Source organism: Ranitomeya imitator, chromosome 2, assembly GCF_032444005.1.
Source record: "Ranitomeya imitator isolate aRanImi1 chromosome 2, aRanImi1.pri, whole genome shotgun sequence".
NCBI classification, from domain to species: Eukaryota; Metazoa; Chordata; class Amphibia; order Anura; family Dendrobatidae; genus Ranitomeya; species Ranitomeya imitator.
Window position 1 is genome coordinate 174,735,582 of NC_091283.1, and position 286,365 is coordinate 175,021,946.

The 286,365-nt window shown below is 47.1% G+C and overlaps 5 protein-coding genes and 1 pseudogene across 9 annotated transcripts; 2 read left to right on the top strand and 4 right to left on the bottom strand.

Moving 5' to 3' along the window:
- Positions 1-24,515: 24,515 nt before the first annotated feature.
- SURF4 (surfeit 4) lies at positions 24,516-57,032 on the bottom strand. 2 transcript variants are annotated; one of them, XM_069748018.1, is made up of 6 exons: positions 56,661-57,032; positions 34,509-34,695; positions 31,878-31,954; positions 31,407-31,450; positions 28,920-29,106; positions 24,516-26,793 (listed from the first exon to the last, which is right to left on the bottom strand). In XM_069748018.1, exons 2-6 carry the CDS (start codon positions 34,612-34,614, stop codon positions 26,527-26,529), a joined length of 681 nt encoding a protein of 226 aa, XP_069604119.1. In that variant the 5' UTR covers positions 34,615-34,695; positions 56,661-57,032; the 3' UTR covers positions 24,516-26,526. The 2 variants fall into 2 exon arrangements, with proteins under 2 accessions (XP_069604119.1, XP_069604118.1); XM_069748017.1 differs by lacking the exon at positions 56,661-57,032 and adding an exon at positions 40,061-40,225.
- Positions 57,033-104,119: 47,087 nt separating this feature from the next.
- STKLD1 (serine/threonine kinase like domain containing 1) lies at positions 104,120-127,598 on the top strand. Its single transcript, XM_069748019.1, has 19 exons — positions 104,120-104,191; positions 104,309-104,395; positions 104,544-104,588; positions 106,387-106,461; positions 106,604-106,708; positions 107,211-107,281; positions 107,703-107,818; positions 108,658-108,770; positions 108,848-109,008; positions 110,919-111,049; positions 121,089-121,172; positions 121,293-121,409; positions 121,674-121,811; positions 123,297-123,425; positions 123,996-124,124; positions 124,413-124,541; positions 124,762-124,902; positions 125,804-125,883; positions 127,527-127,598. The coding sequence occupies exons 1-19, from the start codon at positions 104,153-104,155 to the stop codon at positions 127,587-127,589; spliced, it is 1,953 nt and encodes a 650-aa protein (XP_069604120.1). The 5' UTR covers positions 104,120-104,152; the 3' UTR covers positions 127,590-127,598.
- Positions 127,599-128,681: 1,083 nt separating this feature from the next.
- On the bottom strand, positions 128,682-136,578 carry REXO4 (REX4 homolog, 3'-5' exonuclease). Of its 2 annotated transcripts, XM_069748020.1 has the most exons (10): positions 136,448-136,574; positions 136,010-136,205; positions 133,893-134,127; positions 133,485-133,789; positions 133,037-133,189; positions 131,204-131,397; positions 131,036-131,124; positions 130,451-130,525; positions 129,671-129,745; positions 128,682-129,219 (listed from the first exon to the last, which is right to left on the bottom strand). In XM_069748020.1, the coding sequence occupies exons 3-10, from the start codon at positions 134,103-134,105 to the stop codon at positions 129,091-129,093; spliced, it is 1,233 nt and encodes a 410-aa protein (XP_069604121.1). In that variant the 5' UTR covers positions 134,106-134,127; positions 136,010-136,205; positions 136,448-136,574; the 3' UTR covers positions 128,682-129,090. The 2 variants fall into 2 exon arrangements, with proteins under 2 accessions (XP_069604121.1, XP_069604122.1); XM_069748021.1 differs by lacking the exon at positions 136,010-136,205 and having other exon boundaries at positions 136,448-136,578.
- Positions 136,579-136,918: 340 nt separating this feature from the next.
- SARDH (sarcosine dehydrogenase) lies at positions 136,919-219,273 on the top strand. 3 transcript variants are annotated; one of them, XM_069748022.1, is made up of 21 exons: positions 136,919-137,412; positions 156,391-156,703; positions 157,264-157,442; positions 159,220-159,399; positions 159,788-159,911; positions 162,578-162,678; positions 174,238-174,342; positions 179,050-179,179; positions 180,945-181,031; positions 182,225-182,315; positions 187,757-187,898; positions 188,967-189,050; positions 189,787-189,900; positions 192,066-192,204; positions 200,488-200,601; positions 203,048-203,195; positions 205,062-205,155; positions 210,033-210,195; positions 215,060-215,228; positions 215,746-215,881; positions 218,868-219,273. In XM_069748022.1, the coding sequence occupies exons 2-21, from the start codon at positions 156,391-156,393 to the stop codon at positions 218,991-218,993; spliced, it is 2,739 nt and encodes a 912-aa protein (XP_069604123.1). In that variant the 5' UTR covers positions 136,919-137,412; the 3' UTR covers positions 218,994-219,273. The 3 variants fall into 3 exon arrangements, with proteins under 3 accessions (XP_069604123.1, XP_069604125.1, XP_069604124.1); XM_069748024.1 differs by lacking the exon at positions 136,919-137,412 and adding an exon at positions 152,734-152,792; XM_069748023.1 differs by lacking the exon at positions 136,919-137,412 and adding an exon at positions 155,792-155,913.
- On the bottom strand, positions 163,578-164,514 carry LOC138667282 (octapeptide-repeat protein T2-like; annotated as a pseudogene).
- Positions 219,274-227,757: 8,484 nt separating the features above from the next.
- On the bottom strand, positions 227,758-267,491 carry DBH (dopamine beta-hydroxylase). Its single transcript, XM_069755535.1, has 12 exons — positions 267,148-267,491; positions 266,510-266,656; positions 265,560-265,817; positions 252,097-252,273; positions 251,908-252,010; positions 248,917-249,083; positions 240,399-240,542; positions 239,926-239,964; positions 235,421-235,480; positions 232,107-232,234; positions 231,517-231,676; positions 227,758-228,218 (listed from the first exon to the last, which is right to left on the bottom strand). The coding sequence occupies exons 1-12, from the start codon at positions 267,481-267,483 to the stop codon at positions 228,084-228,086; spliced, it is 1,854 nt and encodes a 617-aa protein (XP_069611636.1). The 5' UTR covers positions 267,484-267,491; the 3' UTR covers positions 227,758-228,083.
- Between the last annotated feature and the right edge of the window lie 18,874 nt (positions 267,492-286,365).

Genomic DNA, 286,365 nt, shown 5'->3' on the forward strand with positions numbered 1-286,365 from the left:
CCTCCAAACCGGCCTGCCCTGTGATCTGGTGCCCTGAACTGTGGATGCTGAAGTCTTCAGTAAAGGTAAAGAGACTGCAACCTTGTGTCCTTGTTCTTCTCTGCGCCACTCACCATCCACCATTTACACACCGGGAAGCCCTGGGGACATACTTCACCTGTGGAAATGTAAACCATCTAGCTGCCATAACATCACCCCAGCGGACCCCTTAAGCAGCGTCGGTCAACCTGACTGAATACCACAGGTGGCGTCACGAACATAAACTCTATCCCTTTAAAGACCTTTCCCTTTAACACAAACGTCCCAGGGTCACGGACTGGGTCAGCCACCATGACATCCCCCTGTGAACCGAAGAACTCGACACCGAGTACCCCACGGCCCCATGGGGGCGATCCACCATCACTCTTCTTCTTGGTCTAATAGCCCTTACACAGCCTGGAGGTGTGTTTGGGGTCATTGTCCTGTTGAAAAATAAATGATGGTCCAACTAAACGCAAACTGGATGGAATAGCATGCCGCTGCAGGATGCTGTGGTAGCTATGCTGGTTCAGTATGCCTTCAATTTTGAATAAATCCCCAACAGTGTCTGTTATGATCTGGTGGCCTTGGAGCAGCATGAGACATACTCTGGAGAAGGTGGCACCTGTACTGACCGCAAACCCTGAACTAGCAGCGCAACTAGAAGCAGCCGTGGGGGGTACCGAACGCTCCCTAGACCCCTCGACACAGCCTAAGAATTAACTACCCGTAAAGACAGAAACAGGAAACCTATCTTGCCTCAGAGAAAATCCCCAAAGGATAGAGAGCCCCCCACAAATATTGACTGTGAGAGGAGAGGGAAATAACATACGCAGACATGAAATCAGGATTTAGCATAGGAGACTATACTAGCTAAAAATAAAGGATAGGACAGAGTACTATGCGGTCAGTATTAAAACACTAGAAAATATCCACCACAGAAAAATACAAAACACCACATCTGACTAAAGACATGGAGGGTATATCTGCATCTCCAGAGACACAGCTAGGCTGCTAAAAATCCTTTACAACAAAGCTGGACAAGACAAAACATGAAAAATGCACAGAACTATAAGGTCCACAGCAGGTGGACAGCAAAAACAAAGCCAGGACTTATCTTTGAAGAAAAGCACAGCGAACAGGAGAGACCAGAAGGGATGTGAATCCTCCATAAACAATGGACAACTGGCACTGACGAAAGGATCAAGCAAGGCTATATAGCCCAGCCCAAATTGCAAAAAATAGATACACCTGATAAATGCTGTGATCCAAGTACCGCAGCACTACCACTCATAACCACCGGAGGGAGCCCAAGAGCAGAATTCACAACAGTACCCCCCCTTGAGGAGGGGTCACCGAACCCTCACCAGAGCCCCCAGGCCGATCAGGACGAGCCAAATGAAAAGCACAAACCAAATCGTCAGCATGAACATCGGAGGCAACAACCCAAGAATTATCATCCTGGCCATAACCCTTCCATTTGACCAGATACTGAAGCCTCCACCTCGAAAAACGAGAATCCAAAATCTTCTCAACCACATACTCCAACTCCAATCAGTATCATCTATATAACATATATACATCAGTAGCAGTATTGCCTATATAACATATAGACTGCTATATGTAAATTATATAGGTGGTATAGTGATTATATACAGCAGTTGCACCTATATAATGTGTATAGACTGCTATATATACATTATATAGGTGATACTGCTGTATATAATCGCTATACCACCTATGTAACGTACGTATAGCAGTCTATATGTTATATAGGTGACACTGCTACTGATGCGTATATACCTTATATAGGTGACACTGTGGGGTGTGTGTATATATCACACCACTGTATACACAGCAGTATCACCTATATAACGTATATACACATCAGTAGCAGTATTGCCCACATATATAAGATACAGATTGCTATATATACATTATATAGGTGATACTGGCTGCTACTGCTGTATATAATCACAATATCACCTATATAATGTATATACAGCAGTCTATATATAGGCAATACTGCTACTGATGTGTATAGTTGTAGTATTACCTATATATTGTATGTGATACTGTGACTGCTGTACATACATTATATAGGTGAAACATATATATATATATATATAAATAATCAGTTTCACCTATATAATGTATGTACAGCAGTCACAGTATCACATACAATATATAGGTGATACTACAACTATACACATCAGTCGCAGTATCAACTATATATTGTATATACAGTAGTTTCAATGTGATATATATTCAGCAGTCGCGGTGTCTCTTATGTGATGTATGCATCATAATATAGTATAATGCTGTCTTAAATAAATATATATATATATATATTATATAATTGTCTAAGGGTCACTTCCGTCTGTCCTTCTTTCTTTCTGTCACGGTTAATCATTCGCTGATTGGTCTCGCCAGCTGCCTGTCATAGCTGCCGCGACCAATCAGCGACGGCCACAGTCCGGGAAAAAATGGCCGCTCCTTCCTCCCCGCAGTCAGTGCCCGGCGTCCGCATACTCCCCTCCGGTCAGCGCTCACACAGGGTTAACGCACTCGGTTAACGCTGCTATTAACCCTGTGTGACCACCTTTTAACTATTCATGCTGCCTATGCATCATGAATAGTAAAAATATCTAATGTTAAAAATAATAAAAAAATAAAAAATAGTTACATACTCACCCTCCGGTGGCCCCCCCGGATCAGGAACCGGCCTTTTCCGCTCCGCGCGACGCCCCGGTGACCGCTGCATGCATTGCGGTCTCGCGAGATGATGACGTACGTTCTTGCGAGACCGCAATGCAATCTTCAGACCGGACCGCGCGCCAAGCATCGGGGAACGGACGCTTCGATCCGGAGGCTCCAGGAGGTGAATATGTAACTATTTTTTATTTTAATTCTTTTTTTTTTTTAACAGGGATATGGTGCATACTACGTGACTGGTCAATATACTACGTGATTGTGCTGTATACTACGTGATTGTGCTGTATACTACGTGACTGGGCAGTATACTACGTGGCTCTGTGCTGTACACTACGTGGCTGGGCAATATACTACGTGGCTGGGCAATATACTACGTGGCTGGGCAATATACTACGTGGCTGTGCTGTATACTACGTGGCTCTGTGCTGTATACTACGTGGCTCTGTGCGTAGCTGGGCAATATACTACGTGAACTACGTGGCTGGGCAATATACTACGTGGCTGGGCAATATACTACGTTGCTCTGCTATATACTATGTGGCTGGGCAATATACTACATGACTGGGCAATATACCGTACTATGTGGGCTGTGCTATATACTATGTGGCTGGGCAATACGTCACTGGGCAATATACTACATGGCTGGGCAATATACTACATCGCTGAGCAATATACTACGTAGACATGCATATTCTAGACTACCCGATGCGTTAGAATCGGGCCACCATCTAGTTCACTTATATTTGTTTTGTGTGTGCATGGTATGTGATATGAGGGTATGTTTCCACGTTCAGGAAACGCTGCGTTTTTGACGCTGCGTTGAGCCGCAGCGTCAAAAACGCAGCGTCCAGATGCTACAGCATAGTGGAGGGGATTTCATGAAATCCCGTCTCCACTATGCATTAAAAGACGCATGCGACAGACCCGTGAAAACGCACATGTGGCGCGTCTTTTAAGAACGCAGCATGTCCTTACATTGCAGAAAAAAACGCAAGGACAGCGCAGGTGACCTGCCAGTGACCTCAGGTGCAGATTTGGTCAGGATTTTACCTGCATAAAATGCTGACTAAATCCTGATGCAATCGTGAACGTGGACACATACCCTTATAGTCTTCAATGGAGTATGTAAAAGAAGAGGTTGGACAAGGAACTGACATCACAATTATTATTTTTTTTTGTTAAATAATATATCTTTATTTAGCTTACAAAAACGCATACAAATCTGCAGAGAAAGCCGCATGAAAATCCGCATCAAAAATGAATCAAACCCACGCGGATTTTTACCTGTGTTTTCTGGCAAGGGAGGAAGAATCAGCGCAGAAAATTCCACAGGCAAATCCGCAACGTGTGCACATAGCCTTATATTGCCGTTGTCTGCACCGATCAGGAGATATTTCATTACACTACATGCGGACATCACAGAGTGGATCCTTCTTTGTATTCTGGTGATATTTGTGTCTCACTTTGACTGTAGTAATATAGGCAGACAGATACCTCTGGATTATATTATGCATTTTTTGAATAGCAAACTGCATTAGATGGTATTAACAGGAATATATGCAATGATAGTGTTTGTGCGGCTGTGCCAGTCTTATAAGTGCATTTGCTCAGTAGAACACTTAAAATCATCTGATAGTTATTGATTTAATGATAAAGGCTTGACTTGCTATGAGAATGTTTTAGAATGGGATAACAGCACCATTTTTTATGACTAATTGTGGAAATAGCAACTACTGCTTCATATTATGATTGTATTTAATGCACAAATGAAATTTGTACCTTTTTACTTTGGATCAAGTCCAAAAATAATCATCACCAAATACTGATAGCGGCTATATGTTCTATGTTATTAAAACAGCATTCATTAACATGAACACCCGGCACTGGCACTCTGGACCGAAGTGTGAGGCTGCATGTTTTTCTATGCCAGCGCCGAGTGTTCATGTGAGAGACTCGTGCAAGCTTCTCGCATCACACACGCTAGTGTGAAACCAGCCTTAAAGGAAACCTAGCATGTGACATGTCCCCAAAAGCTATTACGCTGCAGATATGTGGTTAGTCTGCAGGTTAATAGTGTTCTGACACCGTAAAGTCATATTGTTATAGAGTGTAACTTTATGGCTGAAATGTCATATTGAGCCTTTTTGTTTAGCCATTCTGCTTCTATAATTTTTTTTTTTTTTATGGTGTTAGTTGTTTGTAGCTCATAAATAAATATGGAGAGTGGAAAAATCAAAAAGAGGTAAAGGGGGTGCTCAGAAAGCTCGAGAGAAAAGGATGAAAGAGCTTGATTTAGCTGGAAAGGATCCAAAACAAATGAGACTGTCTTTTACAGTGGTATGTAAAAAGTTAATTGTTCTGAATACAGATCAGGGTTGCCAGCCTTCCATAAATTCTTGGACAGTCCATAAAAACAGAGCGCCCTTCCTTTTGTGTGTCCTGTCATTATTTCGCTTGATGAGGTTTCATAGGTTATTGTGATTTTACTAATTACAGATAATGTTGCTAATGTCTTGAATAATATCAAAGCTGTAGATAGAAATAACTTATGTTCTTTATTCATTAGGGTTTTCAATTTGTCCACCACAAAAATGTCTGGCGCTGACTTTTGATTAAGTTATACAGATAGAATTAAAAATATCAAATTGGCAACCCTGATTTTGTTTCAGCTGGTTATAAGACCTATATCTACTGTCCTTTTGTAAGTGTGGCATTTAAAATGCAAGTGAAAAATGCCAAGTTACATCATCTTTATTACAGGGAACCTCGTTTTGCCGCTATAAGATGTGGCCACCGCCTTTCAGGGCTTATCTATAGAATCCTGTAGATAAGCCCCCGATCTGACCTGAAAGATAAGAAAAAAAGTTTTATTATACTCACCCGGGGGCGGTCCTGTCCAATGGGTGTCGCAGGTTCGGGTCCGGTGCCTCCCATTGTCTTAGGATCACCACCCTCCTGCTTGCTTTGGTGCTCCCGATATCGCGCTCCCGCCCAGGTGTATTCATCTGCTCTGTTGAGGGCAAAGCAAAGTACTGCAGTGAGCAGGCACTGGGCCTCTCTGACCTCAACAGGGCAGATAAGTACACCTGCGCAGGAGCATGATGTCAAGAACCATGAAGCAAGCAGGAGGGCAGCGATCATAAAACGATAGGAGGCCTTGGACCTGCGATACCCATCAACCGGACAGCCCCGCAAGTGAGTATAATAAAACTTATTTTTCTTATCTTTCAGGTCAGATCGGGGGCTTATCTACAGGATTCTATAGATAAGCCCTGAAAGGCGGTGGCCACATCTTATAGCGGCAAAACGAGGTGGCAGGTTCGCTTTAAAAAAGGGCAGTAGGTCGTAGGGCTGTATGCAGTCACTCTTACTTGTTTATAAAATAAATTACTCTTTCCTTATGTATTTCTTTAAATTATGGATGAAAATGTTTAAAAGGTACCAACCATATACAAACATTTTTTAAATATTATAAAGGCTTCTGTGCTTCCTGTCATTGGGGTACAGGTGCTAAGGCATTCACCGATTAGTCAAAAGAATGCTCTGAAATGCCGAGCTCCTGCCTTTCAGTCTGACTTATATGGCCCTCTAACTGCGCCTTAAGAGGGATATGATATAGCATGCTTTAACATAATTACAATGTTAAAGAAAGATATTACAAATAATGGTAGTGATTGTAAGAGTGAACATACAGCACCCGATGTTTGCATGGTGTTTTACTTTGAGTTCATGGATTTTCTTGAGCATGTTATGCTCAGTTGGTTTCTGATTGAATGTCTTTAAGCCGCAGTAACACCTAAAATGTATGATCATTTTCATTATCCACTAAAATGGTTGAGCTTTTAGCAGTTTGAAGACCAATCAAATGTCATCATGTCCATATTGCTTTAAACATTTACACTTTTCGAATGTTTAATAGTAAAGCTCATGGAAAAAAAACAATGCACTTGTCAGATCCCAGGGCTACTGACGGGCCAGACCTATATTGGTTTAGGTGGTAGTGCGGCATAAAAGCGCTATAAACTAAAGACCTTTGTTTTTACTGACATAAATCTTTTCTTAGGGAACCGATGAATCCCAGAAAAGTAATACTGAGGAGATTTTTGCAGATCCAAGTGAACTTTCAAGCTCTCCAAAAATGTTACATACGAAGGAAGGAGATTTGGATGCTAATGCTAGTGATATGGAGGTTTTCCCTGAAGTCAGCTCACAGCAGAGCTTTCAACCACAATCACACAGTGCTTCCCAAGAAGAACAAATGAACCTTCCAGAGCAAGAGGTCACCATGATATCAGAAAGCAATGACATGAATGTAGTAAAATCTACCAGCCTTTCATTTGTGCTATCTTCATCAAGTTCTATTGCTGAAAAAATTGCATTTGTTGAACAACATCCTTATCAACCTACCACCTTGGATTGCGACCATATCCCATTTAAGGAGGCAGATTTCTATTATCGGAGGAAACAAAATGGAGATCATGTTATGCGCTCTTGGCTAACATTGAAGGTGATAAATCGAAAAATTGAAGCGTTTTTCTGCAGCATATGCATTGCCTTTTCAAATGCTGTTTCACCTTTTATTGATGGGTCTACAAATTTTAGACACTGCTACCAAGCTGTTGCAAAACATGAATTATCAAACAGTCATTATGATGCCGCTAATGCATACCTCATTGCAAAGCAAAACAAAACTATCGACATATTAATAAACCCAGATCAAGCTTCAAAACGAAAGAAGGAAGTACTTCAGAATATTGAAGTCATAAAACGCATTGTTGATGTTGTAAAACTATTAGGGAAACAAGGCTTGCCATTTCGTGCCCATGGAACCAACGAGTCACTCTACAACCTTAACAAAAGTGAAATTAACCATGGTAATTTTTTGGAAATTATCTTACTGTTATCCCATTATGATGTACCATTAAAAAATCACCTTGAAAAAAAGTATTAAAGAGAGTGAAAAAAGAAAAACACGTTTGGAAAAAAAGAGGAAAAGCTGGGAAAATGGCAGCTGGTCGTGGAAGTTTAGTGACATTTTTATCATACAAGACCTGTAATAAAGTTTTCATGGCAGTGGTTCATTGTGTAAAGCAAGCCATAATTTCTGGAATTGGTGAAAAGAGATTTAGCATCCAAGTTGATTCCACTCAAGATGCAGGGATTGTAGATCAAGCAACAGTTGTCATAAGGTATGTGAAAAATGAAGAGATTCAGGAACGACTCATTTCTGTTCTTCCAGTTAAAGATGCATCTGGTCGAGGATTTCATGAACTGTTAATGGCTAACTTCAAAGTACTTGGACTTGACTACCATAAAATCGCTGGAGAATCATTTGATGGTGCAGCAAATATGCGAAGTTCATATGTAGGCTTACGAGCACAGGTTGCTAAAGAAGTGCCTGACTCTATTTACATCTGGTGCTACAGTCACATCCTCAATCTCTGTATCTCCGATTGTTGTGAAGTCCTTGAGGCAAAAATTTTTTTTGGGCTGTTAAATCGCATGGCATCCTTTATTGGAGATTCACACAAGCGAATGAACATTTGGGGAGAACAACTTAAAAAACGCCATGGTCATGAAAAACTTTTACGATTACAGAAAATTGGAGAAACAAGATGGTGGGCAAAGGAGAAGGCTCTTAATTGGCTATTTGGGGAGAAGCAATCTCTTTTTCTGGATGCCATTGAGGTTTTATTTTTAATCTCACAAATGCACAACTGTGATTCAAGAACTGCATCTGAGGCTACATCCCTGTATGAAAAGCTGTGCGAGTTCAAGACCATTTTAACAGCACACGTGTTTCTTCCTATTTTTGATGTTATCGGGCCTGTTTCAAAAAATTTGCAGACAAGTGGCCTTGACTTTATGGTAGCCTGGACAATGATTGAAAATGCGATTGACCAGCTTAAGAAGATAACATTTGAACATATTAAAGAAACTGCTACACAGTTTGCATTAACAATGAATGATATAATATCAAGTCGTGATATTATTTCATTCTTGGAGATTGAAACAGAGATCCAAGTGAAGAGGACTGGCAGAAAGAAAAGAATGGCAGGTGAAAGCTCAGTTGATGAACGGCCAGCTGATCAAACACAACGTTTTCGTGTGGAAGTATACAGGCCAATTTTAGATCAAATTTTGGCAAGCCTCACTGAAAGATTTTCAGAAAATAAACAGTTGATAATTGATACCCAATTTTTGCAGCCAAAATTTTTTGAAAATATTCAAAATGACCCGAACCTACTCAAGGAAGGCACCCTAACAAGAATCTCAGAATTATCAAAAGTTAATGAAGAAGCTCTTATCAGTGAGCTCAGAAGTTTTGCAAACCTCTTTCCTAAATTGATGGTACAATTGGATGAACCAGAAAAAACAACTGCAGCTACAGAAGAATATGGAGGAGATGGAGATGAATGGGGTGTACCTGCACATACAGACCTTGTCAAAATTAAATGCAAGTCATGTAAAAATTGCTTCCTCTGCTGTCACCGATTACTCATGAAGTACAATCTCTATTCCGCTGCCTATGAGAATCTGTCTGTGGCATATGAGTACTTATTGACTCTATCTTTCACACAAGTTGCATGTGAAAGAGCATTCAGCAAGCTGAAACTCATAAAGACAAGACTGCGTGTCACAATGGGACAAGACCTGCTTGAAGCCTTTATGATCATGTCCGTGGAGCGAGATCTCTTGGAACTAGTTCAATTTCAAGATGTGCTGGAAATTATTCGTGAAAGTTCACCTCTGATGAGATCTTTGCTAACTGTATGAGAATTCTCGGTGTTTAAAGCACCACTCTAGCGATTTGTTTTTCTTCAGTGTTGGAGTGGTGTTTAAATGTAAATCTGCCCCCTGCTTTATACTCACCCTCCGCCATCATCTGTTTCCAGTGTTGCTCCCATTGGGCTCCTTCGTGACCTTCCGGCAGCTCCAGTGTTTCATGGAGTGTATCGGAGATCACAACTCAATACATTTCTGAGAGCCTCACTCTGGCACCATTCTGGCTCTCAGAGATACATAGGGAGCTTGTGATGTAACTGGCCAGTCAGAAGTCATGGGCACAAGATTGCGCCACGGGACTGGCACACTGCTGAAAAAGGATGGAGCCACTACAGGGTGAGAATAAGACAGGGGGCTTACATTTAAAGTGCTACTCCATAGCTGAAAGAAATGCTGGAGTGGTGCTTTAAAGAGATACCTGTTATATCTCCTGTCATGTCTTTTTGTATATATATATTTTTTTCTTCCACAAAATAAAAATGAGGCTGAAATATCAGCTAGTTGTATAGGCACTACTACAACCACTACTGATAATTTAGTAAAATTAGTATTAGCATAAACTGGCGGTGGTGGTATAGCGTGCCGAGGGTTCAGAGAGCTGGACCTGCAGCAAGGCAGGATTTGTGCTGATAACAATGTTATGGTATGCTGTGGACCCCTGGCTGACATGCTGATGTGAAGCAAATGAGAGAAATAAATTTGTTAATTGAGCACTTACTTGTGTTATCGGTGGTGATACACTAACATAGCATTTTTTCTATTGACAAGTATTTATTGTTCCTCAACCATTTTTATGAAATGGGTAGTTAGAATGTGTACCTCTGTCGCACATGTGCTATACTCAAGTGCTACTACAGGAGACCCAAGCCTTAAAGGGACACTGTCACCTGAATTTGGAGGGAACAATCTTCAGCCATAGGGGCGGGGTTTTCGGGTGTTTGATTCACCCTTTCCTTACCCGCTGGCTGCATGCTGGCTGCAATATTGGATTGAAGTTCATTCTCTGTCCTCAGTAGTACATGCATGCAATCTTGCCTTGCGCAGGCGTGTACTATGGAGGACATAGAATGAACTTCAATCCAATATTGCAGCCAGCATGCAGCCAGCGGGTAAGGAAAGGGTGAATCAAACACCCGAAAATCCCGCCTCCATGGCTGAAGATTGTTCCCTCCAAATTCAGGTGACAGTGTCCCTTTAAGATGGGCCGTGGGCCGCGTCACAGTGGGCCACTGCATTGTGCTTGCCCCCCAGGCTAAAATTTGCCAGCCAGCCCCTGGGAACCAACACACCGACGACGGTTAGCAAAACGCTGAGCCTCCTCCTGAGACAACACCAAATTGTCCACCACATGAGCCCAAATCTGCTGCAGCCTGTCAACCACAGAATCCACACCAGGACAATCAGAAGGCTCAACCTGCCCTGAAGAAAAACGAGGATGAAAACCAAAATTACAAAAAAAAGGCGAAACCAAGGTAGCAGAACTAGCCCGATTATTAAGGGCAAACTTGGCCAATGGCAAGAAAGCCACCCAATCATCCTGATCAGCAGACACAAAGCATCTCAAATAAATTTCCAAAGTCTGATTAGTTCGCTCGGTCTGGCCATTTGTCTGAGGATGAAATGTGGAAGAAAAAGACAAATCAATGCCCAGCCTAGCACAAAAGGCCCGCCAAAACCTAGAAACAAACTGGGAACCTCTATCGGACACAATATTCTCCGGAATCCCATGCAAACGAACCACGTGCTGAAAAAACAACGGAACCAAATCAGAAGAGGAAGGCAAATTAGGCAAAGGTACCAAATGAACTATCTTAGAAAACCGGTCACAAACCACCCAGATAACCGACATCCTCTGGGAAACCGGAAGATCTGAAATAAAATCCATAGAAATATGCGTCCAAGGTCTCTCAGGGACCGGCAAAGGCAAAAGCAACCCACTAGCGCGGGAACAGCAAGGCTTAGCCCGCGCACAAATCCCACAGGACTGCACAAAAGAACGCACATCCCGCGACAAAGAAGGCCACCAAAAGGAACTACCAACCAAATCTCTGGTACCAAAAATCCCAGGATGGCCAGCCAACACAGAACAGTGAACCTCAGAAATCACTTTACTAGTCCATCTATCAGGAACAAACAGTTTCCCCACAGGACAGCAGTCAGGCTTATCAGCCTGAAACTCCTGAAGAACCCGTCGTAAATCAGGGGAGATGGCAGAAAGAATCACCCCTTCTTTCAGAATGCCGACCGGCTCAAGAACCCCAGGGGAATCAGGAAAAAAACTCCTAGAGAGGGCATCCGCCTTAACATTCTTAGTACCAGGAATGTACGAGACCACAAAATCAAAACCGGAGAAAAACAGGGACCATCGAGCCTGTCTAGGATTCAGCCGTTTGGCAGACTCGAGGTAAATCAGATTCTTATGATCGGTCAGGACCACAATACGGTGCTTGGCCCCCTCAAGCCAATGTCGCCACTCCTCAAATGCCCACTTCATAGCCAACAACTCCCGATTGCCGACATCATAATTGCATTCCGCAGGCGAAAACTTCCGAGAAAAGAAGGCACACGGTTTCATCAAGGAACCATCAGAATTCCTCTGAGACAAAACGGCCCCTGCCCCAATCTCAGATGCGTCAACCTCAACCTGAAATGGAAGAGAAACATCCGGCTGACGCAACACAGGGGCAGAAGTAAATCGGCGTGTAAGCTCCTGAAAGGCAGAAACAGCCGCAGAGGACCAATTCGTCACATCAGCGCCTTTCTTCGTCAAATCGGTCAGAGGTTTAACCACACTGGAGAAGTTGGCAATGAAACGACGATAAAAATTAGAAAAGCCCAAGAATTTCTGAAGGCTCTTCACAGATGTGGGCTGATACCAATCATGAATGGCCTGAACCTTAACCAGATCCATTTCTATAGACGAGGGAGAAAAAATGAACCCCAAAAAAGAAACCTTCTGCACTCCAAAGAGGCACTTTGACCCCTTCACAAATAAAGCATTATTGCGGAGGATCTGAAATACCATCCTGACCTGTTTCACATCAGACTCCCAATCATCGGAAAAAATCAAAATATCATCCAAATATACAACCATGAATTTATCAAGATAACTCCGAAAGATATCATGCATGAAGGACTGGAACACAGATGGAGCATTAGAGAGTCCGAATGGCATCAGAAGGTATTCAAAATGGCCTTCGGGCGTATTAAACGCAGTTTTCCTTTCGTCACCCTGCTTAATACGAATAAGATTATATGCCCCTCAAAGGTCAATCTTAGTAAACCAGCTAGCCCCCTTAATCCTAGCAAACAAATCAGTAAGCAAAGGCAACGGGTATTGAAATTTGACCGTGATCTTATTCAAGAGGCGATAATCAATACAGGGTCTCAAGGAGCCATCCTTCTTGGCAACAAAAAAAAAACCTGCTCCCAATGGTGAAGAAGATGGCCGAATATGCCCCTTCTCCAAAGACTCCTTAATATAGCTCCGCATGGCGGCATGTTCTGGCACAGACAGGTTGAAAAGTCAGCCCTTAGGGAACTTACAACCTGGAATCAAGTCAATAGCACAATCACAGTCCCTATGTGGTGGAAGGGAACTGAATTTGGGCTCATCAAATACATCCTGGAAATCTGACAAAAACTCAGGAATTTCAGAAGAGGGGGAAGAGGAAATTGACATCAAAGGAACGTGACCATGAACCCCCTGACAACCCCAACTAGTCACGGACATAGATTTCCAATCCAACACCGGATTATGTAGCTGTAACCATGGAAAACCCAGCACAATATCATCATGCAAATTATGCAACACCAGAAAACGACAATCTTCCTGATGGGCTGGCGCCATGCGCATGGTCAGCTGTGTCAAAAACTGAGGTTTATTTTTAGCCAACGGTGTAGCATCAATGCCCCTTAAAGGAATAGGGTTCTGCAAAGGCTGCAAGGGGAAACCACAACGTCTGGCAAATTCTAAGTCCATTAAGTTCAGAGCGGCGCCTGAATCCACAAATGCCATAACAGAAAATGATGATAATGAGCAGATCAAGGTCACAGATAACAGAAATTTAGGTTGTATAGTACTGATAGTAACAGAACTAGCGATTCTCTTTGTACGCTTAGGGCAATCAGAAATAATATGAGCAGAATCGCCGCAGTAAAAACACAACCTATTCTGACGTCTGAATCCTTGTCGTTCAGCTTTAGACAAAATCCTATCACACTGCATAGGCTCAGGGCTCCGCTCAGAGGACAACGCCACAGTGTGCACAACTCTGCGCTCGCGCAAGCGCCGATCAATCTGAATGGCCAGAGACATAGAATCACTCAGACCAGCAGGTGCGGGGAACCCCACCATAACATCCTTAACGGATTCAGAAAGACCCTTTCTGAAAATTGCCGCCAAGGCATCCTCATTCCATTTAGTCAGTACAGACCATTTTCTAAATTTCTGGCAATACGATTCTGCCGCTTCTTGACCTTGACACAGGTCCAGCAAGATTTTCTCAGCTTGATCCACAGAATTAGGCTCATCATACAACAACCCCAATGCTTGAAAGAAAGAATCAACATTAAGCAAAGCAGGATTGCCAGTTTCCAGGGAAAATGCCCAATCCTGTGGGTCACCATGCAGCAGGGGTATGATGATTTTAACCTGCTGAATGGGATCACCAGAAGACCGGGGTCTCAATGCAAAAAACAGTTTACAGTTATTTTTGAAACTCAAAAATTTGGATCTGTCACCAAAGAATAAATCAGGAGTGGGAATCCTAGGTTCTAAGGCAGGAGTCTGAACAATATATTCTGAAATACCCTGTACCCTAGCAGCAAGCTGATCCACACGAGAAACTAACTCCTGAACACTCATGTTATTACTTGGTTCCGCAGCCACCCAGAGATAAAGAGGGAGGAACAGACCAAACAGGCTAAGGAAAAAAAATGGCACAAAATCTTCCCTCCCTTCTTCTGAGAAGCAATTAACTCATTGTTGGCCAGTTGTACTGTTATGATCTGGTGGCCTTGGAGCAGCATGAGACGTACTCTGGAGAAGGTGGCACCTGTACTGACCACAAACCCTGAACTAGCAGAGCAACTAGAAGCAACCGTGGGGGGTACCTAACGCTCCCTAGACCCCTCGACACAGCCTAAGAATTAACTACCCCTAAAGACAGAAACAGGAAACCTATCTTGCCTCAAAGAAAATCCCCAAAGGATAGAGAGCCCCCCACAAATATTGAATGTGAGAGGAGAGGGAAATAACATACGCAGACATGAAATCAGGATTTAGCATAGGAGGCTATACTAGCTAAAAAGAAAGGATAGGACAGAGTACTATGCGGTCAGTATTAAAACACTAGAAAATATCCACCACAGAAAAATACAAAACACCACATCTGACTAAAGACATGGAGGGTATATCTGCATCTCCAGAGACACAGCTAGGCTGCAAAAAATCCTTTACAACAAAGCTGGACAAGACAAAACATGAAAAATGCTCAGAACTATAAGGTCCACAGCAGGTGGACAGCAAAAACAAAGCCAGGACTTATCTTTGAAGAAAAGCACAGCGAACAGGAGAGACCAGAAGGGATGTGAATCCTCCATAAACAATGGACAACTAGCACTGACGAAAGGATCAAGCAAGGCTATATAGCCCAGCCCAAATTGCAAAAAATAGATACACCTGATAAATGCTGTGATCCAACTACCGCAGCACTACCACTCATAACCACCGGAGGGAGCCCAAGAGCAGAATTCACAACAAGTGTCACCAGCAAAACACCCCCACACCCCCCCCACCTCCTCCTCCATGCTTCACGGTGGGAACCAGGCATGTAGAGTCCATCCGTTCACCTTTTCTGCGTCGCACAAAGACATGGTGGTTGGAACCAAAGATCTCAAATTTGGACTCATCAGACCAAAGCACAGATTTCCACTGGTCTAATGTCCATTCCTTGTGTTCTTTAGCCCAAAACAAGTCTCTTCTGCTTGTTGCCTGTCCTTAGCATTGGATTCCTAGCAGCTATTTTACCATGAAGGCCTGCTGCACAAAGTCTCCTCTTAGGGCCGGAGTCACACTACAGCGAGATACGGCCGAGTCTCGCAGGTTAAAAACAAGCTCTGGCATCAGCACTCCAGAGTGGAGCGTGCAGCCGCATAGCAATACATGGAGCCACACGCTCTGCTCTGGAGTGCCGGTGCCAGAGCTTGTTTTTAACCTGCGAGACTCGGCCGTATCTCGCTGTAGTGTGACTCCGGCCTATCAGTTGTTGTAGAGATGTGTCTGCTGCTAGAACTCTGTGTGGCATTGACCTGGTCTCTAATCTGAGCTGCTGTTAACCTGCGATTTCTGAGGCTGGTGACTTGGATAAACTTATCCTCAGAAGCAGAGGTGACTCTTGGTCTTCCTTTCCTGGGGCGGTCCTCATGTGAGACAATTTCTTTGTAGTGCTTAATGGTTTTTGCCACTGCACTTGGGGACACTTTCAAAGTTTTCCCAATTTTTTGGACTGACTGACCTTCATTTCTTAAAGTAATGATGGCCACTCGTTTTTTTTTACTTAGCTGCTTTTGTCTTGCCATAATACAAATTCTTACAGTCTATTTAGTAGGACTATCAGCAGTGTATCCACCAGACTTCTGCTCAACACATCTGATGGTCCCAACCCCATTTATAAGGCAAGAAATCCCACGTATTAAACCTGACAGGGCACACCTGTGAACTGAAAACCATTCCCGGAGACTACCTCTTGAAGCTCAGGGGGGCCAATAACCATGGTCCCTCTCCAGGCTATTAATATCTGCCCTCAGTCACTGGCTTTCCCACTCTGGCGGAGAAAATTGCGCGGGAGCCCACGCCAGTTTTTTCCGCGATTTAACCCTTTATTTTAACAGCTACAGCCCCCAAATTTTGCACACACAGTCTACTAACATTATTAGTGAGGAATATGCAAAAAAAAGAAGGGATATGAGATGGTTTACTGTATGTAAACCATGTCTCATACCCTGTCGGGTTGGGAAGGAGATAGCAAAAGCCGACAATTGAATTACCGGCTTTTCTGCTATCTAGCGCTGTATTAAATATAAATATATATCTATATACATAATTGTCTAAGGGGTACTTTCGTCTGTCTGTCTGTCCTTCTGTCACGGATATTCATTGGTCCTGGCCTTTGTCTATCATGGGAATCCAAGTCGCTGATTGGTCGCCGCAAAACAGCCACGACCAATCAGCGACGGGCACAGTCCGGAAGAAAATGGCCGCTCCATACTCCCCGCGGTCAGTGGCCGGCACCCGCTCCCCGCAGTCACTGTCCCCGGCGCTCCGCTCCCCGTAGTCAGTGTCCCCGGCGCTCCGCTCCCCACACTGTGTCCCCGGCGCTCCTCTCCCCGCACTGTGTCCCTGGCGCTCCGCTCCCCGCAATGTGTCCCCGGCGCTCCGCTCCCCGCACGCTCCATACTCCCCTCCGGTCACCGCTAACACAGGGTTAATGCCGGCGGTAACGCATTCCGTTACCGCCGCAATTAACCCTGTGTCTCCAACCTTTACTATTGATGCTGCCTATGCGGCATCAATAGTAAAAATATGTCATGTTAAAAATAATAATAATTAAAAAAAAAACCTGCTATACTCACCCTCCGCCGCCTTTCTCGCTCCTCTCCATGCTCCCGGAATCGCTCCATTGCAAGCGGCAGGTTCCGCTCCCGTCCCAGGGCTGGTGTGGGACAAGTACCTGCCGTGACGTCACGGTCGGTCATGTGACCGCGACGTCATCATAGGTCCTGCTCACACCAGCCCTGGGACCGGACCGCAAGCTGCCGCTTGCAATGGAGCGATCCCAGGAGCGTGGAGAGGAGCGAGAAAGGCGGCGGAGGGTAAGTATAGCAGGACTTCAACGGGCTATAGGTGATGTTATATAACACAAAGTACCAAAGGATATCCAATAAAAAAATATATAAATATATATACACATAAGTATTAATAAAACCCAAGTGGTGCCTTTGTGCAAGAAGTAGTGATTAAACACTGAAGGTAGAGAATTAAGCCACAACCTAAACCCGGATAGCCAAGAAAGTGTATCCACACAGAGAGTTATTTAAACATAAGCCTTTATTTATGTTGGCAATTGCCACAAAATTAAAATTAATGCATAGTACGCGAATATAACAGGACAATAAAAAATGTATTAAAAAAATTATTTTATAGGATATAAATAGGTGACCCTGGAAAAAATTATTGATGGATATACATATATATATATTTCATTTGATGATAGCCAAAAAAATAATAATTGATATAAAAAAACATCAATTGAGAAAATATATAAAGGAAAAAATTATTTGTATAAAAACAAATAAGTGCACTACAGTATAAAAACACACGTAAAAATCAATTATGGTGAAAAACAAATACTAAAAGTATATGCCCAAAATAAGTATGTGCTTCCACAAAAGTAATAACAATAGAGTGCGAAAAGAGCTAATTCAATCAAATATAAAAATACAAACAGGGCATAATATGTGCCACAATCAGGTAGATAAACTACACCACTGAAAGTGCAATGTGCAGTGTACAAATAACGCTATCAATCGATTAACAAGGCGCCTATAGGGCACAATATGTGCCACAATCAGGTGGATAAGCCTGGTGGATAAGCCACGCCACTGAAGTGCAATGTGCAGTGTGCAAATAATGCTATCAACCAGCTCACAAGGAGCAATATATCTCCACCATGTACCTTGTTCCAGGAGTCACTGTGTCCCGTGATCGCGCACCCCGACGCGCGTTTCGGAACTTGTCCTTCGTCAGGGGGTCAACGAAGGACAAGTTCCGAATCGAAGTTATCCACCAGGCTTATCCACCTGATTGTGGCACATATTGTGCCCTATAGGCGCCTTGTTAATTGATTGATAGCGTTATTTGTACACTGCACATTGCACTTTCAGTGGTGTAGTTTATCTACCTGATTGTGGCACATATTATGCCCTGTTTGTATTTTTATATTTGATTGAATTAGCTCTTTTCGCACTCTATTGTTATTACTTTTGTGGAAGCACATACTTATTTTGGGCATATACTTTTAGTATTTGTTTTTCACCATAATTGATTTTTACGTGTGTTTTTATACTGTAGTGCACTTATTTGTTTTTATACAAATAATTTTTTCCTTTATATATTTTCTCAATTGAAGTTTTCTTATATCAATTATTATTTTTTTTGGCTATCATCAAATGAAATATATATATATGTAGATCCATCAATAATTTTTTCCAGGGTCACCTATTTATATCCTATAAAATAATTTTTTTAATACATTTTTTATTGTCCTGTTATATTCGCGTACTATGCATTAATTTTAATTTTGTGCCAATTGCCAACATAAATAAAGGCTTATGTTTAAATAACTCTCTGTGTGGATACACTTTCTTGGCTATCCGGGTTTAGGTTGTGGCTTAGTTGGGCTATAGGTGAGTATATGTTTTTTTTTTTTAAGTCTCTATACTACGTGGCTCTGTGCTGGGCAATATACTACGTGGCTCTGCTATATACTACGTGGCTGGGCAATATACTACGTAACTGGGCAATATACTACGTGGCTGGGCAATATACTAGGTGGCTGGGCAATATACTAGGTGGCTGGGCAATATACTACGTGGCTGGGCAATATACTACGTGGCTGGGCAATATACTACGTGGCTGGGCAATATACTACGTGGCTGGGCAATATACTACGTGGCTGAGCAAAATACTATGTGGCTGGGCAATATACTACGTGGCTGGGCAATATACTACGTGGCTGGGCAATATACTACGTGGCTGGGCAATATACTACGCGGCTCTGTGCTGGGCAATATACGACTTGGCTGGGCAATATACTACGTGGACATGCATATACTAGAATACCCGATGCGTTAGAATTGGGCCACCATCTAGTATATATATATGTGTGTCTCACTGACATATATATATACCCCTATACTATGTGTACACATTTATTCTATCTATTCTATCCTGTCAGTGTGATTTTACTGTACACCTCGCTGAATTGCCGGCTTTTCTCTAGAACACCGCTGCGTATTGCGCTCAAGTCACACTGATGGTCCATGTGAAATCCGTATTTTTCTCGCCCCCATAGACTTTCATTTGGCGGATTTTTTGCGCAATACGCTGACAAACGCAGCATGCTGCGATTTTCTACACCCGTAAAATACAGCTGAGTAATATACGGCAGATAGGAGCTGCCCCATAGAAAATCATTGGTCCGTGTGCAATGCGTTGTTTTTGCGCCTCTCATACGTCCGTAAAACTCTCTAGTGTGACGCCGGCCTAAGAAGCCTTCAACTCTGCACTCATTACCTGGATTAATTGCACTTGTTACCTGTATAAAAAACACCTGTCCACACTCAATCACACTTCAACCTCTCCACCATGGCCAAGACCAAAGACTTGTTTAAGGACGCCAGGGACAAAATTGTAGACCTGCGCAAGGCTGGGGTGGGCTATAAGATATTAGGCAAGCAGCTTGGCGAGAAGACAACAACTGTTTGCACAGTTATTAGAAAATGTAAGAAATACAAGATGGCTGTCAGTCTTCCTCAGTGTGGGGAACCATGCAAGATCTCACCTCATCAGCCAAGAACTACAAGGGAGAACCTGGTCAATGACCTGAAGAGAGCTGGGACCACAGTCTCAAAACATTATCGTTAGTAACACACTATGCAGTCATGGATGAAAACCCTGCAGGACATGCAAGGTCCCCCTGCTCACATCAGCACATGTCCAGGCCGTTTTGAAGTTCACTAATGACCATCTTGATGATCCAGAGGCATGGGAGAAGGCCATGTGGTCAGATGAGAACAAAATAGAACTTTTGGGATCAATTCCACTCTCCACCACTCGCCATGTTTGGAGGATGAGTACAACCCCAAGAACACTGTCCTAACCGTGAAGCATGGTGGGGGAAACATTATAGTTTGGGAGTGCTTTTCTACAAAAGGGGACAGGATGACTGCACTGTATTAAAGGGAGGATGGATAAGGTCATGTATAATGAGATTTTGGCCAACAACCTCCTTCCCTCAGTAAGAGCATTGAAGACGGGTCTTCCAGCATGACAATGACCCAAAACACACAGCCAGGGGAACTAAGGAGTGGTTCCGTATGAAGCATTTCAAGGTCCTGGAGTTGGCTAGCCAGTTTCCAGCCCTGAACCCAATAGAAAATCTTTGGAGGGAGTTGTAACTCACTGTTGCCCAGCAACAGCCCTGAAACCTGAAAGATCTGGCGAAGATCTGTATGGAGGAGTGGGCCAAAATCCCTGCTGCAGTGTGTGCAAACCTCGTCAAGAATTACAGGAAACGTCTGACCTCTGTAATTGCAAACAAAGATTTCTGTACAAATATTAAGTTCAGTTTTTCTATTGTATCAAATTCTTATTTCAAGCAATACAATTCTAATTAATTATGTAAAAATCATACGATGTGATTTTTTATTTTTAGTCTGTCTCTCACAGTTCAAGTGTTCCTACGATAAAAATTACAGACCAAAATTAGCAAAATCGGCAGTATATTAAATAATTATTTCATCACTGTACGTCATGGTTGCTGTACTTATCCACCATAATAAATTGGTGCAGCCTCAGAGCTTGAAGATTCAGAATGGTGTGGTCGAAAACTAGGCCAAAACATTAGGTACGAGGCACCTCGACCCTTTGTGGAAGCAAAGATTAAAAGTGTTGTGAAGAGTCATAAATGGCATTCATTTATTAGACAAGTGGCCTTTTTTAGTGTGTAAAATATTTATGTAGCTGTGAGGGGACGTCGTGAAGAGAATGGAGTCTAAAATGACAATTGAACTGCACCATTGTGAGTACGTTTCTTTATTCTGGTAACATCAGTGATGGAGGGAGGTCCAAAATAACAAATGTGAGGTAAAATATGTTCCGTTTCCTTTATTAATACCCTCTTAGGGAAAATGGCTTCCTGAAGTCTCTCCCATGTTCCTATATCACAAAACCATGAGGCCTACAGAGACAAGGGAGTCTGAATTCCCGAAGCAACCATAGTTCAGCTCTCAGCAGCACTGGAAAAATGAAGGATAAATTCTGATTGGCTGTTAGAGGGCTCTGATGTCTCAGTAGGCCTCATGGTTGGTTACTAGAGGTGTCAGTCTTCATTGTCTTAGTAGGCCTCATGATTAGTTACTAGTGACGACAGGCCTCTGATGTCTCAGGCCTCATGACTGGTTGCTAGTGGCGACAGGCTTCTGATGTCTCAGTAGGCCTCATGATTGGTTGCTAGTGGCGACAGGCCTGTCTCAGTAGGCCTCATGATTGGTTGCTAGTGGCAACAGACTTCTGATGTCTCAGTAGGCCTCATGAATGGTTGCTAGTGGCGACAGGCTTCTGATGTCTCAGTAGGCCTCATGATTGGTTGCTAGTGGCGACAGACCTCATGGTCTTAGTAGGCCTCATGATTGGTTGCTAGTGGCGACAGGCTTCTGATGTCTCAGTAGGCCTCATGATTGGTTGCTAGTGGCGACAGACCTCATGGTCTTAGTAGGCCTCATGAATGGTTGCTAGTGGCGACAGGCTTCTGATGTCTCAGTAGGCCTCATGATTGGTTGCTAGTGGCGACAGACCTCATGGTCTTAGTAGGCCTCATGATTGGTTGCTAGTGGCGACAGGCCTCTGATGTCTCAGTAGGCCTCATGATTGGTTGCTAGTGGCGACAGGCCTCTGATGTCTCAATAGGCCTCATGATTGGTTGCTAGTGGCAACAGGCCTTTGATGTCTCAGTAGGCCTCATGATTGGTTGCTAGTGGCGATAGGCCTTTGATGTCTCAGTAGGCCTCATGATTGGTTGCTAGTGGCGATAGGCCTCTGATGTCTCAGTAGGCCTCATGATTGGTTGCTAGTGGCGACAGACCTCTGATGTTGTAGGCCTCTTGGTAGGTTGCTAGAGGGGACAGGCCTCATTCTTAGTAGGCCTCATGATTGGTTGCTATTGGCGACAGGCCTCTTATGTCTTAGTAGGCCTCATGATTGGTTGCTAGTGGCGACAGGCTTCTGACGTCTCAGTAGGCCTCATGATTGGTTGCTAGTGGCGACAGACCTCATGGTCTTAGTAGGCCTCATGATTGGTTGCTAGTGGCGACAGGCCTCTGATGTCTCAGTAGGCCTCATGATTGGTTGCTAGTGGCGACAGGCCTCTGATGTCTCAATAGGCCTCATGATTGGTTGCTAGTGGCAACAGGCCTTTGATGTCTCAGTAGGCCTCATGATTGGTTGCTAGTGGCGATAGGCCTCTGATGTCTCAGTAGGCCTCATGATTGGTTGCTAGTGGCAACAGGCCTTTGATGTCTCAGTAGGCCTCATGATTGGTTGCTAGTGGCGATAGGCCTCTGATGTCTCAGTAGGCCTCATGATTGGTTGCTAGTGGCGACAGGCCTCATGGTCTTAGTAGGCCTCATGATTGGTTGCTAATGGCGACAGGCTTCTGATGTCTCTGTAGGCCTCATGGTTGGTTGCTAGTGGCGACAGGCCTGATGTCTCTGTAGGCCTCATGGTCGGTTGCTAGTGGTGACATGCCTGGTGTCTCTGTAGGCCTCATGGTTGGTTGCTAGTGGCGACAGGCCCGATGTCTCTGTAGGCCTCATGGTTGGTTGCTAGAGGCAACAGCAGCATTCAGTGAAAGTGGGCAAGTGGCAGAACCCACTTGGCCAAGATTTCCATCAGCAATATCAGAACATCAGTAACCATAAGTAGCCAGCGCCAAAGACTAAATACTGTGATCAGAGACAACACCAACTGCAGCAAGTGAATTCCTAAGAACGGCTCCAACTGTCCAGACATTCCTAGATGGTCTGTAAAACAGTACTTTTTTGCTCTGTGAAAAAAAAATGAGTACAGGTTCCCTAGGACAACCAAGTAAAAAAAAAAAACCCCACAGCTTATTTTTAGTTATAAAGTTTACATAACCCACTTTTCTAGACTGTCAATAAAATCTAAAATTTACACATTTGGTATTGCCACGTAACCGTCCGAACCAAGAAAATATCAGAATATTTATCCTCTATGGTGTAAGAACAAAAAATGGTAGAATGGCTGCGTTTTTTTTTTTTTTAAGAATTGATTCATATAGAATAAAAAAAAATGTAAAACAGATCAGAAAGTCGTACAGACTAAACGGATAAACCGCTGCACGACCAGCTCTATCCTCACCTACTGTATTCTCACCCATCCCTTGTAGATTGTGAGCCCTCGTGGGCAGGGTCCTCTCTCCTCCTGTACCAGTCATGACTTGTATTGTTTAAGATTATTACACTTGTTTTTGATGTAAACCCCTCCTCACATGTAAAGCGCCATGGAATAAATGGCGCTATAATAATAAATAATAATAACGATAAAAGCTACAGTTTGTGCCACAAGAAAACAAGCTCTGGTACAACGCTGTCAACTTAAAAGTTCTGGCTCTTGGAAAGAGCTGAGGGCCCATCGGGACTCTGGCACCAAGACCTGGAGCCAGCCCTGGGACTGAGGCAGGATCTGTCCACAAGGCCTAGGGTATGTGCACACGTTGCGGATTTTGCTGCAGCTTCGCAGCAGTTTTCCCCGAGTTTACAGCACCATGTAAACCTATGGAAAACAAAATCCGCAGTGCACATGCTGCAGAAAATAATGCGCAGAAATGTAGCGTTGTTTATTCCGCAGCATGTCACTTCTATTTGAGGATTCCGCAGCGGTTTACACCTGCTCCATAATAGTAATCCGCAGGTGTAAAACCGCAGGTGAAATCCGCACAAAATCCGCAAACAAAAATTGCAGTAAATCCGCAGCGCGGTTTACCTCCGGATTTACCAAAATCAGTCTGGAAAAATCCACAGAGTAATCCGCAGCGTGTGCACACAGCCTCAGTTTCCTTTATTACACTCTGGTGGAACGCAGGAAATATCGTTTTGGCGCCATCGATCGCTCGGCCTAGGAAAGAGTCTCTCACTACACATGCCTCTTTTTTAATGAAATATATTACAAATGTTGAAACACTTTTTAGCTCCACACGACCTTTGAGAAAAAATATAAAGGCGGGGACCATAGTATAATAAAAAGGGACAGTGAACGAGAGAAAGAGGGGCGCCGACACTGTGGGATACAACCGCCATGGGGGTACGCCGGCTGGATACACAATGGGCGCTGTTGGTACCATATTCACTTTTGGGATGACCATCTTGTATAGCTCAGAGCCGCCAGGTCCATATCGTCCCACATACATAATATGGGTGCATTTCTGCACCTCTGTTCCAGCCTAAAATCCTGGACTGATGACCCAAACTATATTTTGGGGATTAGACCTGTGGTGAGCCAAGGGCGATCTTGTCTGAAAGTGATCATTGGACTTCTATAGCCTAAACATGATGTTGCTTAACTTTACTCCAGTCACTTCCAAAGCTTAACCGCTGGTTAATTGCCTTAGTTGTGCATAATGTATGGATATTAGCCATTATCACCAGTAAAATGCTAAACGCAGCTTTAACAGTGAGTGGAGTACAAGCCAATACTACATTATTAAGCATCCAATGACTTGCTCTTCGGCCGTAGGCATTATAAATGCTTCTTCTAGGTGTAGACATAACATGACTAAGCTCAAGCACTAGAGTTATCTCGGTTTTGTGTCCCAACTGCTAATGGGAACCCCATATTATAAAGTAAATACTCTTAACAAAAAAAATAAGCCCTAACAGCAGCTGATAAGGGTCACGTTCTGCTAAGGATAAAGGACAGACTGTGCTCTGGTCGGAAGACCTGACCCGACCACTGGGTCTCCGTGCCTGCTCTAACTGTCTATGAGGGTCAGGAGACCCCCGATGAAGGGGCCAAGTCTTCTAGTGCGAGCGCAGTCCCCGTTTCACGGATGCGTGAAACCATGCTCACTCTTAATTAACCCCTTCCAAGTATTAACTATCTAATGAGGATACATTAAATAACAAATCCAGACATAGGCTCAGTCATGAAGACAGGGGTCCGAGGGACGCAGAGGTAAAGCAGGCGCCTGCAGACGAATGAAGGAAACAGAAGAAATGAAAGAAGTAAAACTGATTTCATATTTGGCCAAGGTGTCGAGAACAAGAGGAACAATAAGAAGACGACCATGGATTCTAGGGAGGAGACACTTCTATGCAAGAAATTTGGTTTTGGCAACTGATACAAAAGGAGAAGAGAGAAATCTCTGGCCACTTTTGACTGAGTAAAAGTGCTTATATGAAAGAGATGAAATACCACTTTAAAAGGGGGCAGTAAACCTAAAGAAAACAGTTTCAGAGGGGGCATGAATTCTTCTGGACTTCCTGGAAACGGTAGATTGCATACTTTAGGTTTAGTGCCCCTCTAAGTACATGTGACGTCACCACACAGACTTGCTTTTATTAACCAGACCCCTTTCGAAGCACAGAAATAGGAGGACCTGCAGAGGCCTGGAAAAAAATAATAATAATTATACAGTGCCAAGACCCGACAGATAGTGAATTAAATAATTAGCCGGACAAACATGGTTCTGTGCCCGGTCTCTTCCCCGTACTGCACACAGTTTCCCTTCAAGGGGTGCACGACATCTCAACAGAACATCTTCAGAGCTAGATGCTGGGTCTTGCAGTTAGATGACCGGCGCCTGCCTCTGAAGTTCACATGAAGTACAGAATTAAAAATTACATAAAAAAAAAAAAGCAAGAAAAAAAAAAAAAAACACACTTTCAGAAAAAAAAAAAATCAATATACTGCATCATATTCATAGGGAGCATCTTCTGCACCAGGCGACTGAGGTGCAACTAGCTGGTGTGATCCGTGGACAACGATGGTGATGGTTCCTACACTGCACGCCTGCGGGATCGGCGCGGTGCAGGACTCCTGAGGTGGGATAATGAAGAAAAGAAGAATGGAGAGGGGAGAGATGTTGGAGCAGGACTCTGTTTTATCCAGGACATTCTACAAGATTCCAAGTGAGGTAGGGTCAGAGTCTACCACTCCTTTTTCTTTTCATCCATGGAGACCCCACCAGGTCCCAAGGCCACCACTAGGAGAAGTCCGCCGATAACAGACATGGTCTGAAAGAAGTCATATTTTAGGAAGTCGTGCATGGGCTTGTAGGCTGGGACACTCCAGAAAGCGTTAAAGTAGACGTTGATGGCAAAGAGCCAAATTACCAAAGTCAGCGCCGCCAACTTTGTCTTGAAACCGATAGCCACCAGGATGATTAAGGCCGTGCCCACCATGTTCTGTAGGATCTAAAAAGGGGACAAGAAAAACACTAAGTAAAAGGAGACATGTACAGTTGTGCTCTAAAGTTTACATACCCCGGCAGAATTTTTGCTTTCTTGGCCTTTTTTCAGAAAATATGAATGATTATACAAAACTTTTTTCTCCATTCATGGTTAGTGGTTGGGTGAAGCCATTTATTGTCAAACTACTATGTTTTCTATTTTTAAATCATAATGACAACCCAAAACATCCAAATGACCCTGACCACTCTTCTTGGCAAAAAGCCTCCAGTTCCTGTAAATTCCTGGGCTGTCTAGCATGAACTGTGCACTTGAGATCTCCCCAGAGTGGCTCAATGATATTGAGGTCAGGAGACTGAGATGGCCACTCCAGAACCTTCACTTTGTTCTGCTGTAGCCAATAACAGGTCAACTTGGCCTTGTGTTTTGGATCGTTGTCATGTTGGAACGTCCAAGTACGTCCCATGTGCAGCTTCCGGGCTGATCAGTGCAAATTTGCCTCCAGTATTTGCTGACAACGTGCTGCATTCATTTTTCCTTCAACTTTGACCAAGTTTCCTGTGCGTTTGTAGCTCACACATACCAAAAACATCAGCGATCCACCTCCGTGCTTTACAGTAGGAATGGCATTCCTTTCATCATATGCCTTGTTGACCTCTCTCCAAATGTAACGTTTATGGTTGTGGCCAAAAAGTTCAATTTTGGTCTCATAACATCAAATTACCTTGTTCCAGAAGTTTTGAGGCTTGTCTCTGTGCTGTTTTGCGCTTTGTAGGCGAGATACTTTGTGGCATTTGCGCAGTATTGGCTTTCTTCTTATTGTGCATCTTGAAAACAGCCACACCGCTAGTTTTCAGAGAGTCCTACATTTCAGCTGATGTTATTTGTGGGTTTTTCTTTGAATCCCGAACAATTTTCCTGGCAGTTGTGGATGACATTTTTGTTGGTCTACTTGACCGTGGTTTTATTTTTACAGACCTCCTGATTTTCCATTTGTTAATCACAGTTTGAACATCTGCTGACTGGCATTATCAATTCCTTGGATATCTTTTTGTATCCCTTTCCTGTTTTATACAGTTCAACTACCTTTTCCTGTAGATACGTTGACAATTGTTTTGCTTTCCCCATGACTCACAATCCAGAAACGTCAGTGGCTGGATGAAAGATGCAAGAGTCCATCTGGATCCCAGAAACTCACTCAGCTTTTATGCACGCACACCGATTACAAGTAAGGCTACGTTCACATTAGCGTTGTGCAGGGCAGCGTTGGGCTCAGCCGTGGAGCAACTGTCAGGGCGCAGAGGACGCTGCATGATGCAGTTTTTTCTGCGCCAAAAAATCATGCAAAAATGAACGCATCCATCACAAAAAGCTGCGTTGTGCATGCGTTTTGTCGCCGACGCTGCCTTGCACAACGCTAATGTGAACGTAGCCTAAACAGGTCACAGGTGAGGATGTTACCTTTAGTAGCCAGTCAAACTTATTTGTGTCAACATCTGTGCATATTTTTAGGCCAAAATCACCAGGGTATGAGAACTTTTGATCAGGGTCATTTGGATGTTTTGGGTTGTCATTATGATTTAAAAAGAGAAAAACACAGTAGCTTGGCAATAAATTACTTCACCCAACCACTAACCATGAGTGTTTTGGTGTTTTCATATTTTCTGAAAAAAGGTCAGAAAATATGAAAAGTTATGCATTATGCAAGTGGTGTGTGTGTGTGTGTGTGTGTGTGTGTGTGTGTGTGTGTGTGTGTGTGTGTGTGTGTGTGTGTGTGTGTGTGTGTGTGTGTGTGTGTGTGTGTGTGTGTGTGTGTGTGTGTGTATAATTTGGGACCTATATGTATTTAGTAAAAGAATGAATTCACAGAAAAAAAAACTGGTGTGGGCTCCCACGCAATTTTCTGAGCCTAGAGAGGGACCATGGTTATTGCCCCGCACCCCGGCTAAAGACATCTGCCCCTAGCCACCCCAGAAAAGGCGCATCTGTAAGATGTAAATGTATCCAAGGGGATTTTAAACTGTCCATTATGGGGTCCCTGTACTGACAAGGAGAAGGTCCTAACAAAATAATAGCAATTAAAATAGCAATTAAAACCCTGTTTAATAATAATAATCTTTTAGGGGACTTACGGAAAAGAAACTTGCGTCAAAGTGCAGCAGGGTCATGAACATGAGGACGAGCAGCACGCGACCCCCGAGCTGCATGTACTGCTTCGGGGAACTCTCACCCATCGTGGGCACGCCGGCAAACATGCTTTTGCCTTCTGACCGAGACTCAGCCAAAAGTAATAAGAGTCCTCCACCCAGAGCCAGGTTCCTGGTGAAGAGAAAACATCAACTCAATACTTTACAATGGATGCGGCAAGACCATAGAAAGGTCCGGAGACCTTACAAGGGGACGTTGCCCTCCATGCACATAATTTAGTGGGTCAGGTATTAGAGGGGGGCCCGGTCATGAGAAGATGGCGGTCTTTTGTGCTCCGAATATAGGAGTCTTTCACATGGATGACACTGCAATAAAGGGCACACCAAAATCTTCGTGTGTAAAGTAGCTGACATTTTTTCCTGCATCCATTGACTTGCATTGGTGAATCTGCCGTTTTACACGGCCATACATGCTGTGATTTTCCCTCACCCCAATTCCAGCACTGCTTCATTGTTGCGAGTGCAGTGCAATTTTTTCCCTCACACTGCATCGACGATTTTATATGCGGATGTGAGTGAACCCTAACTTTAAGGCTGGTCCTATGTATCGCATAGAAATCAGCCAGCTGCTGGTCCAGCCGACAGCCATCTCTCCTGACCACCAAAGATGTCCTCAGTAGGAGGGGGGAGGAAGCCGCAACTTAATTCCCTGAGGATATAAAGGGCCGAGTGGACAAATCAAAACAGCCTCAAGCTTTATCTCCCAACGCCTGCTGTAGGGGAAAAAGTTGGGAGTCCTCCATAAGCATTAGATGGTTGGACCGTCCCACCAAAATCAGAGGCTTTGGCCGTTTACGTTAAGCTTTAGGTCGGATTCACACATCTGTGTATCATGGTCCGTGATATCCAGACGGGTCAAAACTCAGTAGCCTTATAGACATTTAGGAGGTGGTCAAGTTTAGGTCAGGAGACCTAAAGCCGGTCTGTACATCAAAGGTCCATACTAGCCCACCGTGACGCATGGATGCATGTACCCAGCCTAAAAAATAACAGCCCACTACACGATCTTATCCCATCACTGGACACACAGTACATCCCATTTCTCGTGTGGGTGTAAAGAGGGGGATCAGGGGCAGTGCACGCTCCATACAGGGCAGATACCTACTGTATTATACAGCCAGCACCTGCTGTTCAACCAGTTTTATTTTATTTTTATTTTTTTTAAATTAATAGCACACGTAAAAGTAATAAACTTTGTAACATATCTTATTAGGGAAATCTGCTTCCTTCTGATCCCGGACTGATCATTAATCCTTAAAATTCTCAATTCACTGGTAAAAATCTGTATTCAGTGAAGACAGACTTTCCCATTACTGAGATAGTAGATCACAGTCGGGGTTCATACAGGTCTATGGAGAATTGTCACACTGCCATTTCAGCAGAACGTTTGTCGGCCTCTAGCTCCTCCGTAGAACTTTATGAGCACCAACGGTCATCTTCTTTCTCAGTAAAGTGATAAATCCGCTTTCACTGAATACTAATTTACTAATTTTACACATAAATTGAAAATCAGTCCATGAGGAGATTTCTCTGATAAGATATGTTGCAAGGTTTCTTATTTTCGTGTGTCCTACGGATTTATTAAATAGCAATTAAAATGACGGTTACGCAAAGTGCTACCGTCACTATATAACAGCGGCATTTCTGTAGCGCAGCACTGGTGGCATTTCCCTTCCAGCGCCCATTGCAAACCTAGGATGCCCGATGGGTAACATGGCGTACTGGAGGACCCTGTTGTCGCCATCTTGCAGGAACCTTAACCTATGGCTGGACTTCATAGGAGATTGTTCACTTGCACATAGAAGTCATAAACGAGTGCAGATTCAAGTCCCCCCCAAAGGGAAAAATAAAAAATAAATTGTCAAAATTAAAAGTGTGTTCACTTTTTTGATATTCCTACAGTGTGCCTCCTGCTTTTCTTGCATTTATATTATTAGGACTGTAACCTGCAGGCTGGCACCTACCAACTGCACTTGGTCTCCTTTTTCCATCTCTCATCATATGCATCTATATTATATAGACCGTTTTAACCCATTAATTGACCACCCAATTACATTTTTTTCCACCATTTCACCCCACTAGAATATGTCCAATCTGTGGCCTAAATCTCAGATTGTTCTGATGAGATCCTTCAAACCTATGTAACTTGTGCCATTGGTGAACCTACAACAAAGAAGCGATACCCCCTGAACGCGTGTTCCTTGTTTATGTACCCACACATGTATACATGGCATAACTAAGCAGAGATGCCACTCAGGGTTCTTAGAAAGCTGGGTAACAACCACGGGCAGCTATGGTGGCGACTGGCCCGATCACAGAATCTCTATAGGAGATGATGGTATATTTGGAAGATGGAGAAAATATATGGAGGGGTGTGCACAGGTAAATCCTAGGAGAAAGGGATAAACCTACCTCATTAAAAACTTCAGATCCCACAGAATACTGTACGCAATCGTCTGATGAGGCAGAAAACACGTATTACACAGTGGTACATCATGTGGGTACATACAAATAAGGGTATCTCATCACTAGGATATGATGGATGATCAGTGGGGGTCTGACTGCTGGTACCCCATTAATCCGAACATTAATGGGTTATAATAGTCTAAAAAATAAATAATAAAAAAAAAAGCCCGAAAAGCTGGACATCCCCAGACAATTCATAAGATCCACTGGCACCAGGGTGCCCATATACGCAGTGGCTGTGTGCCGTGCAACCTGTGCAGGAACGTACAGACGAGGCACATAAAACGTGCTGCCCACCCGAAATCTGCATGGTCAGATAGCCGCCATTTGCCAATAACAAGTGCTAATGCGGGCCCCAAACTACAGAATTCAGGATGGTCCCAGGTCCCCATCTCCACATGTGTAACAGCTTCTCACCTGCATGGCGATGATCCCAAACAGACCGAAGCAGGCGTACTGGACAAAGTTCCGGCTCAGGACCAGGATGCAGCCGCCTGGAAGAGAACGAACTGATCAGTAATCAATACAGAGAACGGAAGCACCAATGATCTCATCTATAAAGAACGTTCACTTGTATTAAAAAAGGGGTCTTCTGCCCCTTCCTGGAACTAAATTAACCCATCGATCCCCCGCTGCTCCACCATCCCTCGCCGGACTCCTCTTTTGGCACGGTCAGTATATGACCGCTGCTGCCCATCAATGACCGCAGCGCTCCAGCACGGACCGTGCCGGCAGCCAAGGAGACCAGATCTATGGTCAAGTTAAAGAAAGGGGCAGAAAATCCCTTTTGGAGCAATAGAGTCTGTTCACATTTTGCTTTAGGATCGACATATGCAGAAGTGAATGCAAAAGGTTGTGGTTTTGGCACATGCCGGGCTAGCACGTCTTTTCTTCTTTACACAGAGGAGTGCAGCAATAGCCATTCCTTATGTAATACACTCGTATTTACTTGGAGCATAAATGGCTGACGCACGTCTATACAGGGATGTGTATCGGGGACCACTTACAAGACCCTTACATGCAGTCATGGCTGAAAATGGTTGGCGCCCTTAAAATTGTTCCAGAAAATTAAGTATTTCTCACTGAAACTTTTTGCTATTACACGTTTTGCTATACATATTTATTTCCTTTATGTATTGGAACAACACGAGAAAAAAAAAAAAAAAGGCAAATTGGACATAATTTCACACAAAACCCCTAAAATGGGGGGGACAAAATTGTTGGCACCATTCCAAAATTGTGGGTAAACAAATTTTTTCAAGCATGTGATGTTCACTCAAACTCACCTGTGGAAAGTAACAGGTATGAGCAATATGAAAATCACATGGAAACTAAATAAAAAGGAGAGACGCCGATTCAATCTTTGCATTGTGTGTATGTGTGTGCACACCAAGCATGGGGGAGAGGACTGTGAGCACTTGACAACCAAGATTGTTGAAACATCAAGAAATATCAAGGTTATAATTTCATCTTCAGAGATCTTGATGTGCCTTCATCCATGGTACGCAACATTATCAAGAAGTTTGCAACCTACGGCACTGTAGCTAATCTTTCTAGATGTGGACAGCAGAGAAAAACTGATGAAAGGCTGCAATACAGGATAATCCGGATGGTGGATAAGCAGCCCCAATCAAGTTCCAAAGAAATTCAAGCTGTCCTGCAGGGTCAGAGTGCATCAGTGTCAGCGCAAACTATCAGTCGACATTGAAATTAAATGAAACACTATGGCTGGAGACTTCTTGTGAACAGATGAGGCCAAGATAGAGCTTTTTGGTAAAGCACATCATTTTACTGTTTTCTGAAAACTGAATGAGGCTTACAAAGAACACAGTACATACAGTCAAGTATGATGGAGGTTCAGAGATGTTTTGGGGTTGTCCTGCTGCTTCTGGCACTGGGTGCCTTGACTGTGTACAAAAGCATCATGAAATCTGAAGATTACCAAAGGATTTTGGGTCGCAATGTAATGCCCAGTGTCAGATAGGACGACAATGACCCCAAACACTTTAAAATGCACCCAGAAATGGATGAAAACAAAGCGCTGGAGAGTTCTGGAGTGGCCAGCAAGGAGTCCGGGTTTCAATCCCATTGAGCACCTGTGGAGAGATGTTAGAATTGCTCTTGGGAGTAGGCGCCCTTGAAATATGAGAGGTCTACCTGGAAAAATATGCAAAAGAAGAGTGCTCCAAAACTCCAGTTTAGATGTGTAAGAAGCTTATTGATGGTTATATGAAGCGATTGATTACAGTTATTTATTCCCAAGGATGGGCTACAAAATATTAAGTTGAGGGTGCCAACAATATTGTCCGGCCCATTTTTGCAGTTGTGTGTGAAATCAGGTCCAATTTGCCTTCCCCCCCCCCCCCCCCTCTGTTTTTTTGTGTTGTTCCAATACACACAAAGAATAAACATGAGTATAACAAAACATGTGTAATTGCAATAATTTTCTGGGAGAAAAACTATTTATTGGAACAATTTCAAGGGTGCAAAACACTTTCGGCCATGACTGTAGGAGGGGAGGACTGATAAATATTCGTCCCTGCCCTGCTATTGTGTTGGGAGACTACCGGCTGTGGAGGATGGTGCAGCGCTCCCGACGTCCGGACCGTTATAAGCTGTAATTTTCACGAGTTATCATCCTGCTGATTATGGGTCTCCCCCAACGCCACAGATCCCAATAACGAGGGTCTGAAACGACCCAATGGAATAAAGCGGTAGCCGTGCACATGTGCTTCAGCTTCACACATCGTCCGAGTACTGTCCTCCACCAGCTCTGGCAGTCCCATAGACAATGAATGCAGCGGAGCGGTCAGCCAGTAACACCCCTTTAGGCCACGGTCAGTATTTTACATCAGTATTTGGCCAAAACCAGGAGAGGAACAATCAGAGGGAAAGTATAATAGAAACCCGTCACCAGTCCTGCATTTATCACCCACTCCTGGTTTTTGCTTTAGTATTTTTGCCTTCGTATTAGGTCTTCCATCTCCGTGCACAATCCAGTTATAAGACCCCCGAGATATTTCCCACCTCCGCCACGGTCAGACTCACCCAGCTGCCCTATCAAGTTAATGAGGACGAAGACTGTGGCCAAGAAGTAGCCGCAGCTCCACGTGGCCTCAATGTAATCCCGCTGCTCGCTCCACTGGAACCACATGCGGATGCCATCCTCCAGGAAGGTGCTGATGAGGCACAGGCGAGCGATGTGCGGCAGGTACTGCTTCGTCACCCGCAGGAACTGCAGACAGAAAAGAGGGTTAGTCACGTAATACCGGAGACCCCATGCAAATCCGGAGGGGCACAGCAAAGGCCCGGTACACAACCCCTGCATGCACACCACAGATCAGCCTGCGACCAGCATGCACGCTCCTGTGCGGGGGAAGGGATGTGACAACAGCAGGGGCCCATTTCTGGATCTGAGCCCTGAACCTCATTCTGCTTCCTCACCCTCAGGTCCCCCCCCAGGATTCGGATTTACAGGGTTAAACCACATGTACAAAAGGCAGGAAATTCGTCCATAAGGGAGGAGAGGGGGCAGGCCGCGCACCCCGACCTTTACACACACCAGTAATGTCTGCACAGAGGGGAGCAAAGTCTACAGGCAACGCTGGGGCCAACGGTGCCCGTATATACTAGCCCGACCCCAAGAAGTCAACAATCTGCAGCGCTGAACCACTGTCCATGGACATGCATGCACACCCACTGCACAACAAAGGGTTAAAGTGCGGCAATGAAAGCGGAGATTCACGTTACCCAGTGAGAACATTCCAGGCCAGAACAGAATATAGCGGATTTACTACCCCCCCCAGTCACCACCTCCCTTACATGTACACATAATGGAAACAGTCAGCTATACCTGGAGGAGGGGGAACCGATGTCAAATCGGCATCTCAAACACATTTCATGGTGTCAAAATATACAGGAAAATTCTGAGATCAGAAAAAAAAATTAGGTCGAGCTTTAACACCAGACACATTACCACCCTTGTCTGTGCGCAATCTCCGACATCCCCTTTAAGACCCCCTTCATGGTGCACATGCAGCTTGGAATGGGCCTGAAATGTATGCGCCCCTAGTGGACAGAGAGGGAAGTGCACGTTATATCATCACTATATCAAGGCTTGGGCACACACGCATGCGGCAGGCTCTAATAGTTAGTGCTGGGGGGCCGCTAATACTAACCGCGGCTGCCTGCAAGAGAAGGGAGAAAGTGTAAGAATGCAGCCCCCAACACATGGATGGAGTGGGGTCTACTTTACAGAGGATTGGATGGGGGATATCAAGGCTTGGGCACACACGCATGCGGCAGGCTCTAATACTTAGTGCTGGGGGGCCGCTAATACTAACCGCGGCTGCCTGCAAGAGAAGGGAGAAAGTGTAAGAACGCAGCCCCCAACACATGGATGGAGTGGGGTCTACTTTACAGAGGATTGGATGGGGGATATCAAGGCTTGGGCACACACGCATGCGGCAGGCTCTAATACTTAGTGCTGGGGGGCCGCTAATACTAACCGCGGCTGCCTGCAAGAGAAGGGAGAAAGTGTAAGAACGCAGCCCCCAACACATGGATGGAGTGGGGTCTACTTTACAGAGGATTGGATGGGGGACATCAGTAGGACAGGGATAAGCAGCACTAGATGTCCGTCTGCCCACTCATAGCAATAGGTCTGCAAACCCATCTGAAAGGCCTTATCAAAACGGACTCCACTCCGCAGCGCCACCACTGGGGAAAACGAAGCATGACAAGGCGTATATGAAAATGAACGTGGTCAGAGGATGAGGATCCAGAATACAAGACCCCGCTATTATGCTCCGAAAAGGGAGAGTTTGTAAACAGGACAGCCCCTTTATACCCTTCCGGAGGTGTGAAGTTCATGACTGTCACACACCGGGTGCGAGTGTAAGAGCGGGCACAGCCGAAAGCCAAGGCCAGAGCTGGCAACCATCACTGCTGCTAATCTAAGAGGCATGTGGGCACGATCCTGCCTGGATGTCAGCCCGATGGTTCATCGGACCACCATTAGACCCCAGCCACAGGACGACCTTCACAGGGGACGGAGAATCTTGGTGTATACCATTAAACCATCACAGGTTCAAGACTAAAAATGTACGAAGAGGAGAGTTTGAAAACTATTAAACATAAATTCCATCCATTAAAGTCCTAGCAAAGTATAGAGCGATCTAACCTGTAATAGAAAAGAAGAAGAAGATGCCCTGAACAGCCAGGATGCCAAACATTGTATGTACCCAAGGTGGCACCCATAAAGACTTGATCCCAGGCCGCACTCAGCAACGTGGATGGGAAAACAAAACAGTTATTACTCCCACAAAAGAAAGAAAACTATTTTTAAAATTTCTGATTTTTTTTTTTTTTATCCCAGCGATGCGGATGGAAAAATTAAAAAAAAGTTGTGGCTTTTGGAAGAAGAGAAAAAAAAATGTTTTAAAAAGTGCAAAAAATTTGGGGAGGGGGTTGATGGTCGTCAGGACCAGGCGAGTCCTATCTTACCGCACGGCTCCGGCCCTCGCACGTCCCATCCCGGATCCCCGACTTCGCCATCTGCCGCTCTCTATGGGAACGAGTGTTGGAAAGTGTCTCATTAACGCGGCGTGCGGAATCGTGAGTCAGTGGGTTTCCAGGAAACCGCCACGATGAACATCTGCCGAGCGTCAGCGCAGATAAATAAGGAGCCGATGTAACCCCCACCAGCTGTTCACAGAACATAGGCTGGGAAGGGTCTGGACCTCATCCTCCGGGGGTGGAGGGGTCTTTGGACGCAGGCGAGTCCCCCTTTGAGGGCGGAATATGTTCACACGTAGATTTACGTCCGGATTAGGGAGATACACAAGGATAATCATCACGGTGCAATACGTCATTCCTCCAGTGGAGGCGCTGTGGGGAAATTGAACACTTGCTGGCAGGATCTTTCACAGATCACAGCTGATCACTGGGGCTACTAGCAGCAGAGACATTAAAGGGGTATTCCCAACTGTATTGTTTATGGCACATCCATAGGGCGGGTATGGTGCCCTTGACATGAACATGTTCTATGGGAGGAGTCAGCCACCGGCAGGAACAGGACCCCAACTGGCACCATCCCGGGGGGCCGGCAGTTCTCCTTCGGCTGCATCTGAGAATATCCCTTTAACGTTACCGGTTCCCAGGATGGCACAGATGAAACCCCTTTTGCACGGCTCAGAGACTTCTGGTACTGGACAGGCCCGGCGGTGGTCCGAGATCAATGCTGACCCCCCCCTTTAAGTTATAAATGTGGCTTGAACTGGCAGTAAACATTACCCAGCGCCCTGACGTGTGCCATAGGTATAAGTCTGCCCAGACATACTGTACAATTACTGAAAACATTTGTATGCGGGTAATTAAGTACATCGCATGACCAGTCCGAGACAGGACGGGCACAGACAAGTGCTTGATGCCAGCCAGAGCCTTAGGATGCAAGGAGTGTGCCAGTACTGCAACCATATGGAGAGATGACCACCATGCCAATTAGTGGGACTGAAGCAATGCCCACCCACATGGCACTACTGCCCTAATACCCAACTGATGCCCATCTATCTAATAATGGTCTTATATTCTGCAGAGGGCACTGCCCGGATAATACACCCACCGTTGTACTGGCCTGTAAACTGTATATTCCCAGATACTATGCATTACATACACTGCGACCAATGCTACAAGTGCGGATGGCATCAGGTACAATACCCGTCGGTGCCTTGGTACTAGTTATGCCCAGATCTGTACCCAAAAATGCCCTATTTTTCCTGCTCACACACTGCATTCTATTGTGCCAGTTACTACACGTGCCAATGTCCGCATACTGCCCCAATGACGCCCTGGTACTATACACATCGATCCTTGGATGCCCACTGGTGCCAGGTAACAGACACATAACTCTGCCCTATACACAAACATGGCGCTCAGCCAATAAACAGTTGTCCTTATGATACAAACAAATGCCCAGGCACCATGTACGCGTTTGAATGCCCAACCGAACCACAGAGACACTTGGCAAATTCGCCAATTCCTCACTTTAGCATTTATTTGCCCATTGTAATCTAAAAACTGGGTACAGAGAGCCGCTCCTTGGCAGAGGTGATGACCCGTCTACCCGCTCAGTCTCAGCACCTCATCCCATAGGATGGCACTCACTTCTCTGCAACTCATGGAACAACGCGCACTAAGCTACCTGGAGGGCAAGAAAACCCCAGGCACAGCTGTGGTGACTGGCACACACCGAGGAATCTATAATGACGCTGCCAACTGCGAGTCACTGTGTGGTAGGAAAGAGGAGCCTGACACCCGCGTCATCACAGGGTGCCAGTCTTAGAGCCCGAACCCTGCATTCAGCACCTGGTCACGAGCGAATGCCAACCGAGCAGCAGATAGTAATCAGGTCCGATATAGTACCAACATCCGCAGCGAAGACTAACTCAACAACACGGGGACTACAGGAAAGATGGCGGTGGGGTCTGCAATATGTGCCGGGATGTGGGGACCAGGCTGGCAGTCACTGTCCTGCCACTATGCGATACCAGTCCCAAACATGGTATGGACAGGTGGCAGCTGGATAGTGTCTCCAGGGAATGCCACCCTGTCTGTAACCAAAACAAGCTCCTGGTGCCAGCCTCCCTCTCTACCGGTCACTACACCGGTGCCAGCCTCCCTCTCTACCGGTCACTACACCGGTGCCAGCCTCCCTCTCTACCGGTCACTACACCGGTGCCAGCCTCCCTCTCTACCGGTCACTACACCGGTGCCAGCCTCCCTCTATACCGGTCACTACACCGGTGCCAGCCTCCCTCTATACCGGTCACTACACCGGTGCCAGCCTCCCTCTATACCGGTCACTACACCGGTGCCAGCCTCCCTCTATACCGGTCACTACACCGGTGCCAGCCTCCCTCTATACCGGTCACTACACCGGTGCCAGCCTCCCTCTATACCGGTCACTACACCGGTGCCAGCCTCCCTCTCTACCGGTCACTACACCGGTGCCAGCCTCCCTCTATACCGGTCACTACACCGGTGCCAGCCTCCCTCTATACCGGTCACTACACCGGTGCCAGCCTCCCTCTCTACCGGTCACTACACCGGTGCCAGCCTCCCTCTCTACCGGTCACTACACCGGTGCCAGCCTCCCTCTATACCGGTCACTACACCGGTGCCAGCCTCCCTCTATACCGGTCACTACACCGGTGCCAGCCTCCCTCTATACCGGTCACTACACCGGTGCCAGCCTCCCTCTATACCGGTCACTACACCGGTGCCAGCCTCCCTCTATACCGGTCACTACACCGGTGCCAGCCTCCCTCTATACCGGTCACTACACCGGTGCCAGCCTCCCTCTCTACCGGTCACTACACCGGTGCCAGCCTCCCTCTATACCGGTCACTACACCGGTGCCAGCAGCGCCCGGGCAGCACCTGGCATGGATGGGGCGGCTGTTCAGTCTCAGTGGTCTCCGCTCTGGGCCCGGTTGATGAGTTCTGGGCCCCTCCATGTGTCTGCACAGGCCCGGCCGCGCCATGCGCTGGGTGCCGGCTGTGGCTCCCGGGAGAGAACGGGACGTGGCGCCTGGGTCTCACCTGATCCGCGAAGTCCTCGGCGGCGCCCATCATGTGGTTGTTGGCCATGACCAGTGCCGGTGTCGGGCTGAGTCTCGGCCCCTCCTCCCCGGACGGCAGCTGCTACTCCCCGGCCTGCCACGTAGGCCAAGCCTTAAAGGGCCGAACACAGGGAGGCGGAGAGACACGGGAGGGAGGAAGAGGCGGAGCAGGCGGCGGGCACAGGGACCCAGCTACTGGAGGGACTGACGGGGGGCAATGATACACCAGAGAGACAGGCGCTACCACTGCTGAAGAGGGGTAGATACAGGGGGCAGTACCACAGGAGAGGGGTAGATACAGGGGCAGTGCCACAGGAGGAGAGGGGTAGATACAGGGGGCAGTACCACAGGAGAGGGGTAGATACAGGGGCAGTACCACAGGAGAGGGGTAGATACAGGAGTAGTACCACAGGAGATTGGTAGATACAGGGGCAGTACCACAGGACAGGGGTAGATACAGGGGCAGTACCATATGAGAGGGGTAGATACAGGGGCAGTACCACAGGAGAGGGGTAGATACAGGGGGCAGTGCCACAGGAGAGGGGTAGATACAGGGGCTGTACCACAGAAGAGGGGTAGATACAGGGGCAGTACCACAGGACAGGGGTAGATACAGGGGCAGTACCATATGAGAGGGGTAGATACAGGGGCAGTACCTGAGGGGTAGATACAGGGGTAGTACCACAGGACAATGGTAGATACAGGGGCAGTACCACAGGACAGGGGTAGATACAGGGGCAGTACCAGAGGGGCAGTACCCCCGGACAGGGGTTTATACAGGGGCAGTACCACAGGACAGGGGTAGATACAGGTCAGTACCACCGGGCAGAGGTATATACAGGGGCAGTACCACAGGACAGGGGTAGATACAGGTCAGTACCACCGGGCAGAGGTATATACAGGGGCAGTACCACATGAGAGAGGTATATACAAGGGCAGTACCACCGGACAGGGGTATATACAGGGGTAGTACCACCGGACAGGAGTTTATACAGGGGCAGTACCACAGGACAGGGGTGAATGCAGTTGCAGCACCATAGTACAGGGGTAGCTACAAGGTGTAGTACCACAGGAGAGGGGTAGATAGATACAAGTGGCAGAACCACAGGAATGAGGAAGATGCAGGAATAGAACCACATGACAAGAGTAGATGCAAGGAGCAGTACCATAGAACAGGGGCAGTACCATAGAACAGGGGCAGTACCATAGAACAGGGGTAGATACTGGTGCAGTACCAAAGGACAGGGGTGGATACAGGGGCAGTACCATTGTACAGGGGCAGTATCACAGATCAGGTGAGTATACAGGGGCAGTACCGCAGGACAGGTAGATACAGGGGCAGTACCGCAGGACAGGTAGATACAGGGGCAGTACCAAAAGAGAAAATATCGGGACAGGACTCACAGGCTCTCAGTATTAGGCCGGCGTCACACTTGCGAGTTTTACGGACGTAAGAGCACAGAATCTACGTCCGTAAAACTCGCAAAAAATACGGCACAATAATTCTCTATGCCTCTGCTCCTATTTGCCGTATTTTACTGATCAGTATTATACGGCTTTCTACGGCCGTACACAATCGCAGCATGCTGCGTTTGTCACCGTACTGCGCAAGAAATACGCCAATGAAAGTCTATGGAAGCGTGAAAAATACGGATTACACACGGACAAGCAGTGTGACTTGCGAGAAATACGCAGCGCTGTTAGAGAGAAAAGCCGGCAATTCAGTGCGGTGTACAGTAAAATCACACTGACAGCTTACAGTAGAATAGGTAGAATTAATGTGTACACATAGAATAGGTATATATATATATATAGTCAGTGAGACACATATATGTATATATATTAATATTTATTCCAGCGCTATACAGCTTGAAAGCCGGTAATTCAATTACCGGCTTTTTCTTTCTCCTTCCTAAAACCCGACATGATTTGAGACATGGTTTACATACAGTAAACCATGTCTTCTCTCAATTTTTTTGCAGATTCCACACTACTAATGTCAGTAGTGTGTATCTGCAAAATTTGGCCGTTCTAGCTCTTAAAATAAAGGGTTAAATGGCGGAAAAAATTGGCGTGGGCTCCCGCGCAATTTTCTCCGCCAGAGTAGTAAAGCCAGTGACTGAGGGCAGATATTAATAGCCTGGAGAGGGTCCACGGTTATTGGCCCCCCCCCTGGCTAAAAATATCTGCCCCCAGCCACCCCAGAAAAGGCACATCTGGAAGATGCGCCTATTCTGGCACTTGGCCACTCTCTTCCCATTCCCGTGTAGCGGTGGGATATGGGGTAATGAAGGGTTAATGCCACCTTGCTATTGTAAGGTGACATTAAGCCTAATTAATAATGGAGAGGCGTCAATTATGACACCTATCCATTATTAATCCAATTGTAGTGAAGGGTTAAATAAAACACAAACACATTATTTAAAATTATTTTAATGAAATAAAAACAATGGTTGGTGCAGTATTTTATTCAACGCCCAATCCAATCACTGAAGACCCTCGTTCTGTGAAAGAAAAAACATAATAAACCAACAATATACTTACCCTCCGCAGATCTGTAACGTCCAACGATGTAAATCCTTCTGAAGGGGTTAAAACATTTTGCAGCAAGGAGCTGTGCTAATGCAGGCTGCTCCTCGCTGCAAAACCCCAGGGAATGAGGCTAAAAATAGATCTATGATCTATATTTAGCTTTATTTGCAGTGAGGCGCCCTCTGCTGGCTGTTCATAGATCGTGGGAAATTACCTAGAAAGCTCCCAGGCTTACCTATTCTACTGTAAGCTGTCAGTGTGATTTTACTGTACACCGCACTGAATTACCGGCTTTTCTCTCTAATATATGTGTCTACTGACATATATATATATATATATATATATATATATATAGACAGTATATATATATTTTCTTTTCTTTTTGGGACACATGGATCAGTTCTATAGCGGTATGTTGGTTTTGCTAGCCTGCGAGAAAACCACGCAGTACGGATGCCATACGGATTACATACGGAGGATGCCATGCGCAAAAAACGCTGACACACCCTGCCTACGGAGGAGCTACGGACCACTTTTTTCGGGACTTTTCAGCGTATTACGGCCGTAATATACGGACCGTATTGTTTTACGCTAAGTGTGACGCCGGCCTTAGTGGGAGGGCGATCCTTGTCTGTATGTTAATATATTTTTCTAATAAAAATTTTGTACTGATTCATAATGAACCCCTATTTGGTATGGACTTTGTACACAGTTACACTGTGAGTACATCGATATTATTATTTTGAATATTTAGTGGTATGGAGTGCAGGACTCACAAGCTCTCTGTATTAGTGGTATGGAGTGCAGGACTCACAGGCTCTATGTATTAGTGGGAGGGGGATGCAGGACTCACAGGCTCTCTGTATTAGTGGGCGGGGTGCAGGACTCAGGCTCTCTGTATTAGTGGTAGGGAGATGCAGGACTCAGGTTCTTTGTATTCGTAGGAGTGAAATGCAGTACTTACAGGCTCCCCTTTTTTGTGGGAGGGAAATACAGGACTCACAGGCTCAGTGTATTACTGAGAGGTGAATGCAGGACATACAGGCTCTCTGTATTAGTGGGTGGGTGATGCAGGACTCAAAGGCTCTTTGTATTAGTGGGAGGGGAATACAGGTCAGGACTCACAGGCTCTCTGCATTAGTGGTAGGAGGTGCAGGACTCACAGGCTCTCTGTATTAGTGAGAGTGAAATGCAGTGCTTACAGGCTTTCTATATTTGTGGGAGGGGGAGGGAAATACAGGACTCACTGTGTTTCCGGGAGGTGAATGCAGGACGTACAGGCTCTATGTATTAGTGGTAGGAAGTGCAGGACTCACAAGCTCTCTATATTAGTGGGAGGGGAATGCAGAACTCCAGCTTTTTCTATTAACGGGAGGGGTGCAGGACTCAGGTGCTATGTATTATTGGGAGGGGGATGCAGGACTCACAGACTCTCCATATAAGTAGGAGGCAAATCCAGAACTCGGGTTCTCTATTAGTAGGAGTGAAATGCAGGACTCACAGGCTCTCTGCATTAGTGGGAGGGGGATGCAGGACTCACAGGCTCTCTGCATTAGTGGGAGGGTGATGCAGGACTCACAGGCTCTCTGCATTAGTGGGAGGGAGATGCAGGACATTCAGGATCTCTGTATCAGTGGTAGGAGGATGCAGGACTCACAGGCTGTATGTGTTAGTGGGAGGGGGATGCAGGACTCACAGGCTCTCTGTATTAGTGGGAGGGGGATGCAGGACTTACAGGTTCTCTGTATCAATGGAAGGAGGATGCAGGACTCACAGGCTCTCTGTATTAGTGGGAGGGAGATGCAGGACTCACAGGCTCTCTGCATTAGTGGGAGGGGGATGCAGGACTTACAAGCTCTTTGTATTAGTGGGAGGGGGATGCAGGAGTCACAGGTTCTCTGCATTAGTGGGAGGGGGATGCAGGACTTAGAGGCTCTCTGTATCAGTGGGATGGGGATGCAGGACTCACAGGCTCTCTGTATTAGTGGGAGGGAGATGCAGGACTCAGAGGCTTTCTGCATTAGTGGGAGTGGGATGCAGGACCTACAAGCTCTCTGTATAAGTGGTAGGAGGATGTAGGACTCACAGGCTCTATGTATTAGTGGGAGGGGGATGCAGGACTCACAGGCTCTATGTGTTAGTGGGAGGGGGATGCAGGACTCACAGGCAGGCTCTCTGTATTAGTGGGAGAAGGATGCAGGACTCACAGGCTCTTTGTATTTATGGGAGGGGGATGCAGGACTCACATGCTCTTTATTAGTGTGAGGAGGATGCAGGACTTACAGGCTCTTAGTGTGAGGAGGATGCAGGACTCGCAGGCTCTGTGTATTAGTGGGAGGGGGATGCAGGACTCACAGGCTCTGTGTATTAGTGGGAGGGGGATGCAGGACTCACAGGCTGTGTATTAGTGGGAGGATGATGAAGGACTCACAGGCTCTGTGTATTAGTGGGAGGGGGAGGCAGGACTCACATGTTCTGTGTATTAGTGGGAGGAGGATGCAGGACTCACAGGCTTTGTGTATTAGTGGTAGGAGTGTTGTGAATTCTGTGGCTGAGTTCACTTCTGTGGTCACAAGTGGTATTGCAGTCTCTGGGCTTCCTCCCTCAGGTGTTTTGGTGAGCTCGTTGGCTGCCTTGCTATTTAGCTCCACCTGAGTCTGTCTTCCTTGCTCCTTGTCAATGTTCCAGTGTTGGATCTGAGCTACTGCATCTTTCCTTGGGCCTGCTGCTCTGCTAGATAAGTGCTTCTAGTTTGTTTTCTGTTTTTTCTGTCCAGCTTGCTATTAACTTTTGCTGGAAGCTCTGAGAAGCAAAGGGGTGCACCGCCGTGCTGTTAGTTCGGCACGGTGGGTCTTTTTGCCCCTTTGCGTGGTTTTCGTTTTAGGGTTTTTGGTAGACTGCATAGTTCTCTTTGCTATCCTCGCTCTGTCTAGAATATCGGGCCTCACTTTGCTGAATCTATTTCATTCCTACGTTTGTCTTTTCATCTTGCTAACAGTCATTATATGTGGGGGGCTGCCTATTCCTTTGGGGTATTTCTCTGAGGTAAGTCAGGCTTGTATTTCTATCTTCAGGCTAGTCAGCTCCTCAGGCAGTGCCGAGTTGCATAGGTAGTTATAGGCGCAATCCACTGCTGCTTATAGTTGTGTGAGGATAGATCAGGTACTGCAGTCTACAGAGATTCCACGTCTCAGAGCTCGTCCTATTGTTTTTGGTTATTGCCAGATCTCTGTATGTGCGCTGATTACTGCACGCTGTGTTGCCTGATTGCCAGCCATAACATAGGAGGATGCAGGACTCACAGGCTCTCTGCATTAGTGGTAAGGGATGCAGGACTCACAGGCTCTCTGTAGTAGTGGGAGGAGGATGCAAGACTCAAAGGCTCTGTGTATTAGTGGGAGGAGGATGTGGGACTCACAGGCTTTGTGCATTAGTGGGAGGAGGATGCAGGACTCACAGGCTTTGTTTATTAGTGGGAGGGGGAGGCACGACTCACAGGCACTGTGTATTAGTGGGAGGAGGATACAGGACTCACAGGCTCTGTGTATTAGTGGGAGGAGGTGCAGGACTCACAGGCTCTTTATTAGTGTGAGGACGATGCAGAACTCACAGGCTCTTTGTATTTATGGGAGGGGGATGCAGAACTCACATGCTCTTTATTAGTGTGAGGAGGATGCAGGACTCACAGGCTCTTAGTGTGAGGAGGATGCAGGACTCGCAAGCTCTCTGTATTAGTGGGAGAAGGATGCAGGACTCACAGGCTCGCTGTATTTGTGGTAGGAGGATGCAGGACTTACAAGCTCTCGGTATTAGTGGGAGGGAAATGCACGACTCACATGCTCTCTGTATTAGTGGGAGGGGATGCAGGACTCACAGGCTCTGTGTATTAGTGGGAGGAGGATGCAGGACTCACAGGCTCTGTGTATTAGTGGGAGGGGGATGCAGGACTCACAGGCTCTGTGTATTAGTGGTAGGAGGATGCAGGACTCACAGGCTCTCTGCATTAGTGGTAGGGGATGCAGGACTCACAGGCTCTTTGTATTAGTGGGAGGAGGATGCAAGGCTCACAGGCTCTGTGTATTAGTGAAAGGAGGATGCGGGACTCACAGGCTCTGTGTATTAGTGGGAGGAGGATGCAGGACTCACAGGCTCTGTGTATTAGTGGGAGGGGGAGGCAGGACTCACAGGCTCTGTGTATTAGTGGGAGGAGGATGCAGGACTCACAGGCTCTGTGTATTATTGGTAGGAGGATGCAGGACTCACAGGCTCTGTGCATTAGAGGGAGGAGGATGCAGGACTCACAGGCTCTGTGTATGTTATGATCTGGTGGCCTAGGAGCAGCATGAGACGTACTCTGGAGAAGGTGGTCCCTGTTATGACCTGGTGGTCAGGACAATAATGGACCTGGTGGTTAAGAGCACACGGAATGACCTGATAGTTACTGATAATATAGGACGAGCTCTGAGACGTGGGAACTCTGCTGACCGCAATCCCTAAACCTATCACACACACTAGAAATAGCCGTGGATTGCTCCTAACGCTCCCTATGCAACTCGACACAGCCTAAGGAACTAGCTAGCCCTAAAGATAGAAAAATAAAGCCTACCTTGCCTGAGAGAAATTCCCCAAAGGAAAAGGCAGCCCCCCACATATAATGACTGTGAGTAAAGATGAAAATTACAAACTCAGAGATGAAATAGATTTAGCAAAGTGAGGCCCGACTTACTGAACAGACAGAGGATAGGAAAGGTAGCTTTGCGGTCAGCACAAAAAACTACAAAAAGACCACGCAGAGGGCGCAAAAAGACCCTCCGCACCGACTCACGGTGCGGAGGCGCTCCCTCTGCGTCCCAGAGCTTCCAGCAAGCAAGAAAACAATCAAAATAGCAAGCTGGACAGAAAAATAGCAAACTAAAGAAAAACAAGCAGGAACTTAGCTTCTGCTGGGAAGACAGGTCACAAGATTGATCCAGGAGTGAACTAGACCAGTACTGGAACATTGACAGGTGGCATGGAGCAATAATCTAGGTGGAGTTAAATAGAGCAGCCAGCTAACGAATTAACCTCGTCACCTGTGGAAGGAACCTCAGAAGCCGCAGCCCCACTCACAACTACCAGAGGAAGCCCATGGACAGAACCAGCCGAAGTACCATTCATGACCACAGGAGGGAGCTTGACAACAGAATTCACAACAGGTCCCTGTACTGACCGCAGACCCTGAACTTAGCACCGCAACTAGAAGTAGCCGTGGGAAGTACCTAACACTCCCTAGACCCCTCGACACAGCCTAAGAACTAACTTCCCCTAAAGATAGAAACGGGAAAACTATCTTGCCTAAGAGAAAATCTGTTATGTTTGCTAATGACAGGTGTTATGAAGGCAATCCAGAAACACAGTGTGCTTAGCGATCAGAGCGCACACAGTGATCTGACAAATACCCAAAAATACAAGAACGAGCTCTGAGACGTGGAAACTCTGTAGACTGCACACCTGATCCTATCCTAAACACAACTAAAAGCGGCTGTGGATTGCGCCTAACAACTACCTAGGCAACTCGGCACAGCCTAAGAAACTAGCTAGCCTGAAGATAGAAAAATAGGCCTGACTTGCCCCAGAGAAATTCCCCAAAGGAAAAGGCAGCCCCCCACATATAATGACTGTGAGTAAGATGAAAAGACAAAACGTAGGGATGAAATAGATTCAGCAAAGTGGGGCCCGATATTCTAGGACAGAGCGAGGACAGTAAAGCGAACTTTGCAGTCTACAAAAAACCCTAAAGCAAAACCACGCAAAGGGGGCAAAAAAAACCCCACCGTGCCGAACTAACGGCACGGCGGTACACCCTTTGCGTCTCAGAGCTTCCAGCAAAACAAAAGACAAGCTGGACAGAAAAAAAGCAACAAAAAAGCAAAAAGCACTTAGCTATACAGAGCAGCAGGTCACAGGAACAATCAGGAGAAGCTCAGATCCAACACTGAAACATTGACAAGGAGCAAGGATAGCAGCATCAGGCGGAGTTAAGTAATGAAGCAGTTAACGAGCTCACCAGAACACCTGAGGGAGGAAGCTCAGAAGCTGCAGTACCACTTGTGACCACAGGAGTGAATTCAGCCACAGAATTCACAACAGTACCCCCCCCCCCCCCTTGAGGAGGGGTCACCGAACCCTCACCAGAGCCCCCAGGCCGACCAGGATGAGCCGCATGAAAGGCACGAACAAGATCGGAAGCATGAACATCAGAGGCAAAAACCCAGGAATTATCTTCCTGAGCATAACCCTTCCATTTAACCAGATACTGGAGTTTCCGTCTAGAAACACGAGAATCCAAAATCTTCTCCACAATATACTCCAATTCCCCCTCCACCAAAACCGGGGCAGGAGGCTCAACAGATGGAACCATAGGTGCCACGTATCTCCGCAACAACGACCTATGGAATACATTATGTATGGAAAAGGAGTCTGGGAGGGTCAAACGAAAAGACACAGGATTGAGAACCTCAGAAATCCTATACGGACCAATAAAACGAGGTTTAAATTTAGGAGAGGAAACCTTCATAGGAATATGACGAGAAGATAACCAAACCAGATCCCCAACACGAAGTCGGGGACCCACACGGCGTCTGCGATTAGCGAAAAGTTGAGCTTTCTCCTGGGACAAGATCAAATTGTCCACTACCTGAGTCCAGATCTGCTGCAACCTATCCACCACAGAATCCACACCAGGACAGTCCGAAGACTCAACCTGTCCTGAAGAGAAACGAGGATGGAACCCAGAATTGCAAAAAAATGGAGAAACCAAGGTAGCCGAGCTGGCCCGATTATTAAGGGCGAACTCAGCCAACGGCAAAAAGGACACCCAATCATCCTGGTCTGCAGAAACAAAACATCTCAGATATGTTTCCAAGGTCTGATTGGTTCGTTCGGTCTGGCCATTAGTCTGAGGATGGAAAGCCGAGGAAAAGGATAGGTCAATGCCCATCCTACCACAAAAGGCTCGCCAGAACCTTGAAACAAACTGGGAACCTCTGTCAGAAACAATATTCTCAGGAATGCCATGCAACCGAACCACATGCTGAAAGAACAAAGGTACCAAATCAGAGGAGGAAGGCAATTTAGCCAAGGGCACCAGATGGACCATTTTAGAAAAGCGATCACAGACCACCCAAATGACTGACATCTTTTGAGAAACGGGAAGGTCAGAAATGAAATCCATCGAAATATGTGTCCAAGGCCTCTTTGGGACCGGCAAGGGCAAAAGCAACCCACTGGCACGAGAACAGCAGGGCTTAGCCCTAGCACAAATCCCACAGGACTGCACAAAAGTACGTACATCCCGTGACAGAGATGGCCACCAGAAGGATCTAGCCACTAACTCTCTGGTACCAAAGATTCCAGGATGACCAGCCAACACCGAACAATGAAGTTCAGAGATAAGTTTATTAGTCCACCTATCAGGGACGAACAGTTTCTCTGCTGGACAACGATCAGGTTTATTCGCCTGAAATTTTTGCAGCACCCGCCGCAAATCAGGGGAGATGGCAGACACAATGACTCCTTCCTTGAGGATACCCGCTGGCTCAGATAAACCCGGAGAGTCGGGCACAAAACTCCTAGACAGAGCATCCGCCTTCACATTTTTAGAGCCCGGAAGGTACGAAATCACAAAGTCGAAGCGGGCAAAAAATAACGACCAACGGGCCTGTCTAGGATTCAAGCGCTTGGCAGACTCGAGATAAGTCAAGTTCTTATGATCAGTCAATACCACCACGCGATGCTTAGCTCCTTCAAGCCAATGACGCCACTCCTCGAATGCCCACTTCATGGCCAGCAACTCTCGATTGCCCACATCATAATTACGCTCAGCGGGCGAAAACTTCCTGGAAAAGAAAGCACATGGTTTCATCACTGAGCAATCAGAACCTCTCTGTGACAAAACCGCCCCTGCTCCAATCTCAGAAGCATCAACCTCGACCTGGAACGGAAGAGAAACATCTGGCTGACACAACACAGGGGCAGAACAAAAACGACGCTTCAACTCCTGAAAAGCTTCCACAGCAGCAGAAGACCAATTAACCAAATCAGCACCCTTCTTGGTCAAATCGGTCAATGGTTTGGCAATGCTAGAAAAATTACAGATGAAGCGACGATAAAAATTAGCAAAGCCCAGGAACTTTTGCAGACTTTTCAGAGATGTCGGCTGAATCCAATCCTGGATGGCTTGGACCTTAACTGGATCCATCTCGATAGTAGAAGGGGTAAAGATGAACCCCAAAAATGAAACTTTCTGCACACCGAAGAGACACTTTGATCCCTTCACAAACAAAGAGTTAGCACGCAGGACCTGAAAAACCATTCTGACCTGCTTCACATGAGACTCCCAATCATCTGAGAAGATCAAAATGTCATCCAAGTAAACAATCAGGAATTTATCCAGATACTCACGGAAGATGTCATGCATAAAAGACTGAAACACAGATGGAGCATTGGCAAGTCCGAACGGCATCACTAGATACTCAAAATGACCCTCGGGCGTATTGAATGCAGTTTTCCATTCATCTCCTTGCCTGATTCTCACCAGATTATACGCACCACGAAGATCTATCTTAGTGAACCAACTAGCCCCCTTAATCCGAGCAAACAAGTCAGATAACAATGGCAAGGGATACTGAAATTTAACAGTGATCTTATTAAGAAGGCGGTAATCAATACACGGTCTCAGCGAACCATCCTTCTTGGCTACAAAGAAGAACCCTGCTCCCAGTGGTGATGACGATGGGCGAATATGTCCCTTCTCCAGGGATTCCTTCACATAACTGCGCATAGCGGCGTGTTCGGGCACGGATAAATTAAATAATCGACCTTTAGGGAATTTACTACCAGGAATCAAATTGATAGCACAATCACAATCCCTATGCGGAGGTAGAGCATCGGACTTGGGCTCTTCAAATACATCCTGATAATCAGACAAGAACTCTGGGACCTCAGAAGGGGTGGATGACGAAATCGACAAAAATGGAACATCACCATGTACCCCCTGACAACCCCAGCTGGATACCGACATGGAATTCCAATCCAATACTGGATTATGGGTTTGTAGCCATGGCAACCCCAACACGACCACATCATGCAGATTATGCAACACCAGAAAGCGAATAACTTCCTGATGTGCAGGAGCCATGCACATGGTCAGCTGGGCCCAGTATTGAGGTTTATTCTTGGCCAAAGGTGTAGCATCAATTCCTCTCAATGGAATAGGACACCGCAAAGGCTCCAAGAAAAACCCACAACGTTTAGCATAATCCAAATCCATCAAATTCAGGGCAGCGCCCGAATCCACAAACGCCATGACAGAAAACGACGACAAAGAGCATATCAAGGTAATGGACAGAAGGAATTTGGACTGTACAGTACCAATGACGGCAGACCTAGCGGACCACTTAGTGCGCTTAGGACAATCAGAAATAGCATGAGTGGAATCACCACAGTAGAAACACAGACCATTCAGACGTCTGTATTCCTGCCGTTCAGCTCTAGTCATAGTCCTATCGCACTGCATAGGCTCAGGTTTAACCTCAGGCAGTACCGCCAAATGGTGCACAGATTTACGCTCGCGCAAGCGTCGACCGATCTGAATGGCCAAAGACAAAGACTCATTCAAACCAGCAGGCATAGGAAATCCCACCATGACATCCTTAAGAGCCTCAGAGAGACCCTTTCTGAACAAAGCTGCCAGCGCAGATTCATTCCACTGACCATTTCCTAAATTTCTGACAATATACTTCTATATCATCCTGACCCTGGCACAAAGCCAGCAAATTTTTCTCAGCCTGATCCACTGAATTAGGCTCATCGTACAGCAATCCGAGCGCCAGGAAAAACGCATCGACACTACTCAATGCAGGGTCTCCTGGCGCAAGAGAAAATGCCCAGTCTTGAGGGTCGCCGCGCAAAAAAGAAATAATAATCAAAACCTGTTGAATAGGATTACCAGAAGAATGAGGTTTCAAGGCCAGAAATAGCTTACAATTATTTTTGAAACTTAGAAACTTAGTTCTATCTCCAAAAAACAAATCAGGAATAGGAATTCTTGGTTCTAACATAGATTTCTGATCAATAGTATCTTGAATTTTTTGTACATTTATAACGAGATTATCCATTGAAGAGCACAGACCCTGAATATCCATGTCCACACCTGTGTCCAGAATCACCCAAATGTCTAGGGGAAAAAAAAAAAAAGTGAACACAGAGCAGAAAAAAAAAAAAAATGATGTCAGAACTTTTTCTTTCCCTCTATTGAGAATCATTAGTTTGGGCTCCTTGTACTGTTATGTTTGCTAATGACAGGTGTTATGAAGGCAATCCAGAAACACAGTGTGCTTAGCGATCAGAGCGCACACAGTGATCTGACAAATACCCAAAAATACAAGAACGAGCTCTGAGACGTGGAAACTCTGTAGACTGCACACCTGATCCTATCCTAAACACAACTAAAAGCGGCTGTGGATTGCGCCTAACAACTACCTAGGCAACTCGGCACAGCCTAAGAAACTAGCTAGCCTGAAGATAGAAAAATAGGCCTGACTTGCCCCAGAGAAATTCCCCAAAGGAAAAGGCAGCCCCCCACATATAATGACTGTGAGTAAGATGAAAAGACAAAACGTAGGGATGAAATAGATTCAGCAAAGTGGGGCCCGATATTCTAGGACAGAGCGAGGACAGTAAAGCGAACTTTGCAGTCTACAAAAAACCCTAAAGCAAAACCACGCAAAGGGGGCAAAAAAAAACCCACCGTGCCGAACTAACGGCACGGCGGTACACCCTTTGCGTCTCAGAGCTTCCAGCAAAACAAAAGACAAGCTGGACAGAAAAAAAGCAACAAAAAAGCAAAAAGCACTTAGCTATACAGAGCAGCAGGTCACAGGAACAATCAGGAGAAGCTCAGATCCAACACTGAAACATTGACAAGGAGCAAGGATAGCAGCATCAGGCGGAGTTAAGTAATGAAGCAGTTAACGAGCTCACCAGAACACCTGAGGGAGGAAGCTCAGAAGCTGCAGTACCACTTGTGACCACAGGAGTGAATTCAGCCACAGAATTCACAACAAAAATCCCCAAAGGATAGACAGCCCCCCACAAATATTTACTGTGAGAGGAGAGGGAAATGACATACGCAGACTGAAATCAGGACTTAGCAAAGGAGGCCATTCTAGCTAAAAAGAAAGAATAGGACAGAGTACTATGCGGTCAATATTAAAACACTAGAAAATATCCACCACAGAAAATACAAATCTCCACATCTGACTAAAGACACGGAGGGTATATCTGCATCTCCAGAGACACAGCTTGGCTGCAAAAAATCCTTCACAGACAAAGCTGGACAAGACAAAACATGAAAATGCACTGAACTATAAGGTCCACAGCAGGTGGACAGCAAAAACAAAGCCAGAACTTATCTTTGTTGAAATGAACAGCAAAACAGGAGAGACCAGGTATGGATGTGAATCCTCCAAAAACAATGGGCAACTGGCACTGACTAAAGGATCAAGCAAGACTAAATAGCCCAGTCCAAATTGCAAGTGGACACACCTGATAAATGCTGCGATCCAAAGACAGCAGCACTACCACTCATAACCACCGGAGGGAGCCCAAGAGCAGAATTCACAACAGTGTATTAGTGGGAGGAGGATGCGGGACTCGGGCTCTGTGTAATAGTGAAAGAAGGATGCGGGACTCACAGGCTCTGTGTATTAGTGGGAGGAGGATGCAGGACTCACAGGCTCTGTATTAGTGGAAGGGGGAGGCAGGACTCACATGTTCTGTGCATTAGTGGGAGGGTGCAGGACTCACAGGCTCTGTGTATTAGTGGGAGGAGGATGCAGGACTCACAGGCTCTGTGTATTAGTGGTAGGAGGATGCAGGACTCACAGGCTCTGTGTATTAGTGGGAGGGGGATGCAGGACTCACAGGCTCTGTGTATTAGTGGGAGGATGATGCAGGACTCACAGGCTCTGTGTATTAGTGGGAGGGGGAGGCAGGACTCACATGTTCTGTGTATTAGTGGGAGGAGGATGCAGGACTCACAGGCTTTGTGTATTAGTGGAAGGAGGATGCAGGACTCACAGGCTCTCTGCATTAGTGGTAAGGGATGCAGGACTCTCAGTCTCTCTGTAGTAGTGGGAGGAGGATGCAAGACTCACAGGCTCTGTGTATTAGTGGGAGGAGAATGTGGGACTCACAGGCTTTGTGCATTAGTGGGAGGAGGATGCAGGACTCACAGGTTTTGTGTATTAGTGGGAGGGGGAGGCAGGACTCACAGGCTCTGTGTATTAGTGGGAGGAGGATACAGGACTCACAGGCTCTGTGTATTAGTGGGAGGGGGGTGCAGGACTCACATGCTCTTTATTAGTGTTAGGAGGATGCAGGACTCACAGGCTCTTAGTGTGAGGAGGATGCAGGACTCGCAAGCTCTCTGTATTAGTGGGAGGAGGATGCAGGACTCACAGGCTCGCTGTATTTGTGGTAGGAGGATGCAGGACTTACAAGCTCTCGGTATTAGTGGGAGGGAAATGCACGACTCGCAGGCTCTATGTATTAGTGGGAGAGGGATCAGGGGCGTAGCTAGAGCTTTTGCTGCCCGGGGCTGCTCCCGAGTTTGGCGCCCCCCCCCCCCCTCGGCTCAATACACACAAAGGTTACCAAAAATAGGGCAACACACATGATAGGGTCTGCAAAAAAAAAAGTTCTGCTTACCTGACCGCGCTCCTGCTCTCTCCACGCAGCTGAAGCGTGCACTCGCCGGCGACTGACAATGACGTCAGAAGCCGTCGACGTGTGCGCTGCGGCCGACTTCAGCTGCCAGCCTCCAAATGGCTGGTGGCTGTTGTTAACTATTGACGTACGGGCGCGGGCCCGCACGTCAATAGCGTTAAACAGCTGCAGCGCCGGCCGCGGTTTTAGAGGGCCCCGGGCGAAAGAGTCTCAGTGGGCCCCCCCTTTAACACATAGCATGATTCATGATGCAGATACAGCAGAGAAATATAGCATAGCCACATAGCATATAACACAGCCCACGTAGCATATAGCACAGCCACGTAGTGTATAACACAGCCCACACAGTATATAGCACAGCCCACATAGCGTATAGCACAGCCACGTAGTATATAACACAGCCACGTAGTATATAACACAGCCATGTAGTATATTGCACAGCCCACGTAGCATATTGCCCAGCCACGTAGTATATAACACAGCCATGTAGTATATTGCACAGCCCACGTAGCATATTGCCCAGCCACGTAGTATATTGCCCAGTGATGGAGTATACAGCACAGAGCCACGTAGTATACAGACTTAAAATAAAAAATAAACATATACTCACCCTCCGATGAATTCTGGCCCTGTATCGCACGAGGCAGCTTCCAGTCCCAGGGTTGGTATGAGCGCAGGACCTGTGATGACGTTGCGGTCACATGACCGTGATGTCATGGCAGGTCCTTCTCACATACCATCCTTGGCACCGGAAGCTGCCGCTTGCATGGAGCGGGCACTGGAGCGTTGCGAGGAGCGGGAAAGGCGATGGAGGGTGAGTATAGCAGGTTTTTTCATTTTTTTATTATTTTTAACATGACATATTTTTACTATTGATGCTGCATAGGCAGCATCAATAGTAAATAGTTGGGGACACACAGGGTTAATAGCAGCGGTAACGGAGTGCGTTACACCGCGGCCCGTTACCGCTGCTATTAAACCTGTGTGAGTGGTGACTGGAGGGGATTATGGAGCGGGCGCTGATTGTGGGGAGTATAGAGCAGTCGCCGGGCACTGACTGCAGCGGAGGGACTAATCGGACTGTGCCCGTCGCTGATTGGTCGCGGCAGCCATGACAGGCAGCTGCCGAGACCAATCAGCGACGACAGACAGAGGCCGCGACCAATGAATATCCGTGAAAGAAAGAAAGACAGAAGGACAGACAGAAAGACGGAAGTGTGACCCTTAGACAATGATGTTATATATATATATATATATATATATACATATATACTTCTCACCTGTGTCTTGCCTCTCTGTTGTTTTCTGTCTCTGTTCTCACATCTTTTCTGTCTCCCGCTCTGATTTTCATATTTCCTTCTGCCTCGACTTCCTGCTTGTCCGTGGCTCCGCCCCCGACATTTAGCCCCGCCCCTCCATGGCTCTTCACATTGTGAGAGCTGTGATGCTGCTGGAGGGGCGGGATCGGAGCTTCTGCTGCTGACTGCAGGTGCGGGGGTGAGTCACAGCGTGTGTGACTGTGTGCCCCTGCTACACTGCAGCCAGCAATTCTGCACGGCCGCGCGCACTGCCAGCGCTCTGCTCCAGTCCTCATAATGCTGGGAGGAAGGAGCAGAGAATGAGTGCGCGCAGCCGTGCTGATAGCCGCCCCCACATTGTGCCGCCCGGGGCGCCCCGCCCCCCCCCCGCACCCCCTTTCTACGCCACTGAGGGGGATGCAGGACTCACAGGCTCTCTGTATTAGTGGGAGGGAGATGCAGGACTCACAGGCTCTCTGCATTAGTGGGAGGGGGATGCAGGACTTACAAGCTCTCTGCATTAGTGGGAGGAGGATGCAAGACTCAGGCTCTATGTATTAGTGGGAGGGGATGCAGGACACACAGGCTCTCTGTATTAGTGGGAGGGGGATGCAGGACTCACAGGCTCTCCATTATTGGGAGGGGGATGCAAGACTCACATGCTCTTTATTAGTGTGAGGACGATGCAGGACTCACATGCTCTATTAGTGTGAGGAGGATGCAGGACTCACAGGCTCCTTGTATTTGTGGGAGGGGGATGCAGGACTCACATGCTCTATTAGTGTGAGGAGGATGCAGGACTAGCAGGCTCTCTGTATTAGTGGGAGTAGGATGCAGGACTCACAGGCTCTCTGTATTAGTGGTAGGAGGATGCAGGACTTACAGGCTCTCTGTATTAGTGGAAGCGTGATGCAGGATTCAGGCTCTCTGTATCAGTAGGAGGAGGATGCAGGACTCACAGGCTCTATGTATTAGTGGGAGGGGGATGCAGGACTCACAGGCTCTCTATTAGTGGGAGGGAGATGCAGGACTAACAGGCTCTCTGCTTTAGTGGGAGGAGGATGCAGGACTCACAGGCTCTATGTATTACTGGGAGGGGGATGCAGGACTCACAGGCTCTGTATGAGTGGGAGGGAGATGCAGGACTCACAGGCTCTCTATTAGTGGGAGGGGGATGCAGAACGCACATGCTCTTTATTAGTGTGAGGATGATGCAGGACTCACATGCTCTATTAGTGTGAGGAGGATGCAGGACTCGCAGGCTCTCTGTATTAGTGGTAGGGGATGCAGGACTCACAGGCTCTGTGTATTAGTGGGAGGGGGATTCAGGACGCACAGGCTCTGTGTATTAGTGGTAGGAGGATGCAGGACTCACAGGCTCTCTGCATTAGAGGTAGGGGATGCAGGACTCACAGGCTCTCTGTATTAGTGGGAGGAGGATGCGAGACTCACAGGCTCTGTGTATTAGTGGGAGGAGGATGCGGGACTCACAGGCTCTGTGTATTAGTGGGAGGAGGATGCAGGACTCACAGGCTCTGTGTATTAGTGGGAGGGTGAGGCAGGACTCACAGGCTCTGTGTATTAGTGGGAGGAGGATGCAGGACTCACATGCTCTGTGTATTATTGGTAGGGGGATGCAGGACTCACAGGCTTTCTGCATTACTGGTAGGGGATGCAGGACTCACAGGCTCTGTGAATTAGTGGGAGGAGGATGCAGGACTCACAGGCTCTGTGTATTAGTGGGAGGGGGATGCAGGACTCACAGGCTCTGTGTATTAGTGGTAGGAGGATGCAGGACTCACAGGCTCTCTGCATTAGTGGTAGGGGATGCAGGACTCACAGGCTCTCTGTATTAGTGGGAGGAGGATGCGGGACTCACAGGCTCTGTGTATTAGTGGGAGGAGGATGCAGGACTCACAGGCTCTGTGTATTAGTGGGAGGGGGAGGCAGGAATAACAGGCTCTGTGCATTAGTGGGAGGAGGATGCAGGACTCGCAGGCTCTGTGTATTATTGGTAGGAGGATGCAGGACTCACAGGCTTTCTGCATTAGTGATAGGGGATGCAGGACTCACAGGCTCTGTGTATTAGTGGGAGGAGGATTCAGGACTCACAGGCTCTGTGTATTAGAGGGAGGAGTATGCAGAACTCACAGGCTCTGTGTATGTTATGATCTGGTGGCCTAGGAGCAGCATGAGACGTACTCTGGAGAAGGTGGTCACTGTACTGACCGCAGACCCTGAACTTAGCACCGCAACTAGAAGTAGCCGTGGGAAGTACCTAACACTCCCTAGACCCCTCGACACAGCCTAAGAACTAACTTCCCCTAAAGATAGAAACGGGAAAACTATCTTGCCTCAGAGAAAATCCCCAAAGGATAGACAGCCCCCCACAAATATTGACTGTGAGAGGAGAGGGAAATGACATACGCAGACTGAAATCAGGACTTAGCAAAGGAGGCCATTCTAGCTAAAAAGAAAGAATAGGACAGAGTACTATGTGGTCAGTATTAAAACACTAGAAAATATCCACCACAGAAAATACAAATCTCCACATCTGACTAAAGACATGGAGGGTATATCTGCATCTCCAGAGACACAGCTTGGCTGCAAAAAATCCTTCACAGACAAAGCTGGACAAGACAAAACATGAAAATGCACTGAACTATAAGGTCCACAGCAGGTGGACAGCAAAAACAAAGCCAGAACTTATCTTTGTTGAAATGAACAGCAAAACAGGAGAGACCAAGTATGGATGCGAATCCTCCAAAAACAATGGGCAACTGGCACTGACTAAAGGATCAAGCAAGACTAAATAGCCCAGTCCAAATTGCAAGTGGACACACCTGATAAATGCTGCGATCCAAAGACAGCAGCACTACCACTCATAACCACTGGAGGGAGCCCAAGAGCAGAATTCACAACAGTGTATTAGTGGGAGGAGGATGCGGGACTCGGGCTCTGTGTATTAGGGAAAGAAGGATGCGGGACTCAGAGGCTCTGTGTATTACTGGGAGGAGGATGCAGGACTCACAGGCTCTGTATTAGTGGGAGGGGGAGGCAGGACTCACATGTTCTGTGTAATAGTGGGAGGGTGCAGGACTCACAGGCTCTGTGTATTAGTGGGAGGAGGATGCAGGACTCACAGGCTCTCTGCATTAGTGGTAGGGGATGCAGGATTCACAGGCTCTCTGTATTAGTGGGAGGAGGATGCGAGACTCACAGGCTCTGTGTATTAGTGGGAGGAGGATGCAGGACTCACAGGCTCTGTGTATTAGTGGGAAGGGGATGCAGGACTCACAGGCTGTGTATTAGTGGGAGGATGATGCAGGACTCACAGGCTCTGTGTATTAGTGGGAGGGGGAGGCAGGACTCACATGTTCTGTGTATTAGTGGGAGGAGGATGCAGGACTCACAGGCTTTGTGTATTAGTGGTAGGAGGATGCAGGACTCACAGGCTCTCTGCATTAGTGGTAAGGGATGCAGGACTCACAGGCTCTCTGTAGTAGTGGGAGGAGGATGCAAGACTCAAAGGCTCTGTGTATTAGTGGGAGGAGGATGTGGGACTCACAGGCTTTGTGCATTAGTGGGAGGAGGATGCAGGACTCACAGGCTTTGTCTATTAGTGGGAGGGGGAGGCACGACTCACAGGCTCTGTGTATTAGTGGGAGGAGGATACAGGACTCACAGGCTCTGTGTATTAGTGGGAGGGGGGTGCAGGACTCACAGGCTCTTTATTAGTGTGAGGAGGATGCAGGACTCACAGGCTCTTAGTGTGAGGAGGATGCAGGACTCGCAAGCTCTCTGTATTAGTGGGAGGAGGATACAGGACTCACAGGCTGGCTGTATTTGTGGTAGGAGGATGCAGGACTTACAAGCTCTCGGTATTAGTGGGAGGGAAATGCACGACTCACAGGCTCTATGTATTAGTGGGAGGGGGATGCAGGACTCTCACATGCTCTCTATATTAGGGGGAGGGGATGCAGTACTCACAGGCTCTGTGTATTAGTGGGAGGAGGATGCAGGACTCACAGGCTCTGTGTATTAGTGGGAGGGGGATGCAGGACTCACAGGCTCTGTGTATTAGTGGTAGGAGGATGCAGGACTCACAGGCTCTCTGCATTAGTGGTAGGGGATGCAGGACTCACAGGCTCTTTGTATTAGTGGGAGGAGGATGCAAGGCTCACAGGCTCTGTGTATTAGTGAAAGGAGGATGCGGGACTCACAGGCTCTGTGTATTAGTGGGAGGAGGATGCAGGACTCACAGGCTCTGTGTATTAGTGGGAGGGGGAGGCAGGACTCACAGGCTCTGTGTATTAGTGGGAGGAGGGTGCAGGACTCACAGGCTCTGTGTATTATTGGTAGGAGGATGCAGGACTCACAGGCTATGTGCATTAGAGGGAGGAGGATGCAGGACTCACAGGCTCTGTGTATGTTATGATCTGGTGGCCTAGGAGCAGCATGAGACGTACTCTGGAGAAGGTGGTCCCTGTTATGACCTGGTGGTCAGGACAATAATGGACCTGGTGGTTAAGAGCACACGGAATGACCTGATAGTTACTGATAATATAGGACGAGCTCTGAGACGTGGGAACTCTGCTGACCGCAATATTGTGATAGGCAATTCAGTATCACAATGGACATAGCGGTCAGAGCACATACAGTGATCTGACAATAACCCAAAATAATAGAACGAGCTCTGAGACGTGGGAACTCTGCAGACCGCAATCCCTAATCCTCTCCAAACAACACTAGAGGCAGCCGTGGATTGCGCCTAACTCTGCCTATGCAACTCGGCACAGCCTGAGAAACTAACTAGCCTGAAGATAGAAAATAAGCCTACCTTGCCTCAGAGAAATACCCCAAAGGAAAAGGCAGCCCCCCACATATAATGACTGTGAGTTAAGATGAAAAGACAAACGTAGGGATGAAATAGATTCAGCAAAGTGAGGCCCGACTTTCTTAACAGAGCGAGGATAGGAAAGATAACTTTGCGGTCTACACAAAACCCTAAAGAAAACCACGCAAAGGGGGCAAAAAGACCCTCCGTACCGAACTAACGGCACGGAGGTACACCCTTTGCGTCCCAGAGCTTCCAGCAAAACAAATAGACAAGCTGGACAGAAAAAATAGCAAACAAATAGCAAAGAAGAACTTAGCTATGCAGAGCAGCAGGCCACAGGAATGATCCAGGGAAAAACAAGTCCAACACTGGAACATTGACAGGAAGCAAGGATCAAAGCATTAGGTGGAGTTAAGTAGAGAAGCACCTAACGACCTCACCAGATCACCTGAGGGAGGAAACTCAGAAGCCGCAGTACCACTTTCCTCCACAAACGGAAGCTCCCAGAGAGAATCAGCCGAAATACCACTTGTGACCACAGGAGGGAGCTCTGCCACAGAATTCACAACACCGCAATCCCTAAACCTAACACACACACTAGAAATAGCCATGGATTGCTCCTAACGCTCCCTATGCAACTCGACACAGCCTAAGGAACTAGCTAGCCCTAAAGATAGAAAAATAAAGCCTACCTTGCCTGAGAGAAATTCCCCAAAGGAAAAGGCAGCCCCCCACATATAATGACTGTGAGTAAAGATGAAAATTACAAACTCAGAGATGAAATAGATTTAGCAAAGTGAGGCCCGACTTACTGAACAGACAGAGGATAGGAAAGGTAGCTATGCGGTCAGCACAAAAAACTACAAAAAGACCACGCAGAGGGCGCAAAAAGACCCTCCGCACCGACTCACGGTGCGGAGGCGCTCCCTCTGCGTCCCAGAGCTTCCAGCAAGCAAGAAAACAATCAAAATAGCAAGCTGGACAGAAAAATAGCAAACTAAAGAAAAACAAGCAGGAACTTAGCTTCTGCTGGGAAGACAGGTCACAAGAACGATCCAGGAGTGAACTAGACCAATACTGGAACATTGACAGGTGGCATGGAGCAATGATCTAGGTGGAGTTAAATAGAGCAGCCAGCTAACGAATTAACCTCGTCACCTGTGGAAGGAACCTCAGAAGCCGCAGCCCCACTCACAACTACCAGAGGAAGCCCATGGACACAACCAGCCGAAGTACCATTCATGACCACAGGAGGGAGCTTGACAACAGAATTCACAACAGTACCCCCCCCTTGAGGAGGGGTCACCGAACCCTCACCAGAGCCCCCAGGCCGACTAGGACGAGCCAAATGAAAGGCACGAACCAGATCGGCAGCATGAACATCGGAGGCAAAGACCCAGGAATTATCTTCCTGACCATAACCCTTCCATTTGACCAGGTACTGGAGTTTCCGTCTCGAAATACGAGAATCCAAAATCTTCTCCACCACATACTCCAACTCCCCCTCAACCAACACCGGGGCAGGAGGATCAACGGATGGAACCACAGGCGCCACGTATCTCCGCAACAATGACCTATGGAATACATTATGGATGGCAAAAGAAGCTGGAAGGGTCAAACGAAACGACACAGGATTGAGAACCTCAGAAATCTTATACGGACCAATGAAACGAGGCTTAAACTTAGGAGAGGAAACCTTCATAGGAACATAACGAGACGACAACCAAACCAAATCCCCAACACGAAGTCGGGGACCCACACAGCGCCGGCGGTTAGCGAAACATTGAGCCTTCTCCTGGGACAATGTCAAATTGTCCACCACATGAGTCCAAATCTGCTGCAACCTATCCACCACAGTATCTACACCAGGACAGTCCGAAGACTCAACCTGCCCTGAAGAGAAACGAGGATGGAAACCAGAATTGCAGAAAAACGGCGAAACCAAAGTAGCCGAGCTGGCCCGATTATTAAGGGCGAACTCAGCCAAAGGCAAAAAGGACACCCAATCATCCTGATCAGCAGAAACAAAGCATCTCAGATATGTTTCCAAAGTCTGATTAGTTCGTTCAGTTTGGCCATTTGTCTGAGGATGGAAAGCCGAGGAAAAAGACAAATCAATGCCCATCCTAGCACAAAAGGCTCGCCAAAACCTCAAAACAAACTGGGAACCTCTGTCCGAAACGATGTTCTCCGGAATGCCATGTAAACGAACCACATGCTGGAAAAACAATGGCACCAAATCAGAGGAGGAAGGCAATTTAGACAAGGGTACCAAATGGACCATCTTAGAGAAGCGATCACAAACCACCCAAATGACCGACATCTTTTGAGAGACAGGGAGATCCGATATAAAATCCATAGAGATATGCGTCCAGGGCCTCTTCGGGACCGGCAAGGGCAAAAGCAACCCACTGGCACGAGAACAGCAGGGCTTAGCCCGAGCACAAGTCCCACAGGACTGCACAAACGAACGCACATCCCGCGACAAAGACGGCCACCAAAAGGATCTAGCCACCAAATCTCTGGTACCAAAGATTCCCGGATGACCAGCCAACACCGAACAATGAACCTCAGAGATAACTCTACTAGTCCATTTATCAGGGACAAACAGTTTCTCTGCTGGGCAACGGTCAGGTCTATCAGCCTGAAATTTTTGCAGCACCCGCCGCAAATCAGGGGAGATGGCAGACAAAATTACCCCCTCTTTGAGAATACCCGCCGGCTCAGGAACACCCGGAGAGTTGGGCACAAAACTCCTTGACAGGGCATCAGCCCTCACATTCTTAGAGCCTGGAAGGTACGAAACCACAAAATCAAAACGGGAGAAAAATAGCGACCAACGAGCCTGTCTAGGATTCAACCGTTTGGCAGACTCAAGATAAGTCCAATTCTTGTGATCCGTCAAGACCACCACGCGATGCTTGGCTCCTTCAAGCCAATGACGCCACTCCTCGAATGCCCACTTCATGGCCAACAACTCTCGATTGCCAACATCATAATTGCGCTCAGCAGGCGAAAACTTTCTAGAAAAGAAGGCACATGGTTTCATCACCGAGCCATCAGAACTTCTTTGCGACAAAACAGCCCCTGCTCCAATCTCAGAAGCATCAACCTCGACCTGAAACGGAAGTGAAACATCTGGCTGGCACAACAAAGGGGCAGAAGAAAAACGACGCTTCAACTCCTGAAAAGCTTCCACAGCCGCAGAAGACCAATTGACCACATCAGCACCCTTCTTGGTCAAATCAGTCAACGGTTTAGCAACACTAGAAAAATTACTGATGAAGCGACGATAAAAATTAGCAAAGCCCAGGAACTTTTGCAGACTCTTCACAGATGTCGACTGAGTCCAATCATAAATGGCCTGGACTTTAACAGGGTCCATCTCGATAGTAGAAGGGGAAAAAATGAAACCCAAAAATGAAACCTTCTGAACTCCAAAGAGACACTTTGACCCCTTCACAAACAAAGAATTTGCACGAAGGACCTGGAACACCATTCTGATCTGCTTCACGTGAGACTCCCAATCATCCGAGAAGACCAAAATATCATCCAAATATACAATCAGGAATTTATCCAGGTACTCTCGGAAGATGTCATGCATAAAGGACTGAAATACTGATGGAGCATTGGAAAGCCCGAATGGCATAACCAGGTACTCAAAATGGCCCTCGGGCGTATTAAATGCCGTTTTCCATTCATCGCCCTGTTTAATACGCACAAGATTATACGCACCACGAAGATCTATCTTGGTGAACCAACTAGCCCCCTTAATCCGAGCAAATAAATCAGACAGCAGCGGCAAAGGGTACTGAAATTTGACTGTGATCTTATTAAGAAGGCGGTAATCAATACAAGGTCTCAAAGAACCATCCTTCTTGGCCACAAAAAAGAACCCTGCTCCCAATGGTGAATATGACCCTTCTCCAAGGATTCCTTTACATAACTCCGCATAGCGGCGTGCTCTGGCACAGATAAATTGAACAGTCGGCCCTTAGGAAACTTACTACCAGGAATCAAATTGATAGCACAATCGCAATCCCTATGAGGAGGTAGGGCACTGGATTTGGGCTCATCAAATACATCCCGGTAATCCGACAAAAACTCCGGGACTTCAGAAGGGGTGGATGACGAAATAGACAAAAATGGAACATCACCATGTACTCCCTGACAACCCCAGCTGGACACAGACATAGATTTCCAATCCAATACTGGATTATGGACCTGTAGCCATGGCAACCCCAAAACGACCACATCATGCAGATTATGCAACACCAAAAAGCGAATATCCTCCTGATGTGCAGGAGCCATGCACATGGTCAATTGGGTCCAGTACTGAGGCTTATTCTTGGCCAAAGGCGTAGCATCAATTCCTCTCAATGGAATAGGATACTGCAAGGGCTCCAAGAAGAAACCACAGCGCCTGGCAAACTCCAAGTCCATCAAATTCAGGGCAGCGCCTGAATCCACAAATGCCATAACAGAATAGGATGACAAAGAGCAGATCAGAGTAACGGACAAAATAAATTTCGACTGTACCGTACCAATGGTGGCAGACCTAGCGAAACGCTTAGTGCGCTTAGGACAATCGGAGATAGCATGAGTGGAATCACCACAGTAAAAACACAGCCCATTCCGACGTCTGTGTTCTTGCCGTTCAGCTCTGGTCAAAGTCCTATCACATTGCATAGGCTCTGGTCTATGCTCAGATAATACCGCCAAATGGTGCACAGCTTTACGCTCACATAAGCGTCGATCGATCTGAATGGCCAAAGACATAGACTCATTCAGACCAGCAGGCATGGGAAATCCCACCATGACATCCTTAAGGGCTTCAGAGAGACCCTTTCTGAAAATTGCTGCCAGGGCACATTCATTCCACTGAGTGAGTACAGACCCCTTTTAAACTTCTGACAATATATCTCTACCTCATCCTGACCCTGACACAGAGCCAGCAAGATTTTCTCTGCCTGATCCACTGAATTAGGTTCATCATAAAGCAATCCGAGCGCCCGAAAAAATGCATCAACATCACGCAATGCCGGATCTCCTGGCGCAAGGGAAAATGCCCAGTCTTGAGGGTCGCCACGTAACAAAGAAATAATGATTTTCACTTGTTGAACAGGGTCACCTGATGAGCGAGGTTTCAAAGCAAGAAACAATTTACAATTATTTTTGAAATTCAGAAACTTAGATCTATCCCCAAAAAACAAATCAGGAATTGGAATCCTAGGCTCTAACATAGGATTCTGAACCATACAATCTTGAATGTTTTGTACCCTTGCAGTGAGATTATTCATACAAGAGGACAGACCTTGAATGTCCATATCTACACCTGTATCCTGAACCACCCAGAGGTAAAGGGGAAAAGAGAGACAAAACACACTGCAAAGAAAAAAAAATGGTCTCAGAACTTCTCTTATCCCTCTATTGAGATGCATTAGTACTTTGGGCCACCTGTACTGTTATGACCTGGTGGTCAGGACAATAATGGACCTGGTGGTTAAGAGCACACGGAATGACCTGATAGTTACTGATAATATAGGACGAGCTCTGAGACGTGGGAACTCTGCTGACCGCAATCCCTAAACCTATCACACACACTAGAAATAGCCGTGGATTGCTCCTAACGCTCCCTATGCAACTCGACACAGCCTAAGGAACTAGCTAGCCCTAAAGATAGAAAAATAAAGCCTACCTTGCCTGAGAGAAATTCCCCAAAGGAAAAGGCAGCCCCCCACATATAATGACTGTGAGTAAAGATGAAAATTACAAACTCAGAGATGAAATAGATTTAGCAAAGTGAGGCCCGACTTACTGAACAGACAGAGGATAGGAAAGGTAGCTTTGCGGTCAGCACAAAAAACTATAAAAAGACCACGCAGAGGGCGCAAAAAGACCCTCCGCACCGACTCACGGTGCGGAGGCGCTCCCTCTGCGTCCCAGAGCTTCCAGCAAGCAAGAAAACAATCAAAATAGCAAGCTGGACAGAAAAATAGCAAACTAAAGAAAAACAAGCAGGAACTTAGCTTCTGCTGGGAAGACAGGTCACAAGAACGATCCAGGAGTGAACTAGACCAATACTGGAACATTGACAGGTGGCATGGAGCAATGATCTAGGTGGAGTTAAATAGAGCAGCCAGCTAACGAATTAACCTCGTCACCTGTGGAAGGAACCTCAGAAGCCGCAGCCCCACTCACAACTACCAGAGGAAGCCCATGGACAGAACCAGCCGAAGTACCATTCATTACCACAGGAGGGAGCTTGACAACAGAATTCACAACAGGTCCCTGTACTGACCGCAGACCCTGAACTTAGCATCGCAACTAGAAGTAGCCGTGGGAAGTACCTAACACTCCCTAGACCCCTCGACACAGCCTAAGAACTAACTTCCCCTAAAGATAGAAACGGGAAAACTATCTTGCCTCAGAGAAAATCCCCAAAGGATAGACAGCCCCCCACAAATATTGACTGTGAGAGGAGAGGGAAATGACATACGCAGACTGAAATCAGGACTTAGCAAAGGAGGCCATTCTAGCTAAAAAGAAAGAATAGGACAGAGTACTATGCGGTCAGTATTAAAACACTAGAAAATATCCACCACAGAAAATACAAATCTCCACATCTGACTAAAGACATGGAGGGTATATCTGCATCTCCAGAGACACAGCTTGGCTGCAAAAAATCCTTCACAGACAAAGCTGGACAAGACAAAACATGAAAATGCACTGAACTATAAGGTCCACAGCAGGTGGACAGCAAAAACAAAGCCAGAACTTATCTTTGTTGAAATGAACAGCAAAACAGGAGAGACCAGGTATGGATGTGAATCCTCCAAAAACAATGGGCAACTGGCACTGACTAAAGGATCAAGCAAGACTAAATAGCCCAGTCCAAATTGCAAGTGGACACACCTGATAAATGCTGCGATCCAAAGACAGCAGCACTACCACTCATAACCACCGGAGGGAGCCCAAGAGCAGAATTCACAACAGTGTATTAATGGGAGGAGGATGCGGGACTCGGGCTCTGTGTAATAGTGAAAGAAGGATGCGGGACTCACAGGCTCTGTGTATTAGTGGGAGGAGGATGCAGGACTCACAGGCTCTGTATTAGTGGAAGGGGGAGGCAGGACTCACATGTTCTGTGCATTAGTGGGAGGGTGCAGGACTCACAGGCTCTGTGTATTAGTGGGAGGAGGATGCAGGACTCACAGGCTCTCTGCATTAGTGGTAGGGGATGCAGGATTCACAGGCTCTCTGTATTAGTGGGAGGAGGATGTGAGACTCACAGGCTCTGTGTATTAGTGGGAGGAGGATGCAGGACTCACAGGCTCTGTGTATTAGTGGGAGGGGGATGCAGGACTCACAGGCTCTGTGTATTAGTGGGAGGATGATGCAGGACTCACAGGCTCTGTGTATTAGTGGGAGGGGGAGGCAGGACTCACATGTTCTGTGTATTAGTGGGAGGAGGATGCAGGACTCATAGGCTTTGTGTATTAGTGGTAGGAGGATGCAGGACTCACAGGCTCTCTGCATTAGTGGTAAGGGATGCAGGACTCACAAACTCTCTGTAGTAGTGGGAGGAGGATGCAAGACTCACAGGCTCTGTGTATTAGTGGGAGGAGGATGTGGGACTCACAGGCTTTGTGCATTAGTGGGAGGAGGATGCAGAACTCACAGGTTTTGTGTATTAGTGGGAGGGGGAGGCAGGACTCACAGGCTCTGTGTATTAGTGGGAGGAGGATACAGGACTCACAGGCTCTGTGTATTAGTGGGAGGGGGGTGCAGGACTCACATGCTCTTTATTAGTGTGAGGAGGATGCAGGACTCACAGGCTCTTAGTGTGAGGAGGATGCAGGACTCGCAAGCTCTCTGTATTAGTGGGAGGAGGATGCAGGACTCACAGGCTCGCTGTATTTGTGGTAGGAGGATGCAGGACTTACAAGCTCTCGGTATTAGTGGGAGGGAAATGCACGACTCGCAGGCTCTATGTATTAGTGGGAGGGGGATGCAGGACTCACAGGCTCTCTGTATTAGTGGGAGGGAGATGCAGGACTCACAGGCTCTCTGCATTAGTGGGAGGGGGATGCAGGACTTACAAGCTCTCTGCATTAGTGGGAGGAGGATGCAAGACTCAGGCTCTATGTATTAGTGGGAGGGGATGCAGGACTCACAGGCTCTCTGTATTAGTGGGAGGGGGATGCAGGACTCACAGGCTCTCTATTAGTGGGAGTGGGATGCAGGACTCACATGCTCTTTATTAGTGTGAGGACGATGCAGGACTCACAGGCTCCTTGTATTTGTGGGAGGGGGATGCAGGACTCACATGCCCTATTAGTGTGAGGAGGATGCAGGACTCACAGGCTCTATTAGTGTGAGGAGGATGCAGGACTCGCATGCTCTCTGTATTAGTGGGAGTAGGATGCAGGACTCACAGGCTCTCTGTATTAGTGGTAGGAGGATGCATGAATTACAAGCTCTCTGTATTAGTGGTAGGGGATGCAGGACTCACAGGTTCTGTGTATTAGTGGGAGGGGGATGCAGGACTCACAGGCTCTGTGTATTAGTGGTAGGAGGATGCAGGACTCACAGGCTCTCTGCATTAGTGGTAGGGGATGCAGGACTCACAGGCTCTCTATTAGTGGGAGGGGGATGCAGGACTCACATGCTCTTTATTAGTGTGAGGACGATGCAGGACTCACATGCTCTATTAGTGTGAGGAGGATGCAGGACTCACAGGCTCTATTAGTGTGAGGAGGATGCAGGACTCGCAGGCTCTCTGTATTAGTGGTAGGGGATGTAGGACTCACAAGCTCTGTGTGGTAGTGGGAGGGGGATGCAGGACGCACAGGCTCTGTGTATTAGTGGGAGGAGGATGCGAGACTCACAGGCTCTGTGTATTAGTGGGAGGAGGATGCGGGACTCACAGGCTCTGTGTATTAGTGGGAGGAGGATGCAGGACTCACAGGCTCTGTGTATTAGTGGGAGGGGAGGCAGGACTCACAGGCTCTGTGTAATATTGGTAGGAGGATGCAGGACTCACAGGCTTTCTGCATTAGTGGTAGGGGATGCAGGACTGACAGGCTCTGTGTATTAGTGGGAGGAGGATGCAGGACTCACAGGCTCTGTGTATTAGAGGGAGGAGGATGCAGGACTCACAGGCTGTGTATTAGTGTGAGGAGGATGCGGGACTCGGGCTCTGTGTATTAGTGGGAGAAGGATGCGGGACTCACAGGTTCTGTGTATTAGTGGGAGGAGGATGCAGGACTCACAGGCTCTGTATTAGTAGGAGGGGTAGGCAGGACTCACAGGCTCTGTGTATTAGTGGGAGGAGGATGCAGGACTCACAGGCTCTCTGTATTAGTGGGAGGAGGATGCGAGACTCACAGGCTCTGTTTATTAGTGGGAGGAGGATCCAGGACTCACAGGCTCTCTGTATTAGTGGGAGGAGGATGCGAGACTCACAGGCTCTGTTTATTAGTGGGAGGAGGATGCAGGACTCACATGTTCTGTGTATTAGTGGGAGGATGCAGGACTCACAGGCTCTGTGTATTAGTGGGAGGAGGATGCAGGACTCACAGGCTCTCTGTATTAGTGGGAGGAGGATGCGAGACTCACAGGCTCTGTTTATTAGTGGGAGGAGGATGCAGGACTCACATGCTCTGTGTATTAGTGGTAGGAGGATGCAGGACTCACAGGCTCTGTGTATTAGTGGGAGGGGGAGGCAGGACTCGCATGTTCTGTGTAATAGTGGGAGGAGGATGCAGGACTCACAGGCTTTGTGTATTTGTGGTAGGAGGATGCAGGACTCACAAGCTCTCTGCAGTAGTGGTAAGGGATGCAGGACTTACAGGCTCTCTGTAGTAGTGGGAGGAGGATTCAAGACTCACAGGCTCTGTGTGTTAGTGGGAGGAGGATGTGGGACTCACAGGCTTTGTGCATTAGTGGGAGGAGGATGCAGGACTCACAGGCTTTGTGTATTAGTGGGAGGGGGAGGCAGGACTCACAGGCTCTGTGTATTAGTGGGAGGAGGATACAGGACTCACAGGCTCTGTGTATTAGTGGGAGGGGGGTGCAGGACTCACAGGCTCTTTATTAGTGTGAGGACGATGCAGGACTCACAGGCTCTTTGTATTTATGGGAGGGGGATGCAGAACTCACATGCTCTTTATTAGTGTGAGGAGGATGCAGGTCTCACAGGCTCTTAGTGTGAGGAGGATGCAGGACTCGCAGGCTCTCTGTATTAGTGGGAGGAGGATGCAGGACTCACAGGCTCTCTGTATTTGTGGTAGGAGGATGCAGGACTTACAAGCTCTCGGTATTAGTGGGAGGGAAATGCACGACTCACAGGCTCTATGTATTAGTGGGAGGGGGATGCAGGACTCACAGGCTCTCTGTATTAGTGGGAGGGAGATGCAGGACTCAAAGGTTCTCTGCATTAGTGGGAGGGGGATGCAGGACTTACAAGCTTTCTGCATTAGTGGGAGGAGGATGCAAGACTCAGGCTCTATGTATTAGTGGGAGGGGATGCAGGACTCACATGCTCTCTGTATTGGTGGGAGGGGGATGCAGGACTCACAGGCTCTCTATTAGTAGGAGTGGGATGCAGGACTCACATGCTTTTTATTAGTGTGAGGACGATGCAGGACTCACAGGCTCCTTGTATTTGTGGGAGGGGGATGCAGGACTCACATGCTCTATTAGTGTGAGGAGGATGCAGGACTCACAGGCTCTATTAGTGTGAGGAGGATGCAGGACTCGCAGGCACTCTGTATTAGTGGGAGTAGGATGCAGGACTCACAGGCTCTCTGTATTAATGGTAGGAGGATGCAGGACTTACAAGCTCTCTGTATTAGTGGTAGGGGATGCAGGACTCACAGGCTCTGTGTATTAGTGGGAGGGGGATGCAGGACTCACAGGCTCTGTGTATTAGTGGTAGGAGGATGCAGGACTCACAGGCTCTCTGCATTAGTGGTAGGGGATGCAGGACTCACAGGCTCTCTGTATTAGTGGGAGGAGGATGCAAGACTTACAGGCTCTGTGTATTAGAGGGAGGAGGATGCGGGACTCGCAGGCTCTGTGTATTAGTGGGAGGAGGATGCAGGACTCACAGGCTCTCTTTATCAGTGGTAGGAGGATGCAGGACTCACAGGCTCTGTGTATTAGTGGGAGGGGGATGCAGGACTCACAGGCTCTCTGTATCAGTGGGAGGAGGATGCGGGACTCACAGGCTCTCTGTATCAGTGGTAGGAGGATGCGGGACTCACAGGCTCTCTGCATTAGTGGGAGGGGTATGCAGGACTCACAGGCTCTCTGTATCAGTGGGAGGAGGATGCGGGACTCACAGGCTCTCTGTATTAGTGGTAGGAGGATGCAGGGCTCACAGGCTCTCTGCATTAGTGGTAGGGGATGCAGGACTCACAGGCTCTGTGTATTAGTGGGAGGAGGATGCAGGACTCACAGGCTCTGTGTATTAGAGGGAGGAGGATGCAGGACTCACAGGCTCTGTGTATTAGTGGGAGGAGGATGCGGGACTCAGGCTCTGTATATTAGTGGTAGGAGGATGCGGGACTCACAGGCTCTGTGTATTAGTGGGAGAAGGATGCAGGAATCACAGGCTCTGTGTATTAGTGAGGGGGAGGCAGGACTCACATGTTCTGTGTATTAGTGGGAGGATGCAGGACTCACAGGCTCTGTGTATTAGTGGGAGGAGGATGCAAGACTCAGACTCTATGTATTAGTGGGAGGGGATGCAGGACTCACAGGCTCTCTGTATTAGTGGGAGGGGGATGCAGGACTCACAGGCTCTCTATTAGTGGGAGTGGGATGCAGGACTCACATGCTATTTATTAGTGTGAGGAACGATGCAGGACTCACAGGCTCCTTGTATTTGTGGGAGGGGGATGCAGGACTCACATGCCCTATTAGTGTGAGGAGGATGCAGGACTCACAGGCTCTATTAGTGTGAGGAGGATGCAGGACTCGCAGGCTCTCTGTATTAGTGGGAGTAGGATGCAGGACTCACAGGCTCTCTGTATTAGTGGTAGGGATGCAGGACTCACAGGTTCTGTGTATTAGTGGGAGGGGGATGCAGGACTCACAGGCTCTGTGTATTAGTGGTAGGAGGATGCAGGACTCACAGGCTCTCTGCATTAGTGGTAGGGGATGCAGGACTCACAGGCTCTCAGTATTAGTGGGAAGGGGATGCAGGACTCACAGGCTCTCTATTAGTGGGAGGGGGATGCAGGACTCACATGCTCTTTATTAGTGTGAGGACGATGCAGGACTCACATGCTCTATTAGTGTGAGGAGGATGCAGGACTCACAGGCTCTATTAGTGTGAGGAGGATGCAGGACTCGCAGGCTCTCTGTATTAGTGGTAGGGGATGTAGGACTCACAGGCTCTGTGTATTAGTGGGAGGGGGATGCAGGACGCACAGGCTCTGTGTATTAGTGGGAGGAGGATGCGAGACTCACAGGCTCTGTGTATTAGTGGGAGGAGGATGCGGGACTCACAGGCTCTGTGTATTAGTGGGAGGAGGATGCAGGACTCACAGGCTCTGTGTATTAGTGGGAGGGGAGGCAGGACTCACAGGCTCTGTGTATTAGTGGGAGGAGGATGCAGGACTCACAGGCTCTGTGTAATATTGGTAGGAGGATGCAGGACTCACAGGCTTTCTGCATTAGTGGTAGGGGATGCAGGACTGACAGGCTGTGTTTTAGTGGGAGGAGGATGCAGGACTCACAGGCTCTGTGTATTAGAGGGAGGAGGATGCAGGACTCACAGGCTGTGTATTAGTGTGAGGAGGATACGGGACTCGGGCTCTGTGTATTAGTGGGAGAAGGATGCGGGACTCACAGGTTCTGTGTATTAGTGGGAGGAGGATGCAGGACTCACAGGCTCTGTATTAGTGGGAGGGGGAGGCAGGACTCACATGTTCTGTGTATTAGTGGGAGGATGCAGGACACACAGGCTCTGTGTATTAGTGGGAGGAGGATGCAGGACTCACAGGCTCTCTGTATTAGTGGGAGGAGGATGCGAGACTCACAGGCTCTGTTTATTAGTGGGAGGAGGATGCAGGACTCACAGGCTCTGTGTATTAGTGGGAGGGGGATGCAGGACTCACAGGCTCTGTGTATTAGTGGTAGGAGGATGCAGGACTCACAGGCTCTGTGTATTAGTGGGAGGGGGAGGCAGGACTCACATGTTCTGTGTATTAGTGGGAGGAGGATGCAGGACTCACAGGCTTTGTGTATTAGTGGTAGGAGGATGCAGGACTCACAAGCTCTCTGCATTAGTGGTAAGGGATGCAGGACTCACAGGCTCTCTGTAGTAGTGGGAGGAGGATGCAAGACTCACAGGCTCTGTGTGTTAGTGGGAGGAGGATGTGGGACTCACAGGCTTTGTGCATTAGTGGGAGGAGGATGCAGGACTCACAGGCTTTGTGTATTAGTGGGAGGGGGAGGCAGGACTCACAGGCTCTGTGTATTAGTGGGAGGGGGTGCAGGACTCACAGGCTCTTTTTTAGTGTGAGGACGATGCAGGACTCACAGGCTCTTTGTATTTATGGGAGGGGGATGCAGAACTCACATGCTCTTTATTAGTGTGAGGAGGATGCAGGACTCACAGGCTCTTAGTGTGAGGAGGATGCAGGACTCGCAGGCTCTCTGTATTAGTGGGAGGAGGATGCAGGACTCACAGGCTCTCTGTATTTGTGGTAGGAGGATGCAGGACTTACAAGCTCTCGGTATTAGTGGGAGGGAAATGCATGACTCACAGGCTCTATGTATTAGTGGGAGGGGGATGCAGGACTTACAGGCTCTCTGTATTAGTGGGAGGGAGATGCAGGACTCAAAGTTTCTCTGCATTAGTGGGAGGGGGATGCAGGACTTACAAGCTCTCTGCATTAGTGGGAGGAGGATGCAAGACTCAGGCTGTATGTATTAGTGGGAGGGGATGCAGGACTCACATGCTCTCTGTATTAGTGGGAGGGGGATGCAGGACTCACAGGCTCTCTATTAGTGGGAGTGGGATGCAGGACTCACATGCTTTTTATTAGTGTGAGGACGATGCAGGACTCACAGGCTCCTTGTATTTGTGGGAGGGGGATGCAGGACTCACATGCTCTATTAGTGTGAGGAGGATGCAGGACTCACAGGCTCTATTAGTGTGAGGAGGATGCAGGACTCGCAGGCTCTCTGTATTAGTGGGAGTAGGATGCAGGACTCACAGGCTCTCTGTATTAGTGGTAGGAGGATGCAGGACTTACAAGCTCTCTGTATTAGTGGTAGGGGATGCAGGACTCACAGGCTCTGTGTATTAGTGGGAGGGGGATGCAGGACTCACAGGCTCTCTGCATTAGTGGTAGGGGATGCAGGACTCACAGGCTCTCTGTATTAGTGGGAGGAGGATGCGAGACTCACAGGCTCTGTGTATTAGAGGGAGGAGGATGCGGGACCGCAGGCTGTGTGTATTAGTGGGAGGAGGATGCAGGACTCACAGGCTCTCTTTATCAGTGGTAGGAGGATGCAGGACTCACAGGCTCTGTGTATTAGTGGGAGGAGGATGCAGGACTCACAGGCTCTCTGCATTAGTGGTAGGGGATGCAGGACTCACAGGCTCTCTGTATTAGTGGGAGGAGGATGCGAGACTCACAGGCTCTGTGTATTAAAGGGAGGAGGATGCGGGACCGCAGGCTCTGTGTATTAGTGGGAGGAGGATGCAGGACTCACATGCTCTCTTTATCAGTGGTAGGAGGATACAGGACTCACAGGCTCTGTGTATTAGTGGGAGGGGGATGCAGGACTCACAGGCTCTCTGTATCAGTGGGAGGAGGATGCGGGACTCACATGCTCTCTGTATCAGTGGTAGGAAGATGCGGGACTCACAGGCTCTCTGCATTAGTGGGAGGGGGATGCAGGACTCACAGGCTCTCTGTATCAGTGGGAGGAGGATGCGGGACTCACAGGCTCTCTGTATTAGTGGTAGAAGGATGCAGGACTCACAGGCTCTCTGCATTAGTGGTAGGGGATGCAGGACTCACAGGCTCTGTGTATTAGTGGGAGGAGGATGCAGGACTCACAGGCTCTGTGTATTAGAGGGAGGAGGATGCAGGACTCACAGGTTCTGTGTATTAGTGGGAGGAGGATGCGGGACTCACAGGCTTTCTGCATTAGTGGTAGGGGATGCAGGACTGACAGGCTGTGTTTTAGTGGGAGGAGGATGCAGGACTCACAGGCTCTGTGTATTAGAGGGAGGAGGATGCAGGACTCACAGGCTGTGTATTAGTGTGAGGAGGATACGGGACTCGGGCTCTGTGTATTAGTGGGAGAAGGATGCGGGACTCACAGGCTCTGTGTATTAGTGGGAGGAGGATGCAGGACTCACAGGCTCTGTATTAGTGGGAGGGGGAGGCAGGACTCACATGTTCTGTGTATTAGTGGGAGGATGCAGGACTCACAGGCTCTGTGTATTAGTGGGAGGAGGATGCAGGACTCACAGGCTCTGTATTAGTGGGAGGGGGAGGCAGGACTCACATGTTCTGTGTATTAGTGGGAGGATGCAGGACTCACAGGCTCTGTGTATTAGTGGGAGGAGGATGCAGGACTCACAGGCTCTCTGTATTAGTGGGAGGAGGATGCGAGACTCACAGGCTCTGTTTATTAGTGGGAGGAGGATGCAGGACTCACAGGCTCTGTGTATTAGTGGGAGGGGGATGCAGGACTCACAGGCTCTGTGTATTAGTGGTAGGAGGATGCAGGACTCACAGGCTCTGTGTATTAGTGGGAGGGGGAGGCAGGACTCACATGTTCTGTGTATTAGTTGGAGGAGGATGCAGGACTCACAGGCTTTGTGTATTAGTGGTAGGAGGATGCAGGACTCACAAGCTCTCTGCATTAGTGGTAAGGGATGCAGGACTCACAGGCTCTCTGTAGTAGTGGGAGGAGGATGCAAGACTCACAGGCTCTGTGTGTTAGTGGGAGGAGGATGTGGGACTCACAGGCTTTGTGCATTAGTGGGAGGAGGATGCAGGACTCACAGGCTTTGTGTATTAGTGGGAGGGGGAGGCAGGACTCACAGGCTCTGTGTATTAGTGGGAGGGGGTGCAGGACTCACAGGCTCTTTATTAGTGTGAGGACGATGCAGGACTCACAGGCTCTTAGTGTGAGGAGGATGCAGGACTCGCAGGCTCTCTGTATTAGTGGGAGGAGGATGCAGGACTCACAGGCTCTCTGTATTTGTGGTAGGAGGATGCAGGACTTACAAGCTCTCGGTATTAGTGGGAGGGAAATGCATGACTCACAGGCTCTATGTATTAGTGGGAGGGGGATGCAGGACTCACAGGCTCTCTGTATTAGTGGGAGGGAGATGCAGGACTCGCAGGCTCTCTGTATTAGTGGGAGGAGGATGCAGGACTCACAGGCTCTCTGTATTTGTGGTAGGAGGATGCAGGACTTACAAGCTCTCGGTATTAGTGGGAGGGAAATGCATGACTCACAGGCTCTATGTATTAGTGGGAGGGGGATGCAGGACTCACAGGCTCTCTGTATTAGTGGGAGGGAGATGCAGGACTCAAAGGTTCTCTGCATTAGTGGGAGGGGGATGCAGGACTTACAAGCTCTCTGCATTAGTGGGAGGAGGATGCAAGACTCAGGCTCTATGTATTAGTGGGAGGGGATGCAGGACTCACATGCTCTCTGTATTAGTGGGAGGGGGATGCAGGACTCACAGGCTCTCTGTATTAGTGGGAGGAGGATGCGAGACTCACAGGCTCTGTGTATTAAAGGGAGGAGGATGCGGGACCGCAGGCTCTGTGTATTAGTGGGAGGAGGATGCAGGACTCACATGCTCTCTTTATCAGTGGTAGGAGGATGCAGGACTCACAGGCTCTGTGTATTAGTGGGAGGGGGATGCAGGACTCACAGGCTCTCTATTAGTGGGAGGGGGATGCAGGACTCACATGCTCTTTATTAGTGTGAGGACGATGCAGGACTCACATGCTCTATTAGTGTGAGGAGGATGCAGGACTCACAGGCTCTATTAGTGTGAGGAGGATGCAGGACTCGCAGGCTCTCTGTATTAGTGGTAGGGGATGTAGGACTCACAGGCTCTGTGTATTAGTGGGAGGGGGATGCAGGACGCACAGGCTCTGTGTATTAGTGGGAGGAGGATGCAGGACTCACAGGCTCTGTGTATTAGTGGGAGGGGAGGCAGGACTCACAGGCTCTGTGTATTAGTGGGAGGAGGATGCAGGACTCACAGGCTCTGTGTAATATTGGTAGGAGGATGCAGGACTCACAGGCTTTCTGCATTAGTGGTAGGGGATGCAGGACTGACAGGCTGTGTTTTAGTGGGAGGAGGATGCAGGACTCACAGGCTCTGTGTATTAGAGGGAGGAGGATGCAGGACTCACAGGCTGTGTATTAGTGTGAGGAGGATACGGGACTCGGGCTCTGTGTATTAGTGGGAGAAGGATGCGGGACTCACAGGTTCTGTGTATTAGTGGGAGGAGGATGCAGGACTCACAGGCTCTGTATTAGTGGGAGGGGGAGGCAGGACTCACATGTTCTGTGTATTAGTGGGAGGATGCAGGACACACAGGCTCTGTGTATTAGTGGGAGGAGGATGCAGGACTCACAGGCTCTCTGTATTAGTGGGAGGAGGATGCGAGACTCACAGGCTCTGTTTATTAGTGGGAGGAGGATGCAGGACTCACAGGCTCTGTGTATTAGTGGGAGGGGGATGCAGGACTCACAGGCTCTGTGTATTAGTGGTAGGAGGATGCAGGACTCACAGGCTCTGTGTATTAGTGGGAGGGGGAGGCAGGACTCACATGTTCTGTGTATTAGTGGGAGGAGGATGCAGGACTCACAGGCTTTGTGTATTAGTGGTAGGAGGATGCAGGACTCACAAGCTCTCTGCATTAGTGGTAAGGGATGCAGGACTCACAGGCTCTCTGTAGTAGTGGGAGGAGGATGCAAGACTCACAGGCTCTGTGTGTTAGTGGGAGGAGGATGTGGGACTCACAGGCTTTGTGCATTAGTGGGAGGAGGATGCAGGACTCACAGGCTTTGTGTATTAGTGGGAGGGGGAGGCAGGACTCACAGGCTCTGTGTATTAGTGGGAGGGGGTGCAGGACTCACAGGCTCTTTATTAGTGTGAGGACGATGCAGGACTCACAGGCTCTTTGTATTTATGGGAGGGGGATGCAGAACTCACATGCTCTTTATTAGTGTGAGGAGGATGCAGGACTCACAGGCTCTTAGTGTGAGGAGGATGCAGGACTCGCAGGCTCTCTGTATTAGTGGGAGGAGGATGCAGGACTCACAGGCTCTCTGTATTTGTGGTAGGAGGATGCAGGACTTACAAGCTCTCGGTATTAGTGGGAGGGAAATGCATGACTCACAGGCTCTATGTATTAGTGGGAGGGGGATGCAGGACTTACAGGCTCTCTGTATTAGTGGGAGGGAGATGCAGGACTCAAAGTTTCTCTGCATTAGTGGGAGGGGGATGCAGGACTTACAAGCTCTCTGCATTAGTGGGAGGAGGATGCAAGACTCAGGCTGTATGTATTAGTGGGAGGGGATGCAGGACTCACATGCTCTCTGTATTAGTGGGAGGGGGATGCAGGACTCACAGGCTCTCTATTAGTGGGAGTGGGATGCAGGACTCACATGCTTTTTATTAGTGTGAGGACGATGCAGGACTCACAGGCTCCTTGTATTTGTGGGAGGGGGATGCAGGACTCACATGCTCTATTAGTGTGAGGAGGATGCAGGACTCACAGGCTCTATTAGTGTGAGGAGGATGCAGGACTCGCAGGCTCTCTGTATTAGTGGGAGTAGGATGCAGGACTCACAGGCTCTCTGTATTAGTGGTAGGAGGATGCAGGACTTACAAGCTCTCTGTATTAGTGGTAGGGGATGCAGGACTCACAGGCTCTGTGTATTAGTGGGAGGGGGATGCAGGACTCACAGGCTCTCTGCATTAGTGGTAGGGGATGCAGGACTCACAGGCTCTCTGTATTAGTGGGAGGAGGATGCGAGACTCACAGGCTCTGTGTATTAGAGGGAGGAGGATGCGGGACCGCAGGCTGTGTGTATTAGTGGGAGGAGGATGCAGGACTCACAGGCTCTCTTTATCAGTGGTAGGAGGATGCAGGACTCACAGGCTCTGTGTATTAGTGGGAGGAGGATGCAGGACTCACAGGCTCTCTGCATTAGTGGTAGGGGATGCAGGACTCACAGGCTCTCTGTATTAGTGGGAGGAGGATGCGAGACTCACAGGCTCTGTGTATTAAAGGGAGGAGGATGCGGGACCGCAGGCTCTGTGTATTAGTGGGAGGAGGATGCAGGACTCACATGCTCTCTTTATCAGTGGTAGGAGGATACAGGACTCACAGGCTCTGTGTATTAGTGGGAGGGGGATGCAGGACTCACAGGCTCTCTGTATCAGTGGGAGGAGGATGCGGGACTCACATGCTCTCTGTATCAGTGGTAGGAAGATGCGGGACTCACAGGCTCTCTGCATTAGTGGGAGGGGGATGCAGGACTCACAGGCTCTCTGTATCAGTGGGAGGAGGATGCGGGACTCACAGGCTCTCTGTATTAGTGGTAGAAGGATGCAGGACTCACAGGCTCTCTGCATTAGTGGTAGGGGATGCAGGACTCACAGGCTCTGTGTATTAGTGGGAGGAGGATGCAGGACTCACAGGCTCTGTGTATTAGAGGGAGGAGGATGCAGGACTCACAGGTTCTGTGTATTAGTGGGAGGAGGATGCGGGACTCACAGGCTTTCTGCATTAGTGGTAGGGGATGCAGGACTGACAGGCTGTGTTTTAGTGGGAGGAGGATGCAGGACTCACAGGCTCTGTGTATTAGAGGGAGGAGGATGCAGGACTCACAGGCTGTGTATTAGTGTGAGGAGGATACGGGACTCGGGCTCTGTGTATTAGTGGGAGAAGGATGCGGGACTCACAGGCTCTGTGTATTAGTGGGAGGAGGATGCAGGACTCACAGGCTCTGTATTAGTGGGAGGGGGAGGCAGGACTCACATGTTCTGTGTATTAGTGGGAGGATGCAGGACTCACAGGCTCTGTGTATTAGTGGGAGGAGGATGCAGGACTCACAGGCTCTGTATTAGTGGGAGGGGGAGGCAGGACTCACATGTTCTGTGTATTAGTGGGAGGATGCAGGACTCACAGGCTCTGTGTATTAGTGGGAGGAGGATGCAGGACTCACAGGCTCTCTGTATTAGTGGGAGGAGGATGCGAGACTCACAGGCTCTGTTTATTAGTGGGAGGAGGATGCAGGACTCACAGGCTCTGTGTATTAGTGGGAGGGGGATGCAGGACTCACAGGCTCTGTGTATTAGTGGTAGGAGGATGCAGGACTCACAGGCTCTGTGTATTAGTGGGAGGGGGAGGCAGGACTCACATGTTCTGTGTATTAGTTGGAGGAGGATGCAGGACTCACAGGCTTTGTGTATTAGTGGTAGGAGGATGCAGGACTCACAAGCTCTCTGCATTAGTGGTAAGGGATGCAGGACTCACAGGCTCTCTGTAGTAGTGGGAGGAGGATGCAAGACTCACAGGCTCTGTGTGTTAGTGGGAGGAGGATGTGGGACTCACAGGCTTTGTGCATTAGTGGGAGGAGGATGCAGGACTCACAGGCTTTGTGTATTAGTGGGAGGGGGAGGCAGGACTCACAGGCTCTGTGTATTAGTGGGAGGGGGTGCAGGACTCACAGGCTCTTTATTAGTGTGAGGACGATGCAGGACTCACAGGCTCTTAGTGTGAGGAGGATGCAGGACTCGCAGGCTCTCTGTATTAGTGGGAGGAGGATGCAGGACTCACAGGCTCTCTGTATTTGTGGTAGGAGGATGCAGGACTTACAAGCTCTCGGTATTAGTGGGAGGGAAATGCATGACTCACAGGCTCTATGTATTAGTGGGAGGGGGATGCAGGACTCACAGGCTCTCTGTATTAGTGGGAGGGAGATGCAGGACTCGCAGGCTCTCTGTATTAGTGGGAGGAGGATGCAGGACTCACAGGCTCTCTGTATTTGTGGTAGGAGGATGCAGGACTTACAAGCTCTCGGTATTAGTGGGAGGGAAATGCATGACTCACAGGCTCTATGTATTAGTGGGAGGGGGATGCAGGACTCACAGGCTCTCTGTATTAGTGGGAGGGAGATGCAGGACTCAAAGGTTCTCTGCATTAGTGGGAGGGGGATGCAGGACTTACAAGCTCTCTGCATTAGTGGGAGGAGGATGCAAGACTCAGGCTCTATGTATTAGTGGGAGGGGATGCAGGACTCACATGCTCTCTGTATTAGTGGGAGGGGGATGCAGGACTCACAGGCTCTCTGTATTAGTGGGAGGAGGATGCGAGACTCACAGGCTCTGTGTATTAAAGGGAGGAGGATGCGGGACCGCAGGCTCTGTGTATTAGTGGGAGGAGGATGCAGGACTCACATGCTCTCTTTATCAGTGGTAGGAGGATGCAGGACTCACAGGCTCTGTGTATTAGTGGGAGGGGGATGCAGGACTCACAGGCTCTCTGTATCAGTGGGAGGAGGATGCGGGACTCACAGGCTCTCTGTATCAGTGGTAGGAAGATGCGGGACTCACAGGCTCTCTGCATTAGTGGGAGGGGGATGCAGGACTCACAGGCTCTCTGTATCAGTGGGAGGAGGATGCGGGACTCACAGGCTCTCTGTATTAGTGGTAGAAGGATGCAGGACTCACAGGCTCTCTGCATTAGTGGTAGGGGATGCAGGACTCACAGGCTCTGTGTATTAGTGGGAGGAGGATGCAGGACTCACAGGCTCTGTGTATTAGAGGGAGGAGGATGCAGGACTCACAGGTTCTGTGTATTAGTGGGAGGAGGATGCGGGACTCAAGCTCTGTGTATTAGTGGTAGGAGGATGCGGGACTCACAGGCTCTGTGTATTAGTGGGAGAAGGATGCAGGAATCACAGGCTCTGTGTATTAGTGGGGGGGAGGCAGGACTCACATGTTCTGTGTATTAGTGGGAGGATGCAGGACTCACAGGCTCTGTGTATTAGTGGTAGGAGGATGCAGGACTCACAGGCTCTCTGCATTAGTGGTAGGGGATGCAGGACTCACAGGCTCTGTGTATTAGTGGGAGGAGGATGCGAGACTTACAGGCTCTGTGTATTAGTGGGATGAGGATGCGGGACTCACAGGCTCTGTGTATTAGTGGGAGGAAGATGCAGGACTCACAGGCTCTCTGTATCAGTGGTAGGAGGATGCAGGGCTCACAGGCTCTGTGTATTAGTGGGAGGAGGATGCGGGACTCACAGGCTCTGTGTATTAGAGGGAGGAGGATGCAGGACTCACAGGCTCTGTGTATTAGTGGGAGGGGGAGGCAGGACTCACAGGCTCTGTGTATTAGTGGGAGGAGGATGCAGGACTCACAGGCTCTGTGTATTATTAGTAGGAGGATGCAGGACTCACAGGCTCTCTGCATTAGTGTTAGGGGATGCAGGACTCACAGGCTCTGTGTATTAGTGGGAGGAGGATGCAGGACTCACAGGCTCTGTGTATTATTGGTAGGAGGATGCAGGACTCACAGGCTCTCTGCATTAGTGTTAGGGGATGTAACAACTCTGCTGGCATCACAGCATGGCCTCACATCTCTCACACAATCTTACCCACTGCTCCAGGCCATGATGTGCTTTCTCTTTAATGCCAGCTCCATGTTCTGTGTCTCTGCTCTCTGCATGCCTCATGGCTATGTGTATAGGGGGCCGGCGCCTGAACTCTCTGGTTCTTATAGGAATCAGGTGCACCTGTCTAATCAGTTCCTGACCAATTACCAAGAGGCCTCCTGTATATAGTGCAGCTCCACCCTGTGGTCTGGGCCTGTGTAATGTGTTAGCTCAGTTAGTGTTTAGCTGCTGAGTTTGCCTGGCCTTGCTCTGAGTTACTCCCTCTCTGGAGGCTTTTCTCTGTGCTATTGCCTTGATCTTGTAGTCCACCCTCCAGGAGGCAGAATATCCTGGTCCCTGTGTCTTTGTCCCTGTGTCTTGTTCTATTGCCTTGCCTGTACTTTGTCTTTTCTCGGTCTCCTTGTCTGTGGCTTCCTTCCCTGCTTTCTTTCCTTGTGTTTTCTGTCTGCTTACACTCCGCACTCTTGCGGCTCTGCACTCATACCTTGCTTCGCACTCTCTGGCTTTGCTCTGTGGCTCCGCTCTTTGCGGTTCTATCTGGCTCCGCTCTTTGCGGTACTATCTGGCTCCGCTCTTTGCGGTACTATCTGGCTCCGCCTCCTGTGTTTCTGCACTTGGCTCCGTCTCTGCTCTTGGCTCCGCCTCCAGCGTCTCCGCTCTTGGCGTTACCTCCAGCGTCTCCGCTTTTGGTTCCGCCTCCAGCGTCTCCGCTCTTGGCTCTGCCTCCAGCGTCTCCGCCTTCAGCGTCTCCGCTCTTGGCTCCGCCTCCAGCGTCTCCGCTCTTGGCTCCGCCTCCAGCGTCTCAGCTCTTGGCTCCGCCTCCAGAGTCTCCGCTCTTGGCTCCGCCTCCAGCGTCTCCGCTCTTGGCTCCGCCTCCAGCGTCTCCGCTCTTGGCTCCGCCTCCAGCGTCTCCGCTCTTGGCTCCGCCTCCAGCGTCTCCGCCCTTGGCTCCGCCTCTTGCATCTCCGCCCTTGGCTCTGCCTTCTCCATCTCTTCTCTTAGTTCCACCTTCTACTTGTTACTTGGTCCTCCTGTCTGAACAGGTTCCAACCTGTTTCTCATACCTGCCTGCAGACCGGTCCCTACCGGTTCTTCCTATGTTCCAGCCGTACCCGCCTGCCTACCAGAGAGCCAGCCGTGTCCGCCTGCCCGCCAGTGTCTCTGTTGTACCCGTCTGCCTGCCTGTGTCCCAGCCGTGCCCGCCTGTCAGCCAGAGTGCCAGCCGTGCCCGCTCCGTTCCTTAGTGGAATCAGCAGCCACAGCCAGACATCACCTTGGAGTGGCACCTGGTAGCTTCCTATTGCACAAGTCTGACCTCACCATCAGAGGCTCCAGCGAACACCTAGGAAGCTACTTAGTTACGCCCCTTCCAGGGAAGTTTGGTTTGTGGTCCAGTGGGGCCACACCCCCGTATGCCCGCGCCAACCAGTCTGGGCGCGTGTGTGACAGTTTGCACAGGCCATGGTCCCCGCTGAGTCCCATGTGCCTTCGCTCTCGGAGCAAGATGAACTCTCTTCTTGCCAGTATTAACATAGTAACATAGTAACATAGTTAGTAAGGCCGAAAAAAGACATTTGTCCATCCAGTTCAGCCTATATTCCATCATAATAAATACCCAGATCTACGTCCTTCTACAGAACCTAATAATTGTATGATACAATATTGTTCTGCTCCAGGAAGACATCCAGGCCTCTCTTGAACCCCTCGACTGAGTTCGCCATCACCACCTCCTCAGGCAAGCAATTCCAGATTCTCACTGCCCTAACAGTAAAGAATCCTCTTCTATGTTGGTGGAAAAACCTTCTCTCCTCCAGACGCAAAGAATGCCCCCTTGTGCCCGTCACCTTCCTTGGTATAAACAGATCCTCAGCGAGATATTTGTATTGTCCCCTTATATACTTATACATGGTTATTAGATCGCCCCTCAGTCGTCTTTTTTCTAGACTAAATAATCCTAATTTCGCTAATCTATCTGGGTATTGTAGTTCTCCCATACCCTTTATTAATTTTGTTGCCCTCCTTTGTACTCTCTCTAGTTCCATTATATCCTTCCTGAGCACCGGTGCCCAAAACTGGACACAGTACTCCATGTGCGGTCTAACTAGGGATTTGTACAGAGGCAGTATAATGCTCTCATCATGTGTATCCAGACCTCTTTTAATGCACCCCATGATCCTGTTTGCCTTGGCAGCTGCTGCCTGGCACTGGCTGCTCCAGGTAAGTTTATCATTAACTAGGATCCCCAAGTCCTTCTCCCTGTCAGATTTACCCAGTGGTATCCGGTACCCAGTATTGGCCTCCGAGGAAAATGTTTACCCAGTCTGAAAGCCAGTCCTTCACTGCTCCATCCCCTATTGTCATCTCTAATGAGCTGTTTGATCGACTTCAAGCCTGCGCTCCTAATGACGAATCCAAGCCAGCAGATCCTCCATGCTACTATGGGGACCCAAAGCAATGTCGTGTGTTCCTGGAGCGGTGCTTGCGTTATTTCAAGTGGCATGCTCCCCAATTCCCCACTGACTGGTTGAAAGTAGGTTTCTTAATGGCCTACCTTAGAGGAGATGCTTTGATGTGGTGCGACCCCCTTTGGGAAGCAGGGGACCCCATCATCTCGAATCTGCCGGCCTTCCTGGTGGCCTTCTGTAAAGCCTTCGATGAGCCAAGTACTGCATCTCCTGAAAAGTCTTCCCCTTCAAGCTCACAGAGACGGTCCAGATGAAAGAAACCTGTAGGTAAACCGTCACTTCCGTCCATGAAAGTCCAAGACTCATCTGTTCCACAACCCGCCAAAACGGCCACCCGAGCAAGATCCAAGAGGTCTAATAAAAGGGGTCTGGCAAATCTGCAGCCTGAATCTGGTGCTGAGATTGAAATACGGCATCCCTGTGGTTGTAAAGCACATTCAGATGGTCTTTGCCCTGTGAAGCCTGTACTCCAAAACCCTGGGCCAGTAGGAGAGGCTGCCCCTGGCGAGAGTACTTCCTCTCCGTCAAAGTTAATGACTGTTTCTCTGCCTTCTGGGAGCTTTGGTGTGTTTAAGCTGCCTATCATTCGGAGTCAGTGTATGGTCTCCGTTCTCCAGCTCCAGAACCCGGTGTGGGCGTTGCCTGATAATGGCCGAGCCCTGCTAAAGAGCAGTCTAGTCCTGCAAGGACAACTACAGCTCCAAGTTGGAGCCTTATACACGAAGAAGTTTGTTTTCCGTATGCTGTCTGTTGTGCCCATGGGTCATTCTGAGCCAAGGACTCTACCACCCGCTCTGGTCAAGAGTTCCAGTAAAGTGCTTTGTTTGAACTTACCCAGTCTTGAGAAGTGTCTGGTTCCCATGCGTCAAAGACACTCAGCAGTGTCATCTTCTTCAGCTGGTCTGCTAGTCGTCGAGTCAAGGTGTGCTGACGTCACCGAAGATGGGGAAACGGTGACGATGTCTCCACACATCTCCAGCGACTATACCAGTAAACAGTTAGTCGTCGAGTCAAGGTGTGCTGACGTCACCGAAGATGGGGAAACGGTGACGATTTCTCCACACATCTCCAATGAATATACCAGTAAACAGTTAGTCGTCGAGTCAAGGTGTGCTAACGTCACTGAAGATGGGGAAGCGGTGACGATGTCTCCACACATCTCCCACGACTATTCCTGCTAGGAACATCCCCGCCGTTTGGACGATTTCTTCTGGATAACGGGCAGAAGATGGTTCCTATGTGGATACCTTCAGCGTCCTTGTGGCCGGCTGGTGAAGATTTCAAAACAGAAGTTTGTTCACCTCAATTTTTCTCTGACCCGGTGGAGCTGTTATTCTCCACTCTCATCTCTAATGACTTTTCTTGTGTTCCGTATCTAAGAACATCTCTGCTACCTGTCGGGCAAAAGTTGAATCCTATGAGAAGGCTTCCAGTTTCCATGTGTCCGGCTGGTGAAGATGTTAAGACAGCAGCATTCAATTCCCTGTTACCTGTCTACCTGAAGGAGGTGGTCCAGCTCATTGTGGAAGCTAACCCTGTTGAGCACCAAGAGACTTTGTTTTATGAGATTCCTGGTGACCCGCCTGCCTTATTCTACCCTGAAGATGTCATGTTGGCCTGGACTATGTGTGCTCCTATCCTTCTTCTACAAGTTATTCTGGCGGGCTTGAAGAAGAGGGGCCGTAAAGGGGGGGTACTGTAACGACTCTGCTGGCATCACAGCATGGCCTCACATCTCTCACACAATCTTACCCACTGCTCCAGGCCATGATGTGCTTTTTCTTTAATGCCAGCTCCATGTTCTGTGTCTCTGCTCTCTGCATGCCTCATGGCTATGTGTATAGGGGGCCGGCGCCTGAACTCTCTGGTTCTTATAGGAATCAGGTGCACCTGTCTAATCAGTTCCTGACCAATTACCAAGAGGCCTCCTGTATATAGTGCAGCTCCACCCTGTGGTCTGGGCCTGTGCAATGTGTTAGCTCAGTTAGTGTTTAGCTGCTGAGTTTGCCTGGCCTTGCTCTGAGTTACTCCCTCTCTGGAGGCTTTTCTCTGTGCTATTGCCTTGATCTTGTAGTCCGCCCTCCAGGAGGCAGAATATCCTGGTCCCTGTGTCTTTGTCCCTGTGTCTTGTTCTATTGCCTTGTCTGTACTTTGTCTTTTCTCGGTCTCCTTGTCTGTGGCTTCCTTCCCTGCTTTCTTTCCTTGTGTTTTCTGTCTGCTTACACTCTGCACTCTTGCGGCTCTGCACTCAGACCTTGCTTCGCACTCTCTGGCTTTGCTCTGTGGCTCCGCTCTTTGCGGTTCTATCTGGCTCCGCTCTTTGCGGTACTATCTGGCTCCGCCTCCTGTGTTTCTGCACTTGGCTCCGTCTCTGCTCTTGGCTCCGCCTCCAGCGTCTCCGCTCTTGGCGTTACCTCCAGCGTCTCCGCTTTTGGTTCCGCCTCCAGCGTCTCCGCTCTTGGCTCCGCCTCCAGCGTCTCCGCTCTTGGCTCCGCCTCCAGCGTCTCCGCTCTTGGCTCCGCCTCCAGCGTCTCCGCTCTTGGCTCCGCCTCCAGCGTCTCCGCTCTTGGCTCCGCCTCCAGCATCTCCGCCCTTGGCTCCGCCTTTTGCGTCTCCGCCCTTGGCTCTGCCTTCTCCATCTCTTCTCTTAGTTCCACCTTCTACTTGTTACTTGGTCCTCCTGTCTGAACAGGTTCCAACCTGTTTCTCATACCTGCCTGCAGACCGGTCCCTACCGGTTCTTCCTATGTTCCAGCCGTACCCGCCTGCCTACCAGAGAGCCAGCCGTGTGCGCCTGCCCGCCAGTGTCTCTGTTGTACCCGTCTGCCTGCCTGTGTCCCAGCCGTGCCCGCCTGTCAGCCAGAGTGCCAGCCGTGCCCGCTCCGTTCCTTAGTGGGATCAGCAGCCACAGCCAGACATCACCCTGGAGTGGCACCTGGTAGCTTCCTATTGCACAAGTCTGACCTCACCATCAGAGGCTCCAGCGAACACCTAGGAAGCTACTTAGTTACGCCCCTTCCAGGGAAGTTTGGTTTGTGGTCCAGTGGGGCCACACCCCCGTATGCCCGCGCCAACCAGTCTGGGCGCGTGCGTGACAGGGGATGCAGGACTCACAGGCTCTGTATCACTGGGAGGAGGATGCAGGACTCACAGGCTCTCTGTATCAGTGCGAGGAGGATGCAGGACTCACAGGCTCTGTGTATTAGTGGGAGGGGGATGCAGGACTCACAGGCTCTGTGTATTAGTGGTAGGAGGATGCAGGACTCACAGGCTCTCTGCATTAGTGGTAGGGGATGCAGGACTCACAGGCTCTCTGTATTAGTGGGAGGAGGATGCAAGACTTACAGGCTCTGTGTATTAGAGGGAGGAGGATGCGGGACTCGCAGGCTCTGTGTATTAGTGGGAGGAGGATGCAGGACTCACAGGCTCTCTTTATCAGTGGTAGGAGGATGCAGGACTCACAGGCTCTGTGTATTAGTGGGAGGGGGATGCAGGACTCACAGGCTCTCTGTATCAGTGGGAGGAGGATGCGGGACTCACAGGCTCTCTGTATCAGTGGTAGGAGGATGCGGGACTCACAGGCTCTCTGCATTAGTGGGAGGGGTATGCAGGACTCACAGGCTCTCTGTATCAGTGGGAGGAGGATGCGGGACTCACAGGCTCTCTGTATTAGTGGTAGGAGGATGCAGGGCTCACAGGCTCTCTGCATTAGTGGTAGGGGATGCAGGACTCACAGGCTCTGTGTATTAGTGGGAGGAGGATGCAGGACTCACAGGCTCTGTGTATTAGAGGGAGGAGGATGCAGGACTCACAGGCTCTGTGTATTAGTGGGAGGAGGATGCGGGACTCAGGCTCTGTATATTAGTGGTAGGAGGATGCGGGACTCACAGGCTCTGTGTATTAGTGGGAGAAGGATGCAGGAATCACAGGCTCTGTGTATTAGTGAGGGGGAGGCAGGACTCACATGTTCTGTGTATTAGTGGGAGGATGCAGGACTCACAGGCTCTGTGTATTAGTGGGAGGAGGATGCAAGACTCAGACTCTATGTATTAGTGGTAGGGGATGCAGGACTCACAGGCTCTCTGTATTAGTGGGAGGGGGATGCAGGACTCACAGGCTCTCTATTAGTGGGAGTGGGATGCAGGACTCACATGCTATTTATTAGTGTGAGGAACGATGCAGGACTCACAGGCTCCTTGTATTTGTGGGAGGGGGATGCAGGACTCACATGCCCTATTAGTGTGAGGAGGATGCAGGACTCACAGGCTCTATTAGTGTGAGGAGGATGCAGGACTCGCAGGCTCTCTGTATTAGTGGGAGTAGGATGCAGGACTCACAGGCTCTCTGTATTAGTGGTAGGGATGCAGGACTCACAGGTTCTGTGTATTAGTGGGAGGGGGATGCAGGACTCACAGGCTCTGTGTATTAGTGGTAGGAGGATGCAGGACTCACAGGCTCTCTGCATTAGTGGTAGGGGATGCAGGACTCACAGGCTCTCAGTATTAGTGGGAAGGGGATGCAGGACTCACAGGCTCTCTATTAGTGGGAGGGGGATGCAGGACTCACATGCTCTTTATTAGTGTGAGGACGATGCAGGACTCACATGCTCTATTAGTGTGAGGAGGATGCAGGACTCACAGGCTCTATTAGTGTGAGGAGGATGCAGGACTCGCAGGCTCTCTGTATTAGTGGTAGGGGATGTAGGACTCACAGGCTCTGTGTATTAGTGGGAGGGGGATGCAGGACGCACAGGCTCTGTGTATTAGTGGGAGGAGGATGCGAGACTCACAGGCTCTGTGTATTAGTGGGAGGAGGATGCGGGACTCACAGGCTCTGTGTATTAGTGGGAGGAGGATGCAGGACTCACAGGCTCTGTGTATTAGTGGGAGGGGAGGCAGGACTCACAGGCTCTGTGTATTAGTGGGAGGAGGATGCAGGACTCACAGGCTCTGTGTAATATTGGTAGGAGGATGCAGGACTCACAGGCTTTCTGCATTAGTGGTAGGGGATGCAGGACTGACAGGCTGTGTTTTAGTGGGAGGAGGATGCAGGACTCACAGGCTCTGTGTATTAGAGGGAGGAGGATGCAGGACTCACAGGCTGTGTATTAGTGTGAGGAGGATACGGGACTCGGGCTCTGTGTATTAGTGGGAGAAGGATGCGGGACTCACAGGTTCTGTGTATTAGTGGGAGGAGGATGCAGGACTCACAGGCTCTGTATTAGTGGGAGGGGGAGGCAGGACTCACATGTTCTGTGTATTAGTGGGAGGATGCAGGACACACAGGCTCTGTGTATTAGTGGGAGGAGGATGCAGGACTCACAGGCTCTCTGTATTAGTGGGAGGAGGATGCGAGACTCACAGGTTCTGTTTATTAGTGGGAGGAGGATGCAGGACTCATAGGCTCTGTGTATTAGTGGGAGGGGGATGCAGGACTCACAGGCTCTGTGTATTAGTGGTAGGAGGATGCAGGACTCACAGGCTCTGTGTATTAGTGGGAGGGGGAGGCAGGACTCACATGTTCTGTGTATTAGTGGGAGGAGGATGCAGGACTCACAGGCTTTGTGTATTAGTGGTAGGAGGATGCAGGACTCACAAGCTCTCTGCATTAGTGGTAAGGGATGCAGGACTCACAGGCTCTCTGTAGTAGTGGGAGGAGGATGCAAGACTCACAGGCTCTGTGTGTTAGTGGGAGGAGGATGTGGGACTCACAGGCTTTGTGCATTAGTGGGAGGAGGATGCAGGACTCACAGGCTTTGTGTATTAGTGGGAGGGGGAGGCAGGACTCACAGGCTCTGTGTATTAGTGGGAGGGGGTGCAGGACTCACAGGCTCTTTATTAGTGTGAGGACGATGCAGGACTCACAGGCTCTTTGTATTTATGGGAGGGGGATGCAGAACTCACATGCTCTTTATTAGTGTGAGGAGGATGCAGGACTCACAGGCTCTTAGTGTGAGGAGGATGCAGGACTCGCAGGCTCTCTGTATTAGTGGGAGGAGGATGCAGGACTCACAGGCTCTCTGTATTTGTGGTAGGAGGATGCAGGACTTACAAGCTCTCGGTATTAGTGGGAGGGAAATGCATGACTCACAGGCTCTATGTATTAGTGGGAGGGGGATGCAGGACTTACAGGCTCTCTGTATTAGTGGGAGGGAGATGCAGGACTCAAAGGTTCTCTGCATTAGTGGGAGGGGGATGCAGGACTTACAAGCTCTCTGCATTAGTGGGAGGAGGATGCAAGACTCAGGCTGTATGTATTAGTGGGAGGGGATGCAGGACTCACATGCTCTCTGTATTAGTGGGAGGGGGATGCAGGACTCACAGGCTCTCTATTAGTGGGAGTGGGATGCAGGACTCACATGCTTTTTATTAGTGTGAGGACGATGCAGGACTCACAGGCTCCTTGTATTTGTGGGAGGGGGATGCAGGACTCACATGCTCTATTAGTGTGAGGAGGATGCAGGACTCACAGGCTCTATTAGTGTGAGGAGGATGCAGGACTCGCAGGCTCTCTGTATTAGTGGGAGTAGGATGCAGGACTCACAGGCTCTCTGTATTAGTGGTAGGAGGATGCAGGACTTACAAGCTCTCTGTATTAGTGGTAGGGGATGCAGGACTCACAGGCTCTGTGTATTAGTGGGAGGGGGATGCAGGACTCACAGGCTCTCTGCATTAGTGGTAGGGGATGCAGGACTCACAGGCTCTCTGTATTAGTGGGAGGAGGATGCGAGACTCACAGGCTCTGTGTATTAGAGGGAGGAGGATGCGGGACCGCAGGCTGTGTGTATTAGTGGGAGGAGGATGCAGGACTCACAGGCTCTCTTTATCAGTGGTAGGAGGATGCAGGACTCACAGGCTCTGTGTATTAGTGGGAGGAGGATGCAGGACTCACAGGCTCTCTGCATTAGTGGTAGGGGATGCAGGACTCACAGGCTCTCTGTATTAGTGGGAGGAGGATGCGAGACTCACAGGCTCTGTGTATTAAAGGGAGGAGGATGCGGGACCGCAGGCTCTGTGTATTAGTGGGAGGAGGATGCAGGACTCACATGCTCTCTTTATCAGTGGTAGGAGGATACAGGACTCACAGGCTCTGTGTATTAGTGGGAGGGGGATGCAGGACTCACAGGCTCTCTGTATCAGTGGGAGGAGGATGCGGGACTCACATGCTCTCTGTATCAGTGGTAGGAAGATGCGGGACTCACAGGCTCTCTGCATTAGTGGGAGGGGGATGCAGGACTCACAGGCTCTCTGTATCAGTGGGAGGAGGATGCGGGACTCACAGGCTCTCTGTATTAGTGGTAGAAGGATGCAGGACTCACAGGCTCTCTGCATTAGTGGTAGGGGATGCAGGACTCACAGGCTCTGTGTATTAGTGGGAGGAGGATGCAGGACTCACAGGCTCTGTGTATTAGAGGGAGGAGGATGCAGGACTCACAGGTTCTGTGTATTAGTGGGAGGAGGATGCGGGACTCACAGGCTTTCTGCATTAGTGGTAGGGGATGCAGGACTGACAGGCTGTGTTTTAGTGGGAGGAGGATGCAGGACTCACAGGCTCTGTGTATTAGAGGGAGGAGGATGCAGGACTCACAGGCTGTGTATTAGTGTGAGGAGGATACGGGACTCGGGCTCTGTGTATTAGTGGGAGAAGGATGCGGGACTCACAGGCTCTGTGTATTAGTGGGAGGAGGATGCAGGACTCACAGGCTCTGTATTAGTGGGAGGGGGAGGCAGGACTCACATGTTCTGTGTATTAGTGGGAGGATGCAGGACTCACAGGCTCTGTGTATTAGTGGGAGGAGGATGCAGGACTCACAGGCTCTGTATTAGTGGGAGGGGGAGGCAGGACTCACATGTTCTGTGTATTAGTGGGAGGATGCAGGACTCACAGGCTCTGTGTATTAGTGGGAGGAGGATGCAGGACTCACAGGCTCTCTGTATTAGTGGGAGGAGGATGCGAGACTCACAGGCTCTGTTTATTAGTGGGAGGAGGATGCAGGACTCACAGGCTCTGTGTATTAGTGGGAGGGGGATGCAGGACTCACAGGCTCTGTGTATTAGTGGTAGGAGGATGCAGGACTCACAGGCTCTGTGTATTAGTGGGAGGGGGAGGCAGGACTCACATGTTCTGTGTATTAGTTGGAGGAGGATGCAGGACTCACAGGCTTTGTGTATTAGTGGTAGGAGGATGCAGGACTCACAAGCTCTCTGCATTAGTGGTAAGGGATGCAGGACTCACAGGCTCTCTGTAGTAGTGGGAGGAGGATGCAAGACTCACAGGCTCTGTGTGTTAGTGGGAGGAGGATGTGGGACTCACAGGCTTTGTGCATTAGTGGGAGGAGGATGCAGGACTCACAGGCTTTGTGTATTAGTGGGAGGGGGAGGCAGGACTCACAGGCTCTGTGTATTAGTGGGAGGGGGTGCAGGACTCACAGGCTCTTAGTGTGAGGAGGATGCAGGACTCGCAGGCTCTCTGTATTAGTGGGAGGAGGATGCAGGACTCACAGGCTCTCTGTATTTGTGGTAGGAGGATGCAGGACTTACAAGCTCTCGGTATTAGTGGGAGGGAAATGCATGACTCACAGGCTCTATGTATTAGTGGGAGGGGGATGCAGGACTCACAGGCTCTCTGTATTAGTGGGAGGGAGATGCAGGACTCGCAGGCTCTCTGTATTAGTGGGAGGAGGATGCAGGACTCACAGGCTCTCTGTATTTGTGGTAGGAGGATGCAGGACTTACAAGCTCTCGGTATTAGTGGGAGGGAAATGCATGACTCACAGGCTCTATGTATTAGTGGGAGGGGGATGCAGGACTCACAGGCTCTCTGTATTAGTGGGAGGGAGATGCAGGACTCAAAGGTTCTCTGCATTAGTGGGAGGGGGATGCAGGACTTACAAGCTCTCTGCATTAGTGGGAGGAGGATGCAAGACTCAGGCTCTATGTATTAGTGGGAGGGGATGCAGGACTCACATGCTCTCTGTATTAGTGGGAGGGGGATGCAGGACTCACAGGCTCTCTGTATTAGTGGGAGGAGGATGCGAGACTCACAGGCTCTGTGTATTAAAGGGAGGAGGATGCGGGACCGCAGGCTCTGTGTATTAGTGGGAGGAGGATGCAGGACTCACATGCTCTCTTTATCAGTGGTAGGAGGATGCAGGACTCACAGGCTCTGTGTATTAGTGGGAGGGGGATGCAGGACTCACAGGCTCTCTGTATCAGTGGGAGGAGGATGCGGGACTCACAGGCTCTCTGTATCAGTGGTAGGAAGATGCGGGACTCACAGGCTCTCTGCATTAGTGGGAGGGGGATGCAGGACTCACAGGCTCTCTGTATCAGTGGGAGGAGGATGCGGGACTCACAGGCTCTCTGTATTAGTGGTAGAAGGATGCAGGACTCACAGGCTCTCTGCATTAGTGGTAGGGGATGCAGGACTCACAGGCTCTGTGTATTAGTGGGAGGAGGATGCAGGACTCACAGGCTCTGTGTATTAGAGGGAGGAGGATGCAGGACTCACAGGTTCTGTGTATTAGTGGGAGGAGGATGCGGGACTCAAGCTCTGTGTATTAGTGGTAGGAGGATGCGGGACTCACAGGCTCTGTGTATTAGTGGGAGAAGGATGCAGGAATCACAGGCTCTGTGTATTAGTGGGGGGGAGGCAGGACTCACATGTTCTGTGTATTAGTGGGAGGATGCAGGACTCACAGGCTCTGTGTATTAGTGGTAGGAGGATGCAGGACTCACAGGCTCTCTGCATTAGTGGTAGGGGATGCAGGACTCACAGGCTCTGTGTATTAGTGGGAGGAGGATGCGAGACTTACAGGCTCTGTGTATTAGTGGGATGAGGATGCGGGACTCACAGGCTCTGTGTATTAGTGGGAGGAAGATGCAGGACTCACAGGCTCTCTGTATCAGTGGTAGGAGGATGCAGGGCTCACAGGCTCTGTGTATTAGTGGGAGGAGGATGCGGGACTCACAGGCTCTGTGTATTAGAGGGAGGAGGATGCAGGACTCACAGGCTCTGTGTATTAGTGGGAGGGGGAGGCAGGACTCACAGGCTCTGTGTATTAGTGGGAGGAGGATGCAGGACTCACAGGCTCTGTGTATTATTAGTAGGAGGATGCAGGACTCACAGGCTCTCTGCATTAGTGTTAGGGGATGCAGGACTCACAGGCTCTGTGTATTAGTGGGAGGAGGATGCAGGACTCACAGGCTCTGTGTATTATTGGTAGGAGGATGCAGGACTCACAGGCTCTCTGCATTAGTGTTAGGGGATGTAACAACTCTGCTGGCATCACAGCATGGCCTCACATCTCTCACACAATCTTACCCACTGCTCCAGGCCATGATGTGCTTTCTCTTTAATGCCAGCTCCATGTTCTGTGTCTCTGCTCTCTGCATGCCTCATGGCTATGTGTATAGGGGGCCGGCGCCTGAACTCTCTGGTTCTTATAGGAATCAGGTGCACCTGTCTAATCAGTTCCTGACCAATTACCAAGAGGCCTCCTGTATATAGTGCAGCTCCACCCTGTGGTCTGGGCCTGTGTAATGTGTTAGCTCAGTTAGTGTTTAGCTGCTGAGTTTGCCTGGCCTTGCTCTGAGTTACTCCCTCTCTGGAGGCTTTTCTCTGTGCTATTGCCTTGATCTTGTAGTCCACCCTCCAGGAGGCAGAATATCCTGGTCCCTGTGTCTTTGTCCCTGTGTCTTGTTCTATTGCCTTGCCTGTACTTTGTCTTTTCTCGGTCTCCTTGTCTGTGGCTTCCTTCCCTGCTTTCTTTCCTTGTGTTTTCTGTCTGCTTACACTCCGCACTCTTGCGGCTCTGCACTCATACCTTGCTTCGCACTCTCTGGCTTTGCTCTGTGGCTCCGCTCTTTGCGGTTCTATCTGGCTCCGCTCTTTGCGGTACTATCTGGCTCCGCTCTTTGCGGTACTATCTGGCTCCGCCTCCTGTGTTTCTGCACTTGGCTCCGTCTCTGCTCTTGGCTCCGCCTCCAGCGTCTCCGCTCTTGGCGTTACCTCCAGCGTCTCCGCTTTTGGTTCCGCCTCCAGCGTCTCCGCTCTTGGCTCTGCCTCCAGCGTCTCCGCCTTCAGCGTCTCCGCTCTTGGCTCCGCCTCCAGCGTCTCCGCTCTTGGCTCCGCCTCCAGCGTCTCAGCTCTTGGCTCCGCCTCCAGAGTCTCCGCTCTTGGCTCCGCCTCCAGCGTCTCCGCTCTTGGCTCCGCCTCCAGCGTCTCCGCTCTTGGCTCCGCCTCCAGCGTCTCCGCTCTTGGCTCCGCCTCCAGCGTCTCCGCCCTTGGCTCCGCCTCTTGCATCTCCGCCCTTGGCTCTGCCTTCTCCATCTCTTCTCTTAGTTCCACCTTCTACTTGTTACTTGGTCCTCCTGTCTGAACAGGTTCCAACCTGTTTCTCATACCTGCCTGCAGACCGGTCCCTACCGGTTCTTCCTATGTTCCAGCCGTACCCGCCTGCCTACCAGAGAGCCAGCCGTGTCCGCCTGCCCGCCAGTGTCTCTGTTGTACCCGTCTGCCTGCCTGTGTCCCAGCCGTGCCCGCCTGTCAGCCAGAGTGCCAGCCGTGCCCGCTCCGTTCCTTAGTGGAATCAGCAGCCACAGCCAGACATCACCTTGGAGTGGCACCTGGTAGCTTCCTATTGCACAAGTCTGACCTCACCATCAGAGGCTCCAGCGAACACCTAGGAAGCTACTTAGTTACGCCCCTTCCAGGGAAGTTTGGTTTGTGGGGCCACACCCCCGTATGCCCGCGCCAACCAGTCTGGGCGCGTGTGTGACAGTTTGCACAGGCCATGGTCCCCGCTGAGTCCCATGTGCCTTCGCTCTCGGAGCAAGATGAACTCTCTTCTTGCCAGTATTAACATAGTAACATAGTAACATAGTTAGTAAGGCCGAAAAAAGACATTTGTCCATCCAGTTCAGCCTATATTCCATCATAATAAATACCCAGATCTACGTCCTTCTACAGAACCTAATAATTGTATGATACAATATTGTTCTGCTCCAGGAAGACATCCAGGCCTCTCTTGAACCCCTCGACTGAGTTCGCCATCACCACCTCCTCAGGCAAGCAATTCCAGATTCTCACTGCCCTAACAGTAAAGAATCCTCTTCTATGTTGGTGGAAAAACCTTCTCTCCTCCAGACGCAAAGAATGCCCCCTTGTGCCCGTCACCTTCCTTGGTATAAACAGATCCTCAGCGAGATATTTGTATTGTCCCCTTATATACTTATACATGGTTATTAGATCGCCCCTCAGTCGTCTTTTTTCTAGACTAAATAATCCTAATTTCGCTAATCTATCTGGGTATTGTAGTTCTCCCATCCCCTTTATTAATTTTGTTGCCCTCCTTTGTACTCTCTCTAGTTCCATTATATCCTTCCTGAGCACCGGTGCCCAAAACTGGACACAGTACTCCATGTGCGGTCTAACTAGGGATTTGTACAGAGGCAGTATAATGCTCTCATCATGTGTATCCAGACCTCTTTTAATGCACCCCATGATCCTGTTTGCCTTGGCAGCTGCTGCCTGGCACTGGCTGCTCCAGGTAAGTTTATCATTAACTAGGATCCCCAAGTCCTTCTCCCTGTCAGATTTACCCAGTGGTATCCGGTACCCAGTATTGGCCTCCGAGGAAAATGTTTACCCAGTCTGAAAGCCAGTCCTTCACTGCTCCATCCCCTATTGTCATCTCTAATGAGCTGTTTGATCGACTTCAAGCCTGCGCTCCTAATGACGAATCCAAGCCAGCAGATCCTCCATGCTACTATGGGGACCCAAAGCAATGTCGTGTGTTCCTGGAGCGGTGCTTGCGTTATTTCAAGTGGCATGCTCCCCAATTCCCCACTGACTGGTTGAAAGTAGGTTTCTTAATGGCCTACCTTAGAGGAGATGCTTTGATGTGGTGCGACCCCCTTTGGGAAGCAGGGGACCCCATCATCTCGAATCTGCCGGCCTTCCTGGTGGCCTTCTGTAAAGCCTTCGATGAGCCAAGTACTGCATCTCCTGAAAAGTCTTCCCCTTCAAGCTCACAGAGACGGTCCAGATGAAAGAAACCTGTAGGTAAACCGTCACTTCCGTCCATGACCGTCCAAGACTCATCTGTTCCACAACCCGCCAAAACGGCCACCCGAGCAAGATCCAAGAGGTCTAATAAAAGGGGTCTGGCAAATCTGCAGCCTGAATCTGGTGCTGAGATTGAAATACGGCATCCCTGTGGTTGTAAAGCACATTCAGATGGTCTTTGCCCTGTGAAGCCTGTACTCCAAAACCCTGGGCCAGTAGGAGAGGCTGCCCCTGGCGAGAGTACTTCCTCTCCGTCAAAGTTAATGACTGTTTCTCTGCCTTCTGGGAGCTTTGGTGTGTTTAAGCTGCCTATCATTCGGAGTCAGTGTATGGTCTCCGTTCTCCAGCTCCAGAACCCGGTGTGGGCGTTGCCTGATAATGGCCGAGCCCTGCTAAAGAGCAGTCTAGTCCTGCAAGGACAACTACAGCTCCAAGTTGGAGCCTTATACACGAAGAAGTTTGTTTTCCGTATGCTGTCTGTTGTGCCCATGGGTCATTCTGAGCCAAGGACTCTACCACCCGCTCTGGTCAAGAGTTCCAGTAAAGTGCTTTGTTTGAACTTACCCAGTCTTGAGAAGTGTCTGGTTCCCATGCGTCAAAGACACTCAGCAGTGTCATCTTCTTCAGCTGGTCTGCTAGTCGTCGAGTCAAGGTGTGCTGACGTCACCGAAGATGGGGAAACGGTGACGATGTCTCCACACATCTCCAGCGACTATACCAGTAAACAGTTAGTCGTCGAGTCAAGGTGTGCTGACGTCACCGAAGATGGGGAAACGGTGACGATTTCTCCACACATCTCCAATGAATATACCAGTAAACAGTTAGTCGTCGAGTCAAGGTGTGCTAACGTCACTGAAGATGGGGAAGCGGTGACGATGTCTCCACACATCTCCCACGACTATTCCTGCTAGGAACATCCCCGCCGTTTGGACGATTTCTTCTGGATAACGGGCAGAAGATGGTTCCTATGTGGATACCTTCAGCGTCCTTGTGGCCGGCTGGTGAAGATTTCAAAACAGAAGTTTGTTCACCTCAATTTTTCTCTGACCCGGTGGAGCTGTTATTCTCCACTCTCATCTCTAATGACTTTTCTTGTGTTCCGTATCTAAGAACATCTCTGCTACCTGTCGGGCAAAAGTTGAATCCTATGAGAAGGCTTCCAGTTTCCATGTGTCCGGCTGGTGAAGATGTTAAGACAGCAGCATTCAATTCCCTGTTACCTGTCTACCTGAAGGAGGTGGTCCAGCTCATTGTGGAAGCTAACCCTGTTGAGCACCAAGAGACTTTGTTTTATGAGATTCCTGGTGACCCGCCTGCCTTATTCTACCCTGAAGATGTCATGTTGGCCTGGACTATGTGTGCTCCTATCCTTCTTCTACAAGTTATTCTGGCGGGCTTGAAGAAGAGGGGCCGTAAAGGGGGGGTACTGTAACGACTCTGCTGGCATCACAGCATGGCCTCACATCTCTCACACAATCTTACCCACTGCTCCAGGCCATGATGTGCTTTTTCTTTAATGCCAGCTCCATGTTCTGTGTCTCTGCTCTCTGCATGCCTCATGGCTATGTGTATAGGGGGCCGGCGCCTGAACTCTCTGGTTCTTATAGGAATCAGGTGCACCTGTCTAATCAGTTCCTGACCAATTACCAAGAGGCCTCCTGTATATAGTGCAGCTCCACCCTGTGGTCTGGGCCTGTGCAATGTGTTAGCTCAGTTAGTGTTTAGCTGCTGAGTATGCCTGGCCTTGCTCTGAGTTACTCCCTCTCTGGAGGCTTTTCTCTGTGCTATTGCCTTGATCTTGTAGTCCGCCCTCCAGGAGGCAGAATATCCTGGTCCCTGTGTCTTTGTCCCTGTGTCTTGTTCTATTGCCTTGTCTGTACTTTGTCTTTTCTCGGTCTCCTTGTCTGTGGCTTCCTTCCCTGCTTTCTTTCCTTGTGTTTTCTGTCTGCTTACACTCTGCACTCTTGCGGCTCTGCACTCAGACCTTGCTTCGCACTCTCTGGCTTTGCTCTGTGGCTCCGCTCTTTGCGGTTCTATCTGGCTCCGCTCTTTGCGGTACTATCTGGCTCCGCCTCCTGTGTTTCTGCACTTGGCTCCGTCTCTGCTCTTGGCTCCGCCTCCAGCGTCTCCGCTCTTGGCGTTACCTCCAGCGTCTCCGCTTTTGGTTCCGCCTCCAGCGTCTCCGCTCTTGGCTCCGCCTCCAGCGTCTCCGCTCTTGGCTCCGCCTCCAGCGTCTCCGCTCTTGGCTCCGCCTCCAGCGTCTCCGCTCTTGGCTCCGCCTCCAGCGTCTCCGCTCTTGGCTCCGCCTCCAGCATCTCCGCCCTTGGCTCCGCCTTTTGCGTCTCCGCCCTTGGCTCTGCCTTCTCCATCTCTTCTCTTAGTTCCACCTTCTACTTGTTACTTGGTCCTCCTGTCTGAACAGGTTCCAACCTGTTTCTCATACCTGCCTGCAGACCGGTCCCTACCGGTTCTTCCTATGTTCCAGCCGTACCCGCCTGCCTACCAGAGAGCCAGCCGTGTGCGCCTGCCCGCCAGTGTCTCTGTTGTACCCGTCTGCCTGCCTGTGTCCCAGCCGTGCCCGCCTGTCAGCCAGAGTGCCAGCCGTGCCCGCTCCGTTCCTTAGTGGGATCAGCAGCCACAGCCAGACATCACCCTGGAGTGGCACCTGGTAGCTTCCTATTGCACAAGTCTGACCTCACCATCAGAGGCTCCAGCGAACACCTAGGAAGCTACTTAGTTACGCCCCTTCCAGGGAAGTTTGGTTTGTGGTCCAGTGGGGCCACACCCCCGTATGCCCGCGCCAACCAGTCTGGGCGCGTGCGTGACAGGGGATGCAGGACTCACAGGCTCTGTATCACTGGGAGGAGGATGCAGGACTCACAGGCTCTCTGTATCAGTGCGAGGAGGATGCAGGACTCACAGGCTCTCTGTATCAGTGGGAGGAGGATGCAGGACTCACAGGCTCTCTGTATCAGTGGTAGGAGGATGCGGGACTCAGGTTTTGTGTATTAGTGGGAGGGGGATGCAGGACTCACAGGCTCTCTGCATTAGTGGATGGGGAATGCAGGACTCACAGGCTCTGTGTATTAGTGGGAGGGGGATGCAGGACTCACAGGCTCTCTGTATCAGTGGGAGGAGGATGCGGGACTCAGGCTCTCTGCATTAGTGGGAGGGGGATGCAGGACTCACAGGCTCTCTGTATCAGTGGGAGGAGGATGCGTGACTCACAGGCTCTCTGTATCAGTAGGAGGAGGATGCAGGACTCAAAGGCTCTCTGTATCAGTGGGAGGAGGATGCAGGACTCACAGGCTCTCTGTATCAGTGGTAGGAGGATGCGGGACTCAGGCTCTGTGTATTAGTGGGAGGAGGATGCAGGACTCACAGGCTCTCTGCATTAGTGGATGGGGAATGAAGGACTCACAGGCTCTGTGTATTAGTGGTAGGAGGATGCAGGACTCACAGGCTCTGTGTATTAGTAGGAGGAGGATGCAGGACTCACAGGCTCTTTGCATTAGCGGTAGGGGATGCAGGACTCACAGGCTCTGTGTATTAGTGGTAGGAGGATGCGGGACTCACAGGCTCTTTGCATTAGTGGATGGGGAATGCAGGACTCACAGGCTCTCTGTATCAGTGGTAGGGGATGCAGGACTCACAGGCTCTCTGCATTAGTTGATGGGGAATGCAGGACTCACAGGCTCTCTGTATCAGTGGTAGGGGATGCAGGACTCACAGGCTCTCTGTATCAGTGGTAGGGGATGCAGGACTCACAGGCTCTTTGCATTAGTGGATGGGGAATGCAGGACTCACAGGCTTTCTTCTAACATTAAACAGTTATTTTACCTGAAAATACCGAATCAGCCCTATAACACCATATATCCCTGAGCTCGGGGTCTCCTCCTCGATCTTGTGGTGGTCACTGAGACTTGCGCAGCAGATAATGACCCCGATTTTGGCTTCGCTGCCACAGACAGCATATTTTGGCGTTGCACATATGAAGCCCGTGCCACATGACCATTTCTTACATTTGATTGCAGCAGTTTAATCAGTGTTTTGTTAGTGTCCCTCCATGACAGCACCAGTCCTGCAGACTGCAGACATGACTGCGCGCTGTACATAGGTCACACAGCCCCAAACCGCTCATTGTCAGATCTCAAGTTCTGTAGGTTAGAGTTCATGCGCATGCGTACACAACGCCTATGCACGAAACGCGCATGCGTGTTCTTGCTTCTACCATGTGTGGAACACCGGCAAGAATCAGCCACAGGGGGTGTGGCTTTGGACAGCCATAGCCTTCCTTTCTCCAATCAGTATGAAAGGGGCGTGTCTGCAGGTCTCCCCGGTCTTTCGCTCCCTTGACAAGTTCCATGGTAACAGTCGGACGCTGTGGTGTCGGACGGAAGCCGATGCGGCTCAAACTAAGGCAAAGAATGAATAAATACAAGGTAACAAAACGAGCATCCACTACTATTTGTAGCTGCTTGTGCGTGGCGGACAGCGCTGCCTCTGTCAGGGAAGTCCTGTCACCCCTTACCCTAATATTGTGTCAACTGTTCCTAAAGGTATTGGAAGAATGGGATGCAGGGGCTTTTGGGGTGACCTGTCTTGTGGAGGAGCTAGAAGGAGGCAAGAAATTTGCTGTTAAAAAGGTAAGAAGGCGAAAAATGAGCAGTCTGACATTACCCCATGGAAATATGGGCAGATGACCCCCGCTGCCCTGATTAATATATATGTAATAATAATAATGTGAATATCCCTTTAAATGAATAATCCCTTTAAATGCTCACTATTTCACAGGTGGAATGTATGGACGAGCGGGAGGGAAATCTCGCCCTGAGAGAGGTAAAGAGCCTTTTTAGTTGGCGACAGGCACGTTGTGGTCGTGGTGCTGCCAAATTCATTGGATGCGATGTTTCGGCCCGGGTCACCGCCATCTAGGTGTAACTGAGCCCAATAGGAGAGCGGTATATTTTTATTATGTACACCCTTTTCACATGTAAAGCGCCATGGAGTAAATGGCTCTATAGTAATTAACACCAGTAATATTGTATATCGCAGGGGATCAAACGATTACAAGTTCAATTCCCCAAAGGGCAAATATGTCACACTCAAATACACCGAGGGCCAAAATTAAAAGCTTGGACAAAGTCACAGGCCGACCTTGATATTTCTCTAAAAAAAAAAAAAGTCTGCAATTGAGGAAGTTTTTCCTTATCATTAAATATAACGATGAATATTTTCATATGGAAACAACCTTAAAGGGGTTATCAAACAAACACATGCACGGTATGATGACCCTATTGTACCACCCTCAACTCCTTTGCAAAATATGGTGACCCACAACACAGTATGATTCCCCAACTGTAATCCCCACACAGTCCTCTGTACTGTATAATGACCCCCACATAGTCCTCCATACAGTATAATGGCCCCCACATAGTGCTCCATACAGTATAATTGCTCCCACATAGTGCTCCATATGGTAGAATGGCCCCCACATAGCGCTACATACAGTATAATGACCCCCACATAGTGCTCCATACAGTATAATGACCCCCACATAGCGCTCCATACAGTATAATGACCCCCACATAGTGCTCCATACAGTATAACGGCTCCCACACAGCCCTCTATACTGTATAATGACCCCCACATAGTGCTCCATACAGTATAATGGCCCCCACATAGTGCTCCATACTGTATAATGGCCCAAACACAGCCCTCTATACTGTATAATGGCCCCCACATAGTGATCCATACAGTATAATTGCTCCCACATAGTGCTCCATATGGTAGAATGGCCCCCACATAGCGCTATATACAGTATAATGACCCCCACATAGTGCTCCATACAGTATAATGACCCCCACATAGCGCTCCATACAGTATAATGACCCCCACATAGTGCTCCATACAGTATAACGGCTCCCACACAGCCCTCTATACTGTATAATGACCCCCACATAGTGCTCCATACAGTATAATGGCCCCCACATAGTGCTCCATACTGTATAATGGCACACACACACAGCCCTCTATACTGTATAATGGCCCCCACATAGTGCTCCATACAGTATAATGGCCCCCACATAGTGCTCCATACAGTATAATGGCCCCCACATAGTGCTCCATACAGTATAATGACCCCCACACAGCCCTCTATACTGTATAATGGCCCCCACATAGTGCTCCATACAGTATAATGGCCCCCACATAGTTCCTCATGCAGTATAATGGACCTACATAAAATAATAAAATTAAATACTCACATCTCCTTGTTCCCCCAGTCTTGCGTACCCCAAAATGAAACCAAACAAAAACTACAGCTCTCCGCTCCAAAAACCTCAATCCTTCACACAACTCACTAAACAGAAAAATAAAGAGTTTGCAGATCTTAGAAAAACTCATCCTGTAACTAAACAAGCTCTGATACGGCTGCGTCACCGGAGAAATAAAACAGCTACGTTTCTGGGAGAGAAAAAACGAAAGTGAAAAAAAAAAAAGTAAAATAAGGCAGCGTGCGTTCCCACAGCGCACTCCCGGCACACTGCAGTGATTTCACAGACTCATGGTTGCCAGAAGTGGCCGCCATTGTGGAGGATCCAGGTGATAATATTCTATTTTCTGCCCCTCTATGCAGGCCATGTCCTTGCTGGAGCTTCAGCACCCCCATGTCTGCTCTTACAGGGAGTTCTTCATGATTTGGGATCCTAAGGTCGGTATTATAGCGGTATTATATGCTCACTATGGTGTCTGATAATCTCGGCGTACGTAGTATGGCGATCGACGTCCATTGTTCACCATTTGCAATAACTGACGGATGATGATGATGATGATGAAGAGGCTCCTTTTTTTAGGTCTCCTGCCTCTTTTTTTGCCTGGCGATGGATTACTGCGATGGGGGAAACCTGGAGCGAATGGTGCAGGAAACCCGCTGGCAGAGGAAGATAATGAATGAAAAGGTGAAGGGAGATCTAAAATAAAGGTCTACACACTAGATCCAAGATGGGCGAACCTGCTGAAAACCCAGGTGACCCCAGCTTGTATGGAAGATGTAGGATCAGGCTGTTGGATTAATATGCCTGATCCTTTTGTTACCGTGGAAGATAAGCCGTCGCCAGAGGTGTCGCAGCTGCTTCCTCCCCAGAGATCGCATGTCCGCTCACCGAACCAAGTGTGCGCGTGTGTGGAGGACATCGGGGCCAGCTTTTGGGCAACAGCACCTCCATGCGCCACATCCACATGTTCCTGCCAGATATCCGATGCCGCCGATCTGCGGAGCAAACTTCCCACTTGTGGCCTCTGACCCCCCCCCCCCATGGCTCCGATGATGGAGAGTAGTTGACGAGGTCCTTCTATCGCCAGATTAGATGTGTTTTGGTTTGTTTCTGATACCAGGACATGCTGGGTGTTGTAGTGCTCTGTGATGTTATATAATTTCCCCTTATCGTTCCCTACCTACAGATCATTCAGAGATTTCTCGGTCAGGCCATCGACGCTTTATACTATGTTCACAAGCAGCGCGGCCCGCACAGGTACGTCCCGACTTTCCTGATCAGAGGGTTTCATCCTGGGATGTGGTGGGTCCGGAGGGGTCCGGAGGGGTCATCTCCACCCTTCACGCTGATTTCAGGCACCGTGCACATATTCGTTTCACACTGCACAGTTCTGTAATTTTCCATTACTTGCTCTCCTTGCTGTCAGTGAATGGAGGCGACATAGTTCACATCCAGAGAATAAAAATGGTGGCGTCCATCCCCTTACAAGAGAGAAATGACGGGCAGTGTAAAAGTTTAAGTAGGACCCCCCTCATGACTACAACCTCAGTGCTCCACGGGGGTCCGGTCTTGCTTTGGTGGACCCAGCCTGTCCATCATTACAGCTGACCTTGATCCCATCAGTACATTTATTAGTGTTTTTACCTGACATTACATAATGCGATTTCTTCCTTCATAGAAACCTCAAACCGAGTAACATCCTCATGAAGGAGGAGAACGTCTTCGTGATAAGCGACTTTGTTCCTCCGACGTTGGCGACAGATGAAATGAAGATGAAGATAAGAGTGGACCCCGGTAACGATCCTTCTAAAGCATGGCTGCCTTCATGCTCCCCTCAGCTACTTGTGGACCACTGTTCCTCTAGGGCTTCGTTCACACTTCTGAGTGTCATGGTATGTGATGCACCGACCCTCCACGAGTCAGCCGACCTGGACTCGTCGGCTTTGTAGGCATATAAGAGGCTGCCAAGGTTGGTTCTGGAGACCCACAACTAATCTGTGCTCGGACCACCACACACAGATGTGTGAATCTGGCCTTAATATGTCCAGGTGGTCCGCACATGATCCTGAGCGGACGGTACAAAAACGTCCCCACTGAATCAGCAGCTGCATGGAGATCACTGATTGACGAAGACAAGGCAGAGATGGTTTTCTATTGTCTCTGCCTTCCTGTATTCACATCCTATATATACACTGTTTAGTAAGGAAAATGTCCTCCTTTCATTCTAGAGATCGAGTGATAAGAAGGGGCCGGAGCCTGAGTCTTCCATGTAACTGGGGCTAATGTACCAACCGCAATTACTGTAGAAATCTGCAATTATATATATATATATATATATATATATATATATATATATATATATATATATATATATATAGTAAATCCCCCCCTGAGAAAAAATGAACATAAAAACATCCTATATATAAAAATAATGGAAAGGGAACATAATGGGAAATGTATTTTAGTAACGCATTGTAAAAAAAAAAAAATCAGTGAGTGTGCCTGTATGGTCTTAAGACTTATGGTCTCCTGTAAGGCAACCATATATAGTGGCGGTGTATTAGACATTGGCACATATTAGACTGTGCTCTGTACATTCGATATAGGTGATATAACCTTCTCTGACCCCGCAGAGCATAAAATATACACGGCTCCAGAATCACTAGAGCTCCAGTATACAGACAAGTCCGACATCTTCTCTGTGGGATGCATTTTGCTGGATTTGATGACGACGTCCATGAAGACGGTATGTTGTGTCAGGCCTCTGCCCGCAGTCCTGTGTTCCCATTATAATAGGATTTCATGATTTGTATCCTATTGTAGAAGGCTGAGGTCTCTGCACTCTTGGAGATGATAAAGATGGACCCATCGCGCTGGCATCAAAATTTGGAGGAAATTCAGGGCAAAGTTGGTTACTCAGAGGAGCTTTGCCAGCTGCTGACAAAGATGCTGAGGATTCATCCTGAGGAGAGGCCCAGTGCAAGGTGAGCACACTGACTGTGTGTGTATGTGAGGCTCGGCACCTCGGTGACACATATCTCCCATCCACAACCTGTCCAGCGCTGTGTATACAGGTCCTTCTCAAAAAATTAGCATATAGTGTTAAATTTCATTATTTACCATAATGTCATGATTACAATTAAACTTTCATATATTATAAATTCATTATCCACCAACTGAAATTTGTCAGGTCTTTTATTGTTTTAATACTGATGATTTTGGCATACAACTCCTGATAACCCAAAAAACCTGTCTCAATAAATTAGCATATTTCACCCATCCAATCAAATAAAAGTGTTTTTTAATAACAAACAAAAAAACCAACAAATAATAATGTTCAGTTATGCACTCAATACTTGGTCGGGAATCCTTTGGCAGAAATGACTGCTTCAATGCGGCGTGGCATGGAGGCAATCAGCCTGTGACACTGCTGAGATGTTATGGAGGCCCAGGATGCTTCAATAGCGGCCTTAAGCTCATCCAGAGTGTTGGGTCTTGCGTCTCTCAACTTTCTCTTCACAATATCCCACAGATTCACTATGGGGTTCAGGTCAGGAGAGTTGGCAGGCCAATTGAGCACAGTAATACCATGGTCAGTAAACCATTTACCAGTGGTTTTGGCACTGTGAGCAGGTGCCAGGTCGTGCTGAAAAATGAAATCTTCATCTCCATAAAGCATTTCAGCCGATGGAAGCATGAAGTGCTCCAAAATCTCCTGATAGCTAGCTGCATTGACCCTGCCCTTGATGAAACACAGTGGACCAACACCAGCAGCTGACATGGCACCCCACACCATCACTGACTGTGGGTACTTGACACTGGACTTCAGGCATTTTGGCATTTCCTTCTCCCCAGTCTTCCTCCAGACTCTGGCACCTTGATTTCCGAATGACATGCAAAATTTGCTTTCATCAGAAAAAAGTACTTGGGACCACTTAGCAACAGTCCAGTGCTGCTTCTCTGTAGCTCAAAAGTGGCTTTACCTGGGGAATGCGGCACCTGTAGCCCATTTCCTGCACACGCCTGTGCACGGTGGCTCTGGATGTTTCCACACCAGACTCAGTCCACTGCTTCCTCAGGTTCCCCAAGGTCTGGAATCGGTCCTTCTCCACAATCTTCCTCAGGGTCCGGTCTCCTCTTCTCGTTGTACAGCGTTTTCTGCCACATTGTTTCCTTCCAACAGACTTACCATTGAGGTGCCTTGATACAGCACTCTGGGAACAGCCTATTTGTTGAGAAATTTCTTTCTGGGTCTTACCCTCTTGCTTGAGGGTGTCAATGATGGCCTTCTTGACATCTGTCAGGTCGCTAGTCTTACCCATGATGGGGGTTTTGAGTAATGAACCAGGCAGGGAGTTTATAAAAGCCTCAGGTATCTTTTGCATGTGTTTAGAGTTAATTAGTTGATTCAGAAGATTAGGGTAATAGGTCGTTTAGAGAACCTTTTCTTGATATGCTAATTTATTGAGACAGGTTTTTTGGGTTATCAGGAGTTGTATGCCAAAATCATCAGTATTAAAACAATAAGAGACCTGACAAATTTCAGTTGGTGGATAATGAATCTATAATATATGAAAGTTTAATTGTAATCATTACATTATGGTAAATAATGAAATTTAACACTATAATCTAATTTTTTGAGAAGGACCTGTATATGTGTGTGTGTGTATATATATATATATATATATATATATATATATATATATATATATATATATATATATATATATATATATATATATTTTATTCACATGGTCTGCAGGGTGGAGCACGGCACAGGGGGATTCTCTTATTACTCTGCCCCCTTGGGCGCTGCACTAGGCACACCGCAATGTACCACTTTTGATCGGAGCGCTTCTTTAACGTTAATGTGACTCTCCCCTTTTCTCCGTAGTGACTTGCTTCATGAGCCTTATGTCATTAAGTGTTTGGCGTTAGTTGGTTCTCCTCTGTCTGGCGTGAAGAAGACGCTGCCACCTGGTGTTCTGGACGAGTTTAAAGATGGCGGTATAGAAAAAGTAATAGGTAAGAAGGATGCAGCATTTACATATAGTTACGGGGGTTGGCTGGCTAGGGCCAGTCACATCCACATCAGGAGGTGAGCTGCACCCATGATATTGTGTCTGAATATATATAGGTGGCACTTAACAACCCCTTTAAATGGTCTTCCTTTTTTTTATCAGATAGATTTTTATTATCCGCAAAGAATAAACAATCAGAATATTTCTCATGGCAATGTTTCATTAAACATTTACAGATAACTTTTTCCCCCCCGACCCAGAGCCCCCCCACCCTGCCCAACCCGAGACCTCAGCCAGAGCCACCCCACTTCCCATCATCATACAACCATTTGAATAAACATCCGTTATATTTCCATTGAATACTAGGTTCCCTATATTCTCATTTATCATCCTAATTCAAGTCCATCCACGGTTGCCACAGCTTGTGGAAGATGTCCAGCTTATTCCTTTTGGTGTAGATACTTTTCTCCAAAGTAAGTATATGCTCCGCTTGCTTAAGAAAGTCTCTTCTTGTTGGAGGTTCCTCTCTAATCCAAAATTTGGCGATCAATTTCCTAGCAATGAATAACAATCGTGCAATAGCTATTTTAAACATGTTGTCCGTAACAATTTCCTCCACATATCCCAATATGCAAGTCAGTGGAACCCTAGGGACAGAACATCCATACACCAGTTCAATACGATTTAAAACAACTATCCAGAAGGAGGACAGTCTAGGGCACTGCCACATCATATGCAATATCCCCGCCTGGGATTGTGAGCACCGAGGGCAGTCCGAGTTCTGCCTAAGCCCAGCCTTGAACAACCTGTCAGGAGTTCTATAGGCCCTATGGATTACGAATAACTGTGATAGCCTGCCTGGTTCACTCATTGATATCTTGGGCACACATTCTAGGACTGACTCCCATCTATCATTGTCAATTATTCCCAATTCAGCTTCCCATTTCCCTTTGGCTCGGATGGGATATTTTTCCAGGAAAGAAAAAAGTAGAAACCCATATATTTCTGAAATCGCCCCCTTCGTGCAGCTATTCTTAAGGATATAGTCGATCATGAGATCAATCTGTACCACTATGGCTCCCCTTTTATTCTGTGCCTGATAAGCATGAGAGATACGATTATACTGGAACAATTCAGACCGTGGCAACTGAAATTCTTCCTGCAACTCCTCAAATGTTTTAAATCTGCCCTGACTTATCAGCTGCCCCAGCCATTTAATACTTGCTGCAGACCAAAAGTGAAAACCCTCCCTCTGCCTAAATTCCGGTAGATAAATGTTGTCCCAAATAGGCGAGAATCTGGTGAACCCACTCACTTCCCTAATGAGTTTGACTTTTTCCCATACTCTGTGAATTAATTTGATAGTGCACCCATGTGAACCCATTTTTTTGAATTGTCCTCCCTCCAAACTGTCACTCAAAACGTCTGCCTGTAGTAAGAACCTCAAGCTATTAGGTATTTGCACACTCCCTGCCTCCTCCCCCCATCCTTTGAGATGTTGACACTGTGCTGCTAAGAAGTATAGCCATGGATTAGGAAGTGCAAGACCCCCCTCTGTTTTGGCCCTCTGAAGTATCTCCTGTTTAAACCTAGGACTCTTTCCTCCCCATATTAATTCCCCAAACAAAGACCTAATCTTACGGAATCTGCATTGTGTAATCCAAATGGGAGAGTTATGTAGCACGTACAACAACTGTGGCATTACAATCATCTTTAAGAGGTTCACCCTACCAACCACCGATAAATGTAATTTGTTCCATGCCGCAATCTTGGTACGAATTTTCTGCATTAATGGACTTAAATTCAGTTCCTCAAAGGTAGTTAGAGGAAGAGCAATCTGAATACCCAAATATTTGAATTTTTGAACAATCTTTAATTTTGTGGTTATCGCCCTCTCTCCACTGCCCATACTGTCCCCCTCAATCAACAACATACAAGACTTATCCCAGTTTATTGTGAGACCCGAAAACCGACCAAACTCCTCAATCAAAGCAACCGCATTGCACAGGGACCTTTCAGAATCCTCCAGGAACAACAAAATATCGTCAGCATATAATGCAATTTTGTCTTCCCTCCTACCATAGATGTAACCTCTAACCTCCTGAGCACCTCTTATTTTAGCCGCTAACGGCTCCACGGCCAGAGCGAAGAGCAACGGGGACAGCGGACACCCCTGTCTGGTACCCCTAAACAGCGGGAAACTCTCTGACAAATTATTATTAACTCTAATTTTTGCCATTGGGAACGAGTACAGCAACTTAACCCAGGAGATGAATTTTGGACCAAACCCCAGGCGATCCAGTACCGACCACAAGTAACTCCACTCCACACAATCAAAGGCCTTGTGGGCATCTAAAGACACCACAACTCTTTTTCCGGCATTGTCTGCAGGAATTTGCATATTTAAAAATAGCCTTCTCAAGTTAATTGCCGTGGATTTATTGGGCATAAAGCCAGACTGGTCTGGGTGAATCAATTTATCGATCACTTGGGTCAGCCTGTTCGCCAGGGCCTTCGCCAAAATCTTTATGTCAGCCGTTAGAAGTGAAATTGGTCTATACGACTCCGGCTGTTGAGGATCTTTATCAGCTTTAGGAATAACCGCCACGATGGCCTCTCTCATTGATGGGGGCAGCACTCCCCTCTCCAACGACTCAGAGAACACTCGCTCCAATTTGGGCATTAACTCTGCATTAAGAATTTTATAAACCTCTACTGGGATACCGTCCGTCCCCGGAGCCTTGCCCCCCGCCATATTCGCCAAAGCCGCCTTCAATTCTTCCTCCCCAAGCGGTCTATCCATCCACTCCCTTTCCTCTCTACCTAGTCTGGGTAAGTCAACCTCTTTCAGATATCTATTCATTTCCTCAGGACTTTTATCCACCCTAGAGGAATATAATTTACTATAAAATCTCCGAAAAACGTCTAAAATTTCCCCCCCCTGAGTAACCGTTTTACCTTCCTCTGTTCTTATGGAGTATACATGTGAACAGGGCCGTATTTACCACTAGGCACTTGAGGGCACGTGCCTAGGGCGGCAGGATGCGGGGGGGCGGCACCTGAACAAGGTTTTGTTTATTTTTATTTTTTTTATTTTTTTCTTCAATGGTCCGGGGCTTGCCCGCCCTCCTCCGCCCACCTCCGCCCTGCTCCCTCCACCCACCTATGTCTTCTTGTTGCGGCGGGTCTCAGATCACACGCAGTTAAATGTACTGCACAGGGAGCCAGAAGCAGAAACACGTCACTTCATAGGCCCCGCCCCCTCCTCGCTAAGGCGCCAAATTCAGTAGCTGCCTGACAGTCCACCCGCCCACCTCAGTGTCCTGGCTGCTGGGGATCACGTCCCTCTGCTGTAACCTGGCCGGACTGCTGGTGCCTTGACCCGGGGATTGGAAAGGCTAAAGCCCGCTCTGCCCATCAGGACCTGCGAGCGGCTGGCAGTGGGGGGCGCTGGTGGTGGGGAGCGCCATCCTGGGCTGTGGGAGAAGAGCAGCTGAAACCTCTGGAGTTAGTATGAGAAGCCTCCACCTGGATCCCGGCAATTTCCTGTGAAGTGCTGAAGCCCAGGACAGCGGTCAGCAGAGCAGCACAGACCTGGCACCAGCATGCGTCTCTCCAGGAATCCAGGCTGGGTGATCCTGCCCATCACGCTGCCAGCCTTCTCTTTACCAGGACCTGGATAGTGTAAGTGCACGGCAGGGGCTCGGGGCTGCTCTGTGATGGGGGCGGTATAGCCGGGGAGCACTGATCAAAGGAGTCTGTGTGTTGGAGAGAACGCTAATGATGTGTGAAAAGTCTTGGGGGAGGAATGGGGCTGATACTGATCTGTGCACCTCCAGGAGATGCCATGGTCCCAACAATGCCTGCAAGTCCTGGCACCTTCATCATGTCACTGTACCGTCAGCAGATGGTCTGCAGCCGCCTGTCATGTAAGGGTATGTGCACACGCTTCGGATTTTGCTGCGGATCCACAGCATTTCCCATGCATTTACAGTACCATGTAAAGCAATGGGAAATGAAATCCGCAGTGCACATGCTGCGGAAAAGAGCGTGCGGAAACGCAGCGGTTTATTTTCAGCAGCATGTCAATTCTTTCTGCAGATTCCGCTGCGGGTTTGCTCCTGCTCCAATAGAAAACTACAGGTGAAAACCCGCAGAAGAAACCGCAAAAGAAACCGCGGTAAATCCGCAGTAAAAAACGCAGCGGTTTTTCACTGCGGATTTTGCAAATCCACTGTGGAAAATTCCGCAATGGAATCCGCAGCGTGTGCACTTAACCTAAGGGTCACTATGGGGGAAAATACTAGGTGGTCCCTAGAAGGTCATAGGTCCAATATGAGCACTGCCATCCATAATGACACTATCCTGGGGTTGTCACTACGACTGTGGGGTTGTCAGCATTTATGACTGATTGTTATTGTGACAGTTCTGATATTTAGCAGCACTATTTTCTTTTAGGCAGCGCAGTACATATTGGGGATGGGATGTATGGAACTGTTAAGGTACCGTCACATTTAGCGACACTGCAGCGATCCAGACAACGATCCCGATCGCTGCAGCGTCGCTGTGTGGTCGCTGGAGAGTTGTCACAGACAGCTCTCCAGCGACCAACTATGCGAAGTCCCCTCGTAACCAGGGTAAACATCGGGTTACTAAGCGCAGGGCCGCGCTTAGTAACCCGATGTTTACCCTAGTTACCAACGTAAACGTAAAAAAACAAACACTACATACTTACCTACCGCTGTCTGTCCCCCGGCGCTCTGCTTCTCTGCACTGTCAGTGCCGGTCAGCCGTAAAGCACAGCGGTGACGTCACCGCTGTGCTTTACGGCCGGCGCTGACAGCCAGTGCAGGAAAGCACAGCGCCGGGGGACAGACACCGGAATGTAAGTATGTAGTGTTTGTTTTTTTACGTTTACGCTGGTTAGTAACCCGATGTTTACCCTGGTTACCAGTGAAGACATCGCTGAATCGGTGTCACACACGCCGATTCAGCGATGTCTGCAGGAGTCCAGCGACGAAATAAAGTTCTGGCCTTTCTGCTCCGACCAACGATCTAGATCGCTGCTGCGTGTCAAACTCAACGATATCACTACCAGGACGCTGCAACGTCACGGATCGCTAGCGATATCGTTCAGTGTGACGGTACCTTTCATCTATGTTCACATGTTGCATTTTTTTTATGCAAATTTAAAGCTGCATTTAAGCTGCCTACAAAAAGCAGTTTTTGCTGTGTTTTGTTGTCTTTCGTGCATGTTGATAAAGTTTAGTGCCCCTCCACCTCCCCAAAAAAGTCTGATTTAACTCTAAGGTTTTTACACCAAAAACTGCTACTTGCGATTTCTGCTGCGTTTTTAAAAAGTGCAGCATGTCACTTTCAGCATTTTTTATGCTTTTTTTTTTTTTTTTTTTAAACAAGGGCATAAAAACCGCTGAAAGTGACATGTTGCAGTTTTTAAAAACACAGTAGTTTTCCAAATCAGTCAGGGAAATAAAACCAAAGTGTGTGCATGAGATTTCTGAAATCTCATACACTTTCCCGAAAATACTGTAAAACGCAGCTTACAACTTGCATAAAAAAGCAGCAAAAAACCCTGCAAAAATACAACACATGAACACAGTCTTATTAGTAATGTTTTAGGGTAAGTTCACACAATGGCGGCGTTAATGGACTACGTTACACCGCGTTATGCCACGGTGTAACGTAGTCCGTTAAACGGGTTCACATAACGTGAACCTAGCCTTTGACACGCTGTCATGTGCATGACAGCGCAGCAAACACCGCTTCTGATCGGTGGTGAAATCGTCCCGGCGGGTCAGTGAGCCGCGGTTCCCACAGTGTCAGGAGCCAGCGGCATGACAGGGAGTCAGAGAACTATTTCAGTCCCTCCCCTTATGAAAAAATGGACCCTCAATGAAAATATGTCTACTACAATGGTGAGACCAAACCATTTTTTATCTTGAGCACTGGTATGCACGAGCACTTTATACACGTGGTTTTCTTTGTGTCTTTTTTGCCCATGATTTTAGTGTTGTATAAAAAGTTATGTTTTAATAATAAGGGAGACTCTCCTAGCTAAACTCAGTTATGCCATACAAATTCATCAGATTAAGAGAGCTGCTGTAAAAATACAGCAGGTGTATGGGCTGTACGGTCTGGGTCCAGGTGCACGCGCAGTCCTCATATTGAAGCTGGCCCGTGCTGGCCGTACACCTGATAAGCCCCCACAATGCACCGGACCAGAACTGATGTCCGGCTGCACGTCATACTATGAGGAGGAGGCGGGAATTTTAACATAGGGGGCGAGAAAAGAAGGAATGATGACGCCCAGCGGGGCGTGATAAGAGCAGCGAGGGGGAGAGATTGGAGACCCGGAGACTACCCGTCCCATTCTACGCCATAACCTGGAGCCTCATTATCAGAGGAATATGTCAGTTAAATTGTTTTTCTAAAGCTTTATAGTGCAGTTTTAGATCAGAGGGGTTGTTAGGGATGAGCTTGCAAGGTGCAGGGACAGGTAGTTATGGCTACTTGCGGACATGTGCGGCACTTGCAGTTTTGCACTTGTGGTGAGACAAAAAAACAATGCTAACCGGATCGTGGCAAGTGCCACACATGTCCGCAAGTACCATATTGAATGAATGAGGCCGAACACAGTGTTGCCGTAAGTGATCCGTTACGTGGCAGATGCAGAAAAACTGCCGGATCATCCGCAAATGGCAAAAATTGCTGATGTCAAAGTAGCCTAAGTCACCATCGACAGTATCTGCATTAGTCATACCAATGGGGGAGGCAGCACGAAAAGTGCCTAGGGCAGCATAAAGTCTAAATACGGCCCTGCATGTGAAGAATCCCGCTGCGCAGAAACCACCACCGAGAGCAAATGTCCTACCTTCTCTCCCTCAGAATAAAATGTTTCCTTTTGAAAGGCTCTCAACCTATCTGCCCTACGCATATGGAGTTCATCGACCGCTACCTGAGCCGCCCTCATACGAAGTTGTGCTTCTCTTGAATTCTGAGAGGCCAGTGTCTCTTCCGCCACCCTCAGTTCCTCCATCACTGCATTGTCTTGAATTTTAGACTTAGTTTTATGTCTCGAGATGTCCCGGAATAAAATTCCTCTCAGGTATGCCTTCATGGTGTCCCACACTACAAGATTCCCCGCACTCCCTTCATTTATCCTGAAAAACTCCCCGAGTTCAGTTCCCACCTGTTCCATATCCAAATACTGTAGCCAGGAGGGGTGAAATTTCCATCCCAACCCCGTCAGACCACTCTTCCCAGTCATTTGTACAGAGACCAGTACTGGGCTATGGTCCGATATTACTCTAGGCCTATACTCCACCTCATGTATTAGATTATTCACCCCCCCATTTCCCAAAGCCACATCAATGCGAGATAAAGATCCGTATGTTGCTGAATAACATGAGTAGGCATATGTCCTAGGATTACGCACCCGCCACAAATCTATCCATCCTATTTCTCTTAGATAATTTCCAAAAGGAGTAGAGTTCCCTTCACTTCTCAACTCTGCATGTCTACCCTTGTCCCAGTGATCATTAGATATATTGTTCACATCCCCCACTATAAGGAGGGGCACCCCATCCCACCTACCCGTAATTTCCAGAATCTCCTGTATCTTTTTCTTGGAATATGGTGGTGGAATATAAATTGACACAATACAAATTAACCTGTTAAATATCTTGCATACTAAAAACACAAATTGGCCGTCTTTATCGGTGGTTACCTCAATCTCTTCAAACGGAACACTAACGTGTATCAAAATTGACACACCTCTGGCATAATTTGAGAACGTTGAGTGATACGCCTTTCTCACCCATCTCTTCTGTAGAATTGCAACCTTTTCCTTCACTAGGTGAGTTTCCTGCAGACATATCACTGAAGGCCTCTGTTTCAGTACATATTGGAAAATAGCTGTTCTTTTAGTAGCATTTGCAAGGCCCCTAACATTCCAACTTAGGATTTTAACCTCCCCACCCATTATAGCTTATAGAAACAATGAATGAGTTCAAGCTCCCTAAGGTCTCAACCCCAACTCCCACCCCCTCCCTCCTCCCCCCCCCCCCATCCCCAATTCCCAACTGAAATAACTCTCTATCTCTCCCCTCTCTTTAAGCCCACCCAACTCCTCTCTACTCTTAGAATATCAAAATAAACTCTCCCTCTCAATTTGAGATCTGGGAACGCTGTTTCACAGCCTAACGATAAAAACTCTGCGTTCCTTCAGCTCCCCCGCCCACCATAGCCAAAATGCAAATTTCGTTGCGCCGCCGAACACAACCTGATGATATCAATATACCATAAAGTCACAGTATAAGTACCAGTTAACTATCAAACCAAACATAACAGTGAAGGGTTAACAATTGCCTCAGTAGCACTTAAATCAGTTTCAGCGGGTCTGCCCCGTTTTGACATGCTTAGTATTGAGATCCAGCCATTGTGACGCCTCCTCTGGATTTTGGAAAAAATGCACCCGATCCAGAGCCACCACCCTTAATTTTGCTGGGTAAATCATTGAATAACGGACATCTAAGTCTCGCAACCTCCTCTTGACCTCTCCAAACTTCATCCGAAGCTTTTGGACCGCCGCAGAGTAATCCGGATAAAGGGAGACCCGATTACCATCAATGGTCAGCTCATCACAATTCCTGGCTTTCCTCAACAAAATGTCTCGGTCCTGATAGTTCAGAATTTTAGCCAAGATAACTCTTGGGGCCGAGCCGGGGGGGAGGGGTCTGGTGGGCACACGGTGCGCTCTTTCAACGGCAAACATCTTAGTAAGGCCATCTCCACCCACAGCGTTTTTTAGCCATGCCTCAATATAAGCCGTGGGGTTGCTCCCTTCCGCCTTTTCTGGGACCCCCACAATCCTTAGGTTGTTCCTGCGGGATCGGTTTTCAAGGTCATCAGTCTTAAACTCCAGATCAGCAATACGTTGAATATACTTTTTTTCCCTTGTTTAACAATTCACCAATCCGATCTTCTGCACTCCCAACCCTTTCTTCCACCTCTTCCACTCTCTTTTCAACTTTACGCATAGCAGAGTTTAAAGCGACCATCTCTCCCTTTAATTCATCCGCTCGTAGGTTTAGAGCCCCCAGGGCAGACTTACAGTACATCACCACTGAAAATATGTCCTTCAGAGTCGGCTCCTCCATTTCTGGCATGTCAGACTGTGCAGGCAGAACAGCTCCTGCGGCCCTTGTAGGAGATCCCTGGTCTGACCCACTGCACTGTAGCTGAGCCCCTCCTTCCTGCTGATCTCCGGGGGCACCAGCTGCTCCAGACTCCACACTTCCAGCCTCTGACTGTAGATTTACAGCCTCCTCTGACCTGGCAAATCGCTCCAACTTAGCAATCACATCCATCTTCCTCTGATAAGCAGCGCTTGCCCTCGCCGCCTCCTCTGCAGTCTCAGCGCCATCTTGGGCCTGTGAGCTTCCCGCAGCTGTCAGCTCCTTCTGTCTCCTGCGTGTCATCCTCAGATAAGATTCCGTTCCTTCGGGTCACACCTCGCTCCCCGAGACTATGTGCACTCCTGAGAGTATGATTTGCGCTCGGCGGCGCCTCTAAGGGGTTAATACAGAGATAATGAAGCGGGAGAGCTCTGTTGCACGTCTGTTCACATCGCCTGCTAGGCCACGCCCCCCCTTTAAATGGTCTTCCGGCTTATAAATAGTCTATTATAATTTTTAATAAAATAAGTGGATCCGCCCACGGTGGACCGTAGTTATAAAGTGTAGTTCTCTCTGGAGGACCCACCATCTGTAGACTACAGTAGGAATCATGTCATGCTTTGTTTCCCCTGTGGAGGGGCTGCAGGGTGATTAAACACTTGCTGCCAGGTTTACCCACAGATTACAGCTGAATTCTGGGGGTCTTAACAAGAACGACTGCGATCATTTTATTTTTGGGTGTCCCAATGCATTTGAATTGTCCTCCTTTCATTTTGGGCTTTGTCTTCAGTCTCCCTTCCGTTTTCTATTTTCTATATACATTTTTGATGGTTTCTTTCCTTTCAGGGCTCATGCAGAGGTACCCCGACTACGAGGAGGCTCAGCTATCAGCCCTGAAGCACCTGGCTAACTATGATTCAGAAAGAGATGGTATATTTTGGGGTCTTCATTAGTGGGGGTCTGAAACCCAAAGCGGCTGGCAGCACCCTCCATATATAATACTCAAGAGCGATCCCTGTAGATCTGTCATCGCTGATCCCACTTTTGCAGGACCCTTGGATGTAGGAGACACAATCCGTCTTGTCTCGTTGTCTATGAGGACGCACGCAGACTCCTCCGCGGTACAGTGGGAGGGCAGTCGAGCGCTGCAGAGGCTTCTTTCACAAGGTACCTCCATTTACATCATGATGACATAAGACCCCTGTGACACAAGGCTGCAATGCACCTCATTGATCCACCTACAGAGGCTAATGGACGCCATATTGGCCTCTTTCGGGTGAATACTTATGGGCTATTCCGAGAACGTATGTGTCATATGGAGGCTCCAGACATGATGCGACTATAGACGGAGGGTTCTGTAAATGTAAAGTGAGCACTTGCGGCAGAGCAGGTATAAATGTCTGACCCAACAGGTAACTTCTGTGTTTTCAGCACTGGAGCGAGAAGATTATGAAAACGTTTCCACGGACGATCTCATCAGTACTTTGGTAGAAGCAGTGAGGGGCTATCCACAGGGCGCCGAACTAATATCTGCCATCTTCTGTGTGATGACGATGATTTCAGTTAGTGGTATGTTATCTATCCCCCCCGGTGTATAACAACCAGCCCCCGCCCCCCGGTGTATAACAACCAGCCCCCCGCCCCCTCGGTGTATAACAACCAGCCCCTCGCTTCCCCCCGGTGTATAACAACCAGCCCCTTCCCCCCGGTGTATAACAACCAGCCCCTGCCCCCCGGTGTATAACAACCAGCCTCCGCCCCCCCTCCCCCGGTGTATAACAACCAGCCCCCCGTCCCCTCAGTGTATAACAACCAGCCCCTTGCTTCCCTCCGGTGTATAACAACCAGCCCCCGCCCCCCGGTGTATAACAACCAGCCCCCTCGGTGTATAACAACCAGCCCCCCGCCCCCTCGGTGTATAACAACCAGCCCCTCGCTTCCCCCCCGGTGTATAACAACCAGCCCCCGCCCCCCGGTGTATAACAACCAGCCCCCGCCCCCTCGGTGTATAACAACCAGCGCCCCGCCCCCTCGGTGTATAACAACCAGCCCCTCGCTTCCCCCCGGTGTATAACAACCAGCCCCCGCCCCCCGGTGTATAACAACCAGCCCCCGCCCCCCGGTGTATAACAACCAGCCTCCGCCCCCCCTCCCCCGGTGTATAGCAACCAGCCCCCCGTCCCCTCGGTGTATAACAACCAGCCCCCGACCCCCGGTGTATAACAACCAGCTTCCGTATCCCCCCCCGGTGTATAACAACCAGCCCCTCGCTTCCCCCCGGTGTATAACAACCAGCCCCCGCCCCCCAGTGTATAACAACCAGCCACACTTCTCTATCTGGTTTCTGATGGACAAGTCTGGGTTTGGTGAATGCCAGGAGAACGTTACGCCCTGACTGCATTGTTCCCGCTGTAACGACATGGAGGGGAGTTTAGTGGAAGAACATGAGCGGCCGCACAGAGCCCGGACCTCAGCCCCAACCAAGAGCAGAGATTGTGACCCCGGCCTCCCCCCATCAGCAGGGTCTGACCTCACAAATGATCTTCTGGATGTAGGGGCAAAAATTCCCACAGTTCTATCTGCAGAGTGGCGACTCCATATTACGTCTATGGATGTAGGATGTGGGGGGCACATACTTTTCTCCATATCGTGGGTCTCTGGGCTTCCTCTTCCCACACAGTATGTGGCCGCTCAGTGGCATTTTCCTTGCGATCTCCTCCGTGGGTGACACACCGGTTGGGGAGCGGGACAGGAGCAGTCCCCGGCGTCCCACTCCCAATAGTTTGGCTGTGTTTCTACCCTTCAGAGGGGTTCTCCGCCTGTATCAGTATATGATTGGGACCCCCATTCACACCCATTAGAGAATACCTGCTCCGGATAATCCCATTAGTAGGGCTGATCCTCATGTCCGTCCACCGTCCTGTACACTGCGCGTCTGGGGGGAAATCCGAGTGAAGCAAATCTGACGGGTCACTGCTCAGGTTCTCGTCTGTTCGGCTCCTATTTAACCCCATCATCAGCTGATGTTTCTTTCTGTTTGATCCCTTCTCTTAGAGCCGGCTGCAGAGGTGCTGAGGAGGACGGGTTTCCTCTCCGATCTTGTGACTGTCATGGAGTCCTCTCTGGAGGACCGGGACCTGTGTCAGTCCTGCTGTGCTCTTATATGGTCCCTGGCTATGACCGGTAATGACATTCACAATTCCCCTTATATACGGGACATTCGGGCCTCATTCAGGGATTTTTCTGAATTGCTTTCTATCAGTGTTTTTGATCCGATTTTTACGAACATGTGACCCGCCCCATAGACTACAATGGGTACATGTTCTGTTTGTGCAAATCAATGGCGTCTGACTGAGGCCTGTAAGGGAAGAGCGATCCGCGTCAGACTGCGACCTTCTCCAAATCTAATCGCAGAGGCACTGAGCGCTGCCCCTCATTATTGTGCGGCTGTCCTCCGCCCACCCGGTGCTCATTGACAGCTTCTCCCCTATACCACGCGGAGCAAGAAAGCCGTCACTTGGTGGTGGGAGGTCTCCGCGGTCATGAATATGGGGCCCCCCACTCTTACGGGGTATACTCTCCATGCCCCGGGTATACTCTCCATGCCCCGGGCTGCCCCCTTATGGAGAACAGGGGGATTATGGCCCTTTAGTCTAGGGATTTGATGGGGATCGGTAAGCTCTGATCTAACCTCTGATTTAACCCTTTATCACCCATACACCTTCCAAACACTGTATTTTATGATTGTCACAGAGGACCAGACAGAAGGGGATTGTCTGAGGAAAGCTGTCCCAGTAATCGGCACTCTGCTCAGGAAATATCTCGATGACGGGCCGCTGGTGGAATCGGCCTGCGCTGCCCTGTGGACCCTCGGGATAAAAGGTGGAAACCTACTTTTATTATGTTTCATAGCTAATATCGCTGCCTCTGTCGCCATCCGGGGCCGCTGATTGTGTTCTGACCCGCACATCTACCAGCACGTGTGAGAGGACAGATCGTCATCAGCACAGAAGTCAGTGGCCTTGGATGACACCAGACATCCCCTTTAAATACCGCAGCCATGTTTTTGAGGGTGTTTCCTTTCCCATCCCCCATCACTGGTGTCAGTAAGTCAGGTACAATCATTATAAACTTTTCCCGTTTGCTCAGACTTATATTCTGTATTTACAGGCCACATAATGGCGGAGCAGAGCGAATCACTGACATTACTCCTCCTGGACGCCCTGCAGGCACATTCGCAGCATCCTCTCCTGTCCAAGAACGTCTGCCTGGCGCTGACCGCTTTGGTTGTGACCTCAGGTATCTGTGACATCCATTTAGGAAAACACGGCTGCCTTCTTTTTTAGAAACAGCGCCACTCTCACCCATAGGCCACGTCTGGTATTTCCGCTGAACTGTCAATACCAGACTCGGCCCACGGACATGGAAGCGGCCATGTTTGTCTCATTTCTTACGACTCGGAGCAGATTCCCGGGATCTTTCCTTCCCTTTGACTGATCAGTAAATGTGCCTTTTTCAGAGTTGGCCGTTTTTCGTGTACTGGTGCCTGTGGCGGGGGAAAGTGGCCTCTCCCTCATTACAAAGCTTTACCGATTACACGCAGATGACCCGGAAATGGCGGAGAACGTCTGCCTGCTGCTCAGCGAGATGGCCCATTATGGTGAGGAGGAGCCGGCAGATAAAGGTGTAACAGGATTAGCAATCTGACACGGCACAGCCCGAGTACGTGCTACACGTTAGCACACCTCCCCGCTGTCACGGTGCTCATTGCTCTCTGGTATCAGCCAGGGCTGGTGATCAATACTCTACTAAGGGGGACCTCAGGCCCAGAACCTGCTGGACTAGCCCCTCAGAGTTGTTCAGTCAACCTCGAGCAAGCCCCCTTTAATGACCGCATGTAGATCCTCAGAGCTAAGAACAATAAGGGTGGTCAGGTAGGCTATTATTAAAGGTGGTGTTCCCATCAATGGCATAGGCCATCACTTTCTTATTGTTGGGGGTCAAGCCTTTAGGACCCCTTTGATTCTGAGAATGAAGGGCAAGAGCAAGGAAGCTGTGCCGCCATCCCTCATTCTCTGGATACATGAGGGTGGGTCCTAGAGGTTAGACCCCATACAGTGATGGCACCTCTGTAGTATCACCCCATATGGCGGCGCTTTGTATCTGCAGCTCCATTGAAGAGCATGGGCCGGCTGCCTCTGTCCAGGATACAACATAATGGGCCGCAAACGTGAACCAACACTACGGCCCTTCATTCTTAGGATTGGTGAGGTTTCCATTGATGGTAGCCATATGACCTCACTTGGAATACCACTTTAAGGCTGTGTAGCCCCGGCTTTACAATCCAGCCTTGCTGACATCGTATGACAGTACCCCCCTCACCATGATTGTGGGGGACCTTACTTCTGGAAGCTCCTTGTGTACTGTAAGAACTCCCCCAGACCACACATTAAGCATTGGGGTATCGGACCTATGGATCTGGCGGCCTTACAGAGAACACACAGGTTAAGGACGTTATCACAGATGTCACATATAGTCATCTGTCTGGGTGTCTCCTGCAGGTAGCGCACATCCCGAACTGTTCTTACAACACGTGGACCAGCTGATGGGTGAAATCAAAGAGCGATACGACTGCCTGGAGGTACGAGGAGGCCAACGGGACAAGGCTGTATTTACAGATATCTGTTACTGCTGGGAGAGCAAGTTCTGCAACTTCTGGGGGGGATAACGTTCTCAACATTAATTAACTCTCTCCTGTACAATGACTTGTAATCATCGTACAGGAGGAGGAGGAGGTGAGCTGTGACATCACCTATTGTGAATGGTAGATCCTGTGTTATCAGTCATACAGGAGAAGGATGTGAGCTGTGATATCACCTATTGTGAATGGTGGATCCTGTGTTATCTAATATATCGAGGTGTTATCAGTCATTGTACCGGAGGAGGTGAGCTGTGACATCACCTATTGTGAATGGTGGATCCTGTGTTATCTACTGTATATAGAGGTGTTATCAGTCATTGTACAGGAGGAGGAGGTGAGCTGTGATATCACCTATTGTGAATGGTGGATCCTGTGTTATCTACTGTATATAGAGGTGATATCAGTCATTGTACAGGAGGAGGTGCGCTGTGGCATCACCTATTGTGAATGGTGGATCCTGTATTATCTACAGTATACAGAAGTGTTATCAGTAGTGATGGGCGAGTATACTCGTTCCTCGGGTTTTCCAGAGCACGCTCCGGTGACCTCCAAGTATTTATGACTACTCGGAGGTTTAGTTTTCATCGCCTCAGCTGAATGATTTACATCTGTTAGCCAGCCTGAGTACATGTGGGGGTTACCTGGTTGCTATGGAATCCCCACATGTAATCAAGCAGGCTAGTAACTGTAAATCATTCAGCTGCCGCGATGAAAACTAAATCTCTGAGCAGTCATAAGTACTCGGAGGACACCCCAGCGTGCTCTGGAAAACCCGAGCAACCAGTATACTCGCTTATCACTAGTTATCAGTCATTGTACAGGAGGAGGAGGTGAGCTGTGACATCACCTATTGTGAATGGTGGCTCCTGTATTGTCTACTGTACATAGAGGTGTAACTGTAATCATGTCTGTGACGGTGAGACCACTGAAAATATGTACAGAACAGGAAGTAGGAGTCTCGTACAAGGCCTAGTGGTCAATGAAAGTTGCAAGAATTCAAACTTTTTTATGTAAGAAAATCAGCACACCAAAAGGTGAAAATTAAATACCGGTACTTATTTAATGGCCCATTACCCATTTTTTATGTAGTGACGTGAGAAAATTGGAAAACAAAAAAAAAGGTATCAAATTAAAAAAATATTTCTTATAAAAGCCGAATTAAAATTGTTCATTTTCTGGTGACATATATTCCATCTAAGACATGACCTGACAGCATAGCTCTTAGGGCTCTTACTCACTTACGCGAGACTCTGATGAGTCTCGCACGGCAATACCCGGCACTGCACCTGGCGCATGTATTGCTATGCGGCCGCATGCTCCGATCTGAGTGCCGAGCCAGGTTTTAAAAATGCGAGACTCATCCGAGTTGCTCGCAAGTGAGTAGGAGCCCTTACAGTGCAATTCTGAATGTAGCTTTTGACCGAGAAGAAAACCGCGTAGAGCTCCAGATCAGTGCTAGTAATATATCACACACGCTGGTTTCAGACATCCATAAGTATCATCGGGTCCAGGTTCGGTTTGGTAGAATTGCGCCTCGTACCTCCTGCCTTAGACCAGCACAATAATCATCTGCTTCTTTTTAGGAGATTACGACCCTGGCGGACACTGCACTCTCAAGACTGGAGAATAAATGTAACTACATGTGACCTCTGCAACCAGACTTGTTGTTTTATTCATTTTTTTTTTGAAAATAGAGATGTAAAAAAAATACAGATGATGAGTCCAAAGCTGGGAACATCAGGGATGGCATCAATAAAGGGGTCGCAGCTTTATGTACAACCCTCGCTTCCATATTCTCTATAGGATGGTACAGCTGAAGAAAAACGGCAAAGGACATGGCATTAAGGCAGGGCCTAATGGGTAGAAGATCATCACAAAAAGACATCAGGCTGGGGCTGCCGCAGCTAGGAAGGGATTTGCAGGCTCTGGCCTGGCAGCTTTGGTGTACCAGCCACTGGACAAGGGTTGTGCAAATCTTGTTATACAACTTAAGTCATCCCTTTATGATCTGAGGGGTCCGACCCTCTGGATCCCCACTAATCATGACAAAGGAATGCACCGCTGATTAAGTCCTGTGACCCCTTAGCAGTTTTGGGCACCACGGCCACTCGGCTGTGCAGGGAACTGCAGCTGACGCCACTTTAAATGGACTGGTGCTGCAGTTTCCCTGCGCAGCAGGTGTCTGGGCGCTTGCTTGCAGCACTACATCTACAGTGCAGCGCTCATTCTCAAGAATGGTGGGGTTTTAGAGTTAGATCAATCACTACTTATAAAACCATTCCATATCTTAACCAATCACTTATGCCATGAATACACTGTTAATGTATCCCTGAAAAAAAAAGCTTTTCCCCCCCTTTTCCTTTGCGGCACTTCAGCTCTTGTGAAACTACAACTCCCATTATTCATTGACCTGTCATTTCATAACAATTGTGGAGTCCAGACGGTTTTGGACCCGGTCTTAGAACCCCGACCTTTCAGAATATCCCTTTAAAAGAAGAAATTTGCTATTAGCCATTATGTAACGTGGATCTCTTTGGGCCCGAGATCTGCAGACGTAATATCACCTATACGTCACATGGTAATTATTGTGAAGACGCATTTGCATAGTTTACATATGTGCGATATCTTTCTATCACATGGATATGCAACAGTACGAACGAGAACCTAGTATAAAACCACCCATTATAGAGTTTTCTATCAGTAAATATTCCTATAAACGGTCTATTAGAAACAATATCTCAATAAAAATAGGTACATTTATTATTTTTAGTTGCCATGTTATTTGTCAAATGCAGGGCGCCCCTGCAAATAAATTCAGTGTTACTCGTATTAACAGTGGCATATTCTGCAACTGAAAGTCTGTTTCATCCATCTGCATATGAAAGTTTTAGATGATAGGTTCCCTTTAAAAAGAAAGAGAATATCTTTACCATTTTGTGTATACAGATCCTATGCAGATGCTTTTTTTACCCGTCATTTAGGTTTATAAAGAGTTTTTAATAAAGTGAACCTAAATTTTCAGTCTTTCTTGATCTTCCGTGGATCGGACTGTGACATGTAAAGAACCAATGTACAGATTTAGATAGGGCAAGGCACGGCTTATCCATCAGTCCTCACAATACTGTCCAGTGCAGATTAGGAGGCGGTTCATGGTGGCGGTGGCAGCTTCTGTTTTCGTACTTCCGTTTTAGTTTGGCTGTATTTTGCTTTGATGGCGTTTTCCCAGTTCTTCTTCTCCATGGTGTACAACCTCATGGCAGCCTGTGCATCCTGGATCTACGATAGTGAAGAGCACAGAAGGGTTAAACAACCTGACTTATTCCATGTCCCCCTCTGGGAAGGTTGCCAGACCATAACGGAGAGCAGATAAAACATTAGATATCCAGAGGTGGGGAAAGCTACGTAAAAAGGCAACAAAACCTGGAGAGGAGAAAGAGTTTGGAAATATTGTCCCGATTTGGACAACTCGGTCCCACAAGGACCCATTGGGGTACAACTGCTGAAACCTCCAGTCATAGTCCACAAACATAAAATAACCACCTGATCCCACCAACATTGGACTTGGCAAACTTTTATGGTGGTCTTATAACCAGGACAAAGTGAGAACAGATAAAATGGGGCATAGCATGGAGAGCAGTGCAGTACAAGTGATTGTATGACATGGCGACATTGTGTCCTTCGGAGCATCTCTAGCCCAGGGAAAGCGGATGGGGAACTCGTTACTTACTGAGCAATGTTCTCCGCTCTGTACTTTTACATTTAGGATTTTCTCACACAACAGCTTCAGGGATGGCCGTGAGGACTGAAAGGAAACATAGTAACATAGTTAGTAAGGCCGAAAAAAGACATTTGTCCATCCAGTTCAGCCTATATTCCATCATAATAAATCCCCAGATCTACGTCCTTCTACAGAACCTAATAATTGTATGATACAATATTGTTCTGCTCCAGCAAGACATCCAGGCCTCTCTTGAACCCCTCGACTGAGTTCGCCATCACCACCTCCGGCATGGGACACAATGGTCAGTACATTAAAAAAAACTAAACTTATACATTCTGGAGACTTTTTAAACGAATGTGCTAAAACTGACAGTACAGCGGTGTGTTTTTTGGCATTTTCTTTTCCATAGCAAATCCCGAAAGGTGGTCATGAAATCCATGCTACAGTCCCATTTCAGCATTATTTTGCTGCTTAAAGGGATATTCCCATCTCAGATTGTTATGGCTTATCGCCAATAAATGTAGGTCCTAACCCTGTTTTTAGGATGAGGCCCAACCATTCGCACACTTTAGTTAATACACAGACTTGGCAGAAGTTCAAATTGGTGGAGGACCCCAAGTGATAAGACATGAGACCACTTCAGCTTTACAATCCCCTTTACACAAGCTTTGGTATGGGGTCTTGGCACCCGTTATCTCTATGGATGTAGAACTGCACCCTGAGGGCCGTTTTAGGCCCACGTGACATTATGTGCGACTGTCTGACTCCCGTATGATGGCATCTTACCTTCACCTTCTGTTTGAACGGTTTGTACTTCTGAGTGTCTCTTGTGGCTTTTTTAGGATGATCCAGAAAGAAAATCTGAAAAAGTAAAACAAAACTTTAAATCGCAAATCCATACACCACGGCTGCCAGGTAAGAAAATCAGCCCAGCACTGAAAATAAATAATGGTGGACGGCACCTATTATAGTTAAGGGGGGGTTCTCAGCTTCACACAATCCTTACATGGTAAAAGAAAGCAGATTAAAAAGACCCCGCACCCTGCTTGGATTCCCTGCGATCTGTGGGGAAACCAGGCAATAAATGTTTAATTTCCCTGCAGCAGCACCACAGGAGAAATGAAAAACTGCAAAGTGCCCATTCACATCAATAGGCTGCCAGTGTACTGCCGGTTCAGGTTGGATCCTCCGGAGCGAGAGTCGTCATTTGTAACCGCTCCCACTCTGACCGATAGATGAGGATCCACCAGAGCTGAGACCACTCTTATATTACGTCTCCCCGCTCCTCATTACGACATGAATATATGCCAACTGGGCACAGGGACAAGAGTTGTGTTCCTGAGAAAACCCTCAGGATGTGCCAATCGTTACCTTTAGATCATTATGGACAGCGTGGCCAACCAGGATACGTCCCTTAAGGATCTCAGATACTTCTTTTTGTACAACCTTGAAATCTTCCCCTATAAAAACACAGATGGATATCTAGATATCTATTGGGATATGTCGCAAGAGAGAAGACATGGCCCCTGGCGTCCTCACCGTTCTTAACATCCTTCGGCCTGATTCCGCTCACTGCCGTCCTGTAGTCCGTGACATGTTCTGTGGGTTTAACAAACTTATCGTAGATGCATTTCCCAAACTGGTTGACAATGGATACCCGCGCCAGGATGCTTTCTTCACCATCTGGGCCCACTCCCACCATCTCACAGTCCATGGCGACGGTTCTTGTGAGTCTGAAACAAAAAAGGCGAGAACAATGTTACACATGCTGGGAGTAGTAATGAGAGCTGTCGGTACGGACCACTCAGTCTTACAGAAGGATGGATGTAAATATAGTATACAGCAAAAAATGGCAGCCATGTATAGCAACAGCAGCAAATCCATGTCATGCAAAAGAGCAGGGTGCACTGACCGGCACAGGCTCAGTCCAGGTTGTATTCAGTGCATTTCACCTTTCCTATTAACCTTTGTCAGGCTGCATAATTTTACAACGTTAACAGGCTGCAGAGGTACAATTGTACCTTCATGTATATTTTATTGAAATTTGGCCAATATATTCTGGACCAAAACTGCAGAGATGTCACGAAATTTCAGCCCTCTACGGCTTTTCGAAAAAAAAAAAAAAGTTATTGCAATTTTAAAACGGAATAGTTACAATTGTACCTACTCAGCCAGACGAAGGTTAAAGGGTCATTACATTTATGGCGGGAGGTGGGATCCCCAACACTTATTTGGAGACCTATGACCCCTTGTCTTGCGACCACATAGAGAAGTAGAAAAAGAGAGTTGGAGTTCACTGTATTGAAGTATTTGAGAATCACGGAAACAGTCCAGGGATCTCTCCAGACCGAAGCATGTCAATTTCTCTTGCGGAGATGCAAGCCTCCGCAACAGAAATTACACCAATAGAATGCATTGGACGCGGTGAATCCGCATGGTTCTGCGAATTCACCAGCATTCAATAGATGGCAGCGCTTTGGATGCAGTGAACATGGGCACCCAGCCTAAATATCTGTTCTGCTCCTGATCTAAGGATCTCGGCTTTTAGTTGAGATGAATCTGTGCTGCACTTTATGTACACGCTCAGTAGTGAGGCAGTGCTCTGGAGTCTGTATAAAATGGAGAGATGCCGACTCCTAAAATATATAATAAATTGGGTTCAGTAGTTCAGTGCAGGATGTGCTGTAAATGTTTTCATAATAATTTGGGAAAGTTATGAAATTCCTATAGATGTCTGTGCTGTTCCTGATCTAAGGGTCTCAGTTTTTAGTTGAGATGAATCTGTGCTGCACTTTATGTACATGCTCAGCAGTGATCACGGCTGTGGGGTCAGAGTCAGGGAAATTGAGGAGTCGGAGGTTTGGCTTACCGACTCCACAACCCTGGTTACCACCAGCGATTTTCTCACACACACAAAAAACTTGCAAAGTATCTGCTATCCATTACAATGTGAAAAATCAGACAGCACATGGATGGTATCTCTGTACAGCCATCATTTTCACAAACTGACCATGACATGTGATCAGTGCGACAGACTATAAATGGGTAAATGTTCTGTCGGTGAAGAACACAGAACAAGTACTTGAATCACTGCCATCTGAATAAGGCCTAAGGTGGGCCATCCCGGCTGACCACTTATGTGCATGATGGCCTCCCGAAAGATGATGTTGGGGAGAGAAGGATCAGCCTGCTGCATTAACACCTACTCTTTTGCTCTCAGGGAAGATAAGCTGCCGCCAGAGGCGACTGGAACTTACTCCACTTTTCGCCGAACAGCATGCACGTGTATGGATAGGTGAGCATTGGGGCTGCCAGCCGACAGCTGTGTGGGTGTCATGTACAGTAAACGTGTGTCATTGTGGGTTCACTTACCCCTCAAACGCCCTGTCCTTCACTAGAACCCTGTCCACAGCATCTGATGTTTTCTCTGGCAATCCTTGCATCTGCCGTGCCATGTTACCTGCTTCTGGACCCAGCGCAGCCTCAATGTCATCCGGATCCACGTCATCAAACCAGAGGTCTATTCTGAAAAAAAATATAAAATATAAAAACACTAAATAATCTAGATATGTCCACTAATGGTTAACTGCCTCAATTCATTCATTAAATATGAATCTGGGAAAGCTGGGTGACTACCAACATGGCCGCCCATGTGTTTTCGTTGAGCCTAGTTATTGGTAGAGACTGGTCGGCTATAACACTACACAGGGAGTGGTAAAGGTGGCCATACTGGCGGTCACCCAGCTTTTCCAGGATCGGATACTGAATCGAATACTTAATATGTGATACATACACCCCACATGAAATACACAAGGCTTACTTTGGCGGCTCTGCTGTGTCTTCCTCACTTGGCTTTTTTTTAGGCTGGCGTTTATCACGTTCCTCAGGGAATTTTCTCTTCGTGGATTCTTTCCTCTTGTCGTTGGTAGCCGGCTCCATTATTGATGGTTTTTTAGGAGACGTCGGGGTCTCTTTCACATGGCCGTTGATTTTAGGAGGAGCAGTTTCAGCTGTGGGCTCAGGTTTTTCCTTCCCACTTGCTTTTTCTTCCTTCAAGCCCTTGTCCTGTTTTTTAGGGGGTTTAGTCAATGTCGGAGCAGGACTACTGTTCTCTGGTTTCAGCAACTAAAAGCACAACATTCACATGATTACATCTAGACATTATATCCTTATATATGGGACAGGTCAGTATACGACATATAGCGAGATTCTACGCATATACACTTACAGCCTGTAACATTTTCCAATTAGAAGAAAACTCCTGCGGCGTCCTGGGAGGCAACACGGGCGTCACTTTCTTAATCTTCTCTTCCTTTCCTGCGATCTTGGGATGATTTTTCCAGAATTCCTTCTTTTTCTTCCTTTTTTTGGTCTGGTTAAGGTTTTTCGTCTCCTTCATGGTTGGAGGGGCTTTGTCCTTCGCTATCGCAGCCTTTGCCATTTCTGCTCTGTCATTAATGAGTCTGGAAAGACAAAGTGCACACTTTATACACCATTAAAGAGTTAGTCGCCAAATCTTAACTTGTTCTTTCAATAATGTCAATAATATTTATTCATTTGTGCCAATATAGTCAGTTTTTCAATCTGCCCCGTTTTGCACACAAGGCCCCTCCAAAGAAGACTCTTCAGGCTCTATCTAATCCGCAGTTGCTGATGGACCCTTCCTTCTGCAGTTCCAGTGCAGTCCCAGCTGGCTTTCAGTGGAGATCTGCTCTGCCTCCAGCGCTGACATGGTCCTGTACAGTAGTCCATCAGCCTAATTTTATCTTCTGCCATTTAAAAGTTCTACATCAACATAGCTGCCTGTGTATTTTTCCATCATTCATCTGTTGGCTTGTTTCCAGCAGAGCTCAACTGTTCTGTACTCCATTCACAGATGACACAGGCAGGAATGAGCTGTCTGATGTCCGCAGATCAATGAAGTGAAACTACAAATTTCACTCTGCTGATGCACATGGCAAAGGATTATCTTCTGCCATATACATCAGTGAGGCATTTACAATTTTGTTTCAGTGGTCTGTCAGCAGCAGGTATTAAACTCGGCTCAGCCCTGCTGGTATCAGCTCTGCTGTGCACGCAGAGTGGAGTGCAGAACCATTGAGTCTTGCTGGAAACTAATAAATCAATGATTTAGATGTTATGTTGATGTGGGTGGAAGAAGATGAAATTGATCAGTCAGTGAATAGAGCACAAGTACAGACCATGCACAGATGAATAATGTAATCCAAACATCTGGAAGCCTATGCTGTTTTTCACATTCATCAGTCAGCCGGCTTGTCAGGAGCACATAGGAGAGGGAGGACCCTGCAGCATTAAGAAGCTGCTGGGAAATGTAGTTTTAGCAGATAAGAATAGGATCGCCCCATTCACATATGTGAAGCTGAATGTAATGTACCAGGGGACAAATGGAGAGAATTAAGCAGAATTTATGGTAGTAGTGATAAATAATGCAATTCTGGGAATAACCCTTTAGGGTATGTGCACACCTTGCGGATTCACGTGCTGATTTTTCTGCGCAGATTCTGAAAAATCCGCAGGTAAAATGCCCTGTGGACTTTCCGCGTTTTTTTTTTCCCACCTGCGGATTCCAATTATGGAACAGCTGTAAAACGCTGCGGAATCCGCACAAAGAATTGACATGCTGCGGAAAATAAACAGCGCAGCGTTTTGGTGCAGTATTTTCTGCCTCATGTGCACAGCGGATTTAATTTTCCATAGGTTTACATGGTACTGTACAATGCATAAAAAACTGCTGCGAATCCGCAGCCAAATCCGCAACATCTGCACATACCCTTAAAGGGAACCTGTCACCCCGTTTTTTCAGTAGGAGATAAAAATACCGTTAAATAGGGCCTGAGCTGTGCTTTACAATAGGGTATTTTTTGTCCCCTGATTCCCTACCTATGCTGCCGAAATACCTTACAAAAGTGGTCTTTTTCGCCTGTCAATCAAGCTGGTCAGGTCAGATGGGCGTGGTCACAGCGCTGTTTCTCCCCCCACATCTTGCTTATGTTCCCGTTGGTGGCGTAGTGCTTCTCGCATGCGCAAGTGCCGAATGCACTGCGCAGCTGTAGAAAAAGAGCGCGCTCGCCGCTATTCAGCAGTTTCTCGGCTTCAGGAAAATGGCCGCCGCGATGTCCATCTGCGCACGCGCGGCATCCCGCGGCCATTTTCCTGAAGCCCCGGGAAGCAGGAGACTCCATCTGCGCACGCACGGCCTCAGGAAGATGGCCGCGCCCACCGAGAAACCGCTGAATAGCGGCGAACGCGCTCTTTTTCTACAGCTGCGCAGTGCATTCGCCATAGAGTTGGCGTGGTGTGTCGGCCATGAGAACCGCATCTTACCTGACGATGTCCGCAGCTCTTCTCTTGATTAACTGTCCTGGAGCAATGTCCGGATGGTCAACAGAGGAGCCGCGGAGGCCGGGAGGTAGGAGGCGGCTCTCAGGGCTCCCATCTGGCGGCCACAGGCTACTGACAATTCGCACCAATTCCAGTCTGGTCGTGTAATACCAGGCACGGCCTAAAGGACGAGGGGGCGCTGTACACAAATACACGAAGCAAAAGGAGAAGTGAATCGGTGTCATAAATATATATATATAGGGTCTTCCCCATTAACACTAAGTAACATTTTGAACGACTCAAACATGGCCAAGGCCGAAAAGAAAAAAAAACAAATATGTGCCCCCTTCCCCCATATATAATGCGACCCCACCAAAAATGAAAGGCAACAATGTGTGATATAATGCACCAAGTGTCAGCAGCTGCAGGGACTGTACTCACACGTGACACGGCTCAGCTCCTCCACAACTTTATGCCTCCCAAGTGAAGTGAACACGAAGCATGGTTACACCGGAAGCTGGCGGGCACATAACCCGCTCCGACCTGAAACTACAACTAGAACTCTAGTTCCTGGTAAGAAAAGCGCACGCATGCGCTCTCGGCTGTTTTTTTTTTTTTCTTTTTCTTTTTCTTCTTTTCTTGACATGCGCGCTCGTTTGCTTGCATACGCCCGCCACCTGCTGGCCATTGTGAAGATGACGGGGGAGTGCTGACGAGAATGTGTCATAGAAGTGTGCCCTCAACGTGCCAAAAATGTGCCCAGAGCCGTACTTTGTCCACACAGAGGAAAATACTGCAGGCACAATGCCCGTAGTGCGCTTCCATTATGCCAGACAGTAGCCATAGTGTGTTTACGCCGTGCAAACAGTGCCATGTTGTGCCAAAAAGTTCCCAGAGAGCCACAGTGTGCCCACATGGAGGAAATCCTGCCCTCATGGTGCCATAGTGTGCCTACATCGTGTCAGTCACCCACAGTGTTATATTGTGCCCACATAGTGCCATGCAGTGCCCATGCAGGTCCTGCAGACCCCTAAGGGCTTATTCACACGTGACAGATTGCTGCAGAATTTCCTGAAACTGAAAATCTGTCACATTCTCTTTTTTTTTTTTGTGCGAGTGCAGCTTTGGTCCCTGCAGTTTCCTGGAGCTCCAATCTGCCCTCTCAGGCCTGATGTAGGTTAATATTTATTCGCCGCAATAGTTCTGCAGAGGTGTAAAGTCCATTGGACGCGTCGTATGTGGCGATACGCTCGGATACGGCGATACGCTCGGATACATCCACTCCGCTGCAATGTTCCATGAAACCAATCCACGGTATGTGGAAGGGGAGAAGACACCCGCGTACGCGGCGCTCTGCAGAACTTCATGTGGAGATGCCCCATTTGGCGCAGCAGTAAAACACTAAGGTTAGTTGTGATTTTTCCAGGGGTCCGAAAATGTATTATTATTATTAATTTGCTTCCAAAATGTATAGTTAATAAACTTTATAAATAATCTTAAACATTATTGACGATTTTGCTGCTGCAGAGCGTCTATAAGCCCTTTGGATGTGCACAAAAAAAACATACAAATCTGACAGATCTCCTGCTTCTGGTTCTCTCTGCCAGAGCCGGCTCCAGGTTTTCGAGGGCCCCGGGCTAAAGAGTCTCAGTGGGCCCCCCTCCCTTTAACACATACCCCGATTTATGATCCACAGATACGGCAGAGAAATGTATAGTACAATGCCAGATTTCACTTCTTACATGAGTGACAGCTATTGTAGATTCTGCAGTGTATATATACAGGAGGAAAGGTGCTGTGCAGTGTATATATACAGGAGAGGTGCTGTGCAGTGTATATATACAGGAGGAAAGGTGCTGTGCAGTGTATATATACAGGAGAGGTGCTTTTCTGTTTTGAGTTTTTCTATGAAACAAAGACTTTTCTACATAAACAACGTTGTTTGGTTTTGCGGCCCCAACAGATCTGTGCTACAAAGTAACAGGCGGCTCGGGCATTAATGAGGGACCTGATGCTGAATCCTTTCCACACACCCTAATGACCCAATTAGTGCCCCGTCATTAGAAGCTCATTAAACGCCTCCCTGTCCCGAGCAGTCATGTACAGTATGGGGGGATCCTGCAGCCCACCCCCTGACTGCTCCATACCATACACTGCCCTCTGTCGCGCTCACTATTATCCTGTGCATTTCTCCTTCATCGTTACCCCATGTTACACTTGTCACCCCCCACTACAGAGTAGCAGGGCAGCCAATGTCACCCCCTCCTGGACCCTAATGGCAGCAGGAAATGTCTGCTCCTCTATTGGGTTGGAACCTGATTTAATCAAGGAATAATGTGGATTTGTTGCCGGTGGCTGCAGGGGAAGGGTTAAGTGATGCCATGTCCGTGGTGGGAGCAGTGGCAGCTGCTGGGACCTGGACAGAGACAACCAATGTTGCTGTGACTGCACAGTGTGACCTGGAGGAGAGAAGCTGAGACTCCGGAGCAGAAATCACCCACATGCCAGCACTGGGCAGAGTCCCTCCAGTCACCAGCATGGGGCCACGGGGCCCCAACATACAGCCCACAGCTCAGTTTTATCCATGGCAGCAGCTCCCCTTCCTCCTGGCATCTGGTTAACCCCATTTATGGGGGTCGGATTGTTATCTTTAAGGTTTAGCAATAACCTTCATACAGATGGGAAGGGGTTAAGCTTCTTCCTACCCCACTGGTGCAGGTTTGGTGCAGTATGCATGTATTCTGGGAGAGCTGGGCGGCTACAGGCTGCACCCCACCAGCTGCTCCTCCAGACATCACCCACATTTTTAGGCAGCGGAGACAGACAGCAGCAGACTGAGCCACAACTGCAACCACTACTGGATACCTTTGCCCTCAGGCACTAGTAGGACAGAGCTCCTCCGGAATCTGCCTGATAAACTTCAGCACTGTCTGCAGCCAGCCAGGGGGGAGAGCAGAGAACGTGCTCTCTCCGCCCACAATGTCACACTGGCTGCCTTCTGTTAACCCCTATGTGTGCCTGCCTGGCTGCACTGACTGAGTGAGAAGATGCTTGTGTCAGAGCTGGCACATAGGGGTTAAGAGAACGCAGCCAGCAGTGACTTTGTGGGGGGAGAGAGCATGTTATCTCCTGCTCTGCTCTCCCAGCTGTATCTATGACAGCATGAGTGGGCCCCCCTCTCTCCCCAGGGCCCCGGCATTTGCCCGGTGTGCCGGGTGCTGACGCCGGCCCTGCTCTCTGCTCTCGGTGTTAGATTTATCAGCAATGAGGGGGATTGTACAGTGATTTCCACAGTGCGGACAGAGAGGAAAGTATCTACAGTCCCTGGGAGGGCAGAAAATAAAGTTGTAGATAAGTTCAGGATAGAAGCATTTGATGATGGCAGTCCCATGGATACACACAGACCTCACATTCAGAAAAAAAATCTGACAGTAAGAGTAGGTTGCACAATGGATATGAAGATTGACAGCTGAAACATGGTGCAATGTTATTAACTAAAAGCAAACATTAATGTGTACAATTATATATTTTTCTATGTCAAAGGTGTTCATAGCCTTTAACTAATTTTGACTTTAGTGTAATGTCTCCAGAAGTATGTGAACCCCATTGAGAATGATAACTTGCAGTCATGTACAGCATACCTCCCAACTTTTGAAGATGGGAAAGAGGGACAAAGTTTGCGGCGCGGCAAATTTTAGGCCACGCCTCTGACCACACCCATTCACAACTAGTCACACCCATATCCACGTCCCAACCACACCCATTTAGCACTGCTGATCAAACTGTTTGATAAAGAATAATTATAAACAAAAAAATATGGCTACACAGTGCTCCATACTGTATAATGGCCACACAGTGCTCCATATTGTATAAAGGCCCCACAGTGCTCCATACTGTATAATGGCCACACATGATGCTCTATACTGTATAATGGCCCCACATGATGCTCAATACTGTATAATGCCCACACATGATGCTCCATACTGTATAATGGCCACACAGTGCTCCATATTGTATAATGCCCACACATGATGCTCCATACTGTATAATGGCCACACAGTGCTCCATACTGTATAATGGCCACACAGTGCTCCATACTGTATAATGGCCGCACATGATGATCTATACTGTATATTAGCTGCACATGATGCTCCATACTATATAATGGCCACACATGATGCTCAATACTGTATATTGGCGGCACATGATACTTCGTACCGTATAATGGCCGCACATAGCTACTCCTACACATGCGGCTGTGCTCCGTACACTTTGCACACATGGCTCCGATCCGTACACATGGCTCCACTCCATACACCTCATACACACGCGGCTCCGCTCCTTACACCTCGTACACATTCAGCTCCGCTCCATACACCTCATACACACACGGCTTCGCTCCGTACACCTCGTACACATTCAGCTCCGCTCCGTACACCTCATACATATTCAGCTCCGCTCCATACACCTCGTACACACACGGCTCCGCTCCATACACCTCGTACACGCACGGCTCTGCTACATCCACACTGTAAACACCTCCTGATCCCACACATAACAGGCAGCTTACTTACCTCATCCAGCAGCACCATGGCAAGTTGGCAACCAGCACACCCGAGTCCTGCAATCCACGGAGGTCCCGATCATGTGACCTCTGACTCCTCCCCCTGTGACCTTCTCACAGGTCCTGTGCGCACAGAGCAGCCGAATATGTGGTGTGCTTTGCTCAGGCTGCTCTGCGGGTGCGCGATGAGGCTGACCGCCTGATATTGCAGCACACCTCCTAACCACTGCGGGACAACTAATGTGGACAGTCCCGCTGGATCTGGGATGGTTGGGAGGTATGATGTACAGTGCATAGTAGGGTTGTGATCCAAGTAACTTGTGGAGTAGTAATCATCAGTTATAGGGTGCCAGTTCATTATGACCCTATCACATCTCATATCCTGCCCTTTCCACACCCTGAATGGTCAGTTCCATGCTATGATGTGGTAGTTTGAAAAGGAGTCAGAGGCTGGGTCACATCATAGTAACATAGTTGGCAAGGCCGAAAAAAGACATTTGTCCATCCAGTTCAGCCTATATTCCATCAGAATAAATCCCCAGATCTACGTCCTTCTACAGAACCTAATAATTGTATGATACAATATTGTTCTGCTCCAGGAAGACATCCAGGCCTCTCTTGAACCCCTCGACTGAGTTCGCCATCACCACCTCCTCAGGCAAGCAATTCCAGATTCTCACTGCCCTAACAGTAAAGAATCCTCTTCTATGTTGGTTGGAAAACCTTCTCTCCTCCAGACACAGAGAATGCCCCCTTGTGACCGTCACCACCTTCCTTGGTATAAACAGATCCTCGGAGAGATAATTGTACTCCATGTCTAACCAGGGATTTGTACAGAGGCAGAATAATGCTCTCATCATGTGTATCCAGACCTCTTTTAACCCCTTCCCGACCTGTGACACAGCGTATGCGTCATGAAAGTCGGTGCCAATCCGACCTGTGACGCATATGCTGTGTCACAGAAAGATCGCGTCCCTGCAGATCGGGTGAAAGGGTTAACTCCCATTTCATCCGATCTGCAGGGACAGGGGGAGTGGTAGTTTAGCCCAGGGGGGGTGGCTTCACCCCCTCGTGGCTACGATCGCTCTGATTGGCTATTGAAAGTGAAACTGCAAATCAGAGCGATTTGTAATATTTCACCCATTATAACGGGTGAAATATTACAATCCAGCCATGGCCGATGCTGCAATATCATCGGCCATGGCTGGAAATACTAGTGTGCCCCCACCCCACCCCACCGATCGCCCCCCCAGCCCCCCGATCTGGCCGGTACACTGCTCCGGCTCCCCTCCATCCAGTGCTCCGCTCCCCCCCGTGCTCTTGTCCGCTCCCCCCGTGCTCCAATCACCCCCCCGTGCTCCAATCACCCCCCCCTGCATTCAGATCCCCCCCCCGTGCTCCGTTCCACCCCCCATGCTCCGTTCCAGCCCCCCGTGCTCCGTTCCACGCCCCCCGTGCTCCGTTCCACGCCTGCCGCGCTCCGATTCCCCCCCCCGTGCTCCGATCCCCCCCCCCGTGCTCCGATCCCCCCCCCCGTGGTCCCCCCCCACCCCATCATACTTACCGATCCAGCCGGGGTCCCGTCCGTCTTCTCCCTGGGCGCCGCCATCTTCCAAAATGGCGGGCGCATGCGCAGTGCGCCCGCCGAATCTGCCGGCCGGCAGATTCGTTCCAAAGTGCATTTTGATCACTGAGATAGATTATATCTCAGTGATCAAAATAAAAAAAAATAATACATGACCCCCCCCCTTTGTCACCCCCATAGGTAGGGACAATAAAAAAATAAAGAAATTTTTTTTTTCCACTAATGTTAGAATAGGGTTAGGGTTAGGGGTAGGGTTAGGGGTAGGGTTAGGGTTAGGGCTAGGGTTAGGGGTAGGGTTAGGTTTAGGGTTAGGGCTAGGGTTAGGGCTAGGGGTAGGGTTAGGGGTAGGGTTAGGACTAGGGTTAGGGTTAGGGCTAGGGTTAGGGCTAGGGTTAGGGCTAGGGTTAGGGGTAGGGCTAGGGTTAGGGGTAGGGTTAGGGTTAGGGTTTCGGTATGTGCACACGTATTCTGGTCCTCTGCGGATTTTTCCGCTGCGGATTTGATAAATCCGCAGTGCTAAACCGCTGCGGATTTATGGCGGATTTACCGCGTTTTTTTCTGCGCATTTCACTGCGGTTTTACAATTGCGATTTTCTATTTGAGCAGTTGTAAAACCGCTGCGGAATCCGCACAAAGAAGTGACATGCTGCGGAATGTAAACCGCTGCGTTTCCGTGCAGTTTTTCCGCAGCATGTATACAGCGATTTTTGTTTCCCGTAGGTTTACATTGAACTGTAAACTCATGGGAAACTGCTGCGGATCTGCAGCGTTTTCCGCAGCGTGTGCACATACCTTTAGAATTAGGCTATGTTCACACGGTGCGGATTTGGCTGCGGATTGGCCGCTGCGGATTCGCAGCAGTGTTCCATCAGGTGTACAGTACCATGTAAACATATGAAAAACCAAATCCGCTGTGCCCATGGTGCAGAAAATACCGCGCGGAAACGCTGCGTTGTATTTTCCGCAGCATGTCAATTCTTTGTGCGGATTCCGCGGCTTTTTACACCTGTTCCTCAATAGGAATCCGCAGGTGAAATCCGCACAAAAAACACTGGAAATCCGCGGAAAATCCGCAGGTAAAACGCAGTGCCTTTTACCCGCGGATTTTTCAAAAATGGTGCGGAAATATCTCACACGAATCCGCAACGTGGGCACATAGCCTTAGGGTTAGGGTTGGAATTAGGGTTGTGGTTAGGGTTGTGATTAGGGTTATGGCTACAGTTGGGATTAGGGTTAGGGGTGTGGGGGGGTTAGTGTTGGAGGTAGAATTGAGGGGTTTCCACTGTTTAGGCACATCAGGGGTCTCCAAACGCAACATGGCGCCACCATTGATTCCAGCCAATCTCGTATTCAAAAAGTCAAATGGTGCTCCCTCACTTCCGAGCCCTGAAGTGTGCCCAAACAGTGGTTTACCCCCACATATGGGGTATCAGTGTACTCAGGATAAACTGCGCAACAATTATTGGGGTCCAATTTCTCCTGTTACCCTTGTGAATCTAAAAAAATGCTTGCTAAAACATCATTTTTGAGGAAAGAAAAATGATTTTTTATTTTCACGGCTCTGCGTTGTAAACGTCTGTGAAGCACTTGGGGGTTCAAAGTGCTCACCACATATCTAGATAAGTTCCTTGGGGGGTCTAGTTTCTAAAATGGGGTCACTTGTGGGGGGTTTCTACTGTTTAGGCACACCAGGGGCTCTGCAAACGCAATGTGACGCCCGCAGACCATTCCATCAAAGTCTGCATTTCAAAAGTCACTACTTCCCTTCTGAGCCCCGACGTGTGCCCAAACAGTGGTTTACCCCCACACATGGGGTATCAGCGTACTCAGGAGAAACTGGACAACAACTATTGGGGTCCAATTTCTCCTGTTACCCTTGGGAAAATAAAAAATTCTGGGCTAAATAATTATTTTTGAGGAAAGAAAACGTATTTATTATTTTCACGGCTCTGCATTATAAACTTCTATGAAGCACTTGGGGGTTCAAAGTGCTCACCACACATCTAGATAAGTTCCTTTGGGGGTCTAGTTTCCAAAATGGGGTCACTTGTGGGGGGTTTCTACTATTAAGCCACATCAGGGGCTCTGCAAACGCAACGTGACGCCCACAGAGCATTCCATCAAAGTCTGCATTTCAAAAGTCACTACTTCACTTCCGAGCCTCGGCATGTGCCCAAACAGTGATTTACCCCCACATATGGGGTATCAGCGTACTCAGGAGAAACTGGACAACAACTTTTGGGGTCAAATTTCTCCTGTTACCCTTGGGAAAATAAAAAATTGCAGGCTAAAAGATCATTTTTGAGAAAATAATTTTTTTTTTTATTTTCATGGCTCTGCGTTATAAACTTCTGTGAAGCACTTGGGGGTTTAAAGTCCTCACCACACATCTAGATTAGTTCCTTTGGGGGTCTAGTTTCCAAAATTTGGTCATTTCTGGGGGATCTCCAATGTTTAGGCACACAGGGGCTCTCCAAACGTGACATGGTGTCCGCTAATGATTGGAGCTAATTTTCCATTTAAAAAGCCAAATGGCATGCCATCCCTTCCGAGCCCTGCCGTGCGCCCAAACAGTGGTTTACCCCCACATATGGGGTATCAGCGTACTCAGGACAAACTGGACAACAATATTTGGGGTCCAATTTCTCCTATTATCCTTGGCAAATAGGAAATTCCAGGCTAAAAAATCATTTTTGAGGAAAGAAAAATTATTTTTTATTTTCATGGCTCTGCGTTATAAACTTCTGTGAAGCACCTGGGGGTTTAAAGTGCTCAATGTGCATCTAGATAAGTTCCTTGGGGGGTCCAGTTTCCAAAATGGGGTCACTTGTGGGGGCTCTCCAAACGCGACATGGTGTCCGCTAACAATTGGAGCTAATTTTCCATTCAAAAAGTCAAATGGCGCGCCTTCCCTTCCGAGCCCTGCCGAGTGCCCAAACAGTGGTTTACCCCCACATATGAGGTATCGGCGTACTCGGGAGAAATTGCCCAACAAATTTTATGATCCATTTTATCCTACTGCCCATGTGAAAATGAAAAAATTGAGGCGAAAAGAATTTTTTTGTGAAAAAAAAGTACTTTTTCATTTTTACAGATCAATTTGTGAAGCATCTGAGGGTTTAAAGTGCTCACTAGGCATCTAAATAAGTTCCTTGGGGGGTCTAGTTTCCAAAATGGGGTCACTTGTGGGGGAGCGCCAATGTTTAGGCACACAGGAGCTATCCAAACGCGACATGGTGTCCGCTAACGATGGAAATAATTTTTCATTCAAAAAGTCAAATGGCGCTCCTTCCCTTCCGAGCCTTACCATGTGCCCAAACAGTGGTTTACCCCCACATGTGAGGTATTGGTGTACTCAGGAGAAATTGCCCAACACATTTTAGGATCCATTTTATCCTGTTGCCCATGTGAAAATGAAAAAATTGAGGCTAAAATAATTTTTTTGTGAAAAAAAAGTACTTTTTCATTTTTACGGATCAATTTGTGAAGCACCTGGGGGTTCAAAGTGCTCACTATGCATCTAGATAAGTTCCTTGGGGCGTCTAGTTTCCAAAATGGGGTCACTTGTGGGGGAGCTCCAATTTTTAGGCACACGGGTGCTCTCCAAACGTGACATGGTGTCCGCTAAAGAGTGGAGCCAATTTTTGATTCAAAAAGTCAAATGGTGCTCCTTCCCTTCCAAGCCCTGCCGTGCGCCCAAACAGTGGTTTACCCCCACATATGAGGTATCAGCGTACTCAGGACAAATTGGACAACAACTTCCGTGGTTCAGTTTCTCCTTTTACCATTGGGAAAATAAAAAAACTGTTGCTAAAAGATAATTTTTGTGACTAAAAAGTTAAATGTTCATTTTTTCCTTCCTTGTTGCTTCTGCTGCTGTGAAGCACCTGAAGGGTTAATAAACTTCTTGAATGTGGTTTTGAGTACCTTGAGGGGTGCATTTTTTAGAATGGTGTCACTTTTGGGTATTTTCAGCCATATAGACCCCTCAAACTGACTTCAAATGTGAGGTGGTCCCTAAAAAAAATGGTTTTGTAAATTTCGTTGTAAAAATGACAAATCGCTGGTCAAATTTTAACCCTTATAACTTCCTAACAAAAAAAAATTTTGTTTCCAAAATTGTGCTGATGTAAAGTAAACATGTGGGAAATGTTATTTATTAACTATTTTGTGTCACATATCTCTCTGGTTTAACAGAATAACAATTCAAAATGTGAAAATTGCGAAATTGTCGCCAAATTTCCGTTTTTATCACAAATAAACGCAGAATTTATTGACCTAAATTTACCACTAACATGAAGCCCAATATGTCACGAAAAAACAATCTCAGAACCGCTAGGATCCGTTGAAGCGTTCCTGAGTTATTACCTCATAAAGGGACACTGGTCAGAATTGCAAAAAACGGCAAGGTCTTTAAGGTCAAAATAGGCTGGGTCATGAAGGGGTTAATGCACCCCATGATCCTGTTTGCCTTGGCAGCTGCTGCCTGGCACTGGCTGCTCCAGGTAAGTTTATCATTAACTAGGATCCCCAAGTCCTTCTCCCTGTCAGATTTACCCAGTGGTTTCCCGTTCAGTGTGTAATGGTGATATTGATTACTTCTTCCCATGTGTATAACCTTACATTTATCATTGTTAAACCGCATCTGCCACCTCTCGTCCCAAGTTTCCAACTTACCCAGATCCATCTGTAGCAGAATACTATCTTCTCTTGTAATGACTGCTTTACATAGATTTGTATCATCTGCAAATATCAAGATTTTACTGTGTAAACCTTCTACCAGATCGGATAGGAGCCACTTGAGCTGGAGCCCCTTTTTTGTGGACCTCATGGAGGCTCCACTATAGTGTATGTACCCTTGACCTTGCCAATATATTAAGAATTATTATTATACATTTTTATAGCACCATTTATTCCATGGTGCTTTACATGTGAACGGGGCAAATATAGAACAAGTACAATAAACATGAGTAAAACAAGGCACACAGGTACATTAGGAGGGAGGACCCTGCCCGTGAGGGCTCACAGTCTACAGGGGATGGGTGAGGATACACTAGGAGAGGGTAGAGCTGGTCATACGGCTTTCAGTAGACTGAGGATCACTGCAGGCTGTAGGCTTGTCGGAAGAGGTGGGTCTTCAGGTTCCTTTTGAAGGTTTCCGTGGTAGGCGAGAGTCTGATGTGTTGGGGTATTTTGAGTCCTAACTATCCTTGGCTTGTATCCTGGACTTCTCAACCTGAACCCAAGGGACTCCCGTCAGAAAATGCAAATATTCATTTTCTTGAATCTTATGGACCAGAGTTACAAGTCAATGTGAAATTCCCCAAAAAAGCAGTCATCTTTTGTTGCATAGATTTTGTAAAATTGTTTTGGCCAGGATGTATCCATGTTCCTCCACTGTGTCTTCACTCTCCTGTATCCATCCATAATATAATGAGCACGTGTGTAGTCAGCCCCAGACAGACCCCAAAATCCTCATTTGATCCTCTCCAGACCCTCAGACGTCACATTTGGCAATGAAACACCATCCATCCATCCCCAAATAAATTAATGTAAAATAGCACAATAAATCCCAGACCCCACATCCAGCCAGACGCAGGAGGCCGCTTCCAAGCTGGATCACATCTCCGCAGTTATTGTTGTCTAGATGGCTCTGGTCCAGTCCTCGGAGCGTCTACCTGGGAGGATGACAGCCGATGGCCAGAGCCAACATCTGCATTGTTAATGTCAAGCCATGAGCTCATTGTCCCGGCTCCTCACACCTGCAGGACACCGGCGCCAAATATTGCAAAAATGACATTTATCCGAGAAGTTTTATTTACTCCCGGGAAGGAAGATCTGGTGAAGAAGTATTAGGCTGATTTATGGAGTCGTAAAGCAGACCACCATTAGTAACATCTCTGTGCACAGCACGGCTTGACCTCTCCCGATACACAAGGGCCGACTGACCCATCATTGGTAACACCCAAGTATCTGGAGGAAGCCCACCCAATCTTCAGTGCCATCTATGTGCGGTCTGTTTGCTGGGAGAACCTTGGGATATGGTTTTCTTCTTTTGCATATATTGACACCGTGATGGTAAAAATGGATGGGGGGGGGGGGAAGGTGTGAATTCCGCCTATAGGTGCATTGACCTGACAGTACTTTATGGTCCGTGTTACAGTCCGACTTTCTGATACACACTATTAGGCTGCCGTCACACTATCAGTATTTGGTCAGTATTTTACATCCGTATTTGTAAGCCCAAACCAGGAGTGGAACAAATAGAGGAAAAGTATAATAGAAACATATGCACCACTTCTGTATTTATCACCCACTCCTGGTTTTGGCTACAAATATTGATGTAAAATACTGACCAAATACTGAACGTGTGACTGCAGCCTTAGGCTGGGGTCCCATCGCCTAAAGGTACCTTCACACTAAACGATATCGCTAGCGATCCGTGACGTTGCAGCGTCCTCGCTAGCGATATCGTTCAGTTTGACACGCAGCAGCGATCAGAATCCTGCTGTGATGTCGCTGGTCGGGGCTAGAAGGCCAGACCTTTCTTTGGTCGCTGGCTCTCCCGCTGACATCGCTGAATCGGCGTGTGTGACACCGATTCAGCGATGTCTTCGCTGGTAACCAGGGTAAACATCGGGTTACTAAGGGCCGCATTTAGTAACCCGATGTTTACCCTGGTTACCATCCTAAAAGTAAAAAAACCAAACGCTTCATACTTACCTTCCGCTGTCTGTCCTCGGCGCTCTGCTTTCCTGCACTGACTGTGAGCACAGCGGCCGGAAAGCACAGCAGTGACGTCACCGCTCTGCTTTCCGGCCGCTGTTCTCACAGCCAGTGCAGAGAAGCAGAGTGCCGGGGACAGACAGCGGTAGGTACAGTGGGGCAAAAAAGTATTTAGTCAGTCAGCAATAGTGCAAGTTCCACCACTTAAAAAGATGAGAGGCGTCTGTAATTTACATCATAGGTAGACCTCAACTATGGGAGACAAACTGAGAAAAAAAAATCCAGAAAATCACATTGTCTGTTTTTTTAACATTTTATTTGCATATTATGGTGGAAAATAAGTATTTGGTCAGAAACAAAATTTCATCTCAATACTTTGTAATATATCCTTTGTTGGCAATGACAGAGGTCAAACGTTTTCTGTAAGTCTTCACAAGGTTTTCACACACTGTTGTTGGTATGTTGGCCCATTCCTCCATGCAGATCTCCTCTAGAGCAGTGATGTTTTTGGCTTTTTGCTTGGCAACACAGACTTTCAACTCCCTGCAAAGGTTTTCTATAGGGTTGAGATCTGGAGACTGGCTAGGCCACTCCAGGACCTTGAAATGCTTCTTACGAAGCCACTCCTTCGTTGCCCTGGCGGTGTGCTTTGGATCATTGTCATGTTGAAAGACCCAGCCACGTTTCATCTTCAATGCCCTTGCTGATGGAAGGAGGTTTGCACTCAAAATCTCACGATACATGACCCCATTCATTCTTTCATGTACCCGGAGCAGTCGTCTTGGCCCCTTTGCAGAGAAACAGCCCCAAAGCATGATGTTTCCACCACCATGCTTTACAGTAGGTATGGATGCAACTCAGTATTCTTTTTCCTCCAAACACGACAAGTTGTGTTTCTACCAAACAGTTCCAGTTTGGTTTCATCAGACCATAGGACATTCTCCCAAAACTCCTTTGGATCATCCAAATGCTCTCTAGCAAACTTCAGACGGGCCCGGACATGTACTGGCTTAAGCAGTGGGACACGTCTGGCACTGCAGGATCTGAGTCCATGGTGGCGTAGTGTGTTACTTATGGTAGGCCTTGTTACATTGGTCCCAGCTCTCTGCAGTTCATTCACTAGGTCCCCCCGCGTGGTTCTGGGATTTTTGCTCACCGTTCTTGTGATCATTCTGACCTCACGGGGTGGGATTTTGCGTGGTGCCCCAGATCGAGGGAGATTATCAGTGGTCTTGTATGTCTTCCATTTTCTAATTATTGCTCCCACTGTTGATTTCTTCACTCCAAGCTGGTTGGCTATTGCAGATTCAGTCTTCCCAGCCTGGTGCAGGGCTACAATTTTGTTTCTGGTGTCCTTTGACAGCTCTTTGGTCTTCACCATAGTGGAGTTTGGAGTCAGACTGTTTGAGGGTGTGCACAGGTGTCTTTTTATACTAATAACAAGTTTAAACAGGTGCCATTACTACAGGTAATGAGTGGAGGAAAGAGGAGACTCTTAAAGAAGAAGTTACAGGTCTGTGAGAGCCAGAAATCTTGATTGTTTGTTTCTGACCAAATACTTATTTTCCACCATAATATGCAAATAAAATGTTAAAAAAACAGACAATGTGATTTTCTGCATTTTTTTTTCTCAGTTTGTCTCCCATAGTAGAGGTCTACCTATGATGTAAATTACAGACGCCTCTCATCTTTTTAAGTGGTGGAACTTGCACTATTGCTGACTGACTAAATACTTTTTTGCCCCACTGTAAGTATGAAGCATTTGTTTTTTTTACTTTTAGGATGGTAACCAGGGTAAACATTGAGTTACTAAGCGCGGCCCTGCGCTTAGTAACCCGATGTTTACCCTGGTTACCGGCATCGTTGGTCGCTGGAGAGCTATCTGTGTGACAGCTCTCCAGCGACCAAACAGCGACGCTGCAGCGATCCGGATCGTTGTCTGGATCGCTGCAGCGTCGTTTAGTGTGAAGGTACCTTAAGAGTCACTCCTCTGAGAGAATCAGGTTGATTATGCTAATGATTTTTCAGGATTCTAACCTCCCTCTTCCCCAGCAGTTGGTTTTGAGCTCTGCGGATTTTTCCGCAGCAGATTTGAGAAATCCGCAGGTAAAAGGCACTGCCTTTTACCTGCGGATTTACTGTGGATTTTGTGCGGATTTCACCTGCGTTTTTACACCTGCGGATTCCTATTATGGAGCAGGTGTAAACCGCTGCAGAATCCGCACAAAGAATTGACATGCTGCGGAATGTAACCCGCTGTGTTTCCGCACATTTTTTTCCACAGCATGGGCACTGCGGATTGCGTTTTCCATAGGTTTACATTGTACTGTAAACGCATGGAAAGCTGCTGCACATCTGCAGCGAAATCCGCAACGTGTGCACACAGCCTAAAAGTAAAAAAAAACCTGTTCTTTATCTACCATTCCCAGGTCCGGAAATGAGTCTCCAACAAAACTTTTATTTTCACAGCTGAGAATTTGCTACAATTGTATCATCTGTAAACAGCTGCACAAATCTCTGTCTTGCTAGTTACAATGTATTAGTGAAGTGTGTCCTAATCTAGTCTCTTTGGGCCTGTGCACATGTTGCAGATTTGTCACAAAACCTGATGGGTTTGCGAACCTTGATGTCTCATGCACACGTTGCTTTAGTTTTGATTTGCAGATTTGGTGCAGATGTAAATCCGCAGCATGTCATTTTTTCAGCACTTTTCCTGTAGATTTTCACCCATATTAATGAGCGGGGAAAATTGAGAAGCAAAAAACATGTGTAAAAAAAAAAATGCATAAAAAAAAAAAACACAGCAAAAACCATGCCTATTTTATGCAACATTTTTTTTCTGCCAAGAGATGCAGAAACGGTGTAGAGATTTCTGCACCACATGTGTATAGTAGTCACATGTGCATAGTAGTCGTCACATGTGCATAGTAGTCGTCACATGTGCATAGTAGTCGTCACATGTGCATAGTAGTTCTCACATGTGCATAGTAGTTCTCACATGTGCATAGTAGTCACATGTGCATAGTAGTAGTCACATGTGCATAGTAGTCGTCACATGTGCATAGTAGTCGTCACATGTGCATAGTAGTCGTCACATGTGCATAGTAGTCGTCACATGTGCATAGTAGTTCTCACATGTGCATAGTAGTCACATGTGCATAGTAGTAGTCACATGTTCATAGTAGTCACATGTGCATAGTAGTCCTCACATGTGCATAGTAGTAGTAGTCACATGTGCATAGTCGTCACATGTGCATAGTCCCTTAGGCTACATACACACACTGGTTAAGCTGCTTACATAAAGCAGGCTTTGCAGCGTTTTTGTCAGGGTACATTTGTCTCTTGTGCATGGGTGAAAAATGCCGAAAGAAGAGACATGCTGCATTTTGCAAACAACAAACTCTTCAACAAAAGTCAGGAAAATAAACAGTGTGTGCATGAGTTTTCTGAAATCTCATAGACTTTGCTGGTGCTGTAAAACGCAGCTGGAAATTTGCATTAAAAAAAAGCCGCAAAAACGCAAGAAGATAGGGTTGTCCAGACTGGATACAACTATCACAAACCCTCAGCTGTGAGCAGTAATTAGGTCAGGACAGAGGAGGGAGGAACGCTGCCACTACCTCTCCTTCCTGCTGGATCCATTTCTGGCTTTGGCTCGTGTGAATGTAACCCGGGGCAGAAAGCGCAGCCGTGCCCATCCGTGAGCAGATCTCTTGCCATGTGTCTGGGTGCACAGGCGGCTGCCATGCTTTCTCTGCAGTGCAGGCTCTTGTTGACTCTCACATGGGGAGGGTATGGGGAGGAGGCCCAGTTTAACCCTTTTGCCGGAAGGCGTTGTATAGGAAGCCCACGTAGACCAATAATAGTCACATCCAAATTCTCTTTTAGCTCAGCTGCTGTCGACTCAGACGGTACGTGAACCCTGGGCTGAGGACATGGGATATATCCGCAGATTGGGAATGGGCTAGCTGTGTGTCCCTGGGAACGTCGCCTCGTGCTGGGAATGTTAAGAAATAAAGTACGTTTCTAGCGCAGCACGTACGACTGTCCCCTGCACATGGCAGTCACAGTCAGTAGAAGGCCCCTGTGCAAGAACAATGTTTGGGCCCTTTGCAGCCTAATAACTCATCATAATGCTCAGTTTCAGCTGCTTTGAATGTTGGAGCGGGCCCCGCTTTACCTCTAGGGCCCCTGTGCGGCTGCAGAGGTTGCACTAATGATATGTCCACCTGTACGGCGTAATCAGTAGCTGCAAATTGTGGGGCCACTTAGATGATCAGTATGGTGCCGTATGGTTTCCTCACCATGGCCGGTCCATTCTTCTGGCAGCTTCTGTTTGGAATTTGCCACTATGATATATATGGATTTAATTTAAAAAAAAAGCGCAAAGGACGTCCAATAAACATTTTTTTTTTCTGAATTGGCTTTTGCTACAAAAAAGATTGGGGTACACCAGTGTTTGATACCCGTGGTGTGCACGTGGCCTTAGTGTAGGCTCCGAGGGCAGGGGTTGCGAAGCCACGTAATACAGGGCTGGAGGGGGAAGTGTAGAACATGGTGGGGGGCTACACAGCTGGCCCAATGGGTGGGTTTGGGTCCAGTACAGTCACAAAGGGCACAACAAGGATCACTACTCAAGGTGGGGTCACAGATTTGCACCCTGAGTCTCCCCTTCATGTGAGCGCAGTTCCGTTTCTCGATTGGGTTATTTGCCTACTTTATTATTATTTTTTTTTTATTATTATTATTATTATTATACATTTTTATAGCGCCATTTATTCCATGGCGCTTTACATGTGAATACGAGGCAAATATAGACAAATACATTAAACATGAGCAGATAACAGGCACACGGGTACATAAGGAGGAAGGACCCTGCCCGCGAGGGCTCACAGTCTGCAGGGGATGGGTGATGAAACACTAGGAGAGGGTAGGGCAGGTTGCGCGGCGGTTCAGTAACTTCAGGATCACTGCAGGCTGTAGGCTTGTCGGAAGAGATGAGTCTTCAGGTTCTTTTTTAAGGTTTCTATGGCAGGCGAGAGTCTGATGTGTTGGGGTAGAGAGTTCCAGAGTATGGGGCAAGCACGGGAGAAGTCTTGGATGCGGTTGTGGGAAGAAGAGATGCGAGGGGAGTAGAGAAGGAGGTCTTGAGAGGATCGGAGGTTGCGTGTAGGTAGGTACCGGGAGACCATGTCACAGATGTATGGAGGTGACAGGTTGTGGATGGCTTTGTATGTCATTGTGAGGGTTTTGAACTGGAGTCTCTGGGCGATAGGAAGCCAGTGAAGGGCTTGACATAGGGGAGAGGCTGGGGAATAGCGGGGAGACAGGTAGATTAGTCGGGCAGCAGAGTGTAGGATGGATTGGAGCGGTGCCAGAGTGCTAGAGGGGAGTCCAGAGAGTAGGAGGTTGCAGTAGTCGAGGCGGGAGATGATAAGGGCATGCACTAGCGTTTTTGCGGTGTCGCGGTCAAGGAAAGCACGGATCCGGGAAATATTTTTGAGTTTGAGACGGCAGGAGGAGGCAAGGGCTTGGATATGTGGCTTGAAAGAGAGGGCAGAGTCGAGGATCACCCCGAGGCACCGGGCGTGTGGGACTGGGGAAAGTGAGCAGCCATTGACATTGATGGATAGGTCTGGTGGAGGGGTAGAGTGAGATGGGGGAAAGATGATGAATTCTGTTTTGTCCATGTTCAGTTGTAGAAAGCGAGCAGAAAAGAAGGCTGAAATAGCAGACAGACAGTGCGGATTTTGGTAAGTAAGGAGGTGAGGTCAGGTCCGGATAGGTAGATCTGCGTGTCATCAGCGTAGAGATGGTACTGCATACCGTGGGATTCTATGAGCTGTCCCAAGCCAAAAGTGTAGATGGAGAAGAGTAGGGGTCCTAGAACAGAGCCCTGAGGAACACCGACTGACAAGGGGCGAAGTGAGGAGGTGGTGTGGGGGAGGGAGACTGTTGTTAGCGCATTTCATGGCACGGTGTATTTCCACACTTTATGGCATTATTTGTGCAGCTCAGGCTGCTTTTGCTATTTTTTATTGCTTTTGGGTCTCTCGTCAGTGGCTCCATCGGAGCTTGAGTCTAAAGGCCTGTAGTAATGGAATTCGGCTGCTTGCACCGACAGGGGCTTTTATGATGAAGATGGAGTCACTGTGTGCGCTGTTGGACATCAATTTTGGCAGAATAAGCACCAAAATGATGGCCGACAGAGCACAAAGTGACTATGTCTGTATCCTTATAGTCAATGGCCGCTGCCAGCATATACGTCAGAGCCTTATCCTACAGTGCTTCGGACATAAGCCCCGGCGGGGCCACTGACCGTAGGATAAATGACGGGAACATTGTGGCACTATTATTTTGAGATCTTACGGCATTATCTGGGCACTGTAAGATAAATCATAAGAAGAGGGGCCACTGCTCAACCTAATGCCGCCTCCGGGTCTCCTTTTGGGCAGGAGCTGCCATCAAGTTACTTTTAGGAAAAGTTAAGTCTCCTTTAGGTCATGTTCTTACGGAGAGTTAAGCTTTTTTTTCCTCCTCTGCATTTAAGGCCCTGTTCACATGCAGCAATTTTGCTCAAATTGCCATAAAATTTAGTTTTTATTCCTCATTAAAATGTGCATTTTTTAATGTTTTTTTTTTTGCTGCTCAGCCGCCTTAATTTCTCATGGCCATTTTGCTTTTAAAGACGCTGCAGAATTTGTGGGTTTTTTTTTTAGTTCCCTTAAATCCTTAATGTCTGAAAAACTGCTTGCAAAAGATCATAATTGTGTTTTTTTTAAAGTGCGAAATTATGACGTTTCTGCACACAAAAAAAACCCCACATTAAGCTTGACCTATCAAATCCGTACCAAAAAGGAAAAACGCATAAAAAATGCAGTAAATGGATCAGATTCTCTTGTGTATTTCAGTGCAAACTCCTTCGGGGGAAGGGAATGGAGGGGGACGTGTCCAGGCACACCCCTCACACACCTCCTTACAAATCCTGAGCACATGTGGACATAGTGACGAGGATCAGTGAAGCTGTATACGGTAAACGGGAGGACGTACTGGGCAAATATTGGAGTTTGAATCATTCTGTCTTTTCTGAAGTTCTTGCACTGACGTCCTGTAGATATTTTGCTGGGCTTGCTCTTATACACTGCAGTTAGTCCAAAGAAGCAGAGCTTCGGGGGCCAAATGTTATTTTTTGCAGCTGTAGATTAGCTAAGTCCAACGTGGACAAATCAGTAAAGGGTTAAACAGATACTTGACGATTTAGGAGCAGATTGGTTGTCATTATGGAAGACGAGCAGATGGAATGTGCCTGTGTCACGTGACTGTGCCCGGGGCAGATGTTACGCTTCCAGGAAGGCGGGCGACTTCCATGTCTCGCCCGTGCTACTACTCCAATGCTCAGCCCTGATGAGGTGTCCTACAAGGACTTCTATCAGGACGACGCAGTCTAGGGCTCTGTGTAATACATGTTTGGCTCGTTGAGTCGCTGACTGACTTGTCCGTTTGTTCCAGATGATCATGAGATACCTAAGCAGAACGGTCCACTTGGCCACCAGGGCTGGCTACAGATATGGCTACCATGGTCTCAGCACTGCCACTGGTCACACGACAGAGAAGAGTGTACCGTATGTTACGACGCTAAAAGAGGAAGGTTCTGCTACCAAAGGTCCAACCAAGCCGTTGCCTAAATCTGCAGACGTGGTGGTGATCGGAGGGGGCAGTTTGGGATGCCAAACCACTTACCACTTAGCCAAGATGGGCATGAAGAATGTTGTGCTGCTGGAAAGAGACCGTCTTACTTCTGGGACAACATGGCATACGGCAGGTAAAAAGGGCAAAATTGCAAGATCTCAAGTTTGGATAGGAATCGTTAGGTGGATTTGTGTTGGATTTTTTCTCTCCTGTATAGACATGATGCCTATAGGGCAGCACAAAGACGCTGTGGCCTCATCCTATGGAGACATATGCATTCTGAGCACCGCCATATGGTACGGTGTACAGCAGTGTATTATGGTGGTATCTCCTCCTAGATGCAAAGAAAATAAAAACTTCTATATAAAATGTGAAGGTGCAGGATATACCCATGGGCCAAGGTCTAACTATAGTGGGTGCAGAGGATGCATCTCCCCCAACACCTGAATCCTATGGGGGAGGCAAAAATGTCACTTTGGCCAATATTTGAAGACCAATACTATTAAAGACCCACATTTGTTAGGTCCTTGTTGGAGATTTTGTATAAATGGCCCTTGGGTCTCCAGTTCTGTAACTTCCCCATGACCTCTACCGGTGCGCTGTATGGCTCTGAGATGTGGGCATTAGCAGGAGGCCTATAGATACTGTAGGAAACCTTATAACGAATGACATGACACTTCTCTCCCCTTCCAGGGCTTTTGTGGCAGCTGCGGCCCAGTGATGTGGAGGTGGAACTGTTGGCCCACACCCGTAATGTCGTCAGCCAGGACCTGGAGCAGGAGACGGGTCTGCACACTGGATGGATAGAGAATGGAGGTCTCTTCATCGCCTCCAACAAGCAGCGTCTGGATGAATATAAAAGACTCATGTCTGTAAGAGTGGTGTAACCCCAAGTGTATGTACAAGTGTAAGCCTCTATCTGATCACTGGAAGCTGTGAGCTCCATGGTGGTCATCCAGCTATGGTCCAATTCACCCTTGTGGGGATGACCGTGCATCCTTGTCCTGTTCTTTGGTCAGAACCAGGACTAGGTGTTGGTTAAGGGTCTCAGAGGTCAGACCCCACATAACTTTCTTTTATGTCCTGATTTCTGGTTTGTAAAAAGAGCAAGAAACCCACCAAAATCTGTGAAGGGCCCCACATTTATTATCCTAATGTCTTCCTATGAGGTCTGGGTGGGACTGAAATCTGTGCACCTCATATCCATGAGGATGAGTGACAGCAGAGGTGACTGCGCAGACCCTTTCCTCCATACCATGCGATGCAGCTGGCCCCGATGTAGCGCCAATAGGGGCAGGGGGTCATTAGGTTACTAATCTGCTGGATAACTCCTCACTCTTGTGCTCTTCCACCTGTGGTTGCCCTGGTGCATAAAGGTTTCTGTTACACTTTCACATCGGTTTTCAACATCCTCTTTTTTTTCTTCGAAAAATTGCAGGCAAACTGTGATGGGAATATTTCCAAACAGAATTGTTTTTCCTCTGTAGCGTGCAGATTTAGTATCTCCGCTAATGGTTTTCACACTGACTTCACAAACCGGCAGAGCTGTGATCACTGGTTTAATGTGCTTGCTAATTGCTTCTTAGTAGCATCAGAGTGTTAATACTAACGAGGGTGTTATTAATTTATTTTCTACAATTCCATTAAATAATACCGCCTTCCCGTCACTGATCATGTAGAAGAGTCATCTGGGTTAGAAAACTCATTTTCAAACATCCTGTAAGAGATCTGATCGTACATTGCTGTTAGCAGAATAGGGACATTTAAGTCCTGCCCATGAGCAGCATAAGTCCACCCATGAAGAGCAGCAAGCTGGTCATCCATTTTTGGGCACGGTTTACAGAAACCCTGACCCTTTTTTAGTATGGGAGAGCCCAGAAATGGCAGAGATTGTATCTGGAAAAAGAGGAAAAGACTCAGGAAATTCTGAACTGTTGGCAGCCAGATCATTTCAGCATTTCGCAGTCACAATGAATCTCTCAGGTCTCATTCACACATCATTTATTTGCATATTGAGACAAATGGATCAATTTTTTAATCAATGATTTTTATCTGATTTTTTTTTAGTTGGGTCTCTTGCTTATTTTTTCTATCCATATAGCATTCCGTTTTCTTCTATATTAAAAAAGGGCTGCTAAGTTTCTACCCATTGGGCAGTAAAATTGGAAAGCACATGAAGGACGCACAGATTCGATCTGCTTGCTGTCTAATTTTTTTGTTTTTTTTCAATGACCCTTTAACATGACAAGTCAACTTTCATCTGAGAGTGGGATCATAATTGGCCTGCAAAAAAAAACCACTGTGTAATGCTTTCTTTGCCCTGTGGGGGTGCTGCAGGGAAATTAAACCCTTCTTTCTGGGTTCATGTGATTGCTTCGGTTCTCAGCAGCAGGACAATGTGTGTTCAGCTTTTATAACTGAAGCATGTTAAAGTGGACATTCCTTTTAACTAATAGTATTTTCAAATGCATTGGGTACTAACTGGACCCACTAAATATCCCTTTTCAGTCAGCTGTTATCTTTACGTAAGCCAATTTATTATGGGCTGTGTTGGGTATTGCAGCTTGGCACCATTCATTTGGAGGCTGACCAGATGTAGCCTGATGCACTCGCTCCATTGATGATGATTTTGCCTTTTTATCTCAATAGTTGGGAAAGGTTTATGGTGTGGAATCGTACGTACTCTCCCCGGCTGAAACCAAGGATTTATATCCGCTCATGAACGTTGACGATCTGTACGGCACCCTCTACGTCCCGAAGGATGGTACCATGGACCCTGCTGGCACTTGTACAACCTTAGCAAGGGCTTCTACTGCCAGGGGAGCTCAGGTAACAGGAGTGATGGGTGAGGATGCTGAGATATGAGGGGCTGTTTGTTGGGGTCCTCACACTGTAGCGCCTCCTATGATTTATCAGCGCCTTTATAATATTAGACACTGAAAGAAAACCGTTGGTGACTTCCCTCCATAATACCATCTGTGAGGCCACAAATAAAGCCGTGTATCTCAGCTTCCCATATTCCTCTGAGTGTAACGGGGAAGGTGGGCTAGCAACAATAACTGCAACGGCATTGGAGGGTGACGGGCTCGTTCCTTCATACATTGTATATACTATATCTTTTTGTCTCAATGGGTCTCTTCACTTTGGCCTGTCTCTGAATGTGGAGGAGCATGATAAATGGCCGAGGGACTGATGCATCGCTTCTTGTCGCACACAGGTCATAGAGAACTGTCCTGTCACTGGCATCCAAGTAAAGACTGATGACTTTGGGGTCAAGAGGGTTGTGGCTGTGGAAACGGAATATGGCACCGTGCAGACCCCCTGTGTGGTGAACTGTGCTGGTAACAAATATGCCTACTGCGATAAAGCTATCTATCTATATTATATCTATCTCATATTTATCTTTTTATCTATCCATGTATCTCTGTATCTTTATTGCTATGTAGCAATTAGGCAAGTATTAGCATGGCTGTGATTGGCCGGCGCAGCACATGACCCAGCCTAACGTGCAGTTCCCCTTATTTTTATAACCAGCCAAGGGGAAGCAGACAGCTGTGAGCTGGTCTTATCATGCTGCTTATTAGGCTGGGAAGGGGCCAATATTCCTGCACCTTCCCAAACTATGAATATCAGCCTGCAGCTGTCTGCTTTTTCTTTGCTGGTTATTAAAAAAATTACATGGGGGTCCCTTTTTTATAACCAGATAATCAAAGCAGATAGCTCTGGATATTGGCCTCTTCCCAGATTAATAAGACCAGCCCTCAGCCACCTCAGAAATGGCGCATTCATTAGATGCGCCAATTCTGGCGCTTAGCTTTGGCTCTTCCCAATTGCCCTGGTGCAGTGGCAATCGGGGTAATGGTTTTGGGGTTGATGTCAGCTGTGTAACATCTGCTGACATTAAGCCCAGGGGTTAACAACGGAGAGGCATTTGTCATACACTCCCATTACTAACCCCATTGTCAAAAGAAATAAACACACACACACACTCACTGAAAAGTCCTTTATTTGTAAAAAATCACTCCCCTACAAGTTCCCTCTTTTACCTGTTTATATATATATAAAAAAAAAATAATCCACAGGCATCTGCCGCAATCCAAATGGAGGTCCACGACTATCCCAGTCTTCTTCGTCCAGTCTACGGAGCCCCATTCAGAAAATGCAGCTCCATATGCTGGTGCAGCAGCCACTGCCGGGTCTGACAGTGTAATCTGTGATGAGACAATGAAAGCCGGTCTTAAGAGCGCAGAAAGAGACACAGACGAGAGACCTGATGAAGACGGATCCTCCTTTGAAACGCGTTGTGGTTTAACCCCATTTCTCGTCTGTGTCTCTTTCCTGCGCTCCTAAGACCGGTTTTCATTGTCTCATTGCTCCCATCCTCCATTGGAGGTTCCCGGCTGGAGCTGCGGTGGAGACTCGACATCCTGTCCACCCCTGGGCTGCCTCCTATATGACCACTCATCACTGTCTCTTGGTGTAATCTGTGAGGCTCAGCTGCCGTGAACTGAGGTGACCTTAGTAAGGTTACCTCCGTTCACAGCGGCCTATTCTTACAATGGCAGCGCGAGTGCTGGACTGATGTGCAGTGATGTCACTCGTGCTGCCCTTGTGAGAGCCAGCGTAAGAAGACTAGATCACAGCTATCTGCTTTCCCTTTGCTGGTTATAAAAATACGGGGGACACCACGTCATTTTTTTCATTTATTTATTAACAAGTACAGTAAAATATACACGCAAGGCACTGCTCCACTTGGAACTCTGCCTCCTGGTTCAAGATTATTATTATTTTTATTCTATATTATTTTAAGTTATTTTCCTATCCGCCTTTGCTTACAGGGCAATTGTCCAGCTCTTATCCCCATTTTGCTTACTTTTGCAGCCCTCTAGCCCTTACTACGACCATTTTATAGCCATTTTACAGCCCCAAAGTTCAGGTCCCCATTGACTTATGTGGGGTTTGGGTCCGGGGTCAAGTTCTGGTACCTTAACCGAACTTTTTTTTCTCAAGTTCGACTGAAGCCAAACTTCCACGTGTCCGCTCATCCCTAGTAGCGATCTATCTTTGTATCTAATTATTTTTGAACAGGACGTTCAACAAAAGCTCTGCTGTACTGAGCTGAAGCATTGCCTCTGTTCACATGGGCCGTCTGTCTATTAGTTTCATATATATCTTTGTATCTATCTATGTACTTCTCTCTTTTCTTCTTTCTCTTTCATTCTATCTTTCATGTTCCTTCTCTTTCCTTCTCTTTCCTTCTCTTTCCTTCTCTTTCCTTCTCTTTCTTTCTCTTTCCTTCTCTTTCCTTCTCTTTCCTTCTCTTTTTCCTTCTCTCTCTTTCCTTCTCTCTCTTTCCTTCTCTCTCTTTCCTTCTCTCTCTTTCCTTCTCTCTCTTTCCTTCTCTCTCTTTACTTCTCTCTCTTTCCTTCTCTCTCTTTACTTCTCTTTACTTCTCACTTTACTTCTCACTTTACTTCTCACTTTACTTCTCTCTCGTTCCTTCTCTTTCTTTCTCTTTCTTCCTCTGTTTCCTTCGCTCTCTGTTTCCTTCGCTCTCTGTTTCCTTCGCTCTCTGTTTCCTTCGCTCTCTGTTTCCTTCGCTCTCTGTTTCCTTCGCTCTCTGTTTCCTTCCCTCTGTTTCCTTCCCTCTGTTTCCTTCCCTCTGTTTCCTTCCCTCTGTTTCCTTCTCTCTGTTTCCTTCCCTCTCTGTTTCTTTCCCTCTCTGTTTCCTTCCCTCTGTTTCCTTCCCTCTCTGTTTCCTTGTCTCTCTCGCTTTCCTTGTCTCTCTCGCTTTCCTTGTCTCTCTCTTTGCTTGTCTCTCAGTCTTTCTTTGACTCTCTCTTTTTCCTTGTCTTTTTTCCTTGTTTCTCTCTTTCCTTGTCTCTCTCTCTCTTTCTTTGTCTCTCTTTTTCCGTGTCTCTCCCTTTCTCTTTCCTTGTCTCTCTTTCTTCTTTTTTTCTCTTTTTTTTCCTAATACGCTATTATTTTTTGCTGTTATCTCCTGTAGGTGTTTGGGCTAAGACTCTTGGACAAATGGCTGGGGTGAACGTTCCTCTGGTAGCGATGCACCATGCCTACGTGGTCACTGAGCGGATCGAGGGAATCCAGGTCCCGTTACTAGTAGTATTTTATATCTTATCCTTGTTTTGTATATCTGCTGTCATTATGTCACCATCCTCCAACATGTCACCACAATTATGTTAAGATATTGGTGCATTTTTAATTAGGTCACAATCCCATAGTGCGAAGTGCACGGTCTGCACCCATCTGTCACCCCCGCACAATGCTCTGGGCTTGACTTTCATCAGGCGGCACAGTATGCATTACTGCAGTCACTGGAGATTTTGTTAGTTAAGGAATGTGAAGCCCCTATCCTGTCATATATTGATGGGACACTACTGATAGCAGCCCTCGCCTTCCATCACCCTCTATGATGTGTGATGAGACACAGTTATACAGTTCAACAACTGACCACAAGAGGGACTATATCCAAATCTATAACCAGATATCTTGGACATGCAGTCACATAAGCAATGGCGCAGTGAGGGTTACCAGCACGGAGGGGGGCAAGATAAGTATTTAGTGGCCCCTAACCTATGGACCATAGATGTTCCCTGAATCCCTCCCAGCAGTCCATTTTTGAGCCCCCTATTCCTCAAGCACATGTATTATACTTTTTATGACAATAACTATGTGCTTCAGCCCTCTAGTTTTTCTTCTATTTAATGAAATCTATAAAATATATCTTTTCTCTATCTCTCTCTCTCCCTCCCTCTATCTCTCTCCCTCCCTCTATCTCCCTCTATCTCTCTCCCTCCCTCTATCTCTCTCCATCTATCTATCTATCTATCTATCTATCTATCTATCTATCTATCTATCTATCTATCTATCTATCTATCTATCTATCTATCTATCCCTCCCTCCATCTATCTATCTCTCCCTCTATCTGTCTATCTATCTATCTATCTATCTATCTATCTATCTATCTATCTATCTCTCTCTCTCTCTCCCTCCCTCCCTCCATCTCTCTCTCTCTCTCTCTCTCTCCCTCTCTCTCTCTCTCTCCCTCCATCTCGCTCTCTCCCTCCATCTCGCTCTCTCCCTCCATCTCTCTCTCTCCCTCCATCTCTCTCCCTCCCTCTCTATCTATCTATCTATCTATCTATCTCTATCTCTATCTCTCTCTCTCCCCCTCCCTCCCTCCATCTCTCTCTCCCTCCCTCCATCTCTCCCTCCCTCTATCTATCTATCTATCTATCTATCTATCTATCTATCTATCTATCTATCCCTCCATCTATCTATCTCTCCCTCCCTCTATCTCTCCCTCTATCTATCTGTCTATCTATCTATCTATCTCTCTCTCTCTCTCTCCCTCCCTCCATCTCTCTCCCTCCCTCCATCTCTCTCCCTCCAATTCTCTCCCTCCCTCCATCTCTCTCCCTCCCTCCATCTCTCCCTCCCTCCCTCTATCTATCTATCTATCTATCTATCTATCTATCTATCTATCTATCTATCTATCTATCTCTATCTCTATCTCTATCTCTCTCTCTCTCTCCCCCTCCCTCCCTCCATCTCTCTCTCCCTCCCTCCATCTCTCTCTCCCTCCATCTCTCCCTCCCTCCATCTCTCCCTCCCTCCATCTCTCTCTCCCTCCATCTCTCTCTCCCTCCATCTCTCCCTCCCTCTATCTCTCTCTCTCTCTCTCCCTCCATCTCTCTCTCTCCATCTCTCCCTCCCTCTATCTATCTATCTATCTCTCCCTCCATCTCTCTCCCTCCATCTCTCTCCCTCCATCTCTCTCCCTCCATCTCTCTCCCTCCATCTCTCTCCCTCCATCTCTCTCCCTCCATCTCTTTCCCTCCATCTCTTTCCCTCCATCTCTCTCTCCCTCCATCTCTCTCTCCCTCAATCTCTCTCTCCCTCCATCTCTCTCTCCCTCCATCTCTCTCTCCCTCCCTATCTATCTATCTATCTATCTATCTATCTCTCTATCTCTCTCTCTCTCTATCTCTCTCTCCATCTCTCTCTCCCTCCATGTCTCCCTCCCTCCATCTCTCCCTCCCTCCATCTCTCCCTCCCTCCATCTCTCTCTCCCTCCCTATCTATCTATCTATCTATCTCTCTCCATCTCTCTCTCTCCATCTCTCTCTCCCTCCATCTCTCTCTCCCTCCATCTCTCTCCCTCCATCTCTCTCTCCCTCTCTATCTATCTATCTATCTATCTATCTATCTATCTATCTATCTATCTATCTATCTATCTATCTATCTCTCTCTCTCTCTCTCTCTCTCAAATTCAAATTCAAATGAGCTTTATTGGCAGGACTAAGTACATGTTAGCATTGCCAAAGCATATGGTAAAAATACGGGGGTGGGGAAGGGGGGGGGGGCATATAGAGGTCCAGGGAATATCAAATTCCTTTTAGAGGATAGGGGATGTTTCCAGGGTGGGGTATAGGAGTCCATGACATATCGGGCTCTTTAGTCGGGGGATAGGGATATGTCCAGTGTTGGGGTACGGGAGTCCATGACATATCAGGCTCCTCTTAGTCTGTGGCAGGCACTGACATATTCCGCTGCTACGGCCACTGCACTTTCCTCTTCCCCCAGTATTATCGGCAGTTTCTCTTCCTCCTCCTTGGATGTGAAGTCTGGGAGGAGATCAGACAGCCTCTTGAAGTGAGTGTCCCTCACTGCGGAGTATTTGGGGCACCTCAGCAGGAAGTGGGCCTCATCCTCCACAGCCTCCTGGGGACACTGCTGGCAGAGTCTGTTCTCTCGAGGCTTGTAGTTCTGTCGGTGCCGCCCGTATTCGATGAGTAGGCTGTGGGCGCTCAGTCTGTACCGGCTCAGGATCTGTCGATCTTTGGGGTTTTCTAGTTTCTCTAGATATGGGGCCAGTTTGTACTCCCTCTGTAGATTCCGGTATATTGTCAGTTTCTGGGATTTGTTTATGTCGTTCCTCCAGATGCTGAGATATTCCTCTTTGACTTTGTGTACCATTTTCTGGATTTCACCTTTTGTCAGGCCATGGAGGTTGATGGCTTGGTCAGACTGGCTTTGGGTACTTTTTCTTGGGAGGCTTCCTGAGGCTTCCTGGTGTAGGAAGGCTTTGTGATGGTAGGAGCTGGGACTGCTACTTTGTAGATGAGCCTTGAATGACAGCGCCTTCTTCTTTATTGCGATGTGTAGTGGGAATCTGCCCAGCTCTGCTCGGCAGGCGCTATTTGATGTGCTCCGATGGACTTGGAGAAGATGCTTGCAGAACTCTAGGTGGAATATTTCTGTCGGCCCAGCGTCCCACTTTGACCAGTTTGGGTATGAGACTGGGCCCCAGACCTCACTACCGTATAGAAGAATTGGGGCAATGATGGAGTCAAAAATTTTTAGCCATACGGTTACTGGTGCCTTGAGGTGGTACAGACACCTTCTGATGGCATAGAAGGCTTTGGATGCCTTGTCTTTTAGTGACTCTATGGCTTGCTTGAAGCTCCCTGACTGGCTGAGTTCTAGGCCCAGGTAGGTGTACCTGTTGGTTTCAGTAAGTGGACGGTTGTCTATCATAAAGGTAGGATTGCCAGTGGGTTTCTGCTTTCTTTTCTGGAACACCATGATATTAGTTTTTTTCTCGTTGATTGGCAGTGCCCATGTGCTGCTGAAGGTCTCTAGGATTTTCAGATGATCTTGGAGGCCTTTCTCAGTTGGTGATAACAGCACGAGGTCATCTGCATACAGCAGAAATTTCACCTGGGTGTCATAGAGGGCGAGTCCTGGTGCTGAGGAGGACTCTAGGGCCACTGCCAGCTCATTGATGTAGATGTTAAAGAGCGTTGGACTGAGGCTGCAGCCCTGTCTCATTCCTCGACTTTGTTGGAAATAGGCCGTCCTCCTTCCGTTGACCTTCACACTGCAACTGTTCTCTGTGTAGGAGCTTCGGATGACATCATATGTTTTGCCTCCTATTCCGCTCCCCAGCAATTTTAGGAATAGTCCTGGGTGCCACACTGAGTCGAAGGCCTTCTTGAAGTCCACAAAACAAGCGTATATCTTCCCGTTCTTTGTATTGTGGACGTGGCTCTTGATGAGGCTGTGCAGAGTGTAGATGTGGTCAGTGGTGCGGTGGTTTGGCATGAACCCTGCTTGGCTCTTGCTGAGGACGTTGTGCTCGGTGAGGAAGGTGAGGATCCTCTTGTTCAGGATGCAGTTGAAGAGTTTACCCAGGTTGCTGCTGACACATATCCCTCGGTAGTTTGCTGGGTCGTACTTGTCCCCATTTTTGTGTATAGGGGTTATGAGGCCTTGGTTCCAGTTTTTGGGGAAGCAGCCAGCCTGCAGTACAATATTAAATAGTTTTGTTATCGCAGCCTGGATGTCTGGAGGGCTGTATTTCAGCATTTCTGGGAGGATCCCATCTGGACCACTGGCTTTTTTACCTTTTATCTGTGTGATCCTTTCTGTTATTTCTGTCAGTGTGATTGGTGTATCCAGAGGATTTTGGAAATCTTTGAACTTTTCCTCCATATCTTTCAGTTTTTTCACAAGCTCTTTTTGTGCCAGGTTCAGGTCTTCACTTGGGATGTCATTGTAGAGGTCCTTGAAGTACTGGAGCCAGATGTTGCCGCTCTGGATGTGGAGGCTGTTGCTTTTCTGGTTGGATCCAAGGTGATTCCACAGTTCCCAAAATTTGTTGTCTTCAAGGGCATCTTGGAGTTGGAGGAGTTTGGTAGAGATGTCGTTTTGCTTTTTCTTTCTGAGGATGGCTTTGTAATTTCGTTGTACGGTGTGGTAGGCTTCTCTCAGAGTGGGGTTATTGGGGTCTCTGTGTTTTTTATTTGAGGCCATTCTTAGGGCCTTCCGTATGGTCTTGCATTCTTTGTCAAACCAGTTGTTGGGATTTTGTTTACTCGGTCTCTTGTTGATGCTTCTTTTCAGGTCAGACATTTCTGCCATGGCATATAGAATGTCGTTAAGGTCTCTTACCGCTAAGTGTACTCCTTCTGGGTTGAGTTCATACACGTTATTATGGAAACATTGGAGCTTCTCCTTGATCTCTGGTCTGTCGATGGCATCTTTGTATTTTGGGGCCGACATCTTGGACCATTTGAAGGATGGTGGCAGGCTAAAGAGGCCGGTCTTTTGCGGGGTTTGTGAGGGTGATTTCTTTGTGGATTTGATGTATAGGAGCAGTTGGTTATGGTCTGACAGATGTGTTTGTGGGGTGACTATAAGGGCGCCAATATTTGTAGGGTCCATATCTGTGATGGCATAGTCTATCACACTCCTGCCCACATGGGAGTTTAGGGTATGTCTTCCCAGTGAGTCTCCCTTGGTGCGGCCATTGAGGATACGAAGTCCAAGGCTTCGGCATAGGTTCAACAGCGTTCTGCCACTTTTATTAACTGTGCAATCATAGCTGTTCCTGTCGGTGTGTACTGGGTTGTCACAGTCGGTATCTGCTCCAAGTATATAGATGTTTCCATCAGTGGTCAGGTAGTCTCTTTCTCTTCCCGTTCTTGCGTTGAGGTCTCCGTAGATGAGAACGTTCCCAAGAGTCTGGAAATGGGCAGCTTCAGTCTTTAGGGCAGGGCTCCCCAACCTGTAGCTCGGGAGCCACATGTGGCTCGCGGCCCCATGAATTGTGGCTCACGACTGTCTGCCAGCTTGATGCATTAGATCCAGGTCTAGCAAAAAGGTATAAAGAGCACGTCTCAAAATGGTGAATTTTGTGAGTAGCCCTGCACAGAATTGCAGATCTGGATGCACATTTACTGGTCTTAAGGGTTTAGAGATGTTTTAGGTATGGTACGCTGGAGGTTTGTACTACCTGTTAGAAGAGGTGCTCAAAGCTGTATGTGACAGTGTGTTGGGAGAATACCCCTGGATCTCAGTGTACTGCTCTGGAGTGATTTCTGTGGAAAAGCTTTGGTTATCATTATACCTGTAATGGGGGCTTTGGTTGACACTACTTTGAAGGAGGTGGGAGCTGGATGTGGCTTGCGACCCTCTCTCAGTGCTGAATGTGGCTTGCGACCCTCTCTCTAAGCTGAATGTGGCTCTCAAGGTCAGAAAGGTTGGGGACCACTGCTTTAGGGTCTCAACGCTGTTTGGGTTGAAGTATGGAGACTCTGGAGGAGCTACGTACACTGCACAGAGGTAGATGTCGGCCACGGATGTGAGGATGGAGCGGCTTATTCTTATCCAGATATGGCTGTCTCCTCTCTTCACTGCTCTGATATGTTCATGGAGCTCTTCTTTGTACCATACTAATATTCCTCCTGAGCTCCGGCCCTGTTTGATGTTTTTGTTTTTCAGGGCGGAGACAGAGAATTCCCTGTATCCGATGGGGACATAGGATTCATTATTGGCCTTAGTCCATGTTTCAAGGAGGATCTGTATATCAATGTCTTTCAGTCTTTGGTTAAAGTCTGGGTCATTTGTCTTGTATCCAAAGGCTGAGGTGTTCAGGCCCTGGATGTTCCAGCTACTAATGATTAGAGTTGACATTGTGTAGCTGTATGCCTTGTAATGGGCTGTCCTGCATAGGACATCTTGGGTTGCTGACTGGTGAACTTGTTGTAGGCAATTGGTCCAGTCGCGTGAGTTTCTTGCATATGGAGCTGATCATGGTCTTTATTTCTGCCAGCTCACTGCTCTGTTTCACTCTGTGTGGGGAGGGTGGTGTCTTCCATGGTTTGTGTCTCTCATAGACTGGTTTTCCATACAGGTTGCAGTTTTCAGTTCGTTGAGCATATTCCATTTTAGGTCTGTTAGTTGGTGCTCTTCCTATAGGTTTTCGGTTTGTATGGGTTCTTGGTCCAGGGACTCTGTTGAGTACAATGTCTTTAAGTTCTTTGGCAAGAAGGCTGACTCCTTGGTTGTTAAGATGTTTGTCATCATACAGGTGGTGGAGGTTTATGATGGGATGTTGTGCCAGGGTGATGTCTAGCATCGTATTGATCTTGGCTACTAGTTCTCTGTTGACGTCTTGGGTGATGTATTGGAAGGAATCTTTTCTTGGCAGCAGAGATGACAGGATGATCTTGCTGCTGGGGAACTTCTGTTGTGTGGTCTCTGCCAGCTGACACAATTGTCCTGCTACCTGCTGGTGTTGGTCCTGGAGATTGTTGGTGCCAGTATGTATGACGATGTGGTTTGGGTTGGTGAAATATGGATTGTCAATTACGGCCTTTGCTTGTTCTATAGTTGAGCAGCGGATTTTGGAGACCTTTTTTCCTGGGAAGAGTCGCCTTGTATTGAGGTATTTTCCGTTGGAGTCTATAATCAGGACTATATCAGGACATGTTGGTTGGCTGCTCCTATGGGAGATTCTGTTTACGTTCTTCTTGTTGCTCTGTCCTGTTGTTGTGGTCTGCTTTTGTTCTAGACTTGGGGTTTGTTTGGTGCTTGGGTCTGGCCCATCCTGTGGTTCTTGGTTATTTTCTCTTTTGCCCTCAATATTTAGGCAGTTATTTAAGTTAGTGGTGGTGTGGCTGTTAGCTCTCATTGTGTCTTCACCTGTCTCCTTCCCTGGGTCTCCCTCCTGTGTTAGGGGTGGTGTCTGGCTCTTTAGGTTTTCTATTTCTCCTTTTAATTTAGCATTTTCTTGCCGTAGTTCATATAGTTCATGTTTGATTTCCTGCACCGCTGAGTCCAGTACACACCTCAGTCTGGTTATCTCTGCATCTGTTGGGTCATTTGTCTGTCTTTGGATCTGTTCCTTAAGCAGTGTGAAGTCCCTCTCCAGCTGAGACAGGCATTCTCTGAGGGTGTCCAATGAGGGGAGTGCATTATTAGGGCTTTGGGCTGCAGGGGGGTCCCTGGTGGTCTTTTTTGTACGTGTGGGCCCATCACTCTTTCTACGTGCTGGCTTTACTATTTTATATTTTTGAGCCTTGAGTTTGATATGAGGGAAGATTTCCTCAAATGCCTCGAGGTTGTCCTCATTGCCCTGTATGACTATTATGCCAGAGTGGTATAGATTGATGGTGAGTGAGATATCCTCGTTTTGTGGGTCTTTTACTCTGATTTGTCGGCCCCTGCTGATGCCATTTTTTAGAATGTTTTTATAGTATTTGCACAAGGCTGTGTGCCATGCCTCAGGCTGCTCACTATAGAAGAGATAATTTGTCTTTCTATTCTCTTTCTTAGTAAAGTCTGCAAAGAGAGTTTCTGGTTCCTCTTTGATGATGGAATGTTTTATGGCCTTTTTTTCTCTCATGCTCCTGTGATCTCTGGGATATGTTATCTCCTTGACGCCTGAGACCCTGCCATCTGCTTGGGCTGAGGCACTGACCTCTATAGGGGGCTTAGCTATAGTGCTGGGATTTTCATTATCCAAAATATTATTTCTTTCCATGTTGCTTATTTTATTTTCTCTTTATTTTCTCTCCATCTCTCTCTCCCTCCATCTCTCCCTCCCTCCATCTCTCCCTCCCTCCATCTCTCCCTCCCTCCATCTCTCCCTCCATCTCTCCCTCCATCTCTCTCTCCCTCCATCTCTCTCTCCCTCCATCTCTCTCTCTCTCCCTCCATCTCTCTCTCCCTCCATCTCTCCCTCCCTCCATCTCTCTCTCCCTCCCTCCCTCCATCTCTCTCTCCCTCCATCTCTCTCTCCCTCCCTCCATCTCTCTCTCTCTCTCCCTCCATCTCTCTCTCCCTCCATCTCTCTCTCCCTCCATCTCTCTCTCCCTCCATCTCTCTCTCCCTCCATCTCTCCCTCCCTCCATCTCTCCCTCCCTCCATCTCTCTCTCCCTCCATCTCTCCCTCCCTCTATCTCTCTCTCTCTCTCTCTCTCTCCATCTCTCTCTCTCCCTCCATCTCTCTCTCTCTCCCTCCATCTCTCTCTCCCTCCATCTCTCCCTCCCTCCATCTCTCCCTCCCTCCATCTCTCTCTCCCTCCATCTCTCCCTCCCTCTATCTCTCTCTCTCTCTCTCTCTCTCTCTCTCTCCCTCCATCTCTCTCTCTCTCTCCCTCCATCTCTCTCTCTCTCCATCTCTCTCTCCCTCCATCTCTCTCTCCCTCCATCTCTCCCTCCCTCCATCTCTCCCTCCCTCCATCTCTCCCTCCCTCCATCTCTCCCTCCCTCCATCTCTCTCCCTCCCTCCATCTCCATCTCTCCCTCCCTCCATCTCTCCCTCCCTCCATCTCTCCCTCCATCTATCTATCTATCTCTCTCCCTCCATCTCTCTCTCTCTCCCTCCATCTCTCTCTCCCTCAATCTCTCTCCCTCCATCTCTCTCTCCCTCCATCTCTCTATTTCTCCCTCCCTCCCTCCCTCTATCTCTCTCCCTCCCTCTATCTCTCTCCCTCCCTCTATCTCTCTCTCCCTCTATCTCTCTCTCCCTCTATCGCTCTCTCCCTCTCTCTATCGCTCCCTCCCTCCCTCTATCTCTCCCTCCCTCCCTCTATCTCTCTCTCCCTCCCTCTATCTCTCTCCCTCTATCTCTCTCACTCTCCCTCTATCTCTCTCACCTTCCCTCTATATCTCTCACCCTCCCTCTATCTCTCTCTCCCTCCCTGTATCTCTCTCTCTCCCTCCCTCTCTCTATTTCTCCCTCCCTCCCTCTATCTCTCCCTCCCTCTATCTCTCTCCCTCCCTCTATCTCTCTCTCCCTCCCTCTATTTCTCTCTCTCCCTCTATCTCTCTCACTCTCCCTCTATCTCTCTCCCTCTCTCTATCTCTCTCTATCTCTCTCACCCTCCCTCTATCTCTCTCTCTCCCTCCCTGTATCTCTCTCTCCCTCCCTCTCTATTTCTCCCTCCCTCCCTCTATCTCTCTCCCTCCCTCTATCTCTCTCTCCCTCCCTCTATCTCTCTCTCTCTCCCTCTATCTCTCTCTCTCCCTCTATCTCTCTCACTCTCCCTCTATCTCTCTCACCCTCCCTCTATCTCTCTCACCCTCCCTCTATCTCTCTCTCCCTCCCTGTATCTCTCTCTCTCCCTCCCTCTCTCTATTTCTCCCTCCCTCCCTCTATCTCTCTCTCCCTCCCTCTATCTCTCTCTCCCTCTATCTCTCTCACTCTCCCTCTATCTCTGTCACTCTCCCTCTATCTCTCTCTCCCTCTCTCTATCTCTCTCTCTCTATCTCTCTCACCCTCCCTCTATCTCTCTCTCTCCCTCCCTGTATCTCTCTCTCCCTCCCTCTCTCTATTTCTCCCTCCCTCCCTCTATCTCTCTCTCCCTCCCTCTCTCTCTCTCTCTCTCCCTCTATCTCTCTCACTCTCCCTCTATCTCTCTCTCTCCCTCTATCTCTCTCACTCTCCCTCTCTCTTTCACTCTCCCTCTATCTCTCTCTCCCTCTCTCTCTCACTATCCCTCTATCTCTCCCTCCCTCCCTCTATCTCTTTCTCTCCCTCCTTCTCTCTCTTTCTCTCCCTCCCTCTATCTCTCTCACCCTCTCTCTATCTCTCTCTCTCACTCCCTGTATCTCTCTCTCCCTCCCTCTATCTATTTCTCCCTCCCTCCCTCTATCTCTCTCTCCCTCCCTGTATCTCTCTCTCTCCCTCCCTCTCTCTATTTCTCCCTCCCTCCCTCTATCTCTCTCTCCCTCCCTCTATCTCTCTCTCCCTCTATCTCTCTCACTCTCCCTCTATCTCTGTCACTCTCCCTCTATCTCTCTCTCCCTCTCTCTATCTCTCTCTATCTCTCTCACCCTCCCTCTATCTCTCTCTCTCCCTCCCTGTATCTCTCTCTCCCTCCCTCTCTCTATTTCTCCCTCCCTCCCTCTATCTCTCTCTCCCTCTATCTCTCTCACTCTCCCTCTATCTCTCTCACCCTCCGTCTATCTCTCTCACCCTCCATCTATCTCTCTCACCCTCCCTCTATCTCTCTCTCTCCCTCCCTCTATCTCTTTCTCTCCCTCCTTCTCTCTCTTTCTCTCCCTCCCTCTATCTCTCTCTCCCTCCCTCTATCTCTCTCACTCTCCCTCTATCTCTCTCACTCTCCCTCTATCTCTCTCACTCTCCCTCTATCTCTCTCTCCCTCTCTCTATCTCTCTCTCTCCCTCCCTCTATCTCTTTCTCTCCCTCCTTCTCTCTCTTTCTCTCCCTCCCTCTATCTCTCTCACCCTCCCTCTATCTCTCTCTCTCCCTCCCTGTATCTCTCTCTCCCTCCCTCTCTCTATTTCTCCCTCCCTCCCTCTCTCTCTCTCCCTCTATCTCTCTCTCCCTCTATCTCTCTCACTCTCCCTCTATCTCTCTCACCCTCCCTCTATCTCTCTCACTCTCCCTCTATCTCTCTCTCCCTCCCTCTATCTCTCCCTCCCTCTATCTCTTTCTCTCCCTCCTTCTCTCTCTTTCTCTCCCTCCCTCTATCTCTCTCCCTCCCTCTATATCTCTCTCCCTCCCTGTATCTCTCTCTTCCTCTAGCTCTCTCTATTTCTCCCTCCCTCTATCTCTCCCTCCATCTCTCTCTCTCCATCCAATCTGTTGCATAGGAAATTAATAATAATTTTATTTTTCATTTTTCTTATTTTAATCACTATTGTTTATCTTCACGTATCATAATTTTTTGTTTTTGTCTGTTTTTAATGAATATTTTTTTAAGGTTTATTTTTTTCCTTTCTTTTTCTTTTCCACACCTCTGGATTTGAGTCTTGAGAAGCTCAGAGCAGATCACAATGTGTCTAAATTCCTTTTCTTCAAATTTCTCCGTGGCGTTTTATTTATAGAACATGCCAAATGTGCGGGACCACGACGCTTCGGTGTATCTCCGTCTCCAAGGTGACGCGTTGTCAGTGGGAGGATACGAGTCAAACCCTATATTCTGGGAAGAGGTGAGACGCTGATTGCTGTCAGATACAGGAGACAAAGCGATCTGAGCAGCCGCGTACCGCGTCGCTCCTTCCTCTCCTGTCAGCGGCGGTTATTATCAGTCATTACACCGTGGCAGTTCCGCTCTGCCAGCAACATCCCTTCCTGCACTTAAATAATTGAGAATTAAACCTGATTATCATTAGTTCATTGTATCTATCGAGGATTCGTAGGGCATTTTTAACCTCTAAATAAGGTTTTTATAAATAAAGTTTATTGAAATGTATCTGAATGAGTTACATAGGTGTTCCATTAATTGTGTCTTGATTGTGCTTCTTTCAATAAACTTTATTTATAAACATGCAGAATATCATTCGAGTGTCTCTTTGTTTATAGTGGTATTGCCATCTCCAAGATCCTATCCCAATATCTAGTGGATCTAATAATAATATTTTTAGCAAATACCAACAATTAGAAATGTAGTATAGTTTTTCTGATTCCCTATGTATCTTTCCCCATGTGCAGGCATTGCAGGACCTTAGGCATCCATGATTATGACCACTGATATAGTGACAGTTGGTTAGCTAGTTGCTTGTGGTCATAACCATGGATACCTAAGGTCCTGCAATGCCTGCACATGTGGAAAGATACATAGCGAATCAGAAAAACTATACTTCATTTCTTATTGAAAATATTTGATATTATTATTATGGAGCGCCCGCTAGGGCCATGGGGTACTTAAAGGGGTGGTCACGGAAGCGGTGACCCGGTACGTGGCCCTGGGCGTCCAATAAAAATTATGAAGGGAGGTGGAAAATAAAGTCTATGGGGGATAATTTGTTTCGCCACCTGTGGTGTTCGGCCAGGATGGCCGACGCTGCTTAAAGGGACCTCTAGGGCCAATGGTAACGCAGCGGGGATGGATCTGCTCCCCACAGGTGGAGCGGGGCCCAAGGGCTACCGGTACAGTTGATAATGGGTGATTGACAGTGGGGTGCAGGACTGAGGGGGCAGGAAATGATGGGAGGACACAAGGATTGCAGTTTCCTTTACCTTTTACTAGTGAATTTAAGGTGCAGTCCGGGGCACAGGTAACAGGTGATGGTGGGGTCCGGGCAGCCTGGAAGTGAGTTGGGATCCACCTAGCCAGGTGGGTTTGGAGGCTTCCCTTCTGCGCTATATTATCTGTCCCTTGCTGCCTGAAGCTTTGCACAAGTTCCTCTCAGTGTCTGTTACTTCTAACCCGTATGGCTGACAGCATGAGCCTTGCATGGGCACTGTCTTCTCACTGGCAGCCCCAGGCTCCTAACCTGCTGTGGTGCCTCCAGATATCAGATAGGGCCAGGTGTCCGGTCTCTTTGGCGCTTAATCCTGGGGTGAGCTTAGTCACAGCTCCACACCCCAGGCTTTCCTCTCTTGCCTCCTCGACCCTCACTCACTGTCCCTACACCACCAACTAACTAACCCTGCCTCCAGACCAGAACTTATAGAGAAGTTCCCCTGAAACCGGGTTTAGAGCTCCCCCTTCTGGTCTGGAGTCAGGAAGGTGTTGCATGTTTGTGTTACCAGCCAAGGGAATCCCTCCTTACTTCCAGGCATGACATCACCCCCTTTGGAGGAAGGCAATGTCATTGTGGCAACCGGACTCCTGGGGTGCCACAATTACACCTACTACATAATTGGAATAGGATCTTGGAGATGGGAATACTCCTTTAACTCAACCCCCTTTTTCAATTATTAAAGTCTTAATAACACCCGAATCGCCACTGATCTGGTTCTGGGTGATCTGGGACTGCCAACGACCACAGGAGTCCTCACCCTCCCATCTCCCAGCCCTATATAAATACTATAAATAAAGAAGTGGCTACGCTAGCACAGATCTCATCATTCACTTCTATGAGAGATCCAAAAACACTGTGGTCTAAACGGATAGAAATTTCCCTTTAACGCCTTTCTGAACAACAAATTTTTCATACACACGTTTTCGTTTTTTTTTCCTCCCCTTTTTCCAATAACCATTTTGTCCCATCCTCATACCCATATTGTATTATATAGATTTGAATTACACAATTAATTTCACAGTATAATGGAATGAAAAATGGGTAAATAAAATTCCAAATGGGGTGAAATGGTGACATTTTTTTGTTTAATTTTCACCGTGTTCATTGTTTAGTAAAAATGATCTGGTATCATGATAATCCAGGTCAGCGCAATTATGACTATACCAAACTCGTTGTTTGTTGTTGTTAAATGTTTCAATTGTAAAAAGCAAAATTGTTTTGGGTAATTTTATTTATTTATTTTTATTTTTATTTTTTTTAGACCTGTAACTTTTTCAATCTTTCTCCCAATGGAGCTGTGTAACGGCTTGTTTATTGTGCACTGAGATGTTGTTTTATTGATACGATTTTGGGGTACATATAACAATTTGGTTGCATTTTTAATAAGTTTTGTGGGGTATGGCAGCTTCTACATGAAGGCATGGTGAAGTGGTGATTCAAACTTTTTTCTTTTATTTTTAATTCCTTTTTGCATGTTTTTTGTTGTCCCCCTAGAGCTGGGGTGGGCAATAAATTTTCACGCTGGTGCAAATTAGAGACCGTGACTCTTGTGGAGACCGAACCTATAGGCTGAATTTAATTATGCTGAATATTAATATTAACATATAATTATTAATATTAACGGTATCCCTTAATATTGAGCATAATTAAGTATGCTGACACCCCTATATGCAGTATAAGCCCCCACCCGGCCCCTTGTATACAGCATGAACACTGACACAGCCCCCTATATACAGTATGAGCATCAACATAGCTCCTATATACAATGAGACCCCACATAGTTACAGTATGAGACTCCACATAACCTCCTATATACAGTATTAAGACCCATCTAACCCCTATATACCATATGAGCACACATACAGCCCCCTTATATGATGCATGAGCCTTCATACAGCCCCTTATATGACATAAGAGCCCCACATAGCCCCCTGTATACAGTCGGAACACCAACATAGTCCATCAATATATAGTATGAGTCGGCACTTCTATATACAGTGTGAGCCCCCACATAGCCCCTCTATGTACATTGTGAGCCCCCACATATCCTTTCTATATAGAGTTTGAACCCCACATAGCCCCTATATACAGTATGTGCCCCCACATAGCTTCATATATATAGTACGAGCCCCTTATATACACTGAGCCCCCACATAGCCCATTATATACAATGAGCCTCCACCTTGCCTCATATATACAGTATAAGCCCACATATTGCTTCCTATATAAAGTGAGCCCCCACATAGCCTACTATACTGTATGAACACCATAATACAGTATGAGCCCCCACATAGACCTCTAAATACAATATGAGCCCCACAGAGCCTCCTATATACAGTGAGCCTCCACATAGCCCCTATATATAGTGAGCCTCATAAATACAGTATGAGCCCCCACATAGACCACTAAATACAGTATGAACCTCACAGAGCCTCCTATATACAGTGAGCCCCCACATAGCCCCTATATATAGTGAGCCTCATACAGTATGAGCCCCCACATAGACCTCTAAATACAGTATGAACCCCACAGAGCCTCCTATATACAGTGAGCCCCCACATAGCCCACTAAATACAGTATGAACCCCACAGAGCCTCCTCATATACAGTGAGCCCCCACATAGCCCACTAAATACAGTATGAACCCCACAGAGCCTCCTGTATACAGTGAGCCCCCACATAGCCCACTAAATACAGTATGAACCCCACAGAGCCTCCTATATACAGTGAGCCCCCACATAGCCCACTAAATACAGTATGAAGTTCACAGAGCCTCCTATATACAGTGAGCCCCCACATAGCCCACTAAATACAGTATGAACCCCACAGAGCCTCCTCATATACAGTGAGCCCCCACACAGCCCACTAAATACAGTTTGATCCCCACAGAGCCTCCTATATACAGTGAGCCCCCACATAGCCCACTAAATACAGTATGAACCCCACAGAGCCTCCTATATACAGTGAGCCTCCACGTAGCCCACTAAATACAGTATGAACTTCACAGAGCCTCCTATATACAGTGAGCCAACACATAGCCCCCTATATATATAGTGAGCCTCATAAATACAGTATGAGCCCCCTAAATATAGTATGAACACCCACATAGCTCATTGTATATATGTAAACATCCCGTACACAATGAAAAAACAGCACCTACTCACCTTGCTCCTTTCCCCTGGAGCTGACCCCGTCCTCCACCAATGTATTCACCACTGTCTGCATCCTGAGGCTGTGGACAGTGGTGACAGCGGGTCTTGGTTCGTAGGCCAAGCTCCATGGGCTGCAGTTTGCCCAGCTCTGCCGCAGAGCACTTGAACCTGCAGCTTTGGATCGCTTGTTGTATATACTGCAATATTTCAGAATTTGTACAAAATCTTTTTGTACAAAAGGAACCACATCCCTTAAATCCCACTGTCCGAGATTGATGGCAGCATTTAAGTGGTTAACAGCGGTGCTTAGTGCTCCTGTTATAGGCAGGTGGCGGCTGTGTAACATGGCTGACGCTTGCATTGTATGGAGCCACACCTGATTTAGGACGTACTCCTATACCCCATGTCAGGACGATCTTATGTCAGTGGGGATGAGCTGTGATACTAAATGCGACTGACCAATGGTCAGTGCTGGTGCTTTTTTTAAAAAAAATGATTTTTTTCTATTTTAACCCCAGGTATCGGATAAGTTTGCATTCGGCCTCTTTGATCTGGATTGGGATGTCTTCATTCAACACATCCAAGGAGCGATAAACAGGGTACCTGCCCTAGAGGCCACGGGTATTAAATCCACTGTGTGTGGCCCAGGTGAGCAATTGGCACACACAATTTTGTCTTCCCGGCTTAGGTAGTGCCATGGCGTGGAGGGGGGCACGAGCGCCAAATAGTATGGGGGCTTTAAATGTCACTCCCTGCCCTTATTGCTGCTTCTTCTTGGCGTGGCATCAGGCACAGTGAGTGCCCGACTAGGTACCAATGGTTGAAATAACTAAAGCCGCCAGGCACAGCGTTGATATCTAGGCCGCTGACACAGGTAGAGCACACTGTGCAGGATGGTGGTGTCATTGGCCGCTGCACTCTGCATAGGCTGTAAATGAGATAGCAAAGCTCTCAGTATGATAAAGTCAGCTCTGTCATCTCGATTGCTGTCTATGCAGAGCATAGCAGCCGATATAGAAATAATCCCAACTTCTGTGCTCTGCATATGCAGCAACTGAGATGACAAACACTGCCCTGTCCAATCCCCCAGAACCTCCACTCTCTTGTATTTTTTATTAGAAGAAAAACAGATACCTACTGGGGGTGCTGTCCCAAGTTTAAAGCATTGGCTTTTGTATAGAAAAAAAAAAAATTATAAGACAGCACACATTCTTTTTTTTAGGTCACTTGACTTATCTCAGAATCACCTACTCAGAAGGCAGAATAGAAATAATAATTTATGAGAAAAATAAAATTGAGGACAAGTAGGAATGTCACCACTAGGTGGCAGCGGATGGCAGGAGATGTTCCGGTCTCGCCCTCCTCTCTGGATCCTTATACACCCGGTGACACTTGGAATAACTTGCTGAGGACGGAATATACATTCTATACGTCCCGTTATCTGAAGCTTTCATTATATTTCTATCTGATCGTAGCCGGAAGCTATGCTATTCCAATTTCTTCAACTTGATGTGTCACCCAGCTTTCCTAGACTTCTAGCCAGTCTGGAACTTGCGCACCATAACACAACCCAACTAGACAATCTTGCCAATCGGGGGTCTAGAAAAGCTGGGGGCAGCTGCTCCATAGTGGTGGCACTCCGCTTTCTTAAAATGATAGACTAAGAAATGACTAAACGGACGACTTATGGGCGTCTACATCAGTTCACATTAGCCTTCATTGCTATGATAGATATCAAAGCCCAGCTGTGATGTCTCTTGTCCCTCATAAAATGCCTCCTATAATTCTGCTGAGGAGACAGTTTCGGGCCCCAGCTGCTGTGTCCTCCGGGGACTTCTGCTTCGGCCATTGATATCTAGGTCACATCTTTCTCCAATCCAGATCCGACATGACATGTACAATGGAGATCCTCTGGCCCGGGCTAATGCGCTCTTGGATAGAGGTGCAGAAGGTGGCAGACGAATGTCTATTATACATGTCTTTGAGGGAGAACAGCTGCCAATAATTCATGGTTCTCATCTGCTCTCATGTAGTCTTCATTAGAGGGCTATGATGGCCATTTTTGCTATTTCCCAGGTTCTTATCTCCCCCCATCTGATTCATCACCCACGAGAAGCTGACGGCACGCGGCATTCCTTGAGGAACACGCTTTCTTAGGCAGTGCGTTAGCCATAAGGAATAGATAGGGGCAGCACGAGAGGAGGATTCATTGTGTGGGTGGGTGTCAATATTTGTGTCATTCGGGGGACTGAGACCCCAATGAATATGACTTTTGACCACAGAGATGTTTAACCCTCTGCCTGAGGCGGAGACTCGGTGGGTTTCTCCTGGGCTACTCAGCCCCTGAACCCAACGTTATAACGGTCTCTATGTAAGGACCCTTACATATTATCTATTTTTCTATATTTCCCAGAGTCCTTCACTGCTGACCACAAGCCGCTCTTAGGCGAATCTCCAGAAGTTAGAGGCTTTTTCCTGGGCTGCGGATTCAATAGTGCAGGTAAGGGGGCCAAGGTATGGATGAGCCACACCAATACCGCCAGATCAGTGACTCCATCTGTGGTGAAACTACAACCCCCAGCATGCAACCGAATGTTCTGCCTCTGAGACAATGGGAGTTGTAGTAGAGGTGGAGGTCATCCTGTATTAGGAAGGCTGACACCCAGTCACCCTAGTCCCCATAATGAGCTTTTTAGATAATTACATTTTTTTTACATGGTAGTATCTATATATATATAATTGTCTAAGGGTTTTTCCGTCTGTCTGTCTGTCTGTCTTTCTGTCTGTCTGTCTTTCTGTCTGTCTGTCTGTCTTTCTGTCTGTCTGTCTGTCCTGGAAATCCCGCATCTCTGATTGGTCGTGGCCGCCAGGCCTCGACCAATCAGAGACCGGCACAGCATCGACATAGAAATCCCGCATCTCTGATTGGTCGAGGCCTGGCGGCCACGACCAATCAGCGACGGGCACAGCAACGATGATGTCATAAAGGACGTAGATATCCCGCGTCAGCAACGGGCACAGTATTGACGTAGATGTCTTAATGGTTGCCATGGCGACGATGATGTCATAAAGGTTGCCTCGACCAATCAGCGACGGGCACAGTCTGGAATCATCATTGTCCATATACTACGGGGACATGCATATTCTAGAATACCCGATGCGTTAGAATCGGGCCACAATCTAGTAAATGCCATAAATATCCTGAATCAGGCGCTGTTTTTTCTTTTGTTCCTACTCCTCTCCGTTCCTGAGATACGGCCTCCTCTTCCCTGTATCGAAATCTAGTCTTATTAGCCAAGTGGGCTTGGTCATCAAGAAGATGCCCATAGAGAAGTTGAGGACCACGCCCACTTGGGTAACAAGACTAGATTTTTATACAGGGAAGAGGAGGCCGTATCTCCGGAACAGAGAGGAGCAGGTACAAAAGAAAAACAACGTCAGATTCAGGAGAACAGTGGCATTTAGGGAGCCTTTCCTCTCCTGATTCCGGCCTTAAGGCGCCATGAATAATTTGGTGTGATCAGCCATCTTGGCGGCAGGCATCATTTCCTATCTGCAGTATAGGGCCCAAGGCGGACCAGGTAGCATGTCTTTTCTGCTTCCAGTACTTTTCACTGACCTTGAATCACAGATTAATGACTAGGAATCGTTGTAAAGACATATTTCTTGTGACGGCTCCTGTGGTTTTTTCAGGTATGATGTTGGGAGGAGGATGCGGGAAGGAGCTTGCTCACTGGATTATTCATGGCCGCCCAGAGAAAGACATGTACGGCTATGACATCAGGTGAGAAGAGAGTCTGCTGAGTACAAGGACCATCAATGATTTATGGAATATAATCGCTGCTCGCACATTTCCGAGCATGGAGTCCAGAACATAACCCCTCACCTCGTATAAAAAGAAGGTCATCTGAGGACTGGGTCCTTCAATCCACCCTTTACATTGTGCTGTAAGAGATGAGCAGCAGTGGTCATCTGACAGCAGCTCCATTAGCATATGCCATCACTTACCCATACCTATCAGTTTACTGTAAGATACTTCCCTAACCTGGACCAGTCCATTGTGTGGATGCAGAAATATTGCTGCTGGTGTAACCCATAATTGTTCCTACACAGTACAATACCCCTTTCATGGCCCTAACCGTACTCATAGAGACAGTATTATGCCTCCCACAATCCCCTCACCCTTATGATGCATCTCATAGTGCCCCCACAGTCCCCCCACCACATTTTAGATGTCCCCTCACACAGTATGATACCTCCCACAGTCCCCTTACACATTGATAGTATGATGCCTGAGCCTCCCATAGACCCCTCACACAGTATGATGCCTCCCACAGTCCCCTTATACACATTATGATGCCTCCCATAGTCCCCTCACACAGTATGATAAATCCAACAGTCCCCCCACACAGAATGATAAACCTACAGCTCCCCCACACCATATAATGCCCCTACACCATGATATCCTCACAGTTCCTCACAGAGTATGATGCCCCCACAGTCCCCTTACACATTATGGTGCTCCCCACAGTTCCACTATACAGTATCATTCCCCCCACATCCCCTCACACAGTACGATGCTCCCACCCATAGTATAATGCCCGCACAGTCTCCTGGCACAGCATGATGCCTGCACTGTCCCCTGATGCAGTATGATGGCCGCACAGTCCCCTGACGCAGTATGATGGCCGCACAGTCCCCTGACGCAGTATGATGCCCGCACAGTCCCCTGACGCAGTATGATGCCTGCACAGTCCCCTGACGCGGTATGATGCCTGCACAGTCCCCTGACGCGGTATGATGCCTGCACAGTCCCCTGACGCGGTATGATGCCTGCACAGTCCCCTGACGCGGTATGATGCCTGCACAGTCCCCTGACGCGGTATGATGCCAGCACAGTCCCCTGACGCGGTATGATGCCCGCACAGTCCCCTGACGCGGTATGATGCCTGCACAGTCCCCTGACGCGGTATGATGCCCGCACAGTCCCCTGACGCGGTATGATGCCTGCACAGTCCCCTGACGCGGTATGATGCCTGCACAGTCCCCTGACGCGGTATGATGCCTGCACAGTCCCCTGACGCGGTATGATGCCTGCACAGTCCCCTGACGCGGTATGATGCCTGCACAGTCCCCTGACGCAATATGATGTCTGCACAGTCCCCTGACGCGGTATGATGCCTGCACAGTTCCCTGACGCAGTATGATGCCTGCACAGTCCCCTGACGCGGTATGATGCTTGCACAGTCCCCTGACGCGGTATGATGCCCGCACAGTCCCCTGACGCGGTATGATGCCCGCACAGTCCCCTGACGCGGTATGATGCCCGCACAGTCCCCTGACGCGGTATGATGCCCGCACAGTCCCCTGACGAGGTATGATGCCCGCACAGTCCCCTGACGCGGTATGATGCCCGCACAGTCCCCTGACGCGATATGATGCCTGCACAGTCCCCTGACGCGGTATGATGCCGGCACAGTCCCCTGACGCGGTATGATGCCTGCACAGTCCCCTGACGCGGTATGATGCCTGCACAGTCCCCTGACGCGGTATGATGCCTGCACAGTCCCCTGACGCGGTATGATGCCTGCACAGTCCCCTGACGCGGTATGATGCCTGCACAGTCCCCTGACGCGGTATGATGCCTGCACAGTCCCCTGACGCGATATGATGCCTGCACAGTCCCCTGACGCGGTATGATGCCGGCACAGTCCCCTGACGCGGTATGATGCCTGCACAGTCCCCTGACGCGGTATGATGCCTGCACAGTCCCCTGACGCGGTATGATGCCTGCACAGTCCCCTGACGCGGTATGATGCCTGCACAGTCCCCTGACGCGGTATGATGCCTGCACATTCCCGCCGCCAGCTTTGTTACATCACGGACTATCTCCATTAGGTGGCACTTTTTAAATATTTATGGGTGTTGATTTGCTTGTTACAAGAGCTCTGGCGCGCCAACGCTTTTTTCTATTCACTGACCGCAAGCAGTTTATCCACAATTCTAATAAAAAGTTGCAATAAGGGTTTTTTTTGCTCAGAACTCCGCATTCGCTCCTCATCCCTCTAGTCCTCCCTATTGAAATCCCATCCTGGACCAGCCGCAGATATTAATTATAAGAGCACGTCAGCCAATTATCCCCCCCCCCCAGTCCTGTGCGTTGTGACTCCACCCTCTTGGCCTCTTCTCGGTGTCTCCATTGTGACGCATCTGCCGCTCCCTGTGATTACCGCACTTCTGCAGCGTCCGGACAGTGCCAGGCGGTAATCACATAGCGCTAAAGCTTGTCATTAAATCTATTTCTGCCGCTTAATTATGCCACTTGCTAATAACAGAGGTGAGAGGAGCAAATGGAGGAGGAGGAGACGGCTCAAGACCCATGTCCTGCAAGTAACAATCCGCAGACAATGGCCAAGAAACGCTATAAAGGAAGAATTACAGGAGATGTGACAATTACCGGCCCTTTATCTCACTCCCAGGAGGCTCTTAGTTACGGGTGAGCACGGCCGTTCTCTCCCCAAGGTCAATGTGATCTAAAACCAGCAATAATAATGGCAATTACATCACACAATATGGCACGGTGTGATGGCATAATGCTCAGCCAGGGTCGCTGCGGAATCAGATTGGTATTGACAATCAGGTAAAGAAATTGGTGAAATCGCTGAGAGCCGTCTATTATTTCTATCGCAGCTGGGTGTATATGTGAGAATATTATACTCGCTAACCTTAGAGAAGATATCCCAAGGTGAGGAAATGCCCTCAATGTAAAGCATTGGAATAGCAATTGGTGCCTCTGACCCCCCCCCCTTTCATAAATACGGACCCAGACTGGCCCCCTTAAATGCACAGACCCCTAGACCACACCTCACATATAAATACAGAACGAAGGCGAGCCCCACTAAATATACACCCTCCATCTTGGGCCTTTGACTATATAAACCCACACCAAGGTGAAAGTGCAATGTGCAAAATGTATAAACAGTGTCAGACTGAGGAACATTAGGCCCACCGGAGGATTTGATTCTGAGGGCCCACCTTTCTCCCCCACTGAAGAGCCCTGTAGCAAATGCAAGGTTTGCACTATGAACTCTCCTGAAGGAGAAGCCAGGGCCCACCGGAGGATTCTCTGGTCTAACCCTGTGTATAAAGATATATAAAGATAGTTGTATTTAAGTAATTTCACCAGAAGGTAGGCTAGTGTATGGGAATCTAGCCAAATAACCTTCTGTCTATTGCAGTAGTATACTAGATTCTCGCCGCTAAAGATGTTGGGTGTCCCCATAATCTGACCATAGAGGTTTTAAAAAACACCAAATAATATCCCTTACAGGGCCATGAAGGTACTACCATATCAAGATACAAACAAAGGAGACCTTCACACTAGACCAGAAATACTAAAAACCGATATATAACCCCTATCTGGCCAGTACCCAACCACCCCTGGACGAAGCATTTCAGAGCGAAACGCGCGTCGGGTGTGGTGGGTCCCCAGGTTCCTCCTCTTGGTAACTATATTTATCTCATATTTATGCAGTATTTACATGATGGGTGTTAGGCTGTTCAGCTGACTTCATTTTGTCCTATGGGTGCGTTATGGATATTTATCTATATATTCACTTGTCATTATTCATCGAACTATTTATTGTGACTTTTTACTTTTATTATTATTTTCCTGCATCCTAGTTGTACTTATTCAGTATTTGAGCTATATATCATTCTTATACTATCCTCATGTTACTGCTGTATACATGTTTATATAGAGGTTTTTCCTGTGTGTGCCCCACCTTTGCTGCTGCACTTGTGGTTACTGCCCAAATTTTTATGTATGGTTTTATGTATGTCTTAATAAAGTTTATATTTTTTATTATTTCTGGTCTAGCATAGAGGTTTTAAGTTAAATATAATGTGAGAGGCGACCATTAGCCCTACAGAATAACGCCTCATCAATGGACGTAGTATAACTAGTTACCCAAGGAACTCAGAAATGCAACTTGGTGCTACCTATATAAGTGGTGTGTCCTACTGTTTCAATAACTATGCTGACATAGGTAGTCAATCATACTCAGCCGAAGTGAAGAAGGGCTGAACTGACCCTATATGTCACCCCCGCTGTTCACCTACCTATTTACAGAGGTTGACGCCCTAAGATGGCGAGAAGTGGCGCCCCCGCTCGTGCACCGGCTGTCCCTGTACTCCTATACCAGTCCCTGACCAGACGTAAAAGATTTAACAGAGGGCCGGTTGGCCTGTATATATTGCTGGTTAGACTCTCTGTCGTAGGCACGATATATAGTGGGGTAGATAAAAACCCCAGAGCACAGACAGAATGCAGGAGACGAGATGTCACAGTGATAGCACACACTCATCCATACTAGCCACCACATGGGTGCATGCAGAAAACAGTATCTGTAATGCTCGGCATACTGGCGTGGAACATATATTTAGATAAGCAATCTGCTAGATGAAAGCACATGTATGGGCACCATGCATAACAGTAATAAACATTTATATCACAATCAATTGGCCTGACCAAAGGAATAACCTTCCCAAAAATACATAGGGTCACAATTGATTGCTTATCTGTACAGACGTGATGCTCCAGATATATGGGGAAAATGCCAACGTCAATCTCAACGCCTCTCCCCCATGACTGGGTTCATCAGGAGATACCGATGCACTAACGTATGGCAATCAGTTGTGACCCTATGTATCTTCCATAAGGCTGTTTCCTATGTTACCTACAACTATCTCTATTTATCTTTATAACTTTAGCACATTGCATTTTTCACCTCGAAGTGGGTTTATGGGTCAATTTTTTTATGAAACTTAGTAAAAGTTTTTTTCTTATTAGCGAGCCTCCATTGTTACCCATTGATATATCTATGCACATAAGACGGCCTTTGACTGTAGCAGCACCTGTAGTGCCCTGGCAGAGTGTAACACATTGGGATATTTGCCCCATATTGTTTTTGTTTGTCTTGATATATCTGATAGAGACTATGTATATTTTTTTAGGAAGATTTAATATATCTGAACGGACCAAGAAACACCAAAATTACCCTGAACTCTAATAAAAGTAGGAACTTTGTCACAACCTGGGCTGATACCAGGTCCCATTGTCCTTTGTGTTCCTCTAAGGTCTCCTTGTGGCCCAAGGGCCCGCACTGTAAGTGTTAAACGTCACATCCATCCATAATTAACCCTTTCGTCTCTTTTAAACTACAGGAGATTCCATCACTCATTAACCAATCATAACCGCTGGATCCGAGAGAGGAGCCATGAGTCCTATGCCAAAAATTACTCGGTAGTTTTTCCATATGATGAACCTCTGGCTGGAAGGGGCATGCGGACCGATCCCCTGTATAAGGTAAAAAGGGGCAAATAATCTAGAAAGAGTCCCAGATATTAATTAAAATCTTAAAACCTGTCACTTGTAATAAATATGTATTTTTTTCGGCCTGGTGTAAATGCCGCTGTTCTCCTGAATTCGGCGTTGTTTTTCTTTTGTTCCTGCGCCTCTCTATTCCTGAGATACGGACCCTTCTTCCAGGTATACAAATCTAGTCTTGTTAGCCAAGTGGGCATAGTCCTCAACTCCTTTTATGGGAGTTTTCATGATGACCACACCCATTTGGATACCAAATCTAGATTTATATTCAGAGAAAAGGGGGCCGTATCTCCGGAGTGGAGAGGCGCAAGAACAAAAGAGAAACAGCGCTGGATTCAGGAGGAGAGCGGCATATACACCAGGTTAAAAAAAAATACATATTTATGGCAAATGACAGATCCCCTTTAACAATAGTGAATGCGTGATGGTGGAATAAATCAGCCCCAATTTAGCCATGAGGCCTCCTCCTTTCTATGCACACTGTATACAGGCCTTGTTTCTGATTAACCATTTCAGGTGCCATCCTTTTGGTTCATTCAAGTTTAGACCTTTCTAGATATTTCTGAACAATGGTATAATGGTACAATAACACGCTGACAATGTTCCTTCCCTGCGGTGTCATCTGTCAGATCCCTCTAAAACGGGGTTAGCCAGTCTCCCGGTAACTGGTATATTTTAAGATGGTTGCTAGGCATCTCGGGCACTACGTGATGGATAGTTACGACTGCCAAGAGCCTCCTGCTGCATCTGCCTAAAGTTATCCCATAAGTTGGGATATTTATATCACCATTGTTGCCCATTTTAGCACTTTTATATATTTTTGTCGCTGGTGGCAAGCTGTGTATTGTGCGTCTTCGGGATATACGTTGTGCATAGGCAGAGCTGAGCTGGTCAGATGGAGAAGAGTTGCGTTTGCCCAGGGATCGTGCTCCGGTAACGCAAACTGCCATCAAGTTACAATACCAGACCCAACCCATAGACAACAGTGGCGCAGTTTACTAGAAAAAAAAAAAAAAATTTTTTCCATAATATTTGTTCTCTCTACAGGAGCTGCTTCGACAAGGATGTGTGTTTCAGGAGAGACACGGCTGGGAACGACCAGGGTGGTTTAATCCAAAAGGTCCAGCTCCGGTGAGTTCATTCCTTCAGGTGGTCCAAGACTGGGCTAGCAAACCCCTCAGTAGGCATCTAATTTTTTTTAATATTTATAATTAACCATTTCTACAAATTTTTCATTTTTGCTCTTTTACTTTTTTTTCTCCGCTTCTTACATTTTTTTGCATTTCAATATTTTATATTCATGCCGTTTAACATACAGGTTAGATAAATGTCTATTTTCATAGACTGGACATTTACAGACACAGTACCAACAAATATGTTTTTTTTTTTTTAAATTTGGGGAAAAGCGGGGTGATTCAAATTTTTATCTCCATTTTTATTATATTTTTCACCCTAGGGGACTTGAACCTACGTTTAATTACTTGTACTATATACCGCAGTACCTAAGTATTGCAATTTTTAGGACAACTCGTGGCCTCCTCTGAAGCCCAGCCTATGGCTGAGCTTCACAGGAGTACAAAGATTGCAGTGATTGGGCCTTCAGAAGACCCCCAAGGTGCCATTGGATTCCATTGGCACACTGTGATCACATTGAGGGGGTACTCGAATGGACACACGGCCGTATGGCGCAGTGTAAATGTCTCCGTCAGTAATTGACAGCTGCATGTAAAGAGCTGAACAGGAGACCTCAAAGCCAGCACTGATCTTAGATGTAGATGCTGGCTGTATAACACAGCCGCCATCTGCCCTGTATGGTGCTGGCTCAGCTAATCATGATAGACTACTGACATGACTACTTTGTGTATAGGTCCAAGACTATGACTATTATGGCTCTTACGGCCATCAGCCGCACCAAGATTATGCCTACAGTGAACTCCTGGAGAAAGAGTACACCTTCAACTTCCCTCCTCACCATGATATAGTAAGTAATTGACCTAATGGTGCTTATACTCTTTCAATAGCTGGCGGATGAATATATTCCGACCCATAGGCATGCATGCTCGGTTCAGTTGAGCGTGCTTGTGTAAGGGGAGTAAGCTGCTGCCAGACTTCCCTGGCAATGGTTTATCTTCCCTGAGCAAAATAAGATCAGGTATTTAACTCCAACTTGCCCGCTCCCTTTTTTTTTCCCCACCATCATCTGGGTAGGGCAGAGTCCGGAAGACCTAACACTTACCCTGGGCAAAGTAAAATTTTGAATTTGGCTTCTTTCTACTTCCAGGTGACCGCCCAAGGCCACGAGAATTTTTACTTGGTGCTCTCCCTTTTTTTTTTTTTTTTGCTCTGTCTGCATTATTCCTAAAAATAGTCATTTCTAATTATTGCCTTCCCTTTTCATTTAAGTCAGAGTGTCTCGCTTTTTTTTTTTTTTTCGCTGCCAGAGTGAATTATGCAGCTCACAGATTGTAAAGCATTTGGTCTGGGTTATTTTATATTATCTTTTTTTTTTTTTCTTTCGGAACATTTTTGTTTAAAGGTTGAAATAATTAAATGGTGGCTCTCTCAGTGGATAGCACTGCAGCCTTGCAGCGCTGGGTTCCTGGGTTCTAATCCCACCTTGGACAACATCTGCAAGGAGTTTGTATGTTCTCCCCGTGTTTGCGTGGGTTTCCTCCGGGTACTCCGGTTTCCTCCCACATTCCAAAGACATACTGATAGGGAATTTAGATTGTGAGCCCCATCGGGGACAGTGATGATAATGTGTGCAAAACTGTAAAGCGCTGCGGAATATGTTAGCGCTATATAAAAATAAAGATTATTATTATTAACTCTGGTCCATGTGGCCACAAACTACCGATGTAGCAAGTGGACCTCTGTCCTACAAATTTTTTTTTTGATCAATTACCTGATACCTGCACCATTTTAGACATTTCAGAAGATCATCCACAGGAGGCTGACATGACCTCGGGCTCAGTAGGGAATGAATCTCTATAATGCCTTGCAGCTATCGCATCACATGATATAGCACAGCCAATAAAGAGGGAATATCATAGCCTGTATAAAAGCAGAGGCAGGAAATGCAGCAGCCATTTATGATGAAACTAGATGGTGAGAGAACGTCGCGGCTTATCCATAAAACACTGAATAAACATTACAGAGAGTGTCTGACTGCACAGTGATGAACAATGGTTACCATATAATTCTATAGACATATGTGTTGAAGTCACTTTGACATCACTTAGGCTGTGTTTGCGTTAGAGTTTTTTAAAGGGGTTGGATACACTCTTAGGAAACCTCAGAGTATTACATACATCTTTTCAGGGCAGCTGGAGGTTTTGCGGTACTTTCGATTCAGCTGCTTACGGATTTTCTTGGCAAAGGTTGGATTTCAAAAGATTCGCTACCCACAATGGTAGGATAGATGGGCCATTAGTTTAGAGCCTGAACTCTTAAAAAAACAAAACAAAGCACAAAAATGGTGTGTAAGGTCTAGAGCAAAGGAGCCATTGAGCCATAGCACTCCATAGTGCAATTCTGTTATACACTGTATGTTAACCTATAATTTTCCTTTTTGGATGTTTTTATTTCTCCTTGGAACCAAATACTTCCTATTAACAACTTACCTCCCCCAAGTCCTAACTGTTCAGATAAATTCTAGTGGGATGGCATAAGTTAATAATACACATATTCTGCTCTGCGCTTGTCAGACTTGTATGCCAGCATTCTTGGCAGCGTCTCCAGGCATCTCGGCGAAGATGAGGCACAGCCTGTGCTGAGTAGAGAACATGTACCATGACAGGATGACAAACCCCTTATAGATCTCCATTATAATTAGCGGTCCAGAACCTCTCACTACGGCTGTCACATCCCGGTGATTGGGGAACGTTCTGTTTGCAATGTCAGAAGACTTGGACTTTTTATGTGCTCCTCATGATTAGGATGATCGGGGGTCCACGCTCAGAGACTCATGAAAGGGTTACTTTGAGATTTTTGAGCATTGTACCCTCCTGACAGAAAGTTTTGGATGAGTCATTTACAGTTTATTTCCATCTTTTAGTTCTTTTTCTAACTGTGGAAAGCTCAAAATATCATTCTCCACCTCCCTCCAATGTTCATCTGTTGTGTTTGACGTGCTGTCATTTTTAGATCAGGAAAGAATGTGTTATGTGCAGGAACACGGCGGCTGTCTTCAACATGTCCTACTTTGGAAAGTTCTACCTAGTTGGGTCAGATGCCAAGAAGGCGGCTAACTGGCTGTTTACTGCAAACATTGACAAGAATCCAGGTATACAATCAACTTCAAGAACTGAGAGAAGAACCATTGGGGTTTTAATAATAGTGTTTGTCCTTACATATAGCCAAGACCCTAAAATAATAAACCATATTTCCCCAAAATAAACCTTAGATCGATATTAGGTGCTAAGGCATAACAAAGAATAATATGCATTTGTTGTAAAAATTTGGCCTTATCTGACAGCTGCTCCATTCCCAATTTTCAGAAGAATCATAGTATCGTCCTTCTAAATACTTTTCTTAAAGAGAACCTACCATGATGATTATACTTAGAAAACTACTGGTGTAGCTGTATAGGTCCAAGTAAAACAATGAAAATGATACCTGTCTTGTGGTAATCGGATGTTCCAGCGCTGAGAAATCACATGAAAAATAGCCAGGAAGTTACAATGAGGGGGCATGGCAATCTACCAGTGCACTTCCTGTCTAATTTGCATGCGGCTTTAAAGCTTGATTTCTCAGCGCTGTCACAACGGATTAACACAAAGCAGGTGTAATTTTCATCATTGTATTAAGAGCTTTACAGCCTTATCACTAGTTTCATTAGTGAAATCGTTCTGGCAGGTTCCTTTTAAGTAGTGTTCAAGTTCTCTATGACTCCTTCCTCGGCAAATAAGTTCTTGACTGCTGCTCTCCTCCCCAGACGTGTACTAGCTACTACAACCCCTGGCAAAAATTATGGAATCACCGGCCTTGGAGGATATTCATTCAGTTGTTTAATTTTGTAGAAAAAAAGCAGATCACAGACATGGCACAAAACTAAAGTCATTTTAAATGGCAACTTTCTGGCTTTAAGAAACACTAAAAGAAATCAAGAACAAAAAATGTGGTAGTCAGTAATGGTTACTTTTTTTTCTAACCAAGCATAGGGGAAAAATAATAGAATCACTCATTTCTGAGGAAAAAATTATGGAATCATGAAAAACGAACAAAAAAACACTCCAACACATCACTAACATACATAGTAACATAGTAACATAGTTAGTAAGGCCGAAAAAAGACATTTGTCCATCCAGTTCAGCCTATATTCCATCATAATAAATACCCAGATCTACGTCCTTCTACAGAACCTAATAATTGTATGATACAATATTGTTCTGCTCCAGGAAGACATCCAGGCCTCTCTTGAACCCCTCGACTGAGTTCGCCATCACCACCTCCTCAGGCAAGCAATTCCAGATTCTCACTGCCCTAACAGTAAAGAATCCTCTTCTATGTTGGTGGAAAAACCTTCTCTCCTCCAGACGCAAAGAATGCCCCCTTGTGCCCGTCACCTTCCTTGGTATAAACAGATCCTCAGCGAGATATTTGTATTGTCCCCTTATATACTTATACATGGTTATTAGATCGCCCCTCAGTCGTCTTTTTTCTAGACTAAATAATCCTAATTTCGCTAATCTATCTGGGTATTGTAGTTCTCCCATCCCCTTTATTAATTTTGTTGCCCTCCTTTGTACTCTCTCTAGTTCCATTATATCCTTCCTGAGCACCGGTGCCCAAAACTGGACACAGTACTCCATGTGCGGTCTAACTAGGGATTTGTACAGAGGCAGTATAATGCTCTCATCATGTGTATCCAGACCTCTTTTAATGCACCCCATGATCCTGTTTGCCTTGGCAGCTGCTGCCTGGCACTGGCTGCTCCAGGTAAGTTTATCATTAACTAGGATCCCCAAGTCCTTCTCCCTGTCAGATTTACCCAGTGGTTTCCCGTTCAGTGTGTAATGGTGATATTGATTCCCTCTTCCCATGTGTATAACCTTACATTTATCATTGTTAAACCTCATCTGCCACCTTTCAGCCCAAGTTTCCAACTTATCCAGATCCATCCGTAGCAGAATACTATCTTCTCTTGTATTAACTGCTTTACATAGTTTTGTATCATCTGCAAATATCGATATTTTACTGTGTAAACCTTCTACCAGATCATTAATGAATATGCTGAAGAGAACAGGTCCCAATACCGACCCCTGCGGTACCCCACTGGTCACAGCGACCCAGTTAGAGACTATACCATTTATAACCACCCTCTGCTTTCTATCACTAAGCCAGTTACTAACCCATTTACACACATTTTCCCCCAGACCAAGCATTCTCATTTTGTGTACCCACCTCTTGTGCGGCACGGTATCAAACGCTTTGGAAAAATCGAGATATACCACGTCCAATGACTCACCGTGGTCCAGTCTATAGCTTACCTCTTCATAAAAACTGATTAGATTGGTTTGACAGGAGCGATTTCTCATAAACCCATGCTGATATGGAGTTAAACAGTTATTCTCATTGAGATAATCCAGAATAACATCCCTCAGAAACCCTTCAAATATTTTACCAACAATAGAGGTTAGACTTACTGGCCTATAATTTCCAGGTTCACTTTTAGAGCCCTTTTTGAATATTGGCACCACATTTGCTATGCGCCAGTCCTGCGGAACAGACCCTGTCGCTATAGAGTCACTAAAAATAAGAAATAATGGTTTATCTATTACATTACTTAGTTCTCTTAGTACTCGTGGGTGTATGCCATCCGGACCCGGAGATTTATCTATTTTAATCTTATTTAGCCGGTTTCGCACCTCTTCTTGGGTTAGATTGGTGACCCTTAATATAGGGTTTTCATTGTTTCTTGGGATTTCACCTAGCATTTCATTTTCCACCGTGAATACCGTGGAGAAGAAGGTGTTTAATATGTTAGCTTTTTCCTCGTCATCTACAACCATTCTTTCCTCACTATTTTTTAAGGGGCCTACATTTTCAGTTTTTATTCTTTTACTATTGATATAGTTGAAGAACAGTTTGGGATTAGTTTTACTCTCCTTAGCAATGTGCTTCTCTGTTTCCTTTTTGGCAGCTTTAATTAGTTTTTTAGATAAAGTATTTTTCTCCCTATAGTTTTTTAGAGCTTCAATGGTGCCATCCTGCTTTAGTAGTGCAAATGCTTTCTTTTTACTGTTAATTGCCTGTCTTACTTCTTTGTTTAGCCACATTGGGTTTTTCCTATTTCTAGTCCTTTTATTCCCACAAGGTATAAACCGCTTACACTGCCTATTTAGGATGTTCTTAAACATTTCCCATTTATTATCTGTATTCTTATTTCTGAGGATATTGTCCCAGTCTACCAGATTAAGGGCATCTCTAAGCTGTTCAAACTTTGCCTTCCTAAAGTTCAATGTTTTTGTGACTCCCTGACAAGTCCCCCTAGTGAAAGACAGGTGAAACTGCACAATATTGTGGTCGCTATTTCCTAAATGCCCAACCACCTGCAGATTTGTTATTCTGTCAGGTCTATTAGATAGTATTAGGTCTAAAAGTGCTGCTCCTCTGGTTGGATTCTGCACCAATTGTGAAAGATAATTTTTCTTGGTTATTAGCAGAAACCTGTTGCCTTTATGGGTTTCACAGGTTTCTGTTTCCCAGTTAATATTCGGGTAGTTAAAGTCCCCCATAACTAGGACCTCATTATGGGTTGCAGCTTCATCTATCTGCTTTAGAAGTAGACTTTCCATGGTTTCTGTTATATTTGGGGGTTTGTAACAGACCCCAATGAGAATTTTGTTACCATTTTTCCCTCCATGAATTTCAACCCATATGGACTCGACATCCTCATTCCCTTCGCTAATATCCTCCCTTAAAGTGGACTTTAGACAAGACTTTACATAGAGACAAACCCCTCCTCCTCTCCGATTTTTACGATCCTTTCTAAACAGACTGTAACCCTGTAAGTTAACTGCCCAGTCATAGCTTTCATCTAACCATGTCTCGGTTATTCCCACTATGTCAAAGTTACCTGTAGATATTTCTGCTTCTAGTTCTTCCATCTTGTTTGTCAGGCTTCTGGCGTTTGCGAGCATGCAGTTTAGAGGATTTTGTTTTGTTCCAATCTCCTCACTGTGAATTGTTTTAGAAATGTTCTTACCTCCCTTCTGAGTATGTTTTCCTGGGTCATCTTTGTTCGAGTCTAATGTTTTTCTTCCCGTCCCCTCTTATTCTAGTTTAACGCCCTCCTGATGAGTGTAGCGAGTCTTCTGGCGAATGTGTGTTTCCCAGGTTTGTTGAGGTGTAGTCCGTCTCTGGCGAGGAGTCCATCATACCAGTAATTCACACCGTGGTCCAGGAATCCAAATCCTTGTTGTCTGCACCATCGTCTTAGCCAGTTGTTTGCATCAAGGATCCTGTTCCATCTCCTGGTGCCATGCCCGTCTACTGGAAGGATAGAAGAAAAAACTACCTGTGCATCCAGTTCCTTTACTTTCTTCCCCAACTCTTCAAAGTCCTTGCAGATTGTCGGTAGGTCCTTCCTTGCCGTGTCATTGGTGCCAACATGTATCAGAAGAAATGGGTGGACGTCCTTGGAGCTGAAGAGCTTTGGTATCCTATCGGTCACATCCTTGATCATCGCACCTGGAAGGCAGCATACTTCTCTTACAGTTATGTCCGGTCTGCAGATGGCCGCTTCTGTGCCTCTCAGTAGTGAGTCTCCCACCACCACCACTCTTCGTTGCTTCTTGGCTGTACTTTTTGCTGTCACTTGTTGCTGTGTGCCCTTTTCTTTTTTGCTTGCTGGTATTGCTTCATTCTTAGGTGTGCCATCTTCATCCTCTACAAAGATTTGATATCGGTTCTTCAGTTGTGTGGTTGGTGATTTCTCCATGGTCTTCTTGCTTCTTTTGGTCACATGCTTCCACTCATCTGCTTTTGGAGGTTCTCTGACACTTTTTTCACCTTCTGTGACCAGTAGAGATGCTTCTGTTCTGTCTAGAAAGTCTTCATTCTCTTTGATGAGTTTCAAAGTTGCTATTCTTTCTTCCAGACCCTGCACCTTTTCTTCTAAAAGGGCCACTAGTCTACACTTCTGACAGGTGAAATTGGATTCTTCTTCTGGTCGATCTGTGAACATGTAGCACATGCTGCAGCTCACCATGTAGGTTGTCACATCTGCCATGTTCCTCCTAGATCCTGCTGACTTGCTGTGTGTTTTCCTTCTTGTGTAATCTACTCAGCCAAGCTCTCTTGCAATAATGTCCTACAGGACCTTACGGCGCGCGGTTTGGTGATGCTTTCGAAGCAGCTGGTCCCGGCTGTACCCAACGATCTTCTAGCTTAGGGAGACTTCGCTTCTCCCAGAAGGCACCTGGAATATGCAAATTAGCCTCCTGAAGCTTGAATCCCTGGTTTGGTGATGCTTTCGAAGCAGCTGGTCCCGGCTGTACCCAACGATCTTCTAGCTTAGGGAGACTTCGCTTCTCCCAGAAGGCACCTGGAATATGCAAATTAGCCTCCTGAAGCTTGAATCCCTGGTATTTTGTTGCACCACCTCTGGCTTTTATAACAGCTTGCAGTCTCTGAGGCACGGACTTAATGAGGGTCACACAGGACTCTTCATCAATCTGGCTCCAACTTTCTCTGATTGCTGTTGCCAGATCAGCTTTGCAGGTTGGAGCCTTGTCATGGACCATTTTCTTCAACTTCCACCAAAGATTTTCAATTGGATTGAGATCCGGACTATTTGCAGGCCAAGGAATGTTTTCACAGTTTTTGCTCTATGGCAGGATGCATTATCATCTTGAAAAATTATTTCATCATCCCCAAACATCCTTTCGATTGATGGGATACAAAAAGTGTCCAAAATATCAACATATCTTGTGCATTTATTGAAGACTAGATGGTGGCCCGATTCTAACGCATATTCTAGAATATGTATGTAGTTTATTTATGAAGTTTTCAGAATAATGCAATATATACAAAGGTTTCGGCCGCCTGGCCGTGACAAATTAGCGAAGCGTGGTTCAAATTCCACGCCAAATCGCGGGCGGACTGCGACTGTCGCTGATTGTTCGCAGCCGGGCGTGACCAATCAGTGAAGCCAGGGCCGGCTCCAGGTTTTTGAGGGCCCTGGGCGAAAGAGTCTCAGTGGGCCCCCCTCTTTAACACATACCACGATTCATGATGCACAGATACAGCAGAGAAATATAGCACAGCCAAGTAGCATACAGAACACATAGTATATAGCACAGCCACGTAGTATATAACACAGCCCATGTAGTATATAACACAGCCATGTAGTATATAGTACAGCCATGTAGTAAATAGCACAGACACGTAGTATATTGCCCACCCACATAGTATGTAGCACAGACACGTAGTATATAGCACAGACACATAGTATATTGCCCAGCCACGTAATATATTGAACAGCCACGTAGTATATTGCACAGCCACATAATATATTGCACAGCCACGTAGTATATAGCACAGAGACGTAGTATATAACACTGCCCATGCAGTATATAACCCAGGCCACGTAGTATAGAGCACAGCAATGTAGTATATTGCCCAGCCACGTAATATATACCACAGCTACATAGTATATAGCAAAGCCCACATGGTATATGCACAGAGATGTAGTATATAACACAGCCCACGTAGTATATAGCAATGTGGGCACCATATCCCTGTTAAAAAAAGAATTAAAATAAAAAATCGTTATATACTTGCCTTCCGTCGGCCCCCGGACCCAGCCCAGGTATTTACCAATGCTCCTCGCAACGCTCTGGTCCCAAGAGTGCATTGCGGTTTCGCGAGATGATGACATAGTGGTCTCACGAGACCGCTACGTCATCATCTCGCGAGACCGCAATGCATGGACCGGACCGTCGCGGGAAAGGCCTGGGCTGGATCTGGGGGCCAACAGAAGGTGAGTATATAAAGATTTTTTATTTTTTTTTTATTATTTTTAACATTAGATCTTTATACTATTGATGCTGCATAGGCAGCATCAATAGTAATAAGTTGGTCATACGGGGTTAATAGCAGCGTTAACGGAGTGCGTTACACCGCGGCATAACGCAGTCCATTAGCGCTGCCATTAACCCTGTGTGAGCGCTGACTTGAGGGAAGTATGGAGCGGGCACTGACGGCAGGAGAGTAGGGAGCGGCCATTTCGCGGCCGCACTGTGCCCGTTGCTGATTGGTCGTGGCCGTTTGACCGCGACCAATCAGCGACTTGGGATTTCCGTGACAGACAAACAGACAGACGGAAGTGACCCTTAGACAACTATAAAGTAGATGTATTGACAGCCATCTCCCCAGTGCCTTTACCTGACATGCAGCCCCATATCATCAATGACTGTGGAAATTTGCATGTTCTCTTCAGGCAATCATCTTTATAAATCTCATTGGAACGGCACCAAACAAAAGTTCCAGCATCATCACCTTGCCCAATGCAGATTCGTGATTCATCACTGAATATGACTTTCATCCAGTCATCCACAGTCCACGATTGCTTTTCCTTAGCCCATTGTAACCTTGTTTTTTTCTGTTTAGGTGTTAATGATGGCTTTCGCTTTGCTTTTCTGTATGTGAATCCCATTTCCTTTAGGCGGTTTCTTACAGTTCGGTCACAGACGTTGACTCCAGTTTCCACCCATTCGTTCCTCATTTGTTTTGTTATGCATTTCCTGTTTTGGAGACATATTGCTTGAAGTTTCCGGACTTGACGCTTTGATGTCTTCCTTTATCTACCAGTATGTTTGCCTTTAACAACCTTCCCATGTTGTTTGTATTTGGTCCAGATTTTAGACACAGCTGACTGTGAACAACCAACATCTTTTGCAACATTGCGTGACGATTTACCCTCTTTTAAGAGTTTGATAATCCTCGCCTTTGTTTCAGTTCACATCTCTCCTGTTAGAGCCATGATTCATGTCAGTCCACTTAATGCAACAGCTCTCCAAGGTGTGATCACTCCTTTTTAGATGCAGACTAAAGAGCAGATCTAATTTGATGCAGTTGTTATTTTGGGGTATGAAAATTTACAGGGTGATTCCATAATTATTTCCTCAGAATTGAGTGATTCCATAACTTTTCCCTTATGCTTGGTTAGAAAAAGTAACCATTATTGACGAACACATTTTTTTGTTCTTGATTTCTTTTAGTGTTTCTTAAAGCCAGAAAGTTGCCATTTGAAATGACTTTAGTTTTGTGCCATGTCTGTGATCTGCTTTTTTTCTACAAAATTAAACAACTGAATGAACATCCTCCAAGGCCGGTGATTCCATATTTTTTGCCAGGGGTTGTACGTCTAGTCCCTGTGAATCCAATGAGCCATTTTTCCACCATCTCATTGGTACAATCTATGCCTTTTCCATGAAAACTCGTTAATATCCAATTCTCTGATAAATCACTAGTGATCGAATGGGATGTATTCTGTTTGTACTGCGGAATGTACTGTGCACCATCTCCAATGACAATCGTGACAGTCTGCTTTAATCTATAGGTACTACTGTATACACCTGCATGTTGAACCAGAGGGGAGGAACCGAGAGCGATCTTACGGTCAGCGTCCTTACACCTGAACCTTCTCCATCGGCTCTTTCTCCAGACTTTGAGGGTGGGTATTCAAGAAGGTGAGAACAAGGCACATCTTCAAGTTGGGAGGACAAAGCGCCCACCTTTCTGATTTGACTGCTACCTCTGCACCCCAGTAGCTATGCCCCTATCCATACAAAACCAAGAGCAGACCCCACTTCTTTGTGTGTGCTGCCAATTGACCACCCAACGCACACACCACCATATCACTTGCCCTTTTGGCTCTAGGGATATTTCCTGCCTCTCCAGAGATTGACAAGATTGATATACGGTAATTATTGGTGTGTGTTTTGAGTATAGTCACAGCAGCAGGGTTATTTAGTGGGTAAAAGATCTCACACATTTTCTAGATATTGGTAGTTTCCTAATTTGAGCTTATATAAAACCCCAATATAGGGCCTTCTAGCTGAGACCTTATCTGCCCACATGCCTCTTCTAAGATTGATGTGCTACTAGTTACAGTATTGCCATTTTCCAATGTGTTCTAGGGCTTTTCTGCTGAATCCGATTATATTCCGTAAAACAGTTGGGTTAGGTACCATCCCTGTTAGTTGCTACCATTCCCATACGCCGCTCTGTTGACCTCCGATCCTTAGTTCTCCCTTCAGTCTTTGACTTTGAAGCTCTCGCTCTGATGTTTCTGTCTCTCATCACAACTGATGAGAACATCTAGCGATATGGTCTACTCCATTTATAGCCAGTTCAGGCGCCACTCGCTGTGGTATTTTTTATATATATATATATATATATATATATATATTATTATTATTATTATTATTTATTATTATAGCGCCATTTATTCCATGGCGCTTTACATGTGAGGAGGGGTATACATAATAAAACAAGTACAATAATCTTGAAAAATACAAGTCACAACTGGTACAGGAGGAGAGAGGACCCTGCCCGCGAGGGCTCACAATCTACAAGGGATGGGTGAGGATACAGTAGGTGAGTATATATATATATATACTGCTATATGTCCTAGTTTTACTTTAAAAATCACTTTTTTTTCATTAACTCGAAGTATCTGATGGTGAATTTCATCCAAAAACTAGAAGGTGACATTCTACAATTACAAGGAATTGCGTTGATGTACAGTGTATGGAGAAAAGTATTGGGACAGCACTCTTCATCATTAAATTTGGAATTGCTCTTCAGTCCCATTGCCCCCCGGTGTATAACCCGTGGCCCATAGTCCCTCTGTGAATAAAATTTTGGCCCCATTGACCCCCGAAGTATAACCTCAGGCCCCATTTTCCCCTGGTGTATAACCTCCGGTCCATTGATTCTAGATGAATAACATCCTCCACCATTGCCCGTTGTATAACATCAGTCCCCTCGCCCCCAGCTGTATAGCATGCTTCCCCTTTGCTACCAGTGTATAATATCCGGCTTCCCGCCATACCATCTAGTACTGAGGAGCAGAGGGCATAAAAGTCAACAACGCTCTGCTGACTCCATAACTGCAGAGTCCAGACCTCCTCTGGTATAACATCAGCACAAACACCTCGCCCCCTCCAAGAGCTTCATGGCCAAGCACCTGCATGCAGCCTTACATCACCAAGCACAATGCTGAGCATCGGACGGAGTGGTGTAAAGCCGCCACCTCTGGACTCTGGAGGAGACGTGTTCTGGGCAGTGATGGATCACACTTCTCTATGCGGCGTCTGATGGAGGAGTCTGGGTTTGGTGATTCCAGGAGAACGTTACCCCCGACTGCATTGTGCCCGCTGTACAGATGGTGGAGGAGGTTAACGCTATAGGATTGTTATCAGGGGGCGGCCTTGGCTCTTAGTCCCAGTGAAGGGAAGTCTTAATTCTTCAGCACAAGACAGTGTGGATAATTGTAGCCTTCAGCTCTATGGGAACAGTTTGGGGAAGACCCTTTTCTGTCCCCCATGACTGTTCCCACTGCACAAGGACCATACAGACATGGAGGGGAGTTTGCACAGAGCCCGGACCTCAGCCCCATCCAAGAGCAGAGATTGTGACCCCGGCCTCTCCCAACATCCGGGTCTGACCCCACAAATGCTCTTCTGGATGTAGGGGCAAAAATTCCCACAGACTCCTCCAAAACCTTGTAGTAATCCTTCCCAGAAGTGCGGGAGCCGTTATATCTGCAGAGTGGCGACTCTACATTAATGTCTGTGAATGTAAAATCGGAAGTTACAAAAGTTCTGCATGCTCACACATGATCTTGTGCCTGCTACATGACCAAGGACATCAAAAAGTGCCAGAGGAACTGGCCTGAGAAGGATCCTGGGAGGGTGAACCCAATCTAGTAAAAGTGGAAAAGGTGGAGGATCTTTCCGAGGTCCAATGCCATTGGTGATGTCCATCTTCACATCATGCTCTGATCATTGGTGGGAGCATGGTGAAAACCTTACATGAACAAACAAGTGATAGTTATAGTAATCCATACAGGGTCGGATAAAAACTAAAAATGTGGATGTCTATTGTATTCTCAGGTGACGCCTACTATCTAGCCATCGGTGGGGCAGTCGCTCAACATAACTGGAGCCACATCAACAATGTCCTCCAGGACAAGAAGTACAAGTGCAAGCTGATTGACTGCTCTGAAGATCTGGGGATGATAAGCATTCAGGGGCCGGCCAGGTAGGTTGTAAGGACTTGATTCATTTATGGCTTCGATGTAGTCTACAATAAGTCGGTCCTTCTGGAAATCTGATCATGGAGGTTCTAGAGGTAGAATGTCCATGAAGAAGGTATTCATTCCCATTCCCAACGGGTTCTTATCAGTCTGGTAACTTGTAACATGGCTACATGCACGTAGCATATGTGGGAGCAGAATTTGGAGCAATTGATGGGGTCTCAGTGCTCGGTCCCCACACAGATGAGCAACTCTTTGCAGTCCCTGGAACATGATACAACCTTTTACAGATGATAGTTATCCATTAAAAAGGGACTTAGCTGGATTTTTTTTAAAATGGGTGAATAAAAATTAATATTATACTCACCTTTTCAATAATCCGCTGCTCCTCTCTGGACCACTGGGTCGGAGGATTAAAAGGGAGTATAATTTTTTTTGCTTTTTTTTTTTAAGTATCCCATTTCTTACTTTTTGCAAAATTTTTACAAAACCCCTTTAAGAAATGTTGTGCGTGAATTCTATTTGTTAAGTCATCGTGCCCAAGGCAAGTGACTGCTGTGGCTCTTGTGAATCCCCCCTGCCACTTATAATGGCATAACACACCCAGCGTGCCCCTCACATCGCCTGTTTGTAGGACTATTGACCGTATGGCAGTGTCTTTGTACTGCGCCTCCTTCCTCTCCGCACGGGGCAGACAGAAATGTTCAGTGATGAATCGTCAGAATATTTGATGTCCCATCCTTACTGTTCTGTGTGACCTGCCACGTTAGCTTAAAATCAGCAAGCTCCTTCCTTCCCGGCAGCCCCGAAGCCCAAATCTCTTTCAACTTGTATCAATCTTTAATGCGTGTGGCTTGCACATGTGTGTGCCTGTAACGAGCGGCCTGCGACGGGGCGAGAACCAAAGATGTCACATTAAATCCTAATAACACGGATTACTGCTGCCGTCTGCTTCTAGAACTGATCTCCTGACAGTCACCCAAATTCACATGCAACATATTTAGCCCTGCGGCCCTTTAAATGACATTTAACTCACAACAGGTAGGGGGAAACAGTCAGCATGCCAGGATGAATGCAGGTAAGTGGCGCCGAATAGGTTATTTTTTTTAGGATGTTTAGGAAAGCATCATAATGTCGTCAGGAGGGGTTGAGCAGATTGATATATAATTTGTGCGGAAAGATTCTGCATAATTTGTATTTTTATTTTTTTTATTTAAATCCCTCCTTTTTATGTTTAAGAGTCCAGTGGGCGGTCCTACTTGGTGATAGAAGTCAATGGGTTTCCAGTTAATAAATTAAAACTTACAATGAATATTTCCCCAAAAAAACATATATCAATCTACTCATCTCCTGCCGCTTTATAAAAATGGATTGATGCCATGTTCAATGTGACAGGTTCCCTTTAATATCACTTGAGAGATGAAGTTCCCCTTCAAAATATCTATCAAGGTTGCTGTTTTTTTTAGTTTGAGGAAAGCTGGTTTGCTCCCATTACATATTCCGTAGGTCTTGTCACAGGGGATGTATTTCTGCATAATTAGCTGGGTTAGAGGTCAGAGAATGGTGGATGAACTGGATGAATGCCATTGTGGGCCTCGTTTGAGTGGCCATCTTGTTCCCTAGCTTTTATTTTTGATGAAATGGAAATGAGTACTGACTTCTTGAGTTTGTGGTGAGATTTCGGACTACCTCAGACTCCAACAGACGATGCAGTTCTGCCGGAGTCAATGATCATTGCTGCCCCCTAATGGATGAGAGCTAAATTGCAGTCTACAATGTAAAAGATCACATGAAGTATTTTGTGTTTATGAGATAATCCCTTTAATAAACCAGAGGTTATCTCCGAGTAACCTTCTGCGTTCTGTCTTCAGTCTCTCCATTCTTCAAGACATCCTGGATGAAGATTTGAGCAATGAAGGTTTTCCATTCTCCACGCACAAGATTGTCTCAGCTGCTGGGTTTAAGGTACAGACCATTTTCTTTTCAGCAGCTAAGTGGCAGTGTGGGTCTCATGTAATGGTATCAGTTTGGCATCGTATAGGCCTATAATTCATTAAAGGGGTTTGGACAATCCCATTTTGCTACCATAAGATCATCATGGGTAATTCTGCTGTTGGGACCAGTAGCGATCAGTTGTGATCGTTGAAGGAACCTTGCATCAAGCGTCGCTTTTTTCCTACAGTGCCACCTGTGGCTAAACAAAGCATTACATAAAGCCTATGGTCTGTATGTGCAATGAATTGATATTTTGGGTCCTCCAGAGTAAGAGACACTTAATGAAGGGTCTAAACCAGACGATTAGCGGTGTGTAGGAGCAGACGGGAACCTCATAGCCAGTTAGGTGAATACTTGTTAGCTGGTTGAGTCCTACACCCTACTTTTCGTTGCACATTGCAATTCTGGGTCTGCAGGTGCTTGGGATTGTTCAGTGACCCCTCCCCGGACCCCTAGCTGCCGTGTTTTGTTAAAAGCTTCCTTTTTGTAACCCAAATAGGCTGTGGGATCCTCCCCAGCTATCTCCTTCCATCTATCTCCTTGCCTGACTGATCTAATAGTATAATGGAGAAAAGAGCTCCTGGCTGGCCCAGCACACGGCCCCGTGTGCAGAAGAGCCTCCGAAAGTACGCTTCTGACACAATCCGAAGGACGGGGGGACAAGCGAGGGGTTACGTGAGCATCATCTGCCATGCACGCCGGCTTCTATCACACACCGGGAAGGATTTCTGCGTTTTGTACTTCATTTAACACTGCTGGTAGAAAGAAATTCTCTTAACTCCTTGTGGTGCCTCCTTCACTGGGAAAGAACAGATGAGAAAATAGAAAAGTGGGCCGCAGTAAAGCCAAATATTATACTTCCAAATCATATAGGAGACCCCCGTAATCACACAGAGGACATATTCCTCACAGTCAGGCGTAGTCCGGGCATATCGCTTGTGTATGGTGTTCCGTCTCGGTAAAGCAATTGGGGTTGAGCTGCAATGCAAGATGCTGCCAAGAGTGGCGCTCTTCTCATGCTCCTCCTTTGAATAGATCTATATGATCAATAAAAAGGGCGTAGGGTAAACTGATCCTACCCTTCAGCTTCCCGTAACAGCCTGACATTGCTGGAGCCTTGAGTAGTAATTAACAGGTAGCTCCTTTACTACCCTACACCACCAGGGCACGTACCATGAACCACTACACTACTCTAGACCACCAGGGACTTACACCCAAAACTGTCATAGACAACCAGGGACTTTACTATTATGGCCTAAAGTGCCCCACACTACCTGCGACTTTATTATTTGCCCTTAAACTGCCATAGACCACAAAGGACTTTAAAATTTGCCCCGACACTACATCATTGTACTTACTATTTACTGTCCTAGACTGTCAAAGATATAACCATGAGCCACGACACTGCTATAAAGCACCAAAGACTTGTCCAGCTATACCCCCTACACCACCTGGGATTTTACTATTATTCTTTGCATAGCCTTAAACCATCTGGGACATTATCATTTCCTCCTGCACTGCCCTAGACCACCTGGGACATTATTAATAGTCCCTATATTGCTCTAGACCACCTGCGACATTACTATTTTGTCCTGCACTGCTCTAGACCACCAGGGTCATTATTAATAGTCCCTATATTGCTGTAGACCACCTGGGACATTTCTAATTTGTCCTGCACTGCTCTGGACCACCTGAGTCATAATTAATATTACTTATACTTCTCTAGACCACCTGGAACATTACCATTTTACTGTACTGGCTTAGACCTCCTCCTAGGACATTACCAGACTGCCTACACTGCCATAGACCATCTGGGACTTTACAATTTTCTCCTGCTCTGCCCTACACCACCTTGGGCATTACTAATATTCCCCTGTTTCTGTGAGGGAGTAAGTGCAAATCTTGATGTAGGTAATGTGGCTGATGTGTTTATCTGGACTTTATAAAGGCATTTGATCCTGTTCCACATAGCAGCCTTATACTGAAGCTACAGAACCATGGACTGGGGGAAACTATATGCAGATGGTAAGGAATTGGCTAAATGACAGGAAACAAAGAGTCATCATAAATGGTACCTTCTCTGAATGGGATATAGTCAGCAGTGGGGACTGCATGGATCTGTACTGGGAGCAGTGGGGACCACAGGGATCTGTCCTGGGAGCAGTGGGGACTACGGGGATCTGTACTGGGAGCAGTGGGGACTGCAGGGATCTGTACTGGGAGCAGTGGGGACCACAGGGATCTGTCCTGGGAGCAGTGGGGACCGCAGGGATCTGTACTGGGAGCAGTGGGGACTGCAGGGATCTGTACTGGGAGCAGTGGGGACTGCAGGGATCTGTACTGGGAGCAGTGGGGACTGCAGGGATCTGTACTGGGAGCAGTGGGGACTGCAGGGATCTGTACTGGGAGCAGTGGGGACTGCAGGGATCTGTACTGGGAGCAGTGGGGACTGCAGGGATCTGTCCTGGGAGCAGTGGGGACTGCAGGGATCTGTACTGGGAGCAGTGGGGACCACAGGGATCTGTCCTGGGAGCAGTGGGGACTGCAGGGATCTGTACTGGGAGCAGTGGGGACTACGGGGATCTGTACTGGGAGCAGTGGGGACTGCAGGGATCTGTCCTGGGAGCAGTGGGGACTGCAGGGATCTGTACTGGGAGCAGTGGGGACCACAGGGATCTGTCCTGGGAGCAGTGGGGACTGCAGGGATCTGTACTGGGAGCAGTGGGGACTGCAGGGATCTGTACTGGGAGCAGTGGGGACCACAGGGATCTGTACTGGGAGCAGTGGGGACTGCAGGGATCTGTACTGGGAGCAGTGGGGACCACAGGGATCTGTCCTGGGAGCAGTGGGGACTGCAGGGATCTGTACTGGGAGCAGTGGGGACCGCAGGGATCTGTACTGGGAGCAGTGGGGACTGCAGGGATCTGTACTGGGAGCAGTGGGGACCACAGGGATCTGTCCTGGGAGCAGTGGGGACTGCAGGGATCTGTACTGGGAGCAGTGGGGACTGCAGGGATCTGTACTGGGAGCAGTGGGGACTGCAGGGATCTGTACTGGGAGCAGTGGGGACCACAGGGATCTGTCCTGGGAGCAGTGGGGACTGCAGGGATCTGTACTGGGAGCAGTGGGGACTGCAGGGATCTGTACTGGGAGCAGTGGGGACCGCAGGGATCTGTACTGGGAGCAGTGGGGACCGCAGGGATCTGTCCTGGGAGCAGTGGGGACCGCAGGGATCTGTACTGGGAGCAGTGGGGACCGCATGGATCTGTACTGGGAGCAGTGGGGACTGCAGGGATCTGTACTGGGAGCAGTGGGGACCGCAGGGATCTGTCCTGGGAGCAGTGAGGACTGCAGGGATCTGTACTGGGAGCAGTGGGGACCGCAGGGATCTGTACTGGGAGCAGTGGGGACCGCATGGATCTGTACTGGGAGCAGTGGGGACTGCAGGGATCTGTACTGGGAGCAGTGGGGACCACAGGGATCTGTACTGGGAGCAGTGGGGACTGCAGGGATCTGTACTGGGAGCAGTGGGGACCGCAGGGATCTGTACTGGGAGCAGTGGGGACCACAGGGATCTGTCCTGGGAGCAGTGGGGACCGCAGGGATCTGTACTGGGAGCAGTGTGGACCACAGGGATCTGTCCTGGGAGCAGTGTGGACCACAGGGATCTGTCCTGGGAGCAGTGGGGACCACAGGGATCTGAACTAGGAGCAGTGATCTAGACCACCTGGGATATTATCATTCTTCCCTGCACCGCCCTAGATCATCTGGGACCTTACAATTTCCCTCTGCACAGCCCTAGACCACCCTGGGCATTACTAATATTCCCTATGCTGCTTTAGACTACCTGGGGTTTGCTTTACAATTCTTTTCTACAGTGACCTAGACCACCTGGGACTTTACCATTATTCCCTAATTTTCCCTTGCTCACCTGGGACACTACCATAAGCAGGATGGCAGTGTATGGCGGTGCTATTTGGATGCTGTATGGCGGCGTTATTTCTGTGCTGTGTGGTGATATTATTAGGATGTTATATGACTGTGTACTATATGACTTCTCAGACTTTTGCTCTACACATTATAGTGACACCGCAATCTCTCTTGTTACTTTTCTGGTTCCTGGACCTGGTTTTCATTTCGGATTTCAATCCTTCACTGGTTTAATTAATACGAGGCGTCCAGGGAGGACCCCAAATATGATCCTTAAGAGTCCAGATTTATCGAATGCGGCGGCTCCTAGATGAATGAGTCTGTGTGGAGAAGACGACAGGATCTCCATCCATTTATCTGTAAATCTCCCTGATTAAAGTCCAGTGTTACAGGGATGCCTATCATCAGACCCACGGGAACCTTTCCATCCACTCATTAATCAGCGAGCAAGCAAAAACCACAAGAGGAATCGATAGGAAACCAACTAATAGCTCCGGCATCATACTCAGCTTTATCAACCAAAGCAGTGAAATAATGGAGCCTCATGGGAACTGCGCTCTTGGCCTCCCATATAGGGCCAGTAGGGAATATTATAGGGCTCCATCCTGCAGCCATAGGGAAGGAGACGGCCTGTATTCTGCCCTGGATGGGGGGCTGGCGGTGAACGTTGGAGACAAGTCTCGATCACTGACCTCCTGACATTGTGCGCGTTCAGTTTCTCAGAAGTAGCGCTGTGCACGGCCGCATACATAGAGCATGCATAGGGGATGTGAAGAGTTAAGTCCAGGGTTGCATTAGCTTCTGCACTACGGTAAAGCACTTTAGCTCCAGGCTGCCCCTTTGGTAAAACCAATCCTCCGCTCTGATGGAATCCGCTCTACACGTTCTCCTTATTAACTCTTCCTGTCTCCATCCAGGTACGTGCCATCCGGCTGTCCTTTGTAGGAGAGATGGGTTGGGAACTGCATATGCCCAGGGAGGCCTGTGTGCCCGTGTATCGAGCAGTCATGGAAGCTGGAGCCAAGCACGGAATTGGCAACGCTGGGTACAGGGCGATCGACTCTCTCAGCATCGAAAAAGGTAAGGCTCACCAATGGTTGGTGCGACGGGTCACAGTACCACCATCCAAAGTGGAGTAACATAAGGAAGTTTTGCAATTTTAATAAATGGAAACCATCAGCAAGTATGATAGCGGGTGCTTCAGTTTGAACGCCCTCATCTAGCCTTTTTATTGCATGATTATATAATGCTCACTAACACATATATACCAGAGTATCGTATTGATTCAATTGGGGATGCAGCTAAAATTCCGAAAAGCCTTTTGTCCCTTGATTGGTGTCACATATGACACATGGCAGGTGGGTTCTTTAGCAGGTTTTACATTGGGGCCCAGGAGCTTTAAGGTCCGGCTCTGGATCAATTCATACCAACCCCTCAGCCCCCTCAGGAAATCTTTATGCATTTAAAGTCTACAAGATCCGTCATCAGCAACTTACTGTTTCTGCAGCGACATGAGATTTATTTTTGACTCGCCCCTCTGCTTACTAAAGAAGGAGACACATTTAATGGCTAAAGGGTGTAGTTATAAACTCGAGCAGGCAGGGCCCATTTACAGATTTTACATTGGAGCTTCAAGAATCCCTTCACACTCAGCAGGAAATGTTCTTGCATTTAGTCTCTACAGGATCCATTATCAGCAACTTGCTGAAGGTTTCCATTCCTTTGGCCCAGGAGATACAAGGTCCTACTCTGGATCTATTCACACCAACAGTTGAAAATCTTTTATACATTTAATATCTACAAGATCAATCAATAGCATCTTGATGATGGATCCATCATCCGCAACTTGCTGACGGTGTCCATATTGCAACACCGAAAAACAAAGGAGGAGGTGCAACACATTAACTGGCTGAGGAATGTAGGTATTGGGGGTTGCAGCAGATTAGTCATACCGAACCCCAGGGCTCCAAGGGGGCCCTAATGTCCCATAAGAAGACACAATATAGGGAGGGAGCTGATACAGATTTTGGAATTGGGGCACAGATATTCCTCTGGCCTTAGGGTACAGATTTAATGGATCTCTTCTTTTGGCAGCTTGAACAAAGCGCATGACTCAGCAGGGTGCGACAATGAGCACTAATGAAAGGGATGAGGAAATCTGATATACAATCGGACACTTGACAGGTGGAAATCTCACGAGTTAAAATAAGATCTAGTTTATAGAAATGTGTTTACCATTTTCTGTATATTTTCTGCCCCATTGACGGTGATATCGCTTGGGGGCGGCCTTGCCCTTTAAATATGTATTTGGGTAGCATACATGAAACAAGGGCAGCGGATCCAATCTCCTTGGTCGATGTCACATTGTCTGCGAGGAAACCTTCACCTAGAAATTGAATTACGTGATCCCCGCCGCTTCCTGACTGCGATTTTGAAGTTCACATAAAACATGTATGAATTTTAGGGAAGAAAAGACACGAAGAATGGAAGACGGAAAGTAACGTTTCATTTCCTCAGACCTTCGCTAAGTGAATTGAATGTCGTGGTCTCATTAGAAATGAAAAGATATTGACATGTGCAAATGGAGATAAATTGCCACCTCTCACAACAAATGTCTCAGGATGATTAAGAGGATTTTTTTTTATCCTGTGAGGAGAAGCTGAAGGAATCTTTCATTTTCTGTAATAAAAATGAGACGTGAACGGAGCGGTGACGCTTTTATGTGAGATCACACGGGAGACTTTTTGCTGTCGTTTAACAGATGTGTAGATTTAACGATGATCCCCGAGTGGCTCCTGTGTCACGCCGAGACGATCATTAGCGGGAGTCACGGATGACTAAATAACTGGAGGACTCGCCAGCCGGAAGAAGAACATGAAAGGAAAGCAAAACCATGACTGTGGGTGTTAATGGAAAAATTAAGGACAATTAGCGTTAAATAGTCATAATGGTGTTAATGGTCCCAACATCTGTCCATGGTGCTGATTAATTACAGCCGAAGTTGATTTACTGTAAAGCGCTGCGGAATATGTTGGCGCTATATAAATAAAGATTATTATTATTATTATTGTTATTATTTACTGTAGATCCTGGCCGCCATGTTGATTTATAATTGGGAGTGGATCAAAGTGTAGCTGACCATAGAGCCGGCTTTCCTGTAATAGGGCAGAGACTCACTCAGCTGCCTAGTCCTTTATCTAACTACACAGACTAGTCCTTTATCTAACTACCCAGACTAGTCCTTTATCTAACTACCCAGACTAGTCCTTTATCTAACTACCCAGACTAGTCCTTTATCTAACTACACAGACTAGTCCTTTATCTAACTACCCAGATTAGTCCTTTATCTAACTACCCAGCCTAGTCCTTTATCTAACATTCTGCCAATAATGCTCTTCCAGAAAGAATAAACATTTACGAAAAAGGAGACCTAAAGTGAAGCAACAACTCTATGCACAGTCAACCCGGCATCTGCCCACCATTACTTACCATTTACTAGGACCAGTTTTGAGGATGACCACCCTGGGCGCAATAATCCCCTCGAGCTGAAGTGGCTGCCATCAATGACCTAGCGCTAAAGTTTTCTTTCCACCATTAATCAGAGGGTTGTCAGCTAGTAAAAAAAAAATATCCCCGTTTCATCGATCTCCCCCGCTGGTCTTGTTTTGACTCTGCCCAGTCTCCACTTCCTGGTCTTTCTTCTCGACCAATCACTTCTTGAGGCGTGTCCCCAATGCCACTAATGATTGGCTAGTTTTTGTATTGAGATAACACCAGGAAGTAGAGGCCGGCGGGAAACCTGGGCTGCATCGGTACAGAAGCTGAAAGGCATCGATGTGAATGGAGTACCGTACTTGGTTCTTTTATTTATTTATTTTTTTAACATTGTCTGCGTCATTGGCAAAATAATTTGTTTTTTTAGATTACTGTATGGAAGTGTAGGGCAAGGTTATAGGAGTACCATCCAATATGGTGATCTTGCTCCAGGCTTATGCGGACCCTTGGGCAACAGATTTCTATATAAATAAAGATTATTATTATTATTATTATTATTTACTGTAGATCCTGGCCGCCATGTTGATTTATAATTGGGAGTGGATCAAAGTGTAGCTGACCATAGAGCCGGCTTTCCTGTAATAGGGCAGAGACTCACTCAGCTGCCTAGTCCTTTATCTAACTACACAGACTAGTCCTTTATCTAACTACCCAGACTAGTCCTTTATCTAACTACCCAGACTAGTCCTTTATCTAACTACCCAGACTAGTCCTTTATCTAACTACACAGACTAGTCCTTTATCTAACTACCCAGATTAGTCCTTTATCTAACTACCCAGCCTAGTCCTTTATCTAACTACCCAGACTAATCCTTTATCTAACTACACAGACTAGTCCTTTATCTAACTACCCAGACTAGTCCTTTATCGAACTACCCAGACTAGTCCTTTATCGAACTACCCAGACTAGGGCAGATACCCGGCACCGGGGACAAGAGAATTGATGGAGAAATAAAATATGGTGGGCCTGTGTCAGTTGTAGGGATCCCGCGTCTGTTGCAGTTGTCCCGCGTCTGTTGCAGGGGTCCTAAGTAAGCAGTCGAGCGGATGCAACGCACAGACGAGCACAAGATGGGAACAGTCAACAAAACTATTGCTTCCAGTAGGTCGGGAATCTATGGAACAGTGAACAGCACAAACACAAGTGGGTTACACAATTAAAAATCTACAATAAGTATTCCAATTGAACTGTAAGAATCATAGAAGTCTCTTAAAGGATTATACTGGTGTCTCTTCGTCAGGGGTGGTGCATCCGTTCCTGGGAGAGCTGCTACGGTAACTCCTCTTGACACAATGGCCTTAGCGGGGGTCACCAGGTATTCCGCCGCAAGTCCTCCTAATGAAGTATGGAACACTGAGACTTCTTCGTCCCAGCTCATCCCACCCCAACTGTCGTCCTTGCTCAGACTGACCTCTGTGACGTATGTTGGTGTAGGGAGCAACAACCCCTCACACTCGTGTTTCCTTTCTATCACTGCAGGCGGCCTCCCCTGGTCGATGACTCCTCTTGGATCTTTGGTGCTTGACTGATGGCGGGTGTCTCCTGGGCCTAGGGAAAAAGGGCTGGGCTCTGGTTACTGTCGTCTGGCCTGTGATCTTTCACCTGCTCAGTCTGGGCTCTGGATCTTGATTGGTGCAGATCTGGTTCTCGGGTCTTGACTAGCATAGTCAGATCTCACTGGGTGTTGTCCGGGCTCTTTCTGACAGCGGCCAGCATCCTGCTGGTGCACACTCTCCGCTGAGGCATGTCACACTGGCCTACACCGCTCCTTTCCTTTGTGCCAAATCCCTCTGCATTTGGCTCTCAGGACTTTTCACATTTGGGAACTTCTTCATCCTAGGCACTTGACCAGATCCCACACTTGAACTCTTTTGGTGCCTGTTGGTTCTCCATAGTCCTGTCTAGCCAGTAGGTGGCAGCCTTTCCGCACTAATGACACATCATGCAGGGACTCTTCAAGGGTACCATCGCCTCCTCTTACACCTGCGTCTGCTGCAGGGATCCCGCATCTATCGCTGGGGGTCCAGTGTCTGTTTCAAGGGTCTTGTATCTGTTGCAGGTGTTCCACATCAATTGCAGGGGTCTGCCTCTGTTGCAGGGGTCTCGTGTCTGTTGTTGGGGGGCCAGCGTCTGTTGCAGAGCTCTCTCTCGTCTGTTGCACGTGTAGTAATCCTGAGCATGTTTCTCACTAGCAGATAAGCAGTGGAAAGATCTTTAAATGTGTGCTGCACCAGGTTACAGAGGGGCGATTGCCTCTGGGATTGACCCGTGCAGAGAAAACAACAGTGCCGCCATCTTGGGTGACTGTAAATAACGTCACGCTGAGCGGCCCAAGAGATTCCAACATATCACTGTACCGCGATGTGTAAATACTCCTCTGTTTTCTAGGCTACCGGCACTGGCATGCAGACCTACGCCCCGATGACACCCCTCTGGAGGCCGGCCTCGCCTTTACCTGCAAACTCAAATCCAGCATCCCATTCCTAGGACGGGAAGCTCTGGAGAAGCAGAAGACTGAGGGACTTCGTAAGCGGCTGGTGGGATTTACTATTAATGAGTGAGTGTTGTTTTTACTTCGTGGTCTCCAATTGCTTAGTTTCTCTTCCTTTCCTGATCTTCCCTCCCACAAGATTACATTCCTCTCCTAAAATACTCTGTGCTGCTTGTGGGTTTTTCAGCATATATACTTCTTTGCCCTGCCACATTCAACTATGTCCTCAGTAATACAGATATATTAGTTCACAAGGTACGACCACACACACACAGAAACAGTGCACTTTTCTGCTGAAATGCTCTGTGCTGCTAATAGGTTCTTTTCCTTTCACCTTAATTACATGTCAACAGAGAGATCAATAGAAGAATGCAATTTTTAATAGGATTTTTTTGGCTGCTTAGGTTTGGTATTGCAGCTCAGCCCCATTCAAGAGAATAGGACCAAACTGCAATACCACAACCAACCTGTGGACAGGTGTGGCGCTATTTCTGGTAAAAAAAAAAAAAAACAGTCATATTTTTCTTTAAATTTATTCACACAGTTTCTTATCTTTTTTTCTGTGTTTTCTTGAATTATCCAGGAAGGTCCCTCTTTTTGGTCTAGAAGCCATTTGGAGGAATGGCATAGCTGTCGGTCACATCAGAAGGGCCGACTTTGGATTTGCAATTAATAAAACCATTGCGTATGGTTACATCAGAAATCCTGATGGAGGTCCGGTGAGTATAAGTTAATTTTAGTAAAATTTCTGACCAATCACAAATCGTCTTTAGGAATTCCAAAGCAATTTAGACCAATGAGGGGAGAAAAAAAAAATGTGACCCTGCTGCAGGTAGATGTCACATTTCACACGAGAGCTTTCCTACAATAGAAGAAGACTTCTTGGGTAAGGGTGGCTTAGCACTGGCTACACCCATCCCCTTTGCTATTGGCTGCCAAACAAGCCCCTCCCCTGAGGAACTACATTGGTTATAAACAAGGGGATAGGAAATTGGCCAAATGTGAATGCACAAAGAAAGGAAACTCTAGGCCCTTTTTGTCCTGGGTAGCAAAACCTGAAACTATAATTGGGGGTCCATTTTAATTTGCCGCAGAGCCCAAATTGATATTTAAGTCATTTAATATAGCCTGGAAAGTTCTATTAAATGTACAATAAGTTTGCCTCATCCATTCATCATCGGATCTGGTGGGGTTAAAGCTTAGATTAAGGGACAATTTTGTGAATCCCCATGAATTCTTCTGCATTGACTGTGAATGCGTATTTTTCTCTGTACGTGACGTTAGCAGTTGTCTATTTTTGGGGAAAAAAACAATGCTATTGGCCATATACTAAAGCCACTCATTAAATCATTTATTTTTGGCCCATTGTTGGGGGCAGATATAATGATTGCCAACAAAAAGGAGACTTTCGGCATCTGAATTTCACTTGTCAGTCCCCAGAGAGGTGCCTTTATCCCTAGAGTAAAAATAATCTGTAATTTGAGTTATTTTCCTATCACCTCCTATAACACTTTAGTGGTGTTAATTAAGCCGCGTGTCTTGAAAGGTAAAATGCTACCTAATTGATCAGGGGAGAAGTGTTCGGCGTATGAGAATAAAAAATAGACCGTCAACAATTTTCTAAAAAAAACAAATTGAGATGTTTATTTTGTTATCCTTGTAAAATGTTGCAGTGTTCGCACTGGCCTCTAGATGTCAGCACTGTGGGTTTCACTAGAGAAAAATAAAGCATCTCGCTTTACAGCTTACAGTGAAGCAGAATGTTAGCACCTCATTCTTAATAATAGGAACATCTGATGTTCGTCCTTCGTTTTCGAAGATGACCATGACTTCAGGCATCATGGAGAGGGGTCACAGAGCAGATATGGCTTAATGGTGGCTTGACCAGTGGCAGGAAGAATTTTCCTGGGAAAATGTACGAAATTTTGGGAAAAATTTAGCAAATGTCTGACAGCTTGCATACATGTTGGTTGCGAATGTATGAAGCTAATTCAGATTTTGAATCTGAGCCCCTGGTTATTCCTCCGAGGTTTGGTAATGAACCCTGGGCAGGCCGATAAGCAGAATACCAAATGGTAAGGCCCATATTCTGATGCAATATCTGGATTTATTATCAGCCTAGCCTACAATCCTTCTTGCAGATGACTTTGTGCTGCCATTTGCCACATTTTGGGTTGTAATTAACCCAATAATGCTATAGTCTCATTGAGACGGCCCTAATTTCCCGTGGTGGCCCGCTGTAAACCAGTCCTTACCCTTGTATATGATTTCCAACCACTAATTGAGCAGAACCTCGGACCCTAATTCTCCGCAGATTTACGGTCTGGCTTTCCCCATCCCTCCCGTATCATAATTCAGGATGTAACGAACATAAGCCTTAGTCCATGGTCTTGGGAAGCCACGGCCACCATTAATGTAATGGCACAGTTCATCATATTAATTGGTCCAGCCTCATCGATCACTTTATTGGCCCAGAAAGCTCGTTTGTGGGTTTATTTTTTTTTAGAGAGAGAGATTTAAAAAAAATGCTCATTAAGGAAAAGGGGGCCCAAAATGTACAATTTATCTTCCTGCCGCTTTTACGACCCATCACACACAATGCTCGCTGGCACTTATCAGTGAAATGAATCCGGCACCGCATGACGATACGGCGCATCTCATTCCATACCAGCTGTTTTATGTCACATTCATTAGCTAACGAGCTATTTTACAACCCGGATCCAGCTGGCGCGGCCCTCTGGAGAACGTTATAACTAGATGGTTCGTTCACTGGTTGTTCAGTCTCGTAAAACATGGTCAGATAATCAAGACCTGGGGGTGATGGGCGCAGCGCTCTCAGGAGCCGCCCGTGTGCCAGGATCATTAATCTACCTATAAAGCTGAGGAGCTGCACATTCTGCCAATAATGCTCTTCCAGAAAGAATAAACATTTACGAAAAAGGAGACCTAAAGTGAAGCAACAACTCTATGCACAGTCAACCCGGCATCTGCCCACCATTACTTACCATTTACTAGGACCAGTTTTGAGGATGACCACCCTGGGCGCAATAATCCCCTCGAGCTGAAGTGGCTGCCATCAATGACCTAGCACTAAAGTTTTCTTTCCACCATTAATCAGAGGGTTGTCAGCTAGTAAAAAAAAAATATCCCCGTTTCATCGATCTCCCCCGCTGGTCTTGTTTTGACTCTGCCCAGTCTCCACTTCCTGGTCTTTCTTCTTGACCAATCACTTCTTGAGGCGTGTCCCCAATGCCACTAATGATTGGCTAGTTTTTGTATTGAGATAACACCAGGAAGTAGAGGCCGGCGGGAAACCTGGGCTGCATCGGTACAGAAGCTGAAAGGCATCGATGTGAATGGAGTACCGTACTTGGTTCTTTTATTTATTTATTTTTTTAACATTGTCTGCGTCATTGGCAAAATAATTTGTTTTTTTTAGATTACTGTATGGAAGTGTAGGGCAAGGTTATAGGAGTACCATCCAATATGGTGATCTTGCTCCAGGCTTATGCGGACCCTTGGGCAACAGATTTCTAGTGGGCTCCTCTAGTTTTCAATTTTTCCACACCTTCAAAAATCTTTTTTTTATTTTCCTGTCAATTGCCTGTTATTAATCAGGTTTTGCAACAACAACAACAAAAAAAAAAAGAAAAAAAAAATTTACTCCGCTGATTTTGACACTTAATTTTGATCTTCTTTCTGCAGGTCACTTTGGATTTTGTTCGCAGCGGAGAATACGCTCTGGAGAGGATGGGGGTGACATACCTGGCAGAAGCCCACCTCAAATCCCCATTTGACCCCAATAATAATCGGGTCAAGGGGATTTACTGAACTGGTCCTAGTGATACAAACTGGTCATGAGACACTTATTAACCCTTACTATTCTTACTAGCCACCAAGGTTCAATCATTACCTTGAGAACTTGTACCCAAGTAATCTACGAATGATGACAATGCCGTCCATTCTTGATTAACCGATCAAGCAGCCATCTTGGCAGAAAAGACTGAAGGAAATTTACTTATAAAGCCAATAATGTATTGCCTGAGCTGCATAGATTATGTATGTGAAATACCCAGAATATTGCCATGTTAATAAGTCTTCTATGATCTTCTTTATGGCGGGGGACATGACGGATTTAGCATTGTCATAGTCATGCTCCATGACTGGACATCTCTCAAAAGTTTGGTCATTGGAGTTTTGATTGCTGGACCCAAGTCCTAAATGGGGCTATGAAGTTTTATCACTTGTAACACCTCTTATACATAATGGTACGGTCCATCCTAGACTGACCCTGATCAAGCAATGAAGTCATGATGGGAAAAGGCCATCAAAGAGGACCTGCCACCTTACCCAAGTCCTGGCCAGCGGTCATTCACACCCCTCCAGTTGGTGAAATGAGAATTTGCTATCTGTACAAGAAATGCGGTGAGCTACAGAGGGATTTGTAGTTTTTCATAGATGCAGGTGCCAAAATCTAATATTATCATAAAGGGGTTGTACAGGGTTAGAAAAACATACCTGCTTTCTTCCAAAAACAGCTCAGCTCTAATGAAGTTAATGGACCCGAGCTTCAATAGCACACACAGCCTGTAGACAAGTGTGGCGCTATTTCTGAAGAAAAGCTGAGATTTGTTTTTTAACCCTTTTTAATCCCTTTAAAGAGGCCCTGACAACAGGTGAAACGTGGCCAATTTTTTACTATTATTTTATTCCTGCTCTCCTGCTGAGAATTGCGTACTCCCTTCTCCATTTATTTGTGGCTAATTTGTACGGTTTTTACTAAGGGGCATGGCTTTCAGATCCTCTGGGGTGTGTCTTTAGGCTGATTGGCTTAATTACCCTGTGAGACATGCCACTTTGTAAAGACCATACGAAATAGCACTGAATAAAAAGGTCAATGTTTCTGAAACTTGATGATGGATTTTAAAAGATGAAAAAATGGAATACCCACTGGAGAATAAAATAAAAGCAAAAACTGGTCACTTTTGATAGGTAAATGAAGTTGGTATTGGGATTTTTCAAAGTAGCCTTTAAATACGTACTGGATATCTGTGGAACCAAGTTGCAATTTCAGATTTGATCCATATACATGTGTGGTGCTGTTTTTGGAACCAAGCATTTTTTTTCTTAAACCTCGGAAAACCTATTTAACCAATTATATTCGACCGATGGACAACTTTATAGGGGCAAAGATAAAAGATTTTCATCCACCACCACCAACCATACTGATTTTTTAACATCACTAACATCAGGTAGAACGTAGTGTGGATAAGTAAATGTTTCTTTTAGGGGGCTGACTGCACAATGCGGGTGTGACACATTGTTCGTGTTCTGCGGGGGTGGCTGGGTGTTTGAGAAACGTGACTGCTCTATGATTATGACAGTGAGCGAGCGTTACCTGTGTCAAGCTGTCTTATTGTGAGTGCTGACGGCAGGAAACGTCTACCTAACAATAGCACCAAAAATATAACAAACAAAGACGAAGCCCCCCATGGCGGACTCAGCTACTGAGCTTGGCCACAGCTCGTACCTCATAGCATACATAGTCTTCTTTCTATATCACTTTCCCATTTAAATTAATATCCTGAAATTGGGGTCATTCTTACATCATAAGTCTTGAAAATAATTTTTTTTTATCATTTTTCTCCATTTTTTTCAATTTGTTTTCATTATAATTTTTTCAGTTAATTTAGATATAGTTTTTCCTGCATTTTTTTATTATGTTTTTTTTCAGACATTTTTTCATTTTATCACTTTATTATATATTTTTATGATCATTTTGTATTATTCTATTGGCTACAACCAATATGGCATCAATGGGACATTACACAGCTTTTCTTGGGTCCTGATTCACTCCGATTCTACTAATGACCACTATTAAAGGGATTGCCCTATGGAGCCTATTATGACATGTGGGTGTCATAAAGGGGATCCAGGTAAGCTGCTTCATTTGAGTGGGCGCCATAGAATTGCACGATTGGCGCGACAAGACTGCACACTGAATGGAGACTTATCAAGTTATGTACTCGCCCATCGATTGAAAGCATACAGTTATGTGAAAAAGTATTTGCCCCCTTTCCTGATTTCCTATTCTTTTGCATGTTTGTCACACTTAAACGTTTCAGATCACCAAACAAATGTAAATATTAGACAGAGATAACACAAGTAAACACAAAATGCAGTTTTTAAATGAAGGCCTTTATTATTAAGAGAAAAATAAATCCAAACCTACAGAGCCCTGTGTGTAAAAGTGATTGCCCCCCCTCCTTAAAACAAATTAATTGTGGTTTATCACATCTTTGGGAAGCGGAGTTCAAATTCCCTAGCCACACCCAGGCCTGATTACTGCCACACCTGTTCTCAATCAAGAAATCACTTAAATAGGACCTGCATGAAAAAGTTAAATATTCAAAAAGATCCTCAAAAGCTAGACATCATGCTGTGATCCGAAGAAATTCTGGAACAAATAAGAAACAAAGTAATTGAGATCTATCAGTCTGGAAAAGGTTATAAAGCAATTTCTAAAGCTTTGGGACTCCAGCGAACCACAGTGAGAGCCGCTATCCAGAAATTGCGAAAACATAAAACATTGGTGACCCCTCCCAGGATTAGCCGGCTGACCAAAATTACCCCAAGAGCACTGCAACGACTAATCCAAGAGGTCACAAAAGATCCCACAGCAACCAACAGTAAAATATGGTGGTGGTAGTGTGATAGTCTGGGGCTGTTTTGCCGCTTCAGGACCTGGAAGACTTGCTGTGGTAAATAGAAGCAGGAATTCTGCTTCCTACCAAAAAATCCTGAATGAGAATGTACGGTCGTCTGTGACCTCAAGCTGAAGCGCACTTGGGTTGTGCAGCAGGGGAATGACCCAAAACACACCAGAAAGTCCACCTCTGAATGACTTACGAAAAACGAAATTAAGACTTTGGAGTGGCCTAGTCAAAGTCCTTCCTTTAATCCAGTTTAGATGCTGTGGCATGACTTTAAAAAGGCAGTTCATGCTCGGAAACCTTCCAATGTGGCTGAATTACAACAATTCTGCAAAGATGAGTGGCCAAAATTCCTCCAGAGCGTTGTAAAAGGCTCATTGCCAGTTATCACAAATGCTTGATTGCAATTGTTGCTGCTAAGGGCGGCCCAACCAGTTATTAGGTTTAGAGGGCAATCACTTTCTCCCACAGGGCCCTGTAGGTTTGGATTTCTTTTTTTCCTTAATAATAAAGATCTTCATTTAAAAACTGCACTTCGTGATTACTTGTGTTATCTTTGTCTAATATTTACATTTGTTTGGTGATCTGAAACATTGAAGTGTGACAAACATGCAAAATAATAGGAAATCTTGTAGAAACAACTACATACATGTCTGGTATTTCAGTTGAAGACTGAGTTGTAATACCAAGCATAGCCTGTGAGTAGATGTGGAGCTGTTTTTAATCTTGCACTGCCCCTTTAACTTTTTTTCATTTTGTGTTTGTTGTTAATCTGTTGAAGCAGGAGGCTTAGGATGAGCAGTATTTTATCTGCTGTAATGTATGTTTTGATCAGATGGAAAGAAGTAAATGTTATCGGTTATAGGAATATGTCTGCGACCACAGACTACTGGGATCCTTTTTAAAGGCACAGACCTTGTATCTGTTTGCCCACTGCATTTTCACCCTGACATGTCAATTGCAGATGCGAGCATTGCCCTGACATTACATAATCTCCCAGTTCTTGCACAATTTAACCTTTCTGAGATCATTAGCCGTTCAGAGAAAGCCCCGAAGGGCATTGCCCAGCTCCGATGCCAGCTGTCTGCCGCCTCATATTCATGTATGAGATAACGTTCCAAACGCAAATATGGAGATTGCATTTCTCTGACTCCGGGCGAACCTGATAAAGACCTCACTGAAGTTTCCCTTTTTTTGTGACAACTAAGCACTCCGTTCCCGCTCCCGACTCCCCCAACTGATACACCTGTAAACTGACAAGGGAACGAGGTCTTCGGCGTAAATAGTTTGCGGCCCCTCGGCAGGATTCGGTGAGGATGCCAAGTTCCTTAGAGGAGTTCAGTTCTGCTGAGCGCAGCTTAAGTGACAGCGGTGAGGAGACACTGAAGGTGAAGTCTTGGTCTACACGGTGCAGCCAACGCGTGGTTCTACCGCAAATTGGTGCCATTAATGGCCACATGCGGATAAAATAAAAATAATGCCTTGGTCATATCGCATGATATCATCCCTAAAGTGGCCATACATATTAGATTTAAAGGGATTTTGCAACAGCTCTGCCGTGAGAAGAGTTGCTGATTTGGCATCCATCGGCATCTTTCCAAGTCTTGTGCTCCTGTGATGAGAACAGCATATGTGCCCAATACTTGTCCAGTGCACATAAAATCAATTGATGCCTTATAGATCTGCAAGCGAGAGCAACACCTTTTATGTGCACACGTCCGGAATTTCCGCGGCAATTCCGCAACTCCCTGCTGTTGTTATAACACATGCGGAATTGGCATGTGTTTTCCCGCTAAACACTAGTGTTTTCCAAGCGTAATTAGCTTGCAGAATGCTAGCGTTTTCCAAGCGATCTGTAGCATCGCTTGGAAAACTGATTGACAGGTTGGTCACACTTGTCAAACATAGTGTTTGACAAGTGTGACCAACTTTTTACTATTGATGCTGCCTATGCAGCATCAATAGTAAAAAATAAATTAAAAAAAAATAAAAAATCATGATATTCTCACCTTCCGGCGGCCCCCGCAGTCTTCCTGCTCCTTGCGATGCTCCCGTTCCCAGTAATGCCTCGCGACAATGACCCCAGATGACGTAGCATCACGCGAGACCGCTACTTCATCACAGGTCATTGCCGCGAGGCATCACTGGGAACGGAAGCATTGTGAGGAGCGGGAAGACTGCGGGGGCCGCCGGAAGGTGAGAATATCAAATCTGCAGGTGGTCGGGCATCTAGGAAATAGCGACCACAATATTGTACAGTTTCACCTGTCTTTCACTAGGGGGACTTGTCAGGGAGTCACAAAAACACTGAACTTTAGGAAGGCAAAGTTTGACCAGCTTAGAGATGCCCTTAATCTGGTAGACTGGGACAATATCCTCAGAAATAAGAATACAGATAATAAATGGAAAATGTTTAAGAACATCCTAAATAGGCAGTGTAAGCGGTTTATACCTTGTGGGAATAAAAGGACTAGAAATAGGAAAAACCCAATGTGGCTAAACAAAGAAGTAAGACAGGCAATTAACAGTAAAAAGAAAGCATTTGCACTACTAAAGCAGGATGGCACCATTGAAGCTCTAAAAAACTATAGGGAGAAAAATACTTTATCTAAAAAACTAATTAAAGCTGCCAAAAAGGAAACAGAGAAGCACATTGCTAAGGAGAGTAAAACTAATCCCAAACTGTTCTTCAACTATATCAATAGTAAAAGAATAAAAACTGAAAATGTAGGCCCCTTAAAAAATAGTGAGGAAAGAATGGTTGTAGATGACGAGGAAAAAGCTAACATATTAAACACCTTCTTCTCCACGGTATTCACGGTGGAAAATGAAATGCTAGGTGAAATCCCAAGAAACAATGAAAACCCTATATTAAGGGTCACCAATCTAACCCAAGAAGAGGTGCGAAACCGGCTAAATAAGATTAAAATAGATAAATCTCCGGGTCCGGATGGCATACACCCACGAGTACTAAGAGAACTAAGTAATGTAATAGATAAACCATTATTTCTTATTTTTAGGGACTCTATAGCGACGGGGTCTGTTCCGCAGGACTGGCGCATAGCAAATGTGGTGCCAATATTCAAAAAGGGCTCTAAAAGTGAACCTGGAAATTATAGGCCAGTAAGTCTAACCTCTATTGTTGGTAAAATATTTGAAGGGTTTCTGAAGGATGTTACTCTGGATTATCTCAATGAGAATAACTGTTTAACTCCATATCAGCATGGGTTTATCAGGAATCGCTCCTGTAAAACCAATCTAATCAGTTTTTATGAAGAGGTAAGCTATAGGCTGGACCACGGTGAGTCATTGGACGTGGTATATCTCGATTTTTCCAAAGCGTTTGATACCGTGCCGCACAAGAGGTTGGTACACAAAATGAGAATGCTTGGTCTGGGGGAAAATGTGTGTAAATGGGTTAGTAACTGGCTTAGTGATAGAAAGCAGAGGGTGGTTATAAATGGTATAGTCTCTAACTGGGTCGCTGTGACCAGTGGGGTACCGCAGGGGTCGGTATTGGAACCTGTTCTCTTCAACATATTCATTAGTGATCTGGTAGAAGGTTTACACAGTAAAATATCGATATTTGCAGATGATACAAAACTATGTAAAGCAGTTAATACAAGAGAAGATAGTATTCTGCTACAGATGGATCTGGATAAGTTGGAAACTTGGGCTGAAAGGTGGCAGATGAGGTTTAACAATGATAAATGTAAGGTTATACACATGGGAAGAGGGAATCAATATCACCATTACACACTGAACGGGAAACCACTGGGTAAATTTGACAGGGAGAAGGACTTGGGGATCCTAGTTAATGATAAACTTACCTGGAGCAGCAAGTGCCAGGCAGCAGCTGCCAAGGCAAACAGGATCATGGGGTGCATTAAAAGAGGTCTGGATACACATGATGAGAGCATTATACTGCCTCTGTACAAATCCCTAGTTAGACCGCACATGGAGTACTGTGTCCAGTTTTGGGCACCGGTGCTCAGGAAGGATATAATGGAACTAGAGAGAGTACAAAGGAGGGCAACAAAATTAATAAAGGGGATGGGAGATCTACAATACCCAGATAGTTTAGCGAAATTAGGATTATTTAGTCTAGAAAAAAGACGACTGAGGGGCGATCTAATAACCATGTATAAGTATATAAGGGGACAATACAAATATCTTGCTGAGGATCTGTTTATACCAAGGAAGGTGACGGGCACAAGGGGGCATTCTTTGCGTCTGGAGGAGAGAAGGTTTTTCCACCAACATAGAAGAGGATTCTTTACTGTTAGGGCAGTGAGAATCTGGAATTGCTTGCCTGAGGAGGTGGTGATGGCGAACTCAGTCGAGGGGTTCAAGAGAGGCCTGGATGTCTTCCTGGAGCAGAACAATATTGTAACATACAATTATTAGGTTCTGTAGAAGGACGTAGATCTGGGGATTTATTATGATGGAATACAGGCCTTACTAACCATGTTACAATGTTACTAATATCATGATTTTTTATTTTCATTCTTTTTTTTTTTTACAGGTATATGGTTCCCAGGGCCTGGAGGAGAGTCTCCTCTCCTCCACCCTGGGTACCAACCGCACATGATCCGGTTACTTCCCACATGGTGGGCATAGCCACATGCAGAAAGTAAGCGGATCAATGCATTCCTATGTGTGCGATTCTGCACAAGGAATGAACATGCTGCGTTTTTTTCCGGAATGCGATTCCGCCGTGGGAAAAAACATGTGCACAAAAAATGCGGATTGCATTCTAATAATAAGATGCTTAATGTATGCGTTTTTTTAGCGGTTTTATCGTGTTTTTATAGCGGAAAACCGCCGAAAAAACATGAAAAATCCTAAACGTATGCACACAGCCTAAATGTTGTCTAAACCCACAAACAAAATGTTTATGGGTTAATCCCTATCTTCGGATGTCGGAAGAAAGGAGGATTGAGCATGTTGAATTTCAACATGTCCCATCCCTTTGGTCCTTGAGATATAAGGTGGAGATTAGGAGATGTCTGCTAACGGCTCACTATCACTTATATACATCGCTGTTGGTAGTAAATTCACGCCTGAAAATCAAACAGGGCCACCTACTTTTGGGCAGATTTACATAAAACCCCTGAATTTTCCATTATTTTATCTAAAAATTGGGATAGTCTTGGCCAAGCATGACTGGAGATTTGGAAGCCCTGGTGGCTGCGAGAGTTCGATAACTGTTAGATGTGGCTGCTGAGGAAGATGATGATGTTTTCGGGAGGATTCCGCACAGGGAAAAGTGTGTTCTTGGTTTATGAGTGATTCATGCTTAAAGGGGCATTCTTCCATTAAATTTGATGTCCAATCTGAGGGCGGCGAGTGATAAGGGGAGAGAGGGCTGAGCAGATCGATATATAGTTTTGTGGGAAAAGATTTTTATAAGCTGTAATTTATTGATCCCGCTCTTGCCGTGCCTATGAGTCCAGAGGGCGGTCTTACTCAGTTGACAAAATAGAGGGCTGTCACTCATTGAGTGAGACCGCCCACTGGACTCCTAAGTGCAAGTCAGCAATTAAAATTAATATATGGCAACTTCTACTAAATCTTTTTCTAAAAGTCTACTTTCCTCTTCTTGTTGTAGTAATATTAATCTCCCACCAGCACAGATCAGAAATAATTTTAATAAAACACAATTCTTTTTTTCCAGAAGATACGGTACTTGGTTCATTTAGTTTTACAGTTCACAATCAATATCACTTGCAGTACCACTGTTCACCACAGCTGCCAGCAATTACTTTCCATAGATATCAATTCAACAGCGCCCCCCTCCCCAGTTTAATGTACTACAAAACCTATTTTTCTCCAAAATACTAATATTTTAAAATATAATAACTCAGGAAAGAAAGAACATAGAGAAATGGGAAACATTTTATTAGAATCAGCCATAAAGGACCTCCAACTTATCAAATGTTAAAAAATGGATGCTACATCTTCTTTAAATGACAAAAACAAAGAGTAAATCACTGTGTTGTGTCAATGCGGAGATACAGATACGTTTTCTGCTCATCTGTCCAAAAATATTTGTATCTTTTGATGTGAAAATACTTTATATTGTTGTTTTTATAGATGGATGACTTAATAGTTGGCATCAGCTGTAGGTGGTGATGTGAGCAGATCACCAAAAACCCAAAGAAATGGGATGAATGGGTTTTTTCCACCAGTTGCACATTTCATGTCTTCAATGGTATCCCCAATTCTTTATAGTCACAATGGCTGGTCCGGCAGGCACGGAGACCTCTTGGGGCGGGCAGCTGGTAACTTTGGGTGCCAGGGCTTCTTTAATCACTGGTAATGGCTGCTTCTCCCACTGTCCCTGAAAAGGGAAAAAGAGCCAGCAGTCAGTAATGGATTTTAATAAGGGCAGCAGTGGTTAATCCCATACCCTTTCCTAGTGCATACCTCTATAGGGTAACAAAAATTGGGTACGAATTGTCCACAGGGTCCTGGATGACAAACCCCAATTCCATAATGTGCCTACCCCCCCCCAATAGTGACCGCTCTGTATATCGGGGTCATTCGCCCAGTTAAATCCCAGCTGGTCTCCGCAGTTCTTTTTCAATAGACCTATTTTATTTTTCTCCAATGCGGCGTGAAATCTGTCATTCAATTTCCTACAAACACCTTCCCGCAGAGCGAAGAGAGAAAAAAAAGAGCCGAAATACAAAATACCTTTTCTATTCTACGGCAAGTAAAAAAAAAAAAAAAATATATATATATATATATATATATATATATATATATATATGTAAGAAAGCGCTGAGCGATTCCGCCTCCTCCCCCGAGAGAGCGAGCGACGGGGGCGGAGGGGGTGCTCGTGTTTATTCCATCTCACTAGCAGCGTGGGTGAGCAGCGCATTAGTAGTGTTTATCCCCAAAAAGATTACTTGTTCCTTCCCCGTGGGAAAACATTTCACCCAGCTCAGAGCGAAAACAAAGCCGTATTCACAGGCGAGCAGAGAAAAGTGCAGTGTAGGACTGCGCCGCGTATAGATTAGGGAATTATAGGTTTCTGTGTCTCACGGTTTATAAAACGAGGGCTTTCGAGAACCTGATCCCTCCACACCTCTATATAGAATTTGTATTCTTCAGTGCTCATTAAGAAATGTGTGGGACGAAGGTTACATTATCCCGAGGTGCAGTGCAGGGAAAAAGCTACGAAATGTATACTGGAAGCTGAAAGCAAAATCTAGATGCCCCTTCACCCTTCATGTGGCCCATTTTCTTTATTATATATTAGGGATTTAGCTGGTACCGCAGGGGTGGAACTATAGAGGGGGCAAATGCACATGAGTTCTGGAGCCTGGGAAGGCTGAAAGGCTCCCCTGCCTTATGAGACCACCGCTGTACTGTTATCTGTCCGGGCTCTCCATCCTTCTCCGGTGGCCAGCTCCCCTGTCCTGCCTGCAGTACCAGGCTCTCCATCCTTCCCCTCCGGTGGCCAGTTCCCCTGTTCAGACTCCAGTGCCAGGCTCTCCATCCTTCTCCGGTGGCCAGTTCCCCTGTTCAGACTCCAGTGCCAGGCTCTCCATCCTTCTCCTCTGGTGGCCAGCTCCCCTGTCCCGACTCCAGTGCTAGGCTCTCCATCCTTCTCCAGGGGCCAGCTCCCCTGTCTCGGCTCCAGTGCCAGGCTCTCCATCCTTCTCCAGGGGCCAGCTACCCGTCCCGGCTCCAGTGCCAGGCCCTCCATCCTTCTCCAGGGGCAAGCTCCCCTGTACTGGCTCCAGTGCTGGGCTCTCCATCCTTCTCCAGGTACCAGATCCCCTGTACTGGCTCCAGTGCCAGGCTCTCCATCCTTCTCCAGGGGCTAGCTCCCCGTTCTGGCTCCAGTGCCAGGCTCTCCATCCTTCTCCAGGGGCAAGCTCCCCTGTACTGGCTCCAGTGCTGGGCTCTCCTTCCTTCCCCAGGTACCAGATCCCCTGTACTGGCTCCAGTGCCAGGCTCTCCATCCTTCTCCAGGGGCCAGCTACCCGTCCCGGCTCCAGTGCCAGGCCCTCCATCCTTCTCCAGGGGCAAGCTCCCCTGTACTGGCTCCAGTGCTGGGCTCTCCATCCTTCTCCAGGTACCAGATCCCCTGTACTGGCTCCAGTGCCAGGCTCTCCATCCTTCTCCAGGGGCTAGCTCCCCGTTCTGGCTCAAGTGCCAGGCTCTCCATCCTTCTCCAGGGGCAAGCTCCCCTGTACTGGCTCCAGTGCTGGGCTCTCCTTCCTTCCCCAGGTACCAGATCCCCTGTACTGGCTCCAGTGCCAGGCTCTCCATCCTTCTCCAGGGGCTAGCTCCCCGTTCTGGCTCCAGTGCCAGGCTCTCCATCCTTCTCCAGGGGCAAGCTCCCCTGTACTGGCTCCAGTGCTGGGCTCTCCATCCTTCTCCAGGTACCAGATCCCCTGTACTGGCTCCAGTGCCAGGCTCTCCATCCTTCTCCAGGGGCTAGCTCCCCGTCCTGGCTCCAGTGCCAGGCTCTCCATCCTTCTCCAGGGGCAAGCTCCCCTGTACTGGCTCCAGTGCTGGGCTCTCCATCCTTCTCCAGGTACCAGTTCCGCTGTACTGGCTCCAGTGCTGGGCTCACCATCCTTCTCCTCCAGGGCCTAGCTCCCCCTGCTGCTGTGCGTGTCAGGTTGTCTTGATAACCCGATATGCGCCAAGTGAGTATTCAGGTAGTTTGGCATCCCGCTTACACACCGCAAGGATCTACTTATTCACATTACCGCAATTATGCCTCCTGAGATACCCAGCTATGCTACACTGCTGGACTCTGCTTATCCTCACCACCACAAGTGCGTCTCTTAACCTTCCCAGCTCTGCTACATTTCTGATTATCCACAGTAACAAGTATACCTGACTATTTCACCATTCCACTCTACTGAATCAAGTACAGCCTTAAAAACCTGTCTCTGCTGCACTGTTTTCCTCAGCCAAAAATCTAGATAGTGTTTTGGTTTTTTTCTCATTTACACTGCCATACTTCTGTATCTGCTCCACACTGGACTCATACGCAATATGGTTATACTTTATATTATGGACTCTGCAGCATACTCAGCTCTTCTACATCACTGAGTCCGTTCTGCCACTCTGCTTCTGTTCCCCTGACGTCAGTGCTGAGGATGATCACACAAGATCCCCCCTGCCTTGCAGAGTGATTGTGTGGTGCCCCACATGGAGGCCAGTGGGCCCTTATCCCAAATTTTCATTCTATTGGAGTGCAGCTGTCTCCTGCCGGGGGCCGGCTGTGGTTGTGTTGGGTTCCATTATGGTCACAGTAGAGTTGATCTCTTGTCTACTCCATCCTTGACTCTACAAGCATAGAGCTTCACGGGTTCATCAAGCCCAGTGGGCGCTGGCATAGATATTCTCGTGTGGGCCCTTGGCATGTATAGGGCCCTGGTATCTGACCCTTCACATGACTATGCTGTGTAAAGTTTCTATATAGTTCTCCAACTAGGTCGGTAGAGAGACCCCCTTTAGCTCCAGGGACCTTCTGCGACTGCTACCTTTGCCCGATAATGACTCCTATGGTGGAGCTGGGATGCTAAACCATTGCCTGGTCCTCTGGTCACAGTGTGGTCGATTCTTGGCTTCTGACCGTTAATTGCAGCCCTCGAATCTATGATACTCACCGGGAACCTCACAGCAGAGGATTTGTTACAATGCATGGAGATGGGGGAATAACGATATAAGGAATCCAGGACTTCGCTGGTGAAGGAACTCCATGGGACCTCGTTGAACTGCTCGGTGACCGCTGACTGCGGACATGTGCAGACCTCCTCACCGCTGAATCTACGGGAACAACAGCTGTCAATGGGGGGTTGGGGTCATATAAAGGTACAATGGGACAGTGTTCTGAACATGACATGTTCCTGTCACTGGTGCAGGCACACACACAGAAGTGCAAGTAGTGGGGCCCTTACCATAAAGAGGTAGCTGTATTGGGTCAAAAAAATAGATAATTTTTTGCAGTGTACATGTGAACTTATGTTAATAAACTGCAAAAATAATTAGAATAAGAATGTCACCCTTGGGGGGGCGCTACGTGACACGGAAAACAAGGGTCAGGTCGAAGATGCAGTTGCCTAAGATAAAAATTGGCTTAACATGAATGCACAAAATAAGCACACTGCTCTCTTGCTGCCTGTCATCAGCCCTGTGATTTGATTGGCTACCAGGTGTTCTAGCCCCGCCCCCGAGGATCTCTCTCACGCTTCCTCACCTATTCACAAGGTTGAAATACTTCTTCAGATATCCGAGATCTACGTGGCTCTTGCACAGTTCCAGGTCAGTGCGGGGGTAATAATGTATATAGTTCACACACATCTCATCTGTAATGCTGAATCCACCCTAAGAAAAGCAACACAATAATAAAAAAGTAAGAGGCCGCCGCCATTTTTAAGGCAGAACCATCTGTACTTCTATATAGTGCCCCTATAATAGTGGTATTTATGTGCACTATGTGGTAGTATTATGCAGCACTATTACTCTTAGTACATCACTATTATGAAAGTACTACATGGCGGTATTAATATGTGTGCAGTAAATAGAGTACTCCATTTTTGAGGATTTTGTGTGAAATTATGTCCAATTTGTCTTTTTTCTCAGTTTTTTTTGTCTTGTTCCAAATTCCAATACATACAAAGGAAATACTTCTTTTTCTGGAACAATTTCAAGGGTGCCAAAACTTTCGGTTAGGACTGTATGCACACAATCGTGACACTATATCGTATTATTGTTCAGGCACTCTGTGGTACTGTTGCCTTTTCATTGTATGGCACTATCATGGAAGTATATGACAGTACTAATACATATGCACTAAATGGTAGTGTTCATAGTATAGCACTCCAAGGTAGTTTACTGTATGATATAGCATTATGAGGGCACTATATGGGTTTTTTATTTTTTCAGACTGTGGCACTATAATGTAAATACAATATAGTAGTACTGTTATGAGCAGGTTATATGGTACTGTTATCTTTTCACAATATTGCACTAATATGCAATGTAGGTAGTATATATCTGTATAGGTATGTGGGTGGCATTATATGGTGCTTTTATTTATTTTACAATTTGACACTATTATGTAAGTACCATACAACATTCTTAATATGTTACTTTTCACAGCATGGCACTATTATATTTCTATATAACAGTACTAATATAAGGTACTTTTATTTTTAACAGTATAGCACTGTCATGCAGATACTACAACCCCTGGCAAAAATTATGTAATCACCGGCCTTGGAGGATGTTCATTCAGTTGTTTAATTTTGTAGAAAAAAAGCAGATCACACACATGGCACAAAACTAAAGTCATTTCAAATGGCAACGTTCTGGCTTTAAGAAACACTAAAAGAAATAAAGAACAAAAAATGTGGTAGTCAGTAATGGTTACTTTTTTATCCAAGCATAGGGGAAAAATTATGGAGTCACTCAATTCTGGGGAAAAAATTATGGAATCATGAAAAACAAACAAAAAAACACTCCAAAACATCACTAGTATTTTGTTGCACCACCTCTGGCTTTTATAACAGCTTGCGGTCTCTGAGGCACGGACTTAATGAGGGTCACACAGGACTCTTCATCAATCTGGCTCCAACTTTCTCTGATTGCTGTTGCCAGATCAGCTTTGCAGGTTGGAGCCTTGTCATGGACCATTTTCTTCAACTTCCACCAAAGATTTTCAATTGGATTTTGATCCGAGCTATTTGCAGGCCATGGCATTGACCGTATGTGTCTTTTTTCAAGGAATGTTTGCACAGTTTTTGTTCTATGGCAGGATGCTTATCATCTTGAAAAATGATTTAATCATCCCCAAACATCCTTTCAATTGATGGGATAAGAAAAGTGTCCAAAATTTCAACATAAACTTGTGCATTTATTGAAGATGTAATGACAGCCATCTCCCCAGTGCCTTTACCTGACATGCATCCCCATATCATCAATGACTGTGGAAATTTGCATATTCTCTTCAGGCAGTCATCTTTATAAATCTCATTCAAATGGCACCAAACAAAAGTTCCAGCATCATCACCTTGCCCAATGCAGATTTGTGATTCATCACTGAATATGATTTTCATCCAGTCATCCACAGTCCACGATTGCTTTTCCTTAGCCCATTGTAACCTTGTTTTTTTCTGTTTAGGTGTTAATGATGGCTTTCGTTTAGCTTTTCTGTATGTAAATCCCATTTCCTTTAGGCGGTTTCTTACAGTTCGGTCACAGACGTTGACTCCAGTTTCCACCCATTCGTTCTTCATTTGTTTTGTTGTGCATTTCCTGTTTTGGAGACATATTGCTTGAAGTTTCCGGTCTTGACGCTTTGATGTCTTCCTTGGTCTACCAGTTTGTTTGCCTTTAACAACCTTCCCATGTTGTTTGTATTTGGTCCAGATTTTAGACACAGCTGACTGTGAACAACCAACATCTTTTGCAACATTGCGTGATGATTTACTCTCTTTTCAGAGTTTGATAATCCTCTCCTTTGTTTCAATTGAAATCTCTCGTGTTGGAGCCATGATTCATGTCAGTCCACTTGGTGCAACAGCTCTCCAAGGTGTGATCACTCCTTTTTAGATGCAGACTAACGAGCAGATCTAATTTGATGCAGGTGTTAGTTTTGGGAATGAAAATTTACAGGGCAGGCCGATACCATAATTTTTTCCTCAGAATTGAGTGACTCCATAATTTTTCACCTATGCTTGGATAAAAAAAGTCACCATTACTGACTACCACATTTTTTGTTCTTGATTTCTTTTAGTGTTTTTTAAAGCCAGAAAGTTGCAATTTGAAATGACTTTAGTTTTGTGCCATGTCTGTGATCTGCTTTTTTTCTACAAAATTAAGCAACTGAATGAATATCCTCCAAGGCCGGTGATTCCATAATTTTTGCCAGGGGTTGTATATAGCAGTATAACTATGTAGGTACTACGTATATGGCCTTATGTTTCTTCAGCCTTGCACCATTATGTAAGTATATGGCAGCATTAATATGTGCACACTATGTAGTATGGTTATGTTTTCATGTTATGACACTAATGTCTGGAAACTACAGCATTTCATTACTATGTAAGTGTTATAAGGCAGTTTTATTTGGACACTATATTGCACTGTTATTTAACTTTATGGCACCATTATGTTGTTACTATATAGCAGAATTCATATGTGTGCATTATATGGTACTATTATCTTTTTACAGTATGGCACTATTACGTAGACACTATACAACGGTATTATGTAGGCACTATATGGTACTTTTTCCATAGTGTGGTACTGTCCTGTTAATAGTGTATGCCAGTATTAATGCTGCTACTTTTTCATGGTATGGTAATATATAGGTGCTATATGGCTGTTTTTAGCCTTGCATGTGTAAGAGATAGGGAGATGGGGATGCGCTATCCACCATATTAAAGGGTCAGGGAGGGAAGATGATAGCCGCCATTGGCCTAGAATGACTCCACCATTATTTCTTCATAGATCAGGATGGAGAACCCGGGGAGAACTATAAGACACCAGTGTTGCACGAGTTCTCACCACTGTGACTTTGCTCCTGTCTTCTGTATTGTAAGAGCATCTCGTAATCAGCAAATCGCCCTGGGAGGCCAAATACACAACAAGTTCAGTACTACAGCCTACACGGGAAGGAAAAGGTTAACTGAAGAACATGCATGTTGCAAAACTAAAAACTACCTATGACATGCATATCCACTATAAAAACACTGCTGCTTTCTACCTGAAACAGCGCCCCTCCTGTGCATAGGTGGCATGTGGTACTGCAGCTCAACTCCACTGAATTCTATAGAGATGAGTTGCAATATCAGACACAACCTGTGGACTGGCGTGGCGCTGTTTTTAGTTTTCTAATCCAAGCAAACCCAAGATTTAAAGCAACATTAGAATTAATAGTAGCTGTGAGAGTGCCACTGGAAGTTTGCTGCTGTTGTGACCTTGATTTTACAGTACACTTAGGCCATTACACATAGCGATGTCAGAGTGCATTGTCCGCATAAGTGGTATTGACGTCTGTAAAAGCCGGGAACAATCTGATTAATAGATTCATCAGAAAAATAACTCCCCACCCGATCCTGCTCCATGCAGGCGGCTATAATTAAGAGATGAAAGCGCCCAGGTTGAAGGTTAATGAAAGTAAACATCACAAGGAATTAAGTCTGATGACGAGCGGTGGGATCGGGGCTTAGTGAATAAGCCGAGTTATTGACGAGGGGGTGCCGCAGCTTTAAAGAACGACTCCGCTAAAAATATATAAAAAAGGGGCCTGGTTTATAAAACATGATAAATCTGTTGGAAACCCAAGGTTAGGGGATACAGTTAGGTTTAGGGCAGGGTTAGATTTAGGGCTATGCTCTAGGTTTAGTTTAGGGCTACAGTTAGGTTTACGGCTAGGCTTTCATTTAGGGCTACAGTTACTGCTAGAGTTCGGTTTAGGGATAGTGATTGATTTAAGGCTAGGGTTTGATTTAGGCAAATGGTTAGATTTAAGGTTAGTTAGGGCTAGAGTTAGGGCTATAGCTAGGATTAGGGCTACAGTTAAGGCTAGGTTTTGTTTTTGGGTTAGGTGTACGGTCTAAAGTTAGGGCTAGAATTAGCTTTAGGGCTAGGATTTGGTTTAATACTACGGTTAGGGCTAGAGTTAGGACTAGGATTTTGTTTAGAGCTACTGTTTGTGCCTGAGTTATGTATAGGGCCATGGTTAGGTTTAGGGCTAGGGCTAGTCCTAAGGTAATACAAAAACACAAAAACATCAATTAAAATAGTATAAAAAAGCAACAACAAAAAATTAATAACAAGGTACCGTATACCTTTTTATTTTGTAACCTGTTTGACAGATTTCAACAAAAGAGCTAAAAAAATAGAGGAACTATAATTACATCAGATCAGTATTTTTTTTTTAAATACAGTATATGTGCTAAGGAGTTCAATACTGGTCACAGGGTCTCCGGTATATACTTAAGACCCCCAAAAAACTTATTAAGAAAAATAGGCAAAAAAAATTCCAAATGATTAAAATATATAACATTTTATTAACACATTAAAAAATCATAACACCATAAAAATAGAGACAGAAAAAAAAATTAATAGATAATTAAATATTATCTAATTATCTAATATTAATTTATATATTAAATGTAATAGATAATTACAATATATAAAATAATAAGGGAACAGATGTACAAAATGATTAATTTGTCAATTCATCATAATTTACCAAATGATGCAATAGGGCATAAGGTATCAATAAATGTAAGTAGGAACAGAATTGCATAAATAAAGGCATCAAGAAGTCATGAGGAAAGTGCTGCATGCAAAATTATTGTGCATACATGATCTGATCAAATAAAAAGTAATAAATAAAGAATTTGTGTATCAAATATAGTCAATTTATAATGAAAAATTGATCAGACTATGGCTCAGTATATTGCACATAACCACACTGCATAATGGCCAAAACAGAATATATATAATTTAACCACATAATGTGTGGATAACAATAAAGGTGAGTAAACCCATCTATAGAGAGCCCAGTGGATACTATTAAACATATGCATGGAGTCTGATGGAAAATACATTCATGCCAGCACCGATACTGCACACTACATCCCCCTCCACAAACTCCAACGCGCGTTTCGCACTGCTTCGAAGCAGTGTGAAACGCGCATTGGAGTTAGTGCACACCACGTCCCCCTCCACAATCGGTGCTGGCATGAATGTATTTTCCATCAGGCTTCATGCATACACTGCGTGAAGGATTATTAGGCAAGTTGTATTTTGATCACATGATACTTTTTATACATGTTTTCCTACTCCAAGCTGTTCAGGCTTGAGAGCCAACTACCAATTAAGTAAATCAGGTGATGTGCATCTCTGTAATGAGAAGGGGTGTTGTCTAATGACATCAAAACCCTATATAAGGTGTGCTTAATTATTAGGCAACTTCCTTTCCTTTGGCAAAATGTGTCAGAAGAGAGATTTGACCGGCTCTGAAAAGTCCAAAATTGTGAGATGTCTTGCAGAGGGATGCGGCAGTCTTGAAATTGCCAAACTTTTGAAGCGTGATCACCGAACAATCAAGTGTTTCATAGCAAATAGCCAACAGGGTGGCAAGAAGCGTGTTGGGCAAAAAAGGCGCAAAATAATTGCCCATGAATTGAGGAAAATCAAGCGTGAAGCTGCCAAGATGCCATTTGCCACCAGTTTTGCCATATTTCAGAACTGCAACGTTACTAGAGTAACAAAAAGCACAAGGTGTGCGATACTCAGGGACATGGCCAAGGTAAGGAAGGCTGAAAAACGACCACCTTTGAACAAGAAACATAAGATAAAACGTCAAGACTGGGCCAAGAAATATCTTAAGACTGACTTTTCAAAGGTTTTATGGACTGATGAAATGAGAGTGACTCTTGATGGGCCAGAGGCTGGATCAGTAAAGGGCAGAGAGCTCCACTCCGACTCAGACGCCAGCAAGGTGGAGGTGGGGTACTGGTATGGGCTGGTATCATCAAAGATGAACTTGTGGGACCTTTTCAAGTTGAGGATGGAGTGAAGATCAACTCCCAGACCTACTGCCAGTTTCTGGAAGACAACTTCTTCAAGCAGTGGTACAGGAAGAAGTCGGTATCGTTCAAGAAAAACATGATTTTCATGCAGGACAACGCTCCATCACATGCCTCCAACTACTCCACAGCGTGGCTGGCCAGTAAAGGTCTCAAAGAAGAAAAAATAATGACATGGCCCCCTTGTTCACCTGATCTGAACCCCACAGAGAACCTGTGGTCCCTCATAGAATGTGAGATCTACAGGGAGGGAAAACAGTCCACCTCTCGGAACAGTGTCTGGGGGCTGTGGTGGCTGCTGCACGCAATGTTCATCATAAACAGATCAAGCAACTGACAGAATCTATGGATGGAGGCTGCTGAGTGTCATCATAAAGAAAGGTGGCTATATTGGTCACTAATTTTTGGGAGTTTTGTTTTTGCATGTCAGAAATGTTTATTTCAAATTTTTGTGCAGTTATATTGGTTTACCTGGTGAAAATAAACAAGTGAGATGGGAATATATTTGGTTTTTATTAAGTTGCCTAATAATTCTGCACAGTAATAGTTACCTGCACAAAAAGATATCCTCCTAAGATAGCCAAATATAAAGATAACTCACTCCAACTTCCAAAAATATTAAGCTTTGATATTTATGAGTATTTTGGGTTGATTGAGAATATAGTTGTTGATCAATAATAAAAATAATCCTCTAAAATACAACTTGCCTAATAATTCTGCGCACAGTGTATGTTTAACAGTATCCACTGGGCTCTCTATAGATGGGGTTTACTCACCTTTATTGTTATCCACACATTATGTGGTTAAATTATATTTATTCTGTCTTGGGCATTATGCAGTGTGGTTATGTGCAATATACTGAGTCATAGTCTGATCAATTATTCATTATAAATTGACTCTATTTGATACACAAATTCTTTATTTATTACGTTTTATTTGGTCAGATCATGTATGAACAATATATTTTGCGCGCAGCACTTTCCTTATGACTATTTGATGCCTTTATTTATGCAATGGTTCTGTTCCTACTTATATTTATTGATACATTCTGCCCTATTGCATTATTTGATAAATTATGATGAATTGACAGTTTAATCATTTTCCGCACCTGTTCCTCCTCTTATTTGATGTATTGTAATTATCTATTACAATTTTTATTTTTTTCTTTCTGTCTATTTTTATGGTGCTATGGTGTATAATGTGTTAATAAAATTAAATATATTTTAATCATTTGGATTGTTTTTAACTAATTTTTTTTACCAAATTTTTGAGGTCTTCAGTTGGTTCGTAGGCATTTATGCGTTCTTTATCTTTGGTATTTCCTTCTATTTAAAATACTATCCTTGCCCCAGGCATTGGTTCCCATCCCTATACCATTGAGCCCAGCAATATATACTTCTTCTCAATACTCCAAATGAACACTTTAAGGGTTAAATAAGCCAATTTTAGATCCCGAATTTTACCTACTGGTAAAACTTGGACAGGTTTCTTCAGCATCCTGATCTCCTGTGGAAACAAATAAAAAACATGGGAATTAGGTGAAGTTGTAATTAAGTCCATGTTTGAAAAGTGGGATATATCAGGTCATTGTATGTGTACACTGCAGGACGCTATACACACTACACCTCCAACAATGCGACACAGCAGAGTACACACAGGTCGTGAGCCAGCAGAAGGCGACAGGCAAAAATACAGATGTGCTACCCATCCCTAAATATCTTGTGCATTGTTTTCGAAGCCCATGGGACCACATGGAGGATGGTGTCCCTACAAAGCTGGCCCCTTCTCCATGGGTGGTAAGAACCTGGCATGGGCACCACCTCTCTACATCTCCATGATATGGGGTGATGATATCAAGCTCTAATAGTAGGGAGCCCCATTTTGCTTTTTGGTTCAGTTCCTCCTCCTATATGGACGCTTCAAGTCCAGAGATCCCTTACCTGAAAGTGTGGGCTGAAATGTTTGTCTTCATTCACAATGGCCATTTCCTTTTGGTCCCGCACCAACATGGTGGTCACTGCTCGCCCTGTTAAATGAGTGTGAAGCTGAGAGGCAAATATGTGGATGCCGCCTGAGGGAAGGGCCTGCGACACAAAAATATGGCTATAATATATACAAGGGGGCACCATGTGAAATGTGCCATTTACATCACTAGCGTCTTATATATCTGTCCCTTACATGTCACATCACTCTAAACACCTGTGTAATCCCAAAAAAATAACAAAAGTGAGTTTTCTGTGTGCGTCTTAATTATTCATACATCAATCTTCATGTAAATGTCTGTTCTGCATGAGAGGATGAGGCAGAGACATGAGAGGCGATGGAGGATACAGAAACTCAGTATCCAGAAAGTAACAAAGGTTCGGTCCAGGCATGACCAGCCGAGAGAGGTCACCAGATGCCCACCCATCTGACTATACAACTACAATTCCCAGTATGCCTATCTGTGGTGTTTTATTTGCTTTGTGACCCCCTAATTTCTGAGTACACCCCTAAGGAAGTCTATCACTGGGAAAAGATCACTTTTTGCTGAGGCCATTGTGAGTCATTCATTGTGGAAGGTTTCTCTGCTTTCCCAGGATCCAGCTCAGCTTATTATTTGCCATTCTGCAGGTTCCAATGTCCATGACTCCAACCCCTGAGCTAGAACAAGTTGCCATCCAAGCTTTGGGCAGAGTGAGGCCAACGGCTGGTAGTCCCCGAGTGTCAGAATAGCAGGACATTAGTGATAATTCAGTGCCAATAAGACTATCCGCCCACACTACCCACTCACAGGATGGTGGCCGGCATCTACTAACTCTTCCTGGTGCTTCCCTTAATTCCTAAAAACTTCTAGTCTACCTTGGAAGAACGTGACACATAAAAGGCCCGGGGGCAGGGTGATGTAGCTGGGGCACCATGTGTGTGAGAGTATATGCAGCATAGAGCATGTGCAGTATGAAGTATGTGTACAGTATGGGTGGTGTACAGAGTGGTATGTGTACAGTGTGGAGAGGGTGTGTACAGTATGGGGGGTTTACAGCATAGTATGTGTCACAGGGTTACTGCGACAGAGAGTAGTTAGAAGACTGCAGTGTCTGATTTCCCCTACTCCTGCACTGATTAGAAGCACTCAACCTTCTTATTAAATGGTGTAAATTTTTAATGTGTAATTTGGCAGTGCATGGGTTAATCTTCTCAGTTAAGAGCTCCTGGAAGCTTTCCTGCATTAATGGTCTCAGCTGTTCACCGTTGGCCACTCCCATCTCCTATATAATTTGGGCCTTGGCTAGCACTCATTGTCAGACATAGCTTATACTGCATGACTGGAGGTTGTTGGTGGTTATTATTGGAGAAAGGCATCTGATGGATTTACAGTATCTGTGACTGTTGCTAGGTTTTGAGTGTGTGATAATTTCCTTTTTTTCCCTACATTGCTGTAATCCCATCCTCCACTCCCCGGTGTTTACCTCTGTTTGTGTATACGTGTAGGTTTGGTATTTTCTTTTATCTCTGTTTGTATTACCTTCTTAGTCTGGTTGATGTATTACGGTGCACTACTACTTCCCTTTATCCTGGGTGGGTGAAGGGTACAGACTGAGGACGGATTAAAGGCAAGGTACGTGGCCCCGGCATCTTCACCATCAGGAGTAATCCAGGGAACATGGTGAACTAGGGCGTCCCCTAGCATTAGGGACAGGGAATTAGCCCCTGGTCCCGAGACACCCAGCAACAGAGTTGTGACACTGTGTGTATAGTATGTGTTTGTGTACAGCATGAGGCGTGTGTACAGCATGGGGTGTGTGTACAGCATGGAATGTGTGCAGTATGGAGTATGTGTGTACAGCATGAAGTGTGTGTATCCTATGAGTGTGTTTACAGCAAGAGGGGTGTACAGCATAAGTTGTGAGAACAGCATGAATGCGTAAGTGTGCAATATGGAGAGTTTGTACAGTATGGGGTCTGTGTGAACAGCATGGACTGTGTTTGTGTAGTATGCTATGTGTGTATACGCACACTATGGAATGTGTGTTTACGGCATGGAATGTGTATACAGTATGGAGGGTGAACAGCATGGAGTGTCTGTACAGCATTGTGTATACAGTATGACTGTGTACAGTATGGGAGGTGTACAACATGGAGTGTGTGCAGTATGGAGGAGGTGGGTACAGCATGAGGGGGTTTACAGCATATGATGTGTGAACAGCATGGAGTGTGTGAACAGCATGGAGTGGGTGTGTGCAATATGGGGAGTACGTACAGTATGTGTAACACCCCAGGTAACAGGCTGTTACAGTGATGTTGCCTTCCTTTCCGGGAGGGTAATATCATGCTTGGAGGCAAGGAGGATTCACTTTACCAGGTAACGCACCTACATGCAACACATTCTGAATCCAGGCCAGAAGGGGGAGCTCTGAACCCGGATTCAGGGGAGCTTCCCCAACTTTATGTATTCTGGTGTGGAGGAGGAGTTAGACAGTTGGTCCAGGGAGACCAAAGCAGACAGTTGTTCAGAGACAGTGGTGGAGAGACAGCAGAGAGTGGAGCCGTGCAGCCAGGACTGAGCTGCAGCTCCAGGGAAGAAAGATAACCTGAAGGGTTGGATCGTAGTGAGCATAGGAGGAAAGGAGCACAGGAGAAGGAGCTTAGAGGGGAACTGTGACTGGGCACCCTCTGAGCCGAAGCACAAGAACCGGGCACCGGGAGCCCGAGGCTGTGTTGTTCTCCAGGTCACACGGCAGAACCGGAGGGTAAAGGACTTTATGTAGTTTTCCCGCACCCACACCTGAAGGTGCAGCAGTACATGAAGAACCAAGGACGTGATAGAGACCCTATAAAAAGGCTCACACTGCCCACCATACGGGTAACTGTCCCAGGACAGGAGAGAGAGGACTTTGTACGGACGCCAGAGGCAAGGACCTCGCATACGAGCGCGAGTAGGAAGGCTTACGGACCTCACCTGGGAGAGGGATCTACCTTTGCCTCCAAGCCAGCTGGACCTTATCACCACCTGTTGCTGGTACCCTGGACTGTGGCTTGATTCGACCAGTAAACCAGGTAAAGACGTTACAACCCTGTGTCCTCCATTTATTTGCTGGCATCCACCACACCATCCTTGCCATACACCTTGGGAGCCCTTCATCTATGGGAAGCGTCACCATCTTGCTGCATTAACATCACCCCAAGAGGACCCCTTTGAGCAGCGTCTGTCGCCTCTGACCGAGAACCACAGGTGGCGTCACGAACATAAACTTTATTACAAATTCCCTTAAAAGACCTTTCCCCTTTTAATTGAGCGCCCAGGGCCACAGACCGGGTCGCAGCCACCGTGACATCACCTTTAAGTGCGACCGGACCGGGTGCCAATTCCCCCATGCCCTGGCAGGTGACTCATATGGGGTCTGTGTTCACAGCATGGAGTGTGTTTGTATAATATGCTGTGTGTGTACGCACAGTATGGAATGTGTATGTGCGGCAGGAAGTGTGTGTAGAGTATGGGGGTGTACAGCATGGTGTGTGTGTACCAGTATGACTTTGTGTATAGTATGGGGTGTATGTGAACAGCATGGAGTGGGTGTGTGCAGCATGGAAAGCATGTACAGTATGGGATCTGTGTGCACAGCATGGAGTTTGTTTGTATAGCATGCTGTGTGCACACAACATGGAGTGTGTATGTGACAGCATGGAGTGTGTGTGGTGTGCAGCATGGAGGGATGTCTACAATTCAAAAGGAGGATATATCCAGCAACAGGTTAGGGGAAAAATAAAAATATTTGAAAAAGTCCACATTTTAAAAGTGCCGTGTCCCAGGGAGGTGCACAAACTGATGTGTTTCGAACTAAGAGTTCTATTTTCCCCCCGGACCTGTTGCTGGATTTATCCTCCTTTCAAATTGTCTCCACCCTGATGCTAACAAAGGTTTCATTTCAGTGCATACTGGAATCGCATACATCTAACTGATGATCTGGAGAAAACCTCTTTTTCGGTTTAGTGCATGTCTACAGTATGAGGTTTAGTATGGAGTGTGTGTGGTATGGAGTGTGCGTGTACAGTATGGAGTGTGCGTGTACAGTATGGAGTGTGTGTGGTATGGCGTGTGCGTGCACAGTATAGAGTGCACGTGTAGAGTATGGAGTGTATGTACGGTATGTAGTGTGTGCGCACAGTATGGAGTGTGTGTAGTATGGAGTGTATGTGTAGTATGGAGTGTGCATAGTATGGAGTGTATGTGTAGTATGGGGTGTGCGTGCACAGTATGGAGTGTGTTTATAGTATGTAGTGTGTATAGTATGGAGTGTATGTGCGGTATGGAGTGTGCGTGTACAGTATGAAGTGTGTACAGTATGGAGTGTGTGCGCGGTATGGCGTGTGTGCACAGTGTGGAGAGTTTGTAGTATGGTGTGTGTGTGTGTGGAGTGTATGTACAGTATGGAGTGTGTGCACAGTATGGAATGTGTGTACAGTATGGAGTGTGTGTAGTATGGAGTGTATGTACGGTATGGAGTGTGCGTGCACAGTATGGAGTGTGTGTAGTATGGAGTGTATGTGCAGTATGGAGTGTGTGTGGAGTGTATGTACAGTATGGAGTGTGCGTGCACAGTATGGAGTGTATGTACAGTATGGAGTGTGTGTAGTATGGAGTGTATGTGCAATATGGAGTGTGTGTAGTGTGGAGTGTATGTACGGTATGGAGTGTGCGTGCACAGTATGGAGTGTGTGTACGGTATGGAGTGTGTAGTATGGAGTGTATGTGCAGTATGGAGTGGGCGTGTACAGTATGGTGTGTGTAGTGTATGTACGGTATGGAGTGTGCGTGCACAGTATGGAGTGTGCGTGTACAGTATGGAGTGTGTGTGGTATGGCGTGTGCGTGTACAGTATAGAGTGCACGTGTAGAGTATGGAGTGTATGTACGGTATGTAGTGTGTGTGCACAGTATGGAGTGTGTGTAGTATGGAGTGTATGTGTAGTATGGAGTGTGCATGTACAGTATGGAGTGTGTGTAGTATGGAGTGTATGTGTAGTATGGGGTGTGCGTGCACAGTATGGAGTGTGTTTATAGTATGTAGCGTGTATAGTATGGAGTGTATGTGCGGTATGGAGTGTGCGTGTACAGTATGAAGTGTGTACAGTATGGAGTGTGAGCGGTATGGCGTGTGCACAGTGTGGAGAGTTTGTAGTATGGTGTGTGTGTGTGTGTGTGTGGAGTGTATGTACAGTATGGAGTGTGTGCACAGTATGGAATGTGCGTACAGTATGGAGTGTGTAGTATGGAGTGTATGTACGGTATGGAGTGTGCGTGCACAGTATGGAGTGTGTGTAGTATGGAGTGTATGTGCAGTATGGAGTGTATGTACAGTATGGAGTGTGCGTGCACAGTATGGAGTGTATGTACAGTATGGAGTGTGTGTAGTATGGAGTGTATGTGCAATATGGAGTGTGTGTATGGTATGGAGTGTGCGTGCACAGTATGGAGTGTGTGTGTAGTATGGAGTGTATGTGCAGTATGGAGTGGGCGTGTACAGTATGGAGTGTGTGTAGTGTATGTACGGTATGGAGTGTGCGTGCACAGTATGGAGTGTGTGTGTACAGTATGGAGTGTGTGCGGTATGGCGTGTGCGTGTACAGTATAGAGTGCACGTGTAGATAGAGTGGAGTGTATGTACGGTATGTAGTGTGTGTGCACAGTATGGAGTGTGCGTGTACAGTATGGAGTGTGTGCGGTATGGCGTGTGCGTGTACAGTATAGAGTGCACGTGTAGAGTATGGAGTGTATGTACGGTATGTAGTGTGTGCACAGTATGGAGTGTGTGTACAGTATGGAGTGTGTGTAGTATGGAGTGTATGTGTAGTATGGGGTGTGCGTGCACAGTATGGAGTGTGTTTACAGTATGTAGCGTGTATAGTATGGAGTGTATGTGCGGTATGGAGTGTGCGTGTACAGTATGAACTGTGTACAGTATGGAGTGTGTGTGCGGTATGGCGTCTGTGCACAGTGTGGAGAGTTTGTAGTATGGTGTGTGTGTGTAGTATGGAGTGTATGTACAGTATGGAGTGTGTGCACAGTATGGAATGTGCGTACAGTATGGAGTGTGTGTGTAGTATGGAGTGTATATACAGTATGGAGTGTGTGTAGTATGGAGTGCATATGCAATATGGAGTGTGTGTAGTGTGGAGTGTATGTACGGTATGGAGTGTGCGAGTGCAGCGCCCCAGAGATCTGGTCATTGCAGTATGACACTCTGCCACTAAGGGGCACCAGCACACATTACACTTCACACTCCGGCCACTAGGGGGAGAAAAAGGCTTTATTTATTGGGCCACTCCTCACACTGGTAAAACTAGGGGTTGGATAGGAAGTGAGTCAGAAGCTGACTGGGTTGGATTCAGGCAACATCCTGTGGCAGGGGGTGTTGCAGGGAGAAGACACAGGGGGGTCCCTGTCAGGCGTGGGAACCTGGCAGGTGCCTACCGAACAGACCAGACCGTAACGGAACCGCGCCTGCACACCCCGCGGTGGTATCCTGAGAGAGAGACACGAAGGGATTGTGTGTAGTGTATGTACGGTATGGAGTGTGCGTGCACAGTATGGAGCGTGTATAGTATGGAGTGTGCGTGTACAGTATGGAGTGTGTATAGTATGGAGTGTGCGTGTACAGTATGGAGTGTGTGCACAGTATGGAGTGTGTGTGCGGTATGGCGTGTGCGTGCACGTTGTGGAGTGTATGTGAAGTATGGAGTGTGTGTGTAGTGTGGAGTGTGTGTGTAGTGTGGAGTGTATGTACGGTATGGAGTGTGCGTGCACAGTATGGAGCGGTACAGTATGGAGCGTGTACAGTATGGAGCGTGTACAGTATGGAGTGTGTGCACGTTGTGAAGTGTATGTGCAGTATGGAGTGTGTGTAGTGTGGAGTGTATGTACAGTATGGAGTGTGTGTACAGTATGGAGCATGTATAGTATGGAGTGTGCGTGTACAGTATGGAGTGTGCGTGCACAGTATGGAGTGTGTGTGTGCGGTATGGCGTGTGCATGCATATTGTTGAGTGTGTGTGTGGTATGAATGTGTGTGTGCAGTACGGAGTGTGTGTGCAGCATGGAGTAGTGCGCTGTACGAGGTGGATGTATGACAGCACCACCCCTCTTCCACAGATGACTCCATTAATTGTTACAGAAAATATTTTTGTTTCCATGAAGGGAAAATGAAAATCTATCAAAGAACAAACAAGCTGCAGACGCCTGGACCAAGTGGGAATCAAAGAATCATCACCGCGCGGCATAAAGACGAGCAGCAATCATCCACAGAGCATCTCTGACAGCCGCTGCTCACATCAATATGAAATGCGAACGAAACAGGCGAAAAAATTAACCCCTTGTGCAATGTGCTGGCTGCAAGGTGCACGGCCAGGTACAGAGGAACAGGAGAAAAATAAAATAGCCAGGCCAACCCCAGTCATCTGTGTATACAGGATTGGAGGAGTAGTCCTGTGTATATACGGAATGGGAGGAGTAGTCTTGTGTATATACGGGATGGGAGAAGGGACGAGTAGTGCTGTGTATATACAAGATGGGAGAAGGGAGGAGTAGTGCTGTGTGTATATGGGATGGGAGGAGTAGTGCTGTGTATATACGGGATGGGAGAAGGGAGGAGTAGTGCTGTGTATATACAGGATAGGAGGAGGGAGGAGTAGCGCCGTGTATATATGGGATAGGAGGTGTAGCGCCGTGTATATACGGGATAGGAGGAGGTGCGCTGTGTACATACGGGATGGGAGGAGTAGTCCTGTGTATATACGGGATGGGAGGAGGAGCGCCCTGTATATACAGGATGGGAGGAGTGCCGTGTATATACAGGATGGGAGGTGTAGCGCCGTGTATATACGGGATAGGAGGAGGAGCGCCATGTATATACGGGATGTGAGGAGGAGCACCGTGTATATACGGGATAGGAGGAGTAGTGCCGTGTATATACGGGATAGGAGGAGGGAGGAGTAGCACAGTGTATGTACAGGATAAGAAGAGTAGCGCTGTGTATACACGGGATGGGAGGTGAAGCGCCGTGTATACACCGGATAGGAGGAGGGAGGAGTAGCGCCGTGTATATACAGGATAGGAGATGTAGCGTCGTGTATACATGGGATAGGTGTAGCGCCATGTATATACGGGACAGGAGGAGTAGTGCTGTGTATATACAGGATAGGAGGAGTAGCGCTGTGTATATACGAGACAGGAGGAGTAGTGTGTTGTATATACAGGATAGGAGGAGTAGCGCTGTGTATATACGAGACAGGAGGAGTAGTGCCGTGTATATACGGGATAGGAGGAGGGAGGTGTAGCGCAGTGTATATACGGGATAGGAGGTGTAGCGCCGTGTATATACGGGACAGGAGGAGTAGTGCTGTGTATATACAGGATAGGAGTAGTAGTGCTGTGTATATACAGGATAGGAGTAGTAGTGCTGTGTATATACATGACACTCACCAGGTCTGTGCATTTCCCTGTACAGTATCCAGTCAGGGAGAATTCCCTCTGGTGGGGCGGGATGGCCATTACTGGGGTGTACACCAGGCCGAGCTCCATGATCCCTGCGTCATATTTCCTCAGCGATGGGGTATAATGGAGGCGGATACCTGAGGAGTCTCGTAAACCTGAAAGAAACCGAAAATAATACTAACTACCCCAAGTATCAGTACCCAAAGCATCAGTGGCATAATTCTGTACCTCAAGCATCAGTACCACAAGTGTTAGCGCTGTTATCCTGCTCCACAAGTGTCAGTGCTGTTATCCTGTGCCCCAAGTATCAGTGCCGTTAACCTGTGCCCCAAGTATCAGCGCAGTTATCCTGTGCCCCAAGTATCAGTGCCGTTAACCTGTGCCCCAAGTATCAGCGCAGTTATCCTGTGCCCCAAGTATCAGTGCCGTTATCTTGTGACCCAAGTATCAGTGCAGTTATCCTGTGCCCCAAGTATCAGTGCCGTTATCCTGTGACCCAAGTATCAGTCGTTATCTTGTGACCCAAGTATCAGTGCAGTTATCCTGTGCCCCAAGTATCAGTGCCGTTATCTTGTGACCCAAGTATCAGTGCAGTTATCCTGTGCCCCAAGTATCAGTGCCGTTATCTTGTGACCCAAGTATCAGTGCAGTTATCCTGTGCCCCAAGTATCAGTGCCGTTATCCTGTGACCCAAGTATCAGTCGTTATCTTGTGACCCAAGTATCAGCGCAGTTATCCTGTGCCCCAAGTATCAGTGCAGTTATCCTGTGCCCCAAGTATCAGTGCCGTTATCCTGTGACCCAAGTATCAGTGCAGTTATCCTGTGACCCAAGTATCAGTCGTTATCTTGTGACCCAAGTATCAGTGCAGTTATCCTGTGCCCCAAGTATCAGTGCTGTTATCGTGCACCCCAAGTATCAGTGCCGTTATCCTGCGCCCCAAGTATCAGTACTGTTATCCTGCGCCCCAAGTATCAGTGCCGTCATCCTGCACCCCAAGTATCAGTGCCATTATCCTGCGCCCCAAGTATCAGTGCCGTTATCCTGCGCCCCAAGTATCAGTGTCGTTATCCTGCGCCCCAAGAATCAGTGCTGTTATCCTGTGCCCCAAGTATTAGTGCCGTTATCCTGTGCCCCAAGTATCAGTGCCGTTATCCTGTCCCAAGTATCAGTGCCGTTATCCTGTGCCCCAAGTATCAGTGCCGTTATCCTGTGCCCCAAGTATCAGTGAGGTTATCCTGTGCCCCAAGTGTTACGTGTTACGGAACCACTCAGCACCCAGAATATGTTGTGCAGTTTTATGTATGCATAATAGGTTCCATGTGAGATGCATGTCCCTAATGCATCAGCCCACAGGCTGCACCCCTGGGCAGAGGGGACACGATATTCCCCTTTTGTCCGCCTCCCATCTTTGTAACTCCCACAGTAAATATCGGCAGGCTCCGGCCACGTGTGGCTATTGTAATGTACTGTATGTCTGGCCTGCCGCTTTTCTATTGGCCTGCCCTCTGTATCTGTGTGATATATTCTGTGTCCTGTGAGTAAAGTTGTCAGACTGGAAATACGTGGAGAAGCAGTGATCTTTTATATGCGCCCATGTAACCAAGCAATTCCAGCCAGCGTCCTTCATTCAGACTCCTACACGGCACACACTGTCCTAACACACTGAGAATTGCCAGATACTGGCAGCAGGAGCCGCTGCATAATGATGGTGGCGGGTGGCTCCAGCATGAGGGGCATTAACCCTTCAGGCACTGCATGTGAGGAAGCTGGAGCGCTCTGCGGCGGGTGATGGGTGGCAGCGTTGCTAGGTATCTGTGCGGCTATTTATATCCCGGCTCTGTTAAGGATATGGGGATACGGAAAATGGCCAGATATTAATAAAAAGGAGATTCTATATACATAAGAAAATCATCCGCACAGAATACGGAGTGACAATGTCTGCTACACAGCGGTGGGACGATCTGCAGAATAAATGTATGACTGGCCAGTTAGACGTGCGATGTTCTGCAGATTGTGTGTCTGGCCGGTTAGAGGTGCAATGTTCTGCAGATTGTGTGACTTGCAGGTTATATGTGCGATGTTCTGCAGATTGTGTGACTGGCCGATTAGAGGTGCGATGTTCTGCAGATTGTGTGACTGACCGATTAGAGGTGCGATGTTCTGCAGATTGTGTGACTGGCCGATTAGAGGTGCGATGTTCTGCAGATTGTGTGACTGGCCGATTAGAGGTGCGATGTTCTGCACATTGTGTGACTGGCCGGTTAGAGGTGCGATGTTCTGCAGATTGTGTGACTGGCCGGTTAGAAGTGCGATGTTCTGCAGATTGTGTGACTGGCCGGTTAGAGGTGCGATGTTCTGCAGATTGTGTGACTGGCCGATTAGAGGTGCGATGTTCTGCAGATTGTGTGACTGGCCGATTAGAGGTGCGATGTTCTGCAGATTGTGTGACTGGCCAGTTAGAGGTGCGATGTTCTGCAGATTGTTTGACTGGCCAGTTAGAGGTGCGATGTTCTGCAGATTGTTTGACTGGCCAGTTAGAGGTGCGATGTTCTGCAGATTGTGTGTCTGGCCGGTTAGAGGTGCGATGTTCTGCAGATTGTGTGACTGGCCGGTTAGAGGTGCGATGTTCTGCAGATTGTGTGACTGGCCGGTTAGAGGTGCGATGTTCTGCAGATTGTGTGACTAGCAGGTTAGAGGTGCGATGTTCTGCAGATTGTGTGACTGGCCGGTTAGAGTTGCGATGTTCTGCAGATTGTGTGACTGGCAGGTTATATGTGCGATGTTCTGCAGATTGTGTGACTGGCAGGTTATATGTGCGATGTTCTGCAGATTGTGTGACTGGCAGGTTATATGTGCGATGTTCTGCAGATTGTGTGACTGGCAGGTTATATGTGCGATGTTCTGCAGATTGTGTGACTGGCAGGTTATATGTGCGATGTTCTGCAGATTGTGTGACTGGCAGGGTTCTGGCTTTTACCTTTCAGTTCCAGCGGATTATGATAATGAACTTCTAGTCGAAGGAAGCGGGAAGATCTGGGGCCTCCGAAGGCCAAGCCGACGTCATCAGGGTAGTAGAAAGCCTGCAGTGAAGAACGACCATTACACCTGTGACAAGGAGGTCCTACCAAAAGCCACCTAGTGCCACACTCCCGGCCTCTGTACCAACCTTGGCTCCCATCGCCCAGGCGGCCAGGACATGCCTGCAGTAGTCGAGCCTTTGTGGTTTCATCTTGGAGTCGCAGGGTCCGCTAAAGTGGGGGATGGTATCGTAGTCCTCCGAGCACTGGAAGACCTCGATGTGATGGACTATGGCCTCGTGCCCGGCCGTGATGATCGGCTCATACTGCAGACGGACAGAACAGTAGTTGTGAATCTTATGAGCAGCGAAGGATCAGGACGAAGAACATGCACTTCTCTGTAGTCAGAAGTCATAGTAATTCTCTGTAGGAACATATGGCGGTATTTAGGCACTATTCTGCTGGTGCAGTCACTGTGTACATACATTACATTACTGATCCTGTACTGATCCGGAGTTACATCCTGTATTATTCTCCAGAGCTGCACTCACTATTCTGCTGGTGCAGTCACTGTCTACATACATTACATTACTGATCATGAGTTACATCCTGTATTATACTCCAGAGCTGCACTCACTATTCTGCTGGTGCAGTCACTGTGTACATACATTACATTACTAATCCTGTACTGATCCGGAGTTACATCCTGTATTATTCTCCAGAGCTGCACTCACTATTCTGCTGGTGCAGTCACTGTCTACATACATTACATTACTGATCCTGAGTTACATCCTGTATTATACTCCAGAGCTGCACTCACTATTCTGCTGGTGCAGTCACTGTGTACATACATTACATTACTGATCCTGAGTTACATCCTGTATCTCTTTTTATTATAAAAGTACCAAACAAAACTTACAGGTAAAGCTTACAGACAAACTCAATAACAAAACAAATTATTTACAATCCCCAAAAAGTCCAATGTCCAGCACATTTATACAAACAAAATGTTCCTCCATTTCATTAATACCCCCAGCAAGGGAAGATACCTCAACCTATATCCTTTTTCCCTTCCTTTGTACCGTTTTCCCCCTCACACACTCATACCCACGCATTCATCCCTAGAAAAATAAACAAGTCGGCCAACTGCCCTAAACAAAGTAAATAGGCCACCTGGCCGAAACTTAATCATATATTTTTATATATTTTTTTATTTTATATATTTTTTAATAATTTTTTTCTTTTTTTTTTCTTTTTTTCCTCCTAAACTATACCACCACCATTCCCCCAAAGGTCCCACCAAAGTTTGTGGCCTATCACACCAGGTCCCACCAAAGTTTGTGGCCTTTCCCACACCTCAAGGTCCATAAAAGTTTATGGCCTTTTTTTTTTTCTCTTCTTGGCATCCCGCCGGACGTCCATTCTCCAAAACCCATTCCCTCACCCCCCAAGAAACCCCCCACCCCACCTAAACTAAATCCCCCTACACGCATCATAGTACACATGTAACATATATATACAACCTTATAATAACATATATCAATAATAACATAATAATAACCACTACATACCTTAACCATGACCAAAGAACAGGCCCAAGTTCAATGCTTGCAAGCCCTATACCCAGGTTACCAATTACAAAACAAAAATCTGTAAAGTGAGGGTTACAGCCCACCACCAGGAACTGGAGACCATAGAGGCTCTCACCCTAATCTACCGCACATCACCCTGACCCTCCCTAACAACGCAAAAGAGAAAATCCTGTCCCTATAGCCCTACCAATCTCTCCCTACCTGCCCCTACCTGTCCCTCACTACCAACCTAATACTAACTGCCTGTCCCTAAAGACTGTCCCTATCTGTCCCTCCCTATCTATCTGACCCTACAAAATAAAGATAAAAAAGACTAAGGGTACCGTCACACTATACGATTTACCTACGATCACGACCAGCGATATGACCTGGCCGTGATCGTAGGTAAATCGTAGTGTGGTCGCTGGGAGCTGTCACACAGACAGCTCTCCAGCGACCAAGATGCCGAGGTCCCTGGGTAACCAGGGTAAACATCGGGTAACTAAGCGCAGGACCGCGCTTAGTTACCCGATGTTTACCCTGGTTACAAGCGTTAAACTAAAAAAAAAAAAACAGCACATACTTACATTCTGGTGTCCGTCAGGTCCCTTGCAGTCTGCTTCCCGCACTCAGTGACTGCCGGCCGTAAAGTGAAAGTGAAAGCACAGCCGCTGTGCTCTGCTTTCACTTTACGGCCGGCAGTCACAGTGCTGGAAGCAGACTGCAAGGGACCTGACGGACACCAGAATGTAAGTATGTGCTGTTTGTTTTTTTTTAGTTTAACGCTTGTAACCAGGGTAAACATCGGGTAACTAAGCGCGGTCCTGCGCTTAGTTACCCGATGTTTACCCTGGTTACAAGCAAACGCATCGCTGGATCGCATCGCTAGATCGCTAGATCGGTGTCACACACACCGATCTAGCGATGACAGCGGGAGATCCAGCGATGAAAGAAAGTTCTAAACGATCTGCTACGACGTACGATTCTCAGCAGGATCCCTGATCGCTGCTGCGTGTCAGACACAGCGATATCGTAACGATATCGCTGGAACGTCACGAATCGTACCGTCGTAGCGATCGAAATGTTATAGTGTGACGGTACCCTCACTCAACCTTATCACAGGCACACAGAACCTAACTCTCCCTAGGGCACATTAAAGGAGAAACCCCTCCATAGAAGAGAGGCCCTCCCTGCACCCAGCCTCTCAAACTCCAGCAAGCGCACTTTTGCCAGGTCACGCAGGATGTTCCTAATCACCTCTTCCCCGGGGAGGACTTTCCGCTGAGTAGACACTAGACACCGTGCATTCCATGTGTGGAACCTAGTTACTAAACTAACTAAGAAAACAGTGCCCCGATCTCGGCCACCAAGGGACCTGAATGCCCCATAGGCCCACTCTGCATAGGAAAGGCCTGCCAGCCTGGGCCAGCCAATGGAAGCACCCACCCTGCTATAGACCTCTGTATTAAAGGGACACCGCAGCAGGAAATGCTCCATGCTTTCAAGCATACCGCCACACTCCTCGCGGGGACAATCCCGGTCATCAGAGCGTCTGCACTTCAGGTTGTCCCTCACATACAGCTTCCCATGGAAGCCGCGCCAAGCCAAGTCCCAAATCTTCAAGGGGATCCGCTTAGCGTTCAATAACCCTAGCCCCACCTCCAGATCCCAGCTTGGGCAATCCCTGAGCGCCAGGGGCTTCTGAAAGTGGGTCAACAGGACCCTATTGTCAAGAAACCTTCTCAACATGGTCCTGATCTCCCACACTCCCAGACCCCACCGACGGATCACCTTCAGAACCGGGGTAGCATAACCCGGAAGATGCCCATGAGGTGTACAAAGGTCCTTCACCTGCCCTCCTGTCTCCCATTCCTGGAAGAAAGGCCGAAACCACCCCCTACAGGAGAATACCCACAGAGGAGCCCTCTCTAACCAGAGGTTGGCGATGTTTGCCTTAAGAAAGGTGTTTACTAGAAACACCACTGGATTGACCATACCCAACCCTCCTAGTCTCCTCGTGCGATACGTGACCTCCCTCTTGATTAGGTTTAGCCTATTTCCCCATAATAATTGGAAAAACAGGCTGTAGACCCGTGTCCAAAGAGGCTCTGGCAAGATGCAGACGCTGCCCAGATATATTAGCAAAGGAAGCAAATAGCCCTTGGCAAGACTAACCCTTTCCCTTAGGGTCAAAGACCAACCCTTCCACTGATTCACCTTCTGGGCGGCAATCTTAAGTCTGCCCTCCCAGTTTTGCTGGGGATAGTCCCCCGGGCCGAAACTGATGCCTAATATTTTTGCTGTGGCCTGAGGCCCTGGAAGGGTGTCCGGGAGATCAAAACTTGGATCTCCCCCTCCCAGCCAGAGACTCTCACACTTGTCCCGGTTGATCATGGATCCGGATGTCACCGAGTAGCGTTCAACCTCAGACATCACCCAATCTGCCTCCTCGAGGATACAAAAAGGGAAACATCGTCAGTGTACGCCACTACCCTCAAGGCGGCCTCTGGCTCCGCCTGGTCCATCCCGACTCCCACCAATGGTCCACACTCCACCCTCCTTAAAAGGGGGTCGATCGCAAACACGTATAACGGTGGGCTCAGAGGACAGCCCTGGCGGACACCAGACCTCACCTCAAAAGGGTGTCTGACCCAACCGTTCACGAGCGGAAAAGCCTCTGCCCCATTGTATAAAACTCTCAACCAATCAACAAACCTCCCAGGCAGACTATACCTCAGAAGGACGGACCAGAGGTACTTATGGTTAACCCGGTCAAAGGCCTTCGCCTGGTCTAAGGACAGCAAGTACCCCTTCCAGTGACCTGCCCTGCCCTGCTCCACTGCCTCCCAGACACTGAGCACAGCACTAAATGTACTGCGGCCTGGAACAGAGCGGTGCTGGGCCCCCAAAAGGAGCCGGGGCGCAAACTGCACCAACCGATTAAAAAGCACCTTTGCCAGAACCTTTCGGTCCGTATTGAGAAGCGCTATGGGACGCCAATTCTCAATACGGGACGAGTCTTTACCCTTTGACAGGATAATCAGGGCTGACTTCCTCATTGAACTGGGCAAAATGTCCGAGGAGAGACACTCATTAAACATCTCAGTCAAGAGGGGGACCAAAGAGTTCCTAAAAGTCTTGTAGAACTCAGATGTTAAGCCATCCGGACCAGGCGACTTTTTGGGCCGGAGCCCATCAATCGCCCGTCTCACTTCCTCTTCCCTGATTGCTTCTGTCAAAACATGAAGCGAGGGGTCATCCCCTGGCTCAGGGATGGTTTCAGTCAGCAAAGCCGACATCTCATCTCGATCAGGATCCCTCCTCCCCAAGAGGTGCAAGTAGAAGGATCTGACCACCTCCAGGATCCACGATTTGGATCTGTTCAGGGACCCCGTACTGTCAATCAGTCCTCTCACCATCTTACAATTCACTGACAACCTGCAGTTTCTGTAAGGGTCGGGCGAGCGGTACCTCCCGAAATCCCTCTCAAAAACCAAGGATGTGTGCCTATCATACTGGCACCCCTTGAGCAAGGTCTTCACCCTGGAGATTTCCTCTCGGTCCCCTCCACTCGAGACGAGCTGCTCGAGTTTCCTCCCCAGCTCCCAATACAGGCGGTACCTGTTCAGGCCCCTGAGGCTCGAGAGCTGATGGAAGAACCTTGCGACCCTTCTTTTGAAGATCTCCCACCACTCAGACTTACTGCTACAAAGACCCAAGAGAGGTACCTGGCTCTGAAGAAATTCCTCAAAGGACTGTCTTACTTCCGCCTCTTCCAGAAGGGACGAATTCAGCTTCCATAGGTCTCTCCCCATCCGGGGGGTCTCTGTAACATTCAAAGTAAAGAAAATGAAACAGTGATCGGAGAACTCCACCTCAACAGCGGACACTGCCGAAGAGAAGGCTTCCTCCTTTAAAAAAAACCTATCTATCCTAGACCTACTGCTTCCCCTAAAAAAGGTGAAACCCCCGTGACCTGGGGAGTGCCGGATGTGGACATCCACCAGGCGAGCTTCACTTACTATGCTATTCAAGGCTATCATAAGCCAGCCGATCTCCGGGGCTTCCCCTATCACGGAGTCTGGTTACAGTATTAAAATCCCCACCGAAGACCACCTGCCGGCTTGTAAAAAGATAGGGCTTGATCCTCAGGAAGAGACATTTACGGTCCCACTTAGATTGCGGGCCATAGATATTGATGAGCCGAAGCTCCTGTCCCCTCATGAAGACGTCAAGGACCAAACATCTCCCCATTTCTACCTCGATCACCCATCTGCATTCCACCTCCGCGGTCTTAAAAAGGACCGCTACCCCGCTATACGGCTCGGCCGCAAGAGACCAGTATGAGGGCCCACTCCTCCATTCCCTCTTTGCTTTGTAGATGGACCCCAGGTCCGTTAGTCTGGTCTCCTGCAAAAATAAAATATCAGCCTCAACCCGGGTGAAAAAAATCAAAGGCCGTAAATCTAGCCGTATCTGACTTTATGCTGGCGACATTAATCGACGCCAGAGTCAACAGGGTAGGTTCCGCCATCATGGGTGATTGAGTTAGATGGCCTGTTTTTTAACCGTACCCCCTGATTTCCTCTCCCCCTCTGAGGAGGAGCCCAACACACCCCTCCTCTTTAAAGACACCGAGGTGTCCATATCCTCCTTTACAGCACAGGACTTCCCGGAAATAGATTCCTCGCCCCTGGACCCCAAGGTAGTCCCCCCTCAAGAGGAGTGTGAATCCCCCGGAGGACAGAAATCACCATTCCCCGAAGGCACCCCAGATGTTGCGTCCGGCCCCTCACCCCCGACCTCCGGCACAGCAGAGTCATCGAAGGCTTGGAACCGATTGGAGAGGGGGATCAGAGGGGAGTCGGTGAGCCCTTCCGTAGGCACCCTAGCGGCCAGGGGGGGGGGCTTAGATTTTTTAGCCTTGTTCTTCCTCTTCTTCCGACTCTTACCGGTACGATTGTCACCCGTTTTTTTAGGATGCTCCACCACCTCTTCATCCAGACTTTCATACTGGGAAGAGTTATCAGAAGCAGCCAACTCCTCCCTCTCCATCCTCTGGATCTCCTCGCTCACCGCCTTCTCCCCCAGGGCCTCAGAGGCTTCGGCTGCCACCTCCAGGCTGGGGGCAGTCATCACCCCAGTTGCCTGAGGCTTATCCTGCCCCCTGCCCTTACGGCTCCTCACCTGTTGCCACTGGTGGACAGATGTACTAGCCTCGCCTTTCCTCACTGACCCCTCAGCTCCCCCCACGCCTCCACCCTCAGCCCCAGCAGAAGTTGCACCATCGGGGACCCCCCCTGGGCTCCCCCCTGCCGGGCCAGAGATGGTGCTGGAAAAGGAACGGGGGCAGCAGCTATACGGGTGACCTAGGTCACCACACAGGTGACACCTAATGTCACCACAGGCCGCGGCAAGATGGACTACCCTGCCACACAAGGCACATTTCTGCACCTTGCAGCCTGCGCTGAAGTGGCGGGGATCACCGCACCTGTGGCAGACCTTCGGTTGCCCCTGGTAGAAGATCTGGATTCTGTCCCTCCCCAGAAATGCTGAGAAGGGGATGTGGGTGACCGTACCTCCTGAAACCTTCAACTTTACCATGAAGGTCCAGCCCCCTGACGAAATGCCAAATTCGTCCCTATTTTTTTTTTTAGGGACCTCGGTGACTTCCCAATAACGGGAAAGCCACGTCATTATGTCGACCCCAGAGAGTGACTCGTTACTTGTCAGAACCGTCACCCTCTTTACACTATTTTGGCGAGACACCACCTGCACGGCAAAGTCTCGCCAGCCGGGCTCACCCTTTGCCAGTTCGAAATTCGACCAGAAAAGCTCCAAGCCCTCTGGCCGAACAAAACTGACATCGAAGAAGGAGGTGCCAAACGGATGAATCAGGGCAAAGATGTCAGTCGCCCTGAAGTCCTTCTTCAGAAGAGCTCCACAACCCTCACCCTTGGCGGGCACGCTTCACTGCCCCTCCACCGAAGACGGACCACATTCTGCCTGGCCACCCCCTGCCCGGCTGTCGGGAGGGACCAAACCATTTCCCCTTCCCTTTTATCTTGGAAGGCAGCCAGGCCGTGTCTATCCAGCCAAAAGGCCAAGTCCACCACTCTTCCCTCTACTTCGATTGTCCGTTCTCCCTTTGTGAGGGCCTCCAGGAAACAGCGCCGCAAGACGCTATCCCTGAGGTCCAGAGGCGAGGAAACCCCCTGACTAGACCCCGAGGCTCCAGCCACCACCCCCGAATAACTCAGAAAACCTGTGGCTGGGGGGGCAGATGGACCGGCCCCCTCCCCCCTTCTCCCACTACCATCAGACACCGTACTCACACTTGCCACGATATTCACACTTGCCACCTCAGACGCACTACCACTCGCATCCTCAACCACAGACACTTCCATACCCACACCCTCCTCATCCACTCCATCAGTCACCCCACTCTCACTCACATGAACACTGGGGTCAGTATTATTTTGCCTCACCTTTTGGGTATTTCCAGGTTTTGTTTTCCCACTGCTACCGCCACCTACTGGTGGCATCTTCCCTGCTGGGGGGTTTGGAACACACAGTGCTACTGTCCCTTTAAGAGTCCTGCTGCCATTGGGTTTAAGCAGCACTGTCTTACCTTCCACCACAGCAGGCACAGAGCTTCCTCCCTCACTGGCAGGTAGGAAGTCAGGAGCAGACCCGCCTCCAGCTCCATCCTGCCTTGTGGCCAGAGCCCCCACCGCAGGTAAGCCCCCCGACACAGGGGACCCCGCCAGGCAGGCGCCCTTGCTGCTATCTGCTGCAGCTGCAGTTCCTGCACCATTGCTGACCGCAGCTAAGACCATTTTTTTTTCTTTGGCTTGGGAAGCCACGCCCCCAGCCTTCAGCTGCACAGCACAGCTATCCAAAGCTGCTCCTACATGGGCAGCGGGTGCCGAGGAGGCCACGCCCCCTGAGACCGGCCGCAGCGGGACCCCCAGAGCCGACCCAGAGCTGGATCCACCCCCAGGAATCCCCCCAGCGGTACCAGTCCCCCGAGGCACAGCACCCCCCACCACCACACCCTGGGCCACAAACAGCCTGGCCACAGCAACTCCAGCGGCTGGCCCCAGGCTAGGCCACTCCCCCTCAGCATCCACCAGCGGCGGTGCCCCCAATGCAGGAGACCCCGACTTCACCGCAGACCCCGCCAGGGGAGCTTCCACCATTTTCTTTTTATGAGCCTGTTCAGCCGGAGCCGCAGGCCCCTCACCCTTTACTTTACTAGGTGCCTGGGTCCCCAGAAGCGATCCAGCTTTAACGGATCCGTAAGTGGGGGACCCGGACACCCCAGCGCTCACCGCCGGAGATGCGGTCCCGGCTGTCACTCTCCTGCCCACCACTGGGCCGCCCTCCACATCATGCTCCATATCAGACACATCACTACCCCCTCCGTTACCACAAACAGAGGCAGCGCCCTGCGTGTCATGGCCTGTAATCTCCCCGCTCCCTCGCTGCGGACCCACAACAGAGGCCGAGCCGGGGTGGGTAGCGGGTGCCGCACAGCGGGACCGGGGGGCCCCAGAGAGGGGGACATACACAAATTTCTGCACAGTAGATGTTTTCTGCTTATTCCTCTTCTTAGCCTTTCTCTTCATCCCCCTCCTGGTTGCCTCGTCCTCGCAGATCTCATCCCCGAACCTCAGCTGGTTAAAACGGACCGGGGACTCGATCTGCCGGATCTGCTGCATGACGAGGCAGCCCCCCTCACTGCTACTACTCCCACCATCCTCATCCTCCCCTTCGCTCCCGCTGTCCCCTGAAGGGCCAGAATCTGATGGGAGAGCCACCTGCTCGGGGGCTATCCCGCTATGCGACGCCTGGAGATCTCTTACCAGGCCACCAGGCGGTGGGTAGGGCACGACCTCCTCCTCGCATTCCTCTTCCTCATCATCCTCCTCCACCACCTCCTCCACCACCTGGCCGGAGCTCCGTGACCCCTCCAGAGCCCCACCGGCCATGGCTCTGAACCGGTCATCGTTCTCCAGCTTTTCACGGAAGGCCCCGCTACCATCCAGGATCTCACATCTCCGGCTTTCCAGGTCTTGTATGGATTTCTTGATCTTCTTGACCGCGGCGGATAGCTCGGCCTTCTTATTGCCGGAGGCCCTGTCAGACCTCTCCTTAGCTACCCTCAACTCCCCCCAGAGGGATTTTAGCTTCCTTGAGGCGTCCTCATACTCGCAGAGGTGCGCATGGACGCGGGAACCATAGACCAGGGCGGATTCTCTAGCCGCCTTGGTGCCCCAACCAAGAGGCACCGCTGCAGCACCCCTGCTCGTACTCGGCCTACCTCCGGGGGAAGGAGCCGCCGCGGCCTCAGGGGTCCTACGGGTCTTCATGTTGGATCCTTGGCCAGATCTTGTGGCCCTAGCCGGAGTTGGAGTCCTCCCACCCCCCGCCGACTTGGACCGGGAGGTGGGAGCCGGGGGCCCAGCCCCGGAGGCCAGTCCCAAAATGAGCCTTCTTTCCTGGGAAGGGGCAGACAAAAAGTCCTGGATGGAAAACTTTACCTCCCTTCCCAGGAGCTCTCTCTAGGCAGCACACAGAGCACACGGCAAGCAGGCTCCACCTCTTCCTGTATGACACTCCAGAGCTGCACTCACTATTCTGCTGGTGCAGTCACTTTGTACATACATTACATTACTGATCCTGAGTTACCTCTTGTATTATACTCCAGAGCTGCACTCACTATTCTGCTGGTGCAGTCACTGTGTACATACATTACATTACTGATCCTGAGTTACATCCTGTATTATACTCCAGAGCTGCACTCACTATTCTGCTGGTGCAGTCACTGTGTACATACATTACATTACTGATCCTGAGTTACCTCTTGTATTATACCCCAGAGCTGCGCTAGACATTTATTCCATCAGTTTACATTACTTAACCATTTTTGGGGTCTTCTCTTGCCGAGGTTTTCAGGGAATCCTGTCCAGCAGGTTGATAATGGCGTCTCCTTGATGAGGGGCAGGCTGTTACAGTGCATTTTTGTACTTTTCTCCTTCCACTGAAGTGTCAGTCACCTCACAGGGTGCAATTTTCTAATCTGGAAATGCCTTAGGAACCGTCTCGCCATTATATGGGACTTTTCTCTCCCCTCCCGAATCTTTTCATCATTTCTTCAGGCATTTCTGCTGGTATGGCAAACATATTTGACAGGACTCACAATTCTGCCATCTTCCATTCTGCATGTATAATTACCAAAGTAATTACGATTCAGTGTCAACTGGAAGAGAACGGGCTCCGTCTGCAGCTTCTGTCAGTTTTTTCCTGTGGCAAAGCCTAATTTTGTATCACATTTGGAGGTTTTATAGAGAAGCTGCAATGATTACATTCAGCGACGAAAATTAATCTTCATTTCCAAGACACTAAAAAATGCAAACCCCTATCATAAGAGCAGGCAGGGAGATTATCCCCCCGCCTCTTCCCATGTTATTTAAGTGTGCTGTTGCTAGAAATTAAAGCAAATCCAGTCTCAGGATGATATAATTGAAAATCGAGTTGTGACTTTCCTGGCAGCAGATTGACATTGAGCTCTCAGACTGGCATTTCCTCCATCTCTCAGTGATTTATGTGGGAAATCCGCAGCTGTTTGTGAATGGTCACTTCTCAAAGAGAACTCTGCACCGATTCCACATGAAATTCCCGTTGTGTTAGCCCTGGGGTCTCAAAAGCGTGGCCCGCAGGCACCCGGGCTCCCCATGATGATCGCAGCCCAGTCCTGGAGCCACCGATGCCAGCGCTTCGTTTCAGATGAATGTGTGTCCTTGGATGCACATTCAATTGAAATGTATTGCGGCACAGGGACCATATTTCTGCACCGCAATACCAATACCGGCTACTGGCCAATCAGAGGCTGACGTTAGCGTGTCGACGTGGGCAGCCTATGACCTCACTGCCATGTGTTGCCCTGGTTGTGCAAGAGGAAAAGGTTGCTGTTTGCCAGGGGAGCGAGGTCAGATGAGAAGGATTTTTATGTGTATATGAAGAGCAGCAACATTGGGGACATTTGCTACAACAAGGTGACCAGCATAGGGACATTGCTACAGCAAGGTGGCAAGGATGGGGACATTGCTACATGAAGGTAACCAAGATGGGGACATTGTTACAAGTGGACCAGGATGGGGGCATTACTACAACAAGGTGACCAAGATGGGGACATTGCTACAAGGTGACCAGGATGGGGACATTGCTAAAAAGTGACCAGAATTGGAACATTGTTACAACGAGGTGACCAGGATGGTGACATTTGCTACAACAAGGTGACCAGGATGGGGACATTTGCTACAACAAGGTGACCAGGATGGGGACTTTACTACAACAAGGTGACCAGGATGAGGACATTTTCTACAACAAGGTGACCAGGATGGGGACATTTGCTACAACAAGGTGACCAGGATGGGGACTTTACTTCAACAAGGTGACTAGGATGGGGGCATTTTCTACAACAAGGTGACCAGGGTGAGGACATTACTTTAACAAGGTGACTAGGATGGGAACATTTTCTACAACAAGGTGACCAGGGTGAGGACATTACTTCAACAAGGTGACTAGGATGGGGACATTTGCTACAACAAGGTGAACCAGGATGGGGACATTTGCTACTACAAGGTGACCAGGATGGGGACATTACTTCAACAAGGTGAACCAGGATGGGGACATTTTCTACAAGGTGACCAGGATGGGGACATTACTACAACAATGTGACCAGGATGGGGACATTATTACAACAATGTGACCAGGATGTGGATATTGCTACAACAACGTGACCAGGATGGGGACCTTGCTACAACAAGGTGACCAGGAATTGGGACACTGCTACATGAAGATGACTAAGATTGGGACATTGCTATATGAAGGTGAGCAGCTATAAAATTGTACCATAACCCATATGATAAATGGCATAAAAATACAATTCCAAAATTTATCAAAAAGATGTATTGTAAAAACATTCTAGAGCTGAAAATGTCATCTCATTCTGCAAAGAATGTGGCCTGTCAAATTCAATTTTTTTCTATGTGCGGCCCATATACCCAGCAAAGTTTGAGACCCCTGGGTTACCCCATATTTGACAACTCTCTCGGGTGGATCCAGGAAAAAGGGAGGACCTACCAGACTGGTAGAGAGGTTATCAATTCTGTCAAACATTTCAGAAGGCTTCTTGGTGTGCTCCATCATCAGACATAGCCCCAGCACATAAATGTACACATAGTGGGGGTGTTAAAGTGCCATGTATAAGGCAAGGTCTGGAGAAGAAAGGATGGCCACAAAAACTTTTTGGGAACCAGATACCATGAAAATATGATCCCTGAAAATTGGCAAGTAAGGGTTAGCCAAATATAGCTTAGTCCAAATAAATGGGGCTAATCTGTGAGCAGATCGGAGGCATTTCCTGCTGCAAACCCAAGATCCCTGCAAAAAATTTTGTTGCAAATCTGTGTGGGATTTTTCTACATTTTCCTCCCAAAATTTGCCTTGTAAACATAAACTAAGTGAATTCAGCCTCATGCATAACCGTGATTCTTGTACTGGCCATGGGTCTCCTGACTAGAACTCCATAGTCTCATAGACATACTGTGTATGAGGCTGTCAAGTTTGGATCCGGAGACCCACGACCAGTCCGAGAATCACAGTCCATGCTCAGACTGTGACACACAGATGTCTGAATGCCGCCTAAGAGGATAACCCCCCACATACACAAATTGCTGCCTGTTATTTCCTTGGAAATGCTGTACAGTTTGATAGCCAACTTGTGGATATCTAGAGTAGCTTCTCGTATAAACACATATAACTGTAGAATCAACCTGGAGAGAAGGTTTCATGGTTACAAACTGAGTCAAAGCCTGGAATTTACTTGAAATCGAATAGAAGTTGGGATTCGGGGGTTTTAACATGTGATTTCAGGCACGGTATCTTATGTTGTAGTTTATAGTATAACAAACAATATTTGGTGGTCCATCTGGTGGTCACCTCAATCTATGGCCATATCTAGTAGAACTTACCATGACTATGTGGTGTTTGGAGAAGTCCTCCGGCAACTCGGTGATGTAACACCAGTAAGTCGTCTCCTTATCTGGGATAACCACATTGGGCGCCCGGACATCCATAGTGACTACATCCTTCGGAAGGTGGGGCATGTGGATCTCTGGCTTCAAGAGTTGCACCCTCTGGAGTCCTCGGTGGAGTAAGGAGATATTGATAGCAGAAAGGGATTGGAATGGCTTCTCCAGCAAGGCATAGACTAGGTGGACTGTCCCATCCTGGAGAGGAAAATTAATGAATGTTAAAATATGAACGTCCTATGAGTTTTCCATCTAGAGCACCAATCACTGACACTTTGTTCTCTCATGGACAAGGCATACCCTCTGCTCTGCCAATTTTGTAATGTATAGGGCATACATAGAAGAGATGGGGTGCCATAGTAAAAACCCAATTGTGTTGCTGGGTTTTTCCATCCAAGATAGAAGAATCTGGTCCTCTCTCCTCCACACCCTTTATGCCAATTTGCCACTCTCCTGATTGCTAACAATGTGGCTCCTTTGTACCATATTTGCCAAATGGCTCATGGAAAAAGGAGAGACCTACTGTAGATGTTGGAAAATCTCATAAATTCTGCAAACATTTCTCAATATTCCGGCCAAGAGGAATTTGCAGATGGTTCCTTGTGCAAAATGCCAGTTTCAAACACCCATTTTGGGTGTGAAAATAGATTGTGCAAGGGCATGACCCTAAATGGGAAGCAGTAAAAAATAACTCATGTCCTCCCCTGATGAGCATGGCCAAAAGTTGGAAAATACAGCTTATAGAGAACATATCTACCCACAAATAGAAAAGGGGATAGGACCAACCAAAAGTGGGTGCCCTATCTCTAATGGCCCCATAGCAGCCCTAGTATCTACCTCTATGACATATATTCTGTTGCATCGGGAGTATCAAAGAAGATACATAGCACCTCTATGAAGTAGTCATGGGGATCGCAGGTGGTGAACGGTCTCCTGAACACAAGATAGAGCCCCTCAGGAGTCTGTTGTGCGGACAGCAGCTGATAGTCTTGGTGTGAATCAATATGAAGATGTCCGTCTTCATCACTCCAGGCATCCTGAAAATACAAAAGGACAAAGATGTAGCAGGGCTGATAGTGACAGATGCAAACTAGCCGAGTTTGTCATTAGGCATTGACCGCGATCCTCCTCCAATCACAAAAAGTGGACTCTCAAAGTCATCTGTCTAGATGAAGCAGTTGGAGTATTGTCCACTGATCCATTCTGTGGTTATAGGAGCTGTGGTTATTCATGGATTGAGCCCCACTCATAATAAGTCTTTCAATTGTGTGAGCAGCACATTTTTACAACAGCCCATGTTAATATTCACATTCACTGACAGCAAGCAAGTTAACAATTGAAATACAAAGTATATTTAGAGCAGAGCACTGCACCAATCCAGCAAAAGATCAAAAAAACTAGACTTTCCATATGGTTTCAATGAACGGAGCGGCAACAGATCAATGTACCTTGGCTCTAAGGGAGAACTAGACCCTCAAAGTCATGACTACTTATATTATGTCTTGAAGAAAAGAGAAAAGAAGCTTACCCCGAAATAAGAGCTGAATCCATCACTCCACAAGATGGCCAGATCTGCACCTTCAAACTCTCCTCTGTCCGACATGCCGAAAATCATCCCAAATTTTAGGTTCTTGATGAGGATCTGGAAGTTCACCACTTTTTCCGCATAGCTAATGTTCCAGAAGAGCTGGAGAAACCCCTCGGGATCCAGGGGGACGGTATATGGGAATGAGCTGGACACTTGGGTTGTGTCATGTAGAGTCACAAGAGACAGTGCCAAAACTAAACCAATCATGGTGAAGTAGATGGGGACAACGGTGGTGATCTTCAGGTGGGAGAAGGAGCATGGTCTCCCCTGAGCCATCTCTGCATATGATCAGGAGACAGTCGCCGGGTTGGTGACTTTTATACCTCTGCTCGCCTCAGCAGGTTGGGTCAGCAAAGGTCTGTAATCACATTTAGTTGCTTACAAATCTCATTGAGCTCAGTGCCCTCAGGTCATTTTGTCTTCATTGGCTGCCACACACTAATGGGCCCTAATTGGAGTTGTCCATGCAGCTTTAAACTGACTTTCAATACCTGCTACGTCTCTGAATGACAATGGCTGCCAGGTTCAATGTCCATCCTGGGTACATCAGCCTTTTCCCCTTTAAATAAAGTTACCACTATAAAGCCCTTTTCAGTCCACTTTGGACAATCATTTTTTGTTAGAAGAGTCTTTGCAGAGTGTCCTGCTAAGTGAATCACTGGTGATCAGCTGCAATCTATGGTGGAACCTGGCAGTAACTGTTTGTCCTAAAAAAAAAACCAGCACATTTTTAGGGGAAAAGCAACACATTGATTGATTCTTCATATCTAACCATAATGTAGCATGTTTGGACTCAACAAAAGGAAGTAGATATTTAGTCAATTTCCACACTCCAATCTTAGCCATAGCTCCATAAACAGGTGGTGGTAGTTTCCATCATCAATCCCATCTCCAAGATTGAGGATCAAGCACTTGTTATCTTCTCCACCTTCTTCTCTACAAGGTTTTGGGTATAGAAGATTTCTTCATCCAATGAAGGCTGGGGCTTCACCTGTCAGTGGTGGCACACACTGTTACGCTGGCCACTTGCACGCCTTCTAAGAGATGCCCTACTCGCCGTGTGTTTCGCTCTGCTCCACCAAGTATCTGACCATTGCTCTGAGTTTACTTGTGCTGGTTGTGAGTCTTAGGGGGCCTAACTGCAGGAATTTTAATCCACTCTGTGCTGCAAAGATTTGCTTCCCCAGCCTATCACCTGCTGTCAGGTGATATATCAGGTGACTCCACCCGCCATTCCTCACCCGAACATTAGTTCCTAGCCTACTTGTACCTGATTCATGTGTGCCTTTGTATTCTGCCTCCCATTATCAACCCGGCCTGTTTACCCGCTTTGTTTGACATCTACATTCATGACTTCAGCTTTGAATAGTGAACCCATGTTGCCTGCCATGACCTCGGACCATCTAACTATGCTTCTGTCTCGCCCTGCTGTACCTTGGACTGGCATCTCTGACCCTCTGGCCAGCTGCTGTAGTCCCAGGGAATGCCCTGGAGTGGTACCTACTGTTTACTGGCAGTCCCACCTATCCTCACCATCAGAGGCCCTAGTGAAGGCCTGCTAGACACTTAGTTATGTCCCTTCAGGGTAAGCCCGGCCTGTGGCGCAGTGGGTCCACATCCTCTAACGTTGCACAAACCTCTAGAAATGAGGACCAAGAACCTTGTTCTCCTATTCACTTTTCCACTTTCTTCTCTACATATTTTTTTTTTATACAGAAGATTCCTACACCCAAACTAGAACAGGACTTCATCTGCTAATGTCGGCACACACCTCTGGAAAGGGAGGACCAATTACTTTTTCTCCTTTCCATGGTCTCTTGTTTATTGTGATGTAAATATAAGATTTCAACACCCAATCCAGGATAGGGCTCCATCTACCACTGGTGGCACATACCTCTAGAAATGGAAGACCAAGCATTTGCTCTCCTATCCAATCTCTTCTTTAGACAGTGTTGGAAATATAAGGTTTCTCCACCCAATCCGGAATGGTGGTTCATCTGCCAGTGGTTGCACATGGAGCGCCCCGTCAGGGCAGCGGGGTACTCGGTACCAGGTCCTTCGGTTCTCAGGGGGATGTCACGGTGGCTGACCCAGTCCATTTGCCCTGGGACATCCGTGTAAAAGGGAAAGGTCTTTAAAGGGGAAATGTTCATGACGCCACCTGTGGTATTCGGTCAGTATGACCGACGCTGCTTTAAGGGGTCCGCTGGGGTGTTGTTATGGCAGCTAGATGGTACACCTTCCCACAGGTGAAGTGTATCCCCAGGGCTTCTCAGTGTGTAGATGGTGAATGATGAATGGCGCATTGAAGAACGAGGACACAGGGTTGCTGTCTCTTTACCTTTACTGAAGACTTCGGCATCCACAGTCCAGGGCACCAGATCACGGGGCAGGCAGAGTCCGGCCGATTTGGAGGCAAGTCCAGAGTTCCCTTGTCCAGGTGGAAATTAGTAGCCTTCCTCTAGCGCTGTGGTGCTGTAGTCCCTTACTGCTAAGCTTCTCATAAGGTCCTCACAGATGTTGTAGATGTTATGTCTCTCTCTCTCTGTCCCCCGGATAGGATAGGACAAACCCGTATGATCGGTGGCTTGAGGCGTTTTACAGGGACTCTAACATGCCCTAGCCTGTAAGGGGTGCCACCTAGCATCCTGGGTGTAGGGCAGGCAGGTAACGTGAAATTAGCTCTCTTGCCGGTCTCTGTCATGATCCCAATGGCAGGGGATCACTAAAGGACAAGCACAGATACAAACAAGCTCTAGGGCGATGGAACCTGAGCTGACCGCGACCCTGAACCTAACACACAAATAAAAGTAGCCGGGGAACGTGCCTACGATGATCCTAGACGTCTCGCTCCAGCCGAAGATCTAACTTCCCCTATTAGAAGAAACACAGACCTCTCTTGCCTCCAGAGAAATCCCCCACAGAAATAGCAGCCCCCCACATATAATGACGGTGAAATGAGAGGAAAGCACATACGCAGTATGAAAACAGTTTCAGCAAAATGAGGCCCGCTAAAGCTAGATAGCAGAGGATACAAAAGTGAACTGCGCGGTCAGCGAAAAACCCTTCAAAAAACCATCCTGAAATTACTTGAACTCATGTGCCAACTCATGGTACATGAGGAGCAATTTCAGCCCACTAGAGCAACCAGCAGCAAGAATCACATATCTGCAGGCTGGACTAAAAACCAAATAAAGCAAAACACCAAAACAGGAAAATCCAAACTTAGCTTGACCAGAAGGTTCTAGGAGCAGGGAGCAGAGGTAACAAGACACACTGGATACATTGATAACCGGCGAGGAAATGCCAGCAAAGCCAGGTTAAATAGGAAACTCCCATATGCTGATGGAACAGGTGGAACCCAGAAACCCAGGAAGGACAAGTCACCCAGTACCATCAGTAACCACCAGAGGGAGCCCAAAAACAGAACTCACAACAGGTCTCCGGAGCAAGGCATAAAGGGTCGATGCTCCCTCAGTGTATCGGCTACCAGGATCCTGCGCCTCAGAAGGAAGCAGCCTGTGTAGGGCTGGCCCCCTTCTGGTATCCACTCCTTTGCTACGACTTCTTTCACCCTCTCTGCAATACAGTTCTCCTTAAGTGTCTCTTTCTGGAAGCTGCAGCTCTCAGGGCATGCACAGCTCCGTGTCCTTCTTCCTCGATCTCTGACAGGATCCCACCCCTGTCAGGGACCAACTACCTGAGCGAAGCTCAGCCAGCAACTAACTAACTTTCCCTACAGGTCAACAGTTTTACCAAAGTGTGGGGAGTGACCTAATAAATAGGAGCAAAGCTCCCCCTGGTGGCCTGGAGTGTGAAATGTGTTGCATGTTTGTGTTACCTGGATGCAGTTGTCCTTCTTTGCCTCCAAACGTAACACCACTCTCCCCTAGAGGAAAATTACATTACTGCAACGACCAGGACCTTGGGGCGCTGCCCACACATTGCTAGAATTAGAGGACTGAGCACTTGTTATCCTATTCATTTTCTCCAAATTTTAAGACATCTTTAAGCCAAATCTCTTATGATTAGTACCCATCACTGACCCATTCCCCAAAATTGAGGACCAATCACTTGGTCTTCTTTCTACCTACATGAAGTGGAACCTCCAATCTTAAATTAGATTCTATGTGATGGCATGATAATTTCCATCCTCAACATGGAGAACCAAGCACTTGTTCTCTTTTTCACCTTCTTCTTGACATGGTGTAGAACTGAAGGGTGCAGCCAAGCGGGCTACTGGGAAAAATGCTCCGGGTGCTGGAGGCCAGGGGGGTTCCAGCAATGTATTTAAATACAGGGCAAAACATGTAACCATTGGGGTGTAGAATGGCAGAACATTGGCTCGAGTAGGACCTGTAGCACTGGAAGAACCTTAATCTCAAAAGAACGCAGGCAGGGGGTAGCCACTGGTCAGCTATTTCTATGTGTATGCCTAGCTTTATCGCATACACAGACAATACTCGTGCAATAGATTCTATAGAAAATCCTTTTACGGCCCACTAGACACAGACAATAAAAGTAAAGCTCGGTAAATGCTTGCTCCGTGTTTCTTGCATTCTCCTGGCATCACAGTGATATTTACATAGTACTCATCCAGTTTTCTTCAGCTGCCTCGCAGATTGGATTGAGGACAATCAAGGCTTTAGCACATTTTCAGAAGCTATGAAGGCTGCAGATAATCTTGTTTTTGCAAATCATAGCAAGTGTTTACAAGAAATGATGGTCTCCGATTGCGACCATCACATGTAGGCCATGTTAGGGGGTTGTACAGGCTCATCTATTGCATATTTGCATTTACATACGTAGCTATTGATAGTGGTGTATATTGAGAAATGATCCAGGTGTAAACTGTAGAATGGGCACAGAAACCTACAGATTTTTGTGCAAACTCTGTAACTAGTCCTGGATACAGAGAATTAGGTAGGTAACATGGAAGCTAGAGTTAAGTTACCAGGAACATGCATTAGTGGAGAGGACAAGTCAAGACACAAGAGCCCATGGAGTGCCAAGTTATGGTTAAGGTACAGGACTTGTGGCACCCCAACAAGTTACCATCCACACTGTTTACTCTGACTTGATTGAGTCATCTGGTAGTGGTGGCCTGTACATACTTTTAGGCTAACTTGTCTTCATCTGTCGTTGAGCCTGTAGTTAAGTGGTGTTGGTTCACCACACTTTGGTTAAGCCCATTGTGGTTTGTGTGATCACAATGGGGACAAACGGGACCTCAGGACAAAGACTGTGTTTTCTTTTCTGCCTGTCAGAATGACTCATCCATGACCTAATGTTCGTAGGTGTCTAGGCGTGAAAGATTCTACAAAGACTTCCAAGGGCGGTCAAGATCCCGTAACATCTGGTAGACTTCATGCGCCCTTAAGCATTGGTAGGTGAGTGGCGCGGTTGGCTCTTCCAAAGTAGAATACCCGCCAACGTTCGGTGGCCAATATTTGCTGACTCAAAGTCATGGACACCACTCACCTACTGAAACAGAAGTAACTGATGCCATCATAAATGAACAGTTCTCTCTACATGGCACCATGGTCCTGTATTTTAGGACCACAAAATAATCAGTTTGACTGCAACATTTTTTTTTAACTGATACAAATTCTACATTTCTAAACGTCAATGTATATATATATCACAGGACGAGATGCCCTTTAAGTCTCATATTCCGGGACTTTTACATTAATCTGGCATGTCATTGCAGGAGACAGTGGCGCATCCTCTCTCTGGTTATACATAGGGGAATGGCCCCTGGCTATTCCTAGGACCCGTCTCATCCATGGTCCAGGGAGCGTTTACTACCAGTTTACCGGGAAGTGATCCACTTGAAGCCTCATTGATCTGGGCGCTGTCTCTTCAGCTGCAATCAAATGTTGCGCTCTCCTGCCTATCAGATAATTGGATTATACCCAGGAGAACGCCACCTGCTCCTCCGAGACTGGATGAGTGCTGTGAACAGACCCTGTCGCCCCAGGGTAGATGACATTCTCACTTTGCCCATATCTGATTCTTTAAGGGGCTTTATTGAATCACGGACGCTGTGACGCAACACCAAAAATGAAGCCTCGGGGGAGGACAAGGTGTGCATGAGATGACTGAGCAGACGCACGTAGTCATCTTAAAAGGAAAAAAACAATCACTGCCCAATTTATTCATGGGTAAATGGAATTAATTGGTTAAAAAGGGATACAAGGTTTCCTGTAAGTGAGCAATAGTTAAAAACACTATACGCCATAAATGTAGAAATTGATTTAGTTCCAGAAACAGCGCCATCTTTGTGCACAGGCAATGTATGGTATTGCAGCATTGAAGAGAATGAGGATGAACTGCAACACAAAATTTCTGGACATATTTTCAAATAACCCCTTTTATATAAGTATATAGATGCCATATGTGAACTCATAGCCATCATTAAAGGGGTGGCAAAAGTTGCTATTACAGCAGTGTCCTTATAGATTACGGCAAGATGGGATCTTGGCTATAGAGGAATGGATTATTAATAGAGGAACAGACGATTATGTTGAGCCCTGTGAATTACCCAATGATATCGGAGGAAGTAAGGATCGGGCATATTGAATTTAGGCTACTTTCACACTAGCGTCGTGCACTGCACGTCGCTATGCGTCGTTTTGTAGAAAAACGCATCCTTCAAAAGTGCTTGCAGGATGCGTTTTTTCTCCATTGACTTGCATTAGCGTCGCATTGCGACGCTTTGCCACACGTCGCAACCGTCGTGCGACGGTTGTGCCGTGTTGTGGCAGACCGTTGGCTGCAAAAAATGTTACATGTAACGTCTTTTGCTGCCGACGGTCCGCCATTTCTGACCGCGCATGCGCGGCCAGAACTCCGCTCCCACCTCCCCGCATCCGCTGCCCCCGTTGTGCGGCGCTTTCACTGCTAGCGTCGGTACGTCAGCCCGACGCACTGCGACGGGCCGAGTACGATGCTAGTGGGAAAGTAGCCTTAATCTGCCCAATAATTTTATTTTCAAGGGAGATCAGCGGCTATTCAAATTGCTCTTTCATTTAAAGAGTGCAATTCAAGTAATGGCTATATATGCAATCCCTTAAAGGGACACTGTCACCTGAATTTGGAGGGAACAATCTTCAGCCATGGAGGCGGGGTTTTTGGGTGTTTGATTCACCCTTTCCTTACCCGCTGGCTGCATGCTGGCTGCAATATTGGATTGAAGTTCATTCTCTGTTCTCCGTAGTATATGCCTGCACAAGGCAATCTTGCCTTGCACAGGCGTGTACTATGGAGGACAGAGAATGAACTTCAATCCAATATTGCAGCCAGCATGCAGCCAGCGGGTAAGGAAAGGGTGAATCAAACACCCAAAAACCCCGCCTCCATGGCTGAAGATTGTTCCCTCCAAATTCAGGTGACAGTGTCCCTTTAATGGGGTTGTCCACTTAAAAAATTCTTAATTAGAAAAGCTGATCACATGGTTTACCGATCCAGCGATCAGCTAAAGGACCTTTGTAGCAAGTGTTCAATTTCCCTGCAGCGCCACCATAGGAGGAAAGCAGTATTACAATGTCAGCATAATTCATGGACGTGCCAAATCCTCCAGGACCAGAGACAATTTTTGAAGCCATAGCCTCCTGAATGGAGAACCCCCCTTAGTTAGATTTTTAGGATTGCTCATCAATATTTAACCCTTTACATACATGCAGGAGCTATATTGCCTTTACGAGCAGGCAGCCTATTTACCGTGACCTTACTAATTTTATTTTTGCGGCTGCAGTAGACTTAAAAAATGAGAATATTTGCAAGTCAAGCAAAATAAAATGATCCGTCCAGTCCCGTGGAGACAGATAATGGTGTGTGTTGTTTTGCCGTATTAATTCAGATAGTTGTAGCCTCCCAGCCAATCCGAGCTGCGGCAGGAGGACTGTAAAGGACAGGATGGAGACGGTGGCGGAGGGGCGGCATCGACCTCCAGAAAAAGACACAGGTCCCACTCCTGTTCCTGCAGATTATGAATGAAATTGTGGTTCTTGGCAGTTAGTGTATGCAAAACTTATGCAAAAAAAATAAAAATGAAAAGCAAAAAAAAAAAAAACAGCTTTGCTCTCCATGTTTGGCAGCTCAGCGTGTGCCTGGACGGCTGTGTGCACGGGGCCAGAAACTCACAGTGCGCTTTGCTAATGGGAAACTGGAAATAAATCCTTGGTATGAAAAAGTCGCACTGATAGGCAATGACATTTCCCCAATTAATGATGATGGCAGACGCTCTAACTAATGACAAACCAGAGCAGTTGGGATTTAAAGGGCAGCTCCCGTCACTGCTGAAATCATCATCAAATATATGATAATCATCCTTAGTCTATAATGTAATAGGTTTCATAAAAGAGCGTTTGATTAATATCCTCATTTTTATTATTAAATTCTCTCCCATCCCGAGGGTCCGAGATTTCTCATTCAAATAACATTGGGCGTAGTTTATCTCTGTACTCAGTGTCGCCCTCTGCTGGCAAGAGAAGTGGGCAAAATAATGGACAAGAAAACTGAGAAATCACTACATTCAGGTGCCCTAATTGTCCGGGTAAGGTTGAGCAAGTCCGGGTAAGGTTGAGCAAGTCCGGGTAAGGTTGAGCAAACAGTGACTGTGAAGGGAGAAGAGCACAATAGGGTAAAACCCAAATATAGGGGACAGTATAAACAATAGGTTTGCTCACCTCGGGTGGTTGTGTGCAGACACAACCGCTATAAAGGTTTAGATAGATGGCTGCCGCTGCCCCGTGATTGGGGAAAAATCCACTAGGAAATGACAAAAACAGGATAAGTCTGGCATCTTTACCATGTGTAAAAAAAAAGAAGCACAAAACAACCTACACTTGACAAAGATGGCTGTCACGGGGTTACAGCGACAGTGTAGAGCTGGAAGACTGCAGCGTCTGATTGCTCCTACTCCTGCGCTGAGAAGAAGCACTTGACCTTCTTTTTAAATGATGTTGATTTCTTTTGGCAGAAGAGAGGTTAATTGGCCATGTTGGAAGCTCTGGGAGTCTGAGCTCTCAGCTGAGCTCGGTTAGCCACTCCTATCCCCTATATAATTTGGGCCCTGACACATTGTCAGAGCTAGCTTATGCTGCATGGCTGGGAGGAGATGAGGTGTTTTTGGTGCTTATATGAGAAATAGTTTTGGAGGAGTTATCTGTGTCTGCTGCGTGGGTTTGTAAGTGTGATAATTCCCTACCCTCCTCTTTTTTCCCCATCCTCCACTCCCCGATGCATTCCTCTGTTATATGTGAGTGAATATTTGTATGACTGGTATTTTCAGTTACCCCTTGTTCGTGTTGCCTTGTCTCGTTGGTGTACTTTGGTGCATGGCAGCTCCCCTCTTCCCTGGGCGGGGCAAGGGAACAGAGGGAGGGCTGATTCAGGAGATAAGGCAAGGGTGGCTGCCCTGGCATCTTCTCCTTCAGAAGTATCCCGGGCAATATGCTGAGCTAGGGCGCCCCCTAACGTTAGGGACAGGGAAGGAGTCCCTGATCTCGGGTCACCCGACAGCTGAGTCGTGACAATGGCAGTACGGCACTGAAACGTGTAGTGGACAAGACAGAGCCTTCTAAGAATATTGCAGCAGTAGACTTCTTTCCAGCAGCGCAGACAATTTTTAAACTTGTTTTCATCCTGTTTTGGCAGAGAAAATGTATAGGCAGAATAGGCAGCGGTCTAGGGCACAAGAGTAAAGTGAATACTTCCCTTCTGATGGAGACCACGCAGGCACCTATGTGTTAGGGATGGAGCCAGGACTCAGTGCACCCATCAGAATACTTGCCAAATTTTTTGGAAATGGCCTCTGAATTTTTTTGTGTCCACGTCCCTTTTTCAGATCACACCACACCCGTCTCCTATATTCAATATTTCCCGCACCCTCTCCCAAATGTGGAGGTACTGTGATTCTGCATTAGGGCTTTTGTCACCACCCACTGGGTTTCTGTCACATTGAACATGAAGTTTGATCTGTGAGCACCGTGGTATAGAGCTGAGCTGATTGATATATTAGTATGTGGGAAAAGATGCAGTTGAGCTGGTAATTAATTTAAATTCTTTTTCTTTCTATGCTTAGGTGTCCAGTAGGCGGTCTTTCCTCCATTAATGAGTAGGACCACCCACTGGACTCTGAAAAAAAGATCAGGGAGTCAAACGAATAAATTACAAGTTCTACTGAATCTTTTTCCATAAACCTGTACATCAATCTGCTCAGCTCCTTCTGCTCTATACCACGATGCTCACAAATCAGACTTAGGCCGGCGTCACACACAGCGTAAAACAATACGGTCCGTATATTACGGCCGTAATACGCTGAAAAGTCCCGAAAAAAGTGGTCCGTAGCTCCTCCGTAGGCAGGGTGTGTCAGCGTTTTTTGCGCATGGCATCCTCCGTATGTAATCCGTATGGCATCCGTACTGCGTGGTTTTCTCGCAGGCTAGCAAAACCAACATACCACTATAGAAGTGATCCATGTGTCCCAAAAAGAAAAGAAAATATATATATACTGTCTATATATATATATATATATATATATATATATGTATATATATATATATATATATATATATATATATATATATATATGTGTCAGTAGACACATATATTAGAGAGAAAAGCCGGTAATTCAGTGCGGTGTACAGTAAAATCACACTGACAGCTTACAGTAGAATAGGTAGAATAAATGTGTACACATAGAATAGGTATATATATATATATATATGTCAGTGAGACACATATATGTATATATATTAATATTTATTCCAGCGCTAGACAGCTTGAAAGCCGGTAATTCAATTACCGGCTTTTTCCTTCTCCTTCCTAAAACCCGACATGATTTGAGACATGGTTTACATACAGTAAACCATGTCTTCTCTCCATTTTTTTTGCAGATTCCACACTACTAATGTCAGTAGTGTGTATCTGCAAAATTTGGCCGTTCTAGCTCTTAAAATAAAGGGTTAAATGGCGGAAAAAATTGGCGTGGGCTCCCGCGCAATTTTCTCCGCCAGAGTAGTAAAGCCAGTGACTGAGGGCAGATATTAATAGCCTGGAGAGGGTCCACGGTTATTGGCCCCCCCCTGGCTAAAAATATCTGCCCCCAGCCACCCCAGAAAAGGCACATCTGGAAGATGCGCCTATTCTGGCACTTGGCCACTCTCTTCCCATTCCCGTGTAGCGGTGGGATATGGGGTAATGAAGGGTTAATGCCACCTTGCTATTGTAAGGTGACATTAAGCCTAATTAATAATGGAGAGGCGTCAATTATGACACCTATCCATTATTAATCCAATACTAGTAAAGGGTTAAATAAAACACAAACACATTTTTTAAAATTATTTTAATGAAATAAAAACAATGGTTGTTGCAGTATTTTATTCAACGCCCAATCCAGTCACTGAAGACCCTCGTTCTGTGAGTAAAAAAACATAATAAACCAACAATATACTTACCCTCCGCAGATCTGTAACGTCCAACGATGTAAATCCTTCTGAAGGGGTTAAAACATTTTGCAGCAAGGAGCTGTGCTAATGCAGGCTGCTCCTCGCTGCAAAACCCCAGGGAATGAGGCTAAAAATAGATCAATTATCTATATTTAGCTTCATTTGCGGTGAGGCGCCCTCTGCTGGCTGTTCATAGATCGTGGGAAATAGCCAGGGAGCTTTCTAGGTAATTTCCCACGATCTATGAACAGCCAGCAGAGGGCGCCTCACCGCAAATGAAGCTAAATATAGATCATTGATCTATTTTTAGCCTCATTCCCTGGGGTTTTGCAGCGAGGAGCAGCCTGCATTAGCACAGCTCCTTGCTGCAAAATGTTTTAACCCCTTCAGAAGGATTTACATCGTTGGACGTTACAGATCTGCGGAGGGTAAGTATATTGTTGGTTTATTATGTTTTTTTACTCACAGAACGAGGGTCTTCAGTGACTGGATTGGGCGTTGAATAAAATACTGCAACAACCATTGTTTTTATTTCATTAAAATAATTTTAAAAAATGTGTTTGTGTTTTATTTAACCCTTTACTAGTATTGGATTAATAATGGATAGGTGTCATAATTGACGCCTCTCCATTATTAATTAGGCTTAATGTCACCTTACAATAGCAAGGTGGCATTAACCCTTCATTACCCCATATCCCACCGCTACACGGGAATGGGAAGAGAGTGGCCAAGTGCCAGAATAGGCGCATCTTCCAGATGTGCCTTTTCTGGGGTGGCTGGGGGCAGATATTTTTAGCCAGGGGGGGGCCAATAACCGTGGACCCTCTCCAGGCTATTAATATCTGCCCTCAGTCACTGGCTTTACTACTCTGGCAGAGAAAATTGCGCGGGAGCCCACGCCAATTTTTTCCGCCATTTAACCCTTTATTTTAAGAGCTAGAACGGCCAAATTTTGCAGATACACACTACTGACATTAGTAGTGTGGAATCTGCAAAAAAAATGGAGAGAAGACATGGTTTACTGTATGTAAACCATGTCTCAAATCATGTCGGGTTTTAGGAAGGAGAAGGGAAAAGCCGGTAATTGAATTACCGGCTTTCAAGCTGTCTAGCGCTGGAATAAATATTAATATATATACATATATGTGTCTAATGACATATATATATATATATACCTATTCTATGTGTACACATTTATTCTACCTATTCTACTGTAAGCTGTCAGTGTGATTTTACTGTACACCGCACTGAATTACCGGCTATTCTCTCTAACAGCGCTGCGTATTTCTCGCAAGTCACACTGCTTGTCCGTGTGTAATCCGTATTTTTCACGCTTCCATAGACTTTCATTGGCGTATTTCTTGCGCAGTACGGTGACAAACGCAGCATGCTGCGATTTTGTACGGCCGTAGAAAGCCGTATAATACTGATCAGTAAAATACGGCAAATAGGAGCAGGGGCATAGAGAATAATTGTGCCGTATTTTTTGCGAGTTTTACGGACGTAGATTCTGCGCTCTTACGTCCGTAAAACTCGCATGTGTGACGGCGGCCTTAAAGGGACTCTGTCACCTGAATTTGGAGGGAACAATTTTCAGCCATAGAGGCGGGGTTTTCGGGTGTTTGATTCACCCTTTCCTCATTCTCTGTCCTCCATAGTACACACCTGCGCAAGGCAAGATTGCCCCTATGGCTGAAGATTGTTCCCTCCAAATTCAGGTGACAGAGTCCCTTAATGTGTAACGTGTCAGGTGCCCTTTAAGTGGTGCAATCCGCAAGGACTAAGCCTTCAATCTCCAGGAGTCCCATAGCACCCCCATGTACACCTTTGATCAATTCCTGGTCATTAAAGAAAACGGGAGGGTACCTGGTTACATGTTGAAAGTGGAACCCCCCTTTAAGAATTCTTATAAAATGGCAGATCTGATGTATTGAGGAATTATGGCGCAGCTTTGTATCCCACAATTCAAGGTATGGAACGTTCTGATACATTGTTATGGAGGAAAATAAGGTCAGTCACCTCTAATCCAGCCGAGAAGATTGTTGGAAACACATATGGATAGAGAGCAGCATTTCGCTGGAGCTGTGCAGATTGATACGAGCAGATGATGGTCCCTGGGGGAATCTAGAGCGGAGCAGGAGATGGGTATTGAGCCATTTTACCGTCCTCTCCTCCGCACACCTGTCCTGTGCTCTCCAGAGGAAGCGTCATTACTGTCGCCTTATTGCTGCGAGGAGAAAATAGCATCCACGTCTAATTTACAATATTATTAGTGCGCCGTGTGCGGTATCATCACGCACAGCCGCCAGACAATCAAGGGAACAAGGGCGAGCCGGAAAAGGAGCAGAGATCAAGTGTTTGTATGAGAAAATATGTAACACGTACATACAGGTGGTGCAGAGCGAAAATTGTCATTCAAAGGGATTGTCCCACCAATCCTCATAGGGCGCCAATGACATGAAAGGAAATTAATGAAAGAAAGGTGGTGGTCCCAAACCTGTGGCAAAACCCAAACCCCCTGGGTTTACAGTACCATGTAAACCTACGGAAAACAAAATCTGCAGTGCACATGCTGCGGAAAAAAAATGTGCGGAAACGCAGCGGTTTACATTCCGCAGCATGTCAATTCTTTGTGCGGATTTCGCAGCGGTTTACACCTGCTCCATAATAGGAATCCGCAGGTGTAAAACCGCAGGTAGAATCTGCACAAAAACCGTGGTAAATCCGTGGTAATTCCGCAGTAAATCCGCAGGTAATCCGCAGTGAGGTTTACCTGCGGATTTACAAAAACAGGTGCGGAAAACAGAAAAATCCGCAGACATCCCACCGACGTGTGCACATAGCCTTATACTCCTCTGTCCTCCACCTTCAAGATTTGTTTGTCCTGCTCCAGTCTCCTCTTTCCTCCTCCTTCCAGACTCCTCTTTCTTCCTCCCTCCAGACTCCTCTATCCTTCTCCCTCCAGACTCCTCTATCCTTCTCCCTCCAGACTCCTCTTTCTTCCTCCCTCCAACTCCTCTTTCCTTCTACCTCCAAACTCCTCTTTCCTCCTCCCTCTAGATGCCTCTGTCCCCCTCCAGACTCCTCTATCTTCCCTCCTCCAGACTACTCTGTCCTCCTCCAGACTCCTCTGTCCTCTTCATTTTAGACTTCTCTGTCCTTCTCCCTCTGTCCTCCAGACTCCTCTACAAGAGTAAAAAAAAGGCACAGCCATCATAAATGCGAGGTGCTAATCTTTCTAACCCCCATATTATCTGTTGGGTGAGAGTTAGGGGTCCCCACAAAAATTACACTGTTGGGATCCTTCTGATATCGACGGCTTTTGCCGATGTTAGTCCAATGTGTCTGTAGGCCGTTAATTACCGGCCAACTTCTAGAAAGAGCGCCACTCCTGTCCATGGGTTGTGACCGGTATTAAAGCTCAGCTTCAAATGACTAAATCATAAAAGACGTGAACTATTAATTAGAGGACGTTTATAAAAGTCAGGTTATGACTCCCACCCTGCGACGGTGCGTGGCACAACAGTAAATTATTGATATATCCCTCCTAATTGTCTGCTCCTGTAGCATTTAATGGGTGATTTGACAGCTTTAATTATTGAGCTCACATAATTCATTTCATACGTATCCCCTGCATGTTCTGCTCATTACCAGCGCGGGTGTGAAATGTAAAATCATAGAAATACCTTAGGTCTCACTGAGAAGTAGACTTAAAGGAACAGTCCAGAATTACAATATAATCATGGTTCGGAGGGCATTGGGTTGCCAACACTAACACAAAGGGTGCAAAGAAATGACAGTCATGAGCTCCAGCCATAGATGCAAGGCATTCTGCGGACCCCCATCTAAAGGACTGATTTATGAGGAGTGCCTCTACTTCTGCTATAAAGGCACGGATGATTGACCTCGTGGAGACCAAAACATCCAACACCGCGGAGACACCATCACGTGTTTCTCAACGCAGTGATCCAGAACATTGCCCCCAAATATGCATGTAGAGGAGCTGCGGAGACACCATCACGTGTTTCTCAATGCAGGCAGTGAATAGCCAGGCCTTTCCCCGGGAAGGAACAACCATGCTTGGCATAGGTGGTTTTCCTTTATTGGATGTTTTCCTTTATTGGATGCTGCACTTCCCTTGGTTGTTCCTTCCCGGGGAAAGGCCTGGCTATTCACTGCCTGCATTGAGAAACATGTGATGGTGGCTCCACAGCTCCTCTACATGCATTTGCATATTTCAGGCCAGTGTTCTGGATCACTACGTTGAGAAACACGTGATGGTGTCTCCGCGGTGTTGGATGTTTTGGTCTCCATGAGGTCAATCATCTGTGCCTCTATAGACTTTCTACTAGGCACTGCTCCTGATAGCCAGTTTCCTACTCCACACTGATGAGGGGCAAAAACCCCGAAACAGCTGTCTGTAAATGGATACCATGCTTGGCATAGGTGGTTTTCCTTTATTGGATGTTTTCCTTTATTGGATGCTGCCCTTCCCTTGGTTGTTCCTTCTCGGGGAAAGGCCTGGCTATTCACTGCCTGCGTTGAGAAACATGTGATGGTGTCTCCGCAGCTCCTCTACATGCATCTACTTCTGCTATGGCACAGACAACTGCGGCATAACACACTGCCTCAACAGTCAGCGGTCCTCACACTGTGACACGGACCTCACAAAAACAACGTTGTACCAGAATGATTGCTGGCTATCTCCTGCCATTCTGTGCCACAGTGTGTCTCAGGGAGGCTACTCCATGCCATAGCCAGCATCACCTATAGGGCTTGTCTGTAATTGCACCAGTCCCATCTATAGGGAATATCTGGAATTGCACCAGTCTCATCTTTAGGGCATGTTAGGCATTGCTCAAGTCCTCACCACTACCGGAGCTACCGCCTCACCAACACCGGTGCTGCTGCAACCCCCCAACCTACTGTCTCCTTCCCCAGTTTGTTTACTGTAAGTGATAGTTGTCATTTGTATGTAACCCCTTCTCATGTACAGCACCATGGAATCAATGGTGCTATATAAGTAATAATAATTTTATCCTCATGGGTAGAGATGGGAGGACCCCTGGATGTTCAAGTTCTGCGGGTTCGGACGAAGAGTTACAAAAGTTTGGGTTCGGGTGTACCCCGACCCAAACCCAGACCCCATTCAATTGAATGGGGGGCCCGAATATCCAGTTTGCCACACTGTCATGTGCACAACAGCAGCAAACAGAGCTTCTGATTGGCGGTAAAATCATCACCGCCGTCAGACAGCAGCGGGTCCCACACTGTCAAAAGACAGTGAGAGCGTAGCTGTTATCGAAGGTATAACGTTTATGCCCGGTCACTAGTGTCAGTTGATGGGACTTCCGCTCCCATCAGCTGACGCCTGCTGCCACTAATAACAGTGAGAGCAGGAAGCGGCTGATGGGAGAATTCAACAGCCAGCGCTGTAAATAAATAATTTTTTTTAAAACAACAGTGTGGGTTCCCCTGTATTTTGGATAACCAGCCAGGTGAAACTCACAGCTGGGGGCTGCAACCCTCAGCTGTCAGGTTCAGCAAGAATAGAGGGGTCCCCACTCCGTCCAGGCTGAGAACCACTGCTGTGAGGGCAGCATCAGTGACTAGTGGTGATGTCATCGAGGTTACTGCCTGTCACTGAGGCTGCGATCCCAGCGGGGCAAATGAACTAGGGTGACCTCCGTGAGATCACAGCTAGCATAGTGAAAAAAGTCTAACGTTCACCGAATTTCACAATTCAAATTCACCGCAGTGAAATTCTCCCGGTGAACTCACCTCTGCACCATGAGACTTTTTCTGACTGTGCCAGCAGTGATCTCACTGAGGACACCGCAGTTCATTGGCCAGGCTAGGAACATAGCCTCAGTGACCAGTGGTAACCTCAATGATGTCACCGCTGGTCACTGATGCTGCACTCGCAGCAGCTCATTCATCATTGGTTCCCAGCCTGAATGGTCGCATCTTGGTTCTGTCCAGGTTGAAAACTATTTATCCCCCAGACATGGATTACGGCGTGGGACAGAACAACAGACAGGTGAGGGATATTGTTGTTTTTTTTTTTTTTTTTCTTACAGGAGAACGAGGGCTTCGGTGGAATTAGGCATTAGGTGAATATAACTGTGTTTGTTATTGGAAAAGTGTATTTTTTTTTTCAAATAAAGGACTTTATTCTGGCTGTGTGTTTATTTGCCAAATAACTATAGGATTAGTAATGGAAAGGTGGCTTATAGACATCTCTCCATTACTAATATGTAGGCTTAATGTGACCAGACAATACAAAGGTGACATCAACTCCATAACTATGAACCCCACTTGCCACCGCTACAGAACTAGTGGGAGGAGCCGGGCAAAGTGCCAAAACTGGTGCCTGAGAATACCAGCCACCAGCAGTCTGCAAGGCTGGTTGTCAAAAATATGGGCGATTTCACTGCATTTTTAAAAATTATTTAAATAATTAAAAAATACTGCATGGCACCTTTCTATTCTTGATAACCAGCCTTGCTAAAGCTGACAGCAAAGGGTTGCAGCCTCCAGCTGTGAGTTTCGCCTGGCTGGTTATCAAAAATACAGGGGAAATACTCCCATCAGCCACTCCTGCTCTTGCTGTTATTTGCGTCAGGAGTCGGCTGATGCGAGCAGTAGTCCCATCAGCCGCAACCAGTGACCGAAGATGAAATTTTACCTCCGATTACAGCTGCGCATTCGCGTGGGAACTGAGGCTATCTGACTGGCGGTGATGATTTTACTGGCGATCAGAAGCAGTGTTTGCCGCACTGTCATGCATATGACAGCGTGACTAACACCTGGTGTTCAGGAGCCAAACCTGAACAGTAACACGGACATCCCGGTGAAGTCCGTGTTCGGTGCCCGTGCCCGAACAGTAGGTGTTCGGTATGAACGCCGAACTTTACTGTTCAGGTTTGCCCATCTCTACTCATGGCCTAGGTCTACATGCGCAGATGCCAGGACATTCTTGGGCCTAGGTCCCTCCTGTGAGGAAGATACCAGTCGGGTCCCAGTGAGAAGGAAAGATGGTGGGTCTCAGGAAAGCTGATATGACGGATGGAAGGTCCCTGGTACCAACAGGAGCTGTTGAGGTGGGGAACAGGTCAGGCAGAATGGAGTGAAGGACTGATGGTACACTGGACAAAGGGAACATCATCCGGAGGGGATTCTGTCACTGTGTGCCGCAACTGCACGTATCTGAATTGCACAGTAAAATTGAACCTGCTGACCTAAGGTCTCCTGTCATGTGAACAGCTGAATCTGATCCCATGGATGGGGAGGTAACAAGGACTCATGAGCTACAAGAGCGTACAGAAAGAATCCCACCGCACATCACACTGTTGTCAGTCTCCTGTTTAGAAGGGGGGTTTCAGGGCAAAAGTAACTCAGTTCCGGTCCACAGCATGGATGTTAGGCTATCTGCCCACGTTCAGGAAAGTGTGCAGAATTTTCCTGAGCAAATCCGGTCTACTTTCACAAGAAATCCGCAAGCGTATTTTCCACGTTTCTTTTGCGTTTTTTTCCGGAGCTTCCCAATGCAATAATATAGCGGGAAATCCACGAAAAATCTGCAAAATTAATGAACATGCTGCGTTTTTTTTCCCACGATGCGTTTTTATCGCAGAAAAAAAAACCGCAACACGTGCACAAAAATTGCAGAATGCATTAAAAATGATAGGATGCTTAATGTAAT

What these genes read in the sequence shown, in the direction of transcription:
- SARDH (XM_069748022.1), top strand. Translation starts at nt 156,391, where the DNA reads ATGATCATGAGATACCTAAGCAGAACGGTCCACTTGGCCACCAGGGCT. An exon ending in GACAACATGGCATACGGCAG is followed by an intron (nt 156,704 to 157,263) that starts GTAAAAAGGGCA and finishes CTCCCCTTCCAG; the next exon opens with GGCTTTTGTGGCAGCTGCGG. An exon ending in ATGTACGGCTATGACATCAG is followed by an intron (nt 182,316 to 187,756) that starts GTGAGAAGAGAG and finishes TTTAAACTACAG; the next exon opens with GAGATTCCATCACTCATTAA.
- SURF4 (XM_069748017.1), bottom strand. Translation starts at nt 40,108, where the DNA reads ATGGCCAACAACCACATGATGGGCGCCGCCGAGGACTTCGCGGATCAG. An exon ending in CCGAGGACTTCGCGGATCAG is followed by an intron (nt 34,696 to 40,060) that starts GTGAGACCCAGG and finishes TTCTGTCTGCAG; the next exon opens with TTCCTGCGGGTGACGAAGCA. An exon ending in TAACTTGATAGGGCAGCTGG is followed by an intron (nt 31,955 to 34,508) that starts GTGAGTCTGACC and finishes GTTCTCTTCCAG; the next exon opens with GCGGCTGCATCCTGGTCCTG.
- DBH (XM_069755535.1), bottom strand. Translation starts at nt 267,483, where the DNA reads ATGGCTCAGGGGAGACCATGCTCCTTCTCCCACCTGAAGATCACCACC. An exon ending in CAGGGAAATGCACAGACCTG is followed by an intron (nt 240,543 to 248,916) that starts GTGAGTGTCATG and finishes TTTGTGTCGCAG; the next exon opens with GCCCTTCCCTCAGGCGGCAT. An exon ending in TATTTCAACCTTGTGAATAG is followed by an intron (nt 231,677 to 232,106) that starts GTGAGGAAGCGT and finishes TTGTTCCCGTAG; the next exon opens with ATTCAGCGGTGAGGAGGTCT.
- REXO4 (XM_069748021.1), bottom strand. Translation starts at nt 134,105, where the DNA reads ATGGCAAAGGCTGCGATAGCGAAGGACAAAGCCCCTCCAACCATGAAG. An exon ending in ATTGGAAAATGTTACAGGCT is followed by an intron (nt 133,790 to 133,892) that starts GTAAGTGTATAT and finishes TTGTGCTTTTAG; the next exon opens with TTGCTGAAACCAGAGAACAG. An exon ending in CTGTCCATAATGATCTAAAG is followed by an intron (nt 130,526 to 131,035) that starts GTAACGATTGGC and finishes TTACTTTTTCAG; the next exon opens with ATTTTCTTTCTGGATCATCC.
- STKLD1 (XM_069748019.1), top strand. Translation starts at nt 104,153, where the DNA reads ATGCGGCTCAAACTAAGGCAAAGAATGAATAAATACAAG. An exon ending in CTATGATTCAGAAAGAGATG is followed by an intron (nt 121,173 to 121,292) that starts GTATATTTTGGG and finishes CCACTTTTGCAG; the next exon opens with GACCCTTGGATGTAGGAGAC. An exon ending in AGCGATACGACTGCCTGGAG is followed by an intron (nt 125,884 to 127,526) that starts GTACGAGGAGGC and finishes GCTTCTTTTTAG; the next exon opens with GAGATTACGACCCTGGCGGA.